The sequence below is a fragment of the Mytilus trossulus genome, chromosome 2 (genome assembly GCF_036588685.1).
Source record: "Mytilus trossulus isolate FHL-02 chromosome 2, PNRI_Mtr1.1.1.hap1, whole genome shotgun sequence".
Taxonomy (NCBI): Eukaryota; Metazoa; Mollusca; class Bivalvia; order Mytilida; family Mytilidae; genus Mytilus; species Mytilus trossulus.
The window spans coordinates 58071981-58360338 of NC_086374.1; the positions used below are offsets into that span (position 1 = coordinate 58071981).

The window sequence follows — 288358 nt, forward strand, 5'->3', positions numbered from 1 at the left end:
TAACAATTGCATAAACTGAAAACACCGCGAGACGCACCAATCGATAATCGACCAGATTTACAATGGATTGTTTTGGTCATCCCATCCATTCCATTTTTTTAGTATTGTTTTACCATATCGTACATTTCAAGCTACTTCCTACATTAAATTGTACTCTACTGTACTGCTCTGTTCGAACCAGACCTGTTCTATTACAAGTTATATTTGGTCTGGTCAAGCGTATCTGCCAACAGTTCTGGTATGGCCAAGCTGACCTGTCTCTAGGTCCGGTCTGCTGCAGACCTAGCAAATCAGACATTGGTCAGGCCTGATAAGGATAAATATCTTAACTTACAGGTTCGCTAAAACGTTCAAAAGTTATAACTTATGCAGCAGTCTTTATTACTGCTCTAAGTAAACTTTTGTACAGATTCGGATTGCACACATCTTTATCACCCAGAGTCTAAATAACATGGATGTAAGCAACTTTCACATTACTATGGGTCTGTTTTTCATACCAATTTGACGTGGCTCGGTACTTATACATCCCGTCAATGTGTTTGCATTATCTTTCTTTATTTGTTGGTGTACTTTGTATGTATGACTTTTCGTGTTTCTTTTGTACTTATTACGTGGCTTTGTACTTTTAACATCCAACCATATATCCTTGTGTTCTAATATACTGTCATTATGTTAATTTTCTGTTATGATATTAAAAATACTTTAAACGACAAAATTATTTTATATCTCTTTCTGTGTGACGTCACATTCCAACGTCAAACACGCGGATTTTGGGTTGATTTTAAATACAATTCATACATAAGTAGTAATGCGGTTGTTTAATTTTATATTTCTTTGTTTTTGTACTTCTTTGATATATCTTTGTTTGTTTTGTTCTAATTGAGATTGTGACACGGTATTGATGGCTGTATCTCTTTTTTAGACAAGCATTTTTAATCCCTTAAATTCGTTTCTGTGATACATTGTGCCATAGACGTTAGCCTGCTTTTGATTTATCGAACCTTTCTTTTAACTGGAGATATGTTTCATTTATAATATGTACATTGTATGTTTTAGTAGCACACATATGTTTTCATTTCAGTAATTATATTTTTACGTGGTAATATTCCTTTTTCATCTTTTGAATACGTTTTCAAATTTTTAACTTATATTTGATAATTTTTAATAGCAGTCTTATTTTAGACTTTTTTGGCTATTTTATTTTACCAACTTTATTCAGTATAATTTTATTTTGATTCATTGATATATGTATTCCACTTTTTTTGTAAAAATTTCCACATTATTAATCCTTTTATCTAGAAAAGTTTTAACACTTAAATATTTATTTTGTGTGTTCATGTTTTATATTTTTATCACTGTCTGTGTGTATATTTCGTTTAACATGTGATGTAAAGCACTTTGAGTAATATTGTTTTAGATTTAGCGCTATAGAAAAATTGTAATAATAATAATAATAATAATCTCTATTTAGACAATTTTACCTATAACGTCTGTTTTGTACACGCATCGTTATAAATAAGATGGAACTTGATGCGTCTGTCATACAAGTGAGAGGTTTATCGCTATAAAACCAGGTTCAATCCACCATCTTCTATTTTTGAGAATGCCTGTACTAAGTCAGGAATATGACAGTTGTTGGACATTCGTTTAATGTGCTTTATCATTTGATGTTGACATTTGATAAGGAAGTTTCCATTTGAGTTACCTCGGAGTAAAGTATTTTTGTTATTTTTATTGAATGATGCACAAAACTTTGAATTTTTCGAATACTATGGAATTTCTTATCCCAGGAATAGATTACCTTAGCCGTTTTTGGCACAACCTTTTGGAATTTGTGGTCCTTAATGCTCTTCAACTTTGTACTTGTTTTGCTTTATAACTATTTTGATCTGAGCGTCACTCATAAGTCTTATGTAGACGAAACGCGTGTCTGGTGTATTAAATTATTATCCTGGTACCTTTAAAGACTATTTACACCACTGGGTCGATGCCACTGCTGGTGGACGTTTCGTCCCCGAGGGTACCACAGCCCAGTAGTCAGCACTTCGGTGTTGATATGAATATCAATTATATGGTCATGTTAATAAATTTTCTGTTACAAAACTTTGATTTTTTCGAAAAATTAAGGATTATCTTACCCCAGGAATAGATTACCTTAGCCATATTTGGCACATCTACTTAGAGTTTTTGGTCCTCAATGCTCTTCAACTTTGTACTTGTTTGACTTTAAAACTATTCTGATCTGAGCGTCACTGATGAGTCTTATGTATACAAAACGCGCGTCTGGTGTATCAAATTATAATCATAACATCAATGCGTTGTGGCGCAAAAGGGTTCATTTTTTACGCAAATAGATTTCTCTTTTAAAAACACGAGTTATCCATTTGTATTTTAAACATCTTTCAATGGCCTCGCTTTGTGTTTCTTAAATACATAGAGACAAAGGCGGGTTTAAAGCGATCTAATGGTCTTAAATAGTATTTACAAATAGACAGATCGTTTATATTTTGACATGATTTACAAGTTATACTTTCGTTTGGTTGAAATAGAACTGACGACAGATAAATGAGTAATAAACTAAAGTGGAAAATATTTCCTATAAAGACACAATGCGTGTTTACCTTGTGTAGCGTAAAGTTCGCTGCTTCTTAATTAAACATTTTCTAATAGAAAGAAAAATTATAACCTTGAAATTTATCACGTCACGTATGAATAATGTACTACTAATGCAAAATTATTGATCGTACAAGGGCAAATAACCAACAGTATATGCTTATGGTGATTGTTTTAAAAGATAGAATTTTATAAAGTCACCATCTTAAAAGTCCAACTTAATACTTGATAATTGAAAACTAAATACTGCGTCTGACGTACAAAAATGTAAAGTAGCAAAAATACCGAACTCCGAGGAAAGTTGAAAACGGAAAGTCACTTATCAAACGGCAAAATCAAAATCAAAGGCTAAAAACTGTCAAAATGTATTGCAGGTCGTTCTGGTCAAAACTATGTTTAAAACAACTTTGTAAAAAAAAACACCAAACTTCACACTGATAATTTAAAAAAAGACCAAAAAACAAACAAACCAAAACATAGATTAAACAACCTAAAACCACACTGAGAAATAGAAATTCACAATGAAATTTAAAGAAGTTAAATCACAAAAATACTGAACTCAGAGGAAAATCAATACGGAAAGTCCATTATCACATGGCAAAATCAAATAACAAAACGCATCAAAAACGAATAGACATGAACTGTCATATTCCTGACTTGGTACAGGCATTTTAAATGTAGAAAATGGTGGATTAAACCTGGTTTTAGATTACACTAGAACACACCCGCGAAATCGCTGGCAAAAACAGCTTGTAAACTGTACTAGGAAGATTTTTTGTAAAAGATATTATGACTGGTGAATTTCATATAAGGTATCAAAAGCCCTCTCCCTTTTACAAAGTCCGTTATGTGTTTCCTTTCTGTTAAATTAAATTATTGTTCGTGTTTCTGGCCCTATACCACAATTATTCTTTCCCTTTGCTACAATGCATTTTTGGAAAAGGTCAAGCTAAATTTAAAAAAATTGCACCGCTTCAAACATGAAATAAATGAAACTGCGAATTATACATAGACCATTATTATTCTAATAATATGTGACCCTGACCCCGAAATCCCGGGATTAAAAACATGAGATCCCGAGGTGAGTATTTTAACGAAATTCATATCCTGATATCCCGAAATTAAAAAAAAAAATATTCCCTCATCCCGTAAAGATTAAACCCTAAATCCCGAGCTTAAAAACACCCGATCCCGACGTCCCAAATAAGTTCTGCCTCCCTCTAATCTCTTTCTACGGTACCCTACTTTCATTTTAGCCAAATCACTACTTTCACCGCTTTCAACAATAAATGTGTATGTCCCATTTATGGGAATTATGTTTTCTAGTCTGTTCGTCCGTTCGTTCGTTCGACCGTCTGTCCGGTTTCAGGTTAAAGTTTTTGTCGAGGTAGTTCTTGATGAAGTTGAAGTCCGACCAACTCGAAACTTAGTAAATACGTTCCCTATGAAAGTATAACTTACCACTTGATAATTGAAGACTAAATACTGCGTCTGACGTACAAAAAAGTAAAGTAGCAAAAATACCGAACTCCGAGGAAAGTTGAAAACGGAAAGTCACTTATCAAACGGCAAAATCAAAATCTCAAACACATCAAATGAAAGGCTTAAATCTGTCAAAATGTATGGCAGGTCGTTCTAGTCAAAACTATGTATAAACACCTTTGTAAAAATAATAACTACGCACTGGTAATTTAAAAAAAAAACTAAACAACCAAATCCACACACTTAAATTTAACAACCTAAAACCACACTGAGAAATAGAAGTTCACAATGAAATTTTAAGATTACACTAGAACACACCCGCGAAATCGCTGGCAAAAACAGCTTGTAAACTGTTGTAAGAAGATTTTTTTGTAAAAGATATTATGACTAGTGAATTTCATTTAAGGTATCAAAAGCCCTCTCCCTTTTACAAAGTCCGTTATGTGTTTCCTTTCTGTAAAATTAAATTATTGTTCGTGTTTCTGGACCTATACCACAATTATTCTTTCCCTTTGCTACAATGCATTTTTTGGAAAAAGTCAAGCTAGTAAATTAAAAAAAATTGCACCGCTTCAAACATGAAATAAATGAAACTGTGAATTATACATAGACCATTTAATTTATTATTCTAATAATATGTGTTTCTAGGACAATCCATCAGTGCTTTTGATAAATGACAAAAACACCCGATCCCGACGTCCCGAATAAGTCCTGCCTCCCTCTAATCTCTTACTACCCTACTTTCATTTTGGCCAAAACACTACTTTCACCGCTTTCAACAATAAATGTGTATGTCCTATTTACGGGAATTATGTTTTCTAGTCTGTTCGTTCGTCCTTTCGTTCGTCAGTCTGTCCGGCTTCAGGTTAAAGTTTTTGTCGATGTAGTTTTTGATGAAGTTGGAGTCCAACCAACTCAAAACTTAGTAAATATGTTTCCTATGATATGATCTTTCCAATTCTAATGCCAAATTAGAGACTTTACCCATTTCACGATCCACTAAATTTATAAAATGATATTGCCGATATGGCATCCGTATACTATGGAGATCTATGGACATTCTTTTTCCTAATTTGCGATCTTAAAACCATGATATGGAGATCGCTTTAATTGGCTTATTTATTTTTCAATTTTGTAATATATCATACGATTCGTTGTTCTTGTGCAAGTTTAAAACGGGAAGTCTTATCTATGACTAAAAGCCTGTCTGATAACGGACACCTATTTTGTCATTTTCCTCTAAAAATAACTCAATCTGAATAATCATAAGAATGGATGTCAAATGCGACTATGCATGTTATCTAAAAAACATAAAGGCATGATGATTAATTTATTGTGGAAGGAAGAGAAGCGACACACAAAATGAGGTCTTCTCGTTTAATAGTACAGATACTGAGATTTAGAAAAGTTAAAAACACACACTGCGAAATTAAAATTACACACTGAGATTTTAAAAAGACAACCTGAGATGAAAACATTAAGAATTTTAACTTCAATGAACGTTTGACAAAGTGATTGATGACTGAAAAGCTTTAACCTTTGACTGTTTTTTAATTTTGACTGTAAAATAAAAAGTCGATTTGTCAGTAAAATACACGTAAAAATGAAAATAGATATCATTAAAAAAAGTTCTTGAAACTTACCTGTGGTCATAGAAAAGCTTCTGTCCCCTAAAATTCCATAAGGTATAACAAAGTTATTAAGGTTTGAAAAACTTAAACCTTTGCATGTATTTGCTAACAGTAAAAAAATGAATAATAAAAAAAAAATACTCATTATGACATGTTGCAGGAATTTTTACCAAATATTTGCTTGTCAAAGTACTAAAAAAATCTTTTTCTTATAACAAATCCCATTTAAAATTTATATAATTTGAGAAACAGTTTTTCCAAACATTTTTGAACTGAAATATAAATTGATATTGTCTTCTTTCAGATGGCAGTGCTTGTATACACCCATCACCAATAGATCTTAGGGATGATCAGTGGAGTGCATCGACCGAATATGGTTCTTATACTGCACAAGAAGGCAATCTAAATGGAGGTATTTATAAACATGACAGTATAATCATTTGAAAAGTGTACCAAACAACTCCAACATTAAAAAAAGGAAACATTAAATTTAATTATCTATGAATATTTCGGATAACAGATATCGTTCATCAGTATGATTATGATTTAAAATGAATCATCAGTATGATTATGGGTTAAAATGAATCATATCAATCTATTCTGATTTAAATACGTGCAATTCTAAAATCAAAATGACGTAGATTTGGTATTTACAACAGACTGCATTGATATACTACTAACAACACAGACATGTGCGAGGCATTTAAATTTCAGCAGTTTGAAAATGATTACTAGTAATAAAAAAAAAGTTATTGAACGAGGCTGCATACTTAAACATCCCAAATGAATAGCACCTTTTGATTTAAACTGTTACTTGGAGTTGGATTAGATGTCTAACCAATGGAACTAAATGTTTTACTCAAGTTAGGCGTTCGTTCGAGCTATCCGGTAAGCCTCTGTCACATCTTACCGGATAGCTCGAACGGACGCCTAATGGATAACTTTATTTAAACCGTTCATATCCGTTGGACGTCCGTCCATATCCGTTGCATGTCCGTTAAGCGTACGTTTAATCCGTCGATGTCCGTTCTGTCCGGTGGAAAATTTGAGCATGTTCAAGACTTTTAACGGACGTCCAACGGATAAAATGTCCGTTGAAAGTCCGTTAGGCGTCCGTTTTGTATCCGTTACGTGTCCGTTATACATTCGTTTGAGGTCTGGAAGATAAATCACCAACAAACTTCCACAGGAAGTTTATCGGATAAAATGGATGTTGAACGAATGAGAAACGGACTTCTTCCGGATGTATAACGGATAAAACGGATGAATAACGGATCTGAAACAGATAAATGCCAATTGAATATTTCGCGTCAGAAATGCCAATTATTAGTATGTCAGATTTTTTAAGGTTCATGAATTCTTATTTTTCATAATCGATCTTAGAGTATAGGCACGTCTTCACAATCAAGCAGTTCTTATTCAGGCCAGACACTGCCCTTTGGCGGAATTTTGAAGAACAAACTAAAACCAGTTACACAGAAACATTTTGAATATTTATGCGATTTACATGTATTAATATTGTAGCCTTTGATTTTTTCGTATATCTTGTTCATCCGTTTTATCCGGTACGCTTCCGTTATGTGTCCGTTTTATGCGTTACTCGTCCGTTGGATGTACGTTCGACATCCGTTCTGTTCAGTACGTGTTCGTTTCTCGTACGTTGCATATCCGGTGTGTCCGTTATGACTCCAAACGGATAACAATTTTGTCAACGGACAACTTTTATTTTCATCCGTTAGGCGTCCGTTCGTGCTATCCGGTAAGGTGTGACCGAGGCTTTATCAATTAAAAGTTAAAATTTTTGTAAATAATTCTAGATTCACAAGTGTTGCAATAAGCTGAATTTGCAAAATATGGAAAGATGTGTTTGTCATTTAAAAATGTCACTGAAATAAAAAAAAGTATGTTAAACAAATTATGTGTCGGTAAGCAGAAATCCAGAATTTGATATAGATATTGCAAAGGAATACAATTTTGAAAGTAAAACAGTTTTGTCCTGTAATAAAATAATATTTAATTAATTCATCATTTGTACCTGCGAAAGACCATTTGTTAAACTGAACACTGGCATCAGTCTGAAACACTAAATAATAACACGCATGCTGTACTAAGTTTTTAAGTTAGATACTCGTTATGCAATGCAGTGCAATGAAATAATAAAGTAAGTAGTTAGTTGTTAAATTGAAGGCTTATATTATTATAGATTAGTTAACGATTAAAGAATTTATAAAGAAATAAGGGTGCCCTGTATTATTTCAGGAACAAAAACATGACAAAATGTAAACACAGATTTGCATGTGGTACTCTATAGGCCGTAATACTTCCTGACGATTTATATTATGGAATAATGACCGTTGATTATGCATATCTGAATACTGTATATTGAAGATAATAAATTCAACATAGAAGATTGTCAGTTAAAGAAAATTTTCAGTATGAAAGAGGGACGAAAGATACCAAAGGGACAGTCAAACTCATAAATCTAAAACAAACTGACAACGCCATGGCTAAAAATGAAAAAGACAAACAGAAAACAATTATAAACATGACACAACATAGAAAACGAAAGAATAAACAACACGAACCCCACCAAAAACTAGGGGTGATCTCAGGTGCTCCGGAAGGGTAAGCAGATCCTGCTCCACATGCGGCACCCGTCGTGTTGCTTATGTGATTACAAATCCGGTAAATAGTCTAATTCGGTAGGTCAAATTCATGAAAGGGAAGAGGATTGTAGTTACGACGTAAAGAACATATCCGATATCATTTGTGAAACGGTTATTCCATAACAGTGAATCAACTCGTGATGGCGTCCGTAAAATTTACGAAGGGATTTTTTCAACTTCACCATTTGGAACTCTTGCTTTAATAGCTTTCCTGTGAGCAGTAACCCTCTATCAAGAAAATCATGATAGGAAATGCAAGCACGGGAATATCGTATCAATTGGGAGATAAATACCCCGTATGCAGGTGCTGCTGGAATGTTGCTACTTAAAAATGGAAAGTTCACAATTGGAAAGCTGAAATCATCTCTTTTGTCGTATAGTTGGGTCTTCAACCGACCCTCATTGTCAATTTCTAGATGTAAGTCAAGATATGAAGCCGACTTAACTGTATCTGTAGTATCCTTTATCTCCAATTCGATGGGATAGATGCGTTCCACATAGTCACCAAATTTTGAATTGTTTAGTGAAAGAACGTCATCTATATAGCAAAAAGTAGAGTTAAAGGATATTGCTAACTTTTCATCTTTCCTCCTAAGAAGTTCCTGCATAAAGTCAGCCTCATAATAATAAAGAAACAAGTCAGCAAGTATAGGGACACAGTTTGTTCCCATTGGGATGCTGACAGTCTGTTGAAAAACACGTCCTCCGACGTAATTCATGTAACAGCATACAAGGCCATGTGAGCTTTAATTGACATTCACTAGGCGGCCGTTTTCCTATATAAATCTTTTCTGTTTCTTTTCTCTTTATTTCTATAAATGTTAAGGTATATTAAGATCATACTTAAATATAGGTACCAAAAATTAGTGAATGTTATATAGAAATGGGTAGATTTCTGTAGGCAAAAAATTGCACACCCCTACCAAAATTTTCGAAGTTACCTCCCCCCCCCTGTTTGCTAATGTCAAAATTTAAATATCCATTTCTACTTATGTATGCAGTACATGCATTTATTATTTAAAATTGCTGAATATGCGGATGTGAATCGATGTTTACAAAAGCAATCTACAACAAAAAATAAACTAAAGCAAAGCAAACTAAATTGCACCGTATGGCCGAGGCGAGAGTCCAGTGAGCCAAAATACACGATGTTCTCGATTCAGATATTCGCTCAATTAATGAAAGATGGAAGAATTGGTGTTGGACTAATTAGGGTCGGAAGATTAAAGTTTGAATTTCCAATTCTAAAGTTGAGAATTGTAAGATTAATGTTGAGAATTGTAAGATTAAAGTTGGAAATTCCAAGAAAAAAGTTGAAAATTCCAAGATATAAGTTGATAATTTGTAAAAAAAATATTAAAAAAGGATGGCTCTTAAACGCTTTAGTACATTCTAGATGGAGTATAAGTTTTAAGCTTTTTTAAGTCCAAATAAATATTTTATAACAAATATTATTTAAAATTTACAAATTCAAGTTTAAAAACTAGTTTTTGAATTATAACATTTTTGTTATAGTTGGATGGGGAGCATCAACATATGATAAGTTCCAATATCTTAAAATTGACCTAAATGGAACATGGCAGATTACAGGGATTTTGTTTAGTCGGATAAATAATGGCTGGTACACCAAAACCTTACGGTACATATATATATATAGCAATATTATAGAACGTTTTATTTATGACTTTTAGTACTGTTGGTGATTTCCAGTGCAGTTTTGATAGTTGATCCTTTATTTACCCACAACAATTAACGCAACGGAGAAAGAAACTAAACTCCAATGTTATTTTCAACCCAATCTATTACTTTGTAAAAAAAATGTACTGAACTCACTTATAAGTGAAACAAATGTCAGAAGGTAATTATTTTGGTATATCTAAATTAACCTGTTTGAATTACCCTAACATCGCTGTTAAAACTAGAATAAGTTATCCCGTTTGGATATTTTTTTCAACAAATAATTCTGTTTCTACATTTAGTTTCTACATTTAGATTTATTTAAAGTAAGTACGTTATGATACATTTTAGCAGCCTTCATTATGAAGCGACAAATTATCCTCACGATGACTATTAGTTTTGATGAACTTGTCAATATAATGGCATTTAGAATTTTAGATAGGGTCTTAATTGAGTTTTGTTAGGAATGAGTCGACTATCATAAGGCACAATTTGTGTCCCTATGAATACACGAAACCTGTCGATACACTTTATTGCCGAAGCGTGCATAAATGTTATCAAAGTGAACATTTCCAGCTTAAATCATGTCATAACAATTCCACTAAGTTTGTCCAGCATATGCAACTTTTTCATTTCGGAAAAAAATATTTGGGTTTCATCATGTACATTTGCAATAGTATGTTTTCAAACGAACTTTTAATCAAATCGGCTTTTTGTAAAGTGATTCTGGGTGGTTTGAAAAAAAGTGGGTACCTAATTTGTGTCATCACCTTCTACAGTTTACAACTAAAACACTAAAACTTCAAACAACGAAAGTAAAAATGTCGCAGTTGTTCACCTGCAAAGTTATTCTCCACCAACATTTTTAATCTTGCGTGTAATTGCAACTTCCTTGTACACATATGCATTTGTCGTTGATAAATCACACATATTGCTTCGAAAGCAGTTTATACTGGGGCCTTTTTCTTAGATCTGCAAACAATGAAACCTTTTGAACTCCTCTGATTATGTTTTACAGAAAGATGTTATACTTGGTACATTTTTTAGGATCATTTGCAATTATTACGGTCATTTATATATTACTATTTTAATTGAAGTATTCGGACTTTGACTATCTTTTAGAGTTTTTGGACAAAAAAAAACTTGTGTATGCAACTCCTTTGACAACTATTGACATAAATCGCTTATACTTGGTAGGATTGTTTGACTATATCATCATATTTATCAATTTGCAAGGGATTTATATATTTTTTAACATTGTCATAAAGCGGGAGGTTTCGCCAGCCATTACACCAGGTTTAACCCACCATTTTTCTTAAAATGTCCTGTACCAAGTCAGAAATACGGCAGTTGTTGTCAAATAGTTCGTTTCTATGTATGTTGTTTTTGTTGCACTTCAGTGTTCCTGTTGTTTCTTTGTTTTCGTCTTATAGTTGATGGGATTCCCTCACATTTAGTTTATATCCCGGATTTGTTTTCTCTCAATCGATTTATGACTTTTGAACACCGGTATACTACTGTTGCCTCTATATAGGATTATTTGTAGAGTAGTGTGCCTGACTATTAGTAGAGTATGTGTCATTTTCACATTGTGAATGCAACTCTTGTAAGATTATTTGGCAAAAAGCTTCCATAAGTATTTTTTTTTGTTTATCATTGTTGATTCAAAATTGCATATGTACAAGAGAGTCCGAAGATTCCAAAAGGAACATACAAACTCATAAGCCAAAAATACTCTGACAACGCCATTGCAGAAAAAAAAGACAAACAGACAAAACGAAAAACACAACAGTACCCAAAAAACAACATAAAAAACTAAAGACACGAACCCTATTTAAAAACGGGGTGATTTTAGGTGCTTAGGAAGCGTTAGCAGATCTTGCTCCACATGTGACACCCGTCTAGTTGCTAAGGTAGGTATAATCCCTTGTGTTAAGTCTATTTGGGTAATCACATTCATGGAAAAGAAAGACGGATCGTGATTGCGACCATTTGAACATATCCGTGGTCATCTGTGAAACAGATATTATATAACTATTAACCCCATCGTGGTGGTGTCCGTTAAATGCTCGACTATTATTCCAACTTCACCACTTTGAACTCTTGGTGTAATAGCTTTATTGTGAGCAACAACCCTCGATCAAGGAAATTTAATAGGAAACACCAGCATATCAACTTGGAAATATGTACTCCATATGCAGCCGCTGCTAGAATGTTTCAACATAGAAATTAAATATTCACTTTTGGGTGTCACACAATTGATTTTCCATATAAATATTTGGCGATATGATATAATAGCCATTGGGAAAATTATCCACCGCAAGAATTATTGGTCACCAAATGGTTTAGAACAATTAATAGGGTCGTTTTGCAATAATTGTTTAAGTTATCATAGCATTGACTGGATGACCTATAATTACTTACATCACCATCATTTTGACTCATTGTCTCATTAGCAATAACACCACATCTTCTTATTTTTATATCCCAAAAGCACATAGTATTCTTAATAATTTATAAAACTGTCTGTCTGTTTTGATTATTATATTATTTCATATTTTAATATGTTAAAAATTGTCATAGTACAGTAGTGAAATTGAGATATATAGGATCAGAGTTAAATTTACAAAACACTTCAACTTATGTTAAAAGTGAAACATATAATATATCATTTAAGTTAAAAGTGTTTAAAGGCAAAGGTCAGGTATATTTATAACTATTATTTTAATATTGACCGATTGAATGCATATTATAATCAACAGCTGAACTGACAATCAGGAACACTTTTCCCCAATATTATTCATTTCACCCTATGACGAAATCATTTTGTTTGATTATTGAATGACATTTTTGCAAGTGAGATGCAGACATCCTACATTGTCATTTGCGCTCTCTGAGCGTCATCAAATTTTAGGTTCAGTCTGTGGTTAAAGTTTTTTTAAGACACCATTGACTTTGTCAAACCTTCATGGAATTTGAAAAAAAATCACTACCAAATTGAAATTTGGAAAATGATTTTCATATGTCATTTTTCAGTATTTTACTAATTAGTGGACTTTGTGTTTTGCAATTAACATTTGCATACAGTCTGGGGTTAAATCGTATCAACATCTGTGTTCAACATTTAACGAACGTAACGAATTTTAATAGAAGCATCTTCTTTATCCAGAAATATCATCTGAAGACAAACATTTAATTATCTCCCGTATTTTAAAATTACCGACAAAAGGAACTCTGTTTGCAGTCGACATAACAGTTGTACAGCGATGGTATTTATCGTATGTGTGACAAAGAGTTCTACTAACCTCTTTATGGATATGTTTGCATTTGATTGAAGTTGCGATAATATAAAATGTTTTCTGTACTTATTATTGTATTTGTATTTCACTGAATTTTTTAAAATTATTTTAGGGTTTTGTATAGTGAAAACAACTATGAATGGGTTCCTTACAACTCTCGTCTGTCTGGTAATGTGTTTGGTGAAGAATTTGATAGGACTGGTTCAGAAACCAATATCACTTTTGATCCTTTGATTGAGGTAAAAAGAAAGTTTATGTAAATTCATTGATAGCTTGATTTTATACATTCAACACAACTACTCATCTTAGCATTTTGTTACGCGACATTTTTAAGTATGCTGATACTTGACATTATAATATTTATAATGGATTATTTAGGATAGCTCGTGAATTATATTCTAATATTGTATATGACATATATCGTATTAACTTTAGAAGATATCTTAGGAATTCTTTTTCATGTTATTCACTGGTAATAATATAACTAACCATAATAGAATAATCAGATATAGAGATTTTATATTTTGTATGCCCCCGCTGGATGGGGGATTTAGTTAAGTCTTGTCTGTATGTATGTCTGTCCGTCCGTAAGTACGTCCATCCGTCAGTACGTACGTACATCCCAAAATTAGTTTCCGTTTTCTATCTTCAGTTTGCATCAATAACATTTTCTGCAACTTACACACAATGCTTATGAAAAGACCATATTTTGTGCTCGACCAGTAAGGTCGAGCACTGATTTTACTTGACAAGACTCAACATAATTTGTACTCGACTTTGGTCTTGACTTTACTTAATAAGTCTGATTAGTACTTGGTAATTTTGGTATAGTCTGAATATATGGTCTCGACCAGTCGCGACCAATTTTGACTCAGTCTTGATTAGTCTTGACCTGTTTCGACCAGTCTCATCTCAGTCTTGACCAGTCTCGACCTGTCTCGATTCATTCTCGACCTTTAAATTTAGTCTAGACTGGTCTGAATCAGCCCATCTAACTCAATAATATATTGATCATACAAAATTCCGGGTTATTTCATAGTTTGGTTCATTGCTGTCAACTTTAAAAGACCTGTTTAAAAAAAAAAGCTATAATTTTCAGTTCTGATTAAATTCCGATAGTCACCTTTAATTATTTCTATATCCTTTTCAAATCCACTTGGATTTTCATAAAACACTACCGCTATATCAATAATAAATTGATCTTACAGAATGCCAGGTTGTTTGATAGTTTGGTGTATAGATGTCAAATTAACGGATTTAATTTATAGGTAAAAAAGCTAGAATTTCAGTTTGGATTAAATTCAGATAGTCACCTTTAAAATATTTTATTACTTTTTTCAAATCAACTTGGATTTTCGATTTTAAAAAGTTATAGAAATGATTAAAGGCGAAAAGTTATAAAAAAAATTAAAGATGATATCTGAATTTAGTCCGAACTAAAAATTCTTTTTACCTTTTGATTAAATCCTTTAATCTGACAGCAATACACCAAACTACCAAATAACCTGGAATTTTGTAAGATCAATATATAATTGAGATAGATGGGCTTATTCAGACAAGTCTAAATTCTAGACTAAATTTAAAGGTCAAGACTGGTCAATACTGAGTCGAGACTAGTCCAGACAGGTCGATCCCATATTCAGACTATACCAAAATTTTCAAGTACCTAATCAGGCTTATTAAGTAAAGTCGAGTACAGTAAAAAACAGTTAAGTACTGTCGAGATTTTGTCGAGTCTTGTCAAGTAAAATTTGTTCTCGACCAGTAACACAATATGGTCTTTTCAGACTCTGAGCAGTTTGAAGTGATTTGAATTTGGATCGCGTGACTTTCACGGTTTTCGAGTTACTAGTATGTCTCTTTATAAATGGAATAATTGCTACATTTGCGGTTAGTGCACTCTTACGTTAGTTTGCCTCAACTGAATGTTATAAAACTTAAAGAGTATGTTTCTTACCACCATACACATATTACATTCGAATTTGGGTGGCTTGTCATTCGCCCTTCTTGTGTTATGTTCGAAGTGTAATTGAAAAATTGCAGAGTTTGCTGTATATTTACAAGCGAGGGCATTTGTGTCCAATGGACACATTTGTCATTTATTTGTAATATCTTTTACATAATACATATTTAAGATATCTCAAGAAGTATATCAAATGTCTAAGATATGAAAGCATTTGTTTAAAGAATATAAACAACGAATTTACACTTTTCGGGTAGTATAACAACTAATTATGTATCTACTCTTCGTTAACTCATGTGATAACCTATTAAATTTATTACTCCCTTAAAAAAGTTCTAGTTTGTTGTTTCTATAAATAGATTTAAGAACATGCTTATCTTGAGTTTCCGTTGGTTTTTGTTGGGTGAAACTTAAACCAATCGAAGATAAAGCAAAAGTCAAGAGGCTTTTTGATTTTGGAGTCTAATTTGTAGGCTAAAAATTTAAAAATTCCTGTAACTTGAAATAAATTAAAGAAAAAAATATATTGATTTACAGATGATAAATTGAGTTTCGTTTGTATGTTTTGAATTTAGATGGAAGTATATCAACTCTTCACTATTCGGTTAAAAAATCAGAATCACGGCTACTAAATTAGACTTAAATATATAACATGTACAAATTAATGTTAGTTTTGTTGCTCTAATTGATAAATTGAGGTACCAAATTGGATTAAATAGGACTAAGATAAATTGTTGGTAAAGGGAACAAGTCGTCCCAATTTGAAGGTCAAATAATAACTATAACATTCATCAAAATCTTTGGTTTGAAGTTGATATATCTTAACTGTAGCCTTAAGCTTTTCAACGATAATACCAAGTCAGGAATATGACAGTTGTTATCCATTCGTTTGATGTGTTTGAGCTTTTGATTTTGCCATTTGCTTATAGGAACTTTCCGTTTAGAACTTTGCGGTATTTTTGTTATTTTACTTTCATTAGATAATTTGCCTCGAGATTTGTTGGTTCAGCTAAGGTCACAGAAACTCCTGGTTCATTTTTCAAAGGTCTATGGTTTTATGTATATCTAGGGTCTAGAGGAAGCATCTCTTAATACAGGTAAGGATTTGGGAGTGTCTGTCAGCAGTGTAAACTTCTAACTTGTTTAAAAAAAGTTATAGAAATCTTTTACATTAGATAAACTTATTTAATGGTCAGTATATCTTACAAAAATTATAAGATATTGTTTACAATTATTTAGATAATTCTTAACTTTATTCTCTGGTTATACGAGGTTGCAGGTCTTATTTAATAATAATAGATAGAGATTTTTGTATGTTTTTTTTTTCATTTTAGTTCAGTTATATGCTATGGAGTTTAGTATGACGTCCACTTTCACTGAACTAGTAAACATTTTTTTTGGGGTCAGCTAAGGCCTACTTCCGAATGCGGGTTTTTCTCGCTACCTTGAAGACCCATTGGTGGCCTTCGTTTGTTATTTGCTCTTTGGCCGGGTTGTTGTCTCTTTGACATGTTACCCATTTCCATTCTCAATTTTATTGAAATGTATGATAATTTATAATTCTTGAAGGTTTGAATTATATATTAATGCAATTTAGCAGAAATCAAATGTTTGTTGAATTTACCTTGGATGATTTCTTTCAAACATTTATTGGGCATCCTGACCAATTATCCAAGATGTGTTTTTGCTTTGCATACAAATGCAAACTTCCGTGTGTTTGTCTGAAACACTTCAATACGCAGAAATGGTTTAAAGGAAACTTTGTATATTTGAAGAAAAAATGTTGTCATTAATTTCTCATGACCATACTAAATTTTAATTTGATTTAACTTTTCAGAACTTATGGCACTTTGATAATTTTTTGGACTATTGACACATATTGTGACAAAATGTCAAATTTAGAACAAGGTTTTACAAAACACTCATACTCTTAGGATGGTTTCCCATCATTAGGAGTATCGTTATTACTACTGTACTACAAATGTATAATGACACCATTGTTTTTTTACGTTCGAATGATGACACCTAGTGAATGCATCACAACAATGATCATGTTTGCAATAGGCAATTATGTAATAATGCTTATTAAGATATATTCCAAATTTGTCTCGAAAGCTTCCTTACATATATAGAAATCCTGTAAAAATCATGTTATTTTCTTTGTAGAAACACCACATTTATTTCAAATTGTCAAGAACAACAGCACAAAAAAAACCCAAATCATACAAATACATTTTAAAATACAATTTGTGTTCCTGTTTTGCTAGTCTATAATGTGCACATAATTGTATTCATTATACACACAGTTAATGTAGATGGAGAAATGTAGCGCAGCATAGCGATCTTGTTTTTCATTTTCTTATACACAATTGTTACACTGTAAAATTCAGTACCTGTCATTTACATTATTAAAATACCATAGAACCTCAAACATTTTGCTAAGTAGCATATACTTAGTTATAAGTTGATTGGAAAAATTATTATTGCTTTCAAGATTTAATAAATGCTTCATGTACTTTCACATATTTTCATGTATAATTTTAGTTATAACTTCCTCCCACTTTTCAGACAAGCTATATAATCCTTAATCCAACTCACTTCTATGGACATCCATCTTTGAAGGTGGAGCTATATGGTTGTCATTTGCAGGATGATACAAAATCAGTTACACATTTTTCCAATGATGTTGAGGTATTGTACACCTATTTAGTAAAAGTGTATTGGTCACGACATAGTAATGTCAACTCTTGACTGATATTTTCAATTTTATGAATATTCATTTCAATTGCAAAAGAGTGGTCATCAACTATTGGTTTCTTTCCAAATTAAGCAGTTGTCTTTTATGCGATAATTATTTTTCTTTCCAAGAAAGTCGCATGTGAATGTTTACATTAATTTAATGTTTCATAACGATAAGAATAGTTCACGGTTACAAAGGCTTTATCAATTCTCTAATGTCTATAGCGACATATCATCTATTAATCCGAGATTAATGAAAATGAAAGGCAAAATGCAGAAATAATGGGTCTCAGTGACAAATGTTAAAATATAGAAAAATAAAGGTTTGGCAGGTGGGTGAAACTTACATAAATGAAAAGATAAATGAAAAATGAAGTGATTGAAGCCCGATTTATATAATTCCAAGGCCCTCAGTCGGCTCCAGAAGCGACGAAGCAGCGCATCTATTTTGGGTGGTCAAATATCCACTTTTTTCACATGGGACGAGCTCTGACGTCCCACGGCCCCAGCTTGTCTGGCAAAACAGCCGTCGGACGTCAGAGTAATCTCGGACTAATCATCTATATCAGTTTTAGTTGCACCATCACAGATTTTATCGAATCCTAAATCCTAACCACTTCATTGCAATTGAAAATTTGTATATCAAGAACGTATTTAGGTGCATAGTGTATGTTTATTTTAGCTAACATGGCCCTATGGGCCATGTGAACTATTTTCATCACCTGGCGTCCGTCGTCCGTTGTCGTCGTCGTCCGTCGTCGATCATCCGTAAACTTTTACAAAAATCTTCTCCTCTGACACTGGGGGGCCAAATTTAACCACACTTGGCCATAATCATCATTGGGGTATCTAGTTTAAAAAAATGTGTCTGATGACCCGGCCAACCCACCAAGATGGCCGCCATTGCTAAAAATAGAACGCATATGGAAATGTAGATTTTGGCTTCTATCTCTGAAACCAAAGCATTTAGAGCAAATATGACATTTGGTAAAATTGTTCATCGGGTTAAGATCTATTGTTCTGAAATTTTCAGACGAATCAGAATGTTGGGTTGCTGCCCCTGCATTAGTTATTTTAAGGAAATTTTGCAGCTTTTGGTTATTATCTTGAATATAATTATAAATAGAGATAACTGCAACAGCAATGATGTTCAGAAAAGTAAGATCTACAAATAAGTCAACATAAACAAAATGGTCAATTGACCCCATAAGGAGTTATTGCACTTTAAAGTCAAATTTAACAATTTTTCGTAATTTTATTTAATCTTTTATAAAAGTCTTCTCCTGAAAAAACTGAGACAAATTTAACCAAACTTGACCAGAATCAGCCTTAGGGTATATAGTTTAAAAAAAATATCCGACGACCCTGCCTGCCAACCAACATGACAGACATGGCTAAAAATAGAACATAAGGGAAAATGCAGTTTTTGACTTATATTTCTGAAACTAAAGCAAAAGTATAATGGCTGCATTATTTCATATATCAATTGTAAATAAAAATATCAGTTGAACAACACCGGCTCCTTGGATCCTCTAGTTTTCAATATCATACATCATACATATCATATATGTATTAACCCTAAAACAATATAATTCCCGCAGCGAAGCTCTTTTGATTATATTGTTTTTTCGGATTGAAGAAATGATATTAATATGACATATCAAATGTTCAACAGAATCAATTAAAACAGGCCAACTTCTATTTGTCCGAAATGTGTTAAGCCGGGGTCATACATTCACGATTTTTACTGCCGTCCTTAACAGGACCATTCCCTATCAATTTTTTTTTCCAAAGTCTAATCAAGATCCGGTGAATTGCGGCTGGAAATTCAAACTTTAATCAAAATTTGTAAACACATTTTATTTAATCATGACAAAAATCAGATATTGTCCAAATGAAGCTTTTCCTTCCGAACGCTAGCCCGTAACGTTCTCAATCTGATTCTAATTCGATTTGTATCTTTCGCATGAAAAAAAAAACTCCGACCGAATATGTCCCGACAGCGTCCCGATTCTGCAGAGTGAGATCAGACAGAGACCAAACAGTTAACTGACGCCGACGGAAGATATCCGTTAGAAAACCATTTCACGTGATAGTCCTGTCCTATAAAACAAAATCGCCTTTTTCGGAATGATCATGTACTACCGGAACGCAATCCTAGCACAGTCTGCTGTACAACATTGCAAACGACTTTTTTCTGGACACCGTCGTATCGTGTTCTGTAATTATTGTCGAATTTCGTATCAATAACGGGATTGTTCTAAAACAAAGATGGATGTTATCTGGACTCAATAGGCAAAAAAAAGCAATGACAAATTTCTCCAGATCATGTCTGTATCACAAGACACCATCAAGAAACACAGAACATTGTAACGATTTTGATCCGAAACAACAGAATCTGTCATGACATAGTCACAATTGTAATCTGAGTAGACAAAATTTGGCTGAGTTTCCCGAATGTTTCGGGACGCACCAAACTGTCGGGGTGCCTGGTCGACCTCTCAAGACCATTCCCGATCCATAGGAATCTGTTACGAACTGCGTTCAGACAATGATAGGACATTCCAGATCAATGAGAATAATAATCCGACTTTTTCAATGTTCGTGTCTTAAAGTTTTTAATGACAATATCAATGAAAATTCATATTAACACACAAAAATCTATATATGTTGTCTTTACTATGATTTTGAAAAGGACTTGCTTCTTACAAATGTTGCTTCTATATTGGAACTGTACGAGTATATCTTTTTGTAGACAAACATAGCATGGATTCCAAGTCAAAGTCCAGTGATTATCAACAAAACAATTGAAATAAGGCCATCAGTAACCCTAGAAATACATGCAGGTGTATCTGTTATCTTTACAAAACCTGATGCTGGTATACATGTATTTGGTAAATATTTAAATGCTAATGCAATAGGTATCGCTCTTTCACTATTTCAATTCGCGAATTCATTTTTCTTTTAAATTGTGTAGTTCGAATTCATCTCAACTATTGAAAATCCTAAGCCGGAACTGCTTACATGAAAAGTTGTTAGTTATAATGAAGCAACTACAATGAAGTAAATGTAAAACTATTCCTACCATCAATTTCCAGCGATTGCATTCTTTTTTATCTGAAGGTTAGAAGTTTTATAAATATCTTGATTTGAGCGTTACTGATGGGTCTCATGAAGACGAAACGCGCGTCTGGCGTACTAAATTATAATTCTGGTACCTTTGATAACTATTAACAGCACTGGGTCGATACCACTGCTGGTGGACGTTTCGTCCACGAGGGTATAACCAGTCCAGTAGTCAACACTTCGGTGTTGACATGAATATCAATAATGTGGTCATGTTTATAAATTTCCTGTTTACAAAACTTTGAATTTTTCTACAAACTAAGGATTTTCTTATCCCAGGCATAAATTACCTTAGCCGTAATTGGCACAACTTTTAGGAATTTTGGATCCTCAATGCTCTTCAACTTTGTACTTGTTTGGTTTTATAAATATTTTGATTTGAGCGTCACTGATGAGTCTAATGTAGAAGTTACGCGCGTCTGGCGTACTAAATTACAATCCTGGTACCTTTGATAACTATTAACACCACTGGGTAAATGCCACTGCTGGTGGACGTTTCGTCCCCGAGAGTATCACAAGCCCAGTAGTCAACGCTTCGGTGTTGACATGATATCAATAATGTGGTCATGTTTATAAATTTCCTGTTTACAAAACTTTGATTTTTTCTTAAAACTAAGGATTTTCTTATCCCAGGCATAGATAACCTTAGCCGTGTTTGGCACAACTTTTTGGAATTTTGGATCCTCAATGCTCTTCAACTTTGTACTTGTTTGGTTTTATAAATATTTTGATTTGAGCGTCACTGATGAGTCTTATGTAGACGAAACGCGCGTCTGGCGTACTAAATTATAATCCTGGTACCTTTGATAACTATTAACACCACTGGGTCGATGCCACTCCTGGTGGACGTTTCTTCCCCGAGGGTATCACCAGCCCAGTAGTCAACACTTCGGTGTTGACATGAATATCAATAATGTGGTCATGTTTATAAATTTCCTGTTTACAAAACTTTGAATTTTTCTAAAAACTAAGGATTTTTTTTTATCCCAGTCATAGATTATCTTAGCCGTATTTGGCACAACTTTTTGGAATTTTGCATCCTCAATGCTCTTCAACTTCGTACTTGTTTGGTTTTATAAATATTTTGATTTGAGCGTAACTGATGAGTCTTATGTAAACGAAACGCGCGTCTGGCGTACTAAATTATAATCCTGGTACCTTTGATAACTATTAGAACAAATGAACACCTACATGTAATTATCAGTAACACTAGTTAACGAAAATTTTACTTGAATACGAAAACGAAAACGAAAATCATATTACGGTTTATAAATATCTTTAATCTAAATATAAATTGCATGGTTTCAATGGTTATTAAAATTTTGAGAAGTGAGCTGAAATATCTTTTTAGTTGAGTTAAAGTTTTGTAAAAAAATAATGTTAAAGGGAGTTAATCTTAATTATAACATTTCTTTAATTTTTAACCGGATTTTTGTGACAAAAATGTCGTTTATTGATTTGGGGATATACGGCGAGCGGTCGGGCGGGCGGCAACCAAATTTTGTCCGTTCAACCAAAGCTTTTCAAATTTTAATATGTTCTTACAGACAACAAAATGAAGGTCAAGTTCAATAATGACGATTATGACTTTTCCGTTCAGGAGTTATGATTCTTGAAAGATTGAAAAATGTCATTTCCAGTCGTGTCTGTGCATTTACGCATGAACTGTTCAACCAAAGCATCCCAAATTTTAATATGTTGTTACTGATGACAAAATAAAGGTCAATTTTAATAATGACGATTTTGACTTTTCCCGTTCAGGAGTTATGGTTCTTGAAAGATTGAAAAATGGCTTTTCCAGTCGTGTCCGTGCATTTACTCATAAACCATTCAACCTTAGCTTTTAAAATTTTAATATGTTAATACTGATGCCAAAATGGAGGTCAAATTTGATATTGACGATTTTCACTTTCACCGTTCATCAGTTATGGTTCTTGTGATATTGGCAGGATACAAATAAATGTTAATAAATCCGGTTTGCTGTCGTTGTGACAGCCTCTTGTTGTTAATTATCTCTGATTATAGTACTTCGTGTAGTAGTATTATAACTAGAGCAAACTAATATTCAAATGAAAAGTTCACAATAATGTTTTGATAGAATAAATAAATCAATTGTTGAACAATAAACCGCATTCAATATCTGTTGTTAATAACTTATTACTCATGAGACTTCATATATAGACATTATTATCACAGAAATGTGAACTTACCTGTGCGAGACGAAGGGTGCCACATGCGGAGCAGGATCTGCTTATCCTTACGAGGCATCTGAGGTCAACCCTGGTTTTAAAGGAGTTCATGTTGCTGTAGTCTGTGCTTTTTCTATGTTGTGTTTGTAAACTGCTGTTTGGTTTTTTTGGTTTGTTTTCTATCATGGGGTTGTCAGTTTTTTCTTTGACCTATGAGCTTAACTATTTCTTTGGTATTTTCCATCTCTCCGTGTCCGTGCATTTACGCATGAACTGTTCAACCAAAGCATCCCAAATTTTAATATGTTGTTACTGATGACAAAATGGAGGTCAAGTTTAATAATGACGATTTTGACTTTTCCCGTTCAGGAGTTATGGTTCTTGAAAGATTGAAAAATGGCTTTTCCAGTCGTGTCCGTGCATTTACTCATGAACCATTCCCTACAGTAAACTTACATTTTTTTGTAGATTTGTTTACTAAAAACGTTACAATATTATCAGAACTAAATAAAGGAATCCCCTAAAGGATTTATAACTTTTATTCTCGTTTGTTGTTCCAAAGTTTCAGAACTTATTCTGTCAGTTTTTTCACAAGTACTACACTAACGTTAGTATGATTCGGTAGATTTACTTGAAAATAGACACAATTGTGTTTGAAATTGGTAAAAGTAAGGTATCATTTTTGTTTATCTTCCGGTATTTTACTCCAAAGCGTTGAGATTTAATGTTATTTTTCACATGTCTGTCACTAACTCTCCGACACTTGGATCGAATTTTTCATGTGACTACAAACTTAAGCTGTTGTTGGTTAAAGTGAATGAAGGGTCAGTTTCGATTTTTAAAATTTTTCTGATCTGATGCTCAAGAGTTTGGAGACTTCATATTTTAATCATTATTTACATATCCTAGGATATCCACATGCAACACGACGGATGCCACTTTTTGCTGTCTTGGCATAGCTGTTTATTGTAAGCTGTTTGCTTTACGGCTTTTGATTCTTTTGAAGAAAAAAAACTCAGTTTTTCTATCACAGTACGTCATTGTTAAGGTCATTATTAGTTTCCATTGACGAGTTTTACAATCTGTGGACGAAATGCCCAATCAAGTGATTAAAAGCTAAAGACTGAGGTAATATCTTGAACCAGTAGTTTTATCAGTTGAGGTGAGAGATCACTGTTTAAAGGAATCGTGTCTTTGGCATACCAAAAGTAAAGTAACAAAAATATCTAACTTTAAGAAAAATTGAAAACGGAAAGTCCTTTATAAAATGGCAAAATCAAAAGCTCAAAAATATCCAACGAATGGAGATCAACGGTTATATTCCTGACATGGTATAGACATTTCCTTATGTAGAAAATGGTAGATTGAACCTGGTTTTATGGCTAGCAAAATCTCTTAATGGTATGACAGTCGTGTAGAATTCCATTATATTGAGAACAATGTGTGAGCAAAACAAACAGACATAATAGCTAAAATCGACAAAAATCGGGGTACATCAGTCGACAAATACATTAGAAAAAAATAAAGTGAAGCCCTCAAAATTGACCATAGCACAATAACACATTGACGAGATGTATAAGTGCCGATCTACATTATAGGAATACAATCAAAATTGGATAAACAGAAAAGTTTAAAAATATACAAGAACAAAAAAGGAGAGGCTTTAACACGTCATCAATATGAAAAACAACGTTATTAGTACCGAAAATCGATACTTCAAGACCATCATGTATTATTTATAAAGTTGATACTGGATATTTATCAACAAAGTCTTGATGTCTTCCAAAGAACTTGTTTAGAAACAGGACGAATTTTTTTTTGACAAACCTTGGGAATTTGATTTTAATGGCAACCAAGGAGTAAAGAACTATAATGTATTTTCCTTAATAATGTAATTCTTGTACTACGTACACACGATGTTTTTTTTAATTTTAATAGTTTAAAGACTAAAATAGCCGGAATGCTCTAAATAATTTTTAACAATTAGAAAGTTTACAATACTTTAAAAATGAGATAAAAATCCTGCAACAGTTCTATAATAGCATGTGCACAATTCCTGACAAGTTTGAGGGATCTGGGTTTCAAAATGAAAGATAAATTGATTACAGAAAACTAGTTTCTTTCTTAAATTTAGCTGACAAATTACCGAGTTTCTTAGAGAAATTGAGACAAAAGTCTTAAAAAACTATCATAAAAGTAGGTGCACTATTTCAACATATGTGGAGTCTTTCCTGTGAGGTTTTAGGGGTCAGGGTTGAAAACTGTAGGAAAAGATGATAACACAAATTAGGAACTTACATTTTAGTTCATCCCCACCTGCCTGTTCGTCCACCTAACACCACCATACGATAATATGAAAATTAGAAGATAAGGTATGATTGCCAATAAAGCAACTCTCCACCACACACCAAATAATTTAAGTTAACACTTTATAAAGGTCACCGTACGGCCGTCAACAATGAGAAAAAAACAATATCGAATAATAAGCTATAAAAGACCCCGAACGTAGAAGGGTAAAACAATTCAAACCAAAATAACTGCTTGACTTCTGAATAAACAATACAAAAGGCATATGATATATAGTTTTTATTATATATAGTATTAAGGTGGTATGGGAGTCTAAAATAAAAATGATAGAATTTGTTCATACTTTGCCAAAATGTAGTATCTATTGATACATGTTGAAAAATATTATAAAAATGATAGGTCACCGTGCATTTTTTCAAGCTACGGGTCGTGACAAAATGACACATTTTGTATGAATTATACAGGAAAAAACACCATTTTGTGAATAGAAACTAAACGAAATGATAGAATTGTAAAATAAATTAGGAAAATATAGCTTTCAAACAATGCTTTGATAATATCAAAAGAAAAGATAGGGTCACCGTGCGTTTTTCCCGGCTAAAATACAAAGGAGGAAAATTCCATGAACAATCCAACAGAAAATGCACTATGTTAGAGTTACCTCCCCTTAAAATGACAATTTCAAAATATTTAAAAACAACCAAAAATTATCTACACTTGTACATATATTTATATTTATAAGTTATATTCTTATAAATTGGATCTTTTAAATGTAAAAACACATGAAAAATCTGCATACTTGCATCAAATTTTGCTAATTTGATAGAAAATATGGACCTTAGATTCTCTGTTTTTTACAATCCAAGATGGCGAAAGACACCCATACCACCTTAAATGTATATAAAGATCCATTTTGTTACATCTTGTGATCAATTTTATTTGGCAACCGTCAATGCCGGCAGTCAGCATGGTTACAGAACATCAGTTGTTCGACCTGTTAGTCAAATGCGTTTTGTTTAAATATACTTTTTCACTTTTTTGGTCTTTTGGAAAATGTTGTTTGTGCTGTTTTTAGACCCCTCTACAATGAAATTTGTTTTACATGCACACGTAACATTTCGGGTTTTATCCAACGCAATCATAGGTTTGAACGTAGTTTTTAATTTATACTTGTTTATATATATATATGAAGCCCAGGTGGTCGTGCGGTCTAGCGCGCCGGTTACAGTGCAAGATGTAAACATGGATCTTTATACTACTAGTACCAAACAGAAAACAATGAAGTTGTGGCAAAGATGGTAAACCACAAACATGAGGTGCTTAAATTTATAACACCATTTTCGGATGTCGTCAATTAATATCTCTTCAGTGATATTAGGGTGGAAAAAAGTTTTTGGAAGGCCATATAATTTACCTCAATTTAGAATAGACTCTTGAATTTTAAAGAGGTGAAATATATAAGATTGAGAACAGAAATGGGGAATGTGTCAAAGATACAACAACCCGACCAAAGAGTAAATAACAGCCGAAGGCCTCCAATAGGTCTTCAATGCAGCGTGAAGATCACAAACACTGTGGCGTGCTTCAGCTGGCCTCTAAACAAAAATGTATTCTAATTCAGTAATAATGGACGTCGTACTAAACTAAATATATAAAAGAAACTAAATATATAAAAGAAACTAAATATATAAAAGACACTAAATATATAAAAGAAACTAAATATATAAAAGAAATTAAATATATAAAAGAAACTAAATATATAAAAGAAACTAAAATTAAAATCATACAAGACTAACAAAGGCCAGAGGCTTCTGACTTGGGACAGGCGCAAAAATGTGGCGGGGTTAAACATGTTTTTAAGATCATAAACCTCCCCTATATCCCTGGCCAATGTAGAAAAAACAAACACAAAGCAAAACGTTATATATATATGAAATAATTCCTTGAGTTAATAATTTAACAGTAATAGACAAAGATTGCGTTCATTGAAATCCATAACTTCACTACAGACACGGGCAAAGCGTGCGAGTTAAAATTCATGAAATACATGTGTACGTAGCAAATTTAAACAACCGTCCAAAAAAAGAAAATATCAAAAGGGAACAAAAATCGTCCCTTTTGTTAATTTTAGCACAGAGTTTCAAAACTGAAATACCTAAATATAGAAAAGGATAGCATTTCCTGGTAATATTTGAAGAGTTTAAGTAAGATCCGTTGGGTAAATTTTGGCAGTAAATTTAGGGAATTTTTGATTATTTAACAGAAATATCCTTATGATAACGGTACATGTTTTGAATTTATATGGAAGTTAGGCTGTTCTTTTCTTAGTTTGACCATAAACATTAAAGTATGTTGTCAAGGAAAAAAATTAAACGTTAAACATCTCATTTCACATGACCAGTAAGCATATATTTATAGATTATCGTTGGTCATCTCAACGAGATTGAATTTCTCGCTTGAGCTGGTACAGCAAGGAGTACAATCAAAATCACGTGATGAATATACACACACTGGAAGTTACAGTCGAACTCGCCGCTTGAAAGGTTAGTAGTTGCGTTTTCTTGTTTATATCAATTAAATTTTGGTTGATAAGTTGACACACCGAATGTCCGATAGTATATAGTTTTAACATACACAATTGTTTTGCTAGAAACCGTGCAGTTATTGCAAACACTTCGACACAGTTATTTTGGAACTGTGTCGAATTGTTAGCATTAACTGCACGCTTTCCAGCAAGGATAATTGTGTATTTCAAAACTAGATAGTATCCGACATTCGGTGCACTACCTTATATATTAAATTTTATTGATATAAACAAGTAAATTCGACTACTTACCTTTCTAACGGTCTGCTCGACTGTTACTTCCAATGAGTGTATATCCATCACGTGATTTTGATTGTACCCCTTGAGCGAAAGTGAGAAAAGCAATCGAGTTGAGATGCCCAATGATAATCTGTTTATCACTATTTTACCTATGACGACGTTGTTAATTTCATGTCAATTTCGTTAGCAACGCCACGTGACCTCCTTAGTTTCTAGCGAGAAGCATGATATGAAAATTATCACATAAAAAAAGATCAAAGGAAAAATGCACAACATAGCGATAAAGCATATTATTATCAACCTTCTCATTACAGAAAAAACGCTTTGTGCGATTTGCAACAAGTGAATTGGGAATCGGTTTTTCAACGAGAATTTAATTAAAAAAGAAACATTTTGTTTGATAAGATTGTGTAGAAGTGTAAATAGTTGAAAAGTCAAAATTGTAAACAAAATTAAAAGTGCCATCAAATGCACACTATTTATCTAAACATTTAATGCATTTTTGCACTCCTAAAATTAATTCCACTATTTTCATATGCTTTATATCAAAAGTTAATATAAAATGGAACATATTCATTACAGATTACGACGGATATGTTCCATTTTTCGTAACTACAATCTCGTCCCATCCACCGAATTTGACGTACCGAATGACATATATAAGTTGTACTTACATGAGCAACACGACAGATGCCACATTTGGATCAGGATATGTTTACCCTTTTGGAGTACACTACCAACAAATTGACTAGCGTTTACATGTACATTAAATGCCGCTATAAAAACAGTACTTTTAGGAAACATTACTCAACAGTACATTAAATGCCGCTATATAAACAGTACTTTTAGGAAACATCACTAAACAGTACATTAAATGTCGCTATATAAACAGTACTTTTAGGAAACATCACTAAACAGTACATTAAATGCCGCTATATAAACAGTACTTTAAGAAATATTACTAAACAGTACATTAAATGCCGCTATATAAACAGTACTTTTAGGAAACATCACTATTCAGTACATAAATTTTTATATCATTTTCAGTAATGTTGAGAAAAAGTTGTTTACAGTACTGAAAATTTCAGTCATTTATCAGTACTGAAAATTTCAGCCATTTTTCAGTACTGAAAATTTCAGCCATTTTTCAGTACTGAAAATTTCAGCCATTTTTCAGTACTGAAAATTTCAGTCATTTTTCAGTACTGAATTCTTTTGTCATCTTTAAGTACATCTACACATACAATATAAGGTCAATGTCAGAAAAATATAAAATGTTATTATACTGCAACTACATGTAGTTGTGTTTATTTTATATAACATATTGTAACAAAGCTCTATTGTGTACGATGTCAATTTCATCATGGCACACTTTCTCCACAATCAGAGGTCCATGAAGGGATGAAAATAAGTCTTTCGTTTGTGTTACGATTTGAATAGCTATCAATTTATTAATTTATGTTGCAGTATAAAAGCAATATTAGGTCAATGTCAGAAGAATATAAACTTTGTTGTGCTTGGCGCAAAACAGGGGAAGGGCTCGGTAGAACCTCGTCCTTCCCCAATTTCTTAGCCTCATACAAAAAATATGTATGAGACTGCGAAACTGGGATAGGGCAAGATTTAAATGCGCCCTTCCTTTCCCCAGTTTTATTCAGAATACTAAAAAGTTTATATCTTTATGACATTGACCTAATATTGTTTTTTTCCTACTGCAACCTAAATTAAAATTGATTTTTAAATCGTAACTGTTATATATTATTAGCATGAATATCAAACTGTGTGTATCCCTTAATGAACCCCTGATTGCGGAGAAAGTATTGCATGATATATATGAAATTGACATTGCATAAAATATAGAAATCAACGACAACGGAAGCCGCAATGAACGGTGTTTTAATCTTTTGCTGACGACAACTTCCAAATCTACATAGGACCAGGATTTTTTAAGGTAAAAAGTTACGAAATATATCAATGTATAAAGATATAGGAAGATGTGGTGTGAGTGCCAATGAGACAACTCTCCAGTTCACATTTCATTTGGTTAGTATGGTGATCACGAAATCAAATAACGTGTTCAAACTTGGGGCATTTTAGTTAGTTGCAGAACATGTCCGTCCTGGGACAACTCGGACCGTCTAAAAAAGACAGCTAGGACCATCTATAATGACAACTCAGACAAAGACAAAAGGAACATGTTTACTAAGTTTCAAGTTGATTGGACTTCAACTTCATTAAAAACTACCTCGACCACAAACGTTTACCTGAAGTGGGACAGACAGATGGAGGAGTGCACGCACAGGCCAGAAAACATAATGCCCATAATTGAGGCATAAAAAAATGTAAAATAACAACTTTAGAAAATTATGTATCAAGTATATTGCAGCAAAATAGGCTAGAAAGGGCTAAAGAGAAAAACAGTATCAGCGAATACATTGGTTGACAGAAAATTAGACTTTGAAATAAATAAATAAATAAAAGATTTAAGGAAAAATAACGAGTCTGATGAGAAATATCTAAAATGATACTTCTTTTTATTCAAATTTTGAGTATACATAAAATTATAACGTAAGCTTAAAATTTGCCTCAATGTAGTTACTCTCCTGTAATAAAAGTGAGGTATGTGTATCTGACACAATATAGCTCAAGTTAAATGAAACCCTTTTTCAGACATTTCAAGTATATTTTAAATAATATTAATAATTTTATTATATGAACTTTTCGGAATTGTTTCACGACTTTTTTTTGGGAAAAAATGAATTTTATGAAGAATCTGTTGCCATCTAATACTTTCGAATAGACAGAGTTTATTTCCAATGCATTGTAAGTCAGGTTATGTATTTTGAAACTACCACAGAACAAACCATTTATTTTTGTGATTATCAAGCCCCCCCCCCCCCCCGAATATTAAACAGTTGCCTCCTTAGAAGGACACTATATGGACAACTAGCTGGATAAATAATAAAACACACGGACAATAACAGTAAGGGTACGACCTTTTGTTATTCTAAGGATGGGAATGGGGCAGCACGATTTTTTGCGGATTTTTAAAAATTATTTTTATAGTCTTAACTTGTCGCTAAGCATGCCTATTGATTCCAGCTCTTACCAGGCCACCATATTTACATTCAAAGACCTCCTGTCACCGCCCCCTTTTAACCCCAAATATTAATTGATTTTCTACTTATTAAACACGAGCTTAAATTGATTGATTGTTAGTTGTTTGCTTTTAATGTCAAGCGACTAATATTTCATATATAGTTTAGACAGGACGCGAAATTTAAAGTCATGTACGAAAAATGTATACAATATCATAAGAAGTAAGGAGATGTGGTATAACTGCCAATTTGGCAACTATCAACCGGAGATCAACGAAGTAGTATTATCAATTATAACCAACCGTGCGGCCTTTGACAAAAAATGACAAATACCCATACTGTATATCAGTTATAAAAGGCCACGGCAAAAAAAATGTGAAACAATTAAGACGAAATAAACTAACGGCCTATGGGACGACATCAAAAGTTCAATGAAGTATAACTAGAGGCTCGTAAGAGCCTGTGTTGCGCACCTTGGTTTATGAGTGTATTAAACAAAGGAAAACGATGGATTCATGACAAAATTGTTTTTTGGTGATTGTGATCTGTTCGTAGATCATACTTTACTCATCATTCTTGCTACTTACAATTTTCTCTATATATAAGCAAGGACTTATATATACGTCCCTGCTGTAAGGAACTTGGCCCTTCAGTTACAGAGGAACACATTTTGTAAAAACTTACCCAAATTTACCAAATTAATGAAAATTGTTAAAAATTTACTATAAAGGGCAATAACTCCTAAAGGGGTCAATTGACCATTTCGGTCATGTTGACTTATATGTAGATCTTAATTTGCTGAACATTAATGCTATTTGCAGTTTATCTCTATATATGATACATGTAGCATTCAAGAAAATAACAAAAAACGGCAAAATTTCTTTGAAAATTACCAATTGGGGGACAGCAACCAACCAACCAGTTGTACTATTCATATAATTTTTTTTAGAGCAGATATATTAAAATATACTTTAATAATGATTTTGGCTCAGTTTGGTTGAATTTGGTCCAGTAGTTTCAGAAGATTTTTGTAAAAAAATTACGAAAAATTGGTAAAAAATGACTATTAAGTGCAATAACTCCTTAAGGGATCAACTTACCATTTCAATCGTGTTTATTTTTTTGTAGATCTTACTTTGGTGAACATAATGGCTGTTTACAGTTGATCTCTATCTATAATAATTTTCAAGATAATAACAGAAAACGGACAAAATTTCCTTAAAATTACCAATTCAGGGACAGTAACCCAACAACCCATTGTCCGATTCATCTGAAAATTTCAGGGCAGATAGATCTTGACCTAGTTAACAATTTTACCCCTTGTCAGATTTGCTCAATGCTTTGGTTTCAGAGTGATAAGCCAAAATATACATTTAACCCCTATGTTCTATTTTAGCCATGGAGGCCATCTTGGTTAGTTTGGTTAGTTTGGCGAGTCACCGGAAACAATTTTTAAACTAGATACCCCAATGATGGTTGTGGCTAAGTTTGGTAAAATTTGGCCCAGTAGTTTCAGAGGAGAAAATTTGTTTATAAGTTAACGACGACGGACGCTCAAAATTCGGATTTGTGGACATATTTTTCCTGTCGACAGGAATACATAACTTTTTTTTATTAAAAGATAAACAGATAAACATTATCTGTTTTATGTTAAATTATTTGTAAATTCTATTTTATATATAAAATGTTCTTTAAATGTGTGCAATTTGTTGGTTTTTTTTTTCAAATAATCCATATTTTTTTAACGAAAGTTTACTTTTGAACACTATTTTTATTTGTTTTTTTTAACTGAAAAAAGTTTTAAATGTCTGAATATCTATATTATTTCTTTTTATTAAACATAATTTGGCTAATTTATAAACCCTGCACTTTCCCTCTTTTTTTGCCAAATTGAGTCCTGTTACCAGGAAATGGTAAACATATGGGGCTAAGGGAAGTAATATTTTTTTGTTAAGCTCATGTGGCTCTATTCAACTAATAAAGTTTAATTCTGCGGTCACACTAGGCAACGATCGCACTACGATCTGTGAAAAAATGCAAATGTTGACGATCGTAGCGCGATCTTGAAGATCACAGTAAGGTCGTATCACGGTCGTGGTGAGGTCTTCAAGTTCGTGATGAGCGTATACAACATGTTCAAAGCAATCGTGGTGGAATCAGGTATTAGTGAGTTCGCACTAAGGTCGTGGTAAGATCGCAAAGGTCGCTGTATCATTATAGCGAGAGCGTAGTGAAAGCGTGATTCTATTCGGAGAGACCAGTACCATAGTGTGGAAACGGAACTGTACGGTTTTCTAATAATTTGGTCATTCGGGAGACTGTCAAAAGGGGCCCCGACATTTGCAAAATAACAAGTTGCTTGAAGAAAATTTGATGAACTCTTATGTTACTATATATAGCTATGTAACGTTTCTGCTTCAGGTTTTGGTAGCTTAAATATTCTCGTAAAGAACCAATAAAATAATAAGAAAGCTATGTGCATCCAAACGTTTTCCTTAGAATGATGGAGCTCCATGATGTGTGAAACGATCAAATTTGCCACACAACAGGGATCAAAAATGTATAAAAAAACGACGAAAAATGTCTAAAAAAAACATCGAAAAATCAATGTTTGCTACCTGAATTTCCTCATGTACCTTTTCTGATATATAGTCGTACCTGTCTGAAAGTTTTGAAGTCATTGTTCCAGTAGAAATCCAAATATATTCATTTTCTCCATGTCGGATATTTTTATTGACTGTACAATTGCTTGCAAGTTTACTGTACAATCACTCTGAGCCTTCCTGAACAATATCAACGAGAAGAACATAAACCGTGTACTATCTCTTCTGCCACATTCATGATTAGTTTATGTTTTCCATGATACTTCTTTCATATAAATATTTATTAAAACTACTGTAATCCAATGCTGCAACACATTTCTGGAATGATTTTCTCTCCTTTTTCTGTTACAATTTAATTTCAGTTAGTTATTTTGTATTTTTATCAATTTTTATGCCCCACCTACGATAGTAGAGGGGCATTATGTTTTCTGGTCTGTGCCTCCGTTCGTTCGTTCGTCTGTGCCTCCGTTCGTTCGTTCGTCTGTGCGTCCGTTCGTCCCGCTTCAGGTTAAAGTTTTTGGTCGAGGTAGTTTTTAATGAAGTTGAAGTCCAATCAATTTGAAACTTAGTACACATGTTCCTCATGATATGATCTTTCTAATTTTACTGCCAAATTATAGTTTTGACCCCAATAACATGGTCCACTGAACATAGAAAATGATAGTGCAAAGTTAAGGTTAAAGTTTTTGGTCAAGGTAGTTTTTGATGAAGTTAAAGTTACATCAACTTGAAACTTAGTACACATGTTCCCTATGACATGATATTTCTAATTTTAATTCCAAATTAAAGTTCTGACCCGAATTTTCACGGTCCATTGAACACAGAAAATGATATTGCGAGTGGGGCATCCGTGTACTATGGACACATTCTTGTTTATACCTAAATTACACACTCAAAAAGTTGAGTCTGACTGAGCGGATCCGGCATGAGGGGAGAGGGAGTGTTGGTGATTGAAACCCCATTCAAGTTTTTCGATTTTTTTTTATTTTGTGGAATTTCAGGGTGTTCCGTCACGGTGGTTTGGATCCCGCACCTGATCTGATATCGTCATTGATAGTATTAAATGATGATCCGATCATTCAACTGATTTTTTTTTATAGTTTGGTCTTGTGTTGTGATAGGGTATTTTTTTTTTAGAAATGAGCGCACACAGACATTTTTAACCCCGCCAAATTCTGTATGTACCTGTTTTAAGTCAAAAGCCCGTAGTTCAGTGTTTGTCGTTTTTTCGTGTATGTCATATATGTTTTTCGTAAATTGTTTTATTATGAATTAGGCCGTCAGTTTGTGTATTAATTCTTATTTTTCATGTCGGAACCTGTTATTGCCGACTGTAATTGCTTAAATCCATTAATTTTTTTAACTTTGAAAATCCTATCACATCTCCTTCTTTTTATATTGAAGATATTAATAATTATGGTTTGATAAAATGTTGCTCTCACTAAAAATAAACTTTTTCGTTAATTTGTCGGATTCTATAGTTTGGAATATTGAAAAGTTCCCGATATAAAAACAATCATGTTGTTTTCTCTGTCTTTCAGATAACAAGGCCTCTCCAATCCTTGATAACATTTAATTTTACTTGAGCCTTTTCTTCCAGTAGTTATAGCTTGTAGTAAACAGAAATCTCATTGGAAATTATACCACATCTTCTTATTTTAATATCGTGTTTATTGACATATAATACGTGTCTTTTCTTGGATCCGTGGTTAGCTACCACCATTTCACATTCGAATTCCTTTAACAAGTTACAATATCCCGATCCTATGATGAAAAATTCTTTGTTTTATTGTTCAAATATGTATTTATTATTTTTTTTAAATTGTTGGTAAAAAACATATTAAGTAAAATTCGAAATATGCTAATTACCCTTGCAGAGCATCTAGTCACCTTTTTTATATATAAATATTTATTTTGTACGAGGATTATTTTCATTTTTTATTTTAGATTAGATTCTTAACATATTTTGTACTGTCCCTTTCTTTTTGTCTTGTATACTTATTCAGTGGTTGTTTGTTTATGTGTTCAATTTGTTTTTCGTTCATTTTTTGTACATGAGTTAGCCGTTAGTTTTCTCGTTTTACATTGTTATTTCGGGGCCTTTAAAGTTTATAGCTGACTATGCGGTATGAACTTTGCTCATTGTTGACGGCCGTGCGATGACCTATTGTTGGTAATTTCTGTCATTTTGGTCTCTTGTGGAGAGTTGTCTATTTGGCAATCATACCACATCTTCTTTTTTTATATCTATTGTATACATTTTGTTTTTGTCTCTGATATAGTCACTTTCAAAGGGTTCCTTGATAGGATCTTAATTGTTAAAATGACTGGTTTTGTGCTTATTTTCATTTCAAATACCATATATGAATATAATAGGACAGACAAGGAATATGGAACGCCATAGCTGTGTCACAGTGGAACTAGAGGCTCTAAAGAGCCTGTGTCGCTCACCTTGGTCTATGTTAATATTAAACATTGTACACAGATGGATTCATGACAAAATTGTGTTTTGGTGATGGTGATGTGTTTGTAGATCTTACTTTACTAAACATTTTTGCTGCTTACAATTATCTCTATCTATAACAGTAGTTTCTGTGGAAAATGTTAGTGAAAATCTACAAATTTTGTGAAAATTATTAAAAATTGACTTTGAAGGGCAATAACTCCTTAGGGGGTCAATTGACTATTTTTTGGTCATGTTGACTTATTTTTAGTTCTTACTTTGCTGTACATTATTGCTGTTTACAGTTTATCCCTATCTATAATAATATTCAAGATAAAAACAAAAAAAACCAGCAAAATTTCCTCAAAATTACCAATTCAGGGGCAGCAACCTAACAACCGATGATCCAATTCATCTGAAAATTCCAGGGCAGATAGAGCTTGACCTGATCAACAATTTTACTTCGTGTCAGATTTACTCTTAATGCTTTGGTTTTTGAGTTATAAGCCAAAAACTGCATTTTACCCCTATGTTCTATTTTTAGCCATGGCGGCCATCTTGAATGGTTGGCGGGGTCACCGGACACAATTTTTAAACTAGATACCCCAATGATGATTATGGCCAAGTTTGGTTAAATTTGGCCCAGTAGTTTCAGAGGAGAAGATTTTTGTAAAAGTTAACGCCGGACGCAGGACGACGACGACGACGACGACGACGACGGACGACGGACGACGGACGACGGACGACGGACGCCAAGTGATGAGAAAAGCTCACTTGGCCTTTCGGGCCAGGTGAGCTAAAAATGGACAAAAATTTATTTTGATACTTTTTGGACATTTTGTTAAAGATTTTGTAAAACCAGTGATGTTGTTATATTTGCAATATTTCACTAGGGATTTTGATATTTTTATTGTGCAAGATTTAAGTCAAGTTTAGAAGATTAAGCTAATATAATTTCATGTTTGAATTTTTTTTTTTTTTAATGGCGACATTTTACTTCAAAATGATCTATTATTCCTGAGACTACTATAACACATGTTATAGTAGTCTCAGATTATTCGTATTTGACAAGCCAAGGCTTTAATCCCATAAATAAGTCAGCATGTTCTATAATTGTTAATTATTATCTACATGTATGTGTTAATTTTTCTGTTACCCTTATTTGAATTTTCTCACTCATTTAGAGAAATATTTGTCAAGTACAAGTAGTTTTGGTTTGTTATATAAACTTTGTTGTTATTTTGATGTGGCAAATTGGATTTAGTATTACACTGAGCAGTCCCAACTCTGTACAATTGTATTCCATGCTGAACTTATTAAATTATACATCGCGCTAACCAGAGTCGTCTTTTGTTACAAGAGCTAGTCCCAGAGTCAGAGTCCGTACTGTTTATTGTGTGTGTGTGGTTCCAGACCAACACATTTCCCAGTCACATATACACCCAGAATCTATTTGTGATAGCTGTCTTTCGTTGTTCATATGTATACCCCTGCTTTAAAAAAGGGGGGTATACTGTTTTACCTCTGTCTGTCCGTCCGTCAGTCCGTCCGTCCGTCAGTCAGTCCGTCCCATGAAACTTTTGTCACATTTTTCTCAGGAACTACAATACATGGATTTCTGAAATTTGGTTTCAGGGTTTAACTAAGTCAGCTATACCGTGTGATGCGTTTTCAGATTGATCACTTGACAACTTCCTGTTTACCGAACACTTGTATGATTTTACACATGATAGCCAAGTTGAAAATTATCGTCACATTTTTCTCAGGAACTACAATACAAGGATTTCTGAAATTTGGTTACAGGGTTTATCTTAGTCAGCTATACCGTGTGATGCGTTTTCAGATTGATCACTTGACAACTTCCTGTTTACCGAACACTTGTATGATTTTACACATGATAGCCAAGTTGAAAATTTTCGTCACATTTTTCTCAAGAACTACAATACAAGAATTTCTGAAATTTGGTTTCAGGGTTTAACTAAGTCAGCTATACCGTGTGATGCGTTTTCAGGTTGATCACTTGACAACTTCCTATTAACCGAACACTTGTATGATTTTACACATGATAGCCAAGTTGAAAATTTTCGTCACATTTTTCTCAGGAACTACAATACAAGGATTTCTGAAATTTGGTTTCAGGATTTATATAAGTCAGCTATATCGTGTGATGCGTTTTCAGATTCATCACTCGACAACTTCCTGTTTACCGAACACTTGCATATTTTTACACTATTAATATTATCCACTTGCGGCGGGGGTATCATCAGTGAGCAGTAGCTCGCAGTTTACTTGTTAGTATATGCTGTGAAAATTTAATTATTTTCAGCGTTTTTTCTCGATTATGAGTGCCCTTTTATTATGTTCACATTGTTCAGTAGTATAACAATTATGTTGAGCAATAACATCATAATGATCAGTAGAATAATCATTATATTGTGCAGATCTGGTATTATTTTCAGCACTTTAATCAGGTATTATATTCAGCACTTTAATCAATATACTTTTGTCTTTATATTCAGTACTTTTGAAAATATCTTCTGTCAACATATTATTCTATTATGTAGATTTCTCATTATGTTGATTACAGAAACCGAAATATTCAGTGGTCAAACACACTTTTTATACGCCCGTCGTCTTTAGACGGGACGTATTATGGTATACCGTTGTCCGTCCGTCTGTCCGTCCGTCGTCCACACTTCGGACAATAACTCAAAAACGCTTTCACCAATTTCCATGAAACTTAAGTGAATTGTTTATATCTATTGACGTAAGCTCCCTTTCGTTTTTTTTAATTTCAAATTTTAAGTTTTGGATTTATGGGGCTTTATTTATAAAAAGGGGGTCCGTTGTCCACACTTCGGACAATAACTCAAAAACGCTTTCTACAATGTCCATGAAACTTCGGTGAATTGTTTATATCTATTGATGTAAGCAAGCTCCCTTTCAATTTTTGTAAATTTCAGATTTTAAGTTTTGGATTTATGGGGCTTTATTCATAAAAAAGGGGGATTTTTAACACTTCGGACAATAACTCAAAAAGGCTTTCACCAATGTCCATGAAACTTTGGTGAATTGTTTATATCTATTGATGTAAGCTCCCTTTCAATTTTTATAAATTTAAGATTTTACATTTCCGTGTTATGAATTTTTATGCTTAAAAAAGGGGGGATTTTCCAATTTTGGGACAATAACTAACACTTTTAAAAACAAGTTAAAAGAGCAACGGGCGTATCATGCGCTAAAGCGCAGCACTTTATTATCAGTACTGTGATCATTATGTTGAGTGAAATAAATATTATGTTCTGTAGACTTATCATTATGTTCAGTAAAATAAATATTATGTTCAGTTCAAACAACTTTAATTTATGATCAGTGGTCAAAATGTTTTATGTTTGGTTTAAAAAATATTATACTAGGTGGTTAATCAATTACTTTCAGTGCTTTTTTTCATTATGTGGTGGTGGTAGACTTTCGAAAATAACCGAAAACATGTATAATTTTTTCGGGTTTATTTTCATAGTGGCAAAATGTCGTCTGCTATACAACGTGCTCTTGTAGAACTTAATCTGCAAATCTTTCAAATTAATTTTTTTTAAGATGATAGGATAGAAGATGACACTTTTCAGCACCTTACTGATCAAGGCTTGATCAGACTAGGTGTTGAAACTATTGGTGATAGAATAAAGATTGAGGGAAGCAATGAGGATGACTCTGTGACTATATGACACAAACATTAGCAACTATAGGTCATCATAATGCCCCCAATAATTAGAAAAAGCTCCCGCATAGTCAGCTATAAAAGAGGGGGAAAGATACCGCAGGAAGTGTCCCCGAAATGCTGTGTGGTAGACAGTGTTATTCATTAATTATTAGCGCCCTTGGTAAAACTTCAAATTTCATAATTAATGTATTTCATTGTTAAATAATTTACATGAAGCATATATAGACAATAACTGTTTAGTGTCTTTAAATATCAGCTGTATTTGTACGAGGCTAGGAAACAAGGTGTATGCGAGCTTTTAGCGAGCTACTACACCTGTTTCGAGCCGAGTACATATACAGCTGATATTTAAAGACACTAAACAGTTATTGTCTTTATCCTGCAATTAATTCTGTATATTGTTTCAGTTTTGAAAGACACAAAAACTAACATATTTAGCATTTATTTTCGATTTTTTGAACCCTTGAGGCCCGCGTAGTAATATCAAAATCACACATTACGCTGAAGAAGGGTTCGCAAAAAAATAATCTCGAATGGTCAATAATAATACATCGCTCAATGAGAATAATTATCCATTTTAACATAACAACTAATTTCAATAGTAAAAACAAATAACAAAACATTGTCCAATTTGAATTTGAAGTGTACAAGTTGTCCTACGCTTCAGACTTGACACGGAATTTCACCAAACATGCATGCTGAAATTGACATGGTTGATTTTGTAACACAATCATACACATTCAAGTTTTGAAATCGACAATTTTCATCGCTCATTGGAATGCAACGGGAATACACATTCTGAGGTCACACAGGTAATAGACAATTCACTTGGAAACCCAACATATACCCTCACGACACTTACCAAAGAGGAAATCCTGGATAATCATAGGTCTGTTCTTTGTTCCTTTGGTATTTCAACCAAAGATGAAGAACTGGATCTTCCATCACTGTATTGGATACCTAAACTACATAAGTGTCCTTACAAACAACGGTATATTGCTGGGTCTTCCAAGTGCTCCACGAAACCCCTTTCTAAATTATTAACATCCATTTTATCAGCAATCAAAGACGGGCTTCAAAGTTATTGTGAAACTGCCTATTCTAGAGGTGGCGTGAATCAGATGTGGATACTTAAAAATTCCAAAGATCTTTTAGAGTACATACAATCTAACTCTCTTTCATCTTGTAACAGTATTAAAACGTTTGACTTTTCTACTCTTTACACAAGTATTCCACATTCCAAACTAAAAGACAAATTAAAAGAGTTGGTATTACTTTGCTTCATAAAAAAGAATGGCCAACGTAGATACAAGTATCTTGTCTTAGGGAGGGATAAATCATACTTTGTAAAGAACCATTCTGATTCAAACAAAAAATTCTCTGAAACCGATATTATCAAGATGCTTGATTTCTTGATTGACAACATATTTGTTACGTTCGGAGGACGTGTTTTTCAACAGACTGTCGGTATCCCAATGGGAACAAACTGTGCCCCTCTACTTGCTGACTTGTTTCTTTATTATTATGAGGCTGACTTCATGCAGGAACTTCTTAGGAAGAAAGATAAGAAGTTAGCAATATCCTTTAACTCTACTTTCCGCTATATAGATGACGTTCTTTCACTAAACAATTCAAAATTTGGTGACTATGTGGATCGCATCTATCCCATCGAATTGGTGATAAAGGATACTACAGATACAGTTAAGTCGGCTTCATATCTTGACTTACATCTAGAAATTGACAATGAGGGTCGGTTGAAGACAAAACTTTACGACAAAAGAGATGATTTCAGCTTTCCAATTGTGAACTTTCCATTTCTAAGTAGCAACATTCCAGCAGCACCTGCATACGGGGTATATATCTCCCAATTGATACGATATTCCCGTGCTTGCATTTCCTATCATGATTTTCTTGATAGAGGGTTACTGCTCACAAGGAAGCTATTAAACCAAGAGTTCCAAATGGTGAAGTTGAAATCATCCCTTCGTAAATTTTACGGACGCCATCACGAGTTGGTTGACCGTTATGGAATAACCGTTTCACAAATGATATCGGATATGTTCCTTACGTCGTAACTACAATCCCCTTCCCTTTCATGAATTTGACCTACCGAATTAGACTATTTACCGGATTTGTAATCACATAAGCAACACGACGGGTGCCGCATGTGGAGCAGGATCTGCTTACCCTTCCGGAGCACCTGAGATCACCCCTAGTTTTTGGTGGGGTTCGTGTTGTTTATTCTTTAGTTTTCTATGTTGTGTCATGTGTACTATTGTTTTGCTGTTTGTCTTTTTCATTTTTAGCCATGGCGTTGTCAGTTTGTTTTAGATTTACGAGTTTGACTGTCCCTTTGGTGTCTTTCGTCCCTCTTTCAAACAATACTCAGTCCGGCAGTGGGCGGAGCTTTAAAGCGATATCTGTATAGTATACAGATACAGCATAGCGATATCTGTAGGGCTGTATCTGTATAGTAGGACACCCAATTGCAGGATAAAAGTATATAATTATTTGTTAATTGCATAGCTTTTGCTGTTTGACATCGTTGGTTAAAGATATTTATTTATATTGTAAAGTTTAATATTTGCATCGTCGCAAAATCTTTGGTTACCCTCTTTGTATACATTCAGTGAGAAAGTTATATATTTTATAGATCATACAGACACCAATATAGGAAATTGATAATTCTTGTCTATCCTTTTTTTGATGCGTTTTGTTATTTGATTTAGCCATGTGATTATGGATGTTTCGAATTGAGTTTTCTCTTATACCCCAGTCCCACTAAGCCACGATTGCACTACGATCTGTGAACAAAATGCAAATTTTGATGTTCGTGTAGGTCGCAGTAAGGTCGTACCACGGTTGTGAAAGATCGTGAAAGAGCGTGGCCATCTTTAAACATGTTCAAAACAATCGTGGTGCGGTCGTGGCGAAATTAGGTCGTGGTAGAAGCGTAGTGAAAGCGCATTAAGATCGTAGTAAGATCGCAAAGGTCGCTGTATAATCGTTGCGAGAGCGTGTTTCTATTCGGAGAGATTGCGCTACGATCTCACAGCGACGTTATCACGACCTTAAGTTCAGTATTTTTGTGATTTTACTCTCTACTCTGTTACCGGCCACAAAAGAGCTCATCAACCAGAGAATTAAGTTAATAAACACAAAGCTGTAATAAATTCCAGTAATTTTAAGTTTTGGAAGCTCTTTGGTATTGTATTAGGTACCTTAAATGAAAAGAAAAGTTACAAGTAACATATCATATTAGTTTAAACGAGTAAACACTAGGGACTATATTCGTATATAAGCGAAGAAGAACAGACAATTGTGGTCTCGGTCGTATATTGGTATGACCAAGGAGGTTATATTAGAAGGAGAGTGAACATTCTGCTTGATACAAAATTAGCATCCCCAGGATAGCAGTTCGATCAGAGAAAAATGGTAAATTTATAAAGAAACCGACATGTTTAGCACTCACTTGACATGGCCCTCTGATGTACCGGGCTGTTACCGCGAGTAGTTAGGGCCATTAGATAAATCGCACATGTCACGTGATTGTTATCAGTGACTGGGTCATTAAAGTTCAGGTGTATTTTCGGTACCAATGCAGTGTATAGGTGTTTATGATACGTTAAACGATCGGACGCGCAATTTCATAATCAATCGTCTGTCTACGGTGAAAAAAGAGAAAGAAATGACAAAGTTATGAGGGTTGAAAGGAAAGTTATTGAGCGATTTTTATTCAACACTACATTGCTTTAAACAAAGATTTTCGCTTCACCTGTCACTTTCTGCTTATGAGAATTGGCAGGTAATAATCATAGAAAATATACGAATAAGCAAAGTACTTTAGTTATGGTGACCGGTAACGACCGGAAGGAATATTAACAATTGAAACATAGAGAAATTTATCGGGAACAACGTAGAAGTGACTTTCTGTTATGACTGTTGATATTAACATTGACGACAATGAGACGGATATTCGTTTTATTTCTATTGGTAATAAGTTTACTTTTAACATAAAGTTTTGATTATTAATTATTTTATAAAAAATTTCACAAAAAATCTTATTAACATTTAAATAACTGTATATCCGGTCAGTTTATGACACCTCGGGTGTTTCCGTTCTTACTCGGGTATGTAATTAGGACAAATCTCCCTCTGTGACAGGGTCGATCTCAACCTGTATGAAACAATCTGTATGGAATGTACACGGAATATAGTAGGAAAATTGCGTTGAATTCCTACCAGAAAAGAGTGATATTCCAGTCAGACAGTAGTAGGAATCCACACGGAAAATAGGCGAAAAATTTAAATTAGCAGGAATTTCTTAGTAGGAATATTGTATATTCCTACCAGGAATATGCAAATTAGCAGGAATAATTTGGTAGGAAAATAAAATTCCTACTAGAAAACCTGGTAGGATTTTTTCAAAATTCCACCCAGAAAAAAATATTTTCTGGTAGGAATCTAAAAATATACAAAATGTAAGTGTATATTCAAAAATACACAACTGGGTCAATGATAAGTTTGAATCTCAACAACAAAGAACAAAGGAAATTCATGGAATCAATTCTTTTTTTTTTAAATAGACTTTTGAAATATTTAAGGAAACTGCATGCAATATATGTATATAAGCTATAGAGAGTGTTATACATAAAGTACATGTAGATCTAAATTAGTTTAAAGAACAAATAATGAGTAAGAATATGCACTGTTAATGATAAAATTATTAATTGATTACTAAATATTTTTGGCAGGCAGATAAAAAAAATCATCTTGAGTGTATAAGAATTACCTTTAGTCTTGATTATCCATATTTTCTAACATTTCTACATTGTTACTTTGTGTGACCCTAGCTTGCATCATTGTATTCCAACACAACGTTTCAGTCTTTCCCCTCCAACTTTTGAATTTGTGAACTGGAACTTGCTTGCATTTAACATTGCAAAATGTGTGTCATTTGCAAACAGGAATCCAGTTCAAGATAACTTTCCAGGTAGAAAGATTTTCTGGTAGGAATTTATAAATAAATTCTGGTAGGAATGTTAAACATGTAGTAGGAAAATAAATAATCAACTCAGATTTTCAAAACAGAAAAAAATCTATACAGACTTTTAACAATTCCACCTAGGTAGTAGGATTTTTGAAGTAGAAATATTAAAAAATCCAGTCAGACTTTTGTTCATTTTCCATGTCCGTCTACTTTCTATATAGAATCTTTGAATCTAGGTGGATTCCTACTTCATTCCTACTATTGTCTGGGTGGAATCCTACTACTTATTTCGTACGGGAACTAATTAACACCCACTTACAGAAAAGTCGGTAACATTTTATGTGTAATTATCATCTTTCGTCCTCTCTCCTTCTAATATAACCTCCTTGGTATGACGTTGGCGTCGTCGTCGTCGTCGTCGTCCGAAAACATTTGGTGTTTTCGCACTTTAACTTAAGTATAAGTAAATAGAAACATGTGAAATTTAAACACAAGGTTTATGACCATAAAAGGAAGGTTGGGATTGATTTTGGGAGTTCTGGTCCCAACAGTTTAGGAATTAGGGACAAAAAGGGCCTAAAATAGCATTTTACTTGGTTTTCGCACAAGAACTTTCAGTAAACAGAATTCTATTAAAGGAGTAGGTACGGTAAGACTCCTTTTTGGCCCCAAAATATAGCAGTTTTACAAAATTGTGATAATGTAATCGTTAAGCCATTTATTGGAAAGTGGAATGATTTCTGGTACATAAATATGGGCTGTTTTTTACAATACAGTGCACATATATCGGGTACTAGCATCATAAAGTCACGCTAAATTACTGAAATCTTCACAATTTCATCATTTTAGACAAATTTTAGACGGCTTCTGTCTAACATCATCTTCGCTAGCCAAGGGTTACGAGAGTGCGGGAGTGGATCGTAACCCTTGGTTAGCAAAGATGGTCTTAAATGAAAGTGGCCGCATTCGTGTTCATCCATAACATTGAAATGTAAGTTGTATTTGATGATAATACATAATATATATAAAGGTTTAGGATGAACACGGATGCGGCCACTTTCATTTTTGACCAAAACCATCTGAAAAGTGACGATTTTTGGCGAATTTGATAGAGTTTTCATATTTAAGCTTGAATCAGAGCGTTTTTAATGACTTAATCAGTTGAAATCTTTCACAAAAACTAATTGAATCAATTGAAATAGACACTAAAGTGTTTAAAAAGTGTCTAAAACATTTCGTCAGATGAACTTGAAAATTGAAGCCAAAATCGGCCCTTACCGGACCTACGTCTTTTAACATAAGGATTATGACCACAAAAAGAAGGTTGGGATTGATTTTGAGAGTTTTGGGTCCAACAGTTTAGGAATTAGGGGCCAAAAACGGTCCAAAACAAGCATTTTTCTTAGTTTTTGCACAATATCTTTAGTATAAGAAAATAGAAATCTATGAAATTTTCACACAAGGTTTATGACGACAAAAGGAAGGTTGGGATTGATTTTGGGAGTTTTTGTTTTCGTATAAAGCTGCGCCCTGCGGAGCATCTGACTTTTATGTGGCCCAAAAGCGTGGAATTCATTATCCAGTGAAATAAAAAAAATATACTATAGGTGTTTTTTATACGACCCCAAACATTTTTTTGGATCGTATAATGGTATGATGTCGTTGTCGTCTGCGTCGTCCGAAGCCCAATTGGTTTCCGGACAGTTTCTTTAGTTTAAAAAAATAGATCTTAATGATTATTTTTCTAAAGGGTCAATACCACAAAAGGAAGGTTTGGATCGATTTTGAGGATGGTTGTCCAACCGTTTTGGAATAAGAAGCCCAAAACAAGGATTTTTCTAGTAAGGATAATAACTTGTGTATAAGTATTTCATTTGCTCTGAAATTGTACCACAATGTTTAAAACCACAAGTAGAAGGTTTGGATTCGTTTACGGGGTTATGGGTCAAAAGTTTAGGAATAAAGGGCCAAAAAGGGACCAAAAGCCAGCATTTTTCTAGTTCCAAGACAATAAATTGTGTGTAATTGTATTGACTTCTCTAAAATTGTACCACAATGTTCCACATAACAAAGGGGAGGCTAGGATAAGTTATTGAATAATTGCCCAAAATATGTAGGAATTAGTGGGGCCAAAAAAGGACAAAAAAGAAGCATGTTTCTAGTTTCCAAACAAAAATTGTTTAGGTGAATGAATCTCTCTGAAATCGTAATACAAGGTTCCATACTACAAGGGAGGGGTTAAATTTTTTAAGGGATTCCTTTTTTTCAAAAATTTTCGAAATTCGAATTTGGAAAAATTTCAAGAAGAAGCCTTCAATTGTACAGTATTGTATAGTATATTTGTTAGATCTCTGGTCACATTTATTTTGTGACAAAAACCTTAATTATGACAAAAATTCGATCACAATCCAAATTCAGACAGTATAAAGCTTCAATATTGTGACCAAATTTGCTCCAACCGTTCAGGGTTGCACCACTGCGGTCGTATAAAGATGTGCCCTGCGGAGCACCTGGTTGTTGTTGTAATTATAATTTGTTTATTTAGATCTATTGTTTACATTTGTATATTAGTAAATTATTCATTTATGTAGTTGATATTGTATGTAGAGAGCCTTATTGAAATTTGGTTTAATCCTAATGAGTTTTTATTATATTATTATTATAACTCGCAACTCAACTTTTAAAACTCGCAAAAAGACTTTTGTAACTCGCAACTCGACTTTTGTAACTTGCAACTCGACTTTCGTTACTAACAACTCAATACTCGCAACTCGACTTTCTTAACTCGCAACTCGATACTCGATAAAAAGTGAATTTCCTGCTTGCTTATAAAGGGAATCACCGAAGCTTGACTGGAGCGAGGCCCCTCTTAGGCAGTCAGCGGGCCCCCACTTATGAAAATTACTGGATCCGCCACTGGATGTTGCCATCAAAACTGTGTCACTTAAAATAATTTGTCTCCGGGTATAGTGTTATGCAATCTGTAACTTTACTACAATGGTTCTTTTATGGTTGCCATGGAAAGGGTTGTTTTGTTTTAAGGGAACAATAATTTGATGGTTGTTTTTTTTTTTGGGGGGGGGGGAGTTGACGAATAGATCTAATCATTTTGATCTGTTGCTACGCAAGTTTATATTTTACTACAGCAAAGCTTCATTTTTACTTTTTTATATACGCCCGTCAAAATTTTGACGGGACGTATAATGTTATACAAATGTCCGGTGTCCGTCCGTCTGTCCGTCTGTCCGGCGTAAACATGTCGCGCCGTAACTTGGAACGACTTATCCAAATTTCACGAAACTTTTTGTAGTTGCTTCTTATGATAGTCAAATAACACTGGACACTTTTAATTTGCAAAACACTCATTTGCAAATCCGCCGCCGCCTCAAACAAAAGCTACAATATCATGTATATAACCAAAATGTGCGGAATTACATGGGATTCAATAATTTCTTTGGTTTTCTTCTGTTTCTTTCATATTTATTTTGCTATTTAAATTATAAAAACATGGGATTTTCAATATCCCATGGGACAAGGCAAAATCCCATGGGATTGACCATTATCCCATGGGATTTAACCAAAATCCCATGGGATTTTTTTTGGTCCCATGGGATAATTGTAGTCCCATGGGATATTTATTGTCCCATGGGACAAAAAAAATCCCATGGGATTTTTATTATCCCATGGGATTTTTAATATCCCATGGGACAAATTAAAATCCTATGGGATTCTAATTGTAAATATATAGATATAAATATACAGTAATGTGTATGTTACAATGTATTCTATTTGGTAGTAAATTATTATAATATGAATCTTTTTAATTGAATATCTTTTTTTCTTGGGAAATGTTAATTTAGCATATTGTTCTATAACTGTTCAAAACTAAACTTTTAAACAACAAAGGCTGAAAGCAGATAATGTAAGTATCAATATATGTTTATTCATGAATTACAGAATACTTTCTTGAAACACAATTATTTACCATTTGAAATCAATAAAACCTCTATTGTTAGGCTTAACATACTATTTGCTATTTAAGTAAATCTATTTTTTTTCACAATATCCCTCAACACAAAACATTAATAGTTTCTTATCATCCAGCATTGTTTGGTGGTATAGTCCACTTTTTGGTCATTCAGCACAGAACTTTTGACATTATTGTGGTTTCAATATTTTTTTGTATTTAAAAGAACTTCAAATCATTGCCTGAGTGATGAAAATAATAACTGATCCAACTTTTGTCTTTGAATTTATTCTGGTCTTGTTTCTATGTTTTCTCCATTTATTCTAGGTGGTGAATTTCAATCCTTCTGAAAAAGAACCAATAAAATCTAAAGTAATGTATTATACAAAATTGTTTGCATACATGTAGCAATAATATGATTTTCAATAAAAATAGCTATGCGGTATGGATTTTACTGATTGTTAAAGGTTGTCCAGTGTCATCAGTTGCTAACGGCCTACATCCTTTGGTCTCTGATGGAGGGTTGTCAAATTAGCAATATACCACATCTTCCTATTCTAATACCATATAACAATCAATTAATTTGTTCTTCTTTATAACATTTGGGTATTTTCCCAAGTTATATACATAATATATATACTGTAAATTCGGAATTAATGCGAGTTTTTTTTATTGCGAAAAATGCAACAGAGTTGTAAACGCAATAATTTAAACTCGCATTATGAAATATTTTATATATATTAAACAGGATTTTTCTCAAAATCATAAAATTTAAAATCGCATTTCAGTCTAAAATGACAGAATCGAAATAATAAATGCACGCAATAAATTATGAATTTACAGTATAAAGATCAATGTTAAAACTTTAAACAACTATAATAACATTCCATTATTCATAAGAATTTGCAATATATTATACAAAATACAGACAACAGAAACAACATTTCTTTCAGCTTTTGAAGTCCTGACAGATTTCAATTTGTGTTTTATTTCAATGAAAAAATACCTTGAACTCTTTGAACATATTCGAAATTATAGCATTGATACAAAAAAAATATGTATGTTTCATCCTTATTTTTTGTGTCGTTGGCTTGCTGTCTCATTTTAATATACATTTATACATACATCAATAATCTTCTTCTTTATTAAAAGTAACAAGAGGCTCTCAAGAGCCTGAATCGCTCACCTTAATTCTTTTGGTTAAATCTCTCATCAATGATTATTTTGGCTTTTCAATTTATTTAAATGTTCTTTGGATCATCCTATTTTCTTCAAAAGCCAAAAAAAATAATCATTTTCTCCTATTTTCTATTTTAGCCATAGGAGCTATGTTTCTTGACATACAAGGAAATAAAATATAAAATTTATACTAGATACTCTGAAACTCATTTAGCCTAAGTTTGGCTGAAATTGATACAGCAATTTCAAAGGAGAAGATTTTTTAAAGTGAGTCAACATGATGAACAAATTGTGAAAAAAGTCTTTAAAGGGCAATAACTCCTTAAGGGATCAATTGACAATTTTGGTCAAATTGACTTATTTGAAGATCTTACTTTGCTGAACATTATTGCTGTTTACAGTTTATCTCTATCTATAATAATATTCAAGCTAATAAACAAAAACAGCAAAATTTCCTTAAAATAATCAATTCAGGGGCAGCAACCCAACAACAGGTTGTCTGATTCATCTGAAAATTTCAGAGCAGATAGATCTTGACCTGATAAACAATGATACCCATGTCAGATTTGCTCTAAATGCTTTGGTTTTTGAGTTATAAGCCAAAAACTGCATTTGACCCCTATGTTCTATTTTTAGCAATGGCGACCATGTTTGTTGATAGATCAAAACTTCGGATACAATTTATAAACTAGATACCCTAAGGAACATTCAGTTAAAGTTTGGAAGTATTTGGCCCAGTAGTTTCAGAGGAGAAGATTTTTGTAAAAGATTACTAAGATTTACGACAAATGGTTAAAAATTGACTATAAAGGGCAATAACTCCTAAAGGGGTCAACTGACCATTTCGGTCATGTTGATTTATTTGTAAATCTTACTTTGCTGAACATTATTGCTGTTTACAATTTATCTCTATCTATAATAATATTCAAAATAATAACCAAAAACAGCAAAATTTCCTTTAAATTACCAATTCAGGGGCAGCAACCCAACAACGGGTTGTCTGATTCATCTGAAAATTTCAGGGCAGATAGATCTTGACCTGATAAACAATATTACCTATGTCAGATTTGCTCTAAATGCTTTGGTTTTTGAGTTATAAGCCAAAAACTGCATTTGACCCCTATGTTCTATTTTTAGCAATGGAAACCATGTTTGTTGATAGATCAAAACTTCGGATACAATTTATAAACTAGATACCCTAAGGAACATTCAGTTAAAGTTTGGAAGTATTTGGCCCAGTAGTTTCAGAGGAGAAGATTCTTGAAATAGTTTACGACGACAGACGACGATGACGGACGACGATGATGGACGACAACGACGAACGACGACAACGACGAATGACAACAGACGACGACAGACGACGGACGCCAAGTGATGGCATAAGCTCACTTGGCCCTTCGGGCCAGGTGAGCTAAAAATGGGATATTTTTGATTTTGATATCCCAAAACATTATAGTTCTATCAAATAACTTATTTCCAAAAACACCAATGTGTTTGATATTAATTTTAAGACATGTATAAATGTTCCAGACCATATCAGTATTTGGATCTTACGTTTACGGTCCAGAACTTACAGTCCCACCATATGTGTACAGTCAGACCATTTAAGTATACTTGAACTGTCTGGTACCAGCTCGACCAAACCTGTGTTTTTATTTTAACTGCAATTAAACTATTTGTATTAATCTATTAAAGATTTCAGTTATGTTGATCTGTACTGTACATTTGTTTCTAATAAACTTGACCAACTTCTTAAAATTGGGCAGACTGTATGCGTACAGTCCAAATACTTGTATGTTCTGGAACATAAACATGATTAGCAAGCATTTGGCAGGATGTCATGCTAAAATCTCATTAATATAAGTACTAAATTTTGAGTATATACATGTAAATCCACAAGTTACTTACTGAAATTCATGGCGAACACTCACCAAAATCTTAAAGAGGATACAATTTAGAGGAAAGACTGGACAGATGAATGCACTAACACTATCAAAACAGAGCATTAAACTTACCTAAAAACAAGATGTTTTACATTTATCCAGGAGCAGGATAATTGAAAAGTTTTTTTTTTCTTTCTCTGCCGTCCATCATATAACCTTTGAATTTATTCATGCAAAATATGAAAATCTGCAAAGGTAAGACCTTGAACCTCAGCTTATCCACATTTTGAATTTTGAACTGCATACTTGTCCTTTTCATCTTGCTGACAACCTAAACATAAAAAAATGATAAAAACATAATTCTAGATTGACTTTGTTTTTATTTTTGTTGGTACAAACAATTTTCTCAACTTTAAAACGAAAACATCATCACCAAAAAGGAGGTCATACTAACCTCCGAAATATTTAAACAATCCGAAATTATTACTTGATTGAAGATCTTGTCGTAAATTAATGGCATAGATACTCTTATTTTTGAAAACTTGATGTCTATTGCATACTTATATTCCTTTGTACGAGAGTATGCATATTTAGATGGACTCCATGGACTTAAATGTTAAATAAGCATGATTAATTTAACAGTTTTTCAGCTCTATTTGTACATTTTGAGAGAATCTTTCAATACTGTATATTCTGATATTCATCAGAACTTATTGTGAAGTTTTTATTAATACAACTGAAAGCTGTATCTCATTTTCATTTCTGATACATATTTATGAGCTGAAGACCAGTGCCGAAATTTTCTCACTGCATTGAAGACCCATAGGTGACCTTCGGCCGTTTTCTGCTCTTTGATTGGGTTGTTGTCTCTTTGACGAATTCCCAGTCTCCACTTCGCATTTTATAACATGTATGCTGATTTTTCTTAAATTACAATATTCAATCATGCAATTTTGTCCATTATTTAAAATATATGGTAAGCAAAAATAAATGCACAAAAAATTTAAAATTGTTATACATGTATAATGATATATGTAAAAGGCTTTTTTTTTAATTCAAAACAGTTGCCTACACTGTCAACATGACTGTTAATTTCCTTGTTTGAATTCATATTTTTAAAGCCTTTATAGCTAGCCAGATGGTATGCCGGGGGCGGATCCCGCCATTTTAAAAAGCGGGGGTTCCCAACCCAAGACAAAGGGAATGGTCCTATATTCATTTGATTTATTTTATTGTCTCATAGTCATACAAGAATATATATGGTATGATGGTGGGGATCAGGGATCTAGAATTTTTTTAACCTAACCACTGGGGATCTCAACCATTTAAAAGTTTCTCAAACATGTGGGGGTGGGGGTGACCCCCATGGACTCTCCCTATATTTCATTTGATTTGTTTTATTGTTCTATACAAGAATATATATATATGGTTTAGAGGTGGGGATCTTGACCCTTTAAAAGTTTTCAAACAAGAGGGGGTGGGACTTCCCTTTTATTTTATTTCATTAATTTTATTGTCCCCGACAAGAATATATATGGTTTAGGGGTGGGGATCTGGATCGTTCACAAGATAATAGCACATTCTCAAATTGAACGGGGTGGGGGAACCCCAAAGACCTCCTTTTTATTTCATTTCATTTATTTTATAGTCCCATTCAAGAATATATATGGTTTAGGGATGGGGATATGGACCGTTTACAAGATAATAGCATATTCTCAAATTGAAGGGGGTATGGATTACCTCCCATGGACTCACCCTCCCTTCTTTCTTCCGTCCAAAATACCTTTTAATAGGTCCCAATGCACAGATATTTTACATTATTTTCCCTTGATTTACACTTTAGAATATACACTATACAGGGGTAATTTTTTTTTAAAAGATAATACAACTGAAGACCACAGTGGTGGATCCAGAATTTTTCATAAGTGGGGCCCACCGACTGCCTAAGAGGGGCCTGCTCCTGCAATGCCTCAGTGATTCCATATATATTCAACCAAATTTTTTTTCCAAAAGGGGGGCCCCGAACTCCTGACCCCCCCCCCCCCCCCCCCCCCCATTTTCCCTCATTTCAATCACCCTGATATAAATTTAGTTTTATCACTTACAATAGGAATGGTTTGAATTGCCCTATAATTCTTATATACCCTTAATATCAACATATTTCATTTTTGATAAATGAAAGGCAAAACTTTTCTATGGTAGAAATGGATAGTTGGAAGCTTTCAGATTCACACCATGCCGGTGGCTGTGTTCAAAGTGCTGGGTTTTTATGACCCTCGTTGTTTGCGGACTAACTATTTAGGCCAGTGGTTGATAATAGTGTGCGTGCATTAATCTTCTATACCTTCTTAATCAATATATTCAAATACTGACGGCAAGTGTTGTAATGTATCAATGTCTTATTTGAAATTCCGTGCGTGCTATTTACACGTGGGATCGAGAGTGCAGGGGAAGGAAACTTGTCAATTATGTTTATCTCCAAGTCTGTTTTTATTTTATATTAACGACATACCAGTTGGGCTAAATTCCACCATACGCCTATTTGCAGACGACACCATTGCATATCTGGTAATAAAATCAAACAGTGATTGCGAAACCCTTCAAAAAGACCTCAACACACTAGGCATTTGGGAAAATACATGGAAAATGGCTTTTCATCATGTCATGTCCATCAGCCGAAATAAAAATCCATTCATTTATAATTACACTTTACATGGCCACATTCTTGAACATGTCGATAAGGCGAAATACCTAGGTGTGACAATTCAATCAGACCTCAAATGGCACAGTCACATAAACAACATCTGCAATAAAGCCAACAGCACACTAGGTTTTCTTCGAAGGAATCTTAACATCAGTTCCACCTCAGTAAAGGAACAGGCATATAAATCCTTAGTCAGACCATCACTAGAATATGCCTGTTCAGTTTGGGACCCTTACTTTACTGAGGATATTAACAAAATAGAAAAGGTACAAAGAAGGGCTGCTAGATATGTCACTAACCGACACAGAAACACCTCAAGCGTTAGTGACATGCTAGATCATTTGAAATGGAGAGACCTTGCTAACAGGAGAACAGATGCACGACTGGTCATGTTCTATAAAATCACATATCATCTCATTGCAATCACAAAAACAGACAGATTAATTCAACCGCTCAGACAGTCCAGGAACATGCACACACTCTCATACCAAATTCCATCCTGCAGAACACAAATAAGACAACAATCATTTTTCCCACGCACAATTAAAATCTGGAACAGCCTTCCCCTGAGTATTGTTATGAGCAACTCTATAGAGTCGTTCAAAGTAGCCGTCTCAAACTACACCTACAGCCCATAAAATTCATCATGTGTAAATAGTTTTATCTTAATATTTTAAAAATAATAAATTAAAAATATGCACTACCACTATGTAAAAATTTTTGTTTTGTTTATTATCACAAATTTGTATATTTCACTGTATATATGTCTTCACAAAGCAATGCGCAGTACAAGTTACGTAAACTTCAACGTGTTGAAGGCGGTCATTACATAGTAGAAGTAGAAGTATCTCTAAGCCAAAATAAAATGAGCCGCCGTAAAATTAACCTTTGGTAATCCTCAAATTGGTGCAAGAGGCTTTACGGGCTGACTACTTATACATGTCTTAATCTCAAAATAACTCGGCAGCGTCAAATAACAGTGCATGTAAGGCTCGTCTCGGAGGGGGTTTCTTTTTTCTGTCTTCTTTTTTTTTAGTTATATTTTTAATAACTTACACTTTTTTCCATTATTCTCTTTCTTTCACTATTCTTTATTCCTTTTTTTTTCTTTGTCCTTTGTTCTCTATTCTGTTAATTCACATCCATACCCTCTTATGTGGACTTACGGTAGTTTATTTTTTAGTTCTGGCAGAGATATTAGATGCAATATATATGTCTCTGGTTCTGGTATTATCAAGTCAATTTCTTTTCCATGCAGTGTCATGAAATATAATGGTTTTATGCATATCAGCCAAGATTGTGCGTAACATTTTAATAAACAATTCAACACTATATACACGTTATTTGAAATTTATTAAAATCGATGAAGAACATGAATTTGGCAGCTAGTGCCCCTTAAACAGGTAAAGTACAATTAAAAAATTCTGATCTACTAGCATTCAACACCAAATTACTAGTCTTACTTGCTGTATATCGATAAATGTGATTGTAAATGGTCAATACCTCAACATCGAGAATACGTCATGTGAGGTGTTGGTCGCTATGTTTGATACGGGGTCACCGGTTGCGGCTTCGAGACAGAGAAAAAATCCAGGTAAAAAGATGGTTAAAAGTGTAGAATTTTGTTTTTAAAAATTTGAGTTGTAAATTTTCCTAAAAAAGTACTTATTTCATCTATTATGGGTATAAACAAAAACTGAACAAGAAAAGTATTGGTAAACAGACTGGAGTCGTTGAATTAATCATTTTACAATTGTTTAAATATGTGAGAGAATTAAGGCGAATTTTCTTTAATTACAGATAAATGTATTTTAAGTTCAGGAAATGATTTATTCTTCGGGACGGGGTACGTCTAAACAACCGCTCAGGACCTCCTGAGTGCACTCAGAACATACAAAGTGCACTCAGGACCCATTACCAACATCGTATCTGCACACATGATGGATGTTTATATTCGTTACACGCTTCTTAATTTAGAGTTAAATTTTGGTAGAATTTGAAATCGTAGGGGCGGATCCAGCCATTTTAAAAAGGGGGGGCTAACCCAGGACAAAGGGGGGTTCACCTACATGTCCCCATTCAAATGCATTGATCGGCCAAAAAAGGGGGGGTTCCAACCCCCCGGACAACCCCCCCCCCCCCCCCCCCCCCCTCTGGATCCCCGCCTGAATCGAAATTAGATATGTTAATTTTTATAAAATAATGAGGGCACGTGTCACTGATTACACAACTACTGAGCCATGAATTATCCAATCAACAAAATTGATTGGATTATCTTTATTGGGTTTTTTAGGAATTGTATCGTTAGTTCAGTTTTACCTTTAACATGAATTTGCATATAGAAAAAATAAAATATCTCATTCGATGTACTTTTTCAGTTTATTTTTCATGATGACGGGTAAATTAATTTGTTGTGTTTTGCAGTTCACGAATAAAGAAAATTATTTTATAGTTGCGTTTTTTTTCTGTAACAAGTTCGATTTTTGTTTCTCAGTGTAATTCTTCTCTCTCTCTCTCTAAATCAAGTTTTTAAACAAACACAATGTTGACTGAATATCAAATTTTTTTGAATTTGTATATCTTTATTCTCAACAAACCATTATACAAGAGAAGACAATTATGTACAATATTCAGTTTAACCTTAGAAGACTTAGTTGTGGTTTGAACGGATTTCGTGTCAATAGACTGTCTTCGAAAAAGTCTTTCTCGCTGTAACAAAAATCATTTTTTTAAATAAAGTTAAGAATCTTACTACAATCTAACTAACATATTGTTAAGAAATAATTATACCCAAAATATCATAATTTTCAAAAAACGGAGAGAAAAAACTTAATAAATGCGGATTTCTTAAAACAATCGTATAACTCAAAAATAAAATTCCGGGACAAGATCGATAAAATGAGAAATAACATCTAACTACATGTATATGAGTTTGATTGTTTGAAAAGTACGGCTTTAATTACAGTTAAGAACGGATTCCATATACAAAACTCTAATTAATATAAATTCTTTAAAAGTATGAACATTAATTTCCCTTTTCAAAATTGTACAAAGAATTAATTACTGGTCCAGGTCAGGATAATAAATTTAAGAATAAAAAATAAAAATTTATGGAACGAAATTTTAATAAAATACGAAAATCTTAAAACATCGTGATATTCATTTTAAACGTCACAATATTACTTCCCGCGTGGTCACACTGTACTAACAACACAATCTATAAACAACAATAAAGATAATCAAATCAATTTTGTTGATTGGATAATTCATGGCTCAGAAGTTGTGTAATCAGTGACACGTGCCCTCATTATTTTACAAGAATTAACATATCTATATAAGTTCGATTTCATATTCTACCAAATTTAACTCTAAAATAAGAAGCGTATAACGAATATATGCATCCATCCTGTGTGCGATGACTATAAAGGGTCCTGAGTGCACTTCGTTTATATGTCATGAGTGCAATCAGGAGGTCCTTCAAGCGGTGTTTAGGCGTACCGTTATTTTTCTGGCGGTTTCAAATTTTTTTTTATTAATAACTTATACACAAGGAGACATTTTTGTTTTTTTTGACAGCACAAATTAAGAAAGAAAATCGTTTACAATTAAATTTTACAAAAGGAAAAAAAGGGGGGGGGGATAATAAACAAATTTGATTTACGCTCACATACTTCTAAAAAAGATTTGCATATGTAAGCTGTCTATAGATAATGCTAAATTATTTCAGGAGTTTTGAAAAAAGAATATATAGTTTAATTTCGACTAAAATAGGGATTCTTTTTATAGATTTGGTACCTCTGTTTCGACTCAACATTTCTTTTTGAATTGTTTGATGGCAAACTCTTTAGGAGAATATTGTATCTGTTCTTTATGTAATTATGGTGATATTGGCGATAAGATTCATTATATTATAACAAGGCCTTGTACAAATCCTTGATTGTAGAATGTTTGGCAATACAAAAAGACGAAAGTAGACAAACCCTGATTAAGCAGGGTTTCACTTCTAAATGTTTTTAACCATCACCAGCGACATATTCTCTGCCATCACCAATTAGTCCTAATTATTAAAGATCAATTGACCAAATTCAAATGATGATTGGTATAAAAATTCTAAATTCTAAATTCTTTATTAACTTTGAGCCTTACGGCTCATCAGTATAATCAATTACATGTACAATGTATACATATGGCATATTACAAACAATATAAACAATAGGCATACTAAACAATAGATGACGTCAGAAGTTTCATCAATACAAACTATCTTTTATTACAATAAACTGTTTCTTAATTTAAAAGAGAAATGTATATACTTTCCCAAGTTACAAAGCTGTTTTGTGTTTTCACCAGATAATAATTCTATTAATTTAAAAGTTGATGGCCTAGACCAGTAATATTTTTTTATATATTTTTTTCGCAAATCAGTATATCTTCTACATTGAAGAATAAAATGAAATTCATCCTCTATTACCCCTAAATCACAAAAAATACAATTTCTTTCATTTCTATTAGTACCAACATAACGTCCAGTTTCAATACAAAGATTATGTGAAGACAAACGAATTCTTGTTATACATTTACGAAAAAGTACAGGAATGCATTTCTGTAAATAAAATTGCAAAACTACATTTGTTACAACATACTTATATAATCTACACTTTGAAGAAGAATCTAATAAAAATTGTAACTCTTGGTTAGCTTGATCAAACAAACGCTGTCTTATCAAAGGCAAATATGAGCTGTCTACATTTAACAACCACTGATTATCCCACAAATTATTCATACCAAGACTATATATCAATCTTTTTACATATGTTGCCCAATTCATACATTTTGAACAATTTAACACAAGTTCTTTATAACAAGACCTTAATATACAATTGTCACTATTTAAAATTTTGAACCAAAACTTAAGCATTCTATAATTACGCTCATACTGCAGTGGAAATCTACCTAATTCATAATAGACCATCACATTTGAGGTCGTTCTTTTGACACCCAATAACATTTTGCAGTAGTCCAAATGGACCTTTTCTATCATAGGAGATTTGTGTACTCCCCATATTTCACACCCATACATTAATATGCTACTAACATAAGTATCAAAAAGACTAAGCATTGTAAATACATTTAAACATAATGATGATGTAGTTCTTTTCATACTGAACATAGCTTTTCTACCTTGTTCTGCACAATGTTTCTGTGTATTAAGAAATTTACAATTATATCTTATTAATACTCCTAAATAACAAAATTGTTCCACAATATCCATTGTTTGACCGTTATAGACCCATGTCTCATTAGGCCGTACAATTCCACCTTTCCTGAAAACAACAATTTTTGTTTTTTTTGTATTAACAGACAAGCCCCATTTTTCTGTGTAAATTGACAAAGTATTCAACATTTCCTGTAAACCTTCTACTGTTTCAGACATCAAAATCATGTCATCAGCATACATTAACAAAAATAATGTTATATCTTGAAACTCTAAGGCACAATTGCCATTAGCAATAAATTCATTTTCAAAATCATTCACATAGAAAGAAAATAAAATTGGAGAAAGAACTTCCCCTTGCATTAAACCAAGGTTGTTACAAAAGTAATCAGAATTTAACCCATTGAATCTAATACAGGTTCTAACATTATTATACATAGATTTTAAAACAGTTAATAGTCTTCCCCGAATACCTAATCTGGAGATTTTGTACCATAAACATAAGCGATCAATTGAATCAAAAGCTTTTAAGTAGTCTACAAAGCAACAATATAATCTTTTATTTTTACAGAGTGTATTTTGAATAACAGAGTATAAACAAAAAACAGCATCAACTGTACTATACCCGTTTCGAAAACCAAACTGTGCATCAGATAAAATATCATTAACAGTTGCCCAATTTAACAATCTTTTATTAAGAATTGTGGTGAAAAGTTTACCTAGATTGCTGACAAGGCTTATGCCACGATAGTTTGCTGCATCATTAGCATCACCAGATTTGAAAATTGGTACCAGGATAGCATCTGACCATGATGACGGGAAATATCCACTATTCAATACGGCGTTAAAAATAGCACATACATGTGGTATAATAAAATCCTTGTATTCAATAAAAAATTCATTCAGCAAACAGTCTGGACCATGGCTTTTGTCCATTTTAAGATCATTAATTGCCTTTATAATCTCATCAGCTGTAATATCTGCATCTAGTTCATCGAAAACACTTTCATTATCAATCACTTCAGGTCTCTTATTGTTATTCGGCGCACTTGATACAAGTTCTTTGAAATATTCAAAAAAGTCAGTAATGTTTAAATCACATTTCCTCTGATTTTTTTTCCTAAATAATGAATAAAATTTTCTTGGATTGTCTTTCTTAAGTTTACACAACATATAACCTTCCTGTCGTTTGTAACTACGTTTGAGCTTGCATTCATACTTCTTGTAAGCTTTTTTGGCACTGTTCAAATCTATATGACTATTAAATGTTTTTTTACCATTAAAAGTATGTAATTTTTTACAATAATTGGCATATAGCTCTTTACACTTCTGGTCAAACCATGGTTTATCAGTATGTACTCTCTGATTTTGGGAATTTTGCTTTAATTTTGCTTTTACTTTTGGCATTTGTTTGAAAAAAGGAGCTGTCACATTTGCTAAGCACTGAGTGAAGTTATTTATGCACAAGTCCATACCATCCTGAGACGCTATGTCCATATTAGCAATCGTTGAACTTAAATCATCAGCATTAACTAGTAGGGCATTATAGCACAAGTCTCTAAATTCTTTATTCCATTTAAAAAAATGAGATTTTTCACCATCCACTAATTTTGTATTTATATCATTGCACTGCATAGTAAAGTCAGTTTTAAATTGAATATGTATGGGAGCATGGTCACTGTATGTTGTAAAATTACTTGTGATAAATTTTAAAACTTTTTCAATGTTGGTTGGCTTAGCTAACAAGTAGTCGATCACACTCATACCTCTTGGACCACTATATGTAAAATCATTTGAAAGTCCATCAGGGTGGCGCCCATTTATAATTCTAAGTCCACTGCTCTTACACAAATTAAGTAGTTTTGTTCCATAGTCGTTGGTTCCTGCATCTGGGTTATTACGGCAAGACAAAGCCTCATCAGCAACATATGTAAACAGATCACCAATCCTATCTAAAATACTATCATGTAATTTATCATTTTGTACAAAATCATTCATATTAGCTGTTCTAGCATTTAAATCACCAATAACAAAAATATTTGGACATTCAGCTGAGTAATGTATCATTTGAGACTCAAGCTCATAAAATAAATCACAATTATGAATCCTATAAAAGGATGAGTTCTGTGGTGGTATATACAGATTTGCAATTAAATAGTCACTTTCACATCCAGTCAGTTCTTTAGCTATCCTTATCCAAATCAATGTCTCATACGAAATGTCAATTATTTTAATATAGGGTGACAATATTTTTCTAATCATTACATACATACCACACCCTTGTTTATACTTTTTTCTAGATAAAGGGATAGATTTACACACAAAATCATCAATTTCAATATTACATGTATTATTGATCCAACATTCTGATAAAAACACAATATCATAAGTACAAATAAAATTCTTAAATTTCTCATCTTTAATTTTTTCTTCAAAACCACCATTTATATTCCAAGATAAACACTTTAAATTTTTAATTAAAACTTCCGACGATTTCTATGATACTTGCATACCATTTTCATTCACGACATCGACACCATTACGATTTTGACTTTTATCTATAACATTTTCTGAATCACTAAATTTCCTTTTTTCCTTTTTTGCGTTTGCAATAGCTACATCAATTGGGCCACCTGAATATAAAACATCTCCAATAAACAATTTATCCTTAATAAGCACTGCTTTCACATCTGCATCACGAGCTTTTTTAAGATAGGGAATTAATGATTTCCTCTTTTCCACAACAGATTTCGGGTATTGATCAGTAATAGAGATTGACGAACTTTTCAACTTGAAACTCCTTTTACGTACACTGTCGCGTTTCTGCCTGTCACTAAATTTCACCAATATAGGCCGTATACGTTCTTGACCCTCATTTTGACTCAATACTGCTATATCATTTTTTTTACCAAGACGAAAGGCAGATTTTATGTTTAATTCATCCTCAATTTCTAGGTTGTTTTCACACATACTTTTAATAATAAGCACACAATCTTCCCCTTCACTTTCCTTTATTCCATGAAATAGCAAATTATCACGCATGGTTTCACTTTTAATAGATTCAAGATCATTATTGAGCTTTTCATTTGCTTTGAAAATTTTCTGAAGGTTGACTTTTGAATCTGACAAGTTTTTAGAGTCCCGCTTGATAAATGACATATCACTGCGCAAGGCTTCACACTCTGTTGCAAGTTTTTTAATATCAGATTCTATCTTTTTGTTTGTTTTTTCATGCATTTTAATGTTTTCATCGAAAGATTTGGAAATGAAATTTTGGCTTGTTTCTACATCAAGTACACGTTTGGATAGTTTATTCATATCACCTTTCATTTCACTCAATTTAAAATCAACACTGCTAACTGCACTTTTTATTTCATCAATACTGTTCATTTTAACTGACATAGCTTCGAATTTTGATAACAGTTCGGTTGCCCATTGAGGTGGACTCGCTTGCGTTGGTGTGGGGCAGGGCATATACGGAGCCCCCATTTGGAATTGCTGCGTAGGTGATGTTACAAAAGGTGATGACATCATAGGCATGGACATGTTGTGGAAATTTGTATTATTGTTCATGTACGGTTGGCCATTCATATTACTGCTTAATGGAAATGTTTGTTGCGAGTTAATAATGGCGGACAAATCAAACGCACCCGGGATTGGCTCGTCTTTGTTTTTACTTCTTATCCGTTTTTTCTTTTTCTTTGGCTGTTCAGGCTCTTGATTTGATGCCATTTAAGTTTATTAAACCACTTTACCATAATTTTACCGCTCAAAAACAGTTGCAAACATTTGCAAATCACATTTTACTGGAGCCGATGTAAACATGCTGCCATATACATCAAGGGCAGATAACTTACTATCGTATTGAATATGACCGTCGGTCATCCGTGACGTATCCCAAATAATGGCACATGCCGATAGATATATAGTTTATTAATTAGCGTCTCGCAATTTAAATTTCATCAAGGGGACTTAATTAAACCAGAGACATATGTTTCTGATTAATCCAGTTACTATACAAATCTGGAAAAAACGATGTACATGTACTTTTTAATGAGACACATGTATTATATGTCCATGTATTATATATGTCTCAATACATGTATCATATGTCTATGATTTTATCAAAACAAAAATTACAAAATTATAAAATAAGTTATCAATCGAATGTATACCTTGAACTCTCACTATTATATATGTTCCGGACCATATGAGTATCTGGACCATACGCGTATGGTCATGACCATATGGGTATATACTCATATGGTCCGACCATACGCGTATGGTCGGACCGTACGCGTATGGTCGGGATAATCAACACGTATACTTTTCAACTCTTCATTTGGTGTGACCCTTCTGGTTGTTACGTCACTTAAATGTAATTTTATTATATATTAAAACAACTTATTAAAAAAAAAAAACAGTTTCACACAGTTAATAATACTTACTATTTGTAAGTACAATTATAAGAAGATGTCAAAACCAAATGAACATATTGTTAAAGGAATTTTATTGTTTAAAGTAGGTTACATCACCGGCAAGGATCATGATATTTATTTAAAGATCATGATATTTTTTAAGACATTTTTGATAAGTAAAAAATCAAAAATTTATGTTTCTTTATTTTTTTCTATTCTTTATTTCTATATTTCTATTCTAATTATAAGACCGGTAAAAGAGCTATGAAATAGCCACTGCCTTTATTTGATTTGATCTTTAGTATTCATTTTACGATATTGGAGATCTAGAGTTGGACATTTTCGATCTAAAACAAGCAATCGCAGAAAAGCTACATGTATGGTACCGTGTGAAGGTCATTCGAAATATACAAAAGTATACACGAATACAATTAGCGATGAAAACTAAGATCAACTGACTGTGGCATCAATATTTAATGTTTATGTAGCTTTTGAAATGTAAAACTAATACTTTTTTTTTGTAAACACATTTGTTTTTAAGATAAAGTTTATTGTTTTATTTCTATTGTATTTTTGAAAAAAATACCTATATGGTCCAAATACTCATATGGTCCGGCCCGTTAATAACAAAACGAGTATAATACTCATATGGTCCGACCATACGCGTACGGTCGGACCATACGCGTATGGTCGGACCATATGAGTATACGCATATGGTCATGACCATACGCGTATGGTCCAAATACTCATATGGTCCGGAACATATATACATGCCCTAAGTTACTTAATGTCCTGTGTGCAACCAGGAGATCCTGAACGGTTTTAAGACGTACCATTATTTTATATGCATATATTTAAAGCTGTTCTTGATTATATGCATACTAGGTATCAGTGGCGGATCCAGGGGGAGGGTTTCAGGGGTTGAAACCACCCCTATTTTTTAACAATCAATGCATTTGAATGGGGACATATGGTTGGAACCACCCCTCCCCCTTTTGTCCTGGGTTGGGATCCCCCTTTTTCAAATGGCTGGATCCGCCACGGAGGTATATTTATATATATGTTTATATATATGTGTGTATCAGACCAAATGACTTCCCAATTAGCAGAGGCGAATTTCGTCCCCCCCCCCCCCTAAGTCTTGGGAAACAAATGGTAGATTATATACGGAATCACGGAAGCATGACTGTACGTCACCCCTCTAAGGCAGTCAATGAGTCCCCACTTATGAAAATTTCTGGATCAACCATTGCTTAGTTCTAGTTTATCTTAGGTTCTAGTGTGAAATAAAGCCAATGGGTCTTTTTAAACACATCTTAATTCATACATGTATACGTTTTCTCACGGATTTGTTCATGCAATATTGAAATTATGTTTACTCAATGCGTAATTACTGAAGTTTATATTTGCTACTTTTCTTCTTAATTTCATATAAATTATTTTTTAATTTATTTTCGTCGAAAAATTAGTGGTAGTGAAATAGGGAATGGACAGTCACACAGATACCTATTATCACATTTAACAAAAGAAATGTTGTATAATGTCATCAATCTGTATTACACGTAGACAGGATGTTCTCTAGAAAACTATACGTTATACACACCCGAGAATACACGCACTGTCGTAATGGAAAATTACTGTATGTTATAGTTACCTGTAATCAGCTTTGCAACACCATGTCATAACAGTTCAAAAAGATTTTCTTCAAATCAAAATGGAATATTCATTTTTTCTTTTAAATTTAAAACTTTAAAAAGGAGACTTTGACAAAATTATGAAAAAGAAAGAATTGAACAATTTAAAATCGTATTTTAACAAAGATTTAGATATAATTTTACAACGATCCTTAAAAAATAACCAAACAAACGTTGAATCAAACTATATGAACCTACGCAGTTTTATATCAAAATACTGACACACACCAGTTTGCCATCTCAGTATGCAAGGCAAGGGTGCTTGGTGAGGTGCTGGAACTTGATGTACATGTATCATTAAGTTACAGTTCTGTTAGGATTTGACTGCCTTTTTACAGAGACTTTCTATTCTTACTGTTATCAGTTAGTATAGACGGTTCCTGGCTTAGAATGATTCTCTGCTCAGCAAATGGTGCGTAATTAGCAATTGAATCAAATTTCTTGTAGAAGTAAAAAACACAAATTAATGTATTTGACAACTTTATTCAGGAGCACATTCTATATTATCCGGCATAAATAAATTCGAGATTTATGTGGAAGTTTACTCTGCTGCTCGATCTATGCTAATCGATGTTCCAGTATATTTCATATTTATATTTATTTGTGAGGCCCTCGTCATCATTTATATTCACTAAAAGCACAGTCGCCTAAAGATTTAATAATTATAGCGAAAAATTTGCGAAAATTGGGGGAAATAATATATTTTTAGTAGCATTATTATTTTAAAATCGTAAGAGGTTCCCCGGCCGTTACTTGCAAATTTAACTCTAAAATGGGAATTGTATAACGATCTATAACGAATATATACATTCATCATGTGTGCAGATACGACGACTATATAGGGTCTCAGTCTGTCATGAGTGCACTTTGTATGCCCTGCATGTGTGCACTCAGGAGGTCATCCTGAGCGGTGTTTAGACGTACCGGGATCAATTCATCGGTTACACTCCCCTGTCACCAGTGATCCTTTTTGCTGACATTCTGAAAAAGTATTGTGTAGTCCCTGTGTAAGTGTTGACTCTCAATTTGCACATGCGATTTTGTAACATTCCCCGGACTTCTGCAAAAAACAATTATTCAGTTCACTGATTAAGATAGAAGGTAAACGAACAGAAAGTCACCGGACATTCCGACAAAAAGTCACATGACAAAAAGTCAGACACATGTCAGACACATAAAGTTACAAAGTTGATAGGACAAAAAGTCACAAACAATTTGTTGACAATTGTTTGAATGTAAATGAAAAAAAATTTTGAAATATCTTCTTTTATTAATTTACATATATTCATTTTTAATTTAAGGAAATTGTTCAGGGGCGTTGAAACTGCCTTTATCCACACCTGACAACAATCTACATAGACGGGCGGACAGACGGACACAAAGTGAGACGAGACAGATCACAATTTTTTGGAGTTATATTTAGGTAAAATTATTGAAATATTCTTCCAAAGAGGTGAAATGTAGATATCTCGAACTATAATTGTGTGGTACAATGATCGAAAAATTAAAGTTTCAAGTTGAAACTGCCTTTATCCACACCTGACAACAATCTACATAGACGGACGCAAAGTGAGACGAGACAGATCACAATTGCTCACCTGACCAATATTTTTTGCAAACGAAAATTTCTACTTTTACCAGCGATTTTTAATTGTCCTTTCATAATATCTGGGTTTTTTTTTACTTTTTTAATTTTCGGAGGTTGTGCCATGCAGACTTTACTGTGTTCGCAACAAACAACTAAAATCAGAATGACTTGCATTTACGCAGTTATCTTTATTTTCTTTGGATTCCAAGCATGTAGTTCGGTACAGAATTTGGCTTAATATTTAGGTTTGCAAGTGAGAAACAAAATATAGATACAGAGATACAAATTAATAAAACTAACCTTTCATTTGAAACAGTATTTCTATCTTCCATAACGGATATTATGAAAGAATCTCACCTGCCGAATGTTTCTTGACCGTGTCATGATGAAATTGTGAAAGTTAGTATCTAAATCCGCCCCTGTTGTTCATAATATAAAAAAGAAGATGTGGTATGATTGCCAATGAGACAACTATCCACAAGAGACCAAAATGACACAGACATTAACAACTATAGGTCTTTACGGCCTTCAACAATGAGCCAATATAAAAAAGATGTGGTATGATTGCCAATGAGACAACTGTCCACAAGAGACCAAAATGACACAGACATTAACAACTATAGGCCTTTATGGCCTTCAACAATGAACCAATATAAAAAAGATGTGGTATGATTGCCAATGAGACAACTGTCCACAAGAGACCAAAATGACACAGACATTAACAACCATAGGTCACCATACAGCCTTCAACAATGAGCAAAGCCGAGTTAAAGCCCATACCACATAGTCAGCTGTAAAAGGCAGTCATACCATATCTTTTTTTTTATATTTACATGTAAAAAAATGTGTGCAAATGTAATCAAAAGCTGCACACATTGTACATAATGATTTTTGTGTGAAAATGTAATGGTAATGTGCGCAAACCTAATCATGCTAATGCACTGATTTATTTGTTTTTAATAAATTTTAATTACAAAGTTGCTACATCATGTTCATGTATAAAACTTCAAGAAAAATACAAAAAGAGTGTTTTCTTGTTCAAAGAAAAATAATCTCATAACTAAATTGTGACTTTTTGTCCTGTAACAGTGTGTGACTTTTTGACTGTGACTTTCTGTCCTACATTCAGATTGAATAGGGGAGTTTGGTTAACCCCGTCTCCCTGTATCTGAGACTACTATCTCAGTGATGAGCTTTATGTTTCATGTACAAATGTATTGTGCTTGTCATGTATGTATGTCGGATGTTGTATTGTTTTTTATGTATAACTGACAATAAATAAATAGCCCCTAACAAGTAAGAATTAGGTTACTTCTTTTTGTTTTGACATCTTGCAAGGGTTTTTATACCCCCGTATTAAAATTATACCCCCACTTTAAAAAAGGGGGGTATACTGTTTTACCCCTGTCTGTCCATCCATCCTTGCGTCAGTCAGTCTGTCCAATGAATATTTTTTGTCCCATTTTCCTCAGGAACTACAATAGAAGAATTTCTGAAATTTGGTTTCAGGGTTCAATAAGTCAGCTATACCGTGTGATGCATTTTCAGATTCATCACTCCACAACTTCCTGTTTTCAGAACACTTGTATGATTTTACACATGATAGCCAAGTTGAAAGTTGAAAACTAACAACCTAATTTATGTACAAAAAAAAATGAAAAACAGATATGTTTCACATAAACAAACGACAATCACTGAATTATAGGATCCTGACTTGGAACAGGCTCATCCATAACAAATTGGCAGGGTATAAGGAACTTTGAAAATGTTTAGTTTTTGTGGTTTGGTCTTTTTTCCAGATACTGTAAGCAATAAGCCCCTTTATTTAGTGAATGAAATAATTGTAAGATGCACATATCTGTCTGCCATATTTTATATGAACTTGACCTCATTTTCATGGTTCATTGGTCAATGAAACACTGCATTGTTTTGTCAGTTTATCATATGTTTAAAGTAACAGGTAGATTATATTTGGTAGATATGAAACAATTGTAAGGTGTGCATGTCTGAATGGCAGATTCATATATATAAACCATGACCGCATTTTATTGTTCTTTGGTCAATGATAAGTTTTCTTGGTTTTGTCATTTTATCAGTTTTTCTAAGCATAGGTCTACTTGTTGTTGTATGGAATGACTACAAGGTATCATATAAAAAAATGTCTGCCTACCAAGGTTAATTTTACTGTGACCTCTGATTAATAGAATAATGATAATATTCATGATATTGAACAGCAAGAATGATGAGTAAGTTGATGTTATATACAAATTTAAGGCAAAATTTTCAGTTGCCTACTAATTATGTAATAGTAGTTATTTTTGTCATTAAATGATGTTTACTCTTTTATATGTAGGGCAAGAACATTAAAGATAAAGGGGAAACTATAAACAGAAGAAATAATCAACAAAATAAGATTTACAGAGGTCAACAAAGCCTAAATGGTAAGTCCACTGTTTTAAAAGTTTTTTTCTTTGAATAATGATTAAATATTTATTAAAATAAGATGTGGTATGATGAATGAGAAAACTATCCATCAGAGTTCAATTTAGTGGATGTAAGCATTGTAATTACTTATTAGAGGCCATTGATGACCTGTAACATGTGTAAGTAATAAGAAACCCATACTCTATACATGTTACAGTAATCTATAAAAGACAACACTAACCAAATTTGAAACAGAGCATCAATTCAAACGTCAAATATACCAGACTAATTTATAAAAACAAAAAATTAGGAAAAATAAAAATGACGGATATGAACCAACATCAACCACTGAACTATGTACAGGCTCCTGATATTGGACAGGTATAATATGGCTGGGTTGATATAAAAAAAAAAAGAAACACTTAGCAGTCTGATTTCCAATGAGACATTTCTCCAATAGAGATCAAATGACATTTAAGGAGGCTCTTGGGTATAACAATTTCAGAAAAATGTTTAATATTTTTTTTTCATAACTAATTTTATTTATAACTTTATCATATGGTACACCAAATCATTCAAAACAATCAATTCAGTTTGGCCCCAGATGACTTATAAAATGTAAATATCATTGAAAAAGCTCCAAATTATCTCCCTTTGGTGCAAAAACGCCATTTTTTGGCATTAGAAATGTAATATCTTTTTTAACTCATCAGTGGCCTTTATTTTTATGCCCCACCTACGATAGTAGAGCGGCATTATGTTTTCTGGTCTGTGCGTCCGTTCGTCCGTCTGTCTGTGCGTCCGTTCGTCCGTCTGTCTGTCAGTGTGTTCGTCCGTTCATCCGTCTGTCCCGCTTCAGGTTAAAGTTTTTGGTCAAGGTAGTTTTTGATGAAGTTGAAGTCCAATCAACTTGAAACTTAGTACACATGTTCCTTATGATATGATCTTTCTAATTTTTAAACCAAATTAAACTTTTGACCCCAATTTCATGGTCCAATGAACATAGAAAATGAAAGTGCATGTTTCAGATTAAAGTTTTTGGTCAAGGTAGTTTTTGATGAAGTTGAAGTCCAATCAACTTGAAACTTAGTACACATGTTCCTTATGATATTATCTTTCTAATTTTAATGCCTTATAATATTTTTTATCCAATTTCATGGTCCATTGAACATGGAAAATGATAGTGCGAGTAGGGCATTCGTGTACTTTGGACGAATTCTTGTTTATTATAATTTTTAAATAAGCTGTACTTTAAATAAACTATTATAAAGGTTAAGCGATTTCTGTAATTTAGTACTTGAATATTCAAATGAAAAGTTATCATAATAATCATAAACATGATAAAATAGCCATTTTATTTATCTCTTCACTGATAATTTTTGAATTTGTGTATTTGTAGGTCAGACATCTCGATTTTCATGGTCATCATTCACAGATCAATACTGAACGGAAAACTTAAAGCTGATATTATCCTCCATAGTGCGACTTTTTTATTAATTTGAAATGGAACGTGTTTTTTCCTACATTTATTTGAAAGAGGAAATTTCAACATGATGACTATAAACAAAAAGGAGTCATATCATCACGATCATTGATGCACAAGAACTTGATCATATAAATACAACAATGTAATTATCAATTGAAAGATGGAACGAATGAACAAAATATTAGAATGTTGTTGTCCAAATAAACTTGCTTTGTCTTCTCATTTGAATCTCTCCATTCAATAAAAATGTACGGAGGAAGATCTTTGAAGAACAGATTGAAAAAATGTTTTGTCTAAGAATTGCAGGAATATTCTAGTGAATGAAATTATTTATTGACTTCACTCTTATATAGTGGACTGAATAATTGTACATAGCAAGTTGTGAATAAAGAAAACAAAAACTTTAACAAAAAGTGTTTATATTATAAATTTGCAAATATAAGCATACTATTATGTACACTACAAAGGTATATATAATTCAAATTGTTTGCATATGCAAGTATTGCAATGAAACTATAACAAAGAAAATCTTAGCTCATGAAAAGAGTAAACTATTCAGTCAGAATATAAAATATTTTTCAGTTCTATTTTTCATGATAGAATAAACAAGACAAAGGTTTCGAAACAATATTTTTTCATTTATTTAGACATTTCATCATTTTGTTTCAGTGAACAGACTTTATTCTTTGACTGTAAATATTATTATACATTCCAAAATAAGAATAATCTTTATTGTCATATAAACAAATAAAAAACATGTTAGTGACAAAATTAAAAAAAATATTTACATTGATATATATATATATGTATATATAAAAAATATAAAAAAACTTGTATACATTTAAAACATTTTACTACCAAACAGCATTCACTGTAACATACACATATTAACTTTATATTTATATATATATATTTATAATTTTAATCCCATAGGATTTTATTTTGTCCCATGGGATATTGAAAATCCCATGGGATAATAAAAATCCCATGGGATTTTTTTTGTCCCATGGGACAACAAATATCCCATGGGACTACAAATATCCCATGGGACCAAAAAAAATCCCATGGGATTTAACCAAAATCCCATGGGATAATGGTTAATCCCATGGGATTTTGCCCTGTCCCATGGGATATTGAAAATCCCATGTTTTTATAAATCAAATAGCAAAATAAATATGCTAGTAACAGTAGACAACCAATGAAATTATTGAATCCCATGTAATTGCGCACATTTTGGTTATATTCATGACATTGTAGCTCTTGTTTGAGGCGGCGGCGGATTTGCAAATGAGTGTTTTGCAAATTAAAAGTGTCCAGTGTTAAATGATCTGTATACTTTTCGCTCAAAATAAGATTAAAACTTTTTGAGTTACGGCACTTTGCAACTAAAACAGGGGGTGTTTTTTTTTCACATGTCGCACTGTATATCAAAAACAATTTTTGATTATTGCTTAAAACTTTACATACTTCTTTGTAACATTAATCTTAAGATCTGTATACTTTTTGGTTTTAATTAAAAAATTTATTTTAGTGATATTTAGTTTATTATCTGCCCTTGGAAATGAATGGTTGAGTTTTTTTTCTCTCTGCTCCACCTGCCTGATAATTTCAACTTAAACATGGTGAAACAGTGATTTTTTCTGAAACCAACACATAACAAACTTACTTTGATAGTAATGAATAAAGGTAATGAGTGAAAAACAAAATACTCGTAAGCGTGAAAGAGAAATAGAGACATAAACTTTTAATAGTAAACAAACCACAGGTATAAAAATGGCGGATACTATCATGACGGAGACAGAGAGCTCACTCGAACAAAACCTCGGTGAATACTCTGAGGATCAAAGATTCAATAACAAACTTCTAAGTGGCATAGTAGGCATACAACAAACATTAAACAGTCTTATAATAAAATTTGAAAACCAAAATGAAGAAATACATGGTATTAAAAATGACATATACGCCAAAGATGGCATTGAAGACAGACTTCAAGCTGTGGCAACAGAAACTGAAGACCAAACAACTATGATAGCCGAAGTCAGAAATCAAAATACAAAACTGACAACGGAATTAAATCTAATGAAGTCATACGTGGTACATTTAGAAACTAGACTCGATTGTCAACAAAGTCAAATAGCAAACCTGGTTGAACGCAGCATGAGGGAAAATGCTATAGTAATAAGGGTTCATGAACGAAATGACGAAAACGTAATAGCGGAATTAAAATTGATTTTCAAAAATGTTTTGAAAATAATTAAAATATTAAAATTGACCGAGCCCACAGAATAGGGACCCAGACAAATAAAAACAGCACCCGTCCTATAGTTGTTACATTCCATGACTACAATGACCGGGAGCATGTCATAAACACTGCACGAACAATAGGCAAACAAAACAAAGAGTTACTAAATGGCATATACATAACTCCACAGTTTCCAGACGATATGCGTGAAAACAGAAAAAGACTAGTACAAAAACAAAAGGAGTACAAAGAAGTAGATGTAGGCACTAAAATTAAAGGAAACAGTTTATTCTTCATCAAAAGTGGAACTAAATATGTGGAAAAAGTGTCAACACCAAAAGCTTTAGCTATTTTTGATGTCAGTAACAAGTCTAAATTTGGTACATTTGAGCAAACTAGTTCTAATGAAGTTAGTGACAATGGTCATACTTATTGTGTCACAGCTGCTGTCACCACAACATACGGAGAAGTTCGTGAAGCTGCCCGACAAATAATGCAGGGCCCAGTATCTGCATGTACATACACATATCCAAGTTAGACATCACGTGACTTTTGTGACGTATAATAGCCGCCATTTTGTATTATATTTCCCCATATAAAATGCATATATGCTTCAATAAAGTTTAATTTTCTCATTAACCTGATCCATTTTCTTACTTTTGCAAATCAATCCTTGATATTCAAACATATTTCTATCAAACAATGTTGGTTCTTACAGTTTAATTTTTGATTAAATTCGGTCAAATCGGAATCGTAAAACATGCACTTTTTCTCGTCATTTCTCCGTTGACTCAATGCTAAATTACCGATACCCATGTCTACTTTTACAATAAATAAATAAAGTCTGTAAATAAAACACAAACTTTGCAAATCGATTAAGTATATTCAAACATATAGCTGGCGAAAAATACTACTTAAAACAGTTTAATTTCAGGGCAAATTCGGTCAAACATCGATTTTAAAAAGGGAATTTTCCGAGATTTTTCAAAATGGCGGCTGATGTATCATATGGAAATGTTGCATCAAATCAATGATTTCTATAGTAAAACTTTCCTAGATTATATTTAATATTCTATAAATAATCTCTGATGTTTCTGTTATTTTCCTTTAGTGATATTTCGATATCATAGATTTCAAAATTTCCTAATAAAAATAAATATTTTAAGTGTGACACGGGAACATTTATTTTGACAGATATTCATCCAGGAGATACTGTTACCAGAATAAAGTTTACAATATCTATAATAAAAAAAATCTCTTCTTTTTTTAAAGGTGTTTTCAAGTTTTCTGTATATTTTATCTTTCTTTATACATTCCTTTTAAAACAAAAATAAATGTTTTCATCCTAAGAGAAAAAATAACAATGTCCAATTATAATAGATAAATATTCTATACCTTTGAAATATCATTCCTTGACCGGACAGGTGAAATCTAATCTTATAATGTTACATCATAATATATTGTCAGGTAAACGTGCAAACCAAAAGCAACCAGGTGACATTCAACATCCTGTCAGTGTGTATACATGTATTACCAGAGTTTAAATTTTGTGATATACAAAAGTTTTTATAAATGTACAAATAAATATCTTTTCCCGTGTCAAATCAGAAGAAGTATGTTTCATAATAAACTTTAGGAAAATATGAATATTATGAAAATTTCTTTAAAAAAATACTTTTTGCTTAAAAGGCATTCAAATATTTTTATGTTTCCATAATTATTTCAAAGAAATAATCTGATTGTTTTAATTTAAATGAATTTCGATCATTGACTATGATTTTATAGTTATTTATTTTTTAATTCAAATGAATATTTAAAGCTTTATCCAAGTAATGAATCGATATAAAGTTTAAATTGTGTAAAAAAAATAGTTATTGTATACATTCCAACAGAGACGTATAATACGATTGGTTTGGTTTTAACAATATTGTATGTATCCGATAATATATTTGATATCGACAGAGTTATCGGTCCTAAATAGGACTGATATAGCTGGGTATGACACATTGGTATATCGGTTTACAGACAAAGACGGACATACACACGACGGGTACGATGACGACAGAGACTACGGAATTGGATCAAGGATACTTGACTATTTAAAAGAAATAGATGCACACAACATAACTATCATTTCCTCACGTACACCTCCATCTGGTACAGCAAAGATAGGTTCAAGAAAAAACAATATTATCTTGGAGGGAGTAAAATCGGCTCTCCGCAAAATGTAATAAAACAATAAAAACTTTAAACTAATTTACTGTTGTTTGAACTCATCTTGATAGACAATAAACATGCAGTAAAGTATGCTGAATGTCATTTTTTCTTCTTCTTTCAGGTTTATAATTTGTTAGATATTATATATTTAGTTTCATGTATTCTCTTTTCAAATCCTATATGTTTACTATTTTCAAAGTATCTTAAGAGTTTCAATTCTCTATTTTATTTTTAAAAAGAGTATTCATTATTCCAGTGAGTTATAAAGAAGCAAATTTCAAATGAATTACCTTAATAGGTAATCTGTAGATAAAACTACTTTTTATGAATTTTAAATTTACATACAACTTTATCCGAAATAATTTCACCATGAATTAAAATAAGTCAATAAAATACATGCAGCGTATATTGTAATTTTATATAACAAAATTTACTCACGGTACCGGCACGCAGACATCATGAAAGTAATCATCTTCCCTGTGTATTACTATAATCCCGGGAGAGAAAAAATCCCACTTTTTTGTTGTTGTTGACACTATATTTACATAAATTGCACATACACACGTTAGAATAATCCAATATACTGGTATTCTATAAAATGAATTCTCATTTCCTTTTTTGTAAAGTGCGAATAGCCTTTCGATCCCCAGCAATGTTGGCGAACAAAAATGTATATATTAAACATTTTTTATACGTTTTGCACCCAACAGGTTGGGAACAAACCCCCTGGATGGTGATTATACCTGTATAGAGGGATAAACCTTCTTTAGAGGGATAAAATTATCCCTCTATAGAGGGGTATTTGTGTTTGCACTGGATTTAAAGCAAATTAGGGCAGAATGGCATTCTCTAATTATATTGGCTATAATCTCTAGTAGTAGGTGCATCAACATATGCACTTTACTAAAAATTGGGATAACCCGTTTTCTGCTAAAGTGATAAAACTGGAAATCTATTGTATACCTATCTGAACACCTGATCAACATCAAAAGGAATAGTTGACCTTTAAATTTCATGTTAAATCTAACAATAGAAATTTTGTTCAGTGAGGCATAAGTGAGTAGAATTTACCTGATCATCACAGCTTTCAATCATGGTGAACAATAGATTTTATATTTAGTCAGATAAGCAGCAAACTGGGCATGTGCATATTAAACTAAGTACATCAATTGGTGCATCAACTGTTGCAGGTTACTGCCATAATAAGTAGAGAATGCCATTCTGCCCTGTTTTGATGTAAATCCAGTCTAAACAAAAATACCCCTCTATAGAGGGATAATTTTATCCCTCTATTATAGAAGGTTTATCCCCCTATACAGGTATAATCACCATAGAGAGGGTTTGTTCCCAACCTGCCCAATGCAAATCTTAAAAAACTATCCGATATATATATTTGCAAAAACATGAATCCAGTGATATGCAATGCAATCCACAGTTCTATCAAAATACATATTTGCCATTATATAACTGTGTCCCATATTCGTACGTCGGCAAGAAAAGGTAAACAAAATTATCAACAAGAATGTCTGTGTACCTGTGCACGTGTATTTCAATCTGTAATTGGGTCATTTATAGTAAAGGTTGTAAATTGTAAAGTTGTTATGTAAAACTATGAATGAAAGTTACATGTACTTTAAACCGTAACTGGTAAACCTATAGTGTATTGTTTTTATTAATGAATGAAAGCTACATGCGTTTTATTGAGAATGAACAATGAATATAACAAACATTAACATTAATTATATGGTTTAGGTCAGGCAGACCGAACAGAGAGAATTCTCTCTCTTTTTGTATTGTATTGTATATTTGATATGTTTTTCTGTATTTTGTTTCTACTTAGTTATATAATGTTCAACTACGTTAAGTGTATCACATATGAAATTAATAAGACTGTAAAGCCAAAACTAGATAATGGCTAATTATTGTATCAATTTAACTTCTCTTAATGTAAATGGCTTTGGAAACGATTTTAAACGCAAATCCTTGGTTCTTTGGTTAAAAAAATTTCAAAGCGACATCATTTTCTTGCAAGAAACACACAGTACTGAATCGTATGAAACTATATGGAAAAGGGAATGGGGTGGAGATATTTATTTTTCGCACGGGGAAACGAACTCTAAAGGTGTTGCTATTTTGTTTAACAGCTCAACAGATTATATATTAAAGGAAAAAATTGCAGATGAAAACGGAAAGTATCTCATTCTAACTGTTGAAATTGATAACACAGATTTTGTTTTTGTGAATTATTATGCACCGACCAAAAACTTTGAAAATGACCAAATTGAATATATTGAAAAATTAAAAAAAAATTTAAATGAAAAGTTAGAACAAAATCTCGTTTTGGGTGGAGATTTTAATACGATACTAAATCCATCTTTAGACAAAACGTGTGGTTCAAACTATAACACACGTGTCAAATATACGAGTAAATTAGAAGATTTTATAGAAGAATTTGACTTATGTGATATTTGGAGGACAAAAAATGTTGACTCTAGATTATATACTTGGCGTCAAAGAACCCCGCTTATACAATGTCGCTTAGATTTGTGGTTGATATCGAATTTTTTGTCAAGCAGTGTTACAAAAACATCCATTGTTCCGTCTATAAAATCTGATCATAGTCTTATCAAGTTGACACTGTCAGGCGAAAACTTTAGTGAGAGAGGTCCCGGTTTCTGGAAATTCAACTCGGGTTTATTGACAGACAAAGATTATGTGGATATAGTCAAAAATAATTTATCAGAATGTGATGATAAATATCAAAATTTAGAAAATAAAAATTTAAAATGGGATACCATTAAAAGTGAAATAAGGGGCGCAACCGTCAAATATTCCAAATATAAAAACATGAAATTGCGGGAAAGAGAGTCCAGTTTAAAAAAACGACAAGACGAAATTCAGAAAAATCTCTCTCGTACATATTTAGATAAAGATATAAATACACTTTTAATTGAATTAGATATTGTTAAAGAAGATTTAGAGCAAATAGTAAATAATCAAACAAGAGGGGCTATTATACGATCACATGCCGATCACTGCGAAGGCAATGAAAGAAATTCAAAATATTTCTTATCATTAGAAAAACGTAATTATAAAAATAAATGTATTAACAAATTAGTTGTAAACGACATTGAAATATTGTCACAAGAAAAAATTCTAAACGAAGAGAGAAATTTCTACGAAAATCTGTACTCATCAAAAGAAGACCCTGATAAATATTCAGGTGATTCTAACTTTTTTGATTTAAATTTTATTCCTAAGCTAACAGATCTGGAAAAGGATATATGCGATGCAGATATTTCAGAATCTGAGTGCGTTAAAGTTTTAAAAACATTTAAAAAAAATAAAAGCCCTGGTACAGATGGGCTTACCGCTGAGTTTTACAAATTTTTCTGGATTGATGTAAAAAAATATGTTTTGGAAAGCTATGAATATTCCTTCGAGACCGGAACCCTTTCAATAGACCAAAGACGGGGTATTTTGACTCTTATTCCAAAGAAAGATAAAGATAGAACACTCTTGTCGAACTGGCGACCTCTTTCTCTCTTAAATTTTGATTACAAATTATTAGCCAAAGTTATTGCGGAAAGAATGAAATTATTTCTTCCGAAACTTATAGATCCGGATCAAACAGGATATGTGGCTGGTAGATCTATTGGTGAAAATCTACGACTAATTGCTGATATTATATTGTTTACTACTTTAAACAATTATCCAGGGCTTATATTACTAGTCGATTTCGAAAAGGCGTTTGATACGCTAGAATGGAAATTTATTCAAAAAGCATTGGCTTGTTTTAATTTTGGTAGCAAGTTCCGGAAATGGGTCTTAACTTTATACTCAAATATATCTAGTCTTGTCGTTAATAATGGATTTAGTTCTAGTCCGTTCAAAATTGAGAGAGGTGTTCGACAAGGGGGTCCTTTGTCTCCTTTTTTTTTATTTTGGCCGTTGAACTGCTGGCAATAAATATTCGTAAGAACAACCATATATCAGGTATAAAAATTGGGGATACTGAAATAAAAATTTCACAGTTGGCTGATGATACCACTTGTTTTTTGAAAGATGTATTTTCTGCGCAAATTTTATTAGATTCCTTTAATGATTTTGAGAAGTGTTCAGGGTTAAAAGTCAATTTTTCGAAAACCGAAGCAACATGGATTGGAAGAAATAAATTTAACAAAGAAGGTTCCCTTCCTATTAAATGGACAGATGGTTTTAAAACCTTAGGTTTAAAATTTAACGCTTTTGATGAAATGGTTTGTTCTAACTTAGATACATGCATAGAAAAAATGGAATCAATTATTAAAATGTGGAGGATCAGAAACCTTTCCTTGATCGGAAAAATCGTAATTCTTAAATCACTTGCAATATCGAAGCTTATTTATGTCATTTCATCTACACATGTACCAAGATCTTATGTAATTAAAATACAAAGGGACATTAATAACTTTTTATGGAATGATAGTACTCCGAAAGTTAAATCGGAAGTTATTCAAAAGTCTCCTAGCGAGGGGGGACTGAAAGCACCAAATTTTGAAGTACAGCTGTTATCTTTTCGTATCATGTGGGTAAAACGATTTTTGTCAGAACATGACTCTAAAAGGAAACATGTTTCCAAAGCATTCTTCTCCCTTTTTGATTTAGAGGACTTATTTATGAGCAGATGTGAATTTGAGTTTTTAAATTTAAAAGCACCTCTTTTTTATTTAGAAGTGCTATCTGCTTGGAAACGTTTCAAGGGTATTTTCATCCCGTTAAATGCATTTCATGTTAGAAAAGAATTTATTTGGTTCAATCCGTTTATCAAGGTTAACAGAACGAGTATTTTTTTACAGATCTTGGTACACGAAAGGCATAAGGTTCATTAATGATATTGTAGATGGTAAAGGCGAATTTTTGTCTCATGACGCTATTAACAAAAAATATAATTTGAATGTTACTTTTGTAGACATTCTTTCTATTAAACTTGCTATACCACGTGACTGGAAAGATTTGTTATTACAACAACACATGTCACCTAAGAGCAACTCTTTTGGATTCGTTTTTGAGCATGAGAATAAAAAAATGCCTATTAGCAAATTATATACTAAAGATGTATATTCACTTTTTATCGATCGGGTAAGTGTTTCTCCTATTTCACAACAAAGGTGGGAAGAAAGTTTTAATATAGAAATTAGTGACGAAAAGTGGAACAATATTTATTCACTAGCTTTTAAATGTACTATTGAAAGCAAACTACAAGCTTTTCAATATAAAGTGTTACACAGAATAGTCTCACATAATTATCTCCTTGAAAAATATAAACTTTCTTTAACTAATGAGTGTGCCAGTTGTAAAGAAATAGAAACTATAGAGCATAAATTTTTTGAATGTATAGAAATAAAACGATTTTGGAGAGAATTTTCTAATTGGTGGCATTTAGTTTTTGGAGTAAAAATATTTTTAAATAAAGACAGTGTCATTTTTGGTATATTGAATTCTGATAACTTAGTGTTAAACTATTGTATTTTACAGGCAAAATATTACATTCATTATGTAAAGTACACACAATTAGACAGATTGTTTATATCTGTGCAAGCTTTTCTCAAATTTTTGAAAAGACGTCTGGAGATATTAGAATATTTATATCTTTCTAAAGACAAGCACGAGTCATTTGTCGACAGATGGGGGGAATTTATGGAAGTTATTAATTAAATTTTATTCTCGATATGATCATGTATATTTAATGTATTCCAAAGTATCTTTTACTTGTATCATATACCGATTATTCACATCATTTACTTGTATTTGTTTTTACTATGTCTTATTCGTAAAATATCAATAGTATGACTATGCCATATGTCAATCACTTATATATTGTAAAAAATGTATGTATGTATGTATGCACTGTAGCTTGAACACCAAAAAGATCAATAAAAGAAAAAAAAGAAAAAAAGATATTTAGTTTTTTTTGGGTTCATATGTCCCTCTGTATCTCAAAAACAATATATGGTTATTGCTTAAAACTTTCTCAAAAAACATTTATGATTATTGCATTAAACTATCACATAAGACGACAGGCGTATCATGCGCTAATGGCGCAGCTGTTTATTTTAAATTGTACACAATTTAGTTCCTGCATTTTAAGTTGCAGAGAGTTAATTTTCCTCATGCTCTGGGCATGTTGGGCAAAATAATTTCTTTCAAGTCTTATCAGCCTATAGTAAAGTTTTAAAAAAATCCATTTAAAAGAATTGGTTGTTATATCAGTTTTAGCCCACTTTGCTATTTTCATAAATTTTTATCCGTTATCATTGTCCGCAACTTATCTAAAATTGTAAAAACTGGTTTCCTCTGCATACTAATGAGCTTAATTATTTTACCAAACTAGGGAACAAGAAATCTTCATAGGGATACATAGATTGAACATTTTCTAAATGGATCCACAGAAATCTGTGTCTCACCTGCAATTGCTGCTGTTAGTGTAAAAGTGTGATGTTGACTATAAAAGTGAGTATAATTATTTATCAGTAAAAAAACAGAATTTAAAAAATAATTTATGTGCATGCATCATACTCCATCCATGAACTATGGATAATAAAAACAATGTTATAGCAATGACTAAAAAATATTCATAGATCTAATTTTAAGGGTTAACTTATTATAGCTCTTTATCTTTTATATACGCTTTGGATTTTAAATATTTTGGCCACGAGCATCATTGAAGAGACAAGTGTTGTCGAAATGCGCATCTGGTGCAGAAAAATTGGTACCGTTAATGTTATTATTAAATTTTTGTCGAGCCTGCAACTTTTGTTGCAGAAAGCTCGACATAGGGATAGCGACGGCTACGGCGGCGGCAGTGGCTACGGCGGCGGCGTTAGCTATATAGCTAACTTCTTAAAAGCTTTATATTTTAGAAGGTAGAAGACTTGGATGCTTCACACTTTGTATATAGATGCCTCATGTTACGAACTTTCGGTCAGTAACATGTCAAATGTCCTTGACCTCATTTGCATGGTTCAGTGACCACTTGAAAAAAAAGTTAATATTTTTTGTAATGTTAAATTCTCTCTTATTATAACTAATTGGATAACTATATTTGGTATGTGCATACCTTTCAAGGTCTTCATGCCCGTCAGACAGTTTTCACTTGACCTCGACCTCATTTCATGGATCAGTGAACAAGGTTGAGTTTTGGTGGTCACGTCCATATCTCAGATACTATAATCAATAGGGCTAGTATATTCGGTGTATGGAAGGACTGTAAGGTGTACATGTCCAACTGGCCGATGTCATCTGACCTTGACCTCATTTTCATGGTTCAGTGGTTATACTTAGATTTTTGTGTTTTGGTCTGTTTTTCTCATAATTTATGCAATAGATCTTCTATATTTGTTGTATAAAATGATTGTAAGGTGTACATGTCTATCGAGCAGATGTCATCTGACCTTGACCTCATTTTCATGGTTCAGTGGTCAAAGTTAAGTTTTTGAGTTTTGGTCTTTTTATCTAATACGTCTATATGCCATAGGTCAACTATATTTAGTGTATGGAAATATTTTATGATCTATATGTCAGTCGTGCAGGTTTAATTTGACCTTGACCTCATTTTCATGGTTCATTGCTCAGTGTTAAGTTTTTGTGTTTTGTCTGTTTTTCTTAAACTATAAGTAATATGTCAACTATATTTGTTGTATGGAAGCATAGCTGTACATGTCTGCCTGGCATGGTTCATCTGACCTTGACCTCATTTTCATGGTTCATTGGTCTTTTTTTAGTTATCTTGGTTAATGTTAAGTTTATGTGACAGTCTTTAATAAAGCTTTATACTTAGGACTATCAACATAATATCAATGATAAGTAAAGAAGGCGAGACATTTCAGCGTGTGCACTCTTGTTTATCTTGTTCTAGTTTATCATGGAGACTGCAATGATAAATTATAAATCACAAAAAATCCTTAATCTCACCATTGCACGTGTCAGAAATGCTAAATATATGGACTCATCTTAAAATTCCTTAATAATAACCCTGATTGGTAAGGTTACCGTAGTATTTGATGATTATTTAAGAAAATTGTACCCTGAATTTTATTTTTAGATTTCAGCAACAGAATGAAGAATTCCTAGAGTCTAATACGGTTTATTAAACAGGATTTTATCATTGAATCAACATCCTACAAGAATATAACATACAAATAAGTAATTATGTGCAGGGAAGAACATTTAAACAAAACTGTAAGAGACATACAGTGGTGGAGTATTTTTAAAGAGACCGAAAGAGCAATCAATCGATAAAAAACACCAAACAAAAATCAAAAGGGAAACATGTAGCATGCTCTGCATTGTGAATGAAAACTAAATCAACAAAGATTTTTTTAATGTTTTTTTGACATGAGACAAGCAATGAGAAGGTTCCTACCTTGGTAGAGGCGTTTGAATAAATTATTTTTAGAATATTAAGTTGATAAATGGATAAGAAAAACATCTTTCGTTTTGTCTTTTGCAAGTAAGACCCTTTTCCCTGAGTAATTTGTTTCAAAGTTGATCAACAAATACAACTAAAATCCAGGATGCGAGTCATCGATGTACATGACTTTGCTTGTCTTCTTGCTTTATTGTCGTGCCTGTGACATGCGAAAGATACAGATAACAATCCTACGGCGTTAGCTATTTGTATTGAGCTTTATATTTTATATGGTAATTGACTTTAACTGGAGGCTTCATACCTTGTGGCTTATACATGTATAACGAAAGTCTGTATTATGTCTGTTGGCCTGCTTGAAAACAAATTTCTATTTTTATTATGTTATTTTCTCACTTACCTATAAATGAACTACCGAATTGGACTATTTAACGGGTTTGTAATAACATGAGCAACAGGATGGGTGATACATTTATATGTGGAACAGGATCAGCATACCCTTCAGGAGCACCCGAGATCAAACCCATGGTGGGATTCGTGTTGCTTAGTCATTAGTTTTCTATGTGTCTTGTGAACTATTATTTGTCTAATTTTCACAGGTCATTAGTCAATGTTAAATTTAGTTTTTTGTCTATTTCTTTTAGTAATACTAGTATATAAAACTAGATATAGTGTATGAAATGATTTTATGATTTAAATGTCTTGTCTAACAGGGGTCATCTGACGAGTCACCTTGACTTTATTTTTTCATGGTTCATTGGTCAATATGTAATTTTCATTGTTTTTGGCTGTTTCTTGTATGAGATAAGCAATAGAAAAACTATATTACGCGTGTATAATGATTGTCAGCTATACATGTCTTTCTGACTTAAATTGGTTTATCTCACATTGACTTCATTTCATGGATCTTTGACAATGTGTGATGTATGTGACACCTGTACTAAAACTCTAACCTTGGTCTATCAGCATAAAATAATTCGTGAATATAAAAGCAGGCGAAACGTTTCCGCTTGAGCATTCTCGTTGCATCTTATAAGTTGTATTTGTCTGAGACATTATTGGTTAGAGCTTTCAGGACTCACTTTTATTGTTGAGGACCAAGAAATTTGAACAACAAAAAAGAAATAAAGATAGGTTGTATAAAACATGCTCACGACCCCAAAAAATATTATCTACAATATGTTCAGTTACTGTTAAATTCTTGTGAAGACTCGATTCGAATTCATTTCCAATTAAAAAAAATCATGTGATACTAGTAGATCGATTCACTTTAAGTTCAAAGGTAGAACATTTGTCTGTAGTTTAGATCTTTTTACACTAACCGTGATTTTGAAAGTGCTTTAGGTCAAGGACAAAAAAAAATCATTTTTTTGCAATTGAACACTCTTTTACTAGTAAAACCGAATAAGACTCCAATTAGTAATCGACTGAAATATCTTTTGTAGAAGTGTTACTGTTTTGTGGAGATTTAACTAACATTGCTTTTCATATTTAGAATTATGTATTTCAATTGGATTCTGCCTTACTACCCTTAAAATTAGTCCAGCTTTTCATTCAAAATATACTGCTGTCAAAATTCTTATGCTATATTAAAACCACACAAAGAACAATACGAAGCAAAGTTCTATTTTCTTGCTGTTGAATAGAAAATATCAGTGTTGGTAAAAATAAGGAATGTTGTTATAATTTTCAATGATACAACTATAATAATTCACCAATGTTTTAGGTAGATACACGCAATTGTAGTCGACTGTACGACCTTCATAGAGTGAGTAAAAGTCGCTATAAAAGGTTTAAACATGTGAAATATGAATATGAAACAATTCATATCAGAATATTAACTGCCAAATGTACATGTATAACAAAAAAATTTACAAACAATGAATATGACCGAAATGAACCAACCACAACCACTAGACTACATGTTCCTGACTTGATCCAAGGTTAATGTTATAAAAATATCTTGAAACGTGTGCTTATTCTTTTAAATTACTTTTAAATTATTACTGATAACAAACTGACATGGTATCAAAAGAATCTTTTCTATCTATAAGAGAAACGTGAACTATATTAAAGACGTCATTGCATTTCAAGTGCTACAAGAAAGTATGAAAGAGTAACAGTTTTAATATAGACGACTGCATATATATAATCTACATATTTAGTTCTATTAATAAAACAAGGAGATGTGGTAAGCCTCCCAACTAACAACAACAGAACAAGGATATTATATAAATAACCATAATGTTCAACGTCAGACGTCGACAAAATCGGTTTAACCCGCCATATTTATATGCACCTCTGTCCCAAGTCGGACAAAGTCATGCTATAGATATGTCTTTGTGTAGTTATGCATTTAGTTTGATGAACGATATTCTGACATTGTGGTTTACATCTAGATGACATCTATTTTTTTTCTCTCGGACCTATTCAGAACTTCTTGTATGGTGCTGACTGCCTAATATTGAAAAACTGTATTGGTGACCCCTGTCTGATAGTTTTGTATTTGTTGCTAATGTGATTGAATTTGACTGTTTTTATGACAGCTCCTTTTCCGCCTTTCACATAAATCATCAATGAAAACATCATTGCGCATGGAAAGCTGTAAAAGTCATCTTGATAACTAGCGAAACAAATCGTCGGGGAAAAAAAACCCGCACTGGTTTACGCCAAAAACATTGAATAACACCAGTCATGACATACAATAAATAACAACAATCAAAAATGAGAAGTCGTGGCTTGAAACAGGCACATAACGAATGTGGTCATAAAGTTTATCAAAAGAATCCTCTTTAATGTATTAATGTGTTGAAATGAAAGAATAAATATAGCCATGGAGTTTTAAAATAAAATTCTTGTTTTTATCCCAAACCAACTTATGATATTTGTTGAAGATTATTTTTTATTGATTGTTGATTGCTTTATGTCCAGTGGCAAAAATGTCACGATGGTTCTGGACGAGAACAAGTTAACAATAAATACAACAGGTACTAGTAGGTCTTTTAATAATAGAGGCCCATCCCGATGATGATCAGTGGGAATTTCGACTTTCACTGGAAAATAAAGGTATATAAGTAAGGGACAAACATTTTGCCATGCAACAAGAAGAGTTGTTGCAAGGGTTCTTTACGTGCAGAGATCTTGTCACTCTCTTTACTCGAGGCATTGGATTAAACCTCGATATTTGCATTCTGACAGGACGTAGCTGAAAACTTGATACATCTTTCACAGCCAGACGGACACCCCGCTTTAACAAGCTTTTTACTGCCGATCGGAACAGGACCAAGTGAGAATATTTCTATTCCCAATTCACCTTTGGGGCTAATGATATTTGTGATAGGGCCCCTTGTGATAGCATAACAGAGTTTTTTTTAATAAGGTCTTGAATTTGACTACAACTTTCTGTACTTAAAAATGATTGAATTTTCAGTACTGTAAAATAATTAAATTTTCAGTACTGAAAAATGACTGAAATTTTCAGTACTGAAAAATGACTGAAATTTTCAGTACTGAAAATGACTGAAATTTTCAGTGCTGAAAAATTACTGAAATTTTCAGTACTGAAAAATGACTCAAATTTTCAGTACTGAAAAATAACTGTAATTTTCAGTACTGTAATCAACTTTTTCCCAACATTACTGAAAATGATATAAAAGTTAATGTACTGAATAGTGATGTTTCCTAAAAGTACTGTTTATATAGCGGCATTTAATGTACTGTTTAGTAATGTTTCCTAAAAGTACTGTTTATATAGCGGCATTTAATGTACTGATTAGTAATGTTTCCTAAAAGTACTGTTTTTATAACGGCATTTAATGTACATGTAAACGCTAGTCAAATTGTTGGTAGTGTAGCTGAGATCACTCCCAGTTCTTGGTTGGGTTCGTGTTGCCCAGTCTTTTGGGTTTCTATGATGTTTTGTGTGTTGTTGTTTGTCTGTTTGGCTTTTTCTTTTATTGGCCATGATGTGGTCAGTTTGTTTTTGACTTGTGAGTTTGAATGTACCTCTGGTATTTTTTTGCTTCTCTCTAAATGATAATTTATGTTATAGTAGTAAAAAACTAGTAATAAGCATTTTAGTTGTAAATTAGTTTAAATGAAAGGATATCATTGTTTGAAGTCTAGGTAACCAATACATAGCTTGAAACAAAGTGATGACAATATATTTTGTAAATATCGATAGCTGATATAACTATATAACAATAAATTATTATTCCAGTGATAATTATACATTTATAACAATGTTTTTTTTTTTTATCAATATTTTACTAAATAACAATAAATTAATCCCGGTGATAATTATACATTAAATTTTATATAATGGTTTTTATTTGATGAATATTTTACGAGCTATGATCTATATGATAACTCGGCGACCTTTTCGTATGCAATTGTTTGCTATGTCACTAGAAAATATCTGTCTTTTGCTTTTAATGTTTTAATTTTTCAGATTCAAAATCTGCTTCCCCACTTCCTGCAAAATGGGATGCACTTGCTATCACTGTGATTAAAGATAAGAAACAGCATTCAATTTTATACTGCAGAACCTGTGATTGGTGTTCTCCTTCTCCATGTGAATGTAGCAATTTAATATATTTTATATGTTTTAAGGCTCATTGGTAACGAAAGGAATTCCAGGATTAACAACAATGTTCAGTTCAGATTATCCTGTTACAAGCTTCAAGAACAAATGGAAAGGTATAGAAGTTGAACCAGGAGGTAATTATGCTACAGTTTCAACTTTCTTTAATATAGTTGAAGATAGAATAAATTGTGGATGAAAACACTCATTTTGTTTATAACTTATCACAGGACAGAAAAGCACTTCACAAATCATGTTGATCAGGATGAATGAAACTAAATTAAGAATGTCATTTTTTTTTAAACTAATATATTGATAAATCAATTATCTTTGGATATATGAATTATGTCTTGAACTATTGAAGTAAAAACAAATATGTCTTAATATTTTTACTTTCCTTGTGTACTTGTGAAGTTAAAAGGGAACTATAGGTTAACACCTTGTCTATCTGTCTGTTAGTCCTAATAGTCATGCAATCAAAAATAAAATATTAAGTACAGTTCTTCGTAAGGACCATGCAGAAGGTGGTAAATGGGTTGTTTCAAAATCAATCCAAACAATTGTCATATTGTAGTATATGATAAAAAACTTTTTTCTGCAAAGTGGTTTTTGTTTTGTCCCATGCGTTGCCATAGCAACAAGACTCAATGTTTACACACTTTTGAGGTTCAAAATACCACTAAAATGATGTAATAATTGGACAGTAAGTAATATGCCCTGGTGGATATATAAAAAAGGATTTATTTAAATAAAATTATTTAATGATAATGAGAAAAGATAAAACAATTTGCATAGCAACGAAATCAGCACCATAGCTACAAGCTCAAAAATAAAAAAAATGTGATTTTTTTAAAAGACTGATTTTTTTTTTTGCAACCATGGAAATGAAATAGGTGTACTTTTTTTAAAGGTCCAGAATAAGATAAGAATTATTACAGAATAAAAAGTAATGATAATCATGTCTTATGGCTTCTCATTCCGTTTCACTTTTGGCTCAAATTTGTTTTCCTTATTTTTTCAGTTTTTATCCAGTTAAAACATATATAATCCACAGATAACCTGGAGTAAAAGCAAAATATTGAAAAAAACAATTTTTCTCTTCCTATTTCTACAGCATTGTGTATTGCAGGAAAGCCCAACAGAGAAGAGAGTAAATTTCTCTCTTATTTTGGGGTGGTAGGGGGATAAGGACAATTTGAAACAGCACTAATCGATTATTTTACTTTGAGTGAAGGGGATAAAGTCACCTTGTTTCCTAGCCATGGAGTTGATAACATCATTTATCTGGATTTTCATTTTATGAAAATTAACCATTAAACATTAATTGAAATGGACTGATTTTTTTATTTGGCATTATAATATATAGAGATAAATAACTACATTGTATCTGAATATTTGCCTATGAAAACTGGGTTTTGATTTTGACTATTTTGATTATCTTCTACATGTAGTATTTTAAAACATGATAAATGAGTGACATGAAACAGCTAGTTTTGTGTATTTTGGCTTGTGCTTTATATGAAGATATACTTTGAATATACTGGTGACAATAATAGGTCGTCATATTAGAATTGGTGTTTATCATTGTCATTTGTTTAGTTTCTTCTATTACCCATTTGCACATTGGACTTGACCTTCTTTAAATAAGTTTTACTGTGCAAATAGATCTATAGATGTATTTGTTTATTCCACATATGCTAGAGGTATAGAATTGAGATCTCACAACACATGTTTAACCCCACCACATTTTTGCACCCGTTGCAGGTCTGAGTAATATCTAGCCTTTGTTATTATTGTGTGTTTTATAATGATATTGGGTCATATTCATATGTTTCAGAGTTTAGTGTAATTTGCTGAACTAGTATATTTTGTTGTTTTGGGTGCTTGCTGAACACAGTTTTCAAGAGCAGGGTTTTCTCACCTGCTTTGGAAGACACCTTAATCGTATAAGGCTGTTTTCTGCTCTCTGGTCGGGGTGTGTCTAAAAAAGTTTCCATATTTCTACTTAAGATAGACATGGAAAATTATTAGAAGTTTATAAGAACCTAAACTACAGCGTCTCAAACATATTACTCTTATACTTCTAGAAATCAACAACACAAAACTTTAGTTAAGTTTGATCTATATAACATATACATATGCATGTACAATGTATCTCTAAATCAGGTTTTATAAATGACACCAAGAAATGACTCCAGATATATTCAATATAAATATCAAGTTTACTTTAAAAGAATCAAAGCACTATACGTTTGTAAATGTATTTGGGCATGTGCACAAATTTAAAATAAAAGTGGTAGCTAGAATATAATTATTGACCCAAAAAATGTTAACTTAATTTGTACTAGCATTTCATACAGTACCCGAATTTCATTTTATTTTGTAGTTGTACCCCAGAAGGATGTTTTTTTTTCACAACAAATGAAATAAATTTTAATGCAAATTCGCACCCACACCCCAATTATCAAAACTTTCTATTTCTGACAGTAATTAATTTGATATCTCGTTTTTGCAATAACACCATAGCACAAAAATAGTTCCTTTTATAATGATTATTTATTTTAAACAAAACTTACTTACAGGCTCGTAGCAACACATACGCCAAAACCCAGTTAAGTACACATCCGAAATTTGACAAAAATAAAAGTATGGTAAATCAAGTAAGAATTAAGCTACTTATACATGTTAAAGTAATAAAGTAATGATTTACAGAATCAGCATGATGATTACGTTGCTGATGTAAGCAATTAAGATGTTGGAGTCCTCAATTCATCAGACCACAATTAAAACATATATGCAATGCCTCTTTACAACGTTTCTGAAGTTTTCAAAATAGTTGATGAAATAAAATATGACATTTAAAAGAAACCAATGCTCGACGATTCATACGCTTTGAGATTTCCCTTGTTTCCCTTGTTTGGTAAAAATTTAAAAAATAAGACTCGTTCTGAAAGTTAGTACATTGTATCAAGCAAAACCAACTTTTCATTAGAAATTATTTTTCTCTAAATAACTTTTTTTTTTCAAATTCAATCATTTTCAAAACTTTGACTGGTTACTATGGAAATAAAGATTTCTGTGAGGTACTTTTAAGCCCAAGAAAATTGTTACAATGCAGGATTTAGCACCATTTACTCCAAACTTCTGGCTAAATGACTTCTTCCCCTGTGTTGAGTACACACCATCTTGGTATAGCTACGCCCCTGACTTATTAAAAAAAAAAATACATTGCCCCAAACAAATATGCAACACTGCTGCAGCATCCCCCAGCATCCCCTATATTCTAATGGATTTTTCTTTTACAAAAAGTGTTTAAAAAGAACCCTGATTTTATCTAAAATTAATTAACAAATTTCATTGAAATGTTATACATTTATCTGTATGCACATCAACCTTATGTAAATAATTGTGTGACATTTCACAAACATCCTACCCATACTATCAGTAAAAGATATTGGTGATTAGACAGATAGATGAAAAATAAAGTGGAGATTACGATGCAGAACCATAAGCATCATAAGAGAAATACATGAATAAACCACATTTTCAATAATATTGTCTATAAATAATACTTCATCATACATTTGTTTAAAATTTTACATTCAATCAGACATAGTAATGTTTCTTATCCTCTGATTTTCAATTTCAGCTAAAACAGCTTCTAAATCCTCATCATCTACCACGTCTACAACAACTTTAGCTGCTCTTGTTTCTGTTCTTTTTCCTGCTACAGTTAGTCTTGAGAAAAATGATGTTATTTGAGATGAATCAAGGTATTCATTCACCTGAAATCTTTTTGTACCATCTGGCAACCTAGCCTGTCGAGTTTTTACAGCAGCATCACTTGATGTTACTTTTTCACCTGTTTTTTCTCCATTTTCATACATTTCTGATAGAAAACTCTTTAAGTCAGAGGAAAATCTAACAGCTTTCTTGTCCTTCTTTAAGGCCCATCCCTTTGACAAAATAGTTAGCGGACTGGACTGAATTCTAGAAGATGCTCCCTCAGAGGTTGTTCTCACATCTGTGGATACATCATTACATAATTGTATCCAACGAATCTTAATTTCATCGTATGTGGATTTCCTTTTTAACTTGAAATTATGCCTACCAAGCAACAAATGAATTTCTAGTGAATGGTGCTTCATATACATTTTAGTGCATCCTGTTATTGGGCACTTAAACATGTACGAAGATTCATTTGTTACCTCTGGATTTCCTTCACATAGAGAATCACTTGAAGCTAGATCTGCAGGTTGATTGTCATTTTGGATAGTGTTGCTGCTAGTTTTGATGTTTCCACTTTTCTCGGAACCAGAAAAATCCTCCTCAATTAATGATGATTCCTGTACTCTTTTGCTCACAGGAATATGTCTGCAACTAAAACAAATATAAATGTAATTTAATATGTAAATGAAGTTTAAATACATAAAGATTGTGTCATGGGAAACAGATTTCTTTCAGTCCAGTCAAACTAAGTTTGAACCTCAAACTAATTGCAACAGAAAATGTTTTAGTTCTAATCTTCTAATATAGCATTACGTCCCAAATAAACACAAAACAAGAATGCGTCCATGGTACCCGGATACCCCACTTGCACTATCGTTTTATATGTTCAGTGGACCGTGAAATTGGGGTCAATACCTTAATTTGGCATTACAATTAGAAGGATCATATCATAGGGAACAAGTGTACTAAGTTTCAAGTTGATTGAACTTCAACTTCACCAAAAACTACCGTGACCCAAAACTTTAACCTGAAGCCGCAAAAATAGACGAACAGACTAACGAACAAACGGACAGACGGATGCACTAACCAGAAAACATAATGCCCTCTACTATCATTGGTTGGGCATAAAAAAGTCCCATAAAACCTAACTTGAGGAAAACTCAAATTTGAATTTTAATTTCTTATGAAAATTAACATTGAAAAGGGTGATAGCTCTGCACAAATGAGTCTTTTGTTGTAAGTTTTTGGTTGATTTTCTCATTTTTCCCAAAATATACTGAATAAAAATTACTTAGTTTGAGGTTATATAAACTTCAGCTCAACAAAGTTCAACCTTATAATCAATGAACCATGAAATAAAGATCATGTGACAGTCCTATTTTAACAATAGTTATTTAGTACAAAATGTACATTATAATATCTTCAACGCAACTACATGCACATTTATAAAATTGAAGCCAAGTGGTTAGAGATCTTATAGCTGAAGTCGTCTTTTCAGAAACTGAAATGAAAATAAAGTTACGTCATTGGTTGCATTTCAATTGTTTAGAACGTTTTTAACCAATCACAACATTGTGGTGTACGTTTTTCATAGATTACCCATAATGCATTAGATTCTGAAACGAAGTGACCAGGCTAATTGACTTAGATAGAACAGGAAAAAAACCTTTTACCCATATCATTAAACTTTAACTTACAAAATTAACTTAATTCAGTGCCTAATTTCCAGATAAATCTGTTGGAATCTGGAACAGCCGTAAGATGTAATTCATATATACAAATTTTGTTCAATAACACCTAAATACACTTACCTGTTCGTTCACTTATTCCATTCAATGACAACCAGAAGTGACCACAATGGTAGCAACCAGCATTATCTGATCCAACAGACACTTCCTTTAATGACGGTATGACTGATTTCGTATGAGAAATTAGGTGTTCCATTATTGATGCAACTGTGAACCAATCCTGCTTCACAGAGTGAAAGCAATGGACAAATGTGTTATGCTGAAAAATATTGAACATAATTATAATTAAAACACACAGGATTTCTAAATTTACAGTACTTGTGTTTAATTACAAAAGTTTAAGGAGTAATGTATTGATTAAGTGGAACATGTATACTTCACAATACTTCACATTTACAAATAGTTTAATTTTTGGTTGTAACGTCTGATTGGCTGACAGTGTTTTGTTTATCATCTCATCAACATAAGTATGTCATGTGACTGGGACGTCATCAACAGTTTTTCATGACTTAAGTTGGTTTAAATAGAATTAATAACTTTAAAATTATCAGGAATGACTGTATAATGTTTTTTTTAGTCTATTCCAAATAACATTAAAAAAAAGGGTGCACACTTTAAAATATGTGGGTTATTTAGTGTGCACCACATTTTTAATGTTATTTCTTCATAGACAAACAATATTACAGTAATTCCTAAAAAAAAGATCACATTAGGTACATGTATAAATAATACCTTCAAGTTTTGATCAGAATCTTTGTAAATTGCCACAGCAACATGCCATGAAAGTCCTTTCTGCCCAAAGAAGTCTGTCATCTTTTCTCTATGAAGTGCCGGTAGAAATTTCATAGCCCAGTCTATTACAATTACAGCAGAGTTTTCATTAAGGTCATCAAATATTTTGGTTCTAGCTTCATCTTGATTTACAGTTTTTAATAGATGGGCTTTCCAAAGTTCTATTTTGTAGCTACATGCCTCCAAATCTCTTAAATGTTCTTCTTTTTCTTCATTTGTTAGCTCTGTGGATCAATAAGAGATATATAAAATTAAATTTAACATATGATATGTGCTTCACACACACCAAAAATTTCATTCAATCCAGTAGCATTTTTATACACTGTCATATGTCCAACAAATTTATATTCATTTTGCTTTTATGCTTTTATAACTTATAATAATAAATATAATATTTCAGCTTATCTCATTGTTATCTTAAAAAAACCATATATACATCATACATGTATGTCATGGAATGTATATAAATACAAATTTGTATTGCTTGGTCGTATCTTTTTTGGTACATAAACATGATGAATTAAATCAGACTGACATTTGTTTTCTCAATTGAACTGTTTTTACAAATTTATGAGAATAAATTAGTTAAATTTACCAGTATCTACGGTATCAAAAAGTCTCTTGTTTAGGTTTAGCTAGTATAACTTCTTTAGAGTCATGACAGTCAAATTGGATAAGGCTGTTTAGTTTTTGCTGATTGATGTTTACTTCATTTTGATTGTCAAGAAGACGATAATCTAACTTATCAGCACAGACCACTGGAAATCACTTTAATTCACAGTAAATCACTCCACACCAGTGATAGTGACTTTTCCCCCCTTGTGTGTAAATGTACTATCGATGTTACTGTAAATTCAGGAATTATTGAGTACTTTTATCTTTTAGATTTTGTAATTTAAGATTAAAATTCTATTTTAATTTTTGTGATATTGAAAAAAAATCTTGTTTAATTTAAAAAAAAATAAAATCAGACTGTGATTTTAAATTATTTCAATTATAACCTGGTCACATTTTTGCAATGTAGTAAACACATTTCAGAATTACAGTAATTCATTGTAAGTCATGTGTACTTGAAACTCTTTTTTAACTTTTCACTTACCTGAAGTATTATTCACTCTGTCGATCAACATTTGCAAGACATCAGGTAGCAGGTTACATCTGTCACACACTAGATCATGAAGGTGGTCACACTCTACAGCATACTCTTTCTCCTTTGTATCACTTAATGCCCAGTTAATGCAGTGATCATCACATCTATCATTCTTTTGTACATGGAGCTTATAGTCTGTTTTCAGGTAGATTTTACTTTTTTTTTTAGCTTTGACAATATTTCATCTGAATCATCTCTGTCTAATACCTCCATGTTTACCAATTCTTTTGTTAAATTAATCAAAAGGTAAAATGCTGTGTTTCCATCTGCAGCAATATTATCAAGTCCACGTAAGTTTGTCTTTTTGGCAGCTGAACATGAAGATAGTATTTTGAAAAGTGTTGAAGAAGACAGTGCAGAGAAGTCTTGCTCCTTGCAAATGGTTATATACATATTGACTAACTCAGAGTTACATGAGGTTCTTATGACTTGTGGAATAGATACAGTCTCTTGTTCTAGTTTCACTGTTCTCATTCCAAATGATGACACCTGTATAAACTGATGATAAAAAAAAAATCCAAAGCATGTTCCAGTTTAACAGGATCCATTCTCAATCTGTGCAGTTTTTCTTTTGCATCTACACTGAAACTGCCCGGCCCATTAATCAATATCAATTATAACGTTTTTTAAAGTGAGAATAATAATTTTCTTACCTGAAAAGTCCACATCTGTATGATATGAGGTGTCCTTCACTTGATACATCTGCCTCCCATTTCGATTGGTGGCCACTTGGCAACTTGCAAGACTTTAAATGATTTGAAATGTTTTTGGTACATTCAGAAAGTTTCACATATTCTTTTTCTCTGGCAAATGTAGCAGAAAACCCACACTTCCCCCCCAGTAAACTTCTGCAATGGACAATGTGTCGTCTGTTTGTCAACATTGGCAGCCATTGAAACATCGCCCTCTATGTAAACATTCTTCTAAGGGAGGTAATTGGGATAATTCCACTGATGATTAATTCAATATTCTGAGGTCTTATATTTCATATTTCACGATCATTATCATTATTTTTTTTCTTTAAACTTAAAAAAAGTATTGTTTTTCTTATATATACAGATTATAACTTTCTTATTAACAGTTACAAAAAAAAATTGGAAATGAACAAAGTGGGTCACATTACTATGCATGTATAGTACTCTGAAATGGACAGTAATGGGAAATTTAGACCAAAAATTTTCACAAACCTTATTTTTACGAATTTTTTTTTTTTTGTATTTCTAAAAATAATAAAGGAAGTCAATTCCCCAAAAATAAAGAACTTTGGAAATTTTTACTTTACCACCCTTTGTTATACGACTGCATGGTCCTTAGGAAGAACTATACTTAAAAGTTGTGAAATAGAAAATTGTTTGAAAATTTCATGCACATTCCCTTTATCTCACCAGGCTCGTGGGGCCAATGCGCTATTCTTATCACTTGGCATCCATAGTCTGTCGTAGGGATTCGTCGTTGTCCGTCGGGGTCCGTTAACATTTGACCTTCTTGGCCGTAATCATCATTTCAGTATATAGTTGTAAAAAACTTTGTCTTAGGAACCTGCCTGCCAACCCACACGGCTGACATGAAGAAAGAGCATAGGGGTAAAATGCAAGTTGTTGCTACTAAAAACTGCTTAAATTCTGACAAATCTGACACTGGCAAAATATTGCGATGAGATATACCTACTACATGTATCCGTTTACCTAAAATCTGTCAGACTTCTTCTATAGGAGTTACTTCTTTTGAATAACGAATTTAACCTTTCTTTTTCTACTTTTTTGTCTAGAATCGTGATTAATTTAATAGATAGAGAGATACTTTAACATGTTTAAAAAAAAATATACCAACATGACAAGATCTACAAGTCAACATGGACCAAATCATTAGTCGACTCCTTAACAGAGTTATTGCCCTATAATCACGATTTTTAAAATGTTTTGCGATTTTGGATTTCATTCTGAAAACTTGAAAATAGATAAATTGAAACTTAATTAACAACAATGGTCAAAATTACAAGACCGACAAATAAGTTAAATGGCCGAAATCGTCAGTGGATCTGACTCCTTATAAGAGCTATTGACCTTGAATGACGATTTTACAAATTTCTGTGTCATTGCCTTTTATTTTGAATATTTTACCATCAATTCAAGTACTGCAAATATGTCCGTATAGATGAAATTGTCAGTTGTTATCAAATGATAGGCATTGTCCTAAAATGACTATTTTTTTTAAGACTTTTTAAAACATGTGTAAACGACAAAAATGTCTAACATAGATCAATCTTGGGTAAACGAAGAGGATGTGAACTGTATTAAACTCCACGAAAATTGTATAAAGGGGTGTTATTTACAGAATTTACTGATTGAGTTTGAGTTTTCATCTAGATGAGGGACCGTTGCAGATTTTATTGCGTTAAGACATAGAAAAATCCCTGAAAGTTTCAAATTTACACTGGAACAAAAAATAATTACTTGGTGGTTTGAATTAGCTCACAGTGTCGAAACTATTCATATATTGAAATGAAATTTCAAAACGGATTAATAATTAGGATAGAAATTCACAACTGTCTCAGAACCACTCTTTCTCACTATAAAAATGACATTCACTGGAAGTCTTTCTCAGTTGAATACCATCTTGTTCCATATGAGTTTACTTGCGTCAACCGATGTTCATTGTCTTCGTATATGTTTTCCAAGATTATCTCATCTGAACTTCGAAAAAACTTACTTCAACCAAACTTGAGGGAAATACTTATTATGGTATTAAGTAAGTTTCTGTTTTTTTAAGTCAATCAACAAGCATGGCTTGAAATAGAATATAAGGGTAAACGCACTTTTTTACCTTTATCTTGAAAATTAAGGAAAATCTGACTGGACTAAATGCTCAGAATGTCAATATTGATCAAATTTCTGGTTGCACCAAAGTTATAAGATGCCTCCTTTATGAGTTACATGTATTACCCTTAATCAAATGACAATATTTTGCTATTTTTAATATTTCTGCCTATTAACTATTTAAAACTTTATTATCGAAAGAAACTGCTAGAAGCAAAACAAAACGTCATTACAAATTTATCAACATTGTTAATAACTAGAACCATTTGATGACTCCTGAAAAATGTTATGGTCTCTAAATGACGAATTTAAACAAAAAGTATAACAAAAATACTCCAAGGCAAATTAAAAAAGGGAAGGTCTACAAATTTTGATGGTTTTGCCAATTATCCCAAGAATTATAACAGATAGAAATATACTGTAAGTAGCAAAATGTTCAACAATATAGATAAAGGCAACAGTAGTATACCGCTGTTCAAAACTCATAAATGCATGGACAAAAAACAAAATCGGGTTAACAAACCAAAACCAAGGGAAACGCATTAAATATAAGAGGAGAACAACGACACAACACCGAAACGCAACACACACAGAAACGGACCAAGCATCAGACAAAACACCACGAGAATAACAAATATAACATGGAAACCAAATACATGAATTTAAAATGCAACACACACAGAAACGAACAATAGTATAACAATGGCCATCTTCCTGACTAGGTACAGGACACTTTTAAAGGGGAATAAAAGTGGTGGGTTGAACCTGGTTTTATGGCATGCCAAACCTCGCACTTTAATGGCAAAGTTAAATATAACATTGAAATGACAACATAATATTACAGGACTACAATACAAATAAATAGGAGAACATATTAGACAAAGAAAAACATGATTAATAGATAACAAAAAGCATCAAGTTTAAAATTCAATACGCCAAAAACGCGCTTTGTCGACAAAAGACTCACCAGTGACGCCCAGAAACATAGGATATACAAACAAAACACCCAGTATCACCAAAATATAGGATGTCTCTTTTAAAAGGAGTTATTATCTTGAAATGAAGTTTTTTACAAATTTTCATGATTTTGGAACTAATAAACTAAGAAATATAGATAAATATTGTAATCAGCAAAAATGATCATGCAATACAGAATATACAGAATAAGACTGAACAATTTGATAACGCTTTAAGAATTTGTTGCCCGAAAATAACAGAATTTATTGCAATACAGATAAAAATTACTATACATCAAAACGGAATATTTTTACCATGTGAGCAATTCATGCTGGTAGGAGCCTCTGGTTTTTATACTATGATTGATGATCGGAATCTTTGTCTGCTCATGTTTAGGTGGCAATGTTTTACTGATCCTGACCTTCATAAAGGTTGTTGTGTATATATTAAAAAGTGAGATGATTGATTTGTTGTTTCTTATTTTAAATATGTTTCATGTGTTCCCATCTGTTTACTTTCATAAATATAAAATATCTTTTTCAATAGGTGAACTGTGGTGTTCGTTTTCATTATAATTTCTCTGCAGTAACACTGTTTATAAATATCAATTTTAGTTGTATTTGAGTAGATTGATCCGGACTTATGAATTTTATGACAAGGCTTGAATCAGCTATGACATGTTATTTATTTATTTGGTATATTAATGCAATGAAAAGGACATAGAGTTGTACCAATATACTCAATCTATTGTTAAACAGTTATAGTGGATGTTTTGGTATTTCGTGATTGAGTAGAATCTGACAAAATTAAGTATTCAATGTTTCTTTTTTTTTTGTCTATAAATTTTTAAATGTTGTTATCTTCAATGTTTTAGAACAAGGTATAAAATTCATGTTTAGCATTTTCATTCAATTGGGTTGAAGATATGTCGAAGGTTAAGAGATCTTAAGTAGTTGTGGCAAATATGTGAACCAAGCTTTACTTGTGAACAATACATTTACACATCTACTTTTTATGATTCATCTTCCAGTGATAAAGCAAGTAAGGGGAATAACTCCCATCATGTGAATTTTGTTGTGATTTATAAAATCGAACTGGTATTCAATGTAAAATGCTGTTACTTTAGTAAGAAAATTAGGTTTTTATAGTATCTATGTTAATCCGAATGAGGGAAACTTGTATTAAAATGTTGATGGTCATGTGAGGACGTATAATTGCTTACTTCCACTTCTTTTGGTCACTGGTTGGTAGTTGTCTAATGGGCAATATTTTCACGTCTATTTTTATTATGGTTATTTTATGACTCCATCTTATTATGATTATTTTGTGTCTCAATCTTATTATGATTATTTAATGACTCCATCTTATTATGATTATTTTATGACATCTTATTTCAGGTACTTTAAATATAGCATATTCAGTTATAAGACAAGGAGACATATGTGTACAAGGAACCAGTGGAGACATGGATATAAATTTTGGCACTTTCTATTCATGTAATACTGCATTAAGAGTCAGTGAAGGCATTAATTTAACTGTAACAAAAGAAGAATTTATTCCGGAAACAACATTCAAAATCCGAAACTCAGAATTCATCTACAATCAATATGGAATACAGTTTCAAGGAACGACAGAAAAACCATCACTCTTCATACAAAAATGTAATATAAGTTTAAGTTCTGGATATGGGATACAGATTGGTAATTGGTTCAACAGAGCATTAAATGATGTTTTATCACGCCTTTATATAGACATGTCTTCTATTGAACGTAACTCCAATCATGGTATATATTCAGGTTCAGCGCGCCGTGCTAGTATTTTCGTTAATAACACCATCATTAAAGGCCATACTGGATCAATTGGAATTTATTCCTATCGATGGTTTGCAAGCCCTTACACAGAAAATATCACTATTATGAACTCCGAGTTATCGAACAATAGATTACAATCGGTTTATATGAACTGTTATAGGTGTTACTATTCCGTCCTTTATTCCGTCCTTACGATTATCAACACAACATTTGAAAGTAACTTTGATAGATCATCTGTTGAGGTATATTATTCAGGGGAGGTAAGCATCAATATAATTGGCAACAGTTTCCATAACTGTCGTGGCAACTATCCAGTAATAGGACTCAGTAAAGTAGGACACCAATCAGATTTGAAGGTATTTGATAATACATTCAGGAACTCGTATGCTATAGTATCCGTTAATGGACCTGACAGTATTATGCCGATCAATATCCAAGGAAATGTATTTATGAACAACACCCAAGTGTCAAGTAATAGCAAAGCTTCCCTTATAACAATATCTAATGCTAGATTGAATTTTACCAGAAATACTGTGCAAAGTTGCTTGATGCATTCTCTTGTAGACCTTAAAGATGGAGTTGAACACATTTTCTCTCAAAATAAATTTATTGACAACCTTTTAACGCCATGTTACATCAAGGTTGAAAGTATATTCAACAGAACTCATGCAATTTCAGCCAACTATAATTTTTGGGGTCGCACAGACGCAGATACTATCAAGTCAAAGATTTGTGACTTTTTTGTTGACTCGAGAGCAGCGCTGGTAACTGTAGAACAGTTTTACATAGACATCACGATGCTTTCAACACTGAACATATCGAATGCTTTTGAATTAATTCAACAATCAGACGAAAATGTATACATAGTTGAAGGTATTTTTGATAGTTCAGTTCCCCTGCTTTTGCCAGAAGACAGTATATTTATTGTTAAAAGAAGTATACTAATCGCAGAAAATGGAGATGTACAGATATCCAAAGCATCCTTTAATTTCAGTCAGGATAGAGGAATAAGGAGTTATGGTATGCTATACAATTATTGATAATGATAGTTCTACTTTTTATTTTGATCTCATCTGACAAAAGAGACCATGTGAGTTTTTGACATGCAATTGCGAAAGTTGTCCGTCGTCCAGTGTAGACTTTGCCAAAGATAATCTCCCCAGAAACCAGTGGACCGTTTCCAGCCAAATTTGTGCTGTATGATCTGTAAGGCATCTAGCATAAAGTATTTTTTAATTCTTGTCCATAAAAAATGCAGGTTTTGGCTTAAATCTTTTAAAAACACAAATCATTTGAAGCAAAACTGATATAAATGAAAATGATTGGCATGTTCAGATTTATCTGCCACACAATTTTCAGACCTATCATACAAAAAAAATGAATCCTGTTATGAGTTCTCGCCCCGCGAAATATTAAATTTCAAGATTTTTCTATGTTTTTGAGTATTATCTTGAAATTTCTTTTGACAAAGATAAATTTTATACAACAAAAATGTTCATCAATTTAAGATCTACAAAAAGATTAAACTGATCAAAATATAAATTGATATCTCATAAGAGTTATTGCTTTCGAAAGGCAATAATATGAAAGTTTATTTTTTTTTGCACAAACTATGATAGTTACAGATAAACTTTAAATGGCAAATATATCTAGCAAAGTAAGACCATCAAATAAATCAACGTAACCGAAATTGTCAATCAACCTTTCATAAGAGTTATTGCTCTTGATAAAATATTCTTACAAATAGTTCAGCAATGTTTTATCTACAAATAAAGCAACACGAATGACAATTATTGGATAGTTTTTATCTATCTGTTGTAATCATTTTCAAAGATCTACTCCTCTGAAACAAACTGTAGAAAGAATGTCAACCAAAATTTGTTTGAATGAACTTTAGGGTGTCCAAAATAAAAATAACTAATTCCTTTCTGCCTTACATATGACATTGCCGTTATAGCTTAAAATTGAATGAGTTGATGAAATCCAAGCTAATTATCAAGAAAAGAGATTAATTGAGTAAAAACTGTGACGAGCAAAAATTAATCATCTAAACATATCTCCATAATATGTTCTATAAATAAATAACCATAATGGATTGCAGGAACATTTCAATACAGTTTTATACAGTTGGGTCTCATTACAAAACATTTATAATTTTTCACTTGTTTACTGTTTCCATGGTAACAGCAGTCATTTAGAAAATTCTTGAACTTTGTACATGCCAGTTACCATTTTGTAAAGTTTTTCTTCCAGTTTGGAACACTTCGATTTTCGCATTTTCCTGTTTCCATGGAAACGGCGGCCATCTTTTACCATTCCCTAGCAAGGTGCACAATTTCACATGGAGATTCTCATTATAGTATAGTTCCAAGAACATTGGTCCATTAAAGTCGAGGAACTAGGGCGGACGAAAATGTGTGGAAGAAAATAAGAAAAAAAGAAACGTAGAATAACAATTTGTCACCCAACTCTGTTAAAGTGCCATAATACAAAAGGAGCATAGAAAAATGACAATATGTCACTTCCGTCAGGTGACATAATGAAATAAAGTTAGGAGACCTACTTCATGAAGAGCTGATATAAGAAAAGACCGCAGGAATTATCACAATGGTCCAGAAGCACTTATTAAGCTTTTTAATATAAAAATAAAAAATATATAAAAAAGAAGATGTGGTATGATTGCCAATGATGCAATTCTCCACAAGAGACCAAATGACACAGAAATTAACAACTATAGGTCACCATACGGCCTTCAACAATGAACAAAGCCCATACCGTAAAGTCAGCTATAAAAGGCCCCGAAATGACAATGTAAAACAATTCCAACGAGAAAAACTAACGGCCTAATTTATGTTCAAAATAATGAACGAAAAACAAATAGGTAACACAGCAACAAACAATAGTGATTTTTTTTCCAGAAAACACATTTGAAGCAAGTGCGTGTTTGCGTTTCTATAGAATTTGAACATTGCTTAGGGAGATTTCGACTTTTTTGTTTAAAATATAAAAAAAGAAGATGTGATATGATTTCCAACGAGACAACTCTCCACCAGAGACAAAATGACACAGAAATTAACAACTGTATAGGTCACCGGTCTTAAACAATGAGCAAAGCCCATACCACATAGTCAGCTATAATAGGCCCCGAAATGAAAATGTAAACAATTCAAACGAGAAAACTAACGGCCTAATTTATGTACAAGAAATGAACGAAAAACAAATATGTAACACATAAACAAACGACAACCACTGAATTACAGGCTCCTGACTAAGGACAGGCACATACATACAGAATGTGGCGGGGTTAAACATGTTAGCGAGATCCCAACCCTCCCCTTAACCTGGGACACTGAGCAGTACAACATAAGAACGAACTATATTCAGGCTGTTTGTTAAACGGTCCAATTATTAAATTCACATTGGATTGTTTTAATTATAATCTTCTTGTACTTTTATAGTAAATTTCATGTTTTCCAAGATGAACTCTGTGCGGCAGCCATTTTGAATATTTGCGGGAAAACAAAATTTGTCATTTGAAACTTTACCATGATAATGTCAAAGTCATTTACATTTTTGCAGGAAAGTTAGAAATTACAAATTCTGAACTACAGGGCCGAGACTTTAAATGGACTGGGCTTCACATATACAAGAAAGGTAAGAAACAGTGTCATATATTCTATAATTGGTGTATCATTCTTTAAAATATGAATATGTTTATCGGTGTTTCGTGTGAGGTTTATTTTTCTCAAAACATAATAACTGCATGAATTTTCCTTCATATTCTTAGATTCTGGCGTTTTAAAAAAAGGTTTTATATTTATGCTATTAATTATGTCTGGTGTGATGAATAATAGATCACCAAAAGCGCATATTTGATTAAGATCTTCCTATCATTAGATTAAACTCAGCTTATCATTCAAATTGACAAAAAATGTACCACTGATATGTTCATAACTTTTAATTAAGGGCATTATCTGTCAAATTCATGATACTGTAAACCAACTTATTTTCGCGAGCGATTTATTTTCGCGACCTTCGCGAGTAGAAAAATAACGCAAATATAAATCGTCGCGAATTTGTAAACCTTGGATCTTTTCTTATCAAACCTTATCAAGAAAATCAGAAAATCGCGAAATTAAATAGCCGCGAAGTGGTCAAGAAAGGTTAAAACGCGAAATAAAGTATCCGCGAAAATAAGTTGGTTTATAGTAATCGATTTGACTGAAATTCTCATATTTGATTTATAACATATTTTAACGTATATCTTAAAAATCATAAAGTGAAAAAGAACAATACGCTCGTAATAAGGTACCTGAATTTCGTGAGTATTCCAAACTAGACACCATCTCATCACAAATCGAGATGACATACAGAGACTGTCGATTGTCCTGATATAACATAAATATGAATAGACAATCACGTACTTATTGTGTCATGACGATTTGTCTAAGTCTATTTAATTCATGTGAAAGACAAAAAAATATCAATGATCGTTTAATCTACATATGGCTGATTTTATGTTGTACAAATCAGTCAACAGAATGGGTTTTCATGGTGAATCCAAAGCCAAAATTTATTTAGTCAAAATGACGAACATGTTTGCCCAGTACTTGATTTTAATATGCAAATAAATTTCTCCTTTGAAACCATTCGTCCTTAAATTTTTCGATGATCTATTGAAGGAATGGAGATTTAAAAAAAATCGCTTTATTGATTGTGGCTTGGCACACAAGGCGATTTTCATCTATATAGATATATAAATGTTCCTCCTATATATATAGATAGCTTTTTAACAAGTCTGAAAGGGTACAACGTCACCAAAAAATAACAATAAAATGAACAAATTTTAAATATTTCGGAGAACAGATATCCTTCATCAGCACTCTAGACCACTCAGCCACCTAGGCTGAACAATAAATTCAGCTTTCGGTGACCTAGTGTTACTTTTCCTTGTCAGCGTGATACACGACTGAAAACACATTATTATATTCATAATTACTCTAAATGTCAGCACAACAATGTTAAATATGCAAGTTTGCGGAAGCAAATTTTTGTATTTTCCTAGCCGGGATTCGAACTCATGCTATTGGGATATATTTACATACACGTCTAACCCTGTTATAACTTTATGACACACATTTCCCATCGGATAACACGTGGATGTATAGGGCTAACACCATAACATATTTATGTAATTTCTCTCAAGTTTAGACCAACAATGATTGATCTTTAAATTTGCTAATTTTGATAGTCTAACATTATTATACCTCAGGCAACGGGTTGCGGAGGGTATAATGTTTTGACCTGTCCGTCCGTCCGTCCGTCCGTCCGTCCGCCCGTCCGTCCGTCCATCCGTCCGTCAGACCTGTTTCTTTTCATCACAACTCCTCTCAAACCACACAACATATTTTCACGAAGCCTTTTAAGTTAATAAGGACATACTATGTAGTTGTGCATATCGAAAAGAAATTGCGACTCAATTTTTTTCTAGGAGTTACGCCCCTTTGAACTTATTTACTATTTTATTTTATAAAGCCAAACAAGTACAAAGTTGAAGAGCATTGAGGATCCAAAATTCCAAAAAGTTATGCCAAATACGGCTAAGGTAATCTATGCCTGGGATAAGAATATCCTTATTTTTTTGAAAAATTCAAAATTTTGTAAACAGGAAATTTATAAAAATGACCCCATTATTGATATTCATGTCAACACCGAAGTGTTGACTACTGGGCTGGTGATACCCTCGGGGACGAAACGTCCACCAGCAGTGGCATCGACCCAGTGGTGTAAATAGTTATCAAAGGTACCAGGATTATAATTTAGTACGCCAGACGCCAAACCACACAACAGAATTTCATGAAACCTTTTCAGATAATAAGGACATACTACGTAGATGTGCATATCGACAGGAAATTACGATTCAATTTTTTGTTCCAGGAGTTACGTCCCTTTGAACTTATTTTCCCAATATACTACTGCAACTTTTTGTCATCGCAACTCCTCTCAAACTACACAACAGAATTTCATAAAACCTTTTCAGATAATAAGGACATACTATGTAGATGTGCATATCGACAGGAAATTATGATTTATATTTTTTTAGAGTTACGCCCCTTTGAACTTATTTGTTTCAATGTACTTCTGCAACAGTTTGTCATCGCAACTCCTCTGAAACCACACAACATAATTTCATGAAACTTTGTAGATAATAGGGACATACTATGTAGATGTGCATATTGACAGGAAATTATGATTCAATTTTTTTCTTCTTATACTATTCTTTTTTCTTTCACATATTTTATTCCTCCAATGACAATTTGGGGACGTGGGGTATGTGAGCGCGCTCACTAAAGTTCTTTAAATTGGCTTAAGTTATATATACATACACATATATATACGAGTCTAAATTGAAAACTACGTTCAAACCTATGACTGCTTTGGATAAAAACCGCAATTTTTATACGTGTGCATGTCAAACAAATTTCGTTGTAGAAGGGTCTAAAAATAGCACAAACAACATTTTCCAAAAGACCAAAAGAGTGAAAAAGTATATTTAAACAAAACGCATTTGACTAACAGGTCGACCAACTGATGTTCTTTAACCCTGCTGACTGCCATTGGCGATTGCCAAATAAAATTGATCACAAGATGTAACAAAATGGATCTGAATATAAATTTAATACGTCACAGAAAAAAAAATTTGTTAACTTGTGGACAGGATGTTGTGCCACAAACATTCGGTGTCAATATTTCTTTAAAACATCATATCCGGATTTCGACAATAAATGTCTCTTCAGTGATGTTAGGGATCGAAACGGTATTTGGAAGGCCATATAAAAAGTACCCTCATTTTTAGAGAAAGTACCCTCATCTTTAGATTAACTCTTGAATTTTAAGAGTCAATATATAGGATGAACGGATCATATAAACCGGAGGGAAAATATGATACATGCCCAAACAAAAAATATAAACGAGTCTAAATTGAAAACTACGTTCAAACCTATGACTGCGTTGGATAAAAACCGCAATTTTTATACGTGTGCATGTCAAACAAATTTCGTTGTAGAAGGGTCTAAAAACAGCACAAACAACATTTTCCAAAAGACCAAAAGAGTGAAAAAGTATATTTAAACAAAACGCATTTGACTAACAGGTCGAACAACTGATGTTCTTTAACCCTGCTGACTACCATTGGCGATTGCCAAATAAAATTGATCACAAGATGTAACCAAATGGATCTGAATATAAATTTAATACGTCACAGAAAAAAAAAATGTTAACTTGTGGACAGGATGTTGTGCCACAAACATTCGGTGTCAATATTTCTTTAGTACACCATATCCGGATTTCGACAATAAATGTCTCTTCAGTGATGTTAGGGATCGAAACGGTATTTGGAAGGCCATATAAAAAGTACCCTCATTTTTAGAGAAAGTACCCTCATTTTTAGATTAACTATTGAATTTTAAGAGTCAATATATAGGATGAACGGATCATATAAACCGGAGGGAAAATATGATACATGCCCAAACAAAAAATATAAACGAGTCTAAATTGAAAACTACGTTCAAACCTATGACTGCGTTGGATAAAAACCGCAATTTTTATACGTGTGCATGTCAAACAAATTTCGTTGTAGAAGGGTCTAAAAACAGCACAAACAACATTTTCCAAAAGACCAAAAGAGTGAAAAAGTATATTTAAACAAAACGCATTTGACTAACAGGTCGAACAACTGATGTTCTTTAACCCTGCTGACTGCCATTGGCGATGCCAAATAAAATTGATCACAAGATGTAACAAAATGGATCTGAATATAAATTTAATACGTCACAGAAAAAAAAAATTGTTAACTTGTGGACAGGATGTTGTGCCACAAACATTCGGTGTCAATATTTCTTTAGTACACCATATCCGGATTTCGACAATAAATGTCTCTTCAGTGATGTTAGGGATCGAAACGGTATTTGGAAGGCCATATAAAAAGTACCCTCATTTTTAGAGAAAGTACCCTCATTTTTAGATTAACTTTTGAATTTTAAGAGTCAATATATAGGATGAACGGATCATATAAACTGGAGGGAAAATATGATACATGCCCAAACAAAAAATATAAACGAGTCTAAATTGAAAACTACGTTCAAACCTATGACTGCGTTGGATAAAAACCGCAATTTTTATACGTGTGCATGTCAAACAAATTTCGTTGTAGAAGGGTCTAAAAACAGCACAAACAACATTTTCCAAAAGACCAAAAGAGTGAAAAAGTATATTTAAACAAAACGCATTTGACTAACAGGTCGAACAACTGATGTTCTTTAACCCTGCTGACTGCCATTGGCGATTGCCAAATAAAATTGATCACAAGATGTAACAAAATGGATCTGAATATAAATTTAATACGTCACAGAAAAAAAAAATTGTTAACTTGTGGACAGGATGTTGTGCCACAAACATTCGGTGTCAATATTTCTTTAGTACATCATATCCGGATTTCGACAATAAATGTCTCTTCAGTGATGTTAGGGATCGAAACGGTATTTGGAAGGCCAACGCAGTCATAGGTTTGAACGTAGTTTTCAATTTAGACTTGTTTATATTTTTTGTTTGGGCATGTATCATATTTTCCCTCCGGTTTCTATGATCCGTTCATCCTATATATTGACTCTTAAAATTCAAGAGTTAATCTAAAAATGAGGGTACTTTCTCTAAAAATGAGGGTACTTTTTATATGGCCTTCCAAATACCGTTTCGATCCCTAACATCACTGAAGAGACATTTATTGTCGAAATCCGGATATGGTGTACTAAAGAAATATTGACACCGAATGTTTGTGGCACAACATCCTGTCCACAAGTTAACAATTTTTTTTTCTGTGACGTATTACATTTATATTCAGATCCATTGGTTACATCTTGTGATCAATTTTATTTGGCAATCGCCAATGGCAGTCAGCAGGGTTAAAGAACATCAGTTGTTCGACCTGTTAGTCAAATGCGTTTTGTTTAAATATACTTTTTCACTCTTTTGGTCTTTTGGAAAATGTTGTTTGTGCTGTTTTTAGACCCTTCTACAACGAAATTTGTTTGACATGCACACGTATAAAAATTGCGGTTTTTATCCAACGCAGTCATAGGTTTGAACGTAGTTTTCAATTTAGGCTCGTTTATATTTTTTGTTTGGGCATGTATCATATTTTCCCTCCGGTTTATATGATCCGTTCATCCTATATATTGACTCTTAAAATTCAAGAGTTAATCTAAAAATGAGGGTACTTTCTCTAAAAATGAGGGTACTTTTTGTATGGCCTTCCAAATACCGTTTCGATCCCTAACATCACTGAAGAGACATTTATTGTCGAAATCCGGATATGGTGTACTAAAGAAATATTGACACCGAATGTTTGTGGCACAACATCCTGTCCACAAGTTAACAATTTTTTTTTCTGTGACGTATTAAATTTATATTCAGATCCATTTTGTTACATCTTGTGATCAATTTTATTTGGCAATCGCCAATGGCAGTCAGCAGGGTTAAAGAACATCAGTTGTTCGACCTGTTAGTCAAATGCGTTTTGTTTAAATATACTTTTTCATTCTTTTGGTCTTTTGGAAAATGTTGTTTGTACTGTTTTTAGACCCTTCTACAACGAAATTTGTTTGACATGCACACGTTTAAAATTGCGGTTTTTATCCAACGCAGTCATAGGTTTGAACGTAGTTTTCAATTTAGACTCGTTTATATTTTTTGTTTGGGCATGTATCATATTTTCCCTCCGGTTTATATGATCCGTTCATCCTATATATTGACTCTTAAAATTCAAGAGTTAATCTAAAAATGAGGGTACTTTCTCTAAAAATGAGGGTACTTTTTATATGGCCTTCCAAATACCGTTTCGATCCCTAACATCACTGAAGAGACATTTATTGTCGAAATCCGGATATGGTGTACTAAAGAAATATTGACACCGAATGTTTGTGGCACAACATCCTGTCCACAAGTTAACATTTTTTTTTCTGTGACGTATTAAATTTATATTCAGATCCATTTTGTTACATCTTGTGATCAATTTTATTTGGCAATCGCCAATGGCAGTCAGCAGGGTTAAAGAACATCAGTTGTTCGACCTGTTAGTCAAATGCGTTTTGTTTAAATATGCTTTTTCACTCTTTTGGTCTTTTGGAAAATGTTGTCTGTGCTGTTTTTAGACCCTTCATACACATATATATATATATACTTATGTATACTTGTTAAAAAATCTAAACAATGGAATGATTTTATTTTTTTTTTTTTTTTTTTTTTTTTTTTTTTTTTTTTTTTGGAATGAATTTTGTTATTACATGTACGATTAAATGTAATGCTTACTGAAAAATCAGACAGTAATTTCGAATTTGTTTGTGATGTCAATTGTACAGTTATACTGAAAAGACTAATGCATAATGTATCTTATGGTCTTAGATTTACATGCTTTAATCCATGTTTTTGTTATAGGATTAAACCTTCAGAATGTTACACTAAGAGATGTAAAAATGTGTATAGAAGTTTTGGAAAGTTGTGATGTCAACATAGATAGTATAACAGTTTGGAATACAGATAATTTTCTCGTAGCTGATGAATTTATAGGAGAGCTAGATATATACTTCAGAAATAGTAACATTACTGTCAACAACGAAATGCTTAAAGTTGAATTCAGAAAATCTAATAGTATTGTCATAAGAGATGATAGCAGCATCTTTTCCAGTAATATTGGAAAAATCTTTGAGATTTCGGAGCTACAAACACAAGATAGGATCACTAATATATCATTTGATTTATTTGGAAGTAATCTGAATTCATATGGGACAAATAGCTATTATCAAATTAACATTAATTCTTGTTCTGGGTATTTGAATTCACTAATAAGAAATTCTTCATTTTACTGTACCTATGCCAATTCAAAGAACGTTTATATTCGAACCCAAGCTATTAATATTAACGTTACACAAAACATGTTTAGAATGGCAGAAAAATCTATAGATTTTCAATTGACTTGCAGCAAGAGTTCAAAATTAAGTACGGATTTAGAAAGAAATATCAATATGTTTCATAATTCATTTAATGCTTTGAGCTCAGGCTATGATGTATATGTATATGAATGGTACTATCATGTTCAAACACATTTCTTTCATGTGTATGATAATGTTTTTACACACAGTCCTTTGGCTATAAATCGGTATGGTATGTATTTGAACCTGTATAGTTCATATGCTCATCATTTGTTTGAGATAAAAGGCAACTATTTTACATCAGTAAAGAAGTATTCTGTTTATATATATGGAAATGTAGGTGTAACTTTCATCTCGGAGAATACGTTTCACCAAGGCACAGACTGTGTGAAAATAGATGTACATAATTCTGATTTAAATTTGACAATATCTGATAATTTGTTTGTTGAAAATGTTGGATCAACTGCCGTTTTAAATTTGTTACAACCAAATGCAAATGTTCCTCCTATTTTACTTCTTGGGAATATTTTTCAAAACAATCTTAACACCATATTACTGTTCAGATCACCAAATATATTCATTTTCCATAACATTTTTGAGAATCCTAATGCTACACTCAATATCAAGATAAACTCAGCCGCTCATTATCAAAATGAAATAGTTAATGCTTCTCTGAATTATTGGGGAACGACTGATGTGAAGGAAATCGGTCAAAAGATTTATGACAAGAATTATGATGACACACTCATTGATGTTTTGTTCAGACCATATCTTGGATCAAACAATTTCTCTGATATCCAAAATGAAGAACCACCATTCATCAGCAGTACTGGAGAAGTTGGGGGTCGTGTAAATGGTGAACTTACACTGACAGTTGACAGAAGTCCATATACAGTGACAGCTAACATCGAAGTAGGAGAATTTGATACTCTTACTTTAGATCCTGGTGTAACATTATTATTCAATAAAGATTTTGGAATTAATGTTGTGGGTAAGAATCTACGAGTTAAAACATAACTATAGATAACATTTTTTTAAATTTTCATTGATGGTTTAAATTTTACATATGAAATCTTAAAATAAAGATTTTGGATGCGGATGCAGAAAAACATCTCATGGAAAAACTAAGATTTAATAGAAAGTAAACTAAACAGTACTTGTATTGTTGCTCTTCGTTCATTTGCAGACAGATTTAAAACAAAAATGGATAAAAAAAACATTACAAGCAAATATTTGAAAAATATGTCCCATGGTTTCATCCTTCTTCCAACATGACTACCAACTAAAAAGGGCTAGGAGAAATATGTACAAAATAGTTAATATTTAAAAGATTGTTATTGATAGAGTGGCCTATGCCAATTGCAAAGATGATTAGAATGTCAAGATCGTCCCACTGTCCATTTTGACCAAAATTTTCAGATGACTACTTCTCGAAGTTATTACCCTACTGACGTTTTTGTTATCAGATGCTTGATCTACAAATGAGTCAAAAAGCTAAAATCATCAGTGTACTTTTGCTCATGTTAATTAAATTTTATGGAGGTAGAATATTTATATTTCATTATATTTTATTTGTTATTGCGATGTAAAAACGATTATGACCCCTGGACAGTACTGCTTCACAGTACACTTTGAATCTGAAAAGAGCTTCTACTCTTAACAAATATTTAAATTACAATACGGTATAAGTTTCGCTCATTGTTAAAGAATTTAAGGTAACCTGGAATTGTTCACATCTTTTTCCTTTGGTCTATGGCCAGTTGTCCTATTATCAATCATACCAAATCTCATTATCTTTATATGTCTATTTGTTCATTGATGTGTGGTGGGGCGGTTGTGTATGACATCAAATGTTGCTTCATATTTGTAACTCATTCTGTACCATGTGTTTCCTTGTAAACTGTCCTCATGTTTAGAAAATTATTAAGTCTATTTTAGAATTTATGAACTCAATTTATATATCATACTGCAGGTACCTTGATGGTAAATGGAAGCTATGAAATGCCAGTCATGATGTTGGAAACAGTTTACGGAGAAGCATGGCGTGGAATAGACATAAACACTGTAGAAGGTTTGGCTGTTTCTATACATCTATATATAAGGCAAAGAAAGTCTATATTTTATTATCAGTAATTATGATATATCTTGCAATGGCTAAAGGAATACGGTCATTTTTTTCAGATAATGGAATAAACCTTAAGAATAGTGCATATTATGTGAATACTGTTTTGTGTTCCAACCATATTTAAAATCAAAGATGTTCAAAATGCATTTGTTTTTTCATCGTATGAACTTTGTTCATGGTAACAAGTCGCATAAGTTTAAAGAGAACTTTAAGCGCATACATTTATGCTGTCTTAGAGCTTTGTACTATAATAATTGGTGTATCTTGTTTCTAACCTTACTTTTCCCATTTTATGAAACATTACTTTTTATGATAAGTCGGACAAGTAATATTTCTTAAATCATATATGCAATATGGCTGTGTATAATTAAATATTTACAAAGTATAGGAAATAAACTCATCGTAGATACCAAGATTGACATTTTGTTTTTGCGCCAAATGCGCGTTTCGTCTACAAAAGACTCATCAGTGACGCTCCAATCAAAAAAAAGTTGAAATGGCCAATTAAAGTACGAAATTGAAGAGCATTGAGGACCAAGAACTTTTTTAAGTACCCTGATTATTGGAACAAACACTGCTGACATGAATTTGATATCCTGATATATATACCTAATTTTTTTTATATATCAAAGCCATTATCTGTAACAACTGAAAATGATTCTGAATTGTCCACTTCATAATACGTAATACAACGAGACTCTTAATTTGAATCATATATTATGACAGAAAAATGAGCCATGTCAACTTTGAAGATCCTACTAATTTTGTGTCCAGGATATACATTCAAGGTCACGTTTCCCTGTTTTAACTTTAAAATCATCAAGTTGATCTAATACTGTTTTTGGATTTTTCTGGCACCATGATACAATGTGGAAGTCCGGACTTCCAAATTTAAAATCATTTAATACTCTCAATTTTTCGAGTTATAACTTCATGCAAATACGTTTCAATTGTCGTAACCACAACATGCCTTATTGTTCAATTATGATCTACTGAATAAGATTTATCATCGGGTTTGAACTTATGTGAGCAACAGGAGTGGTGCCACATATTGAGCAAGATCTTCCTATCCTTCCGTAGCACCTGAGATTACCCCTTGTTTTTTATGGTTTAGTTTATATGGCTGTTCTTTGTGCCCTTTTCGTTTTGAATGTATGTGATATTCAAACTACTCTCTACACAATTATTCCAATTTCAGACATTCGAAACTAAGAGAAAAAAATAACAGAACTGATTGTTTCATAAAAAAAGAATGGTCAACGTAGATAAGAGTATATTGTCTTGATAAGGGACAAACAACAAAAAATCACTCTGATTTTATCAAAATACTCTCTGAAGTTGGCATTATCAAGATACTTGATTTTGTGATTGACAACCTATGTGTTGCGTTTAAGGATGTGTTTTTAAACAAACAATCGGAATTTCCATGAGAACCAACTGTGATCCTCTTCTTGTCGACTTGTTCCGTTATTCCCATGAAACTGACTGCACATGGGAGCTTCTTGAGTAGAAGAAAAAGAAAGTTAACATTATCCTTTTACTTCACATTCCGCTATATAGATGATGACCTTTCACTTGATAAATCATTAAGTTAAGTGACTATGTTGATTAAAGCATCAACCACACCAAACATGAAAAAACAGATCTAATAATTGACAAAGGGGGTCGGTTGAGAACAAAAACGATGATTTCAGCTTCCCAATTGTGAACTTTTCATTTCTGTGAAGCAATCTTCAAGCAGCGTCTGCATATGGAGTATATATCTCATAGTTGATATGATATTCCAAAGCTTGCATTAATTATCAAAATTTCCTTGTCAGAGGGTTGCTGCCTACAAGGTACCAAGAGTTTCATGTGCTGAAGTTGAAATTATACCGTTGAAAATTTTACATACGCCATTATGATTTGGTTGACCGTTAGGGAATATCTGTTTAACAGATGACGACGGATATTATCCAGTTGATGTTATCACAATCCCGTTCTCTTTTCTCGAATGTGACCCAAGTAATAAGAAATGTTACCTGGTTTATACTTATATGAGCAACACGAAAGAATGACACATGTGGAGTAGAATCTGCTTACGCTACCAAAGTACAAGAGCTCGGCTTCGGTTTTCGGTTTGGTTCGTGTTGCTCATTCTTTAGTTTTCTATGTTTTGTTTTCTGTACTTTTATTTGTCTTTTCGTCAATTTTCGTTTTCTGATATTGCATTGTCGGTTTGTTTTCCACTTATGAGTTTAAATATCACTTTGGAATCGTTTCTCTTGCTTCGGTACACATCTGCTGGTTTAAGAATTCTATGTATGTTCTAAAAATTGTTATCATTCGTTTTCTCAGAATTAAAGATAAAGTAACGAACATATATGGGATGTTGTATTTCAATGTTTGTATCTATGTCAAATGAAAAACTTTTTTGTTCAGAAGAAACCAATTTCCAATTGAGCAAACGGTAATTAACCTAATTATCATATAAACTGGCTTCAATATTTATCAATTATGGACTTTTGACGAGGTCAATATGTTACACATGGACCTGTTCAGATTATTTTGACCGAGGACGAAGATCGAGGATCAATATAATCTAACAGAGGTCCATATATAACGTTACAAATGAGTGAAAGCATAATTTTTATATTACATATGTAAATATTGTTAGTTTTAAAATGATATTGACTTGATGTAACTAATTCTGGAAATGATATTGACTCGATGTTACTAATTTTGGAAATGATATTGACTCGATGTTACTAATTTTGGAAATGATATTGACTGTATGTTATTATATTTGGTACTATTGAGTCAATATCAATTTAAAAAAAGTAACGTCGTGTCAATATGTCAAAATACTGAAAATATATCCTACATCTGGATAGACTATACACTGTAAAACAATATAAAGACGTAACATGTCGATATTACAATAACAATTACATTTAATATTGCTAACACCATTTTCAAATGTTTATATTGACCAAATATAACAGTAAATGAGGGAGGGAATGGGTTGACCCAAATGACAATTTACCATATTATTTGTTATAGTTAACTCTCGCGTTAAATGTTTTACTTTATTTGCCACATTTGGTATGTGACCAATTGTATGGCATTTAAAAAAGTGAAAAATAAAAATAAGCTCATATGACGTTAACCGCACTTACTGTAGCGAGTGGAGATGACATGAGGAGAAAAATCTTCACAACCCTCTTGACTATCAACATCGGCCGAGCCTTGACTCATTTGCGATAAGTCAACTATATATTCTTTTTAAAGGTTAATAAATATACTTTCAGGAATTTACCCAACCTCCTTATGTTATTTACATGTAAATGGGACTCTAGAAGGCATTGTATTGAAAAGAAATTATGCTGAAATGAAAAATATTTCATCAACCTTTTCTAAAGGACATGGATTTACAATCAACCTGCAGCAAACAAGTGGAAATGTATCTTGTTCAATATTTGAGGAATTTACGGCAGCGAATAATAAGAAAAATGGATTTCAAATAAGTTCAGCAGACAAAACAACTGTATCAAAAATACTTATCTCAAAATGTAATGTGTACCAGAATGATGAAAGTGGATTCAGCGTACATGCTAATATAGAAACGGTAATCGAAGACTGCCTAATCAAAGAAAATAAGCAACGTGGTGTGTATGTAGAGCAGTCTAAAGGTGGAGATATTTTTATAAAGTCATCAACGTTACATAGAAATGCATTGTATGCTCTAGAGGTTCTTGCAACAAACAAAATTGTACTAGAATCCTGTATTGTGACAGAAAACAGTCAAACTAACTATTATTCATATGGTGCATGTAAAATAACACAAGGACAATTACCTATCTTAGGATTTAATGTAACTTTCCTGAACAACACATTTTCATACAACCAGAAATATGGAATTGATTTAGCTCAAACCTATTATACTTCTGGAAATTTAACTTTTAACATGAAGTTCAATAGGTTTAGTTTTGAAAGACGCGTTCTTTATTTTTATCGTAGTACTTACTATAAGTATGCTGCAAAAATAGACATTAGTCATAATATCTTCAACAACAACAAGGAAACATCTGAAACATTGATTAACCTTATCCTTAGAGATGAAGATTCAGTAGAACTAGTAGAGAACACTTTTATTAATAACACTGCAACAAATATTTTATCAATTTCTGTCAATCCATATTCTGCATATACTTTGTCAAAAAATGAGATTAGAATTTTTGAGAATATATTCAAGGATAATACTTTAACAGACTCTTGTCTAAATCTTAAATCCTACCATGTTGTATCAGTGAGTAGAAATACATTCATGAATCGTCAAACCACTGGTATGTGTGAACTGCAAGCCCCTGTTTTTGACGAGGCATACTCAATCAATGCCACACATAATTATTGGGGAAGCAGTAGTTTGGTGGATGTATTAAAGGTAGTGTGTGGTTTTGACAGATCAATGGAAAAAAGTTATGTGTATTATATGCCGTTCTCCACTAGTGAAGAAAATAATGACTTTGTAGCCTATGCTCAAGATGATTTTGATGTACAGAATGTCTTAGGTGGAGAAATCACAGGAACGTTTACTATTGAATACACGAAGGAGCCAAAGATAATTAGCCGCTCTTTATTTGTAAGGTAAAGAATGACTTTACTTTTAAAGCAGCTGCTATGATTAATGGGAAGGGGGATGGGGTCATATTGTTACCCCTTTTCATCTATAAACAAAAATATGGTTAGTTTACCTGAGCCGAGAAGTAAACATATTTTTGATATGAGCGTCACTGATGAGTCTTATGTAGACGAAACGCGCGTCTGGCGTACTAAATTATAATCCTGGTACCTTTGATAACTATTTACACCACTTGGTCGATGCCACTGCTGGTGGACGTTTCGTCACCGAGGGTATCACCAGCCCAGTAGTCAACACTTCGGTGTTGACATGAATATCAATAATGTGGTCATTTTTATAAATTTCCCGTTATAAAAGTTTGAATTTTTCGAAAAACTAAGGATTTTCTTCTCCCAGGCATAGATTACCTTAGCCGTATTTGGCACAACTTTTTGGAATTTTGGATCCTCAATGCTCTTCAACTTTGTACTTGTTTGGCTTTATAAATATTTTGATATGAGCGTCACTGATGAGTCTTATGTAGACGAAACGCGCGTCTGGCGTACTAAATTATAATCCTGGTACCTTTGATAACTATTTGAATAATACTTTGAAATGGATTGATTAAATTCTCAAATATTGTAATAAATAGATAAAAGTAAAATTTTACATATAGCAGTAGGATTTTCGTTCATTTCAATGAAATACTTTGCCGATGACTTAACAGTATTCAGTACAAGAGCTCAAATTCCTTGTTTTCGAGCACGAAGTTTTAATACTTTTTTTTTTTAATATGTGTACATCAAAGGTTTTAATTTAGTGGAATATTTTTACATCTTAGATTTTTCATTTTATGGAATACTGTTTTAAATATACCAAAGGAATGCCTCCATGTCTTGTCTTTACGCGTCACAATGGTACGGAATTGCACAAGTATCGACCAACTAAAGATAAAGCACAAACTGTACAGTTTGACAGCATTATTTATTATATAATTGTTTGCTAACCCTTTAGAAACACCAAAGACCAACCATGGATCCTGGATATTTTAAGGGGTTCGTTTTGCTCAATCTGCATGTTTATTTTTTAATTATGTGTTTTGCATACTTTTTTGTCTTTGATAGTTTTTCGTTTTTTGCAATTGTGTTGTCAGTAAAATAACTATTTAATTTCTATGACATACATTTTTGATTGAACATTCTTGTTCACCTTTTCTTTCATACCTAAAGTCACTTTCTATCGATATTCAACATGGTAACATTGTGACGTGTAATTTATCGCTACCCGGTATTTTTACTTCAGTACGATTTTTTTGTACTGGCCCGTACAGCTATTTCGTAGAGCATTACTTGTAGACAATAAATGCAAAAAAATATCGTACCTGCTATTTTTCAATAAAATTGTTTAACAGAGTACTACTACTTTCGGCATATATAATAGCAAACTGGATTTTACCACTACTTTACCTAAAATTCTTGTCTTTTATTCCGTTTAATCTTATTTTGACATTAACATGTTCTTCTTTTACATATTTAGGCGGCAGGCAGGTGCACATATATTGAAGTGACCCAACTTCCTTCAACATTTTTCATTCATGAATATATTTTCTATTTTTTTAAATTATTTTTTACAAATCATTTGCAGGACAAATGCCTCATTGAATATAGCAAATGGAATAAAGATGCACTTTGATGAGAAACGTGGGATATATATACAAGGTAACTTAAAGTTTGAAATTAATTGTACCATATAAACACTTATGAGAGTTCACAAGATATTCTTTCATAATTTTCTGTTTATTTACTTGGTGGTATCGTCGTAAAAAACAAGACCAATAACAAATGATGACATAGCAATACAAAATACAATGTGTGGTAGAAACATAAATTCGCATTTTCCCAAATATAGTTATTGTTTAACTACATTTCACGTATAATTTTTTTCGAGAACGAGGAACACTATCAAAAGCAAAAATGTACATGATTTAACATGTTAGAAACTTCATAGCTTGTAATAAGCGTGTAATATTTTCGAGTATATCTTTCTAAATTCGATGTCAAATGAACTTTGTAATCTGGCGAGGATATAATCATTTAATTTCAATAATTGTGAATATTACTCCAATAAATTATAAACTCTATTTCAGGTAATCTAAATATTGTAGCTGGAGAAAGTGAATCTTTGTTTACAAATGGATCAGATTCAAGTCATTGGTATGGTATTGTCTTTTCTTCAAAAGATACTGGTAAGTGCAGCTCTTCTCTCTAATTCTCTTATTTTTTAATTAAAGTCAAGGGGCACTATTTGAGCATCATTATTTTCTAAATCTATTCCTGTGTTAAGTGTGTATCCACTGTCAGTTTTCAGACAGCTATTATACAGCTACATTTAGTTTTAAAATATCGATAAGCATAGCATTCGTCCTCAATTTCTTACCTGCTGCAATACAGGCAAATGCTTTTTCTTTCAATATAAGGATATTGCCCCATTTATATATTACGTAATGTTAAATGACTAAATATTTACTGAGAACTAATTTGTTAGATTTGGTTTTACAAATAGCAATACATGGAGTCTGTTTCCAAATTAATGAACATTATAAACGAAATTAACTTTTTGTTGGTCATAAAACATGTAAAATTTCTAAAACTATCACACTCAAGATTTGTATGACAGCAAAGCCTGATCAATGATTCTTTGTTGGATAGTACGAACTGTGACTTGATTGTTAATGTTGTTTTCAAACATTTCAGTTTCATTGAAGATTATATTAAACCAAATTGCAATAAGTTTTTTAAATCAAAGTGTTTAACTTGTCAGAAATATTTACCCAACGGCTCAATAGTTATTATATTTCAGGGTTCATTAGCCGATAGATTGTATTGCTTATTCGACCAAATACGGGTTTCAGTCTTGGATACCAAGTGAAATCCAATTTTAGAGCTTGTAATGAATTTATTTAGATGAGAATAACATCATTGATACCATTTCTCTTTGATAAACTTGAGTGTTCTTCCATTCTAATAAAGTCACACACGCTTTTGGCTTTTTTTTTTTGGTTGATAAAAACAATTTCCGGCTTTAATCTGCCCATAAATTTAAACTTCAAGTGATACATAGCTTATGAGTTATTGTAATTGCTATGTTATATAAAAATCAGTATCAAACTGTGTCTCACTACAACTTGTAATGTGTCATTAATTCAGCCATTATTAATATATCTGATTATTTTTCACATGCACAACTGATACTGCTAAGTTACGTAATTGTTTTCCAGTAGTTTGTACTTTTCTATACCTGATCCTTTTGATAATTATGTTCATGTTTATAGCAACTGCATTTCTTTTTATAAAATTGTTCATCTTAGAGCAACAATTAGACTGTAGTGCTTACAATCTTTTCAATGTATTTCAATATCAATTTATCTAGACATCTGATTAAAACCCTTTGTGGTACTTATATTGTTATCACAATTAAATGGCTTATCGTATTTCAATATATAAGTTACACCATAAGAACCTTCAAATCATGCGTTTTTTTGAAATAAGACACAAAGTCTGATGAATGTGCTTCTTTCAACTTGTAAACCATGAAAATTCAATCAAAAAGTTCTATTAAATGACATTATTAAGATGGGTCATTTTTATAACTTGATTTTTTGTGTTTAAAAGACTTTGCAGACACTCAGCATTATTACGAAAGTCATCAATGATCCTCTCTTCCAGTCGGGTTGATTCTTTTTTGTACGAGGAATATTTCATACAGGTTCTTTTCAAGATGAATGAAAATAATCTAGCATTATCCTTTTACTTCATATCAAGACCTGAATACAGAAATTGACAGCTAAAGCCAGTTAAGAAGATAAACTTATTACAAGAATGAAGATTTCAGATTTCCAACTGTAAACTTTCTGATTTTTCTAGTATTATACCGGCAGCCCCAAACAATATTCTAAGGCTATTTTCCTTTCATGGTATCCTTGATGTAAAAGTACTGCTTATAATAGAAGCTATTAAAACAAGGGTTCTAGGTGTAATAGTCTTAGAACCTTTAATGAATGCTAACATTATATGATTGACTTTTACAATTCCATCATCTTCATGGAGCACTTTCTAGAGCAGCTTTTTTTACTTTTGTTTTATGTGGACATGACATATGTTACATTGTTAGATACAAAAAACATAAACGAGGGAATATTCCAGCATAGCAGTCCAAGAATTTATACGTCTCTGCACATACATTTTAGCTCACTTCATCAATATGACATGTGGAAGCCTTTTCCATTACTTGGAATCCGTCGTTGTCATTAGTCAATTTTTCGTGAGCATCTGCTCTGTGACTATTGTGCAAAGTTTAACTAAACTTAGCCACAATCACAATTAGGGTATTTAATTGAAACAATGTGTCCGATTACCACGCCTGCCTACCAGCATTGTCGACATGGCAATAGAACATACGGTTCAAATGAATAATGCGTCTGTTATCTTGAAAACCACTATAAATACATGAAATTTGACAGGCGCAAAAACTTTATCAATGATCATGATGATAAGATCTAACCTCTGCAAATGTTCAATGACATGGAAACTGTCAGGTGACCTTTTATGGGCGTTATTGTCCGTTAATTACGGTTTAATATAAACTTTCTCTTTTAGTTTTTGGCTATTTTCTTGAAAATTATAATTAAAAAGATAGAAAGTTAAAAACAAAAAGCACGAAATTTTAATAAGATAAGATCTACTAGCCGGTTATTTTGAGAAAAGTCGACTTCTTTGAGAGATTAGAAGTTGTCGCCCTCAAATAACGATTTTTATCCTTTTGTTTGCGTTTATGTCTATCATTTTAAAACTATAATAGATAGAGAGAATTCTAGAAACCAAAATTGAACCACAAGGCAAGGTCGACAAATAAGTTGATATTTATAAAATTATTGGTTAATCCTTTAGACGAGTTATTGTCCTTAAATGAAAAACTCACTGACCGTGCGAGACCCTCACTACCGAGACCCTCGCTGGAAGAGAGGGTCATAAAACACGCCCGAATAGAAGTTAATATCATTGTGAACCCATGTGTTTTGCATTTGTGCTTATCATATAAATCAATTTATTTTAACAATGTTGTTTTTTGATAGGCCAACTGATACTCCGTGATGCTTACATCAGCAATACTGATATTGGAATACAGTCAAAAGATAAATTTCTAGATTTGAAAAACATCACCATCAACAACAGTCTTGGTACATGCTTGTCGATGCTTTCAGGTGCCGAAGGCAAATTTGACTTTCATGGAAGTTTGTTTCAAAACTGTGTACACCATGGTCTTTTTCTATCAAAATATATAAATGCTTCATTTACTGGACTAAATATATCATCTTCATATGAGGGAATACAACTTATAACTGATCAAACTGGACATTTAACTGTGCATAATATTGGGATAAAGAATTCTTCACTGTTTGCAGTCCATGTAGAATTTAGACACCGTACTAATGCAGGAAATATTACGATACATGACATGAAAGTAACCAATTCCCAGACAGGTTTTCACCTTATAGTGGATAATTACTACTCTCATAACAGCATACAAATAAGGGACAACTCCTTTAATAATATCTCAAGGAATGCCATGGAAATCAACGTACCTCATTACCGAAGAAATTACTATACCAGTCAAAACGAAGCACAGAGGTTTGTTGATATTGGATACAACAAATTTACTGAAACCTGTGGAGTTACCTTGAATACTTGGGACAGTGTTAATATTAGTTTCCATGACAATGATTTCAAAGGAAGTTCATGTCCAACAATTGATAAATGTTTCTTCAGTATTTTTGCAGATGGATTCCGTGACATATCGTACCATGTGTTTGACATATTTACGAACAAATTTATGGGAATAGATGGTTATTGCGTTATAGAGTTAAAAAGCCACAGTCATTTTGTAAACCCTAAGGGAACAGTGCAGTTCAATAATCTCATCCTTAATAAAGTATCTCGTGGTGTAGTGGTTCTAGATACGTCATACTTTAACATTTCTCAGAACATCTTTGACAACCATGGTTCTACATTTGATTTCTATACTACTGGTTCTGGTATGTATTCATTAGGTATAAATTAACAGACGGTTATTAAATGATTAACAAATAGGTAAAATAATAACTTATACATGTTTTATAGTATAGTAATATATATATTTTTTTATGTGTGTCACGAATTGCGAAAGCAGTCTGTCAGCATTATGAAGTTTGTTTTGTATAAATCACCCCGGCTTCTATAGATAATCATGTCAGCTATGGTCAAAATATCTTAACCAATCCCTTCCTGAGCACGTGTGGTCATCTCCAGTTTTTGATGGGGTTCTTATTGCTCAGTCTTTAGTTTTATATGTTGTGTTTCGTGTACTTTGTAATTTGTGTAACTTTAATGTTATCGAAATTATTGAACCAATGCATACAAATATACTACACTTAGTCCTGTATGCACGTTTTCATATTTAAAATGTATCTATAACGTTGTATCGACTAATAATATTTCATTCAGTGGTTGTTGATCGTGAGCTAATTTATATACTATTAATTACTTTCGAGTTTCTGTACGAAGTTTACCGGATCGTTCACATTTCATGCATTTGTTAATCAAAGTTTTCCTTAACAGTTGGTAAATGATTGGTTATATTAAACTTGTTTTTTAGGAATCAGTTATTGCAATATTCCTTCCAGTGCACGTTTGTTTACATTCCTTCATCACGGTTTTGTACGTTTGCGCAGTGACATGGCCGAAGTTCTAACGATATGTCTCGTAGTCAGATCACTGCATATGGGAAAATATCTGCGAAATAGTATTCGGGAAGACAAAATTCGATAGAAGTACATATATGAAGATTTTGATAATATAAAGGATTTTCTTATACAAGAAGGATCACGTGCACTAGTTTAATAGTGAAACATATCCATTCAAATATATAAAACATATTCAACTTTTGTTTTGAATTAGAAGTTCCATTTGACTTAAATATGTTATAATTGCTGATTTGCAGGAGATGCAACTATTAATGCAACAAAGAATTGGTTTGGTAACATGACACTGTCACTGGTTTATGATAGAATTTATGACAGAAGACAAGACCCAAGTTTAATGTCTGTGACCGTTGCACCATTATTATTAGAATGGATATTAGATTGTTCTCTGGTAAACAACTGCAGCAATCAAGGACAATGTGTTAGCCCAAACAGATGCAGGTGTTTTCCAGGTAAGGGAATTAGGGATGTTTGTTTTTATTGAAGGTTTGGTTGTCTTATTAGTATTAAAATTGAAAGATGTGGTATATTTGCAAATAAGACAATCTGTCAGTGTCAGAACGATGTGGATATTGGCAACTTAAGGTCACTGTATGGCCTTCAACAATAGGTAAAACTTATACTGGAAAGTCAGCTACAAAAGGCCCAATTAGCTCAAAATGTGAAACTATTCAAACGAGAAACACCAGTGGCCAAATATTGGACAACAATCAACGAAAAAAAACCCAAATAGAACAGACAGCAACCATTCACAACCAGTGAATTTCAGGCTCCTGACTTTTGTCAGTCACCTAAAGTAGGTGACAGTTTAAACATGTTTTTGAACGCTGATCTATACTCTTAATCTGGGAAAGTTGGGTAACAACACAATATAAAAACACACTGTAAGAATCAGTTGCAAATGGATTGACTCATCAAATTTTTACAAACCACAAAAACAACTAGAATAAGGACAAAAGATACAAAATACCGATCGAAAGTTCTTTCAGTTAATGAAAATGAGTTCAAAGCAAATAACAACTAATACATAAATCAATATCTCCAACATAAATTATCAATTACTGCATATCGACTGTATAAGAACACATTCTCAAAAAAGCATGACCTTGTGCAATGACAATATTTAAGTACATTATATTGATGATATGACATAGGACCATTCGTTATTTTTTAGGTATGAAAAACAAAATAAATGTTAGTTCCGATAAAAGTAATGTTAAAAGATCTTACTACAATAACAAATTGATAAACTTCAAAAACAGTTTATTCAAATGATCAAGGAGTTTGCCTAAATCTTATTTGAATTAACAGGCTTTAAAAAAGCCACCACCGTAGAACAATAGGTTAAGGCGTTGTCAGTTTGTTTTAGATTTATGAGTTTGACTATCCCTTTGGTATCTTCCGTCCCTCTTTTAAGAGTTTTTTTAAGAGAATTGATCGGTTCTAATATGTTATAAAAGATAGTTTGTTCTTGTTATGAAATGTGTTTGCGTTATTGGTACCAGAAGTATGTACGTTTCAGTTACTGTAAAATGAAAACAGTTATCATATTGGTTAAACAAATGATAAAGTTCTCAGGTTACGAACAGGTATTTGTGCATGTCAATTTTGTTTGAGAATTTGTTTATGGGGATTATACAAAGGCAATCGAGATGTTTTGTTGCTTATTTACAATTTTACATCAATAGAGTAACACATACATGACATATGGAGCTTTAAATTAAATAATCATAGTTGATGATTATGTCTTAACTTGTAATTTTTGTATAAAAACATCCCATGCCATGTAAAACAACCTAATATAACAGAATGATGAGCTCTGCCTACTTAAGTAATTAGCGTATTGTTTTGATTTTGTGCATACTTTGTGCAAATGGTTATGCTTAAGAAGCTTACTTTATAATTTTAGCTATAAATGCTATATGACGTATACTTGATTTCATATATAACGATACTAGTTTTAGCTTACTAGACAATGTCTGTTAAAATTTTGTACCAACATATGCTTTTTAATTTGAAAAATAAGAAGTATAAGAAGGACTTCCCTAAAACATGCAACATGTAAAGGTCACTGGCTTTTTTAAGATATAAATTTTAAAACAAACAGCAATCAATTCATTATATGTTAATCGGAATTGGCTTTTTTCAAACTGATATCATATTTTGAAGGTTGGAAAGGAAATAACTGCACTGAATATGACTGTTCCGATGTGAATAATTGTTATGGTAATGGACGATGTGTTGGACCAAACAAATGTGATTGCCATTCAGGCTGGGAAGGTGAAACATGTATTATAGCTTCTTGTATGTAAGTATCAGACATAACCGACTATGACAAAGTTGTTATATTAATTTATGTGAATCAAAGTTGTTTTTAATCAGGATTTGATAGTGAATGCATACCTTCCTATCGCCTCAATAATGCCTTTAGAAGTTTGTCTCTTTTTAATTTAAAAACATACATCTAGTTACAACAAACTGGCTACATATTTAAAGAGTAATGGTAATTACTAATTGTTGTTAAGAGAAGCATCAATAGGTACATTTTGGCAATCACAGTTATATACCATGGCTCCAGTGCTTGCTTTAAAAAAATGCTTCTGGTTACCAGGTCAAGTGTAAGCAAATTAAAGTAATTCTTTTAAGTCAAGTTTTTTTGAACATTTGTTATGGTCACAGATCGTTCACAATGAGACGTCAAATCGCAAGGTCATCCTCTTTACTCACAAGGTTGCAGCTCAGATTTTTCAATGTTGGAGACATTACAATTTAAAATCAGAAAACAAAATTTCAGAACATACCAAATGAACAAATTCCTAGATTATCACCAATCACGACATTTTTACAAATATTTATAATAAAAAAACCGAAAAACTCAGCAATATAAAAAAGAAAAAAAGAAATATAATCTGATTTTTGTCGAGCCTTCGACTTTAGTCGAAAAAGCGAGACTAAGCGATCCTACATTCCGTCGGCGTCGGCGTCGTCGGCGGCGTCAACAAATATTCACTCTGTGGTTAAAGTTTTTGAAATTTTAATAACTTTCTTAAACTATACTGGATTTCTACCAACATTTGACAGAAGCTTGTTTATGATCATAAAATAGTATCCAGAAGTAAATTTTGTAAATGTAAAATTCCATTTTTTCCATATTTTACTATGAATGGACTTAGTTTTTTCTGCTGGGAAACATTACATTCACTCTGTGGTTAAAGTTTTTAGAATTTTAATAACTTTCTCAAACTATCCTGAGTTTGTACCAAACTTGGACAGAAGCTTGTTTATGATCATAAGATAGTATCCAGAAGTAAATTTTGTAAATAAATAAATCCATTTTTTCCATATTTTACTTTTAAATGGACTTAGTTTTTTGGCGGGGAACCATTACATTCACTCTGTGGTTAAAGTTTTTAAAATTTTAATAACTTCCTAAAACTATCCTGGGTTTGTACCAAACTTGGACAGAAGCTTATTTATGACCATTAGATTGTTTCCAGAAGTAAAGTTTGTAAAAAGATTACTCTGTTTTTTTCTGTAATTTACTTTTAAATGGACTTAGATATTCTTACAATCATAAAATAGTAACAAGAGGAATATTTTTATTGATTTTTTTTCTCATTATTGTTGAGCCTGTGATTTACAGCAAAAATAGGCGAGACACTGGGTTCCGCGGAACCCTTACAATTTTATAAAAGCCAAATGTTAATAAGCTGTGAATTCCTGAAACAATTGACTGACTTAACTAAAACATGTCTTTAATGGCGACAACTTAATTACAGGCTCCTGACTTGTGACAGGTGCAGAAGGAATGTGGTGAGGTTAAACATGTTTAAAAGAAAAACATAAATGTACAAAGGATATGTTTTACAAATGAACACATTTTGTTAACCATTAATCTAATCAATAAAATAAGAGACTTTTAAAAAGAATAAACGCACATATTTTTTATGTTTTTGTTTGTCTAAATCCCTTGCAGCGATGTTAAGAATTGTAGTGAGCATGGCATATGTCTGAGGCCAGGAGTGTGCAAATGTGCATCAACGTTTACTGGTAAAGACTGTAGTCAGTGTGTTCCATTACACTGGGGACCTTTCTGTAGCCAATGTCCAGATTGTCAACATGGTACTTGTAACCTTACAACAGGTATGTATTATATCACATGTAATTATGTTGCTTATTAATTTAACCTTACAATTTTTTTATCTTCATTTACATTTCATTTTGCCCTCCTCTACAGTAATTCCTATGTCTTAGCTGCTAGACATGTATAATTCTGTCAAGAGTAATCAAAAGTGTTGCAATATTTGAAGCAAAGAGAACATGTTTAACATTTTTGAAATACATTTTCCAATTATTGTTAATCACATACGGCATATATTATAACTATATACTGTGAAATTTCCTCTTGACAACTCACAATTGGAGCTTTGATTGTCCTCCAACAACCTTCCTGGTATATCGTGTTATCAAATATTGATAAATTTAGAAATCTGATAATCTGTATTTTTATTCATATTTATTTATACTGAAAATATGTTAGTTTGCTAACATGATAGTTCAACTAAAAATGTCTTCAATTTAATTCAAAAGTATCTTATTTGTTGTATGTATGCTATGAATGAGACCGAAGCACAATCATGTTTGTCCTAACCCTCTTATAAACATAAGTTAAATATAAGTGATAACTGGTTAATACAAAAGTTATTAATAGGTATGTGTGATTGTGTTGGTGTCAACTGGTTAGGCGACTTGTGTGACAAGTGCAGTGAGACTTTCTATGGTCCAGATTGTCTCCCCTTAATAATGGCTTTACAAGTAGTACCCAACCAAGGATCAGACAAAGGAGGTACAGAGGTTCATGTATGGGGACACAATTTTCCGGACTTGGTAGGGCATATATACTTTTGTAAATTTGGTTCAGAGAGAGTCAATGGAACGTGGAAGGCTTGGAACCATGTCACGTGTAGTGCACCACAGCACGAAGAAGGAAGTGTATTCCTTGAAGTATCACCTAATGGTACAGATTTTACAAATAATAAGGTAAAACATTTTACTGATTGGTATTTTATTGAATATCGAGAATAGTAGCTCCGAAAACAGAGGGTATCGTCTGTTACATTTTCGTTGTCTACATATATTGTTCTTGGTGAGGACTGTGTATTTGTAGGACTTACAACGTTTTTTCATTTACATGCCTAATTGTTTTCGTCATATTTTTTAAAATAAAATAACTATAGGTTGCACTTTGTAAATACAGCTGTTTCACAAACAACGCCTTTTTTGGGGAGATATATAATATTCATAGATAAATTATTTTGTTTACGTACTGGTTTCCATATATGATCTCTACATAACTTGTGAATGTTACCAGTATAATTAACAAAAAATAGCGGGAGCCTTGAATTCTGAGGGAGACCAAAAGTGCAGGTAGGCGTAGTATAGAATTTAAGTACAAGATTAAACTCTCAGAAGTTCGGGCATATAAATGTTGAAAATATGTCGCACAGACCTTTATTTAAAAGAAATAGTAGTGCATATGAGCTTGCCATTCTAGGATATATATTTTTTCGAAACTTCATAGAAAAAGCGGTTCGGTTTTAGCCGTAAAAGGAATTCCTATTGGAAATTGCATTAATTTGTCTATATTTCCAGAAATGCAACCTTAAGGGAGATGCAATTACACTAAAACGTTGTGGTAATGAATCTAAAAGGGTTGAAAAAGATTTAAAAAAAATAGTATGCTTTAAGCTGTCAAACTGAATTCAAGAACCTTTGAACATAAATAAACTCATCATAGATACCAGGACTAAATTAAGTATATACGCCAGACGCGCGTTTTGTCTACAAAAGACTCATCAGTGACGCTCGAATCTAACAAAATTAAAAAGGCCAAATAAAGTATGAAGTTGCAGAGCATTCCTAAAACTTTTGCCAAATACAGCTAAGGATTATCTTTAGTTTTAGTTAGGACATTGAAGTTGTCCAAAAAGCAGGCCGGTCCACTGTTTTAAATAGAAATTTTCAATCTCAAAACAGTTTATGAGCTTACTACCCCGCATTGTTCTTCCGAATTACAAATCAATGGTTTTCGAATCAAGAATCATTTTCATGCTATACCATGTATACTGTGTGGCCCATTTTCACATAAATTGCTCATTAACTTCCTGTTTATTGAACACGTGTAGTAGGAGTAAATATCATTTGTGAACAATAGCTCAATGTTCACCATTACATTATTTAACTGGCTTCCTCTTATGCAAATATTCTCATACATTGCAGATAATATTTACATATTATGCAACATGCCCACAAGGAGCCTGTGGACGCCACCTAGATCCTCCTAGAGGTCAGTGTTTGTTTGGTGGGTGTTCTTGTAATTTGCCATGGACTGGAAATGAATGTACAATAGAACTGTTAGCTCCAAAGATAATGCCACCAGAAGAATCTCAGTATATTGGAGAAGGAACAAAATATCAGTATAGCCCGAACTTGACTCAGGTTTGTAATCTAATACTTTGATAGAATGCATTTATTGCCTGATTTATTTTGTTCTAATTTAAGCCTTATAACATTAACAGTACCAATTTATCTGCAACATATATGACCCTTACAATAAATCATCAGACCTATCTAAGAAGGTGATACATTCTTTAATTGCGGGGATTACTTCCCTTGAGTTATATGATTAGTTTTCTAAATAGAGATTGTTTTATGTGGATTGGTCCGGAGTTTTCTTAGTTCTGTTTTGAGGAAAAGTGTTTGTCTGTTTGTTTTGTTACGTTCCAACATCGATAGTTTTACCTATTTTGTCAATCTGTCTGTCTGTCAACATTTATTGTGTCTCCATAAAAGAACAAATAGGAGACAGATGCAAATTTGTAATATTGTTGTGCATAATATGTAGATGTGCTTTTTGTGAAAATTTTAAAATTAGTCTTGTAAAAATAAAAACCTTTTTTTTTAATTTTCACAAATCTTGGGATATATTTTTGTGATTGCAAACTCTCTAAAAGTTTGAGTACAAGCCTCTCAATATTGAAATTTCAAGCTATCATTTACTGCTTCCGATGTTTTTGCAGCATTGAGGGTCTGATTACTTTTAAGTGCGGGATCATAAGCAAAACTTTATATCTGAAAATTTCGAATCAACTTTAAAATGGCTGGAAATGCAAACAGCATCGCAAGCACTTACGGACCTACTAAAAATCATATTTTATTCACATTATCCACAATATTTCATTGACCCCAAATGAATTGTAATAATCATGTACTTGCACTAAAACTGATGTATACAGTATAATCAATTTATTCTGAAAGAAAGAAACACATAAGAAACATGAGAAAAAAACACTATGTTCTAGCAAGAACGTCATCGAGAATGCTTTTTTCATAACCAGATAATCTTTAACTCTCTGTTCGCCTGTGAAATATAAAATAATGCTCAGACTAGTGTGAGGCACCCGAAGTAGGTTCCTTTTTGCTGGTTCAGCAAGTGATTTGCAATGCATACTGAATGATACAGTGCCCTTTCTCCGTAGTTATTGCTGGAGGTTCAAGGCACAAATTCGTCAAGAAGAGGACGATAGAAACATATTTATGGTATTTCAAAGATTAACTTATACATTTTTCGATTACAGAAATTTAGACAGGAATGCCTAACATCTTCCCATTTCATACCTTTCTATTCCAATGTGGATTAGAAAATAAAAACAAGAATTGTAGATTATCTGTAAAGGATTTGAATAGTAAAAAACATTTTTTGATGCGATATTTTTGCTCTCTGCAAATATGTATTGTTTAATTTACAAGGGCTGCCAACTGAAAATACTATATAAAAACCTGAAATAATGAAAGGTGTTGACAATATGGCGTTTTGTAAAAGAGTGAAACGTTTACATCCTTCGCATGTAACAGGCTCGTAGGAATTGAATTTTATTTACAAAAAATGTTCCCCTCCTAGAATAAAGTCGAAATATACAAAAGGGACATTCAAAGTCGAAAAATAAATTATCAACGCCATTGCAAAAAGTCCATAAAACTAATTTCAAGACAACTAAAGATTTAGCATCATTAAACCAACTTAAAACCGGGGTGAACTCAGAGGTATTCCTGAAGGGTAAGCAGATCCTTTCCATATGTTTTGAACTGGCGTGTTGGTAGGTATTCTTTATCATTAAGTCTTATAAGCTATGAAATGAATTTGAGGGATAAGTTCATAATTTGTTAGTTTTATGCACAATATTACTATCTATAACTTGACGTGAAACACACAATTTTTAAAACATTCCTGCTCGCTTAATCAAACTTTAATCATAAGAAGGTAAAGATATCCAAAAAGCTTCTGTAAAAGTGTTATAGAAATATCAATTTTCCGTTCTTTGAAATCCAAAACGTCATTTCAAACCTTTGAACGAACTGAGAATTATACATTATCATTATTAAGAATAATCCAACTGAAACTTAATTATCCTCGAGGCATGTAAAGTTGTCCTGTTTATTTATAAATTTTGCATGGGTATTACTATTTAAAAATGTAAGATCAAAGTCTAAGAAAGGAGAATATCAATCATCGTTTGATTATTAAAGACTTTATAGTGTTTCGTATTTGTACGTTATTTTAATATTTTCAAATGTTACCTTCCAAAAATGTTCACATTTGTTCATTTGGAGTAATTTTCTAAATAATGCGCTGGTTTTTTATTGGTTATTTTTTTTTTTTTTTTTTTTTTTTTTTTTTTTTTTGTGTTTTTGGAAGAGGGGAGAGGAGGGGCATATCGTATGATATTTTTTTTGAATTTTTATATGATCAGGTATTCGGGTCGTCCACACACTAAAAAAAAAGAATTTCTGTTTAAAAGAGTTTAGGAAACACACAAGTTTATCTTGCAAAACTAACTGAATGAATACAGATACAATTTTCGTGTTTGTTCTTATATTTATTTGAATTATATGTTAAAGGACATCAAAATGAAAAATTCAGAAATACGGGACAGTGTCACACTAATAAGATTGATATATTTCATTATTAATTTTTCAACTTGAATACTGAAGTATAAACTATTTCATTATTCATTATTGAATTGTAAAATGAGTAATGGACGTAGTTCTGAGAGGTCAATATTTAAAAATATTTTTCACAAAAGGTGGTTCATTTTTAAACAAAAATAGGAAATACTTACGAGACTAGACCAAGGAATGAAGGCTATGTATTCTATCTTGAGGAAAAGTCGAATTAATAATTTATCAATTGGATGTCAACTGGATCTCTTTGATCAGGCTGTTATAACTATTTCGTTATATGGGTCAAAGACTGGGGTAATTAGAGCGGGTAACCTCAAATTTTGCAAACTCATTTGACATTTGAATCAATCAACCCAAGGCTGTATAATTTATGCTGAGCTTGGGCGAATCCCAATTTTTCTTCACGCAAAGTTAAGGCAGAACTATAAACGGTAAAGATTGTAAAATTTCTCATGTTCTTTATAAATTAACAATTATAGATTTGAATAACTATTGGTTTGAAAGTAAATGATTGATTTATATGAAAAATGGTTTGATAACTGTGAAATGTCTAATATTTGAGACATGCAGCTTTCTGACGAATGGGTATAAAATAATGTGGAACAAAATATCAAAAGGAGTATGTTCGATAAGGTCGTAAAATGGCCCCCTTCTTTAGCGTAAATTTCAAATTCAGATTTATCGATCAATATCACGATAAATTACAGCTAATACATTGACTAGCTAGGATATAAACCATTTTGTTGAAAATTTTACGTTTCTGCGTTTCATTATGACGTCACAAGTTGTACTCATATTGATTTTTCACGAAAAAATCAATGAAAATGGGTAAATTTTTATAGATTATTGGACAGGAAACACAGAGCGCATACGTCGACATCAAAGATCTTTTAAAATAATGTTTGTGAAGACATTTAACATGTCTTATTTGAATCTTAAGCTTGTCGACGCCTGCGCTCTATGTTTCCTGGTCCTTTATTTAGTTGAAATCTAGCTGATTTTGTCAAATTTCACCAAAATCCCTTATTTTGACCTTTTTTGGATGTACAAATCAACGTGCTAGAATTAAACTTTGACAAAAACAGTTCTGTTTAACTTTCTAACATGTCTTTAAGGCAACGTAAAACATTTATTGTCTTGTAACTATGAACTTTATAATTGGGGCCAAATATGACCCTTACCGAACTTACTCCTTTGTCAACAGATATATAGCTTACCTAAATGCCTTTGTTACAGAATTTTTAAGACTAATCTGAAATTTAAGAATTATCTCAACATTTTACCTAATAATTCATTATTCATATATTACAAAGTTAAATGTGGAAGTCAACGATTTCAAATTGAGACGGAAAGATAGAGAGGGTTGTATCGAAGCGACAGACTTTAACTTGTCAACTCTGCTAATTGAGTGAAAGAAATGACGAATAAATCTATGTAGAGAAAAAGAAATTGTAACAGGAATATTGCTGTAAAAATCTAAAAACATACAAACTCATTATTTTTTGGGTTTTTTTCACTTTAATTTGTATTCCTCCATTTCCGTGATTATAAAAACATAAATAATAAACCTCATCAAAGTTTTATTTGTTTGGATAAATAATCATAAAATATTTGTGAGAGCTCGTTTTCCATATAGACAAAGAAACATCCGCTGATATAAACAAACATTTCTCTAGTTTTCATGCTATTTTCACATTTCTCGATTGGTGAATATTATCTTCAGAGAAACTTTGTTCTCTGCAAATGATAGGTCGAAATTATTTTTTAATCTTTTACAGGGCAACTTACCTGTAAGATGGGAACTTAATCAATATCCCGTTGGTATGACTATTGATGACAGAACGGGTCAGGTTGAATGGGATTTTACAATATCAACTCTGACACACCATATGATCACTGCTACGGTTACCAATATTATAGGAACCGATGTTGTGTCATGGCAGTTATTAGTATCTGTTTCCTACTCAGCATTCGTTACAAAAATAGAACCAGAGGGAATATTACCAATACCTACCACAGTAACAATAATGGGAAAGGTGACTTTCAAAAATTTAGTTCAACCAACCGTTGTTCCAGTTGATGTAAGGTATGTTAAGTATATATATTATAATTGCATTGTGTATTCTAATAAGGTTTAATGCAGTCCATGTTCTACAATTTTGATAAAGCACCAATACTATTACTAAATTATAAACATCAGTCATGGGTAAAAAAAAAACCATGCTAAGCCAAGTCTATGACAGTGATGTAAACAATTATGAAAATCGAATTTTAAGGCTAGTTTATACACGGTCAAAGTTTTCATCCTGCTGTAATAACACATTTGCCATATATATTGAATAAATAATAACTATTAAGTTGGTGGTAAATTATATGTTTTATGGGTGTTTCGTGGAATATATATAAAGCCTTATGGACTATACATGAAGTCATGTTTGCTTTATGGAATATATATGAAGTCATGTTTGATATATTGCATATTCATAATAGTCTTATCTGCTTTAAGGAATACACACGAACTCATATTTGATTTATAGAATATACATGAATGAATGTCTGTTTTATATAATATATATGAAGTCATGTTTGCTTTATGTAATATTCTAAAGTTTAAAAAAAGTTTGATTCATGTTATATACATCTTCTTTTCTATAGATAGTGTCATAATATCTCCGAGGAATGAAATTGATTCATGCTTGCCTTATGGATTATACATAAAATTATATTTTTGCTTTAAGTCATATACTGTAAAAGCAGAAATTTTGGTGCAGGATTAAATTTTGTTTATTTCGTGGAAAGGAAATATCCACTAAATCAAAATCCCCACGAAAATTTAATCTCCATATAATGATACTTTCATTTAAGGAAACCACGAAATTAAATCCCCATGAAACCTTATAGAAAGACAAAACCACAAAATTTTAACCCCACGTAAATTAATGTTTCTACAGTATTTGAAGTCGTATTTGTATTATGAAATACACAGTCATGTTTCCATTTTAGAATGTAACCGAAGTCATATTTCCCTGATAAGATAAACTTTTTTCATGGAATATACAGCAATTCATGTTAACTTTATTGAATATATCTGGTGTCTTGTATGCGTTATGCAATATTTCTGTAGTCATATTAACGTAATGTCTTATTCATGTAGCCATATCTGCTTTATAAAATAAACTTGAAGTCATATTTGCTATCGTATATTTTAGAGTAATCAGCTCATACAGTAAAAGAATTACAGTTCTGCCAGCGCTGACTGACCCATTATCTCCCAGTAGTTTTTCTGTCACATATTATCCTTATTCAGATGATGTAGGAATGATATCAGCAGTAAGTCTATATTCAAATATAAAAACAACAAGACATAAGGTTACTGCTTCCGAAGCGATAATTAAAAATTATAATTTCAACTAGCAATCAGATGTTTGGGTATTGGATTAAAAGCTGGTAAACACTTGTCGGTTACTAATTTATGTTCTGGTCTTGTTATAAAGTTTCTGCAGTGGTAAGATCATTTGATAGGAGGTAAACGGTTACACAAAGAACACAATCATATTGAATCAAGATTCTAAATTAATGTAGTTTGGCTGAAGATCTATGTCTTGCCACTCTTTGATAGAAATGAATAGAAATAATTTGCAAGTTCAGGGTATAAAGATGCTTGTGAATTAAAAAAAAACCAGAATGAAACAAAATTAAAATCTGATGTACAAACTTTGATGAATATGCATATGGCAATAATTGAAATGATATAAAGGTGTACGATAAATACCTGAAGAGGGTAGATAATTTCGGAAAGACCAATTGCTCACAATCGTCATTAAGGTATCTTGTTTTAGATATGTGCAGCCAAGACTAAATACAGAAAATATACGAGTGCAATGCTAGTTTTGTTTTATTTTGAAAACCGCTATAATAAGAGAAAATTGACAGGGTCGAGTTTTTGAGAACATCGAAGTCTTCCTATTATGTATGCATATCAAACTGTCACATGACTTCTTATATGAGTTATTATGACGATTTTAACAATATATTCCTTACTTGTTTTACACATATTTTCTGAAAATTATAATTATTAGAGAGAAACTTTAATTAACAAGAAGGACCAGCAATGAAAGATCTACAAATAAATAACACAAAAATGGTAGAAATCGCCAGATGACTGCTTATTGTAGTAAATATCCGTTAATGACGATTTAAAAAAAATGGCATATTTGGCCTAAACCGTAATTACTATAGGTAAACTCATCATAAATACCAGGATCAAATTTTGTATTAACGCCAGACGCGCGTTTCGTCTACAAAAGACTCAGCAGTGACGCTCAAATAAAAAAAAACCTTAAAAAGGCCAAATAAAGTACGAAGTTGAAGAGCATTGAGGACCAAAATTCCTAAACGTTTGCCAAATACAGCTACGGTAATATATTTCTTAGGTAGAAAAGCTATAGTATTTCAAAAATTCAAAAGTTTTGTAAACAGTAATTTATAAATATGACCATATCAACGATAGGAGAGATGACTACTGGGCTGGTGATACCCTTGGGAAATAAATACTCCACCAGCAGTGGCATCGACCCAGTGGTTGTAAATAAACTCATCATAGATACCCGGATTACATTTTGTATAGATACTTAGATACTGTTAAGCAAATATGGTTGCAAATACCTGATGTACAAATGAGACAAAAAGCCGTCCGAAATAGTTAGTCGACTCCTAATTGTAGTTCCTGCTCTTAAAGTCGATTTTTATCATGTTTTCTCATGTTGGCAAGAGAAGAGCAACAAATTAGTTCTACATTGTTGTCTTTTGTTCTCTAACTGAGTAAAAAATATTGCAGTACCAGCTTTAAAGTAAGAAAACCTGTTTTTATTGAGTCAGGGTTTTATTATAACTGTTTACTTGTATTATTAGGTTGCTAGTCATCCAGTGGAACCATCAGGAAATGGAGCATTTAATTGGACAGTACTTGGAATCAGATGTAGTCCACATTTTGTAAAATGGAATGCTGTAATAGAAAATAGCACTGTTGTATTCAAAAATATAACATCCTTAGTAAATGTAGGAGATCAACCTATTTTCAATATATCCAGTCGTGTAAGTGTTCAAAACTATAAGATATTCGTCTAGAGATCAATACCAGTAGGTTCATCATGTAAAGGACTGTCTCAGTTAGTAAGTTGTGTCTTTTGTGTACTATTCAATCTTTCTCTTGTCAGCCTGTTTACATAAGAGATGTTAATCAAAGCATAACTTCATGAATTAGAAAAAAACGAGTACTGCTCTTATGTAAGGTCAAATTGACTTTTTTTTTAAAGGGACGTAACATAACAGTCCAACTACACGCACTTGAATTTATCAACGAACAAACAAGGCTACACAACTTAGGTGTGGAAATGAATTTAAACAAGGTACAAGAGTAGTTGATTCCCAATTGTGGTTAGCATATTTGGTGATCCTTATTTGGCTCACCTGGCCCGAAGGGCCAAGTGAGCTTTTCTCATCACTTTGCGTCCGTCGTCCGTCGTCGTCGTCTGTTAACTTTTACAAAAGTCTTCTCCTCTGAAACTACTGGGTCAAATTTAACTAAACTTGGCCACAATCATCATTGGGGTATCTAGTTTAAACAATGTGTCCGGTGACCCGGCTGACCAACCAAGATGGGCGCCATGGCTAAACACAGAACATAGGGGTAAAATGCAGTTTTTGGCTTATAACTCAAAAACCAAAGCATTTAGAGCAAATTAAATCGGACAATGGATCAAATTGTTTAACAGGTCTAGATATCTACTTGCCTGAAATTTTCAGATGGATTGGACAATCTGTTCTTGGGTTGCTGAATTGGTAATTTTAAGGAAATTTTGCTTTTTTTGGTTATTACAAAATGTATCTTGAATATGATTATAGATAGAGATAAACTGTAAACAGCAATTGTGTTCAGCAAAGTCATATTTTCAAACAAGTCAACAAGACCGAAATAGTCATTTGACCTCTTTAGGAGTTATTGCCCTTTATAGTAATTTTTTTAACCATTTTTCGTAAATCTTAGTCATCTTTTACAAAATGTTCTTCTCTGAAACTACTGTGCCAAATTAATCCAAACTTGGCCACAATCATTTTTGGGATATTTAGAATAAAAAAATGTGTCCGGTGATCCGGCCATCTAACCAAGATGGCAACCACAGCTAAAAAAAGAACATAGGGGTAAAAGGCAGTTTTTGATTTATAACTAAAAAACCGAAGCATTTAGAGCAAATCTGACATGAGGCAAAATTGTTTATCCGGTCAACATCTATCAGATGGATCGGATAACCAGTTGTTAGGTTGCTGCCCCTGAATGGTTAATTTTAAGGAAATTTTGCCGTTTTTTGTTATTATCTTAAATATTATTATAGATAGAGATAAACTTTAAACAGCAATAATGTACAGCAAAGTAAGAACTAAAAAGAAGTCAACATGACTAGAATAGTCAATTGACCCCCTAAGGACTTATTGTTCTTTACAGTAAATTTTTAATAATTTTCATAAAATTTGTAAATTTTTACTAACATTTTCCACTGAAACTACTGGGCGAAGTTCATTTTGAATACAGGAAGTGTATTGTTTGCAAAGAAGAGTGAATTAGTTTCCTAATTTCTTCATCCTATTTATTTTTGAAAAAAGCAATGTCAAAAATGCCTTTTCTGAATAAAAATGTAATTATGAACTGAATACAAATAAAATTGTCGATCATTTAAAAAATGAAATTTTTCAAACAGTTTTCCAATTCATCACTGTAATTATGTCTTGGAATGTTGTTTTTTATTTGTATTCATATTGATTTTGTCATTATATTTAAATAAAACTAAGTATAGTATTTATAAACATAAGCACATTCGTGACTGTGCAACCTGTCTATGCCTGTATCGTGGCATTGCACAATGAAATGTTTTTTCTCTGAGTCTTAATGACGTCTTTACACTAAATCCGTCGGATGTTGTAATGTTTGATATTTTAGTCTTAGATGCATGCTTTGTTAACTAGTGGTTTTTGTCTTTGAAATAGCAGCCAATAACTACAAGTACTTTCAGATGTGTACTTAATGTCTATTTGTAGTGGGTATGTATAAGTAGTCGTTCAAGTCCACTTTGTGCTATTGTTTGATGTATTTTTATTTGTATCAATCTGCTGATTTTAAGCCTTTTCAATTGATTTGTTATGGTTTGTTCTTATGTGATTTTCAGTGTCGTATAATTGTTCGAAAATCAGTTCTTAGAGAAGGAAAATTGTACACTAACATTTCAATTTATAAAATGGCCCCAATACCACCTAGTTATGTTAATTTTAGAAAAATAGATCCATTGATCCCAAGTCCAATATATTCTTTGTTCTATTATTAATATTACTTTTACTGTTGAATGGTTTTATGTGATATCCGTTTGACGTGGCTCGGAACTTATACATCTCGTCAATGTGTGTGTATTGGCTTTCACTTTTTGGTGGTTTGTTTTGTATATGCGACTCTTTATATTATTTTGTTTCTTATTACGTGACTCTGTACTTTAAAAGATCCCGTCAGTATTATTTTGGTCTATTATATGTCATTATGATATATTTCTATTATGAATTACTATATACGTTGAACCACAAACGTCAAAATCATTCAATCGTGTAGTGGAATTAACTATTTTTGGATTCTCATAAATTCTACCTATAAGTTTTGGACTAGTTTAAATCTCGGTCTATTTCTGTAATTTGTTCTTACATACTTTTGATTTTTTAACTCTGTATGCTTACAATGTAAATTTTAAAACTGTTTGTATGCACATTGAACGACAAACTTATGTGACGTATAAACATTTTATGACGTCAGACACTCAAGTCAATCCATGTGTTCGTAGATAGATGTTTTTGTATTCTGTTAAATTGTCCCTTTTAAAATTGTTATGCGATGATGACTGATGTATCCATATTTTGACTATTTTATTGATTGTGACTGTTTATTTAACGCATCATGTAAATATAACGGAATATGATGAGACTGTTATTAAAGAGAGAGGTTTAACGCTATAGAACCAAGTTTAATCCACCATTTTCTACATTTGAAAATGCCTGTACCAAGTCAGGAATATGAAAGTTCTTGTCTATTCGTTTTTGATGCGTTTTGTTATTTGATTTTGCCATGTAATTATGGACTTTCTGAATTGATTTTCCTCTGAGTTCAGTATTTTTGTGATTTTCTTTTTTCTATATAAACGTCTAAACATGTGAAAATTTTATGACAGGCATTCTCCTTTGCACGATAGCTTAAAAGCCTAAACACATAATTGAGACCCAATTTCAAAATAAGGAGATGTGGTATGATTGCTAATGAGATAAGTATCAACCAAAGTTAAAATGAAGTGCATATTAGCAATAATAGGCCACCGTACGGATTTCAACATAAGGAGAACTTATACCTTAGAGTCAGCTATGAAAGGTCCTGACATGCAAATAAGAAACACTTAAATTGAGAAGAATAACGACATAATGCATTGTAATTTATAACAAAACAATACGAAAAACAAATGAGACAAAAATCAAACAACAACAATCACCACTGTGTATCATCGCCACCGGAAATTGGGTACTAACGAAGCGGAGAGAAGCAGAAAAACAAATAAACAAGTTAAGAATTCATTCAATTTAAAGCATTTCCACTCATTTGATGAGGGTGTCGCTTAAGAAATGATTTTCTGATATATAATTCTTTTAATTATTAGGCCAATAAGTACAAAATAAATACAAGATTTTGTGTAATACTCCAAAACTTGCCACTTAGTACCGGAAAATTTCGAGGTCTATCGTCCTCTGTAGCCCCATTCTCAATATATTGAACTGTTTTTCATTATTTTTCCAGACACGATTTTAGATTATTATAGTGTGGCATCATATTTACTGAAATTTGTTGTCAAAAAGATGCATTTTAAAGAATATAGACCACAAAAAATAAATTCTAGGGTACGGCAACTTGCTCGTGTTGAAAAATTTACTGTATGGCAACTTGTTTTCAACTGTATGGCAACTTGCTAATTTTAGAATAGTTATTTACCGCGTCCTTTCAAAGAAAATAAAGTATTAAGTTCAAATATCTCAGATGGGGGGGGGGGGGGTCTTTTCAAGGTTTACTTTTTTTTAAACTGTTATTTGACTGATAAATTTTAAAAACTTAACTGTTTTCGACCCACTGTCTGTAATCTGTTTTGTTAAAATTTGCAATGATGTTAACTGTTTATTTGAAATTGAGATTCTTGTTATCTGTTACTTTATACTTAAAGTGTTCACTGTTTTTGACATTATTTTCTCTGTTAACTGATCTTAACTGTTATTTACAAGAATCACATTAAAATTTGCTGTCCATCTCTTACTTAACGTTGCTTCCGCAAAGGAGTGACATTAACAGCATAATTATATGTAACTGTACATGTCTTTAAAAAAATCTTCAGTGAGTATAGTAAATCCTTGATTAAATTGAGAATGGAAATGTCAAAGAAACAGAAGCTCGACCAAATAGAAGAAACAACCCAACGCAGCGAGAAAATTATGCACTAGGGTGGGTGTCAAGTCACAGATAGGAAAAAAACTAAGAATTGACACTCATAATTTTTAAACACCCTCTTTCCTCTTTCCCTTCCTTCCTAATAAATAAGGCTTAATATTTAAGCTATGCATGTGTATATTTATGGAAAGAGAATCGTCCATAGATTTGATTTCCAATAGTAATAATGGTGAAATATAATCTCTTTTTTTGTGTAACTATGGCAACAATGAGCAATTATTTGATACCCAATATTGCAAAATAGGGGGTTGAACATGTCACAAAGATCTGAAAAATTTGGTCCAAAGGAAAATTTCAATCAATAAGAGTGATACCTTTCCTAATACCATAGACATATATCTATCAAGATGTAAAAAAAATCATATGCATTTCTGCTGTTTTTTTTCCATGAAATTGAATTGAAAAGATCGAGCGTCGAATCTTGGTTGAAAAAAAATACAAAATTTTCAAAATGTATGGCGGTACGGATAGGAACGCTTGGACGGTCAAACTGAACAATGGCTTATAAAACATGCTAAAAATAATCTAAATGTTCATATAAACCCACTAGGAAGGCTATATTATTATTCAACTATCTAAAAATCAATTCAATTGTACAAAAACGTTCATATTTAGAAAATTCACCATGGCTCGAAACTAAACTTGTATGGTATACCTGAAGCTGTCTCCTAAGTGAGCAATCAATTAACTACAAAAGGGGGTCGAAGTTCAATGTTTATTTCTTGAAACATATAAATGAACCCAAATTTAAAAAATTAAATAAATACAAGACTTTATAGTAAAGGTTACGGACTCAAGTTGGGTCATGCAGGTGCAACAAATGCGGCAGTGTTAAACATGTTTAAAGATATCTCATGCCCCTCTTTATACGTCTAACCAAAGTAGTTATTTCTGGCTTCTATTTGAAATGTATCCAAAACGTTAAAGGGAAAGGCCACTTCTTATCCAGCTTAAACCCTGGTCAGTCCTATGACGAAAATAATTCACATGTATATGGAATGTTTGATAAGTTATATCGACCCAGAGTACCTGGACGGAATTGTGAAAAAATAAAGTACCTTTTCAATTTGCAATTCGTAAATTAACTGAACAGTGTTGGCCTGGTAGAAGAGGCCGAAAAAAATAGGAATTGGTTCTCAAATTGAAATCAAATTTGCTAGTCTAAGAAATTCAGAATGGATCTAAAGATAGACCAAGGCTTCTTTATATCAGCTCAGATGGAGATGAAAGAGTGCTTCAACTTGTGACACCTTACATGTTACTTTCTGATTTTACACTGGTTTTGATTATTTAAAATTAATATCAGTAAACCTTCGTAATTCCTTTCAATAAAATCATGTAAGCAATGAGTCGTATGAATACCCTGACTGCAATGTAACTATAATTTATAAAAGCCACCGCCATTAAAAAAATGTTCGCGCCCTATAGTATTCATTCATCCTATCTGTTTGTTACACTTTCCTACGCCATGACGATAACCCAAGTTTTCTTCGATTGATTGACACAAAACATTTACTCAACAATATACATAACCAGAAGAAGCCTCCCTTTTGGTGTTTGAAGCATTTTCGATTATTCATGACATACTAGTCTTTTTTCTTAGAGTCAATCACTCCGTCTGCTTTTCCATCAGTTCAATTGTCTGTCCATGTGTCATTAAAGTTGCTGTTAACTCTTATCAGCATTTAAAATTTGTTGTTATCTGTGTTTGCCAAAATCGAGGTGTTGTTAACATGTTAACAGACCCACTACCCCCCCCCCCCCCCCCCCATCTAATTATGCATTAGATAAAATGCATTAGATAGAAACAGACAAAACAATTAATTCAAATGCAATTCACGATTTGTTTCTCCTTACTTTCGATGAAAACAAAGTATTTTCTTAATTCAAAGTTTATTTTTACAAATGAGTCATTTCAGAAATTAAATAACTAAACAATTTTATGTGTCTGTCCGGATTCTCGATCCTGTGGTTCGGTGGTTGTCGTTGCGTCATCTCTTTTTTTTCATAAATTGTTTTGTTATGAGTTAGGCCGTTCGCTTTCTTGTTGAGTCCTTCCACATTTTTCGTTCGGTGCTTTGTATAGCCGACTATAAGGGACGAGTTTTCGTTGTTGAAGGCCGTACGATAGCATATAATTGCTTACATACAGTTTATTTGATCCTGATGGATAGTTATCTTATTTGCTATCATACCACATCTTAACTGTTTTTATCTAAAAAAAAACAAAAAACTAGCACCAACAAAAGATGAATGGACTGTTTATTTTATTGAACTTACAAAATTTCACCCTAACAACAAATAAGACAACATTTACAGTCGTTAGTAGTATAACGATATGTATATATTAATGTATTTAGGATAATATGGTTTTAAAAAAAAACTTTTTTACAAAATCGAAAAGCGGAAGGCAACGAGGCCTCCTGAACTGAATTAACGGCATTTATTTGATAATATTTGATTAGTAAGACATGTTGTATGTTTGTAAGCCTGTAAATCTTTGATATCAACAAAATATCGTCACTTGATATTATCTAAACAGTGATTAATTTCCTCTTAAAATTATAATATATTGCAAGACGCCGTACAGACAAAAGTTGTTATTTTGCAATTCGCCGTACAACGTCCTGCAATTCGCCGTACAACAAACAAACAGTGTTTTTGTCCATATTCTTTAAAAAACATGTTTTTGACAACAAATTTCATTAAATATGATGCCACACTATAATATTCTAAAATCGTGTCTGGAAAAATAATGAAAAACAGTTCAATATCTTGAGAATGGGGCTACAAAGGACGATAGACCTCGAAATTTTCCGGTACTAAGTGGCAAGTTTTGGAGTATTACACAAAATCTTGTATTTATTTTGTACTTATCGGCCTAATAATTAAAAGAATTATATATCAGAAAATCATTTCTTAAGCGGCACCCTCATCAAATGAGTGGAAATGCTTTAAATTGAACGAATTCCTAACTTGTTTACTTTTTTTTCTATTTCTCTCCGCTTCGTTAGTACCCAATTTCCGGTGGCGATGATACACAGTGATCACTGTTCACTAATAATATGTGTGGTATAGAACATGAACACAATCCAATCGGTGTTGCAACGATATCGCAAAGGCAAGTGTTCTAATCCCCCAGATCTCACATTGTTGAGCTAAATTCAAACGATTTAAGTATATATATTTATATTTATTTCTGTGACTGCATCTTACATTAATTTGTAGAATCCTTTTACAATAATTCAGCTGATCTGTTACAATTACATCTTTATGCTTTATATATCATATACTGTGTTACGACCCTGACGACGAAGGGTAACAACCGTTCACCGAGCTTTTGTGTTAATAGCCGAGTGGTCTAGCGCGTCGGACAAAGTGCAATGCGATTAAGTGCCACGATAACTCAGTCGCGAGGGAAGAATAAAAAATTTGACAACGCAAATTTACAGATCTAAAATCGTTTGGTTAATGTTTATTCGAATCATATGTATACATATATAGGAAAGTAGATCTGCATCCACGCAAGTATAATCAAAAACTTATTTTTCATTCTATAGAATTATATTTATGTAGGTAGATGGAATCCCTGGAACCTACTTCCAGTCACCTAAGATGTCAAGTACTGTCAAAAAAATATTCTTGGATTCTCTTGAAGCCTTTGAAACTTTTACATTTGATTTTATTGTGACAGAAGCCCGACCACTAAATGGACGAATTTATATCATATTTTCAACTCTAGAAGGAACAGAAACAAGGCTTCAAGTAAACATGCAATTCTCAGTACGTAAACCACTGCTTGTCTTCGCACCTACTTCAATAAGAGAAAACATTGTTCGAGGAACTCAGAAAATACTAGATGTTGAGGTTCACAATGATGGGGAAGTAGCTGCTAAGAATGTCATAGTATCTCTTCCAAATGACAACAGACTATCCCTGGTTTCGTTTGCAACAGTCGACAGGCTAAACAGCAATGAAAACAATAATGGGATCACAATAGGTCCAAATGAAAAAGCCATGATGTCTTTAGTTGTCACAATTGGTTTGAATGATGGATTGGGGGAGATGAGAGGTACCATAGTTTTGAACACAGATCTAACAGGAGCATCACTATCCTACATATTTTATATCACGTCATTATCAAAGTTGAATCTGACTATTACAGTTAAAGATGAGTATACTTACTTTGCGTCTGGTGCACCGCTGGTGAGTGGAGCTGAAGTTCGATTAATCAATCCAAGGAGACAATATTCAGAGAAAAGATACACAACAAATGAAACAGGTTATTGCTATATTTTATTCAGAAAATCAGCCATTTTGTTGGAATTAGTTAGAGAAAAGCATATTAAATTGCCTTAAGGTAGTTTTAAGAATATAAACACTTTTTAACGCTACTCTAAATTTCATGAGATTACTGTGGAACTACAATTTAAGTTAGTGTCGAATTTCCTAATTGATGAAAACATCATTTCTTCGTGGATTTCAAAAGTAAAATAACAAAAAAAAACGAGGAAAATCAATATAGAATGTCCCTAATCCCTGTGGAAAATACACTTTAATAAACATTTTATTCAAGTTCTTGATCATAGTTATATGTAAGACAGTAAATATATAAAAAACATATGTTTCTTATTTACATATACTCAATTTTAATTTTTCAATTTATTGTATTTAGAATTAGATATAGGAAGATGTGGTAGGAGTGCCCATGAAACAACTCTCCATCCAAGTCACAATTATAAAAATAAACCATTATAGGTCAAGGTACGGTCTTCAACACGGAGCATTGGCTCACACCGAACAGCAAGCGATAGAGGGCCCCAAAAAATCACTAGTGTAAAACCATTCAAACGGAAAACCTAACGGTCTAATCTATATAAAAAAACGGTCTATTCTATATAAAAAACGAGAAAAACGGGAAAACGTGAAACACTTACGAACCACATAAACAAACGACAACTACTAAACATGAGATTCCTGATTTAGGACAGGTTCAAACAGTTGCAGCGGGATTACACGTTTTAATGGTACATGTACCAAACCTTCTCCCTTATCTGAAACAATAGTCTAACATCACAACATAGAAAGACACACTATAAATTATCAATTGGAATGGCTTAACTCAATCAAAAAAATTAGTAGCACAAATTAACACACAATGAACGAATAAATTTGATATATGATACGTTGTAAATACAAAATTAATAAAAATAAGGGATAAGTCTGTTATAAATTTGTTAAAATGCATTTGTTGTATGTTTGAATCCGCTGGTTATCTGTTGTCATTGAACTTATGATTTACGATCTTTTTGATCATCTTCATCATCTTTTGTTTTTAATAGAAATCCTGTTTGAGCTCAATTTAACTTTTCGGGCCAAAAGCATTTATCATTTTTCAGTTCTTGAAAAGAAGTCTTCCAGTAACCGCTGCTACGAATAAATCATGTGTAAAGAAATGATGTAATGTAATAATAGGCATTGTGGATGTTGAATTCAGATGGACTGAATTACATTACCGACGATGCTTTAAAAGCGTCAAATATTGAAACAAAATATTTTTTTTCCCACTTAACCCTGTAACAACTTGTACCTGCATCATCTTTTATATTTTAATTATTTTTAGAATTGTAATTTTTTAGTTATGGGTCTCATTAATGTAGTCGTGGTTATGGTCATATTACATTGATAATGTTTTATGTTGAAGGATTTGTAATGTTTGAAGATATACACGAAGACCAGTATACTCTTAACGCACAAGCAGGGGGTCATAGTTCATATTCAGCTGTAATCATAGTATCACCTGACAGTGATATACAGGAAGTGTTCTTGCAACGGATAGCTGTAAAATATAGATGGACAGTAACACCAACTACAGTCCACGATAAATATGTCATTGGAATCTACTTTTGAAACTCTTGTAAGATGAAAATTCCTGTGTTAATATGTTTTATGCCTGCAAAAGTTAATTGATGCCTCCTCCTTAATGATCTGATAGTGATGTTAAAATATGAGGTGTCCTTCTGCGTGTATGTGCATCAATGCGTCCGTCCATACTGCCATGTAGGCGCATACCATTTTTGCATGATTGTTATGAAATTCGTATCAAAGTTAACAATCATAATGAGAAATGGGTACACTTTGTTTTACTTTTATGTCACTGACACTTTCATCTTGGTAAACCCTCGAAGTAATAGAAGGATAAGTTTTAAGATCAGGTAATATTTAAAGATAATGAATTGATTCATGTATGAAGTTGTATCATGCAATGTGTTGTTTTATCTTTCCATATGAAATTTGTATTATATATTGTGATAGAGTTCAGGCTATGCGTCTAATAACATATATTAGAGAATGACTTTATAAGTTTTAACCATGCATATACATTGATAAACTGTTTTTATTTTATTTGTAACCCTACAGGTCCCAATGCCAGTAGTTACAGTAGACCCTGCAAAGGTGAATACTATTCCATATGAATTGGGTGAAGAAGATACAATGGAGTTTACTATAACTAATCACGGGTTGATCAGAGCCGATGATGTCAGATTTGCTTTGCCTTTAAACCATCCTTATCTAAATTTCAACATGGTATGTAATTATAAATATTTGAACTAAACAGAATGTGTTCTTGAAAAGTAAAGTACAAATTACAGGTCCCCATTTATCTTGCAATACCATTTCTTCCCGCTAGCGACGAAAGTGTTCAATATTTAGTTTTCATAGTTTTGTCATTTTATTCGATACTATAACACGTATAAGTAAAGGATCAACTGTATATTGTGTATGGAATGATTGTAAGGTGTACATGTCTGTCTGGCAGTATTCATATGATCTTAACCTCATTTTCATGGTCCAATGGTCAATGTTCAGTTTGTGTGGTTTTGTCTGTTTGTCAGGTATTATAAACATGAACCATATTCATATGGCTACCATTATTTTCTGAAAAAGAAAAGTTTGGCAAACCATAAAATACAAAAAAATCTTTAATGTCATTGAAAGCGTTTCAGGACATATTGCTACCCAAAATATTATTTTAAAATATTACATTTATGATCCCATTCGAGAATATTGATTGATATTCCTTTATTTCTTCATGCAAAGCCCCCACGACCATGGTTTATAGCAAATATGTAATAATCATCTACACTACCAATAATTTACCCATACTTTTTTGGTACATTTCTACCCTCGTGCATATCAGTACTGTTAGGAAAGACTGAAAACTTATAATGTTATACTTTCAATGAAATCAGTACTGATTTTGTCAGTACTGTTTTAGTACTGATTTTGACAGTACTGTTTCAGTACTGATTTTGACAGTACTGTTTTAGTACTGATTTTGACAGTACTGTTTCAGTACTGATTTTATCAGTACTGTTTCAGTACTGATTTTGACAGTACTGTTTCAGTACTAATTTTGTCAGTACTGTTTCAGTACTAATTTTGTCAGTACTGTTTCAGTACTGATTTTGTCAGTACTGTTTCAGTACTGATTTTGTCAGTACTGTTTCAGTACTGATGTTGACAGTACTATTTCGGTATTGTTATTTTCAGTACTGTTTCAGTAGATTTGGTGTTGTTAATCGTTTTAACTTGAATGTGTATTGTTTCAAAAAATATTTGGAACTGAAAACTTTTAAACTCGGTAAGTATGCTATATAATAATTTGTGGCATATTTTGTATCCTTTGTAGATATCTCTGATTAAGTGTTTATCATTAGAGAAGTTTTTACAATGTGCATCTCAGTACAATTGGTATCCAAATATAGGTTTGATAATTCTGTGACAATATTATTATCCTTTTTTAGCTGGTTACGTTTTTCTCTTAGACTATATCACCCTGATGCGCAGATTTTTTTTAGCGACGGAAACATGACCAAGGAAAATTATCAAGCTTACTCTCGTCTATCGAAATACTATTGAAGCGAAGGAGAAAACAACAGAAATGAAGCAAGATAAGCAGTTTATCGGATTTTACCCATTAGGAGCACCTGAATTCACTCCCGGTTTTTAATGGAGTTCGTGTTGTCTTTTATGTATTTTTCAAAGTGTTGTTGTAAATGCCCTTTTGTTTTGTGATTCTTTGCTTACTTCTTCAAGTTCTTGATTTTGGTTGTGACTGTCTTTTAGTGTTTATAAAAATAATACGCATTAGGAGCACCTGAATTCACTCCCGGTTTTTAATGGAGTTCGTGTTGTTTTTATATATGTATTTTTCAATGTGTTGTTGTAAATGCCCTTTCGTTTTGTGATTCTTTGCTTACTTCTTAATTTTGATTGTGACTGTCTTTCAGTGTTTATAAAAATAATACGCACTCGACATCAGGCAGATTCACACTGTGGTTCGAGGCTGATATTTTACAGTATCAATTGTATAATAGCGCATAATTTATATATATATCAAACAAGATTAGAATCTTCAATACTGTTCATTTTTTGGTATTTTGCTATTGCTTAAAATATGTTGTAATTAATGCAGTTATATGTTACTATGTTAGGCAATGCGTTATAATCAACACAAAACAATGTCTCGATTACCTTATTTTTAATCATAACTGGAATTTCTTTTATTTATCATAACCATTTTTTAATATATAATAAAACATTCGATGTCATACCAACATGTGAAGTTTGTGGCAAAAATCTCTGTCATTTGCATGCCCCTTGGTTATTTTATGACCCTTTAAAGCTCATAAATAAAACAATCAAAGAAACAATTAATTTTGCATGTATCATGTTTCATTGCTCTCCCCCTATGCCATCTCTTCTTTGGAATGCTTTGTTGAATGTCAGTTTCCTGGCTCTTTTCCTCAATTCAGTCCCGGATATGATGTGTCTTTTTACATGTACAGTGGTAATTCAAGAGGACACTTTAGTTCTAATATGAGCTCATTATAAGCATCCACCTTTAATGTTTTGGTACTTGTACGAAACTCAGAATTCAATGGTTCATGATTAAATGTTGGTTTTTTTTTCTGATGAGTGCCATATTGTCTAGATACATCATTTTGTTTATAGGTCTTCAATTTTCACATCGAACATTCCCATGTCTGCTCCTGTCTCCATTGATGTTAATCATTCTGAGGAAAGAAAATGTAATGAATTTATAAATAATAAAATTGAGAATGGATATGGGGAATGTGTCAAAGAGACAACAACCCGACCAAATAAAAAACAACAGCAGAAGGTCACCAACAGGTCTAGGCTACAATAAATTATCTTATGTTAAAACTTTCCTCATTTCTGTGTTATGTAAAAATAAAAAGAATGCACAATTATGGAAGGGAATGGCATGACATCAAAATTTACTTATTACTTTATATACTACCATAAGTCCAGTAATCACTAATGGACTGGACTTCTGATACTACATGTATTTATAATATTATAATCAATCAAAGTTGAAATTTGTTTCTAACTAAAAAAAAAAAGGAAAATATGATAATTTAATTCATCATCATCAAAGTATTGGTGTTTGCCAGTGGCAAGTATTTCATACACGTGTAGCTTTAACCATCGGTCTATTTATGTGCTTTTTTATAATAAGATCCGTGAAACAACGACGAAAGACATTTAAATATATACTAACTACTTTATACAAAAGTACATTAATGTTTAATAGATTGAAGTGGAAATTTAATTTAATTGAAAATTTATCGTACATAGTCATATATGTAGCACCTAGCCAGAGATGTAATACATCTATCTATGGTAGCACACAGAAACGTGTCCGATTCCTCAAAAACGCGTCAATGTGACGTCAATGATTTGATAAACATGTCAAATTGCACTGGCGAAACCACTTCTGCTGGACGCCGGTCGAGCAGTACCCTCACAGACATACATTTTGTAAAAGGACATTTATAGGCATCACCGGATAATATTAAAACAATAGAATTTACTTACTATTTATAAACGATGATTTAAACTTCACAAAACTTATTAAATGCAATGTTAATGGGTTTTTTTTCTAAATACGCATGACATATTTGCCACTGGACATTAAGTAATCAATAGTTAATTATGTGTTGTAAACTTAGCCTGCAGTTATGCTTGTTATGAATTACCTATGCTGAACAAACTAATGTTTATCAATGACATACAGTAAACGTGGCCAAGCACCGGGAAGAAAATACAATATAAAATGTACATCATGTATTAGTTTTCTAAATTGTGAAGTACCTCTGTCTGAACTTTATAATAATAATAATCATATTGATAAAGAAAATCATAAATTAAAGCGCTTCAAATAAAAATAACTTTTTATTGTGCAATTTTTTTTTAAAACCAGACCTATAGTCTGTGTCTGCAAGCAGAAGAAGCGTGCACAGTGTAGCATACCTTGGACATTTGTCTGTACGGATTACTAAACCTTTCCTCCAGATTTTTTTTTGGCACCTGCTTCGACTTTTTTTTCTAATCATTTACAATCCAACCGAACAATACGGGTTCTATCGTATCCCACACCATTAATATTGAATTGCGTTTTTACTTTTACAGAGTATCATTGGGGGTATATGAGTTTTGAAATATTCTGGCGTTTTTAACCGGACACATTCTTAAATTATCGGACACGTTTTTGAGATTGTAACAATACAAAAAAGGTTATTGTCTTAAGTCAGGAGTTTGGTATTCAGTAGTTGGTTTTCAATTTTGAATGGTTTTACACTAGTCACTTTTGGGGTCCTTTACACCTTGCTGTTCGGTGAGAGCTCATGCAGGCACGGTGTTGATGACCGTACTTTGATCTATAATGGTTTACTTCTACAAATTACGACTTATATGAACAGGAGACTTTTCTCATTGGCAGTTATACCACATCGTCTTATATATTAATACAACACTGAGCCACCCAACCCATCCAGTGACACCAATTACTCGTTTGTGAGGGCTGCCTTGAGTCAAAGGTGGATTTAGGGGGGGCAGGGGACCCGCCCCCCCCTTTTTGGAAAAAAATTGGTTGCTTATATTATATAGGGGAATCATTGAAGCGTGACTGGAGCCGGCCCCCTCTTAGGTCAGTCAGTGGGCACCCACTTATTTAAATTTCTGGATCCGCCACTGAGAGTGGTTACACCGGGCCAAAAATGCATCGGACTGAAACAACATACTGGTAGTGTGTACACTGACAATCAAATTAAAATAAAAAAAATGTATAAAATATTGTAAAAAATAATTTTTCATTTGAGTGCATTTACGTAACAATAACACAATGCAACCGTAGACATAAATATCATTGTTACACTCGTAAGTATTGAATTTCTATGTAGTTCCTTAGTCAACCCTAGGTCTGCATTCCGGCGATATAGCCTAAACTTCATCGTAACAATAACTTTTTTACGACTGTTACATTTCAATGTAACCATAGCCAGTACCAAACTAAAATAGAAATTTAAATATTTCACAGACATCTTTATTTACAATATAAAAATAGGTGTTGAAGACCGTACTTTGACCTATAATGGTTTACTTCTACAAATTACGACTTACATGAACAGGAGACTTTTCTCATTGGCAGTTATACCACATCGTCTTATATATTAATACAACACTGAGCCACCCAACCCATCCAGTGACACCAATTACTCGTTTGTGAGGGCTGCCTAGAGTCAGATGTGGATTTAAGGGGGGCGGGTAAGGGGGTCAGGGGACCCGCCCCCCCCTTTTTGGAAATTTTTTTTTTTGCTTATATAGGGGAATCATTGAAGCGTGACTGGAGCCGGCCCCCTCTTAGGTCAGTCAGTGGGCCCCCACTTATGTAAATTTCTGGATCCGCCACTGAGAGTGGTTACACCGGGCCAAAAATGCATCGGACTGAAACAACATACTGGTTGTGTGTACACTGACAATCAAATTAAAATAAAAAAAATGTATAAAATATTGTAAAAAATTATTTTTCATTTGAGTGCATTTACGTAACAATAACACAATGTAACTGTAGACATAAATATCATTGTTACACTCGTAAGTATTCTATGTAGGTCCTTAGTCAACCCTAGGTCTGCATTCCGGCGATATAGCCTAAACTTCATTGTAACAATAACTTTTTACGACTGTTACATTTCAATGTAACCATAGTCAGTACCAAAATAAAATAGAAATTTAAATATTTCACAGACATCTTTATTTACAATATAAGAATAGGAAGACTGTTGAATGATTTTCAGTGGCGGATTCAGAGGGGGACGTATAGGGCGTACGCCCCGTCCCCCCTTTGCTCGGACTTTTTTTTTTTTTTTTTTTTTTTTGTAAAATGATTAATCAGACTAGACTTCGTGAACTTTGCCATTTCCCGAGTATTTCATTTTTATACGACAATTCTTTAGTTATAAAGACATTTTTCGCTGGCCGGTATTTACTGATTGTCAAAGTCATGTGATTTGCTATGGTGGAGTTGACCAGTGCGTTGAAAAAACGGCACTCGGTCATTTTGAAATTCAAATTACAGTAACACACATTGCTTAGGCTGAGGTTGTCATGACAATCAGGAAACCTTCAAAGCGACACAGGATTGAGCAAGAACGTATTGACTTCTATTTCACTATTCCACTAAACAGAAAGTAATGGTAAAAGTTCCACAATATTATTTACCTACGAAAACATGTTTAACAAATTGAATAATGATCCCCAGTCAGTATAATCTCTAGAAAGATTTCAAGTCTCAGGTACGAACCATTTGATTTGAGGAGGCAGTCTGAGATATTTGAGAGAAAAAAAAATGACTCTGATTTTAGCCTTAAACAAATTTTTGGCCGTATCTGGATTGAAAACAATAGTCTTGTCCACTTTTTTGCTATTAAAAACTAAAATTTCCAACAAAAGTATTTAGCATGAAATGAACATGATGAATAAAAACGGGCGTATTTTTTTGTGGCCGGGGTTTGCATGTCTGACTGGAATGTCTGTTTTGCCGGACTTATATTTATTGAATACTTTTTTCAAGACCAGACTGCATACAACCTGCCTACTGGGTGTGACTTTTATGTCTCCATTTGTTGACCGTCATTCATAATTTCGTTGTCATTTCAGACACTTACGTAGTCTTTGGTGGATTTGGAACCCCTTACTTCGGTTCCCTAAGTTATGTTTGGTGAAACATATCAATCAAACATTTTGATAAAAACTGCTTGTTTGTCTTTTTTAACTCGTGTCGGTCGTATTGTAAATTTCATCTAATTTCCATGTCTATTTTTTACTGACAAGTCCTACATCAAATATATCAGTACATAGCTTTGGATCAATACTATCATTTTATGATAGACAATTAATAGGGAGAATACAGCATAAAAAATGTCCAACCCTTACACTTTACAGCAATTATAAAATATGCATGCCCCAAGCCAGGAACCGTTTAAATAGTGCATATAACACTTATTTTATGTTTTTTTTTAGCCCCAAAAAGGTCCCAAAAAATTTCCGACTCGCTCCGCTCGACAAAATTTAATATCTTCGCCCCCTTTCAAAAATCCGGGATCCGCCCCTGATTTTTACCACATCAAATGCACAATGAGCAAACCCATATATCGCGTTGCCCAGATCGCAAAGTATGCTAAAAAAATATTTAAAAAACCCAGAAGTAACAGAAATGTTGTTGTTAAATCTTTTCAAACGAGATCACTTATATATAAAAATATACATATATGCAGCAACAACTGAACAGCAACAAACACAGCAGTCAATGTGGCGAGATGAAATAATTTTGTAGGCACCTAGGACTTATATATTAAAATGTTTCCCAAATTAAATGAAGCATTGGGCCCTATAAAAAAATCCTGTCAAAATAGGAAACACATTTTTAAAAGGGGGTTCCAAATCTGGAGATAGGGTTTCCAAATAGATTTCCCTTTTCAAATTTATGCATTTATCGTTAAAAAGGGGTCCAACCTTCGGACCCCTCCCCCTTCTTGCGCCGAGGGGTGTACCGCACCTCCCTTTATCCAATCATATATTTAGAAAGTCATGCTGATCATTTCACAAATATCAATTTGACAAATATTAATACTATAATCTATTTAATAAGGTTTGGCAAAGAAGTAATAATATGTATACATCCAAAACAACCCGCAATTTTATACCTATTTTGACATTTACAGAAAGTTCTGTAACCAGAGGCGGATCCACCCATTGTTTTAAAAGAGGGTTCTAAACACAGGCACTTGTTTATAACCATACGAAGGTCGACTATCCATAGTCGACCTTACAGGGGCGGATGCAGGAATTTTCGAAAGGGGGGTGCTAACCCAGGGCAAAAGGGAGGGGGGTGCAAAACATATGTCCCGATACAAATGCATTGATCGGCAAAAATAAAGGGGGGGTGTGCACCCCCGGAGCCCCCCTCTGGATCCGCCACTGTGGATAGAAACAAGTGCCTTTTGTTCCAAACACTCGGGATAAAAGGAAAAGGGGGGTTCCAACTCAGTCGCCTAAAGATTTCATAATTATAGCTAAAAAATGGGGGAAATAAAATATTTTAAGTAGTATTATATAGAATAATGCATTGAACGTCCAAAATAATTTGGTGTTCCCACCCCCGGAACCCCAGGGGTCCGCCACTATGTAACGCGTATTCTGCTTTTTTAACTAACGTAATATGTTTTTAATTAGCTTACACTTTTCTCAGTTTTAATATATTCAATGTACTACTATACCTTGATCTACCTTCAATGATCCCATTGTGGTATTCAATCCAGAAGAAGTTTCAGCCGGACAGCAAATCTCATAATGGCGTCGATTTTATTATTCTGGTCACGTGATTTTCAGTTCAAAAAATGGCATTTTTTAGCAACGGCAATGACGCCACGAAATCGACGGCGTAAAGCTATTGTGTGTATTTAACATGCTTAACCAAATACATAATTAAATACGGCAGGTTTCAAACTTTAACTACGTTATTCATATAAAAATGAAAAAATAGTATTTCTTTGATTATTTGACTCGGAAAGATGAAAAAACGTGCCGCGGTCGTGACACTTCTCAGTAAATAAATGTAAATTGAAATGACACACGGAATGGTAACGTATTTTCCTTTATAGGGTTGATACCTCCCGATATTATGAACATAAAATGCCTATTGATACAAAAACTCGCCAGGTAAAACGGCATTGTGTCAATTCAACAGGCCCAAAACTGACGACCGGCCAAAGGGAGATAACTCGAATGAAAAGTCGTTGAAGTGACGGCTGATCAGAAACAAGAGAAAATAAACATTTCGCTCAATTTTAGTAAGTGAAAGAGTGATTCTGGGGTAAAATATCAAATAATCTATCAGTATGCGATAGCAAAATGTGTAAATATGAAAAATACCTTGGATATTACAATTAATCATTGGAATGAGGGCACCTGTCAGGTATCAGGACCCAAATAGTGGGAAACAGTATAATAGAATGTATGTCTGCTTTGGTAAATCACTATGTAATTACATATTGCATACAAATATCTGATTATCATCTAGAAATCGGGGAAAATTGCAAAAATTATTACATATTCAGTTAAAAAAAAATACATTACTACAGCTTCAGTAGCAATATTTAAAAAAAGGTTTTCTGTATGGTTATTTTTTTTTATATAAAGTGAGGGGTTTTGGACCAGTTAATTATTAGAAAAAAGTACTTACCCAAAGCTTTGGTGTAAAAATTCCATCATTAAAGAGGGGAATGTTTCAGCATATTCCCTGATTGCATGTATGTAACCTCTATCTCTATTTTGTCATATACTTTGATAATTATTTTATGGCATACTTTTAGAAGAATCATAAATTATAATAATTCTTGAATACACATGAATTCTTCATTTTGATTCAGCATTCAGTGATGCAGAAACATATTTGTTTCTAAGTAGATCTACATCTACAATGTCAGTTATATCTGTGAACTTATTAAATGTTTATTTCCATTCTAAATATGTTTATCTTATGCAAGTAAGTATTTATGTGAGGCCTAGTAATGATGAACACTGAAATATAACAACTTCTAGTCACTGGCATAGGATAAAATACCTCTGACAATTTTGATGAAAAATTGAATTCATCAAAGTACTCTATAAGAAGGCTTTACCAAAAAAATCAGTTCTATATGTTTGAAAGTAGCAATATTACAAAGTAATAAAAATTGAAAAAAATAACAAATGATAAAACCAAATCAGGGATTCATTTCATTTTCTATTGAGAGACTGATTAAAAAAGTAAAATATATTCCTGAAGAAATTGATGTCATAAGAATATTGCATTTCATATAGAACTTTGTTCTCTACAGTGCAGTGGCGGATCTAGAAATTTTCATAAGCGGGGGCCCACTGATTGACCTAAGAGGTGGCCGATCCAGTCACGCTTCAGTGATTCCCAATTTTTTTCTCCAAAAAAGCGGCCCCCCCCTAAAATCCGCCTCTACAGTGGTTTTTCATTTTAACTATATATTTAGATTTGGCCTGATAGTGACACTGTCATGTGTTTTGTTGTGAGCTGTCTCATTTTAGAAAAGGGGTTAAATTGTAAAATATAAATTCTTAAAGTAGTAGTTTTTTTTTAAATCTTTTAGAACTTAATAGGGCATAGGAGATATTATATAAATCTATCAAGCATAAAATATGGATACATATACAGTTCTCTTGTTTTACTTTTAAGATAAAAGTAACTTTTATATTTTTCTAGAATAAAGTAAAACTGAAAATAGCTTTCTCACTAATTACATGTATATGTAATTAGTGGGATAATAATGCATGTACTTAAATTAGAAAAAAACACTCGCAACATTCAACAGCTAGAGCCATGGGGTGTCAAAAATAATTATATAATGCATATGATTTTTTTTTTATATATTATTCATATATAAAATATAGTATTATATCAGGAACATATATATTGATATACTGTTCTCAAATAATATATACATTGTACCATCAGAAACATATGATATATAACTGTTTCTGGTAACATTATATATATATACTGAAATATGTGTAATAATGAAGAATTAAAAAAAATACCATGTTGACCTGATATATAAATCCTCAATCATCAAATGCAGGTACATGCAGCTTTAACAATTGTAAAAAAGAATGAACTGAACTAATTATTCATTATAAAAGAGATATACATGTAATTTACCAATAGGTAAACTGGATGCAGATTGAACAATCATCTATGGTAAAATTATTGAATGACTGCTAGAACCTAGAAGATGAATAGGGAACAAGCACAAGCAATATTATATTATGAAGTGCAGATATTATCTTCATTCATTTGAAATTACATCTAAAAGCTATAAAATAAGGATCTGACTCTGTTCAAACTGTTTTCCTCTGTTATTTATCTGATATATCTGATCTCAGAATGTTTAGGCCGTTTTTAGTTTTACGAACCCTCCTACCCTAATTTTTGCCAAATAGGAAAAAAATAAAGTTAAAAATGTTTATTTTTATTTATTTTTTCTCCTCCGACCTAGTGTTTTTCATGCAAAAAAAAAATAATTTTAGTTCATAACTGCATGAAAGAATCTAAATTTATGCTCTTGGTGATTTAGTAAGTTGTTGCACATTGATTTTCAATTCAAACCTTGTGAAGAAAAAAAAAAGAAAAAAAAAGTAGTTGTTACACTAGAAGAAAATCTCCTGGTGAAATAAAAAAAAAAAATTTATTGACGGTTGGTATTAAAAAAAAAATCAGCAGCAGCAGCAGTTTTTTTTTTTTTTTTTCGTCCTCCTACCCATTGGTTTTGTCAAAAAATTTCGTAAAACTAAAAATATAATAACTATGGCCTTACACTGAACATGCAATTTTTTTCACTGATTTAGGACAAAACTTGACAAGCCCTTGAAGTGTCACAATAAATTACACCTGGACTTCCCAAAAAATAATGCACTGCTAAAGGGATGTAATTGGGAGGTTTGTGTACATTTTGTTACATGTGTAATGTGCAGAATTCATAATATTTGTGTGATTTATAAGAAAGTCAAACAAATTTTGTACATTTTTAATATTTATTTTGTACTGGGGCATAAAAAGTGAAATAAATTACACAAAAAATAACAGATTTTGTTCATTTCAAAGGACATGTTGATTGTCTTTTCATTAGTGGCAAGTTTGTCGTATTTCGGAGCTGTTTTAGTCAAGAGCAGAGCAGTTTCAACAAAAAAAAGAAGGGAGTCCCAGCAGGGCCTTACCAATTTGTGATGTGGACTGAAATTGTGCTCGTGTGTAAACAACGAAGAGTAACGGCATGTGACTACCCCAGTTCTGTTCTCCATGCTCCAGTTTATCAATATAAACTTCTCATATTTATTTTTCCTAAGTAAAACGGGTTTGTGTCAATTCGTCCCGAGTTGAATATTTATCAATGACAGTCGATGTTGAAAAATGGCGGTTCCGAAGGCTGAAAATAAATTACTTGAATTTCCGATTCAACGATGAAATTATTTGACTTCTCATATCTTTTAAATACTTGTTAAACTTCTCATATCATGCATACCGCTCGTGTTACGTTCAGTTTCTTATAATTTAACAAAACAATGATTTTCTACCGGGTCGTCTTCCGCGGGGAATTATTGTTCTACGCAGCGACATCTGCCGACGACGTTCTCTTAAATTATCTCCACTTGATTCTCGAATAATAAATCCGGGTTTTTAACGGACAAATCAGGGATTTGCTGTCCGGCTGTTTGAACTGTTGAACTGTTGAAATGTCAGTGCGAGTGCAAAAATAACGTTTGTAAACAATGAATGACGTCATGTGTAAATCCAATCACATAAACGTTTTACAATAGGCAATAATTGTATGTTTCATATTGACGCGCTTTTGTGATAACGATAATAACATCAACGGCAAAATTTGAGACAAAATGCAGTAGATCGGCTAGCCGGGAAGGATAGGATACAGAAATACAGCAGAGAAAATATCGGTTTACCAGCCACTTGCAGAAATTCTTAAAGTTACAGAAAGAGACGATTGTTACGACAAGTCAGAGATGGCGGATCCTTTTCGAATCATCTACAGATTGCTATTGTTCATGTATGTTTTACAAGTCAAATGTATGTCTTCTTCCATCACAAGTTTTATTCCGTGAGCATCCTGTCAGATCATATATTTTGCCGTAATCAACATTCTGTATACTGTGTCAACAGAATACAGAATGTTGATTCTGTATTCTGTTGACACAACATTCTATATTCTGTTGACATATATACAAAAACAATGTCTTTCCCTTCAAGAATCTAGTTCAAATTTATGTGGTTCATAAGGGAACAGAACATTTGATTAACATATATATATATATATATATATATATTTTATAAAAAAAAAGATGCCGTATTATTGCCAACGACACAACAATAACAGCAACAACATATATTTTATTTGCCAATCATGGCACCCAAAATGAGCGGAATAATCACAACTCTCCACAACAGATCAGATGACCAGAAGTTAACAAATATAGGTCACCATACGGCCATCAATAATGAGCAAAGCCATATCGCATAGTCAGCCAAAAAAGGCACCAAAATGACAAATGTCAAGGAATTCAAACAAGAAAACTAACGTTCTTATTCATGTACAAAAATGAACGAACAATGAATATATGTAACACACCAACAAACAACAACCACTGAATTACAGGCTCCTGACTTCGGACAGGAACATATACAGAATGTGGTGAGGTTAAACATGCTAGGGTCTTCCCCCTAAACCTGGAACAGAGTTGTAACAGTACTACATAACAACAAACTATAAAAATCAGTTGAAAAAGGCTTATTTAACTTTAAATAACAGATGAATGCAAATTGAAATACATCTCAGTAACAAAAACATAATGGACGTTACCGTTACTCAACAAAAAAAGTCACTAAACACAGATCTGAGAGTACTTGGAGTTACTGACAGCTAGTTCAAAGCCACTAACAACTAATAACAAAAATCATGTATCTAACTTCAAAGACTTGGTTCATAGTTTTTTTTATACTTCTGTTGATTATATTTAATCTTAGTTTTTTTCCTTCTGTAAAAAAGAGATTAAATAACAGACGCAATGTTCAACAAATTTGTTTAAAGATGGCAAATTTGTGTTACATTCGTTTAATGTATAATAATACACACAAACTAAAGAGACAGAAAGACAAAGTTTGCCTCCAACGACAAGCAAGAATAAACCAAGAAACAGAAAACAGAAAATTTTCCAATGTCCTATTTGGCTGGCTTTCATATTATTCCCATTGTTGTTATAAAGTAGACAGAAGCAATGAAGAATCGATAATAGTGTGGTGCCTGAATATGAAGAAAAGAGAATAACAGGCAAAATTAATAATAAAAAGTGAAAAATGATATATAGAATATTACAGAATACAGAAATGAAGAAACCACTTACAGACCAGACCCTTTTATAAGTTGCACATTTTTTTTTTTTTTTGCCTTTTAAATCTTTCTGTTCGGACACCATATTGGTCCGGCACCCCAATAGCCTGACGCCCTATTAGTCCGACGACCCATTGGACCGACACACGAATACTAGTAATCCGACACATAATTATTGAGCAATACTTTGTATGAATAATATTTATATTTTAAGAGGATAATCCCCATAGTTTAAAATTATCCTACTAAGATTCCTTAAAATAATAACATATTAGACTAGAGTACATGTATTAAAAATTTGCTTAATGTCCAGTGGCAAATATAACATGCATGTTCAAAACAATTGTTAAATAAGTACAATAGGTAAGTCCTGTAAAAGATGTCATCTGGGGTGAAAGAAGGTCAATGAAACTTGGACTGCCACTGGACAACGAAAGCATATTGAAGGTGGACAGGAATTTGCCCTGCTGCATATTCAGACAAAAGGCCACCGACTGCTTCTCAAAGAGTTGTTGCAATAGTTATTAACCTGCAGAGATCATGGCACTCTCTTTCTATACATGCTATATGAGGCATCCGATTAAAGGTGACCAATCTTACATTTTTTGAAAATTAAACATCCCGCACAATTTTACTACCAATGGTTTTACTGTATCACATAAACATTATCCGTTGTGATGACTGACTTGCACTTCTGGTGACATTTTCTTAGTATGAATGTGTTCACATATGGAACATATCTTGTCCTTATGTCCCACGTAAGTGTCACCAATAACTCCTGAACCACTTTACAGAATTTTGTAAATCATCGATACAATCTTTATCTCATGATGTATTTTTTCAAAGGACAATTTACAAAGTGTTACGTCCATAATTAAAACCATAACATGCATGTTGGGAAAAACAACTTCTTATAAATGCATGCAAAGTATTTGATGCAGCATGATCTATTGTTATAGGTATCTAAAAATGGATCCCACCAGAACACAAAGACTAAGTCTATGAGGAAAATAAAGTTTTAGATCAACGACTAAAAATTGTCATGAACAGATAAAATATGAGATAGAGATAGAACTGGTATGAAAGGTGACAGTAGAACATTGAAATAATTTGAAAGGTAGGTATATATATATAGTTTTACACTCAATTATGATTTTTTTAAAGTAAGTATTTGCAGTTATTCCTATAATTTTATTATATATTTTTTTAATATCATGAAATGTTTTAGTGTGTTCATATGACAACAAACCAACAACGAGCAAGTTCAAAAAAATAAAGAGTAGTAATACAATTCTTCAACAATTGAAAGATATCATTAAAGTTAACAAAGAAGTCTACGGGAAGTACATATCCGTACACACAACTTCTCATTTAAATGTTTCACAGATTGCATTGATATTGTGCTCGAATAATCAGATTATATTTATACATATGTGTTTTGTTGCCGATCCAAAGATATCAGAGTGTTACAGCAGGACATAGTTGAACTTAGGAACCTAAAGGAAATATAAACAAAGATCTCCTTCTCTGTAACCGAATAACAGATTTAAAAGATAGTAATTTATTATAATGAGAATTTCCACTGGTACTAATAATGAAAAAATTCACAAAAGAATACTTTTGTTTAATTTTTAAACTATTGCATATGTATAAAATGATAAAAAGTTGTAGGATTGTCACTGAGACAACTATCCACCAAATTTGAGACGATGTGAATGTGAACAATAATATACAACTGTACAGACTTCAACAATGAGAAAAGCCATACTGATTGTCGGCTACAAAAGACCATGACATAAACAATATATGAAACAATTTAATTCAGAAAAATTAACGACCTAATTTATAACAAAACAAATAAAAAATATTAAAAGTGCAGCCCGTATTGAAAACATGGACATTTGCCATGAACCGAGACTTGGGACGCTAAAATTCTTCTCCAAATCGTATAAGATCAGGCCCTGAAGTCATACAAAAATTTTCTCAGTGCCCGGAGAAAAAAAATCGTGGTCGAAAATTGAAATCCAGCATTTTGATTGGTTGATTTGTTGATTTTGGAGTTTGAGTATATAACTGACTCGAAAGTTTAATGACTTCAAGGACAGTTTTCAAGTAGGTAAATCAAACATTGTTCCATTTTTTTTTCTTTCATTTTTCTCCCTGTATAATATAAACCTTGTATAATTAACGTTATACCACCTTTAGCAATGCATGTACGTGACTGATTCACATTATGTCATGCTTGACCTATGTTTAATCTTATTATTGGACTTTAACAAAATGATAAATGTTATAATCCACTTTTTCCTTTCCAGAAACAAGTTGGCAAAGATATATATCACATGCATAGGAAGAGCAGTGGAAAATAACATTGAAGCAGAATTATGAAACAGTTATTTTAAAAAAAACATTAAATTGAGAGAGAGAAAAACACATTTTTTTACTTTTTAATGCTGTTCATTCTTAAGATTACTGTTTATTGTATTTCGATGGAAGTTATTGCAGTTGATAAGAAGATAGAACAAAAATTTGAGTTCTTCAGCTTGTTTTATTCAGTCAATAAAAATTAATTTTGAAAAGCAAACCATATATGTTCAAAAATCAAAAAGGTTAATTATGTACCAAATGGCCTCCGTCAGACATTAATCAGTCTGTTGGGAATCTTTCTTTAAATTTTTATGCTTATTTTACAAAATGTACCTTTGTTTGTATGTCTGTAACATTCAAATCAATCACTACAAACCAAGAGTTTCTGAAAGTCATCAGTCCTCATGTGAACATGCTATACTGAGTAATGTAGTTCTTACCCTTTCAACTCCCCGTTAACGGGATGCCTAAATATTTTAACACCAAATTTCATATATTGTTTTCGTAAAATACGCTTTGCAGTTTTATAGGAAAGAGTACAAGAGTTATGCATACATGTATCTAAGTTACTATTCACAATACACTCATTACAAGTGAATGAAATTGCAGCATGATTAATGTATACAAAAAAAAAGAAATCTGTCAATAAATGTATTTAACCATTAAAAATCTTACAATGTGCATATGATTGGAAATTTATTTATGAGAAGTTAGACTAAAAAAAGTGGTCGTATTCTGAATATTCGCTCAGCTCACAGTAAAAGGAGAAAAACATACACTGTTCAGTCTGAAGGTACCTGTTCATGTAGGGGGACATGTCTTATAGCAGATTCTCTCCTTGTGGTGAACTAGCATGTTAAAAAGGAGCTAAGTGTATTATTGGTCTAGTTCTGTACAAAATATGTTAATTACATTGTATTTATATCTGAGTATCATGTCCTGTTCCTGCACTTAGTTGCCACTGGATCACATAACATCAATCCATCCACCCATCTTCTCAAAAGTAATATATCGAGTTCCAATGAGTATTAAAAACATAAACCTTGTAGACCACACAAGATGCAATTCTGACAATAAATGTGACATAAAGCCAGAATATTTAAAAAAAAAGAAAGAGCTAAAGTAACTGTCGAAGAGCTGGATCTAAAGCTGAACCACTTCAGGACAACAAAAATCAGAGAAATAAAAAAAAACATAACGAAAACATTAACATGTCACGATATAGAAAAAGAATGGAAATGGGGTAAGTGTCAAAGAGAACAATTAACCCACCCCAAATATACAAAACAACTAGGCATCCCTATACAGATACAGTCTAATTTAAAACGTGTTATAATGAAACAGTACTGAAGAAATTAGTAACGAAACACTACTAACTAAATCAGTACTGAATCATTACTGACGAAATCAGTACTGTCAAAAACAGTACTGTCAACATCAGTACTGAAACAGTACTGACAAAATCAGTACTAAAACAGTACTGTCAAAATCAGTACTGAAACAGTACTGTCAAAATCAGTACTAAAACAGTACTGACAAAATCAGTACTAAAACAGTACTGTCAAAATCAGTACTGAAACAGTACTGACAAAATCAGTACTGAAACAGTACTGTCAAAATCAGTACTAAAACAGTACTGTCAAAATCAGTACTGAAACAGTACTGACAAAATCAGTACTGATTTCATTGAAAGTATAACATTATAAGTTTTTAGTCTTTCCTTACAGTACTGATATGCACGAGGGTAGAAATGTACCAAAAAAGTATGGGTAAATTATTGGTAGTGTAAAGAACAAATGGTGCAAGTGTTTTTTTTTAAACATATGGTTGAACGCTCCCACTTGAATGAAATGAGAACGGTTGACAAAAAAATAATATAATATTAAATATTATCCACCCTGTAGCACAAATCTATCATATAAGCCATGGGCAAATTAATTGTACTTATACGCCAAGATTTGCAGATCATTTTTAGGGCCCAAATACAAATATACTGCAAAAACTGAATTGATTTTCCTATAAAATATAGAGTGTTTCTTGTTGTTTCTTTTTTCATTTGTATTTTTCAATTGTGCCCGATGCACATGACTTATATTAGGTGAGATTGACAATATACAGTAAACCAATAGGAAATGGTGATTGTAATACGTGACTAATTGGTGGTGATGGCCACATTTAAGGAATTGTAGCATATATAAAGGAATAACTTCGTACAGTACTACAAATTGTTTGAGTAGTTTATTCATTTGTACATAAAAATATAAATAGGACATTTGAAAAGCAAAATAAGTAAGGTAAGATAAATACAGTGTTGCCAAAAGTGTTTAATGATAGAAACCAATACAGGCTTTATCAAGCCTCAAATATAGATTTTAGCTCAACAAATTTCTCTTTTCTTCAGACTGTTGATGAGATTGGTAGCGTCCCAGCAAACACGTCAATCAAAGTATCGATTTTAGTGACACTTAAGAATACAAGAAAGAAGAGAAGTTTTGCTGCAGCTTCAGTATGTGGAATGGCTGTATTGTATGACTATATATGTGGAAGTAAACAGACACGAAATCTTGACATAACATTAACACGGGAATATCCTGGCCGACCACCTCTTCCATGTGGAGGAGGTAGGCGTAGGAACAGTGGTGGTAGTAGAGGAGGAGTATCATGTGAGTATTTAATTACTGTCTATATTACTATTATTAAACAAATTTGTTCCTTGGATGTCATCATTCTAGAAGAGGATTCGGAGAATGGTGTGATGTTAATCATTTGTGTTATTATAGGAATGATAAAGGAAGGTTATTCTAATAACACAATTGTATTCCAGCTGAAATATGATGACTTCAGCTTCGGACCAACATCTATTAGGTCCTTATGATATTTTAAACCATTTTCGCTCCAAAGAGCTACGAATTTTTCCTATTTCAAAACGGTCGGAAATGCAGGTTAAGGTCGCATTGATAATTATTTCCAAACTGTTTATTTTATATCGCCCGTGCATAGCTTGTCGATGTATATATGTCGTTTGGTTATACAACGTACATCATAATGTCTTAATATTCCTTTCCTTCACACTTTTATAGAAATATTCCCTTTTGCTAATTAAACATGTAGGTCTCCGACATTTTCTTTCAGCCATAATGAATCTCGTCGTGAGGTCATTAAAATCAAAAACAAGATAACTATAATAACTTCGATCTCCTATGTTGGTACATACACATACCGAATAAGAAACACGTTTCGGTTTATTTGCGTTTTAACTGAACGGGATACGTGTGTTTTCTTGTTTTGTAAAAAATAATTACTACGAAATGTCTGCTGTACCGGGCTGAGGGATTAACTATTACTTTCAATATAGCTAATTTGTATGCATATCTCAAAGCTTTTTATGTCGTAATAATTACATTAGATGTAAGTTTCATTAGAATACGTTATTCTGATTGGCTAACTGCACATCACATGTTATTCCGTAAACAATTGCATTAGACAATAACATTTATCATGCATGATGACACGAGGTTCCACAATAAAGTGCACAGGTGAATTAAATAAAACTGGATAAAAATCGTGTTTTCATGATCCTAGCTAAAAATGTAATTATAAGTATTGAATGCTTCTTTTTGTAACTTTATAGGGTTGTAAAAGCGTTGTCCGTACGTGCATTTTTAGAATGAAGCGCTTCCGCGCTTCTTACAAAATGTACTTCGGTCAACGCTTTTACACCCCAATAAATTTACAAAAAACAGCATTCAATTCTTAATAAATAGCCGAGAGAAGTCGGAATTAACCAACAGAAAGACCTAGTTACCGTAAGTACGTCTTTCTTCTGGCAATCCTGACACGGTTGCTTATATTGAACGTCCAATTTGCTGTGCGGGATCTACAAGTTCTTTTTCAACATCTATTGAGAGGTCAGTAGGTGACATGTTATCCAATATGCTTTTATTTTCCAATGTTAGTCCAAATGCCCTCGATCTATATCGCGTCTGGCGTATTACATTATAATCCTGTTACTTTTGATAACTATTAACACCACTTGGTCGATGCCACTGCTGGTGGACGTTTCGTCCCCGATGGTATCACAAGCCCAGTAGTCAGCATTTCGGTGTTGACATGAATATAAATTATATCGTCATTTTTATAAATTTTCTGTTTAAAAACAAAACTTTGAATTATTTGAAAAACTAAGGATTTTCTTATCTCAGCAATAGATTACATAAGCCGTATTTGGCACATTTTTTTTGTAATGTTGGGTCCTCAATGTTCTTCAATTTTGTACTTGTTTGGCTTTATAACTATTTCGATCTGGGCGTCACTGATGAGTCTAATGTAGACGAAACGCGCGTCTGGCGTATTAAATTATAATCCTGGAACCTTTAATAACCAATTATCCCGGACGACCTCTTTCAACGGGACCTATCTAAAATGTATCTATTGTTAATTTATCCTCGCCATGAACATGCATGAAGTATTTGCCACTGGACGTTGAGTAACCAACAATCAATCAATTATTTTCAAATCTTTTTTTCGCCCTTTGTTACTCTATTTTCGCCTGCGTTATTGTGACATCTTCTAAACTCTACAAATTATCTACACCACTAGATTATAATAAGATACCGACTTTTTTTCAAGGGATAAACAATTTTTTTTATTATTATTTTAATAATAAAAAAAAAAAAAGCATGTTTTTCTTTTCAATAATACACATGAACAATTTTTAACTCCATGTTGACTTTGACCTCCCTTAGTTTTTTATGGAATCAGAGTTTGTTTATTTTTTCGTTTGTATGGGACTATTATACTATACCATCGTCGGTCCGTCCGTCTTCAACATTTCTTACAATTACTCAAAATGCTGTAACCAATTTACATCAATCTTTGGAGAATTGTTCGTATCTATCGATAAAAGTTTTATTTCGCTTTTTATAAGTGTTTAGTTTTACGTTTCCGATTTTTTTGGTTTTATTCATTGAAAAGGTGAATTTCTAGTTTTCGGACTATAAATCAAAAATCAAAATGCTTTGAGCGCAGTGTGTATGAAACTTATGTAAATTGTTAATAGCTATTGAATAAATCTTCCTTTTGATTTTTATAAATTTTTGGAGTTTACGTTTCCAAGAGAGGGGTTTTCAATCATAGAAAAGGATTTTCCAGTTCTCAGACAAAAAATCAAAAGTGCTTTGAGCAGTTTGGTTGGCTAATATATCTATTAAATTTTTTTTATATATATAAATTTCTGATATGACAAAAATAAAAATAATGGAAGTTTATCTGTTGAAAAGGTGACCGGTGTGTCATGCGCTCATGGCTCAGCTCCTTAATCTCACTTCCATTCTGAAAACAATTTGTAGATAAAGAATTTTTCTAACCTTGTTGTCAGAATGTCATATATTAGTTATGGCAGTAGCAAGTTTGATGATTATGTACTCTGACTGACATTAATGGATTTTGTGTAAATGTGATGAATTTTTTAGTTTTATTTATTAGACAAGTAACTGAAGTATTTGATTTTTCATTGTAGATAATAGGGGACGTTCTGTTACAGGATCTGGATTATCAATAACATATAATCCTGTGACTCCATTGTCATGTGACTGTGCAGCTACTTTGATTAAAAGTTGTGCTTTGGGTTTTAACCCTATTGCAGGATGTGGGCTGGCTTTATCATCTTTGGCAACATCATTTAGTGTAAGAACATTTTAATGTATATACCCCTGCTCCGAATTTACCAAATACTTATGTATTCTAACATATAATGGCCATGTAGGAATGTTCGTTCATTATTTCTAGGGAACTTTAAATAAGAGTGTCATGGTCTTTTTATCAGGCTTTTGGTCAATATAAATTACCATGTAAAGCGTTTTCAAGTGTACGCTAAACAATAATCAGTTAACCGAATAGGACATGGACTTTGTTCTTTCGTGTCAAATATTACTCTTTCGAATCTAGTGAATGGATTTTAATAAAGCTTTTTGAATCGGCTGTTTACTGCTGTTTGGTCGGGTTGAATGTCATTGTGCATCGTCTTTTCTTCTTACAGAGGATTCATATACAAAATTGGACTAAGCAAGTAAATGGATTCCGAACAAACTTTCTCGGATTTGTCAAGACATAATCTATTTTGCACCATTTTGGAATTTCCCATACACAAACTTTTATAGTCTAGAGAGTGAACAGATGTTATCAATGAATACAATGTTAACAGAATATACATTTCTGAGTTTTATCAGTCATATGTGGTTTACCTATCAACCATTTATTTCTTTAAATCGATTCAGGATAACTAATCTTTTAGTACAATACTAAATTTCTTGCAGTTTAGGAAAAACCGGTTGACCATCTTTGAGCACATATTTTGATTTCTTAATATATTTGTTTGGAACATGTCATTTTTATCGAAACAGACATGTGAAAAATAGAGAAAATTGTAATGAACGGTAGAATGTCCCTGTTAAATTTATTCACACACTTTTCTAGAGGATTAAGAGCTGATATATGATATTGTTCAGACACTTCGCTTGGAGTCAGTTAAGACTTATATTCATTTACTAGTGCATATCATAACTAAAGGTTGAAGGTTCATTGAAATAACTTTATTTTGCCAAAATACTTAAAGAGATAATTTGTCTTGCTCTTTGAACAGGACGAAAATACTGGAGGAAGTGCAGTGATTGGTTCACTGAATGCTTTACTTGGACTTATAGATACATTTTTTGGCTGTGTAGCTCGGTTTCTAGGCCCTGCTGGCCGCACTGCCTCAACGCTTTACACAGCTGCTAGGTAAAATATTGATGTATTGTAATTGACAATTCGCGATCATTTTTGCTATGAAGAAGTTAACTTCAAACTATCCTGCTGCCTGTCGATACGTTTATTTGTTGGCATTGCAGAAGTCATGTCTTCTTTGACAGTCCATGACGTTAAAATACTTAATTCCTGGGATGTGTTTTAGTTTATGTTAGTCTCTAATGATTTTTTTTATTAATACTTGTTTTAAGCTTTTAACTAGATGTCAGTAGCTGCAATTACTTTCAAATCGTACTTTCTTGTTAATTTAACCTGTTGATACTATTTTTAATAATGTTTTGTTATTTAATGTTTACTTATTCAGGGTTTTATCTAGACTATATAATACCTTTGATAAGTGTTTGGTATTGCGATTAATTTTTACGTTTTCGTACTAAGAACAACAAAATTATTTATTTTGTAAAAAAAATTTCTATTCTCCATTTAAACTGTATACCTTACCACAACATTATTTTCATGTACTTGTGGATACTATTGTATATGGGAGCTTTTTGTTAAAGGTTATTGTTTTGGGTTTTTTTTACTTTTTAACATCTCACAGCGGTATACTATTGTTGCCTTTATTTATTCACCCTTTATTTTATTGATTTTGTTTTTACTTTTTAGCATAGATCAAATTAATTTTCGATCAGTGTATGTTCGCTAGTGTTAGTATGTCTTTTGATTGAATTATACCATTTCAATTGATATTCTTTAGTGTGTCTTTCTATGTCGTGATGTTACACTACTGTTTCAGATATGGGTTTAGGTTTGTAACTATTTATTTATTTTATTAAACGTTTAAACCCGCTGAATTTGTTCAAAGACAGGAATCTGATGTTCAGTAGTTGTTGTTTGTTGATATAAAGGTTCATAAGTGTTTCTCGTTTCTCGTTCTTTTTATATAGATTAGACGTTTGGTTTTCAGGTTTGAATGGTTTTACACTAGTAATTTTTGGGGACATTTATAGCTTGCTGTTCGGTGTGAGCAAAGACCGTACTTTGACCTATAATGTTGTTTTTTTACAAATTGTGACTTGGATGGAGAGTTGTCTCATTGGCATGCATACCACATCTGCTTATATCTAAGCCCTTGTTCTCACAAAAAAACTATTTGAATGAAAACATAAGAGTTTTACTAATCTACTGCCTGAAGATTAATGTTTTTCTCATTGATGTGATTGCACTGTGAGCCTTTCAACAATTGAAGCAGATGACGCTAATAAAACTACTACTTTCTGGATAATATTCATAGTATTTTGTTTACAATTCTTTTGCTAACACCTTCATAGAATGAAATTGATGGACATATAACATGCATAAATTGATTTACAGGGTAACTATAGTATTAAATCGGGCTATATATCTCATCTCAACAAATTGTTCTGAAAAGAACAGCAATATCTCTTCATAAATTCTCTGATGTGTTGTTTATTCCATTTCAGACTTGTTATATAGTTTGACTACTAAGAACGGGTCAAAATTGGCCCCAACCTTTCTTATGCTTTAAATATCTAAAGGATAAAATCTAGATATGATACAATCTTTATCAATATACAATATGTTTTGACATTATTTAGATGTCTGGTTGATGTGCATTATAACTGTGATAATGGTGGAAGGCGAAGACGTGATGTTAGCAGTGAAGTTGTGAACAATCTGTTAGATGCTGCCAAGCCTGTTGATAATTTTATGTCTATGATGCAGCACATTCTTAATGATGAAAACATGTAAATAAAAAAAATATATTATATTTTACAGAAGTAAGAGATAACCAGAATTAAAGATCACAAACTATATACATTCAATGATAGTAGACTTACTGTACATGCACATGCATTACGTGTACTTAATCGAGCAATGCTTCGATATTTGTGCTCAGTTACTTTATACTTATTTATTGAAAGTCAACGATATCAACTAAAAACCCAAAAATATATTTTATAAAGGACAAAAAAGGAAGGTATGTATGTAGATATGGTATAACGTTTTCCTCTAAATGCGTCGGATTTTCCAAGCCACTTTCCAATCTGTTTTTAAACAGATATATCATGTTAAGGAGGGGTATTTTTCGCAAATACCCCTCATGAACATGATATATCTGTTTAATTACACCGAATGTCAATGTTCAAAAACGCACGTTACAAGCGTCCAGTCGGATAGAGTATTTTTTTGCTAATAAAGGGTAAAAAAGGCATATCCTTTTGGCACATACCCCTGCGGCGTTAAAAAATGAACGATATTCATTTGATAACAGTGAATATGTGAAAAATACACTGGCTATAAACCAATCAAAACCTAGGATTCTAACATAAGGTGTAATTATTGTAAATATCTCTCAGACAGAAGTGTTTTTACCATAGTTTTGTAAAACTATATAAATTATTTGGCCAATGCTGTGACGGAGTTTTTTACTTTCTTCCCTTTAAATGGTTGTTCCCTGCATTGTTAGTAGTACAAATACTTTGCTTCTTCTGTTTCTAAGTTTCTAGTCCGTCTCAAATAATTGACTTGATACAGATGTTGTTATTCTATTTAAAACTTTCTAAAATTAATATAGCTGCATCTTTAATTTTTTATTCAATTACTATTATTAATAGCACCCTTTAGATGATTATTTCAACAACACTCTGAAACAACAGAATTACCTCAAATAATCTGTTAAAAATCATTTGCAATTTATCTGTGTAGGCAGAACCTCATTATAAGCATTATTTTGTATTAAAGGTATGATGTTGATTCTTCATGGTATGGAGCATTTAGAACAGTTGTATCTGATGAAAGCCAATTAGGGGTCCAGCTGTCATCAGATGAATCCAGCAATATACTAAGTACGATCAACGACGAAGCACAAAAATCTACGTTGAATAAATTCTTACAACGATGGAACAACACAGGTACTTTATTTATGTTTTTGTAAGCTCACTTATCTTACAGAGCTACTGTAACCAAATTCAATAATTTGGAGTCTGTCGTTTATTTACTTTTACAAAAATATGTTTCTTTGAAACTTCTGGACCAATTAGAAGTAAACTTGGCCAAATATTCTATAGGAACCCACTGTGCAACAAATGTGTCCGATGATCCTGCCTACCAACCAACATGGTCGACAAGGCTAAGATTGAACATACGAATAAGTTTAGTCTATTATCTAAAAACCGATATCGATAGAGAAAATATTACAGATGTTTAGAATGTCAACATCGATAGACAGTCAAATTTTACCAGAAGACAATACCTTCTTGGAGTAATTGCCCTTAAATGACGATGTTATTATGTTTTGCGACATGGGCTTTAATTTTATAAAGTATAATAGAGAAAGAGAAACTACTAACAGCAAAAGTGATCTATAAAACAGGATTAAAAAATAAGTAAATTTTACATTTTTGCCATTTTTTTTTTTAATTTTGAGGGTTGTCTTGAAATGTCTTGCAGTAATTGATAAACTATTGAAAATGAGATTAGAAATGTTTGACAATCTTAAAAATTGTCAGGATCACTTCACCAGCGATGCTTTGATTAGTGTGTCAATTTTCAAAATACAAGATTGAATCAGTTGATTACTATTTTGTCTTCTGAATTTAACATACACATTGTAGTTCATCATCCTAACTTTTCATTATTCAGTTTGGGTATTTTAAGGAAACTTTTAAGGTTCAGAAAAAAAAAAATCCGGTAATCTTCTTTTCATAAAGTTAAGATTCCGTGATTAACACAATAAAGCAATTGAAATTGAAACAAATTGTTCACCAATTACTGTTTTTAACATTAGTAATAACTTTATGTACTCAATTGACAATGTGACTTTTGAAAAGTTCATAATAATTTAATCCACATGCCCTTGATTGTGAAGGCATACCCTAGTAGCTTCGTATATATGATGACCTTGCTACTGATTTTATCTGTTAAAACAGACTACAGAAACAACCCTCTCATATTTAAAGGAAAGTAGAATTTTAAGAGATTCATAGAAAAGGACAACCTAAACAGTTGGAGAACAAAACTAAACAATCATTAATTTGACTTCTCTTAAACTGTACTTTGTGTCTTTTCTTTCTTTGTTATATTTGTGCTTGGTGTCTATATGAATAATCAAGCACTTCAAAACGGTATTTTACTGTTTGTTCTTGTATAATTTTGTTCCACCATGGTCCTAGGATACAGGGAGGGTTGGGTGCTCCTAAAAGAGAGGCGAAAGATACCAAAGGGACATTCAGATATCGAAAATAAACTGACAAAACGCCATTTCTGGTAGATATGTTTAACCTCACCACATGCACATTCCATATATGCCTGTACCAAGTTATGTTCAAATACAAGACCTGAAGGTCAATTTTATAAAAAAAAAAAAAAGGACACGGATTTACAGATGGACACATATTTGAGTTTTATGACGTCACATGACTCATATATCTTGAAAAGGACACATATTTGATACGTGGCAAATGGCAACATATTTGAGTGTCATGACTTCACGAGAAACAAATCAGAGAAAAGGGCAAAGATTGGGACTGGACAAAGATTTGACTCTAACACATAAACATTCAATAGTTTTCACTTACTGTTCAGCAAATATCAATTTATATAGATATTTAATATAACAAAGTTTTTTCTTTTTTCATTTAAGCAACTGCATGGAATGATGGAACATTAAACACACTTGATGGTACTGCTGATATTATCAACTTAAAGAATCTTAATTTAGGACTTCAACAATACATAAATGATTTCAAGAGCGCTAAGACAAAGGGATTTGGCACAATATTTGATGTTTTTGACCATGCAACACAAACATACAAAACAGCGGACCAAGAAGCTAAGGTATCAGCATTTTAGTACTTATGATGGTTTTTGTATTTGAGTTCAGACAACATAATATGGTATTTGTTTAATTCACTTTTATTAAGGATTGGAAATATGAAGAAATCAACGAATTCGTTTGATTAGTATATTACATCCGAAAACCTTTGGAATCGGAAAAAAACTTATATAATACTGAGCAAATGATTGGAAAAAAACCAATTTCAGTCGTTTTCATAGGAGTTTCACAATCCTATCATCTTTGTTGTTGAAAAGTTTGCCTATTTCTTGCTGCAACCAGAAGAACATCAACAGTGTCTTTGACTTATTATACCCCCGCTTTAAAAAAAGTGGGGGTATACTGTTCTACCTCTGTCTGTCCATCCATCCATCAGTCCATCCGTCCGTCAGTCCGTCCATCAGTCCGTCCGTCCCATGAATATTTTCGTCGCATTTTTCTAAAGAACCGCAATACAATGATTTCTGAAATTTGGTTTCAGGGTTTATATGAGTCAGTTATACCGTGTGATGTGTTTTCAGATTGACAACTCAACATCTTTGTGTTTGCCGAACACTTGTATCATCATTTAACACATGATAGCCAGGTTGAAAATTTTCGTCCAATTTTTTTCAGGAACTACAATACAAGGATTTCTGAAATTTGGTTTCAGGGCTTATATAAGTCGGCTTTATACCATGTGATGGGTTTTCAGATTCATCACTCAACAACTTCCTGCTTATCGAAATATTGCGGCGGGGGTATCATCAGTGAGCATTAACTCGCAGTTTTACTTGTTTGATTAAAATATCAACTTGAAATAAAATATGTTAAACATGTAAAATATAAAATATATGGATATAAAATATGTTGAATATAAAATATGGAAAGTATAAAATATGTGATATATAAAATATGTGAGATATATAATATGTTTAACATGTTAAATATGAAATATGTAAAATATAAAATATGTAGTTTGGCAGTCTTGTTTGAACTTACAAACCACTTCCATATAGTGCTTTGGAAATTAAAGTGAAAATAGGTCGGAAATCCCTTTATTCATTATTTCCAAAATATTGACCCCAGAAAAGGTTTGCATGATAGATGATATATTGACTGAAGTCATTTTTAAAGGTAGTGCTTTAAGGCCTGACTTTTAAGTCATGAGGTTCATCTTTTCATACGCAATCTATGCAGGGGGTCTTTTGGTCAGAAATAGATCCGGAAATGTTCGATTTTTTCCTCTTCTTTTTATGGTATGATATGGTTTTTGTTTCTTTCATTTACATTGGGGACTAAAGAAACGATCAGTGTGTATTGTTCGTTTTATAGAACTTGTTCTGAATTACTCTAACAATATGCACATAGGAAATTGATTTAAAAACAAAGGATTATGATAAGATATACTGGATTGGTCCTGGACCCGATTGATTTTAACGTGTATTTTGCATTATAAGCAGTCAACCTGACTACAAACTATCATTATTTGTATTCCGTGTGGAAAGAGGTCGGGTCAATTTCGAGTGTTATCAGACATCTAAAGATTTTTTAATTAGTTCAGACGTTGATATAACAATGAAAAGTCGACTGAACATGATTAATATTGCATCTTCTATAATTCAGAGCGGAATTCGGTTTATGAACTAAAAACCATAAAGCGTTTTCAATTTCTGTATTAGTTATGTATGTTGTCTACGTATTTTCCTGGTTCCCGGTACTACGTTCCGGGTATTAGCTATTTGATATATGTGATGTGTAACATTCCTATCGGGTACCAGCCAATCTAAGTGTGTATGTGTACATGATTTCCCGCCAAAATGGCCGACTTACAGCTATGGAAAATGGTTCATAAACGTTCCGTATAATGATATGCAAATTCATAATAAATCGTAACTTTTTTTTTCTTTATATAATAAATATAACAAAATGGATTCCACAAAATTGAAAATAGCATTATTTTACGAGGGATTCTCATATTTTTTTTACTTCCGGGCGCAGTAATACGTATGTTTTGAAGAAGCTCGAAGAATTTGACAAAGTGAATCGAGAAGGAAACGGATAGATATACGTCCTTGCTATCAGGTAAAACAATTTAAATGTACAGAACAAACACATTTACATCACACAAATAGTACAGGCTTAAGCATTTTATTGTTATACACGAGTGTAGTCTAGTGTTTAAACGACGGCGGTGACCTACAAGGTACGGGTCATACTGGGTCAAGTCTAAATATGTAAACATATCCACGTGCTATTATATAGGTAGAAAGCATCGTAATGCAATATCTACACTTTTTTCCTCCTTTATACATCGTTTAACCAGATATATTTCTCTTTCAAATACACTTAAACACGGGTTGTATGTACGTACCTTTTCTAGTGTTGTCTTGTCCGTATGTTTTAAGTTCATTTGTTGATGTTTAAATATTTTTGAACGACTGAACACAGGAGTGAATGAATGCAACATTACATATACTGAAGACTTGGGCTGTACAATGATAGTGTACGTATATCACACTGATAATTATTCTAGCAGTAATTATGTTACTTTAGGATGACTGTAATGACAGGAATTCATGAGCTATGCCTCAGGCTTTCTGAAAAAATATCAATGACAATGTAAACAGGAACAAAACATTGACACGAATGATGATCTCTTCTATGTTATAGTTATTTAGGTATGTGTGTTGCACAAGTTTAAAAAAAAACTTAAGTTATAAACTTTTTTTCAGGGCACAAAAACACTTTAAAGAGACTTGTCTTACTGCCATACCCATCCAATTTTCATGCACCATTTGCAAGCAAGAGACTGAATGGTTTGCAAAATTAAAAATCAGGACGGTGTCCAATTAAACCAAAAGAACTAAACTGGATGAATATTGTAGGAGAAATTTAAAGGAAAGTTTTGATTTGTGAAATTGGTTTTCCTGAAAAGTCATTCATCCTAGCCTGCAGAAAGGAACTGTATCTGTCCACCACCAACTGACGAGCTAATGTTGAGCTTCACATATGGAATTACTCAAATACCATCAATGTCTATGTTTTTAGTACAGATTTCACAAGTTATGACACAGCTGTTAAAGAGTTGTATACTAAATTTTTATTTTTTTATCAATAAATATATATTGTGTCATTTAAGAACTTGTATTTTGCCAAAAGATGCATACTATTGAATGAAAGTGGTGCAGTTCAGTTTGCTTTGGTATATAGAATTGAATTACAACTGTTCATGTTTTTGGAATGCATATAAAAATAAGGAGATGTGGTACAATGTACATGATATTTAGAGAGTTTATCAAGCAAAAGTTAATAAGAAATAGGTATAAGCAGTTACAGGTACTACTGTACAATCTCAAACAATGAGAAAAACTCATACCGTAAAGAGAATTTCATATTTACAAGTAAGTTTTGTTTTTGCGTTGAACAATTTTCTTCTATTGTTTTAATTGCAAATATGGGAAGTGGTTAAAATGCTAATGAGACAGCTGTTATGCCCACAGAGCCTTAATTGAACACTTCTTTTTCATTCATACCGGTAGATTTTGCCTGGAGTAAGAAACATATCTGCCAACTTTTCAAAATGCACATGGGGGTTTTACGTGAAAGATGGTTCATATAGTCATACAAAACCTTCAAGGGGGCCCTCAAATGGAAGCAGGACAAGTCGCCCCACTTTTAAAAAACCCGCCACAAACTGATTTATCAAATCGCCCCACATGTGAAATTGGTTAAATGATGTTTAATATTACTCCTGCCAACTCGCCCTACTAATAAAAAAACGGTAATATTAAGATTAATATATATATATGATTAAAAATAAAAACTCGCACCACCTAAATGAAAACTAATCTACACAGAAAACAAACAAACCGAAAATTTATTTAATTACTATTATTGATATACTGAAATTATAATTCTAAAAAAAAATGTATTGTTGAAGAATAACTAAGTTTTGAACCTTAGTTATTTGCATAACAATTGATTTGAAGCTTAGTTATTTGCATAACAATTGAAAAGAAACCTGTTAATTGTATCATAATGCAATATAAGGAATTTAACTTAAATACAACGGGATTACATCTTTTTACATCAGTAGGGCGAGTTGGCATTACTAAATTCATCCTGGTTAATAATATATTTATCTAGATTTCACCGATTTCCATTAGGTGGGGCGAGTTGGCAGGAGTAATATTAACGGGATTGAACACATTTCACAAGTGGGGCGATTAGGTAATCCAGGTTGGGGCGGTTTTTTTTTAAAGTGGGGCGGGCTAGTGAAAAAGTGGGGCTATTTGCTAATGGGGCGATTTGTCATGGATTCCCTTCAAATATATTCTAATGTGGTTTTTGGCTTCTTGGTGCATTAACAAGCTCAAAGCCATTGTTGAATTAATTGTTTTCTTTAAAATAGTCGACAAAATTGCTCTTACAAAATTTCCATTTGGGAGCCTCGAGCTCGATGGGGGAAATTCTCTGCAAATACTGACAGTTGGCAGGTATGGTCATCAAAAAAGTTGACATTTTACTATGTACATTTACCATTATGTTACTTGATGTTCTTGCTATACACACAGTACAGAGACAAGTCAATCTTTGTGAACTATTTTTTATGGGAGTCATAGAATATGCGTATACAATCAATAATTAAAAATAGTCTATTTATATTGAAAAGGAAAAGTTCTTATATGTCTAAAGAAGAGGGACGAAAGACACCAAAGGGACAGTCAAACTCATAAATTTAAAGCAAACTAACAAGGCCATGGCTAAAAATGCATTTCATGGCGAGGCACAGATAATATACTGTAAACAGTAGACTATACAATGTAGATATAGGTGAACTAGGTACAAAAGAACTCTAAATCTTAAATTCTACAAACCACCTCTGTTCTATGGAAGATAATGATATAACTGGACTAGAAATACACACAACCTGTAATTAACTGCCTTTACAGCGCTTTCGCGCTTTGATTAGAATCAGCAATAAGCACAGCTGTGTATCATATAGATATTATAATCACTGTGTATCATCGCCACCGGAAATTGGGTACTAACGAAGCGGCGAGAAGTAGAAAAAAAAGTAAACAAGTTAAGAATTCATTCAATTTAAAGCATTTCCACTCATTTGATGAGGGTGCCGCTTAAGAAATGATTTTCTGATATATAATTCTTTAAATTATTAGGCCGATAAGTACAAAATTAATACAAGATTTTGTGTAATACTCCAAAACTTTCCACTTAGTACCGGAAAATTTCGAGGTCGATCGTCCTCTGTCGCCCCATTCTCAAGATATTGAACTGTTTTTCATTATTTTTCCAGACACGTTTTTCGATTATTATAGCGTGGCATGATATTTACTGAAATTTGTTGTCAAAAACATGTTTTTTTAAAGAATATGGACAAAAACATTGTTTGTTTATTGTACGGCGAATTGCAGAACGTTGTACGGCGAATTGCAAAATAACAATTTTTGCCTGAACGGCGTCTTGCAATATGTTATAAATTTAAGAGGAAATTAATCCCTGTTAAGATAATATCAAGTGACGATATGTTGTTGATATCAAAGCTTTACAGGCTTACACATTACAAAATGTCTTACTTATCAAATATTATTAAATATATGCCGTTAATTCAGTTCAGAAGGCCTCGTTGCGTACCGCTTTTCGATTTTGTACAAAAGTTTTTTTTCAACCATATTATCCTGAATACATTTATATATCGTTATACTACTTACGACTGTTGACTTATTTGTTGTTAGGTTGAAATTGTGTAAATTCAATAATATAAACCGTCCATTCATCTGTTTTTGGTGCTAGCTTTTTTTTTGTTGATAAAAACAGTGGAAATGTGGTATGATAGCAAATAAGATAACTATCCATCAGGATAAAATAAAGTGTATGCAAGCGATTATATGCTATCGTACGGCCTTCAACAACGAAAACTCGTACCTTATACATTTCATAGTCGGCTATAAAAGCACCGACAGAAAATGTGGAAGGACTCAACAAGAAAACTAACGGCTTAACTCATATACAGTGTAATTAAACAATTTATGAAAACAACAAATAAGATAGAGATGAAGAAACGACATAGGCTTACATAGGCTATGCCTATTGCCCAATCCAATTCAATTTATTTGAATAAAATATTGTTTAAAATAAACAACCATCGAACCACAGGATCGAGAATTCGGACAGACAAAATTAAGAAAATACTTTGTTTTCATCGAATGTAAGGAGAAACAAATCGTGAATTGCATTTAAAATTAATTTTCTTGTCAGTTTCTTTTTGAAAAATATATAATTTGCATACATCTATTCTTTAATGCTGTCAAGCAAATGGTTTTTCTATCTAAAGCGTTTTATCCAATGCATAATTAGATGGGGGCAGGGGGTCCGTTAACATGTCAATAACACTTTTTTTGTAAAAACAGCAACTTTAATTTACCCGTTTTTCCAAACGAACCCAAAAGCAATGAAAAGGGGAAGTGCATATCTTCACTGATGTATTCAAAAGTTTGACAACCACTGTACAAATTCGCAGAAATGCCAACTTGAGCTCCATAAGGAGTCATTTATAAAGCTGACTAATTTTCAGAAGACACAAGCAAGTACCATATTTTTTTATTGACACATGGACAGACAATTGAACGGATGGAAAAGCAGACGGAGTGATTGACTCCAAGAAAAAGGACTATGTCATGAATAATCGAAATTGCTTCAAACAGCAAAAGGGGGGCTTCTTCTAGTTATGTATATTGTTGAGTAAATGTTTTATGTCAATCAGTCGTAGCAGACTTGGGTTATCGTCATGACGTAGGAAAGTGTAACAAACAGATAGAATGAGTGAATACTATGGGGCGCGAACATTTTTTTTTTGGCGAGGGCTCTTATAAATTATGGTTACATCTGATCTCAGTCAGGGTATTCATACCACTCATTGCTTACAAGATTTTATTAAAAGGATTTACGAAGGTTTACTGATATTTACTTTAAATCATCAAAACCAGTGTATATATCAGAAAGTAACATGTAAGGTGTCACAAATCTCCAAGTCCTAATTAAGAACTCTGAGCTGATATAAAAAAAAAATTGGTCCATCTTTACATTTCTGAAGTCTTAAACTAGCAAATTTGACATCAATTTGAGAAACAAGTCCTCATTTTCGGCCTCTTCTACCAGGCCACACTGTTCAGTTATTTTACGAATTGCAAATTGAAAAGGTACTTTATTTTTCACAATTCCGTCCAGGTACTCTGGCTCAATATAACTTATCAAACATTTCATATACATCTGAATTATTTTCATCATAGGACTGACCATGCAGGGTTTTAGCTGGATAAGAAGTGGCCTTTCCTTTTAACGTTTTGGATAAATTACAAATAGAAGGCATATATAACTACATTGGTTAAACGTATACAGAGGGGCATGAGATATCCCTAAATATGTTTAACACTGCCGCATTTGTTGCACCTGCATGACCCAACTTGAGTCCCTTACCTTTGCTACATTTGTATATAGTCTTGTATTTATTTCATTTTTTAGCTCACCTGGTCCGAAGGGCCAAGTGAGCTTTTCTCATCATTTGGCGTCCGTCGTCCGTCGTCGTTAACTTTTACAAAAATCTTCTCCTCTGAAACTACTGGGCCAAATCAAACCAAACTTGGCCACAATCATCATTGAGGTATCTAGTTTAAAAAATGTGTGGCGTGACCCGGTCAACCAACCAAGATGGCCGCCACGGCTAAAAATAGAACATAGGGGTAAAATGCAGTTTTTGGCTTATAACTCAAAAAACAAAGCATTTAAAGCAAATCTGACATGGGGTAAAAATGTTTATCAGGTCAAGATCTATCTGCCCTGAAATTTTCAGATGAATCGGTCAATCGGTTGTTGGGTTGCTGCCCCTGAATTGGTAATTTTGAGGAAATTTTGCTGTTTTTGGTTATTATCTTGAATATTATTATAGATAGAGATAAACTGTAAACAGCAATAATGTTCAGCAAAGTAAGATCTACAAATGAGTCAACATGACCAAAATGGTCAGTTGACCCGTTTAGGAGTTATTGCCCTTTATAGTCAATTTTTAACCATTTTTCGTAAATTAAAGTAATCTTTTACAAAAATCTTCTCCTCTGAAACTACTTGGCCAAATTAATCCAAACTTGGCACAATCATCTTTGGGGTATCTAGTTTAAAAAATGTGTGGCGTGACCTGGTCAACCAACCAAGATGGCCGCCACGGCTAAAAATAGAACAAAGGGGTAAAATGCAGTTTTTGGCTTATAACTCAAAAACCAAAGCATTTTGAGGAAATCTGACATGGGGTAAAAATGTTTATCAGGCTAAGATCTATCTGCCCTAAAATTTTCAGATGAATCGGTCAATCGGTTGTTGGGTTGCTGCCCCTGAATTGGTAATTTTGAGGAAATTTTGCTGTTTTTGGTTATTATCTTGAATATTATTATAGATAGAGATAAACTGTAAACAGCAATAATGTTCAGCAAAGTAAGATCTACAAATAAGTCAACATGACCAAAATGATCAGTTGACCCGTTTAGGAGTAATTGCCCTTTATAGTCAATTTTTAACCATTTTTCGTAAATTAAAGTAATCTTTTACAAAAATCTTCTCCTCTGAAACTACTTGGCCAAATTAATCCAAACTTGGCCACAATCATCTTTGGGGTATCTAGTTTAAAAAATGTGTGGCGTGACCTGGTCAACCAACCAAGATGGCCGCCACCGCTAAAAATAGAACATAGGGGTAAAATGCAGTTTTTGGCTTATAACTCAAAAACCAAAGCATTTTGAGGAAATCTGACATGGGATAAAAATGTTTATCAGGTCAAGAACTATCTGCCCTGAAATTTTCAGATGAATCGGTCAATCAGTTGTTGGGTTGCTGCCCCTGAATTGGTAATTTTGAGGAAATTTTGCTGTTTTTGGTTATTATCTTGAATATTATTATAGATAGAGATAAATTGTAAACAGCAATAATGTTCAGCAAAGTAGGATCTACAAATAAGTCAACATGACCAAAATGGTCAGTTGACCCCTTTAGGAGTTATTGCCCTTTATAGTCAATCTTTAACCATTTTTCATAAATCTAAGTAATCTTTTACAAAATCTCCACTGAAACTACTAGGCCACAATCATCTTTGGGGTATCTAGTTTGAAAAATGTGTCCGATAACCTGGCCATTCAACCAAGATGGCCGCCACGGCTAAAAATAGAACATAGGGGTAAAATGCAGTTTTTTGCTTATAACTATGAAACCAAAGCATCTAGAGCAAATCTGACAAGAAGTTAAATTGTTAATCAAGTCAATATCTATCTGCCCTGAATTTTTCAGATGAATTGGACAACTGGTTGTTGGGTTGCTGCCCTCCAATTGGTAATTTATAAAGAAATTTTGCCGTTTTTGGTTATCTTGAATACTATTATAGATAGCGATAAACTGTAAACAGCAATAATGTTCAGCAAAGTAAGATCTACAAATAAGTCAACATGACCTAAATGGTCAATTGACCCCTTAAGGAGTTATTGCCCTTTATAGTCAATTTTTAATAATTTTCATTAATTTGGTAAATTTATGTAAATTTTTACCAAATATAGTTCTCTGTTACTAATGGGCAAAGTTCAGGATAGATATAATTGTAAGAAGCAAAATCGTTCAGTAAAGAAAGAACTTCAAACACATCACCATCACCAAAATACAATTTTGTCATGAATCCATTTGTGTCCTTTGCTTAATATGCACATAGACCAAGGTGAGCGACACAGGCTCTTTAGAGCCTCTAGTTTAAATTTTGGTTCATTTATATGTTTCAAGAAACAAACATTAAACTTCTACCCACTTTTTGTAGTTAAATGATTGCTCCTCACTTAGGAGACAGCTTCAGGTATATCAATACACAGTTACAAATTTAGTTTCGCATTATAGCCATGGTCAATTTTTCTAAATATGAAAGTTTTTGAACAATTGCATTGATTTTTAGTTGTATATTAATAAAGCCTTCCTAGTGGGTTTACAAGAACATTTAGATTGTTTTTAACATGTTTTATAAGCCATTTTTCAGTTTGAAAGTCCATACGTTCCTATCCGTACCGCCATAGATTTAGAAATTTTGTATTGTTTTTAAACAAAGATTTGACGCTCGATCTTTTCAATTTAATTCTATGGAAAAAACAGCAGAAATGCATTTAATTTGTTTTACCTTTTGATAGATATATGTCTATGGTTTCAGGAAAGGTATCACTCTTATTGATTGAAAATTGAAATTTTCCTTTGGACCAAATTTTTTAGATCTTTGTGACGTGTTCAACCCCCTATTTTGCAATATTTGGTATCAAATAAATGCTGATTGTTGCCATTGTTACACACACAAAAAGATTATATTTCACCATTATAACTATTGGAAATCAAATCTATGGACGATTCTCTTTCCATAAATATACACATGCATAACTAAAATAGTAAGCCTTATTTATTAGGAAGGAAGGGAAAGAGGGTGTTTAATTTTTTTTCCCTATCTGTGAATTGACACCCTTCCTAGTGCATAATTTTATCGTTGTGTTGGGTTGTTTCTTCTATTTGGTCGGGCTTCTGTTTCTTTGACATTTTCCTCATTTCCATTCTCAATTATATTAAGGACTTACTATACTCAGAGATTTTTAAAGACATGTACAGGTTCATACATGTATATGCTGAATATGTCACTCCTTTGCGGAAGCAACGTAAAAAAAAGAGATGGACAGACAATTTTGATGGGATTCTTGTAAATAACAGTTAATATCAGTTAACAGAGAAAATAATGTCAAAAACAGTGAACCCCAGCAGTGAACACTTTAAGTATTAAGTAACAGATAACAGGAATCTCCATTTCAAATAAACAGTTAACAACATTGCAAATTTTAACAAAACAGATTACAGACAGTGGGTCGAAAACAGTTAACAGTTTTTAAAATTTATCAGTCAAAAAAGTTTTTTTAAACAAATTAAAACCTTGAAAAGGACAAAAACAGTTTAACATAAAAGGGTACCCCCTCTCCCCCACCTTATATATTTGAACTTAATACTTTATTTTCTTTGAAAAGACGGTAAATAACTATTCTATAATTAGCAAGTTGCCATACAGTTGAAAACAAGTTGCCATACAGTAAATTTGTCAACACGAGCAAGTTGCCGTACCCTAGACTTTATTTTTTATAATCTATATTCTTTAAAATACATGTTTTTGACTACAAATTTCAGTAAATATCATGCCACACTATAATAATCTAAAAACGTGTCTGGAAAAATATTGAAAAACAGTTCAAAATCTTGAGAATGGGGCTACAGAGGACATTCGACCTCGAAATTTTCCGGTACTAAGGGGCAAGTTTTGGAGTATTACGCAAAATCTTGTATTAATTTTGTACTTATCGGCCTAATAATTCATAGAATTATATATCAGAAAATCATTTCTTAAGCGGCACCCTCATCAAATGAGCGGAAATGCTTTAAATTGAACGAATTCTTAACTTGTTTACTCTTTTTTCTATTTCTCTCCGCTTCGTTAGTACCCAATTTCCGGTGGCGATGATACACAGTGATAATAGGAAAGATTTTTTCCAACAAAACTATCTGAGTTTTAAGTTTTCAAAACAAACAACACACTTCATAATTGTTTGTTCACTGTGGCTCATGTGTCCTAGCTATATATTTTTTTAAATATTGAAAGTAACAACAGCTATCAAGTGCAATAAGATCGACTAACAACCAAAAACCAACACTTACAAACAATCAATTAAATCATCCTGTATACATAAGTCTGTATTTTTATATAGAGGCAAGTTTCGCGAGTGTTGTATTTTGATAGTAAGGCAAACACTTGATCTTCTTATTCATTATATCCCTGACAAGAAAACTTTTATGGGGGTCAAAAGAAACATGCTGGACCTCTGTTTTCTTTCTATGTGCTCTGTAACTTGATACAGTTGAAGAACACAACTTTAGGGGAAATGACTGAAAGAAGAAGATCCCGGTCCTATATGCTAAAGATGCTCCATCTATATGGCTTAACATATATTGATGACACCCTTCATAGTTGTAGAACATATTTTGTGGATGAGCGAAAGGAAAACAGTTCTGGTCCGAAATGCAGATGTGAATATAAGTAAAATTACATGTCTCCTCAAGCTACACATTTTTCATGCTTGGAATATTTTTACAGAGTGGAAGTAGTGGAGGTTCGAGTGAATCTGTTTGTGCAAAGGTGCGAGTAAGAATTGTCCAGGAATTAGTTCTAACACGTGATGCATTCAATGCTAGACTGGAGATAGAAAATGGAGAAACATCTGCACTGGAGAATATAATGGTGGAAATAAGAATTACTCAAACATATGGAAATGGAGAGTCTTCAAAGGATAAGTTTTCCATAGGTGAGAGAATAAGCTGGGCAGACTTTTCTATTAACTATATTGATATAATCTTACATTTTAGAAGGACTACTTTATCAGCATACTGTTTGATAAAAACACTTTTTGTCCTGCTCACCTACAGTGATATGGTTTATAGTTCGTTATTATGTTGTACTGTTATACCACTGTCCCAGGTTAGGGGGATGGTTGGGATCCCGCTAAAATGTTTAACCCCGCCACATTCGTTCGTTCGTCCGTCCGTCCGTCTGTTCGTTTGTCCATCTGTCCCGCTTCAGGTTAAAGTTTTTGGTCAAGGTAGTTTTTGATGAAGCCGAAGTCCAATCAACTTGAAACTTAGTACATATGTTTCTTATGATATGATCTTTCTAATTTTTAAGACAAATTAAACTTTTGACCCAAATTCCACGGTCCACTGAACATAGAAAATGAAAGTGCGAGTTTCAGGGTAAAGTTTTTGGTCAAGGTAGTTTTTGATGAAGTTGAAGTCCAATCAACTTGAGACTTAGTATAAATGTTCCCTATGATATGATCTTTATCTTAATGCCTTATTATATTTTTTACCAATTTTCACGGTCCATTGATTATGGAAAATGATAGTGCGAGTGGGGCATCCGTGTACTTTGAACACATTCTTGTTCATTGTCTTATTGGGGCCTTTTATAGCTGACTATGCGGTTTGGGCTTTGCTCATTGTTGAAGGCCGTACAGTGACCTATAGTTGTTAATGTATGTGTCATTTTGATCTCTTATGGACAGTATCCTCATTGGCAATCATACCACATCTTCTTTTTTAAATTGATAATTTTTCACACATTGTTACGTCGCTATTAGGTTCAGATCATCATTCCAAGTCGCCGAACAGGGTGATATAGGCGTCAACATAATACGATTATTGTAAATATTCGAATAATGTTGGACAAATAACATTCTCTTGTGATGGTGACCTGTTATATATTTCTTGCGTGAAGAGATATTTCTAGTATCACACTGCTAGGTATGTGGTACAAGAAAGTGAAACGAAACATGAGTTTAACTTGATTGGCTTATTCCGCATCACGAGACAATATTGCGACATATTCATTGGCTCTTCGTAAAGTCATTGATGATTTTCTAAGGTTGAGACGATGTTCATTTCGCTCATGGTAACGAAAATGTGTGTTTTCTTAAATCATATACGAAACACTCACACTTTTTATCTAAAAATCGTCTTTTTGTCAAATATTATTACATCCTGAAGCGTATAAAAGTTTTAGTTTAAAAAGAAGTACTTCTTTTTGGGGCGTTTTCAATTTTTTTTTTTTTTTTTTTTTTTTGAGGTTTACAGAATTCATATATTTCCTTTCCAGGTAAACCATCATTGATAGGAATATCTGGTGTAGATGGAGAAGGGAACCTTGGAAAAGATTTGTCAGGATCAGCTGAATGGTTAATGATCCCTTATTCTACAGCAGCACCACAAGAGGATACATTGTATGATGTTGGAGGTCGGTTATCATACAGAGTTGGTGGTTCAAACTTTTCCGTTCCTTTGCTACCAGACACCATAACTATAAAACCTAATCCTAGTCTGGTGGTGCATTATTTCCATGAAAAGTATGTAAGAGGAGATGATCCATTAACAACAGATGTTTTTGAGCCAATTATTCCATTTAGTTTAGCAGTATCTGTAATGAATGCAGGTTTTGGCATAGCACGGGCTCTGCGCATTTCATCTGCCCAGCCAGAAATCATTGAAAATGAAAAAGGTTTATTGATAACATTTAAGATTGTAGGTGCACAACTTGGAAATAATCAAATTGCTCCATCACTTTCAGTTGATTTCGGAGACATCAATTCCGATGAAACAAAAACTGCACGTTGGCTGTTGACATCCACTCTCAAAGGGACATTTTACAACTACACTGCTACCTTTGAAAACATCAACCCCCTTGGAGATCCACAATTGTCATTATTGGATGAACTTGAATATCATGAACTTATTCACTTGGTTAGAATAGATACAGACCATTTCATTGATGACTTGGATGATTTTTTGGTGAATGACGTTGTGGATAGTAATGCCATGCCAGATAAACTTTATAACAGTCAGAATGGATCAGATGTTTACGATGTGTATACAGGACATATTAGCCAGTTATACACAAGCTCATACGTGCGATCCCAAAACAAAGTCTATAACGTCGTACATCTCAAAGTAACAGCAAACGTATCAACCTGGACATACACTAGAATGGAAAATAACATCACAAGTGCAAACCCTGTTGATAATCAATATTTGTTACAATGTGAATCAAGTTCAAACAGGAAACTAATGATTGAAAAAAATGTATGGCAGACAACACATATTCTTGATAAGTTCTTTCTTCATATTTTTGATTTTATTCTCACTAATGAAACAGACAAGGAGGGTGTGGCAATTACGTATGATATCACTTTTGGACCACGGAATATGTACGCCCCCATATTCAACATGACCAGTTATTCACAGACCGTACCATTTGATGTTTTGATTGGATCCGTTATATTAACACTATCAGGTTATGACATTGACAACGATCAAACGTCATTTGAGATAGATGATGAAAATATTAAATCAGTGTTTACCATAGATGAGACACTTGGAAACATCAGAACGAAAGTTCCTTTGAATACAACTGCTGTGTATCAATTCAAGGTGATGATAGTAGATCATGGCATTCCACCAATGTCCTCTATGACAAATATCACTATAAGTGTAACTGACTATACAGTTTCTTCAGTTCCATCTACAGACATTGCAAGCACAATATCGACATCACTGACTTCAGATAGAACTAGCACTACTACAAATTCTGCAGGGTCATCGTCTACAGAAGAGACAGTGGGAGGTGATACAAGTACAAGATCTATTGAAATGTATACATCAGAATCGCATGCTACGCCTACGATCACTGCAGGATATACTTCGGAATCATCTATACCTGATGAACAGAGAAACGACACATATACCACATCTACTGTTACAGCTAAACCTACCACTATAAAGCTAAAGGGTACAGCATCAGGAAGCTCAAGAAATGCTACTTTACCTACCTTTTTATTTGTTTTTATTCATTTCCTTTTTGTTCAAGGGAGACAATAATCTCATAAATTTACCTGACTTGTTGGAATTGGAACAAAGTAAAAAGACAAGTCATTCTTGGATACAGATGAAACATCTATAGAGTAAATTATAAGTGTTTCAGTTACTGCTATTAAGATTCGAAATTATCAACATAACCAGAAGTCGTACATGTAAATATAAGGGATAGTGATAGTTAATGAAAGATAACTCATTTTAAAGAATATTTTGCTTTATACATTTTACTAACCTACATTCCGAAAAATGTACAAACAACTTGATGTTCATCATTATAATAGACGTGTTTTACATCATATAGTATATCATTTTAATATTATTTGTCTAAGAAATAAAACAGATCATATTTTTCCATCAACTAAATAATAAAAAAATATATATATCAAAGCCTGGTCATTTTTACATTGTTGATCAATTCTTATCCATGTCGGGTTTTTTAATATCATCACAACTTCCGACTAAGTACCCATATCCTGATATCGTCAAGTAGAGTCGGTACTTCTGAACATATTTGAAACGAAGTTAATGTAGTCATCAACTGTAATGTGAAAAAAACCCGTATGCAGTATTGTAGAATGTTTGAATGAAATTAAGATATTTTTGAATTTTTGCTTCCTCTTGCCATTATAGCTAAACTCATTCATTTGTAATTAAATATTTATAATTCCCTTCTCTGAATGTCTTGACATATTGGTTTATAATAATGCACGAATGATGATCTAATTGTCTTTTTGATAATTCATGTTATTTGTGCCAGTGTGAAATCACAGATACAGATCATTCCGGTTAAAATATTTTCCCATTGAACATGTTGAACATTGGGAAATATATAGACACATCCATCGCTAGTTTCTACTTGGACTAGACAGTAAAATTTTGCATGGATGATGCATGCTGACATACACTTATAAATAGATTGCGTTCTTCATTTTTAGTTCACCTCATCACTTAGTCCAACGTCGTCGTTAATTTTTTACATTTTGAACTTTTTCTAGAGAGCCAATGAATGGAATGAAACCAAACTTCGCATGAATATTCCGTATGATTGTTGTTATTTTGTAGCTGATACAACATCCAAAATGGCCGCTAGCGGGGGGCTTTGCTTAACAAATGACCTTATTGACAAGACATAGACATTTCTTCTTTTAGATAACCACTGAAAGGAATAAAACCAAACACTATCGGGGCCTTTTATAGCTGACTATGCGATATGGGCTTTGTTCATTGTTGAAGGCCGTACGGTGACCTATAGTTGTTAATGTTTGTGTCATTTTGGTGTTTTGTGGAAAGTTGTCTCATTGGCAATAATACCACATCTTCTTTTTTATATGGCATGAATGTTCCTTATGAGGTGTTGACCAAGTGTTGTTACTTTGAGGCCGATCCATCACCCAAGATAGACGCCAGAGAAGGACTTAGTTTAACAGAGAATGGGAAATACATGCAAATTTCGTCTTTTAAAGAACCACTAAATGGAATAAGATGATATGAATGTGCTGACCAAGTATTGTAACTTTGTGGGCGATCAATCCTTCCAGATTGCCGCTAGCGGGGACTATGGGAAATATATACATCGTGGTTTTTTTTAGAGAAGCATTTAATGGAATGAAACTAAACAAGGCATGTATGCTACTTATGAGGTGTTGACAAAGTGTTGTTATTTTATAGCAAATCCATCAACCAAGATGTCTTCCAACGGGGGACTTAGCTTATCAAAGAACCCTTTGGGACATATATACAAATTTCTTTCTTCTACAAAACCGCTTAATGGATTGAAACCTTGTATGAATGTTTCTTTTTGGGGTGCTGATCAAGTGTTGTTATTTTGTAGCTGATTTTTCATCCAATATGGCTGCCAGGAGGAGGAGTAAGATAACATAGGCCCCTTTGGGAAAAACATACAAATGTTGTCTTCTAGAGAACCATCCAGAAAAGTAGATCTACACTTAAGTCAGCATAAGCAAAATTGTCTATTGACATTTTGTTGGAGTTATTGTCACTAGTAACCCGAATTTAACTTGATCGGACAAAAACGCATTAACGCTGTTTAAATGAGATTAATCGTCATTTGATAAAGATTGACAAAAATTAAAAATCATTTTTAATGTATTTCAATGCATATCAAATCATTTTAATGCCAGTCAAACAGGTTCGCTTGCAGTCGTTCAATTTAATTCAAGTTGGCGGTAAGTTACGTCAAACAAATAGGCCACGCCCCCGTTAAACTATTTCAAACTGGTGTTAATTCGTTTTAAACCGTGTTGCGACCCGAGCTTTTAACAGGTAAATCACTCAAGCAAAACAACATCGATGTATCTTTCGTTTATTTGTTTCAAACTTTATCGACTTATATATATAAATGCGTTTATTCTTATTAAAGTCATATACTTCACAATTTAAACAATTGAATGATCAATACACGTAACATATAAGGAATTTAAATAAAAACAATAAAATATTGATGTACGGTTTAATAAATTCAAAACTTGTGAATCTGTTATAAATAAAATAGTTATATGTTTAACATATTTTTGATTTGCCCAAATGCAGTAGATCTTTATCTCATATATTCGTTTCAAAACTTGCTGAGTGCTATGAAAACTTGTGACATGTTAGTAACGTATGGTTCATTGCAATGACTTACGAAACTTTAGGTATTCCTGTATATTTCCGTTTCTCTTTTTCTGTCTTACTATAGTGTACTCGTTAATCAAATATAGACACGGAAATTAAAGTATCTTACAAAATTTATTTATTTTTCACATAGCTTAAATCGATGTATCTTATATTTTCGGTCAACAACAAATATTCCTAGCTGCATGTTGATATATGAAATAGCTTGTAATAAAAACAATGTTGTGTTAAATAATAAAATGAATGAAGATAATGTTGACATTTGTTGAATTTAATAAACAGTTAAGTCTTGCACAAACATTGTAAATGAAGGAACAGCTCACTAAACTTTTAAAACTGTGTCAAATTGTAATATCGGTCACTGACGCGAAACGGGCGTTAATTGCGGACAAGCAGCACATTACGAAAATTGCGAATTGATGTTCCGATTCTGCAAAGGGATTATTGTGCTGTCATGCACCGTGACGTACAAAAAGTCTTGCTATAAAAGAACATATATTCTGTTTATATAAGATAAATTTTAGTCTGCGATAACGATGGGTTGGTTGATTTAAGTTTTACGACCTTGACTTGCTCTCTTACGTCTAATGCATTTAAAAAAAAACGTATATTTACGTTTAGGGCATATTATATAAGTCTACCTACCAAATTAAAATCAATATAAACATTATTAAAAGAAACAAGAATGGAAAGGAAACAATTATGCATTGTTGCTCTGATATAATGTTTATTAACTTTATTTTAGCGGTAATGTCAAAATTAAAAACTAATTGTCGTACACATAAAATAATTTATCGAGGTGCTTTCGTTGAAGTTCACGTTACATATCAAAATGAATGTCATTGGTCGGAACGTTTGCAAACTTTCAATCCAGGTGTTCTCATCGAGGTCCGCGTTCATTTTTCAATTCAATACATAATATTTCATCTAGGTGCTTTCGTTGAAGTTCGTGTTACATAGTAAAATGAATTTCATTGGTCGGAACATTTGCCTTCCGGAGCACCTGAGATCACCCCTAGTTTTTGGTGGGGTTCGTGTTGTTTATTCTTTAGTTTTCTATGTTGTGTCATGTGTACTATTGTTTTTCTGTTTGTTTTTTTCATTTTTAGCCATGGCGTTGTCAGTTTGTTTTAGATTTACGAGTTTGACTGTCCCTTTGGTGTCTTTCGTCCCTCTTGCAAACTTTCAATCCAGGTGTTCTCATCGAGGTCCGCGTTCATGTTTCAATTCAATACACAGGAAGAAGTCCAATATGGTAAAAAAAAAGATTTTTAAACTCTACGATGTCCGAGTAAATGAATAGAATTTAGAAAATAAAACACTTTTACGATTCTTCCAACACAATAAACTCCCAACACAATAAAGATACTATCCTTTTCGCCGATGAATAATTATTACTATAATATAAGAACTAGGATTTGTATACTATTCAACCTGGGAACAGTATACCTAACAATATATATGTTCCTGATTTGATTTATTCCTCGAGAAAATAAATTTGATTTATTCACTAAAATCAATAATTGATCAACTTGAACTTTGAAAAAGTTACATTAATATATCTTTTCGCATCCTTTAATTTAAGGTAATTAAATCAAAAAAACTAAATAAAATTGATTGTATTATTTAATTTAGAATCTTTATTTTTTATAAAACCAATTTAACGGTAAAAAGAAAGATATATTTTTACATACAATATTAACAAACAGATTTTGTGTGTAAGTTGGCACAAAACGAGCAACAAGAATGAGCGATTGGTGATCAGCCTGGAGAACATACTTTTATATATATATATTTCAAATTAATGTACACTAATTTTTCAAAACACAATATTTTTTTAAAATAAAGTGCCCAATTTCGAAACATTTCCTCTGCTTACAAAGTTAGGTTTAAGAAAAGGTCTTCTACTTTCTGTTAGAGCTGTGCAGTTTAGAATATAGTGAAATACATCAACTTTTCTCTTGAGAGTTACAAAGTACACAGTACCTTTCCTGTCTCATAATTCTACGCCATCTTCCGGTTTCTATAGGTAACCGATGATTTCCAGTTCTAAACCTACATATCGTTATCTTATCTTTATAACGTAATAAGTCTTAATATTCTTCAAATTCAAAGTTTTCTTTAAACAGTTTTTAACATAATACTTTTGGAAAATATTCCATTTCTGATTTCCAAGTTTGCTAAAATTGGTTAAAAAAATCTCTGTTTATTGCTCAACTTTCACCCTTTTGGATTAAAACTAAAGTTACTCTGATTTAACCAAATATTTGTTCAAGACATTTTTTATACAAATCAACCAATTAAAAGTAAATCCACCATCTACGTTGAGTTTATAAATATATCTATATAATTTACCATCAGAACTGTTTACAATGTCAGAACAAAAAGATACCATGCGGTGTTCCACATATACTGACATAGAATAAGCGCCTAGCTCTCCATAAACCATAAAGCTTGGGGTTTTTTTCAAGTTTAACTTTCTATTGCATCAATAAAACTAAATCTCCAAATTTTACAGCCATATAGCAATATAGGCCTTACAATCTTATCAAAAAGATCGTACTGCCATGATTTAATTATAGGTAGATTAACTAAAATAATTGCTTCGTTTTTTTATTAATCAATCGATAAATTAAAGATCTGAATGGAATAAAAACATGAATAAAGAAAATATTTGTTTAACGCCATTATCTTTGACTATCCTACAGGTATACTAGCCAGAAGACTGTAATGGCGGATCCAGGTTTTGTTCTGTAGATAAGAACTCCTGTTTGTTTGACGAAATTATTTTTCAATTGGGACATATGGTTTGAACCCCCTCTTTTCTGTGACCAGTGGTTGTCGTTATTGTTTATATTTTTCTATAAGTGTTGTACATCAATCAGGCCGATAGTTTTCTTGTTTGAATTGTTTGAATTCATATTTGTAATTTTGGGAAAATTAATAAACGTTTATGCGGTAAGGTTTCTGCTCGTTGTTGAAGGCTGTACGTTGATCTAATTCATTGGTAAGTACACCACATCTTCTTACATTTATCAGAGACATATATAATATGTCTCTGTAATATGTCTCTGCATTTATTCGTTAAATCATGTAGATCTTCATCAAGCCTAAATAAATAAATGATTTTGAAAATGTACTTATTGTAACTATACAACTTTTAATTCCAAATAATTATGTGTATCTAACATAGAATTATTATCAGCGGAGACATATGCACACTAAGTCTAAACTGGTTTAAAAAAAAGACACATTAGTATTGTCACATGTATATGTAATAGTGTGTTTTTATGTAAAAAATATGTGAATATCTACCACCACTGTTACGGCTTTAAGAGATCAGCTGTTCTCGCGAGCTTTGAATAAACAAATCCAAACCAAAACAAGTACATAAAATGCATATTTTTAATCACAATCTTAATATAGAAACACTTTAATTGTAATACACATTTTTATGATTATTCAATTTTATTAAATCTTTGTCAATCAGGCATGTACAGCAGCATCAAGGGATTGTAAATATACAATTCCTAATATACAATTCCTTGGCGACATGTATTCTTCTATATTGTGACCTTATTTGAACTAAAAGAAAAAGAAGAAGGAGTCTGGAATTATCGCTTTCTGTTCGACGGTCTAAAGATTACAGTGTGTTATCGATCTAGGTGTTCTCGTTGAGGTCCGCGTTCTAAATCCAAAGCATTTCATTGGTCAGTAGATTTGCAATCTTTCAATCCAAGGTGTTCTCAATGTAGTCCGCGTTCATGTTTCAAGAGGATAAACTATATTGTAAGTTTTCTATCCGAGTTAACAAAGTAGATTTTTTTTATCCGAAAAAGACGGATTTTCTACATGTTCTACAATAAATGTGTACAACGATTGAATATTGTTTAATGCATCAAATTGTCCAGGTCTAGATCGAACTTGCTTTGCTTCGTCGAAAGTACGATTATAGAAAAATCACAGATTTTTATTAAAACTAGAACTTTCAAGCACAGTTAAAGAAATCATCACATTTTTTTTATTGTTATTTATTTTGTACAAATATAACTATAATGCGAACCCGAAGTTGTGAAATCTAGCACGTGAAATCGCAACTAAGCGTGAATTCTTTGGAAAAGCGACGGACTACCTATTGTCAATTTCAAGTTCTGCTTCGACATCATTGTATTATATCTCACTGGACGTTAAAATTCAATCCTTAATTTCGTCTTCGTCAAATAGTCGGGAATTCGGCTTGTGTTGTTGGTTTCTTTTTATTATTATTATATACTAGTATACATGAATACACCACAAGTTATTCCCATGTAATGTCATTTACTAGATATTTAGTGCAAAGTAAATTTTAAAGAAAAAGTCGTATTAGTTCGTTATGCTTCAAACTAAACATAAACTGAGGATACATGTATAACTGCCATATTCCGAATTCCCAACATGCATTTGTGTAAATGAAGAAAAGATAACAATGATCAGTATCTGTGTGAATCTACGTCTCAATCGAGCTTCATACAGACAGAGACATATAATACAATTGTATTATATGTCTCTGATACAGAATATGAATTTTCTTAAATATGAATGCCAATGGAATAAACCATGCAGGAGGTTAAACTAGCCCAACTAATTTGTGTGTGAACTATAACAACTGAAATCGTAATTATGCTGTAGTGTACGTTGGTCGTTTCTGTAATATGAAGGCGTATGGCAACCATACTACTATACTTAGTTCAAAAGTACACCTCAACCCTTTTCTTTGTCCATAATACGCTCAGGAACATACATCTTACTATTTTGCATGGATTAGAAGTAAATGTAACTTTTTAACTGTAGTCCATTTGACATCAAAGAATCATACTAGTACGGAGGCTATGATTTATAATTCGACTAGTCTGGATGACTTCATGCAATACCCCCGCTCCGCATTCATTATAGTTTAAACATACATAATTTAAATGTTAGATCCTTCCTTTATGGTTTAGTTCAACCTGCAACACATTTTATTTGATGTTACCAATGGTAAACATGTAAAATGAAACAATAACTTACTATAATACCAATATAAACTTTTGTTGTATGGTTATACAAACCGAAATCACTACTAGACTAGATGTTGACACGCTCAAATTAACAAAATTGAGTTTAAAAAAAAACAATGCACCAAATTGATTTCATAGGATTTAGTTTAACATTTCAACCAGTTCAAGGAATGCATTAATTGACAAGAACAATTAAAATGTAGGACAAATTCGGCTTACAACACGAACTTTGTTCAAAGAACAGTACCAAACATGTGACAAAATGACGGGTATGTAACTGAAGTATCGCAATCACTGATGGATTGGTGGATAGCTACTGTTTGTTCAACGTTCAGTGACAAGTATCTCGTGTGCATATTGCAATATCAAATTAAACTAACTTGGGCAGACGAAAAAAGCAAAATTGTGACAAATTTTATTTCCTAGTGTTATTTAGGAAGTCAAACATGTATATGGAACGTAAATTTTACTATTTTTATTGAACAAGATAAGAAGATTACTATTATTTATTGAACAAAACAAGAAGTTCAAAACCGCTAAAAGAAATTAAACCCGGTGAATGACACTCCTTATTGCTAAATTTGGGTTTGGCTGACCTTAATTTCTATTACGTTTTAAAACAATTATTCAAATTAAATATACTATTATTTTACTTATTATTTTTTTTTTTTGGGGGGGGGGGTCATTGACCCTAAAAAAATAACAACAATACAGGCCTATAGTATTTTGAACCATTTTTTGAAGTATTCAAATAAAATGAAACGTCTTATATTTTTTACAAATACAAGGAAAAAGCAAGCCTGTCCAAAAAGGATTGATTTGTCAGAAAAATGTATAGTGTGTTCATTGTAAACGTAAACCAGAATGCATATACAGATACAGTTGTCTCTACTTATAACAGTCACAAACCACACCCCGTATAACCCCGATACAAATGAATCCGGACGTTGACGCGTTCGAAGCGATAATCAGGACAACTTTTGGGATGACAACAATTTCGAGTGCCTCTCTAGAACTTATGCGAGTATATATAAATATGTCAATGTGCATGATAGTTTATTTATTCAATTATACAGTTGCTGTAAGTTTTAGATATTGCATAGAACGTTTGATAAAACTGCTCGATGCAAAACGCACAGACATGGTGCAATTTCATACGTTTTATGAGATAAACAATGCTGAATATCTTTTCATACATACACATTTGCGTATTAATACCTTAGGCAATAATAAATATCTATACGTTGCATTACTGCGTGCCTTCAAATGGTCCGTAGAACTTATAATAAACGCAATATCATACTAAATAAGTTTTCTTTTACTGTATTGTTCGTTCCACCAAATATGTCGCGTTCGTTGTGCGTTTTTAAATAATCACTGTACAGTTCGTTGACAAAAACCGTCACAAATCACTTTCTTCTCAAGGTATTCGAGATGGTTTCGACGACTCTTTTTCTGTATTTTATTGTAAATTTTTATCTGTTAACTTAATCAAATTAGGTTAAACTTAAAAATATCAGTCATACAAAGCTAAAATTCAATGTTTAACCAACTTACATCAGATAGGAATGTTTCTATTGAAAATTGGGATTTTCAACGTTATTACAGATGAAATGAACAGTTAATAAAACAGTATATTCCAGAGAAAGTATAGTTCAGTCAATAAAACTTTAATGACTTACTTTTTCACAATTTAAGGCTCTTTCAAATACCGATGTTTGTCCAAATTCGCTTAGACGAAAGCAGGCATAGGATCTCGTTGAACTTAGTTTGCTGAATGACTTACATGGCATTCCAATTGCTTTATTTTAGTTTTTTTTACATCTATTTTATATATTGATAACTTAAAAATTTTGTATTAAAAAAAGAAAAAAAATATGACAGATCTGTATAAACAATGTACTACAGGCTCCTGACGTTGGACCGACACACAAAAATAATGCGGCCGCATTAAACAAGCGAGCCCCCAACCCTCTCCTTTCAACGAGTCACTCGCGTAACAGGACAACATGATAAAGAAAAACATGGACAGTTGCCATTAGCTCAACTCAAAATGTCGGTACAAGGCACAAAAAACATAGACATTAAATATCGACAAAGGGGTAATTAAATAACTGATAGTTATTTCAAAGCGAATTACAACTAGGAGGTAAATCATGTATCGAAAGTATTAGTCAGTATATATCCAACGGTTTTAGGTAAAAACGTAATAAAATGCATGAACTTGTGCAATGCCAAATAATTATAAGTAAACAGTATCAAGAGAATGTACGATCTGATGAGTTCTTATAAGTATGCGTATATTGTATTAATGTTAAGTGATGTTTTAATTTAACAGGTACAGCAAAACTTTCTACATTGTAGCCAAATTTTTTTTATTTTTATTTTATGATAGAATTTGGTAAAAAGTGGTGTTCTCTCTTCACGAGAAATTGGATCTAATATTCCCATTCGGATTGGACGCGACTGCGTACTTTTACATCCCACACAACTAAACGGGTGGCCAACTTTGGTCAGGTTTTACTGAGGGTCGGAAAAAAAGACCAAAGTGACCATATCTAATAATATATAAAGTCAAAATTTGAATGAAATGCATATGGGTGGGTAGACATTAAGGTGCTATTAGTAACCAGAATTGCGAATCGTTTAGATTTTGCCATCACAGTAGAAAGACTGTAATGTTCGAGGAAGTTAAGCACAATCTTTATATTTATACCTTAAAAATAATCTCTTAATTTTGACATCTTTACATTTAAGAACCTGAATTACTATTGATGGCTATAAGTTACGTGGTCATTGTATACACATATTCTGTAGCCTTAATGTAACTCTATTGTAATCTATGACCCACTAGGACTCGCCTCTGAGATTCAGACCAAAAGTCTGTAATCAATTGTTTGTTTTTTATTGCTGTATATATTAAAAAGAAGATGTGGTATTGACACAACTCTTCGCCTTTGAAAAGACCAAACGAACAACTTCAGGTCAGTGTACGGCCTTCAACAATGAACAAAGCCCATACCGCATTGTCAGCTATAAAACACACCGAACTGACAAGTGAAAAACAATGCATACGAGAAAACTAACGGACTAATTTATGCACAAAATAGTGAATAACAAATATATATAACTACTGAATTACACGCTCCTGGTTTTAGACAGGCACATACAGAATATGACGGGACTAAACATGTTAACGGGCACCCAACCTACCCCCTAACCGTACATTGACTGTCACGTAAACACTTTCAAAAATTGTATCCAATAAGAAATCGGACGTAAACCAACCCCCTAACCGTACATTGACTGTCACGTAAACACTTTCAAAAATTGTATCCAATAAGAAATCGGACGTGTGTATCAGTTGTCTGCTTAGCCATATATGCATCTGTCGAGTTATTGTATTTTAAATTTTCAATGTGTTTTTAATTTAATAGATGCTTTTGTGTTCTTTTAAATTGTTTCTTTTAAAATTGTAACACGATGATGACTGTTGTACCCATATTTGGACTATTTTATTTATTTTGTCTGTTTAGATCACGCTTCATTGTAAATATAACGGAATTTGATGGGACTGTCGTACAAAGTGGGAGGTTTAGTGCTATAAAACCAGGTTTAATCCACCATTTTTTACATTTGAAAATGCATGTACCAAGTCAGGAATATGACAGTTTTTGTCCATTCGTTTTTTTGTGTTTTGTCATTTGATTTTCCGATGTGATTAGGGACTTTCAGATTTGATTTTCCTCTGAGTTCAGTAATTTTGTGATTTTACTTATTGCTACCAATTTACACTTTCGTATACAAAAGTATTTGTTTTACATGCACAAGATAACTCTAACAGTGTTACAACAACTTACAATGGTTATTATGGGTTGCTGTCTGCATGAAATGTTGGTAAAATATTTTTTTCTAACATGCATATTGGTTATAATCATACCAAAGTACAATTTAATAGATGCAAAACTTATTGACAAACGCAATATTGTGTCAACGAAGCGTACAGTACAAAAAGGTGTAATGACAACGAAGCGTACACAAAATGAAAATAAAGACACTTTAAAACGTGTATTTTTCTTTTTCTAGACACAACATAAAGATACGATTTTAATAAGTTTGTTAATATTAAGTATGAAATTTTCAAAAATGTATGTTTACAAAGCTTTGAGGTACGAGAAACATAAATTTTTGAATTTGCAAAAATACCAAGCACGTTTATCATTGATATCGTCCTGCGTTTTTTAATGTTTGTATATAAAGATGTCACATATATGAAAACCCTTTTAGTAACTAATGAGTATTATGGCAAAGAATATATTGGAGCAAAATATCCGAAGAAAAGATATTGGATTTTCTTTAAAAGTATTATTTTTTTATTGTCAGAACTCAGTGTGACACGGCGTGTTCGATTCGAACGCGTCAACGTCCGGTTTCATCTGTATCGGGGTTATACAGGGTGAACCATGTCTAGAAATTTTTTTAGCAATTTACCATTCATGCAATAATATTTTGTTGAAAGTGATCGAGATAACCTTATCAGGTAATTCAAATTATCGGACACTTAATTTTTTCTAGAACATTTTATTGTTAATAGCTGAGCCATGAAATACATGTATTATATCTGGCATAGTCCCAGATTATATTCTCTGTTAATATGCATCCTTCATTTAAAGTCTTGTTTTTCTTATAACACTTTACATCGTATATCAGGGGCACTGCCGAAAATAATCTTTCAAAAAGCAAATTCAAGTTGTAACCTTTAGAACTTGTATGTCTGATTATTTGCTCCCATGACAAGAAATTTTACAATAAACATTCGTCACGCGCGATAGATTCTGATGTAAGACATGTGCCGTTACAGTAGCCAGTTTGCACGCATCAGCGCACACATGTTTGTCGAATAGGCCAGTTGATTGGAGGATAGTTGCCGAAAACCACGCCTACATTTAACTAATATCCACTCAAACGCCTTTGACATAAACATAAATAATACTGGGTAAGGTTACAGAGATTTTGTTGCGTATTCAATACCGGTATTTGAAAAAGTTTAGACTCTTTATAATTCAAACTTGAAATTATAGAATATGCTCGTAATGCATTTTCGCAATTAACAATACATTCAATTTTATACATAATTTCACCTACCTAGTGAGGAAAAAATACAAATTACAACTATTTCGAATTAAATTGTTGTGATAAATGGGTGTCAAAATGTATTAAACAAAAAACCAAAGACCAGTTTCAAAGGTACCAGTCTTGTATTACAACTTCAAAACATGGAGGGAAACAAAATAGTGCATTTTTTTCTGAATTTTTTTCTGAACTCAATTTTTTCTGTTTGATTATAGATTCATGCTGAATTGAAACATATATATAGACTTTAAAAAAAAATCTTGCATCTTTTGGGGATACCAATCCAGGAAAGTGGAAGGATATAATGTTTACTGGAAGTGGTGCGGCCTAGTAAAAATAGCAAACAGAAAGTAGAAAAAAATGTTTTACTTCAGGATTGCATAACTTTTCATTCTTCGTGGCAAGACCCCCTTTTTTCGATTAAATCATAATTTCACATTAGTACATACATGATGTGAACATGAATTTTTTTTCTATGTAGCCCATTTTATTTTTTTTATTTTCGAAGATCAGCTGTTTTGCATGTAAGCCTATGGAGCAGTCAATTACAAGACTGCAACCTCAACAAGAATGCTTTGATTTTATTGCAGAATCGCATAAAACTTTAATTTCGTATTTTCAAAAAGAATGAACAATTTGAAAACTGCTTTTCATTTTTCCTTACTAAATTCATATATTACGCAAATACGCAGATGTGGTAGTCGCCGCTAGCCGCTTAAGTCTAGAAGGTGGTAGGATTTACACAGAGAAGACAAAATATGTCGTCTCTGTGACACAAACAACATTGATGACGAGTGCCATTTCATTATCAATTGTAGAACATATAAACTATAGAAAGAAGGAAATGTTTACGGAACTACTGTTAGTCAAACCCTAATATAACTTAAAAGTTGATCAAAAAGGTGTAGGTCCGGTAAGACCCCTTTTTGGCCCCAAAATATAGCAGTTTTACAGAATTGTTAAATTATAGATTTTTAGTTATTTATTGGACAGAAGAATGCTTCTGCTTCATAAATATGGACTGTTTTTAACAATACAATGCACATATATGGGTTTGCAGCACCATTAAGTCATGTTTATTTACTGAAATCTTCAAAATTGTAGCATTTTAGTTAAATTTTAGACAGTTTCCGTGTGAAACGAAAGTGGCCACATTCGTGTTCGTCCATAATATTGAAATGTCAGTCACAGTGTATTTTATGATAATACATAACATATCTAAAGGTTGTGGATGAACTCGGATGCGGCCACTTTCATTTTTGACAAAAGCCATCTATAAAGTGACATTTTTCGGCATATTTGGTGGATTTTTTTTATATTTGAGCTTGAATCGGAGGTTTTTAATGACTAAATCAGTTAAATTTTTTCACCTTTACTAATTGAATCAAGTGAAATAGACACTAAATTGTTTAAAAAGTGATCAAAATCTTTCGTCGGATGAACCTGAAATTTGAGGCCAAAATCGGTCCTTACCGGACCTTCTCCTTTAACTCGTCAAATATTGAAACTATGTAAAAGTTATAAATGTGAAAGTCAGCTCTCCATGTTAATTTAATTGTATCGTTTACACATGCATGTAATAATTTTACCTTATATTTATGTTTATGTATGTTCTTGATAACTAGTTATTGAAGTTTTGTGAGAAATAAAGTATTCGTATTCTTTTAAGACATGAATTATATAACACGAAGACAGCCTAAGGGTAAAGTACAAGTGAATATATCATAAGGATTATATGTAGTCCTCATCCGTACACGTCCTTGTAAATGCAAAACTCTTCATTTTACTTGGTTCAATGTTCAGTGTTAAGTATTTCATATATGCGCAGGTCCTGAGACAGAAAATTATTCATTCACTTATGGTCTTCAAAAATAACGATTGCATGATGATGGACAGGAAGACTTCAAACGTAAGAGTGTGAACTATAGCTGTCAGTAACTTAAGTACTCTCAGATAGTGTCTTTTGTTGTTCTGGTAAGGGACGATATCAAAAGTTCATAGAAGGATAAAAAACTTAATTCACATAGTATTTTCACTGACCCCCCCCCCCCCCCACCCCTCTTAACTTAATTTGGGAAAAAAATGATTGACCAATAGGGATATATGTAAAATCGATTTTAGATTAACAAAACTTGCAGCAATTTTGACACACACCCCTAACCCCCAAACTATTTGATTAAAGTTTTTTATCCTACATCGATCTTTTGATGTCATCCCTAAACAAGTGAAACTTTCATTGTTGAAGACCCTTTAGCGACTATAAAGATGAACAGGAATAAAAACGCTGACCATTGCTTATTTGTATTTTTGTTAAGCATTGACTTTGTGTGCGATTACTGGTCCCGTGTACGTTTACTACATATTCCTTTATTTTCAATAAAAGCGTCTGTCTTGACAGTAAGTTGACACGACTTATGACATTACGCCACGAGTTATCGTTCCTGACGTTTTGAATAACGTTCACACATACAAGTCAATGCAGTCGGTTCTGCAATCACAAAGTGATTAAATAAAAAAAAAAAAAAAATTCGAAACTATTTGACATTTTTATGGTAACTTTTTTCTAGATGCAGAGTGTCGAAAGTTTGTATGCAATACGTAACGGTAAACGTTTTGACATAGGTTGCTTTATCGTGTTCCAACTTCTTCTGCTCATTTTTTAACCTTTAAAAATTAATTACTACATATACTTTTAATTTATATTCTCCTTTTTTTTAATATTTAAGCATCTGCACGATTTATCTATATGTTCTTATGAAAAATAGACTGAGTTTTATCACTTTATTTCATTCTTAGTTTATTTTGCAATAAATACTTTTCATGATGCACGCTGTATCCTCATGAAACTTTGTTTTGAAAATAAAAATCTTACATGTATCTTTAGAAACTTAGGATGATGTGTAAAAAAACGGGAATTCGTACAACTATTAATTCGTGTTAAAATGGTCGTCAAAATCACCGCTCGGACAAAATGGAAAAAGGAAATTGATTTGGATGAGAATACGGATAGAATAAGTCGAAAAAGTACAATACAAGCAGACTTTGAAACTCAAACAGAAAATAGTTTTGTTAGTATGGAAAGTCAATTGTAAAAAAAAAGTGGTTTAACTTGGTTATTTTGCCGAATAACATTCTATGTGTTCCAAATGTAAACAGTCTCATAAAACCGTTATAGTTTCGGAAACATTTTAAAAATAAAGTCCTAGCTAGACCAAGTTTACACAGGACATACAGTAACATCGGAATCAGGCCTGAGAAGGTTACCGTAGGCTGAGAAATACATAGAAACTTGATTCGGAAAAAACAAAATAAAAAAAATCAGGTCCCGTTAGAGTCTGATTAAAGCCAGTCCCAAGTATCCACTTGCGTCTATAAACGCAAGCTAATAGTTGGGACTGGCTTTAGTCACTAAGTAAGACTGGTTTCGTTATAAAAAAAAATTCTCGAAATTTACAAGCAAACGACTGACTTCAAATAGCAGAAAGAGACTGAAATAGCTAGATCTTGAAATCATTTAGATTTTCTATTCGTGTTAATTTCCGCTTGCATGGGTACTCGCTGGTAGTGTAGTTTTTTTGTGTGTGATTTGAGTTGGAAAAGATGTACATGTATAAGTTCGGAGACAAAACGACTAAAAGAGAATTAACATAGTTGCCTTGTTAGGCAATGGGGGCAAATTGCTCATAATATACCCTCATTGTCCAGTGTCAGTCCAAATTTTTCTCAAACATTTTCCCGGATCGGCTCTATTACAAAACCTACCTAGTATTGTATTCAAGTTAGTGTTCTCGTCCTGAACATGCATGAAATATTTGTCACTGGACGTTAAGCAACCAACAATCAATCCTACAATTTACACCCGTTACTTGAAACTTTAGTTGGTAAAATTTAAATCATTGCATGCCTATAATTTTTTCAAAGAAGTCGACAAAATTTACGAACATTTAGGCAAAAAGAAATATATACGTTACCGCTTGATAATTATGGAAGTGGGGTAACATGAGACTTTATTTATAAAAAGTACAAGTACAAATAAAATAAAAAAATATATATGTAACATATTATTTGTACACCAGTTTGCTGTTAGAACGATTAATAGAGATATGGGATATGCAATTTATAAGATAGCTACAGTTGGACATTTAACTACATCAAAACCAAATACACCAAGCAAATTGTGACTAATGCTAATTGGACGAGTATCTTTTTATTTCTAATTTGTAGTCAGTTTACTAAACGACGGTTCCCTAAATAGGAAAGTTTTGATAAGTATAATTATCACAGTAACATTTCAGTCTCCTAGTACATATTTGTTTAAGTCTTAAAACATTTGTTCTTCTGGAGAAAATTCCAACCATAATGAAATAAGGAGGTGCGGTAAAATTGCCAATTAATCAACTTTCTACCAAATACAAAATGACGGAAATGTTAGCTTGCTTACATTGCTACTTCATTTTATATCTCAAAATTACCATTCCATTATATGAACTGCATATTCAAAAATATGTTTTGTCACCAATATCCTAATAGAGCACGTATCATCATACTGTTTCACCCGTGTCCGTTCTACCGTCAATCGCGCACTTGGTGTATAAATATAGGGTTTATACGGCTTATTATTAAGGACTGAGTGCTGTCTTTTTGCTTCAGGTTTAAATTATGTACCTGGTGTTATCAAAAAATGTACTCATATTAAAGGTGCGCATTTCGTCTTGGTTTCCTTTATTTTTTGTTCATGACAGGTTGCTGGATTAGACGTTTTGATAAAATATTAAAGGCACGCAGACTCCGGCTTACATCTCCTACATGTGGAATTTCTAGCTGAACCTTTGATATTTCGCATTTGCACTTTGTTTGACTTAAAGAATGCATGTATGATCTCAAGATTTGTTTCGTAAATAATTTTCCACAAATGACACTGTTGAACTTTGTGAAATTTTGCATACAATTTGCACTGTTTGTCCGACTTACTGAGCTTGTATTGTATTGTCCCGAACATGCATGAACTATTTGCCACTGAACGTAAAATAACCATCAAAAACCGAGCAATTATAAAACTGTTTACTGAGTCATATTTTTAAAGTACTATATTTCTGCATCGATGAAGCAACGACACCACCATTGCCTTAAATTATGGAGTAAAAAACTCAGTAATTCAAATGAATCACACGTGAAATTTTTCATGTTATTTTCACGTGAACTTTGCAATAATATGAAGGTATTTTTCATGATTTTAATTAAATTTTAGAAAAAAGATATTATTTTAACAATGTTATTTTTAAAAATAACGTGCATTTAACGTGTACCAAATTCCGGTGATTTATGCATGAACCATTATGATAAGTTTCACGTGTAACCAACCAGTATAAGCAAGTTTCAAGTATTTCAAATGACAATTTACACTTAGAGTCTAGCCACACAGTAGGACAGTAAATGAACAAAAGACAAGTAAATCAGAAACATGCATGGATCACGCAAAAACATGCAGGGGCGACACCGGAGTAATGGGAGCTTGCTTCTTGCAAGACATTCGCCGTGAAAACAATTTGATATGAAGACAAGCCTTTGTTTCAACTTTGTTTTAAAATTTCCAACATAAGGCTGTTACGGCCCAGGTCAATGTTCTTAAGCATCACATATTGTTCTTTCATTTTACTGTTAGCTTTCTTAAATAAATATTCACATATTATAGACTATATTTTTTATAATTTCTTTTTTGTTCAATTTCAGTTAAACACTATTTCTGATTTCTTTTTTTATAAATTTTAAATGTCTTTTTCTTTTTCTTCATCTTTTTGAAACACTGGTTTTGTATTACCACTGACCAGTTCAGTAAAGAAACAGCTGCTTCATGTTTGCATAAATGTGTTTGTAACCAATCTATAGCTAACATGCTATTATTTCCATATTTTTTATTCCATGTCTATAGATAGTCTCGATCGGGGAGACTAGATTTATTTTGTCTGTTGGTTGCTTGGCTAGCGTAAACTAATCGATTTACCTCATACTTTGAAGTTAGATGGGGATTGTTTTTAAATAAATGCTTTAATTTTAGTACTCTCTGATGTATTTATGATGGCTTGGTTTGAAGCGAGAACAGACGAAATATGCGGACTAGTCCTTAAATTAAAGGATTCGAAAAGATATATTGATGTAACTTTTTCAAAGTTCAAGTTGATCAATTATTGATTTAAGTGAATAAATCAAATTTATTTTCTCGAGGAATAAATCAAATCAGGAACATATATATTGTTAGGTATACTGTTCCCAAATTGAATAGTATACAAAAATCCTAGTTCTTATATTATAGTAATAATTATTCATCGGCGAAAAGGATAGTATCTTTATTGTGTTGGAAGAATCGTAAAAGTGTTTTATTTTCTAAATTCTATTTATTTACTCGGACATCGTTGAGTTTAAAATTCTTTTTTTTTACCATATTGGACTTCATATTGTGTATTGAATTGAAACACGAACGCGGACCTCAACGAGAACACCTGGATTGAAAGTTTGCAAATATTCCGACCAATGAAATTCATTTTACTATGTAACGCGAACTTCAACGACAGCACCTAGATGAAATATTGTGTATTGAATTGAAACATGAACGCGGACCTCGATGAGAACACCTTGATTGAAAGTTTGCAATTATCAAGTGGGTGAAATAAAAGGAAGTCAGTAGGTATAATTTTTATTGCCTGATATAAATATTTTTTCAATATATTACAAATACAATATATCATAAATAATTAAATACACAAATGAAAATACATAAACATAGATATATAACCAAATTTTTTGGCAAACATCCGCCACTATGAATTTATAAACGGAAAAAAAAATTTATCAAGGGAGGGAGGGTGGGTAATTTCAACGTAATATCAAATTCAAAAATGTAAAGAAAACACTTTGCAATAGTATAAATAAACAATTAACAACAAAGGAAAAGTTTATATCCAATAAAAAGAGCGAAATAATATAGTGAGTAAATTTAATGCAAGAGTTTATACTAATGAAAATCTAGTTTGAACCAGTGTGATTACTGAGATGTAAAATATAAATTTCACTGTTTTGCTAATTAAATAATTTAAATCTTAAATTAAACCAAACGTTCCAACCAATGAAATTCATTTTGATATGTAACGCGAACTTCAACGAAAGCATCTAGATGAAATATTTTATGTATACGACAATTAGTTTTTATTAAGACATTACCGCTCAAATATAGTTAATAAAAATTATATCAGAGCAACAATGCATAATTGTTTCTTTTCCATTCTTGTTGATTTTAATTTGGTAGGTAGACTTATATTAAATGCCCTAAACGTAAATATACGGGTTTTTTTTTAAATGCATTAGACGTAAGATAATGTCGACTTAGAGCAAGTCAAGGTTGTAAAACTTAAATCAACCAACCCATCGTTATCGCAGACTAAAATTTATCTCATATAAACAGAATATATGTTCATAGCAAGACTTTGTGTACGTCACGGTGCATGACAGCACACTAATCCCTGTACAAAATCGGAACCACAATTCACAATTTCGTATTGTGCTGCTTTTCCACAATTTACGCCCGTTTCGCGTCAGTGACCGATATTACAATTTGACACAGTTTTAAAAGTTTATTGAGCTGTTCCTTCATTTACAATGTTGTGCAAGACTTAACTGTTTATTAAATTCAACAAATGTCAGCAGTATCTTCATTTATTTTATTATTTAACACAACATTGTTTTTATTACAAGCTATTTCATATATCAATATACATGCAGCTAGTAAATATTTGTTGTTGACACATCGATTTAAACTATGTGAAAAATAAATAATTTTTGTAAGTTACTTTAATTTCCGTGTCTACATTTAATTTACGAGTACACTATAGTAAGACATAAAAGGAGAAACGGAAATATACAGGAATACCTAAAGTTTCGTAAGTCATTGCAATGGACCATACATTACTTACATGTCACAAGTTTTCATAGCACTCAGCAAGTTTTGAAACGAATATGTGAGCTAAAGATCTACTGCATTTGGGCAAATCAAAAATATGTTAAACATATAACTATTTTATTTATAACAGATTCACAAGTTTTGAATTTATTAAACCGTGCATCAATATTTTATTGTTTTTATTTAAATTCCTTATATGTTACGTGTATTGATCATTCATTTATTTGAATTGTGAAGTATATGACTTTAATAAGAATACACGCATTTATATATATAAGTCGATAAAGTTTGAAACAAATAAACGAAAGATACATCGATAATGTTTTGCTTGAGTGATTTACCTGTTAAAAGCTCGGTTTAAAACGAATTAATACCAGTTTGAAATAGTTTAACGGGGGCGTGGCCTATTTGTTTGACGTAACTTACCGCCAACTTGAATTAAATTGAACGACTGCAAGCGAATCTATTTGACTGGCATTAAAATGATTTGATATGCATTGAAATACATTTTTTGTCAATCTTTATCAAATGACGATTAATCTCATTTAAACAGCGTTAATGCGTTTTTGTCCGATCAAGTTAAATTCGGGTTACTAGTGTGTCCTTTTAAAGTCGTTTTCTACAATTTCAATGAATTTATTGGTAATTTCTGTAAATTTTACGAAAAGTCTTCTGCTTTTGATTAAATTACGGGGCCAATATTAAACCAAGTTTGGCCTCAATCATTATAAGGGTATCTGTTATGATTATAATCTATTTTTTTACATGATGTCCTAACCAATGTAGAATCAGATGAGCGACACAGGCTCTTTGGAGCCTCTAGTTGTTACCAAGCAATATTGATGACATCTAGCCATACTTCAATAAAACATAAGGATGCAATCCCAGAAAATAAAGCCCAAAACATTTTAAGCTCACCTGGCCCGAAGTGCCAGGTGAGTGTTTCTTATCACTTGGCGTCCGTCGTCCGACGTCGTCGTCCGTTGTCATCGTCGTCGACGTCATTAACTTTTTAACATTTTGACTTCTTCAAGAGAACCAATGTATGGAATAAAACCAAACACGTCATAAATGTTACTTACGAGGTGCTGACCATGTGTTGTGACTTTGAAACCGATCCATCATCCAAGATGGCCTCCAGCGGGGGACATCGTTTAACGACCCTAAGGGGAAAACATACGCATGTCTTCGTTTAGAGAACCACTGAATGGAATGAAACCATACATGGCATGCATGTTCCTCATGAGGTGCTGACTAAGTGTTGTTACTTTGTTGACATTCATCATTCATTGAATTGACTAAAAAGAAATATAGATTTTGTCCGTAAATCTAACATATAAATCACGACACTTTTTAAAAGGTTTAACCCTTTGTTAATTTGTTTGAGGCACACTCGACAAAGTGTCTTTGAATATCCATGTAAAAACTAAAATATTTGAACATTTTTTAGTGAATTCATTGGTCCACACTTTATTCAATCCTGATGCGGCGTGATTTGGTTTTTCGATTAAATTTTCCTCAAGTCCCTGAAAATGTTGTTTTTCAGTATCACTGGGGTAAAGCTGATGACCGTAACTGCATTCACGGTCATCCCAAGATGTCGGACGAAAAATTTGGTCAGTATTTTTATTGTCTGTTAAGGTGTTTCTACATCATTTTCTTTACAAAGCATACATTGGTACGATGTAAATTTATAAAAGATTCACACGGAAGTCACAAATCTCTACCGAGGAACGTGTATAGAACGGGAAATTGGATTTGAAAAATTCGCTTAGATGACCGTAAATCATCTTTAAAATATTTTCAAGATGACCGTAACATATAATAAGGATGACCGTGATTGGTAAAATGATGACCGTAATTTCGAAAGGATGACCGTAATTTATAAAGGATGACCGTACATTTCATAGTATAACCGTCATTTCTAAGAAATATCCGTATTTGTATTACCTTTTTTGTATCAAATAATTAATCGTGTTGATGAAAGACGTATTTATAAGACAACATTTGTTTTAACAATATTTATTCAGATAATTCATCATGATACGATATTATACAAAGGAAATAATATTCAGGATTCAGAAACAAGCAATTTGCTTTTACAAATCTGTCTCCTTTACAAAAATAATACACTTATTGAACAATACATAAATAGAAATACTGGCATGCTCTGTAATAAATATATGAAGATAAAAAAGGTTAAAGAAGAAAAAAATTAATGATAAAAAAAATAAACATGAACTATTGTAATGTATAGTGTGAAATGCTTTGGTTCCTATAGAGTGATGAAGCATTAACATCAAGGGTTAAAACGTTTACTTTTAATAATAGATTTCTGCACCAAACTAAATAAAATACTATTTTGCTCATCTGAGAGTACTGTTGATCCAAAAAGCAAAGTTTTGTGTTAATTTGGACAGGAAGAACTGAAACAGAATCCAATAGTTCTTTTCTTAAATCAGTATATATATAGGACAAGATAACAGGAAGTGAGAATTTTTTTCTACATCACCACAACGACAATTTGGAGAGTCTACTAGGTTACGAAGGAAAAGGTGAGAATTCATTGAGCTTGAATCCATTCTTAAGCGAGCATGAAGAATTTGACCAAAACGATGTCCTATATCATAATACGCTGGGATCTTACTATTTTGGGTACTAACTTGTTTTTTGAATAATGATAAAGATTCACATTTTCTTATGTTTAAGTTAAGAGTGTCCCATAGTTTTGTTGTTGCAGGGATGAAATATTCAGAATATAAACGGGTCCGTGTGTTGACTTGTGAAATATTATTTCTCTGTCTTGTATTATGATCATGCCTACTGCCTACTAAATCAGGCAATAAGTCTCTTAAATAATCTGGAGTTTTATTATTCAAAATCTTGTGATAATGAGTAAGTCTGTGATTGCGTCGTCTTTCAGATACTTTTTCCCATCGAGTTTCAATATATATATTGTTTATACTGGTAAGTTTAGTACCCCCGTGACGATACGCGCTGCGTCAAGCTGAATACTTTCAAGTTTAGCAATCAAATTCTGATTTTGAGAGTCCCAAACGACATCGGCATATTCAAGAATTGGGCGAAATTTTTTCAAGTCAAAATCTATGAAGGACATTTTTCATTTTTCTCAATATATTTATTCTTTTGCAAGATTTAGAAACTATATATTCAATATGGTCGTTCCAGGATCCGTTGTTAGAAAAAAAGACACCTGGTTTGTGTTTACTTACTGTTTGTAGCTTTTTGGTGTTCATATTTAATGGAGGATGAAAGGGTCTATTTATTTTTATTGAAATTATCATACTTTCAGTTTTTTGGGCATTAAAATTAACAAGCTATTTTTTTTTTTACCAATTATAAATCTTATCTAGATCGTCATTCAAAATTTTAGCTGTTTATGTTGGATTGTCAGCCATAATATATAATGAAGTGTCATCTGCGAATAGCTTAATTTGAGCTTGAATGTCTTCTACAATATCGTTTCTAAATATCAAAAAAAGGAGAGGGCCTAGAATGGACCCTTGTGGGACGCCTGCATTTACAGGTAACCATTCGGAACTTGAACCATTAATAACCACCCGCTGGACTCTATTTTTACGATAATTTTCAAACCACCTTAGTAAAGCCCGCTTGTTGAAGTTTAAATAGCAGACCCTTATGCCAGACTCGATCAAACGCTTTACTTATATTACAGAATACTACCCTTATTTCTTTACCGCTATCTAAAGACTTCCCATAATCATTCGAAATGTTAATTAATTGAATAACTGCTGAACCCCCCCGTGTAAAGCCCGACTGATTTTTCGTTAAAATATTGTTGCGCATAAAGTGATTGTAAACATGTTTATATACACATCGTTCCATACACTTTGATATTACACTCAACAAGGAAATAAGTCTATAGTTTTTAACGTCAATCGGTTTACTATTTTTATAAACTGGGGTAACATTTGCTCTTTCCCATTTGTTTTGGAAAAGTAGACGTACTTAACGATAAGTTAAATAGTTTACATAGTGGATACTTTAAAACAGAAGATGCTTCTTTTAACAATTTGGGACTTATGAGGTCTGGGCCAGAAGCTTTTGAGGGATTAACAATTTTCAATTTATCTTCAACTTCAGTATCAGTAAGTTCTATATAACTAATGTCATCACTAATATTATGAAGTTCTTCAGGTAACACAGCACTCATCAATATTTGACTGGGAAGAAAAAAATCGATTAAATTCATTTGCCTTTTCGATTTCATCAAATATTAAGCTGTTATTAACCATTAATGGGGGTACACTTGCGTCGTTTGTTTTTAATCCGGATATTTGTTTAACCGTTTTCCACCAGTTAGTAGTGCACGGGTTACTATTCGTGATTTTTTAATCAAATTGTTGTTATAGTCATCCTTCGATTTTCTTATTAAACTAGTAACTTCATTTCGTAGTTTCTTAAATTTTCACCACATCGATGGGTTATTATATTTTTTAGCCTTTTTGTGGATCCTATTTTTTTCCCTTATCTTTTTTTTAACATCATTTGTTAGTGGCCATGGAGGTTCATTTTTGCGAACAGTTATTATTTTATTTGGAATACAATTTTCAGCAGCTTCTATGATAATTTTGTTATTGCGGTTGTAAATTGTGCAACGTTATTTAAGTTAATTACGGAATCCAATTTTTTTTCAGATAAAATGTTACGATATCTGTCATAGTCTCCACGATCATATAGCCAAATTTTCCGCTTAAAAGTTTTTTGACGACATTTTGGAAAGTTCAAAAGACTAATTATAGGACAGTGAAAACGTATTTGGTATAATAAAGGTGGCCCGACTCCACAGTAATTTATTATGTGAGCATCATTTGTTATAAAAAGGTCTAACAATGATGACGACGTTCCATAAAATGAGTACTAGGTTCATCTATCATTTGAGTAAGACTAAATTGGCTTAACAAAGGTGTAATTTTTTAAGACAACATTATCCTAAAGGTAGACAAAAAATAAGACGTGCTTCAAATACATGGTTCGTCATATGTAGCCTCCAACTACAAGCTAAACAGTTAAAAAGAACTAACCGAGCCTCTATTGCGACAAACTCAACAAACAACAATGCATACAAATATGGATATGTCTTTCAATTGACGGTCATCCTTTTAAATTCAGTCATTCTTTATAAATTACGGTCATCCTTAACAATTTACGGTCATCTTTTAACCAATCGCGGTCAGCCTTGTTATGAATCGCTAATCCTGTTACGGTCATCTCGATTACGATTTACGGTCATCCTCGCGAATTTTTCAAATCCAAATTCCCGTTTTATACACGTTCCTCGGTAGAGATTTGTGACTTCCGTGTAAATCTTTTATATATTTACATCGTATCAAAGTATGCTTTGTAAAGAAAATGATGTAGAAACACCTTAACAGACAATAAAAATACTGACCGACATCTTGGGATGACCGTGAATGCAGTTACGGTCATCAGCTTTACCCCAGTGAGTATACTCTCAATCTATTGAACTGACTATAACAAACTTGACAGTAATACTTGAAATAAGAAGTTTTTCACAGAAAAATTATCACAATCAGTCTATTCGATAAAAAAGGTATTGTTTAGGTGTTAAACCAACAAATCATAGTACTGTAACGAAAACCGAGCGGTCAGGCCTTAGTGTTAAACCATAAATGTGTATGATTTTAACGAGAGAAATTTATGTATTACTGAAAAATTATTACACCAGGGTTTTCGATATCACAAACTAGTCAAAACATTTACTAAATTTTATCATCGGTATAAAGACATCATTCGTAAATATAGCTCAACATGCAAACTTCTTATACGTTCGGGTATTTTGCATCCAATTTTTTATGGAAATATTCTTTATAAAGCACAACGGTGTCGGTATTCACCTCAGAAACTGACAAAACCTTTGAATGGACTTGTTGGGAAAGGATATTGTTGCGATACTGTTGTCGGGTCGTTAAGGGTTGCATGTTTTGGCGTTAATATTGAGTCACTGGTGGGGTCTTTGCGTCGGAACTAAACACATTTATTCTAAAAACAGTTATTGGTATGACACGGGTTGTGATCTTCTCATATATGTTATGATGGTATGACACTGGGCCCCTAACGGGAGGGATTGTGCCTCATGTTCATATGATGAAATCATAATCTTTCAGTCAGTTTAATTGAAGTCTGGAGCTGGCATGTCAGTTAACTGCTAGTAGTCTGTTGTTATTTATGTATTATTGTCATTTTGTTTATTTTCTTTGGTTACATCTTCTGACATCAGACTCGGACTTCTCTTGAACTGAATTTTAATGTGCTTATTGTTATGCTTTTTTGCGCCTGTCCCAAGTCAGGAGCCTCTGGCCTTTGTTAGTATTGTATTATTTTAATGTTAGTTTCTTGTGTACATTTTGGAAATTAGTATGGCGTTCATTATCACGGAACTAGTATATATTTGTTAAGGGGCCAGCTGAAGGACGCCTCCGGGTGCGGGAATTTCTCGCTACATTGAAGACCTGTTGGTGACCTTCTGCTGTTGTTTTTTTTATTTGGTCGGGTTGTTGTCTCTTTGACACATTCCCCATTCCCATTCTCAATTTTATCCCTTAGTGTGTTGCTATAAGAATGTGTTTTTGTAAGAAAGCATAAATATAAAGGAAATAAAAGTTATAACTGGTGACCCTTCTTTGGTAGCGTAGTACTCTGGTATCGTGGAACTCTGGTTTTCTGTATACAACCTGGTAAGGTTGGTTCCTCTGGTAGGGTAAAGACTCGAATAGAAAGGCGTAAATTGGGAAATAGGAAGTGTGTGAGGTTCTGGATAATGGTAACTCTCCGTATTGACGTATGGAAGAATAACAGACTCGTTAAATAAAAAAACAACTTATATTAACTTTAATATGCATTTAATATCAACAATACATATATATATTTTGAATAACTTAACGGTGTTCAATTCTATTAATAGACTCAGAAAGTTAAATAGTTGGAATTTAGTAATCGGCAAATGGTAAACCTCAATACCCAAAGGTTCGTTATAAATAAACTCATCATAGATACCAGGATTGAAGTTTTGTATTTGCGACAGACGCGCGTTTCGTCTACAAAAGACTCATCAGTAAATAAAAAAAAGTTAAAAAAAGGCCACATAAATTACGAAGTTGAAGAGCATTGAGGACCACAAATTCCTAAAAGTTTTGCCAAATAGAACTGAGGTAACCTATTCCTGAGGTAGAAAAGCCTTAGTATTTCAAAAATTCAAAGTTTTGTAAACAGTTAATTTTTCATTATGACCATATCAATGATAATTCATATCAACACAGTACAGAAGTGCTGATAACCCACATAATACGGATGTAGTCTCCTTGTAATGCTTGTTCTGGTAAATGGTATCTATACTTGTATTAAAATCGCTTGGAATTAGCGAGTGTTACTTGCCAAATGTAAAGTCGTACTGAAGACTTATCTGTATTCTCCGTATTTATACTTAGGTAAACTAATTTACCGATTTGGTTAACCATTTACCATTTTGGTGCACTATTCACCATTTACCATTTAGAAAAATACATAAATTACCGAAACCGGAACTGGTTATAACCAAAATAGGTAAAAGGTCATTGTTAGTCAATTAAAATAAACAATTCAGAGGTGTTCCGAATTTAAAAACAAAGGCACAGATAATAAAAAAAAATAGAATTACAATGTTTAAACATAGTTATACAAGAAATATATAATAACAAAAATCATTTATCGGTACGATTAAAACAACGTCATTACAAAAATTTATGCGAAACCAGTTCCATTTCATGGAACCGACATTTTGTCACACTTCCTCCACCTTTGAAAAATAATATTTGTCCTCAAACAAGAAAATGTATTTTTTTTTATTTAAAAATCAGTTCTTCAATATTATTCATTAAAATATCCCATAACATGCATAGTGCCGTGTTTACGTCTATTATTTTGGAAGGCTTCATATTCAAGAGCTACTTGAATAGCGTTATTGATACTTTTTACTTTGGTCTAAAATAACCCATTCCATGTCTGCATCATTTAGGGAATCAACATGATCAATAAAACAATCGCGCGCTAATTGTTCTTTAACCTCTATCGGAGCTGATGGATACGCTAGTCTTACTAGACGTTTTATGTCTTGGCCTAACACAGGTATTTGTTCCGTGAGTCTGAGTATTTTACTTTTCATATGCGCCCTGTATATTTCAGCTTGGTTTTCTGGTTGAAAAAGATACGCTAAGGCGTATAAAATTGGTCCGCATCTCTGGTCTTAAATCGGCTAACATACTTTGGGCTCTTAAGCTAGTAGCTAGTTCTAAAGCTTTCTCTATGTCAGACCATTTGTTTATTGCTGCAATTATTTCAAACTGAACTAAATAGTGTCCCCAATTACCCTCCCCATCATAAAGTGCTGGTTTCTTTTTGTATTATTTGCAAGTTAATATCATAATAACGCCCAAAAATTGGTTATTTACTAATGCCAGCATAATTTAAATTACTGGTTATTTCACCTGTACGATGTTCGTGGTCGGTCCCGTTATTCCCCACTCAGAGTGTCAAAGGTAATGCTTGGTACGTTGCCCCCTGATTATGGAGTACGCCCTGGTCCAAAGTCCTAGGTAAGTCTCTCGAATCACATATACCCAGTCGGGCATCAGATTCAAAAGACGTCATGACTCCTCTTGTACTCCCGGAGTCTTTCTCAGCATTATCCATTGTGACCGAGATCGGGGAAGCACTAGTTTACCCTGGGCAATCAACCTACGTTTTTCAAATTTACTTTCTACTTCCGCGCTATCCATTTTACTTTATAATTATGTATGCCTTATCTTAAATATATTACCTAAGAATATAAAAATGTAGGTAAATGCCTCTGCTGCCACCGCTGTAACAAAAATCGAGCGGTCAGGCCCAAGTGTTAAACTATAAATGTGTATCCCTTTGTGTGTTGCTACAAGAATGTGTTTTTGTAAGAATGTATAAATATATAGCAAATACAAGTTATAACTGGTGACCCATCTTTGGTAGCGTGATACTCTGGTATTGTGGAACTCTGGTTTTCTGTATACAACCTGGTAAGGTTTGTTTTTCTGGTAGGGAAAAGACTCGAATAGAAAGGCGTAATAAGAAATAGGTTTTGGTCTGTGAAGTATGTGGTTCTGGATAACTCTCCGTATTGACGTTTGTAATAACAGACTCGTTAAATAAAAATCAACTTATATTAACTTTAATATGCATTAGATATCAACAATACAGATATATATTTAATGAATATTTCAACAGTGTTCAATTCTATTGATAGACATTTTATCAGCCTTCTTCCGTAAATAAAGAAAATGAATAGCGGAAAAATATACTCAGAAAGTTTAATAATTGTAATTTAGTATTATGCAAATGGTAAACCTCAATACCCAAAGATTCGTTATAGAGTGTTTTCTAAGTGAATCTTGTAAAGGAATTAAAAAAAACCTACATAATACGGATATAAAATGTAGTCTCCTCGTACTGCTTGGTCTGGTATATGGTATCTACTTATACTTATGTAAAATCGTACTTAAGACATATCAGTATTCTCCGCCGTATTTATACTTAATATGTAATTGAAACCAATTTACAGATTTGGTTTACATGTACCATTTACTATTTTGGTTTACCATTTACCATTTACCATTTAGGAAAATACCTATTGACCGAAACCGGAACTGGTTATTACCAAAATATGTAAAACGTCATTGTACGTCTATTGAAATAAACAATTCCGAGGTGTTCCGAATGTAAAAACAAAGACAAGGACCATAACAAGTTTTATAGTTACAATGTTTAAACATAGTTATACAAGAAATATATACCAAAAGTCATTCATCAGTACGATTAAAACAACGTCATCACACAGTTATATTAAGATGCCTCCCATCCTCTATCCCGGCCCATTTGTGCAACGTTTTGGCCCCCAAGTCTTCGTAGAGAGTGAATGCTATACCCGTTGAACTAACAATAGTGACATTCTTCTGTTTTTCACGCTGGTCCTTTACTATATATTTGAGAAGAAAGGATTTACCTGTTCCTGCTTGACCACTGATAATAAGGTTGTGCCCATTTGCTAAATCAAAAGCTATATTTTGATCCTCGTCGTCACTAACATTTTAGATTTATTTAACAATGTTTACGTTTTCTGTATATATATATAGATTCAATGTGTTGTTTGTTTACTTATTCGAAATTCTCTTACCTTTTCGTTCAGTATATTGTTTCTCGGAACTCATCTAATTTCCCGCGTTTTCAGGTGGAGTTATCCTTCTTGAGCTGAAGACCAAACAGATGTCGTTGTTTTGCAACTTCCGTTGATCGAAGTTGAATGGACAAAAAAACCGCAACACCGCCAGCGAAAAACTTAATTAAAAGTGTTTAAACAGCAATATATTATGTCTGGATATTGATATTCGATAAGGATAATTATATGGGAACAGCAAGTACTCGTTGATTAGACATTTTATTAGATTTTAAAACAATATTTCCCGACCATTGCCCCAATTTCTTGAAACGAAGTTGGCAACCTTTCGCTTCGCTCTATAGTCGAGATTCACGTTGATAGTAAACATGCATATTTAGAGTATAAATATGGTATATTAGTATATATATGGTACAAATAAGTGATATATATCGAAAAATCTGAGATTTATGATAATAAGGGGGAGGGACTATATTGGGGCTCATACAGGATCCTGTCCTCGAGCACCTGTGATTACTTCCCTGAGTAATTAGTGGAATGTAACAGGGAACATCAGGAGGAGTGTGCTGTCTCACAAGTAAACACAGCTAACCATGGTATATCTTTATTGTTAATTGTTGTACAATTGTCATATACTGAATGCGGTGAAAAGCTACAATATAAAAATAAAACAATACTGTAGAAATTTGTTACAGAAAAAATACTTTAATAAAAATAGCAACATGCTAAGAACATAATTAGATGAAAATGTCTGAATTAGCAATTTATATAGCACATAGCAAGTGTGCATTGTTCCAGTATCACATAGAAATATTAAAAGACAGTACAAATTCACAAAATTGTAACTGCATGTTTATATACCTGGTGTACCATGAAAATATCTCAAAGTAGAAAAATATGGCTTATCAGTAGAAATTACCTAAATCTACACTTTAATTACACAATTAAATGTAAATAATAAATGAAATTATTTCTAAATTTCAAATACATGTTAAAAAATATCATAATTCTCAAAAACAATCATAATATAATAACGCGGATGGCGTTCATACATAAAAAATCTCGCAACTTGACCCTGTGACAAAATAATCTGAAAATGCCGTTATCGCGCAGCATACAAAAACTACAATTAATATGCATTAAGAACTATTTAAATGTGCACTAAAGACATGAAAAAATTACTTACATTGTGCTTGGATTAACAGATTATTACTTTTAGATGATAGAATTAAAACGTGATAGTTTCAAGGAAGTTATCGTAATTCAATAATAAAAAAATCAAATCGGAAAAAGCTTTACAAAATTCCGGAAATCGTTCCAGCATACTCCTCGCCTGATATTGAAAATTTCACCTTAAACTCAACAATATCAAAAATAAAAACAAAAAAGAAACTTGCAACGTACATATTTACAAGTGTTTATAAGACATTGATTCATATTTAGAAGACTAAACATTTTTCATTAATAATGTCAAAATATATGCAAAAATACCAAAGTTCAAAGTTCACATGTACTTTAACACTGATTATTGTTCTACAAGCAGAACCACTTCACTGATAGGACGCAAGAATGTTTTTGGGTTGCCATCTATAATCATTCTGAGTTCTACCTTTCGGACTAGTCCATCATCACTGGGCATGACTTTTGTAACAATACCCAAAGGCCAAGAATTTCGAGAGAGTTCCTTGTCACGAACGAGTACAACGTCACCTAGTGAAACATTCTTTTCTACAGAAGTCCATTTCCTTCGATTTTGTAGTGTATTGAGGTATTCAACTTTCCAACGCTTCCAGAAGATTGCAGCGAGATTTTGAACCCTTTTCCACTGTTTACGGAGAAGATCCTTTTTGTCAACAGTTTCAAAATCTATGATGTTAGATTGCAATACATTAGATTTCTGAGTGAGTAATGTCAACGGTGAAAGAATAAATGGATTGTTAGGATCTGTTGATGTTTCGACAAGTGGTCTAGAGTTTATGATATAACTAGCCTCGGCTAAGAATATTGTGAGTACTTCATGAGTCAAACTACGAGATCCATATTCAAGCAGCATGGCATCCAAAATACGACGAGTCACACCAAACATCCTTTCCCACACTCCTCCCATGTGTGAAGAGTGTGGTGAATTGAAGATCCATGAAATTCCATGTTTTTGTAAGAAATTCTTAATCGGTCCATTTTCCACTTCTATGACATTTATATTCATTTCATTCACGGTACCTACAAAATGTGTGCCTCTATCTGAACGAAATATTCTGACGGGACCACGTATTGCTTGAAATCTGAGTAACGCATTAATGAATGATGAAGCTGACATCTCCTCCACGACTTCGATGTGGACGGCTCGTGTTACAAGACATGTGAAGAGAGCAGCCCATCGTTTACTGTTTGCTGCACCGCCTCTGGTTTTCCTTGTTAACACCTCCCACGGACCAAACATATCAACGCCGACAGACGAAAAAGGTGGTTGTTGCGATCAACAGGTAAGTTTGACATTTTTTGACATTGGAATTCTTTCCTGAGTTTTCTGCAAGTAACACACTTGTGCAGAATGGATGAAACAAGTCTTTTGCAACCTACTACCCAATATCCTGCTGAACGAATTCGGCCTTCAGTAAAATGGCGTCCCTGATGTTTCACATCTTCATGGTATTTACGGACGATAAGAGTTGTAACATGATGTTTTGCAGGTAAGATGATAGGATTCTTGAAGGAAGAATCAAATTTAATATGTTTCAAGCGTCCAACTACACGTAGGAGCCCATCATTGCCGATAAATGGATCCAGTTGTACGATAGAACTGTGTTTGTTTAGAGGCTTTGAGTCACGAATATCATTTAATTCACTTTCATAAAATTGCTGCTGTACCTCTCTTAGAACAAGCTGCTCTGTGTTGTGCAGCAATTCAACATTGTCCATGTTCTTTGAGCCATCTGATCGCTTCAAATTTAAATGACGCCGAATGAATTTTCGAACTGTAGCTAAGGCAAAATTCAATCTATTCCAATCAGAGAATTTCTCAAATACACTGTTGCCAAGACCATTCGGTTTAACATTCTCAATATCAACTTTGTTCAAACGGATTTCCACATCAACATCTGGCTGAATGAGTGAGAAGTCGGAATCTTTATCCAAAGATACATTAGGTGCTTCGATTCTGCTTGGCCCATGTAGCCAGAGACCATTCTGTAAGTCTGCGGGATGAATACCTCTAGTTCCTATATCTGCAGGGTTCTTTTCAGAACGAACATAGAGCCATTGAGTAGGTTCGCTATAACTTCTGATCCTTGCAACACGGTTGGCTACGTAAACAAAAAAGCGTCTCTTTTCATTGTTAATATAGCCTAAGACTACTCGACTATCACTGAAATATTTGATGTTATCAATATTGATCTGCAAGTGGTCCACTGCAATCTGAGCAATTTCAACCCCTAGCACTGCAGAACAGAGTTCTAGTCTTGGAATCGTGGTACATTTCGCTGGAGCAACCTTGGCTTTACCTAGCACGAATCCAGTAGAAGTAGAACCATCCGAATAACTAACATGAAGGTAACACACAGCTGCAATGGCAAGTTCTGACGCATCACAGTAAATAAATAGTTCCTTGTTTACAGCATTGCTAAGATTTGGCACGATAATACGGGGTATGCGCAAATCCTCTAAGTCAGGTAAGTTTTGACTCCATTTATTCCATTCAGTCAACAAATGTTCAGGCAATGGATCATCCCAATCAAATCTTGAAGACACTATTTTTCGAAGTATGATTTTGCCTTGCACAGTTATTGGGGAGATAAATCCCAACTGAGAGTATGCCTCTACGCGTTGCTGAGATAGTTTCATTAGAGATGCTGAATTTAAAGGTATCGGATCATAAATCCCACAGCAGACCTAGGCTACGCTGAGTAGGTGAGTCTTTCTCAAAGTCCATATCCACGAGTCCCTTTGCTAAGTCTCCGGGTTCCAACGCATTCATAACAACTTTGCTATTGGACGCAAATTTATGAAGTCGCAGATTTCCATGCATTTTCATGGCTTCTTGTGTTTTTAGAATCAAGTCTATAGCATCTTGGCTTGACGGGCAAGACTTCAAGCCATCATCAACATAGAAATAATTGTTTATAAAATTCTTCACATCGTCACCATGAGATTCAGTGGCTAATTCTCCTATTCGACGTAATCCATACATAGCTATTGAGGGCGAAAGTCGATTCCCAAAGACATGTACACGCATACGGTAAGTAACAAGTGGGTTTTCAATCACATTATCTTTGTGCCATAGAAATCTGAGGAAATCTCTATGTTCTTCCTGTACCAGGAACGAATGGAACATTTGCTGGATATCAGCGACTACTCCTACCATCTCTTTTCTAAATCGAATAAGTATTCCGAGAAGACTGTTGATGAGATCAGGACCTTGAAGCAGCTGGTCATTCAGTGAAACATTGTTGAATTTTAAAGATGCGTCAAAGACGCCGCGAATTTGCTCTGGCTTGCTAGGGTGATATACCCCGAATAATGGAAGGTACCAACGTTCTCTATCAGGAGGTAGATACGGGGCAATTTCAGCATGGTGATTGTTGCATGAATTCGAGTAGATGCTGCTTCTTTGTTTCATTCTTATGCAGTGAAGCATCTAGAGATTTGGCACGATTAAGCGCAAGCAGATAATTGTCTGGCATAGTATAATGTGGTGAACCAAAAGGTAAAGGCGCTACCCATTTACCATCAAAGTCTAGGCGAAATTCTTTGTCCATTATGTCTAGAAATTTACGATCTTCAATTGACAGTCCGGGCTTATTGTCGTGACTAGTTGTTTCGAAAATGTTATATTTTGTCAGTTGGGGTTGTTCACTTCTGATGAATGTTTTTCGAACGTTAATAATTTGTTCACATGGTTTCAAACTCGTAGGGCGCCCATTATCTATGATGAAATTCTGATCACACTCCGCTGATGAAGGACAATGTTGTCCAAAGAGACAAACATCACCAATGATAGTCCAGCCTAGTGGTGAACGTTGTGCAAAAGGTGACCGTGGAGGTCCTAACTTTTGTTCAAGAACGTGGTGAGCACTTGAAAGGTCACGGCCTATCAGTAACATTATTTTCATAGAAGCGTCGTGTTCATGTAATTGATGAGCAATGTCATGCAAGTGTGGGTAATGGCGAGCAACATCCGGTGTCGGAATTTCAGTTTGATTGTCTGGAATATTGTCACATTCTATAACAGGTGGTAATTTCATTTGCAGATTGTTACTGACGCTTTCAACTACCAGTCCTCCTACAATCCGTCCACTACTTGTCGACCTTACGGAACATGATTCCATCTTGTATTCGATTGTTTCAGATTCAACAGATAAGCTGTCAAACAAACAAGTTTTTCCTAGAGTCCTATTGCTTTGGTCATCAAGCATTGCATATGCGAGTACAGCTTTGTCCGATTGTCCTTCCGGAAATATTCGCACTGGAAGAATTTTTGCGCATGATTTGCCTGTAAAGCTGGGAATACCACAAATCTCGGTACAACGAGAGCTTACTTCTGCTGGTGTCTCCTCGCCATGATTTGGTGCAACATTACCAGTTCTTTGATTTGAGTTATTGTTAATGTCTGCATTATTATTGTTAAAGTCTATATGAAGAGCAGTGCAATGACTTGACGCTTTGCATATGTCACACTGTATCTGAGCCCGACAACGGTTTGCAAAATGGTCTGAAGTATCGCAACAACGTAAACAAATGTTATGACTTCGAAGCAGAGTCTTTCTGTTTTCTAAACTTTTGCTCCGGAAAGCTTTACACTCATTAATGGTGTGTTTGGCTCCAATGTGAATCAAACAGGCATGTGTTGAGTTTGAGTTTGACTTTGTTACAGGAGTAGAACTTACCTCCATCTTATTTGCCGTTATAAGATGCTTATCTTTTTGTTTGTACATAGTGTTTTGTGGTTTACTGTAACTTGGTTTTCTTGTTGACTGATTCATAGGTGTTTCAAAAAGGAGACTTGGGTCATTTCGAATAACACTTATTTCACCAATGAATTTTAAGAACTCGCTAAAAGGCGGGAAAATCACTTGGTTCTGCTTCTTATAATTCAGCACTCGTGTGATCCATTTATCTTGAATAAACTTTGGCAGTTTTTGAACTATTGGTCTAATGCCTAGTGAGGAGTCTAAGTATGAAAATATCACACTATATTCTCGGAGTGTTTTCACAGCCTGAATTTCATTTAGCAAATCGTGTAGGTCATAAAGAATTTTACGGTCAATCATATTTGGCAAATTTGAAAGTTTTGTTTTCAAAGCAGATTCTAATAACTCTGCTGAACCGAAACGTTGGTCTAGTATATTCCAAATATTGGTTAAACACAAGTCTGGACTGTCGGCACATGAAGCCCTGGTGCTCATGATCAGACGATAAGCATCGGAATCCTTTTTTACACAATTTGTCAACAGAGTGATTTCTTCTAATGCAGAACATTGAATGTCAGCAGCCATAACTTTGAATTGTTTTTTCCACACGATGTAACGGTCTGGCTTGTCGTCAAATCTTTGTTGTTGAAAGCTTTCTAACAATAAGTTTTTCTTAATAAGAAACGTTGATGTAAATTGTGTTTCTGCAGTAGCGCTATTGTGTGAAGCTGAGATTAAAGTGGTTGGCCCTTGGACTGGCATTGTTGGTTTTGCAGTAGTTGTTTGTTTAGGAATAGTGTGAACAATGTTCTGTACTATTGGTGTAGAAGCAGTAATATCTTTTTGAAAATAGTCTGGCGTGACTGCAGGTACCAATAATTTTGCTTCAGCTGATAGAGGTTTGTCGTGTGGAGAAGTAGAGCCCAATCCATCTAGATAGTTTAAAGTTCTTTCGAACGCACCAATTTTCTCTTTAGGTAAGATATCAGACCCATCATGTTCAGATCCGCCTTGAGAATGTCTCTCTAGATAAGTTGCTTCTACATCAGCCGCTGCTGCATTTTTTTGTTGTTCAAGAATTTCTAGCTGTAAGGATTTTTCAAATTGTTCTTTTTTCAATGCCACTTCTTTTTCAACATATTTGAGCTTTATTTTTTCAGATTCTGCTTTGGCTCTTAGCCCAACTGTACGACTCCCAGATGCTGACGAACGAGTTCTGTCTGATCTTTGTGACTTGTGCGATTTAACTGATTTTGTTTCAACGGATTCCTTTGCAAACTGAATTTTGTCCATTAACATACTGTATTTGTTTTTAACATCAGTCATTATCACCCAGTATGATTCCAATTCGTTTTGGGCTTCTGAATCTCTTGAACGTGACAGAAAATCAATGTACTCATTTGCATTTTTGTCATATCTTTTGTACACAGTGTCTAAATCTGTTTCTGCACTTTGTAATGCTAACAAAGACTTTGGTAGTGTATTAAGATTGTTCATACAATTTGATAACATGAAACCTGACACTTTTGCCCTTTTTATGTGAGTGTCCTTTTGTTCCTGGTGGTACAGAGTTCCCTTTTCAGTCATCTGACTAGTTCGTTGATCTGTGTCTCCTTCATAACTGTCTGTAAACATGGCGGACATGTACCAGTGTGTTGTAAGGATCCTTCAAGTAATCTTTTCACTGTGATGTCTCACAAGTAAACACAGCTAACCATGGTATATCTTTATTGTTAATTGTTGTACAATTGTCATATACTGAATGCGGTGAAAAGCTACAATATAAAAATAAAACAATACTGTAGAAATTTGTTACAGAAAAAATACCTTAATAAAAATAGCAACATGCTAAGAACATAATTAGATGAAAATGTCTGAATTAGCAATTTATATAGCACATAGCAAGTGTGCATTGTTCCAGTATCACATAGAAATATTTAAAGACGTACAAATTCACAAAATTGTAACTGCATGTTTATATACCTGGTGTACCATGAAAATATCTCAAAGTAGAAAAATATGGCTTATCAGTAGAAATTACCTAAATCTACACTTTAATTACACAATTAAATGTAAATAATAAATGAAATTATTTCTAAATTTCAAATACATGTTAAAAAATATCATAATTCTCAAAAACAATCATAATATAATAACGCGGATGGCGTTCCATACATAAAAAATCTCTAAGAACTATTTAAATGTGCACTAAAGACATGAAAAATTTACTTACATTGTGCTTGGATTAACAGATTATTACTTTTAGATGATAGAATTAAAACGTGATAGTTTCTAGGAAGTTATCGTAATTCAATAATAAAAAAATCAAATCGGAAAAAGCTTTACAAAATTCCGGAAATCGTTCCAGCATAAGGAGCTTGGACTCCTGAAGGATATTGTAACAAGCCAATATTTAAAATAAATATTAAATTATGTTGTTAAAAAAAAAAAAAAAATGAAAGACAAGAATACAAAAAAATATGACCAGCTGCCGTTAGGCACGTGCCTATATACACATAATTTTTTCACGAATATTTTTTTTATTAAAAAAAATAATAAATAATGTTATCTGTAGCTGCATGTGAAGTCGTCAAAACTCTTTAATTATCGAATGTCATTTGTACACTAGTCTATCATCCTTAGAGAATTATTGGAGTATTGGACCTGTATGTCATTATAGTACACCTTATATAGAAACTATAGACTAGAACTTCAATTGGTTCAGATCATTTCACTTCTATGAACCTCAACTTAGATAAATGATTTTTTTAATTCGTTGTTGCTCAAGTTAAATCCAATGCCTAGTGAAAAGAGAATGCCACCCTCTCTGCACGTTAAGAAACTCCTTGAGAGGTTCATAGGTTGTCTACTGAAAGACAAATTTCTGTTCCCATCCAATAAACCCTAATTTTCCATTGCATGACATTTCCAAATTTCCAGACCTTCATCCTGGACGACCCCTAATTGTTTTAGTCCTGAACATGCATGAACTATTTGCCACTAGACGTTTAGCAATCAATCAATCAACCTACCAGTTTTCAGTAACTTCGAGTACTCTCCGATCTACGTGTAATGACTATTATTATCCAAATTCCTAAGCAGGTAGGGATTTTACAGTACAGGATGAATTTCTTGAATTTTGTTAGATAGTCTGAACAGAACAGAACTTCTGCATGACGTATCGACTGTGCGTGTATGTTTTTGTGTGGCCGGGGGAGGGTGAAGGTTTAAGAATGAAAAGTTGAATGGTCGATGTGTACTCCTAAAGTTAGTAGTATTATGTAGTAGTCTCAGTGTTTATGTGCCTATTTTTTTGATATAGGATCGTCAATATGTACTATCGTATATATCAATTATACTCAATCAGAAACAGGTTTTGCTGCTTAATAAAGGGCTACGCTGATCCATGCCGGGCAATGCATATTGGAAATATTGATTTTTTTATATTTCCGATTGTACTGCCGGTTAATTCGTCAGTCAGATGTAATTGTAGAATTATGTTTATTTGTTCGACATTTTTTTCATGTATATTATCATGATAAATTGACCAGCAAAGTTTATGTTTTATTGTTACGTTTCACAAAATTTTGCATCTAAAATGCTGAAAACCGTTTTCCGTCGGGGGGCTTTACCCCCTGAACCCCTACCAAGGCTCTGTCCTGAACCTGCTGGGGGCCTTAAGCGCCCCAGACTCCCTGCCGCAATTTGTGCCTACAGTTTATTTGATACCTAGCTACGCCCCTGATGACCATAGCCTGGCATCCGGCCCAATCTAGCTGCGCGTCGCCTGTACCGAGCCACGCCAAAAAGATATTACAAAAAATGGTCTAAACTATGAAAGTTGATAATTTACCATGACAGATAAAAGAACACTAAAACACGTAATTAAGATGATAAACAACGTCAATATAACCATATTTGACTGAATTAAGGAATTAAATCTATTTGAAGTACGAATTTGAATGGGAAAAGATGGACAAGCAATTCTGACAACAAGAAGATTACCCGAAAAGTGGCAATAAAGCAAAACAAAAACAAGACGGAGCGACAGGATTCTTTCTTGGAACGGTCTACAAAACGTTACAAAGAAAATTAACGACTGAGCAACACGAACCCAACCAAAAAACCAGGGTTGACAAGTAAATAACTGTATTTCCACATCATTGATTTGTACAGAACACGTCAGCCAATACATCCCACAACAAAATTATCAGAAAATGATTAGCTTAACAACACATAGTGTAAAGCAGGTGCACAGAGGTCCCCGATTCCAATTACCCTCCTCTCAATTTTTTTTCCTCCAAATTCCCTCCCCTTACTCCAAGACGAAAACCGGCCAAAGAAACTTTTCCAGCATATTCCTATCTTTTATTTTTCCTCTTCGCTTACTCACCCTTCTTCCCCCTAGTTCCCATCCCCTGACTCCCACTTCCCACGCCTCATTCCAAAATTCCTTCATCCCTGTCTAACCCCTCATTATAGACCAACAGATATCGTGTATCACCCATCAATAAAAAGCATTCGTAATTACAAAACCAGTAAATTAAACAGTTTTGAAGTCTTCAAAGGTGTATCTAATTTACACCAAGATATAATGGTTACATGTAATGCAAAAGGATAGATTTATCCAAAAAAAATAATTTTAAGCAGAAATTTTCAGCGAGTTGACCTTATGTTACGGGAAAGCATGAACAATGCAGGATATCCATTTACAAATGTTGGTGTAAATACTGTTAAACTTTGTTTTACAAAGAGATAACTTTACTTTTATTCCAAGATCTTTTAAAATATTTTACAAAAGCTACGCATATATTTTTTTTTTCGCTAAACGATATTAATTTTTATACATAATATCCGATATTCATCTCTCAAAATGTATAAATGTTGAATTGTATGCGAGAATAAATATTCGAAATATCTTCTACAAAACTGCATCTTTTTTAAAATACTTGTGATAACCAATCAAAATTTCATTTGTTTGCTTCTATCATTCCTTTTCAACTGAAAAATCAGAGGCTGAAAATAATTTCTTATTCATATTTAATCGTTTGTCTTTAATTCAAATGACAGCAACAGATCAAAACTTCTGCGGTTTTTATTTACGTCACTGTTTTAATGCATTTTTCAGTCAGCTAATTATTACTTTTTGTATTTAGTTTTTAGCTCACCTGGCCCAAAGGTGTCGTCGTCGTCGTCGTCGTCGTTAACTTTTTACATTTTGAACTTCTTCTAGAGAACCACTGAATAGAATGAAACCAAACATGGCATGAATGTTCCTTATGAGGTGCTGATCAAGTGTTGTTACTTTGTAGCCGATCCATCATCCGAGATGGCCGCCAGCGGGGGACTTAGTTTAACATAGGACCCTACGGGAAATGCATACAAATGACTTCATTTAGAGAACCACTGAATGGAATGAAATCAAACATGGCATGAATGTTCCTAATGTGGTGCTGACCAAGTGTTGTTACTTTGTAGCCGATCCATTATCCAAGATGGCCGCCAGCAGGTGACTTAGTTTAACATGGGACCCTATGGGAAATGCATACAAATGACTTCTTTTAGAGAACCACTAAATGGAATAAAACCAAACATAGCATGAATGTTCCTTATGAGGTGCTGACCAAGTGTTGTTACTTTGTAGCCGATCCATTATCCAAGATGGCCGCCAGCAGGGGACTTAGTTTAACATAGGACCCTATGGGAAATGCACACAAATGACTTCTTTTAGAGAACCACTAAATGGAATAAAACAAAACATGGCATGAATGTTCCTTATGAATTGCTGACCAAGTATTGTTACTTTGTAGCCGGTCCATCATCCAAGATGGCTGCCAGCTGGAGACTTAGTTTAACATAGGACCCTATGGGAAATGCATACAACTGACTTCTTTTAGAGAACCACTGAATGGAATGAAACCAAACATGGCATGAATGTTCCTTATGAGGTGCTGACCAAGTGTTGTTACTTTGTAGCCGATCCATCATCCACGATGGCCGCCAGCGGGGGGCTTAGTTTAACATAGGACCCTATGGGAAATGCATACAAATGACTTCTTTTATAGAACCACTGAATGGAATGAAATCAAACATGGCATGAATGTTCCTAATGTGGTGCTGACCAAGTGTTGTTACTTTGTAGCCAATCCATTATCCAAGATGGCCGCCATCGGGGGACTTAGTTTAACATGGGACCCTATGGGAAATGCATACAAATGATTTCTTTTAGAGAACCACTGTATGGAATGAAACCAAACATGGCATGAATGTTCCTTATGAGGTGCTGACCAAGTGTTGTTACTTTGTAGCCGATCCATCATCCAAGATGGCCGCCAGCAGGAGACTTAGTTTAACATAGGACCCTACGGGAAATGCATACAAATGACTTCTTTTAGAGAACCACTGAATGGAATGAAACCAAACATGGCATGAATGTTCAATATGAGGTGCTGACCAAGTGTTGTTACTTTGTAGCCGATCCATCATCCAAGATGGCCGCCAACAGGGGACTTAGTTTAACATAGGACCCTATGGGAAATGCATACAAATGACTTCTTATAGAGAACCACTGAATGGAATAAAACCAAACATGGCATGAATGTTCCTTATGAGGTGCTGACCAAGTGTTGTTACTTTGTAGCTGATCCGTCATCCAAGATGGCCGCCAGTGGGGGACTTTTGAATGAAATTAAACAAAGCCTGAATGTTCCTTTCCTTATGAGGTTGTGTTGTCACTTTTAGCCAAATTTTATATTTTTTTATATGATTTCAAAAACCCAAGTAGAATCAGGTGAGCGATACAGGCTCTTGAGAGCCTCTAGTTTTAGACTATTTCATTTATACAGAATTACATTCAGATCATGAGTTCTTTATGCTGAGAAGATGATTTCAAAATGGATAATTGTGTTTTGTAATACAAGTTGAATTTCATGATTTGTTTCCAGCGTCAATCAGTATATTAATAAGCATTTTTGCGTGAACCCTCACGCATATTTATTAGTTAGAAATATGGTCTATGGAGGAATATTCGGAAACTTTCTTTTTGTTCATTCGGAACATTTGTTCTTCTTATCTGTATTAGCCTCCAGCAATTAAGAGCACCTCCATGCGGGGTATTCAATATATTTAAAACATGACAATAAAGAACTTTACGCTGTTCGTTAACTCAATCATTTGCTATATGATAATAAAATATATAGTTGAAAATCTATATAGAAAAAAAACCGAAATAGCTATCCATACGTATAATTTTTAAAGAATGATAATGATTCAAAGTATGGACACGTGTACCTCAGTCTTCCAAAAAATTCATAAAATTAATTTAGAAATAATCAAAGAGGCATTGCGAACTGGTCAACTATTATGATACAATGTACATTAATCAATGTTCCTTACCACTGATCATCAATAGGTGTAACTCTCCCACGAGATGGATTGAGGTTGAGACAACAACATGTGCATGCATTATTGAAAGTTCAAACAGGGTCATTAAAGACTTATTAAACGATGTATTTGTTTCTACTTATGTAGCGTTTAGAAAACAGCAACAAACGCGACACAACGTTTACAAAAATTTGGTTAGAAAGAAATGCGGCCGTAGAAACAAATACTTCGTTTAATCAGGTTGAAGTTAGAAACAAATGTAGCGTTTGTAATAACAAACGACAAACGACAATCTGCAGACGCATTTTTAGCGTGTGCATAGTTTGTCAAAGTGTATGTAAACTTTGCAAACGTATGTTTGAAAGAAATGATCAAAACATGTGCGCGCTTAGCCGTTTGTCTCGTTTGTGTTAGAAAGAAATGCACTCTTAATACATTTTCATCTTTGTTCTATTTAGATCTTATATACATATGTTGTATTCATCTCTTGAATGAATTTACGTACGTACCAATTAAGTTTATCTAACATACATGTTTTGAACATTGTACTTACATGACCATTATTTAGCTTGTTTTATTACGAATCATAGATATTTCCTCTGAAAAAGTTTTGATAGATACTTAAGCGACAACAATCAAAAGCTGGTGCGAAAATGTAAAATTATGTAAATTCTCATGATCAAAACATATTTTTATATAACAAGTAGATAAACAAGATAATTATTAAATGTAAATTCATCCAATAGCTGTTTCAATTTACAAAAAACGCTGACCGTCAAATAATTACATCAAATTGATGAAATATGCCTTTCAAACTTTCTCAAGCGGTTTATGGAATTTAGGAATCATATAAACAAAATAATATTCAATTTATTCTTTACAAGTTATAAAATCATTACTGTAGTGGCTTATCGTGAAAATATAATAATTAATGTTGTGATACAAGTTTTATTTGCAATACAAAATTTTGTAAATTGAATCACGTTCATGTGAAAAAGAAACGCGACGATAAATGTTTAGAAATTATCACTGAATACAAATTACTAGTGCTAATTTTAATATTTGAATTTGGCTCAGGCCGTGTCCACGCCATGGTCAAACGCTGTGTACTGTAAACCTGTTTACAATTAGTTTCATGTAATGAACACTGGTTTCACATTAAATTTGCTCTCATCTGTACATCGGTATTAATTATTTGTACATGAAAATTGATCACATCAGTAAACAATATGTACACGTAATTAACATGTACATTGCATAGAATTGAATTAAAAATTTCTCTGTAAATTTTTGTACATGTATCAGTTAAGCATCGGTCACACCTTAACAGATAGCTCGAACGGATGCCTAACGGATAACTTTTTTTCAATCCGTTCATGTCCGTTAGACGTCCGTTCTTATCCGTTAGACGTCCGTCCATATCCGTTGTATGTCCGTTTAGCGTACGTTTTATCCGTCGACGTCCGTTCTGTCCAGTGGAAAATTTTGAGCATGTTCAAAACTTTGAACGGACGTTCAACGGATAAAATGTCCGTTGAACGTCCGATAGGCGTCCGTTTTGTACGGTACTCGTCCGTCTCGTTTCCGTTTTGTATCCGTTACATGTCCGTTATACATCCGTTGGAGGTCTGGCAGATAAATTCACAAACGGACTTCTAACGGATAAAACGGATGTTGAACGAATGTGAAACGGACTTCTACCGGATTTATAACGGATAAAACGGACGATGAACGGATTTGAAACGGTTTGGTCCGAGTACACAGTTATCGTCCTATGATTTTCGTTGTCCGGGACAAATATAGTCCCTAGTGTGGACAGTGTGTTACTTGCAATTTTTTTGTATACCACTTCCAAATTTATTTTTTCATGTTTTATACCTCAAATAGCAAGTAATATTATAGCTGAAATTACAATTTCACTGTAAATAAATTTGGGTCATGAATTTGAAAGTCAGGTAGTGATTTGGTCCAGCTAAAAAACGTTAAAAAATATCATTTCTGAAGCTGTCAAAAGATTTCAAGACCCCCTTAACATAAAATTGTCCATATTTTGATTTAGAGCTGATGACGTTTTCTATAATTTTGATATAATTTGTCCCAAAAGTAGTACAACATACTGAAAATATATTATTCAGAAAGCGCAGGTGGGATTTTTTAAATTTTCATTTATTGTCTAAAGGAAATGCACTACGAAATTACTGTGGTCCGGACCTGCCAATTGAAAATTTCGCGTCAAAAATGCCAATTATATTTCTTAAGGTTCATGAATTCTTATTATTCATAATCGATCCGAGGAAGGGCAAGTCTTCATAATTAAGCGGCTCTTAGTCATGCCAGACACTGACCTTTGGTGGCATTTTAAAGAACAAACATAAACCAGTTACAAATAAACATTTTGACTATTTATACGATTTACATGTCTTATTATTGTCGCCTTTAATTTTTCCGTATATCTTGTTCATCCGTTTTATCCGGTACGCTTCCGTTAGGGGTCCGTTTTATGCGGTACTCGTCCGTTGTAGGTACGTTCGGCATCCGTTCTGTCCGGCACGTTTCCGTTTCTCGTACGTTGCATATCCGTTGCGTGTCCGTTATGCATTCGTTACGCGTCCGTTTTATTTGGTCAATACATCAACGGACTCCCAACGGATAACAATTTTGTTAACGGACAACTTTTATTTTCATCCGTTAGGCGTCCGTTCGTGCTATCCGGTAAGGTGTGACCGAGGCTTTAGTCGAAGACCAATTCATTTTTTTTCTATTTTTTATTTTCATGAAGGGGTTCATGCTTATATATTTGCGAGTTTTGGATGTGTCTATGGGCCACTCGATATCTCTCGACCGGAAGTCAGAATAAAATTCTCGGAACGTCACGAAATTTTTCTATCGTTTAAACAAGTAGTTATCTTCGTCTTTGATACGGTCCCTTGGGCTCTATGGCTAGGCTACCACATTTAGCATATTGTAACAATCAAAGTAAATTGGAAAGTAAAACAATAAAGACTAAGTTGCAGTCAATAAATCTAGTCCGGCAGCTACAAGCATATTTCAGACGAATTGTGCACATCCTGTTACAAGCATGAAATTTGGCATAGACCTTCCTCAACTATTACTCTTTTATTTCAAATAGGGAGGCATTTGAAAAAAATGTCTCACTCCCGGTAAAATCCAAAATGGCGGACGTCATACTTAAATCAGCCCAATATCGAAGGCTAGCGTGTAAAAATGTGTTATTATCATGCTTCTATCATAATATTTGGTACATACCTTTGTGTTTTACTACTTTTGGATAAATTAGATAGATTAGATGTCTTCAGAAACCCCACTTCCGGTTAAAATCCAATATGGCTGACATTGTACTTAAATAAGCTTATTTTTTAGGGAGGGTAACTGAAATGTGTGTTAACGTATTGCTACTATCATTACATTGTGTATGAACCTTACTTTGGTGATTCTGATGGATACAATGCTTAAGACATATGTCTTAAAAACCCTTTCATCCGGTTATATCCAAAATGGCGGACAGAGAAATATCAATTTTTATTCAAATTTTCATTTTTTTCAATATGTAAAGAAATGATTTTATTTTGTGCTGGTCATTAAACTTTTGGCTTAAAGTTATCCTCAAAACCACTTATTCTAGCATGTTGTACATATTTAGATATAAAGTTGACACTTCCGGTTAAAAATATGACGTAAATTTCAAAGATGAGTCCTCAATCTATTTCTTAGATTTAGAGTTTTGGATAGATTGATTAAAACAAAATAAAATCACTATAGTACTAAAAATTATTTAAAATTATTACTATTTGGCCAAGAATACATGTTTATTCACAGTCACCATGACATGCACACATCGCAGTGCACGGGATACCCGATTTTCCACATTAAAAATGACCGCGGAATCTTTTCTTACATCGACCATGTATAAGCTTTGGACAAAATGATGACGCCTCAAAAAGAGTTTTTCAAAAGTTATCCTCTTTGTCCCCGCCTGGAGTGGGTAGCATAAGAGCCAATCCCAAGCTCGTCTCCGTAAACACTTGCCTAAGTATATTGCATTATTTACATGCTTGAAAAGACTAGACCAAGTTGAGGGAATAGCCTCGAAAAGCCGTCTCTGTTGGGCAAATAGTTATTTATTTGCTTCGTTAAACATGTTATACCCATCTGCTAACTTTGTGCGATCTTACAGTAAAACCCCGGTGATTTAGTCTGATTAATCATCATTCTTTTTGTTAAAGTCACATCTTCAAATGCAATCAATGTCTCCCACATAGTCTTTCCCCCCCTTTCAAGCAAAGAGAGAACCATATCACAACAGGTAAAGACATGGATAACAATAAGTGTTTCAGATCACTCAGATCACTCATTGCCTAGTGCATTTGAAAGGCCATTGATAGATATTAATCCAAAGTCTTTTGCCCTCCCAAACACAACGTCTACCCCTATGTCACGGAATAGCGAAACAGTAGTGACAACATCATCATTAACGACTGTTCGAATCATGACTCGTTTAAGTGCGTGTTTCACTGCATCAGACACATGCACCATGATTTTAGTGTCTGCCTCTAAATGTGAACTTGGTGCTGAACTTGAAATACATTACGTGGTGGATAAGATAGAATATCCTGACCATTTGTTGCTATAACTACCATACGCATCCAAGACTTCATCCACTCGTATTTCAGTTTCAAGGTATTTTATTTAGGTAAGGACATAATACCCAATCAGCATGCTCAGTAGGCCGCAAATCACAATCGGAGAGCCGATTTCCAACATTTACAAAGACTGTGGTATTGTTTCTCACATCTTAATAAATTCTGCAAAAACACATATTTTCTTGCCTTGTTAACCTAATCTGTTTCTTTTTTTTTTTATCCTCCAACAAAACCACGTATCGTTTTCAATGACATTAAACATCAAATCCATATGATGATGTTGGCTGGTCAATCATCATTCTAAATGCTATAGTCACACCTTCAAACTCCATTAATGTCACCAACGCAGTTCCTTTTCCAGCGAACGTGTTATCTTTTAATGCCTAGTGCATTTGAAAGGTCATTGATTGATATATATCTTATACTTTTCCCCTTCTAAACTAAATGCAAACCAAAATGTGTCTGCCCTATGTCACGGAATAGCGAAACAGCAATGACATCAGTATCGACTGTTTGAGTCATGACTCAGTTAAGTCTATGTTTCACTGCATCAGACACATCTATCTTGATTCTAGTGTCAGTCTCTTCGTGTTAACATGGTGCTAAACTTGAAACATCATCAAGTGGTGGATAACACTAAACATCCTGAGCATTTGTTGCTTCAACTACCTTGTACTCTAAATTGTATTAAGCAAGCTCCTGTGAATGAAAACTTAAAAGTTCTTTCTTACTGTCGTCATCTCTCAGAAAACTTTCCCATCTTTGAGGATGTGATGTTTTTAATCCTGGGTTCGTCTGTGTATTCCCTTTCCCCTAAATGTTGCCCTTGCTTCTTTTAGCTACCAGTATTTCGTTATTCCGTGACAAAGGGACAGATGAACTATTGATTGTATTTGGGGAGGCAAAAATATTTGGATTAATATCTATCAATGGCCTTTCAAATTCACTAGGCAATGAGTGATCACACACTTTTATTTCTGACCAATACCTTATGACGGGTTGCGATACTGTTCTCTCTTTGCTTGAAAAGGAAAAAAAAGACTGCGTGGGAGACATTAATGGTATTTGAAGATGTGACTTTAACATAAAGAATGATGATTGATCAGCCTAAATCACCAGGGTTGTACTGTACAAACTTATCAGATCTAACATGATTAACGAACCAAGAAAGTCAATTTTTGCACAAAAGGGAAATCTCATTTTAAGTGAGGCTATTCCCACGACTTGTTCTAGTCTTTTCAAGCATGTAAAACGTGTAATATACTAATGCAGGCGTTAAGTGAGACGAGCTTTGGATTGACTCTTATGCTACCTAGTCTTGTCACTAATGGATTGCGATGGGACAAAGAGGTTCCCTTTAGAAAAAAACTCTTTCTGAGACCTCATCATTTTTTCAGAAGCTTGTACATTATGGATGTAAGAAAGGATGCCGCGGTTATTTTTAATGTGTAAAATCGGGTCTCCCGTGCACTGCCTTGTGTGCATGTGGTGGTGACTGTGAATACGCATGTATTCTTGGCCAAATAGAAGTTGTTTTAAATATTTTTAGTACTATTATAAAATGTGATCTTATTTTGTTTAAATCAATCTATCCAAAACTCTAAATCGAAGAAATAGATTGAGGACTCATCTTTAAAATTTACGTCATATTTTTACCGGAAGTGTCAACTTTATATCTTAGCATTTACAACATGCTAGAATTAGTGGTTTTGGGGATAACTTAAAGCCAAAAGTTAAATGACCAGCACAAAATAAAATCATTTCTTTACATTTTGAAAAAAGTTGAAAATTTGAATAAAAAATTGATATTTCTCTGTCCGCCATTTTGGATACTTCCGGAAGTAAGGGTTTTTAAGACATATGTTTTATACATTGTCTCCATCAGAAGCACCAAAGAAAGGTTCATACACAATGTAATTATAGTAGCAATACGTTAAAACACATTTCAATTACCCTCCCTAAAAAATAAGCTTATTTAAGTACAATGTCCGCCATATTGGATTTTAAACGGAAGTGGGGTTTCTGAAGACATTTAATCTATTTAATTTTTCCAAAAGTAGTAAAACAGAAAGGTCTGTACCAAATATTATGATAGTAGCATGATAATAGGACATTTTTACACGCTAGCCTTCGATATTGGGCTTATTTAAGTATAACGTCCGCCATTTTGAATTTTACCGGAAGTGAGACATTTTTTTCAAATGCCTCCCTATCTGAAATAAAAGAGTAATAGTTGAGGAAGGTCTATGCCAAATTTCATGCTTGTAACAGGATGTGCACAATTTTTTACAAAGCCGCCGGACTAATCGTTTAAATATGAAATATAAGAACCCATTTGCTTTCCACAAAACATATGATTGTGTTTTGTATAATGTGAACGTTTATAAGTTTCTAAACAAGTATAATGACGACGTAATTATATTAATTTTGTTTTGATATGACCGATGTACACTGTGTGTATCTAGGTCAATTATAACGAGGTATTATGCCACGATAGCATGCAAACTAAATATGTTTGAAGATTTAACCACTTGATATTGTGTATTTTCATCATAGACTTAGGAGAGAACATTCTGGTTTTAATATTTAAATTATTTGAAGTCAGAATATTTAGAGTTGCAATTAAGAAATAAGCACTTTATATGACAAGATACTCAGTCTGCTTTGGAATTTTTTAATGTTCATTTGTAAATGAAACATAGTAATTAAATCTGAATACATCCTTGCAACCTACAGAGAATGTTTATAAACAATAATAATTATATTTCATACCGTTTAAGCTGGGACTATTATATTATGTTAGTATACAAGTCCCAGGTTTAAGTAAGGTTTTATAAGTAATTGTTATTTGGGTTTTTTTTGTTGTTTTTTGGTGTTTTTTTTGTATTATAATATTTCCATAAAGCGGAAAGTAGGATAAATTAATTGAATATTTAAATTTTATGAATGTGAATAAAAATACTTGTGTGTTTTCAATTCACAAAGCATGAATTTAAAAAAAAATCCTTACAGCTCACAAAAAACCGTAATCACAATTTACAATAATCATAACAAAATTTAATTTATTTACTATCATAATGTTAATTATCCTTTACTGTTTTAGTATGTATTTATGTCTTTGCTTATATTTTATATAGTAATACATAGTGAAATGTTAGAATTTAAAACAGATTAATTCGATAAAAGAAAAAAAATGTCCGTCCGTAAATACTTGACGTTTGTGGTCATTGATCATGTTGATATTACATAAAATTTTTAAGAAAAATAAAATACTAACAGGAACATAAGTTAATTATAAAATTTCAATTCTATTTTTGTTTGTTTTAATGGTTTAACCTTATAGCATCTATGGTACGGCTTGGAAAATTGTATTCACTGTGTTGACCAACTATCCTACACGTCTTGATTCATTCACATTATAGATCACATTTCAAACGCTCGCTATCGGTTTGCGTTCTCAAAAACTCCAGATAAAATGTCGATGAATCTGGAGTCAAAACATTTGATGACGGTAGTTTGACATTCGAATTCAACTATTAGATTAACAAATGTGATGACGCAAATGCGTATTATTTTCCTGAGTATTCAGTGCGTATACTTTCTATTTACTGTTGCATGCGCTAATATACAATGTGCATGCAATAATAATAATTTCACTCGTGAAAGCGCATTTTTGTTTTTCTTATCTTAATTCAGTATACGGCAGAAAGAGCTTGACATGTGACTTTCAAGCACGGTCATCATTACTAACGGTATTCTGACCTCTAGCTGTTTCTCTTTTGTTTCTTTTTTGAGTCACTTTCCTTTTATAAACTTAGACCTTTTCGAAAAGCTAAGGATTATCTACCCAAGGAATAGATTCATTAACTTTGGAATTTATTTTGCCTTTTAACTTTTTTCATTCGAGCGTCACTGATGCTTTTTTGTAGATTTTTAAAACTCACATCTCGTGTACATTAATTTAACTCTGGTATCTTTTTATATCCACATAAAGTTTTATATAAATTGGTTATTTTGAAAGTGTGTTCAGGTATTAGTAAAACTTCAAAATTAAGCTATTCTTCGGCAAAACCAATTTTCCATATAGAATGTTTGAATTGATTTAAGTAAAATCAGCAAATCCGTAAAATTTGAGAAGTTTTATGAGACCAAAATAACTCTTTATATAAGGTCCCAATTAATTCCATGCCACATGTTTCACAGCACATGGAAATTGGACTTTAAATTTATCTATACAACATCTACCATGAGTACAGACAGCTTCAATAACGCGGAGTTGAGAATATGAAAGCATCCAAACAGGAAACAAAATAAAAGATATGATAGATAAAATAAAAGCATCAGGAATTTCCGATTATAAAGCAAACTTAGTGCATAAATTTGAATTGCGATTGGTTTGTTCAATTTGCATAAGTCATCCGGTTTGTAGAAATTGGGATTTGCAAAAGGGTTATCATCAGAAAAATTATGTACATTCCCAAGTAATGAATAAAATAGTTGAACTTTAAAATGTATATTCAATTAGTAGCTGTAAATACACACTTTTAACTGGCTTCTTCTATTCAAAGTCAATTATTTCACGTCAAAGCAAACACAAAAACAGCAACAATCTTTTGGTGACCAGTTAGCGGTCTTAGGTTCATGTATTGCTTTTTTTTTTTTTTTTTTTTTTAAAGAAAGCCATCTGTTTAGTTGGGTTTTTTTTTTTGGGGGGGGGGAGGGGATACATTGTTTAAATTCATTTTTTAAAGATAAAAATATATATGTGATCTGGGAGGGAAGTGAGAAAAAATGTTTGATTTCTTGAAAATGAAGTTCGGGGGAATTCAACATGGATTTTAAAAAATGTTCCTTTTATGTTATTGAACAAAAAATGTTTGGTTTTTTTATTCAAGTAATAAAAAAATGGTTTGTCCCACGAAGATTAATGGACGGTACCTTAAGAAAATTGTTCTATTGATTTGGATAACTTTGAAAGTTCTTAAGATGTCACGATTACGTTTGCTAAAACAGCGTAACAAAAGGCGAAAAAGGGATTTTGAAAATGATTGATTGATTGATAAACTCCAGTGGCAAATATTTCATGTATGTTCAGGACGAGAACAACTTCACAAAAAATACAATTTGTAGGTCCTGTAATAGAGGCCGTCCGAGATGAAGATGAAGATGGACGATGTCGCTTTGTTCAAATATTGACATTAACTGTAATAACATGATAAGCCTTGTCCTTAGTTTTGTGAATTTTTGGAGTGTTTTAAATAGGTTGTTATTCGTTAAAATATTACTATTTCCATCGAATTGAGTACCTGAGATCACCCACGGTTATTGGTGGGATTCGTGATGCTGTTCTATGTCTTTTCGTAGTTTCCCGTTTTTTTTGCATAGGCATTGTGTTTTTCAATCAAGCAAGTTGTACTATTAATTACGGAACTTTTTACTTTTTCAACAGCACCGCAAATCTAATTTGTAAAAAGCCTTAAAAAGTTTGATAAAATGTCATAAGAGACGACCATTTGATTTAGAGGGGGATCTTAAAATGCACAACTTGGCCTGGTAAGAAATGAAAAAAAACACTTTGAACAAAACAGGTTGAAAATGAATATTCCGCAACACACACACACATGTATACACCTTTTCCCCCCAGAAAATCAAAGGTTTAATGTGATTCTTAGTATCCCTAACGAAATTCAATTCGGAACACTGTGATTTTATCTGTCTGATATTTAGAATAATTGCGTATTTAGTAAATACTTAACAGTGTAGGACAATTGACATGGATTTAAGTGTAATGTATGTATGTCAAATATATATCCCAAGAATGAGGTGGCAATTAAAGCACTGTGCGGCTATATGCCAAATGTCCGCTTTGATATTGTTTTGATACATTCAAGTATATTAGTCATTAACTAGAACTTACTATATATACAAGTGTCCTCAAAAGATATTTTGTACATTTCAATTAGTATTGTACAATGTAATGTCCTTCCAATGATAATCGAAAATACATCTTGAATTAGAATTGAAAGAGACCACATATTGTTCTAAACTAATCGCTCTTTGTCTTTGGTAAAAGCTTTAAAATTGTGTCATGTGGAGATATAAATAGAATGAAATTAAAAACAGTGTGGCTGTGGCCATTGATTGACACATTAAATTCATCCATTGACTGGGACAATTTAGCTGAACGTTTGTATGTAACGACCGCTGCTCACTATGTACATTTTAAAGATACTTAAACTATGGGGTCCCCAAAGGGTTCTCAACACCTTAATAAAGTAATTCGAAAAATCAATCAGAAATAACACGATGTTTGATTTATACCAATTATATAAATCAAAACATAAAGGTTATTCCTGATTAATTTTTCGAATTATTTTATAATTAAAGGCGGTAAGAAACCTTTGGTGACCCCACAGTTTAAATGTCTATCGTAGGTACGTCGTTAACAGTGGTCGTTACAGACAAACGTTCACGTAATTTGTCCCAGTAAATGGATGAATTTAATGTGTCAATCAATGGCCACAGCCACACTGTTTTGAATTTCATTCTAAGCATCGTTAAATTGCACAATGTCATCATCCTTGAAAATATCGTAGAATCGATATAATTACATATGATCATTTAAAAATGAAACTGTATTAAAAAAAGAGGCAAAAGATATCAATTAAGGGATTTATACGTGCATACTTCCACATTTTATTTCAAAAAATGAAAATTATCTGGTATTTATTTAGGTGAAAATATAAGCACATGAATATAAGTTGGTTTTTAATTGGTATCGTTTTACTTTTGCTTTAAATTATTATTTCTTTTAATATTGTTTTATTTCAGATACGCTTGTTTTAAGGGTAAGAGAATTAAACAGCTACTGAAATATTCGTTTTTCTATTATTTTTTATGTCATATTTTTTTTTATATTCCCTTTATAGACGAGAAGTTTTATGGTATACTGTTGTCCGTCTGTCTATCCGTAAACAAATCGAAAATAACTAGAGAAATAAATGCTATAATGATGAAATTTCATGAGACTTGCATGGAATATTTGAATCAGTGGAAGAAAGCTCCCTTTCTATTTTTAATTTTTTTCGGTTGGTCTTACATAGTTATTGAACCTCGACTGTCAGATTAAAGGAAAATTTGCATACATCAGGTTCTAATTCGGGTATGCGTGGATCAGTTCATTTGAAACTTTAAGCTGTTATTGGGCTTGGTGAAAGTATACTTAGCTCCCTTTCGATTTTGTTAAATAAGACTTCTATTTTTATTCTTTATGAAATTTCGAGAGTAATGCGACTTTAAGTGTCAGATTAATTTTTTTTTTACATGTCGTGAACTAAATCGAGTACAATCTAACCGCTTAACTTGATATTTTATTCTGTTGTTGGTTTTGGTTTAAAGTATGTTACATTATAATTTTTTTGAAAATTTTCCGATATGTCACTCTAGTAGGATCTCGCATAGTATCCAAATTTACTTCAAATTTACAGTGTTATTCAGATTAAATTAAATTAGCTCCATTTCCATGTGTGTAGTACTTGCATATTATCAGTAATCCTAGAGGATCGAGCATGATGCATAATCACGGTATATCGAAGGTAGAGTATTTTACATGTTGTGTTGTACATTGCAGTTACATGTATCAACCCAGACCCGACAACCCAAAGTACCATTATATGAAGCTGCAGTCTTCGGCCAACGACCTCCCCTTTCCTCCTGTTTTCAAGTCAGAAAACACTGCAAATGAGAAATTTATCCAATTCAACATTGATCAAAAGAAGAAAATGTAAATAAACTACAGATCGCCATGAGCAAATCAAATATAAAACACAGTAAACTATAAGTATTAAGGACCTCGGGTCGACAAATTGAGAATCAATCCAAAACACAAAACTTACAACCTTATACATTTATGTTAAAAACGATAAATGAAGAACAAATATGGTAAACAGCAACTAACAACAACGACTGCATGGTGCATGTTCCTGTCTTGAAACAGATAACGAAGATGCACAACTAAGATGAGGAATTCAAGTTATTTTCACTATTATTCATTATCCTTGAGAAACTTATAAATTCACAAAGACTAGTTATGTATATTTTTACACGCGTTAGGACGTTTTCTTTCAGATGACAACCAAAAGATAGTCCAAAGAAAAAAAAACACACTTTTTCTATGATAAGACTTGTATATTCTAAAAAAATATAATCTATTATTTTTCTCTTTCTTTTTAGACAATATAAAATTATCGGTAGAAAAAAAAACCAGACACGTAATGAGCAAAAGGAAGAATAGATAATCAAGAACATAAAACACTCCACAAGCAAACAAAGATTAAAACCTCACAACTAGAGTCTCTAAAGAGCCTCTTGTGTCGCTAACATATGTCTATGTGCATCTTCATCAATGAACACTCTTCAACATTGTAGACTAGCATTTTTACTATCTATTATAGTTGTCAAGATAATAGGCAAAAACGAAAACAAAATGATAAAAATCGTCATTTAAGGGTGATAACTCCTATACAGAGTCAACTGACGACTTCTGCAATTTGACTTATTTGAAGATATTGTCTTACTGATTATAATTTTATTTGCTTTTTAAAGTTTTTATCTATTTATTGTAGTTTCAAGACAATAGGCAAAACCAAAAAAATCGTAAAAATCACCATTTAAGGACGATAATTCCTATAAGGAGTCCGCAGTTGACCTAGTTGTAGATCTGTTATTACTGATCATTTTTGCTATTTAAAGTATCTAGTTTTCAAGATAATAGGCAAAAATGCAAGTGACGTTAATGGTGAAAATCGTCAGTAAAAGGCAACTACCCCCAATATGGAGCAAACTGACGATTTCAGCCATGAGACTTATTTGTATATCTTGTCTTGCTGATCATTTTTGCTACATAAAGTTTATGTCTTTCTTTTATAATTTTTAAAATAATAGCCAAAAATGTAAAACAAGGTCATTTAAGGACAAAAACTCCTACAGGAAGTCGTCTGACAGTTTTGATGTTCATAGACAGAAGGTAGATCTCATCATTCTGAACATTTTTGCCTAGCTTTTTTTCTGCGAACTTGTTACCAATAGCTTCCTGCCAGACATTAAAGAGCTCTATTTGCAAGGACAACCATTTGTGTCACCAGTTTTCCCAATATCATGCAATTTTTTTTGTAGTTTGTACAGAAAGTTTGAAGACCTACTAGAATCTAAAAATGTATTTCTCTTGTTGCAATCAAGTTTGTTTTTGTACAGTTGGAATACTTAAATACGTTTGATAACAATTTCATGGACATTATATTAGCCATTTGTTACTGTGGCGATACATAGCAAAGTCATTTTAACTATCATACCATTACAGATATATGAAACGATTTTTAAAAATATAATTGTTCGAATATGATACAGCGGTCACGCTATGAAGCGATTATTACTTAAATCAAACAACATTTGAAGAAGATAAAATATTGAACTTTATTCGCAGAAGGAGTAATTAAATTATTGCACGTTTACATAAATTCCAATCATCTTTTATCTTTTGTTTGACTCGTTCGTTCTCACAATTTTATAGCAATTTCAGTTAGAAAAATACGTTTATAATTTTGAATCGATTTTACATTATGAGTATTTATATTGAATATTGGATTTGGTACATGCTGTTACATATTTAATGAAAAACGTGCTATTCTGTTAAGGAGTCTAATTTGCTTATGTTTCGTATTATAATTCAAATAATACATGTCAAGTAAATCGTAAATACAAAAAAAAACTCTTTGGCAATAAAACGTTGCAGATGGAACATGCACGAAATCAAATTTTACAAATCATTATTTTATATTGTCGGCATCAACCGATGAAATTGACATACACACTTTAAAATGCACGACAATTTATTTTCATTGTTATATTATAATCAAAAAGCTTGAAACACGTATTTCGCGCAAGTAGTCTCGAATAGGAGGAAATGTTCATATATATAGGATCGTCAATCAGGGGAAACAAACTGTCAATGTATTGCACTTCAAAGTGCAAAATCATGAAATAATTCCCAAATGCCTCAGTATTGGTTGGGGTTTACAACTGTTTTGAACGTTATAGGATGCACTTTGTAAATACAGCTGTTTCACAAACCACGCCTCTTTTGGGGAGGATATATAATATTCCATAGATAAATTATTCTGTTTACGTGTTGGTTCCCAAATATGATCTCCATGTTTCATTTCATAGAAAAATAACTTGGGAATGTTACCAGTATAAACTAGAGGATCTAACGAGCCTGTGTCGCTCACCTTGGTCTATGTGAATATTAAACAAAGGACACAGATGGATTTATGACAAAATTGTGTTTTGGTGATGGTGATGTGTTTGTAGATCTTACTTTACTAAACATTCTTGCTGCTTACAATTATCTCTATCTATAACAGTAGTTTCTGTGGAAAATTTTATGAAAATTGTTAAAAATTGACTATGAAGGGTAGTAACTCCTTAGGGGGTCAATTGACCATTTTGGTCATTTAGACTTATTTTTAGGTCTTACTTTGCTGTACATTATTGCTGTTTACAGTTTATCTCTATCTATAATAATATTCAAGATAATAACAAAAAACAGCAAAAATTCCTTAAAATTACCAGCAACCTAACATCCGGTTATCTGATTCATCTGAAAATTCCAGGGCAGATAGATCTTGACCTGATAAACAATTTTACTTCCTGTCAGATTTGCTCTAAATGCTTTCAAATTGGTTTTTGAGTTATAAGCCAAAAACTGCATTTTACCCCTATGTTCTATTTTTAGCCATGGCGGCCATCTTGCTTTATTGGCCGAGTTACCGGACACATTTTTTAAACTAGATACCCCAATGATGGTTTTGGCCAAGTTTGGTTTAATTTGGCCCAGTAGTTTCAGAGAAGAAGATTTTTCTAAAAGATTACTAAGATTTACGAAAAATGGTTAAAAATTGACTATAAAGGGCAATAACTCCTAAAGAGGTCAACTGACCATTTTGGTCATATTTACTTATTTGTAGATCTCACTTTGTTGAACATTATTGCTGTTTACAGTTTATCTCTATCTATAATAATATTCAAGATAATAACCAAAAACAGCAAAATTTCCTTAAAATTACCAATTCAGGGGCAGCAACCTAACAACGGAATGTCCAATTCATCTGAAATTTCAGGGCAGATAGATTTTGACCTGATAAACAATTTTACCCCATGTCAGATTTGCTCTAAATGCTTCGGTTTTTGAGTTATAAGCCAAAAACTGCATTTTTAGCCATGGCGGCTATCTTGGTTGGTTGGCTGGGTCAACGGACACATTTTTTAAACTAGATACCCCAATGATGATTGTGGCCAAGTTTGGTTAAATTTGGCCCAGTAGTTTCTGAGGAGAAGATTTTTGTAAAAGTTAACGCAGGACGACGACGGACGACGCCGGACGCCAAGTGATGAGAAAAGCTCACTTGGCCCTTTGGGACAGGTGAGCTAATAACAAAAATATAGCGGCAGCCTTGAATTCTGAGGGAGACCAAAAGTGAAGGTAGGGGTAGTACAGAATTTAAGTACACGTTTAAGCTCTTAGAAGTTTGGGGCATATAAATGTTGAAAATATGCCGCACAGCCCTATATTTTGACCTTTGAAAAAAATACAAGTGCATATGAGCTTTACATTCTATAGGATTCTTCGAAACTTCATTGTAAAAGTGGTACAAATTTAGCCGTAAAAGGAGTTCCTTAGGAAATTGCATTGTCTATATTCACAGAAATGCAACCTATAGGGTTGTTCTATACTTCTGAATGAAAGAAACCTCTTTATTTCTGTAAGATGTTAATTTGCACTTAGAACATGCTAAATTGTTCTAAACTAACTAAATACTCTTCTGATTTTTTCACTAATTTACATTTATGGAGTATACATTTCTCAACTCATACTATAAAACCAGGTTTAATCCACCATTTTCTTCGGAAAATGCATGTCCCAAATAAGGACAACGACAGTTGAAAAACAGACTAAAATTCTGCGAGCTAACGTTTGACAACCAAGCTTTAAAAGTCATTTCACCATGCACACTGACGTAAAACATAAATTATATTCATTAGCTGTGAATTGATAACTTTCTCGTATTCAAGAGAGAGAGAGACTGAGTATAAAGAATCCGGAGATATAATGCTTCATTGTTAGAACGTCAGCAGATCGTTGTACAGGAAATCTCCTATGTTGGAAACTAGTGTTAGGAAGATTTACTTTGGAAGTCTCTATGGATTATATAATGCTTATGAACTTTTACGTTTTCGTTTATTGGATGATTAAGTTTGATTTAATTGAATATCAGATCAATATCCGACTGCATTTTGGAGAAAACGATGGGATATTTATTATTTAAAATGAATTTTGACGAAAAGTTGGTTTTTATTTATATTTGTTGTATTTCTGTAAGAGGTATGTATATTTTTATTCGTTACACATATATATTAAAATGGTTTTTATGTCTGACAAAAATCTCAATTTTTTTTGTTTATTATTTTTTTTTATTCTGTAATAATGTCTTGGTGGTAGTTTTATTAGAAATTCTTTTAACCGAATTAATTGAATTTTCTTAAGAGTCTTTTTCAAACAATTCAAAAATTACAATTTTCAAAAAAAGAGATGACGACACTGGCGAAGTCAGTTTTTTTAATGCAAACAAATCATGTGCAATCAAGTCGAATATTTCGTTGTCGTTGTCAGTAATAAGCGCCATTAGAAACTGAAGATGTTTCTGGGTAAAAATTGATTTTGATTTTGGGATTTATGCTCCCTCCGTAAATGAAATTGATTCAAAGTTTGAATAAAATAATAACAGAAATATTAATGTAGCATTATTTTCATTGCATTTGGTGCTAAATTTAAAATCAGACTTTTGTTTCATTATATCGTTTTTTTTCCAGTTACATGTAATTCGTCTGTGTTTTACAATTTATTTGATATCGTGGCATAGATTTTTGGCGGTTTAGAATTTTTATTACAGGCTCCTGACTTTTGACATGCACAAAAATACTGACGGGATTAAACATGTTTGTGAGCACTCAACAGTAAAACTTAAGAACAAACTGTAAAAATCATCGAAAAATGGCTTGCCTCGTTAGATTGGCTTGAAGCGCAAAAACACATAACATAAAAACAAAAGACACAAAAGTACCGATCTTTTCGCAGTTACTGAAACTAGCTCACAGCTGATCTCAATTTATTAGATATATCATATTCTCTCATACTAAAATATCAAAAACAACACATCCAGCAGATTTATTCCTATCCAAATTTCTGAATCTCCTCAGTTGAAGTAGACGTTTAGTGTCATTCGATTGCTATTGATTGACGTACATGTATCTACATCTCAAATCTACATTTAATCAGTTGCAGACCAATGAAAAAAACAAATTATTCTCTTTTAAATTTTCAGTTTTCTTTTGATTTATTTATTCTCATGTATTTGGTGGAAAGTAACTGTGACTGTTTATCTAATGCACAGTTGTAGTGTAATCCACATGTAGCAAAGAATTCCAGCAAAACTGATGCTAGGGGTCAACTTGAATTAAAATTCAAATGAGAGTTTTTGTTCTCTGTTGAAGGCCTCATTGTGGCTTTTGGAAGAAGAACGACAATAACAGCGTTAAAACTAATTTAGTTTTTGGTTTTTTTTTTATATGTTAAACTGTTCGTGGAGTGATTTTGTATCATAAACTAATACACCCTATTCTTTCTTTTCCATTGCTAGTATTGGTAGCATGCTGTGATCGTCTTTAATCACAATAGTGCCTACAATTGTCGGACTAGATATCTCTTTTTGTATTGTTATGAGTTACAATTTATGACAAAAATAAGCAAATACCCCTCAAAACAACATCTGATAAACAAATTTAATAATACTTTTAGATATTTGGATGATATTTTGGCTCTTAATAATGACGACTTCAGTATGTATATTAATGAAATTTATCCTGCTGAACTTACTTTAAATAAAGCTAATACTAACAATGACCACTGCCCTTTCCTCGATCTTGATATCTATTTCACTAACTAAAATTTATGATAAAAGGGATGATTTTTCATTTCCTATCGTTAATTATCCGTTTTTAGATGGTGACGTTCCCTTGTCACCATCTTACGGTGTTTATATATCTCAACTTGTACGATTCGCTCGTGTATGTAACAATGTTTTAGATTTTAACGAGAGAAATTTATGTATTACTGAAAAATTATTACACCAGGGTTTTCGATATCACAAACTAGTCAAAACATTTACTAAATTTTATCATCGTTATAAAGACATCATTCGTAAATATAGCTCAACATGCAGACTTCTTATACGTTCAGGTATTTCACATCCAATTTTTTATGGAAATATTCTTTATAAAGCACAAATGTGTCAGTATTCACCTCAGAAACTTACAAAACCTTTGAATAGACTTATTAAGAAGGGATATAATTACGATACTGTTGTCAAGTCATTAAAGATTGCATATTTTGGCGTTAATATTGAGTCACTGATAAGGTCTTTGCGTCGGAACTAAACACATTTATTCTAAAAACAGTTGTTGGCATGACACGGGTTATGTTCTTCTCATATATGTTATGATGGTATGATACTAAACCCCTTGGCCTAACGGGAAGGATTGTGCCTGATGTTCATATGATGAAATCATAATCTTTCAGTCAGTTTATTTGAAGTCTGGAGCTGGCATGTCAGTTAACTGCTAGTAGTCTGTTGTTATTTATGTATTATTGTCATTTTGTTTATTTTCTTTGGTTACATCTTCTGACATCAGACTCGGACTTCTCTTGAACTGAATTTTAATGTGCGTATTGTTATGCGTTTACTTTTCTACATTTGTTAGAGGTATAGGGGGAGGGTTGAGATCTCACAAACATGTTTAACCCCGCCGCATTTTTTCGCCTGTCCCAAGTCAGGAGCCTCTGGCCTTTGTTAGCCTTGTATTATTTTAATTTTAGTTTCTTGTGTACAATTTGGAAATTAGTATGGCGTTCATTATCACTGAACTAGTATATATTTGTTTAGGGGCCAGCTGAAGGACGCCTCCAGGTGCGGGAATTTCTCGCTACATTGAAGACCTGTTGGTGACCTTCTGCTGTTGTTTTTTTATTTGGTCGGGTTGTTGTCTCTTTGACACATTCCCCATTTCCATTCTCAATTTTAGATAAATCTCTTTCCATTTATTGAATCGGACTAATTATGAAGAACACAATTTTTTTCAAGCGTATTTTCGTCATATTTCAGTGGGTTGTGAAGGCAATTTAATAAATTGTTCTCTGTGGATGTCGGCTATTTCAATCATAACTGACGTACGAGTGTTCGATATTGTTCCCGTCATTCCAGAGATTGACCGAATTACTAGAAAGTTTTCTATATAAAATGGGAACAATTATCCTAAACACCAATGAATATCCCTAAATGTGTGCTACTAGCTGAATTTGGCTGGGAATCAATCAACAGATTTTTGGATAGACAAAGAATTGCATACTACGCTTGATTAAAAAACCTGCTTGAAAATCAATTCTATAAAATTATCCTAGAAAAAATAGAAAATTTCGAAATTATTTTACAGACTGCGGGCCTTGACCATAATGCAAATGGATACATCAACGTTAATATCTTTAAAAACTTGATGGTAACGAAACGACAAATACTGAACTATCCAATATTTTAGAAAAAGAGTAGTTTAAGCTTGTACCAATCATTTGTGGTTGTTAAACGTAAGCAACTGTATTTATCAAACATTGACGACTTTCGCTCAACAGGGCTAAAAATGTTGGCAAGAACGAATTGTCTGCCAATAAATGCCATGCTCCAACGAATGAATCTTATAACAAACAATGAGTGTCTGTAACAGTCCGTTATGTTCCTCGAATGCGACTGAAAATGTGTGTCATATTATGTTGGATTGATCTTACTTCTCGTCTATCAGAAAAAGAACAATTACTGACATACCATATAAAAAAAAAGAAGATGTGGTATGATTGTCAATGAGACAACTCTCCACAAGAGACCAAATGACACAGAAATTAACAACTATAGGTCACCGTACGGCCTCTAACAATGAGGAAAATCCATACCGCATAGTCAGCTATAAAAAGGACCCGCATTGGCAAATGTAAAACAATTCAAACAAGAAAACTAACGGCCTGATGTATGTACAAAATAATAAACGAAATACAAAAATGATATACAGCAACAAACGACAACCACTGAATACAAGCATGTTTTGATAGTCTAAAAATTGATATCTGCTTTTCAGAGTTGCCGCTCTTAGCACAAAAACAGTTCATGATATAGGTGATCTGGGTTACTGGTATTGTCCGGACTTAGGTTATAGTTAAGTGAAGATCGGGAAAAATCTCTTACAGAATAAACGTTTACTTTTTTCACTTGATAAAATTTCAAATTTATAATATCATGAACTGTGTGCGAACGTTTTTAGTTGCAAGGTTTGAGTTTCCATGTCTTTAATTTATGGACGACAGTTAGATTTTAAATGATATACTAATATGAACTTGTTACTGCAATGTACTTTTACGAAATACCTAAATTGAATGTATTATGTTATTGTAGCGTTAATGTAAGCATTAGACTTTTAAATATTTACAAGTATCTTGTTACATGATTTACTACAACCATATAATGTTTTTTGTAAATACTATGTTTTGATGTCAGTACTCCGCTGCCGGTTGCTCCCGTTATAAAGGAGAAGTTTCACAATAATCTCTCTCTATATAGAAGTCTATAAAAAGGTCCAACCAGCAAATTTAATATGTACCCTATCGTCTAGAATAGACGATACTGCGCAGATAAGGAAAAAATATATAAGTCTAAAGATTTGCACAACGGTACTAATATAAGATGGTAATAAACGATGATGATGTTATGAAATCGTGTTGACAAATATTTCGGCTAATGTAAAAATTATTGACACTGACGAAGGCTATTTGTTAAGCCGAAATATTTGTCAACACGAATTTATAACATGATGTCATCATCTTCGTATTTTACCATCTTATATTAGTACCGTTGTGCAAATCTTTAGACTTATACATACAATGTATATATATAAATGATGACTTACCCCGATTACCAAAAAGTATATATAAATATATATGAGTGCAAAGGAAGTGCTATTTGGACGATACTAGCTTCTCATGTATGTTAAAATAATAGAAAAGGCCAAATAAAAAAAGGCATTAAAAAAAGGTTTACACAGAACTTTCAGTTGCTGCTTGTAGCAATTGTATCATTATAATTTTGGTAACATTATAGTGATATACTTTATTCATAGATTGAAATAAACAATAAAAATGTATCATAAATCTTTAGACTTATACATACAATGTATATATATAAATGATGACTTACCCCGATTACCAAAAAGTATATATAAATATATATGAGTGCAAAGGAAGTGCTATTTGGACGATACTAGCTTCTCATGTATGTTAAAATAATAGAAAAGGCCAAATAAAAAAAGGCATTAAAAAAAGGTTTACACAGAACTTTCAGTTGCTGCTTGTAGCAATTGTATCATTATAATTTTGGTAACATTATAGTGATATACTTTATTCATAGATTGAAATAAACAATAAAAATGTATCATTTAAAGCAAACAGAATCACTGATTACTGTGTGAATACAATAAATCTGATTCTATAACAGGTGTTACTTAATGGTGAGTCTTAACTCGGCTTTGGCTATACTTTTTGTCCTTTTTTGTTTATAAGCTCTTCATTTTATAAGATTTGGATATCCAAATATTTTGGCCTCGAGCATCACTGAAGAGACAATTACTGTCGAAATGCGCATCTGGTGCAGAAAAATTGGTGGCCGTAATTCTATTATCTAGACGTATCAGATTATAAGCTTGGTATTTTTTATGAGTGTTTACAACTACTTGGTTGATGCTACTGCTGTTGGACGTTTCGTCCTCTATGGTATCACTATTCGGCACTTTTGTGTTCACATGAAATATCATTGATAAGTCATGTCTGTAAATTTACTGTTTATAATGTTTTAAATTATTCGAAACACTATAGTTTTTCTATCCTCGTGCATGGATTGCCTTGGCCATATTTGGAACAACTTTTTGGAATTTTCGGATTTTATGCTTTTTAACTTCGTGTTTGAATCGCCCTAGCTCCAACTGTTTTGATTCGAGCGCCACTGAAGAGTTTAATCTAAACGTTTATTTGTAAAGTGCTTCTGTCCTGATGTTCAAATTATGAGTCTGGTATCTTTAATAAGTTGTTTTTTTTAACATTTTAGGCACTGTAGCATTAAAGAGTGAAAATTATCAACAATTAGTACAGTATAGAAACAAATACGTTACGACTGGGACACGGTGGAATCATAACGTCCATTCCATTCATTTATGTGCATTACTCTGTCAAAATGACATTCAATGTAAATCGTTCTTTTACGGAGACATTGCATGCAGTGGCTATGGTGAACTTGTTCCAAATATGCCTGACTTAACAACGTTGAATGGTACTGAATTTTACAGAAAAGAAGGTAGCTGTGACAACCAACTTTCCAACGATTTAATATTTAATTCATTCACTTACTTTTATGAAATTAATTAAAACTACCATATGAATAGACAATTAATTGAGAATATTTTTTCGCGTATTTCTTTGAAATGAGGAAGATCTGTGTAATTTTCCTTCTTAAAGAACAACTTCAAATTCTACTCCATACCTTTTAAAAAATGTTTGCCAACATTACTAATTTGTATGATTTACTATAAATACTGAGGAAAATAAAATCATGAACATTGCATGTCGACAAAGCCAAGACTAGGGCAGTCAGAAGAAGGGAATTCCCTTAAAGATTCCTTTAAAGAGATCATGTCGACAAAGCCAAGACTAGGGCAGTCAGAAGAAGGGAATTCCCTTAAAGATTCCTTTAAAGAGATCATCAATACTTTATTTTTTTTAAAGAATAGGCCTTGAAATTTAGTACCTGTACATTTAATATACCTTATTCATAAATACTATAAATCAATCTAGTGAAATACGACAGCTCTCAATTCGACGGATCTTACTAGCCGATTAACCTAATCTTTATTTTGTTGTAATTTTATGGTTCTTTAAAGACGATTCTATAACATAAACGCTAAGTAGCAAAAAATAAGATATGATATAACTATAATTTGTGTACTGGTTATGTAATATTCAAATCACCTAAATAATATAATATTTCAAAAACAACATTATATGTTGAACTGTATTATATGGGTCAAAAATTTCCCCAATAACAAAAATAACATCCCTTGTATCTATCTGTTTCAGGTTGAATCCACAGTTTGATAATGAGTTCTAATGTGCAATCCTAATATTTCTACTGTATTATTTATACACATTCCCAAAAGATATCAAATAAGCTTTCTTTGGTTTCAGTGCAAAAAGTGCACATTTTTGTTTCTGTTAAACTACATTTATAAAGAAAGGAGTTTGTACCTATAATTCTATGTAATAACTTTTACTGAAAATTTTTAAGTTTAGTGTTTTTGTTGCTTAAGATGCAAATGTGTAGATTTCCCTACAATCTTCAATTTTAACACATAAATCCTCGGACCAATTTTCTTTTTTTTCCCATTTTTTTTATGATTCTTTCCGGCGAATGCATATGTGAGGTTTTATTAAAGTTAATAATTCTTTAATTATAAATTTGTTATGTTATTTTTAATAAACTTTACAATTTTTTAGTCAAGATTTACTTTTAATCGCCGCTTATTTTTTTAAAGTCTATAATTCGCACACATGCTCTCTTTTACTGTTCTTTTTAATAAGTCTTAAAAAAAGTTAACAAGTTTCTACAGTATTGTGCTGTAATTAAGAGGCCATGTTTGTGTCTGAGGAAATAAAATATTTTGTCTTGTCTTGTTTAAAATGCTTTGATTTGTTATGTCAAAAAGAATATGTTTAAGAGAAAGCATTGCTTTTCAATCACATCCTTACATCTTGTATCTAAGGGTTTCCTTGGTTACGAGTCCAAAGAGAGTACCAAAAAAGACAAAAATCAACACCTTTGCAGGCCACCTAGAGCAAAAGTGTGACTAGGAAATTATTTTTGTTGTTGCAAATACAAAGTAAGGTAACCTTTGCCAATCATATACAACATTTTTATCAGTGATGATGTTTTCGTAATACGTTGCTATATGGCAACGGGAAAATGTAAAGGAATTTGAATTGGAAACATTAAAGAATAACACCTAATTTGTATCATGTGTATACCGAAATCCGGAATAGCAGTGATATAATGTATGTTTTATTCCCAATATTAAATATCTATATGGTAAATTAAAAAAATTACATTTTGTAGGCTTATAAGAGATTTTTTTTGCTTATGGTTTCAAAAATGCCATTTCTTTCCTTTTTGTAAGTTTTTCTGAAGGATCCCGGAAATGGTCTGTGGACTGAGATGACCTGATGCCATCCTACTGCGTATCTGCTAACACTATTATACTGTTTTGTTTCTTGTTTCTTAATATAACTGTTTATGGAATATGCCAATTATGAGGTATTTGGGACAAATATAAGGCGTATTTAGGGTTTGAAGGGGGGGGGGGGGGGGGGGGGTAGAGGACATACATTTTTTTTTTTAATTTTAACCATTGTAAGCATTAATAATTATTTTGAACCCTCTTTTATTATTTCGCCAACCCTGGTTGGTTTATTCATGTGGGCGCAGGAAATTTTAGCGAAAAAATAAATACTACTAGGAGACATTTTAGCGCATTAGAGCCCGTTTTAGCGCCAGATTAATCCGTTCACCTGTATTTCCGATAGCCCATTTCAGCAAAACTTACCTCGTTGAATAATAGTCACCTTACTATAACCATGAACAGTAATTTATACTGGTTAGATGTTTAAGTTGTTTATATGTTCATCATGAAAATACAAGTTGTAGAAACGATCAAAGGAAAGAAATGTGTAATTTTCGTTTTTCTTGATACTGTTATCAAATTGCAAACAACAACATGTATATAAAAACAAATTTTAGACGAATATGCACCACAATCTAAACAAGATAAAGAGAAAGACCAGTTCCTAATCATTTTTCTATGAACAGTATTGTACAGTGGGTATATCCAGAGCCCATTTCGTCCGTTCTCTAGGATATAAATTCCAGGCTAGAAAGGACATTTAACATTTGATTTAACCTTATAGACTTTTAGTGCTGTATTTTATCTTGGATATAAATTCCAGACTAGAACGGATTTTTAACATTTGATTTAATCTTTTAGACTTTTAGTGCTCTATTTTATCTAGGATATGATATGTTTTATATTTTGCTGTCTCGAGTCTATTAAAGTTTTTTATTTATCATAAAAAAATTATAATTTATTATAATGGGTTAAAAATATTTCGCTAAAATGGGCATTGACAATCTTAATTTTCGCTAAAATGGGTTAAAAATCAGGCGCTAAAATGGGTTCTACTTTGGCGCTAAAACGTGCGATTTTTTTCGCTAAAATGTCCTATCAATGCGTTAAAATGTCCTCCGCTGATTCACGTTTATCCAACATTTGATAATTAAACAAAAACAACATTAAGGATTAGGGGGTCCTCTCAAGGACTGGCATCTTGATATTTACATGTAATTCACCTCGGCGTTTTGCAGATCTGCTTTTCATTTTCGCCGATTTTTTCTTTCATTTGCGCCGATTTTTTTTTCATTTGCGCCGATTTTTTTACAGGTAAATAGCAGGTAAATTACAGGTGAAATGATATAAGAAGATGTGGTATGATGGCAAATGGGACAACTCTCCATCCCAGTAATGTTATTTTCATTTATCCTTTAAGTCTTAGACCTCTTCTGTTAGCCAGTTGTACATATGTTATGAATTGTCAATCATAACATGTATATAACTGTTGTCTCCTGCTTAAAATCAAGAAGTGAAAACCTAAGATAAAAGCAGTTTCATTATACTAAAATGACGAATTAAAAATATATTTACAGCATTCAAATCCATAAAAACGGAATACATTCAAATCATAAATCTGTTTTTGCCGAGTATGTATAGTAGGCAAACCATATATTCCTTTCTTATGATTTCGTCTCTTCTATATTTGGCGTAATTGTCGATAAAGAGGGTCATCTTTTCTTTGTCTGGCATACGTACTGGTGGGGCATTTCTAGAGTTCGCATTTTCTCACAAGGGAGCTATTAAACCAAGAGTTCCACATGGTGAAGTTGAAATCATCCCTTCGTTAATTTTATGGACGCCATCACGAATTGGTTGACCGTTATGGAATGTGTACTTGTACGGTGTCATCAGAAGGAGCGGAGCGTCAGACAATATCAAACGTGAAGCAGTCATCGATTTCATTTAGGGAAAGCCAAAGGAATGGTAACCCGAAACATTGGGATAGCCATTTACCAATTGCAATGTCACTTGATGGTCTTTAATTATACTCTGTGCTCGGCCATTGACAAAAGAATTTGGACACTTTTTAAACACTTAAATGTCTATTTCAATTGATTCAATTATTTTTTGTGAAAGATTTTAACTGATTTACTCATTAAAAACGCTCCGATTGTAGCTTAAATATGAAAAATCTATCAAATATGCCAAAAACTGTCACTTTTCAGATGGTTTTTGTCAAAAATGAAAGTGGCCGCATCCGTGTTCATTCTCGACCTTTATATATGTTATGTATTATCATAAAACACAACTTACATTTCAATATCAAGAATGAACACGAATGTGGCATGCAAGTACCCGATATATGTGCATTGTAATGCCAAAAAAAGCCCATATTTATGTACCAGAGGCATTATACCTTCCAAACAATTTTGTAAAACTGCTATATTTTGGGGCCAAAAAGGGGTCTTACTGAACCTACTCCTTATTAAAATACTACCTTTAACAATATTTGAATTAGGAACTGAAAAAAGGGAATTACAGTTAAATATCAAGATGCCAGTCCTTAAAATGACCCCCTAACCCTTAATGTCTTATTAGCAAATGTTTGAAAAACGTGAACACACCTACTGGTTATGCCCCCTCCCCTTGCAAATATGATATTATAAACATGAAAATTTGTTCACCCAAGAAAATTCATATTTCCCGAGGGTGAAGAAATATTATCTCCCTATAAAGCCAAGGGAACTGAATGTTTAATTCCACTGCCTATATTTCGTTTACTACAAAACATTTAACTAACATACATTTTTCTTAACCGCTTGTTTTCATAACTAAACACGACAAATATCGTTAATCATTTAATATTCTCACTTTATATACATGTATTAAGACTATAATATTGAACACACTTTTGAGTAAGCATGGGGACACATTGGTAATCATTCGGGATAGCTGATTGAATAATTTAATTAAAACAAAGTTTTGCAACAAAAAAAAATGTAACCAGTGGAAAATAGTGTCATCTGGTGTAAACGAGTGAAACCGGATTTAGACTTTAGTACATTAACGCAAACTCTAAAACAGTGGTGGTGTTGCTTTGCTAAACGTTTACAACTGGATTAATTAAGTGAGCGTAGCGTATTATAGACGACTTTACCACTGTTTCTGAGTTCGACAATTACTCACTAATCACATTTTTTTATTTTTGCAGTTTATTGTGACAATGATTACACCTCCAGTAACAAGACATCAATATGTTACAAAATTGTCAACACAAATAAATCATGGACAGATTCTAAACAATTCTGTAATGACGAATCCACAAGTCCTATTATTCTTGACAAAACAGAGAAGATTGATGTTTTTAAATATTTACCAGGTAAATTGTGTTGCGTAGATGTTTTTTAAAACTGCAAATATCAAACTATGATCGCTCCATTTTACTTCAACATTCGATAGAGTCCCGTTGTTAAATATCTGTAATTGGTCTCAATAAAAAAATAGATCGACATTCACATTTCTTTTTCTATCCTACGATAAATTTCGACTTCAACAAGCTCCCATAGCAACTTTAAAAACAAAATTTTACATTTTTCATATTTTTGTTGTGGAAAGGGTATACAGAATTTGACAGAAATGCAGAATGAAAACAATAGTGAAAAAAGAGTTATATACACATGTATGACTGAAAACAAGATGTCATATGCGTTTTATGTAGTATTTTTTTTTCTTTCTTGATTGTCTTTTCGTTATCTTTCTGTTTTTTTCCCATGGCGTTGTGAGTTTCTCTTTGACTCATGGGTTTTACATATCCCCTTGATATCTTCTGCCAGTCATTTTTCTCATAATATTCTGAATAAAAGCGCCTTTATTTGTAATTAAACACTGTGGATATTAATTACAGTCAGGCCATTACATGAAGGGTTTAGGGACATGAATGTTTCTGAACGGCATTGCGATATACATGAAATTAATGAACTGTAGGCATGCATGGTAAACCATAAACTCAAGCCATCGTTGAGTGAAAGATCAGTTATAGTGACCTAGATGCTGATTTAAGGTCTGTACGTGTACTTTACAACAAGTTTTATGTGAAATTGACCTTAAACATTATCAAACTAATAAGGGAGTCAGAAAATTCTGTATTTGATATAACGTCCGCCAAAAATAATAAAAACCAAGATTATTTCCTCATGTTTCTCTGCATTTGCAGCCGAGTGGATAGTATATAAAATTGAGAATGGAAATGGGGAATGTGTCAAAGAGACAACACAACCCGACCATAGAAAAGACAACAGCAGAAGGTCACCAACAGGTCTTCAATGTAGCGATGTAGCGAGAAAATCCCGCACCCGGAGGCGTCCTTCGGCTGGTCCCTAAACAAATATATACTAGTTCGATCAGTGATAATGAACGCCATACTAAACTCCAAATTTTACACAAGAAACTAAAATTAAAAATAATACAAGACTAACAAAGGCTAGAGGCTCCTGACTTGGGACAGGCGCAAAAATGCGGGGGGGGGGGGGGGGGGGGGGGGGGTTAAAACATGTTTATGAGATCTCAACCCTCCCCCTATACCTCTAGCCAATGTAGAAAAGTAAACGCATAACAATACGCACATTAAAGAGAAGTCCGAGACTGATGTCAGAAGATGTAACCAAAGAAAATAAACAAAATGACAATAATACATAAATAACAACAGTATAACTTGTCAAACAAACAAAAATCACGTAGAAATCAAATCCTTCTTCCTTTTATCAACATAATATATAACACCTGTCATCACAAGACTATATATTTATCACACATATAGTTTTAAATAAACCCATAAATATTTACTTTATACGTCGCTACATATTCGCAATGTGTTATTCGATCTGCAAGTTCAACATTGCGTTTAATCATTTTGATGTAAACATAAATGAAGTTTATACGTCGTTTTATGATCGCCCTGTGCTATTTGACCTCCAAGTTAATATGGTTAATTGATTCACTAAATTAAATTCTTTTTACGATGTCAGGGAAAACCGAAATAACCAAGACTAGTAAATTACATTCTCAAGGTCACAGCAGATACAAATTTCTTCGATCATCAGGAATAATATCATGTTCCACAAATGCATGTACTTGTGTTCTGCTATACCCTCTGCATGTCACACTCGTCGTATTGTCTAATAGATAAAGCTAGTTGTGTTTGTAATTTCTGGCATTTTAAGAAATAGGTTTAAAAATCTGAAACCCACTACCTTTTAAAAGATAAATCATCCTGTTTTCCTCGATTATGACGTACATTACCGAATGTGAATTATAATCGTATTTTTACTTTCAATGAATAACATGACGGGTGCCACTAATTGGCCATGAACAGCTTACCCTTTCGGAGAACCCGAGTTCATCCCCAGTTTTTGGCGGGATTCTGTGTTGATAAATCCGAGTTTAGTTTTCTGAATAGTGTTTCGTTATTATTTTTTTTATTACTTTTAGTATTTTTTTCTTTGTCACGATGTTGTCTGTTTTTATTGGACTAAATATGATTTTTTTTTCTTTTTGGTGTCTTCTTTCACTTTTCAAATATTTACGTTCAGCACAACTGTTTCTATTTTGTTAAGGAAGTAATTTTTGTTATCACAATACGTAAATTTAAATATTCAAAAAGTAATAGTACTAATCCTCTATGGTTTCTAGATTACTTGTGCAACGGTGTCTTTGTACCTATCTATAACAAATGTTACTGGTTGACGTCAACCCCTGATTTCTGGTATCCAGGCAAAACAACTTGTCTCAATGGTGGAGGACAACCAGCATCGTTCCCAGACGTAAACACTTACATTTACGTTGTCAATGCTTTGGGAATTTATGGAAGGTAAGTCTGGATCAAACTTTGTTTCCCTCCAAATTCCCCACATTGCTGTATGAACCACTGAGGGTTCACGCATATAGATTGGTAGATTTTGTAGTCTTTCGGAATACCGGAAGTCTCTATTGTCTTTTCGGAATACATCTATTCTTTTCTATGCCCTACTGTGTAATAAGTAATTATTAATCTAACGAATATGCATTAGCGTTTTGCAGTTGCTATAGAGTTAAGTGTTTATCGAGACTAATTGATATTCTACATAAGTAGTTAATTATAAATTAATTAGAGATGCATGTGTGAAGTTTTCTGCAACACACGCTGCGTTCACATTGGAGATGATATTTTAAGCGAAAAAAGTTACCGTTAAAAACTGGGGATGAACTCGGGTTCTCCGAAAGGGTAAGCTGTTCATGGCCAATTAGTGGTACCCGTCATGTTATTCATTGAAAGTAAAAATAGGATTATAATTCACATTCGGTAATGAACGTTTTTAGGATATTAAAAGTTAGCCATTTTAGCAAAATTAGAGTAGAGCGCAGTCCATTTAAGCAGCTATTAAAATTCTACATCTAGGAAAAAGGCGTATTTGAAAAAAAAAAAAAAATTAGAATCACACTACTGTAAATTGAAATTACAATGGTAGAATTACTTTTATTTTACATAATGGAGTAACCATAATCGTTTCAAGAGGAATATATTAGGAACAAATATATATTCTTAACCGTCATCAAAGAAGAAACTGAAACAGAATAAAGTGCTGCCATGAAGGCCATGATTGCTTACATCCACTTCATTAGAACTTTTTTGGTGGATCGTTGTCTTATTGACAAACATAGTTTACCACATCTCCTTATTTTTATTAATCTTATAAAAACAATGACAGTTAACTCCGGAAATTTTGGACGAAATTTAAAAGGCACCTTTTAGGTGTGTTACATAAGAGATATATGATATTGCTTTATTTGTCTTCCGGTTAAATGCAAAAACATATGTCATATCGAAACAATTGATAAATGAATATGCGTTTGAGTTCTTAAACTTATTCTATAGATATAAAACGATTCAAGGACACTGAGTGATATTTTTGGCGTGAGGAGATAACTTTCTTTTAATTTAAAAATTATGGTCATTGCAATTAAAAAAAATGATGTTTGATATATTCCTCGTTGTTTGGCTTCAAACTATTGTAAATTGCTTCCGGTATGTGGTTTGCAAGAATAGATTAGCAATTGTGATTATTTTATCAAACTAGAGATCCGTTTGGCATTTTTTTTTTGGCAAAATATGTGAGTTTTCCAAGGGACACCTGTGTCGACTACCCTCCAAAAATATATATTTAAAAATGGCAAATTCATTTTTCTTTTTGGTACATGTATGTGAAACCCCTCCCCGAAATAAATCAGATTTAAAGTTAAGGGAGCAGGTGAACAACTTCGTGAATCACTGTTCCATCTATAGAAGAATCTATGCAAGTTTCTGGGAATTCCGTCAATTCATTTTCAAGGAGTCGCGACAATCTGTATTCATTTATAGCCAAATTAGAGGGTCTAAAGGACAGAAGCCTAGAGCGAGTTTGGCGACAAAATATGAGGATATGATAATAAAATAGGTGATGCAAAAACGTTTGTTTTCATTACGAAAAAATAAACAACACAAAAAAAAACTGCTTAGTACAAATTGTTTTTCTTAAACTCAATATCCGTACTCAATGGACATGCGATTGCAAAACAGCATTATTCTAATTGCGTACGTTCATGAACTATAATACTGTATTGGACCTGTTATTCCTGCTTATTTCTGTCCGCCACACAATCGTAAAAAAATAACAAAACAACAATTTCATTTTATTTTGGCTTATTTAGAAAAGGACAAGCTAGAAATCAAACAAATGAGAACAAGTATAAAGTTGAGGTTTCAAACTTTTTCACCCCAAAAGCTTGGTTGGAGTTGTCTGTGGTTTAAATAAATTGAGATACATCATATCTTGAATATGATAGACAATGAATGACCAAACCATATAAACTAGTTTGATTGGTTTAAAAAACACAGGTTTAGTTCAGGATTATCAATATAAGAATAAGAATACAGTTTAGAATTTGAACTATTTTCAAACTGGCTACACAAACAAATAATCATGATTAATTTCATTAAATTCCTTAAGATATGCATTTCGACTTTAGCCAGAAAACTAACTTTAATTTGAAAATCAGCACCTCAGAATGGAACATTCAGTTGGTGACTCCTATTTAGAATGTCGTACTAATATTATCTTTCTGGAGACAGAGGGAGCGGAGATAGACAAATGAATCTTTTAACAAGAATATTTTGCCCCACATTGAACAGCAGTTACATTAACAAAGTTTTTTAACCATGTCAGTTTCTATATCTTATACAAAAAAAATTAGGTAAAACCATGCATCTTTATTTAACAATTATCTTATCTTTCATGCCTAACAGGCATTTAGGTCATGTTTTTCTTTAACTGTTAATGACGTCTTTACACTTCCATTGGATGTGTATTGATTGATATTTTAGTCTTAGATACATGATTTTTATTATTAGTTGTTATTGGCTTTGAACTAGCTGTTAGTAACTGCGAGTACTCTCAGATTTGTTTTGTGTCTTGGGGGGTGTATAAGTACCCTGCCACGTCCACTCTGTGTTTTTGTTAGATGTATTTCTATTTGTACCCAACTGATGAGTTAAGCCTTTTTCAACTAGTTTTTATAGTTACTGTCACACCACTGTCCAAGGTCAGGGGTATGTGCCTGTCCGAAGTCAGGAGCCAGAAATTGAGCGGTTGTCGTTTATTGCAGTTTACCATATTTGTTTTTCGTTTGCTGTTTTGTATAGTTTGTTCTTGTATTGTACCGTTGTACTAGAGAATTGGGGTTTGGGAGAGGGTTTGGCGCCAACAAACTTGTTTAACCCCGCCACATTCTGCATGTTCCTGTCCCAAGTCAGGAGCCTGTAATTCTGTGGTTGTCGTTTGTTGCTGTGTATCATATTTGTTTTAAGTTCATTATTTTGTACATAAATTAGGCCGTTAGTTTTCTCGTTTGAATTGTTTTACATTTGTCATTTCGGAGCTTTTTATAGCTGACTATCCGGTATGGGCTTTGCTCATTGTTGAAGGCCGTGCGGTGACCTATAGTTGTTAATTTCTGTGTCATTTGGTCTCTAGTGGAGTGTTGTCTTATTGACAATCGTACCACATCTTCTTATTCTTATATTTAGGTTCACGATTGTATTTCTTTTTTTTAAAGAAAGCAACTTGTATATTTATTAAAAGCTTTATGGTACGGTAAAAACCTGCGACTCGAACACTAATATAACACCTGTTTTATAGCACTAAAACATTATCTTTGATGAAAAAAAATAAAAAATAAGGAGATGTGGTATGATTGCCGATGGGACAACTGTCCACAAAAGTTCAAATGACAAATATATATATAAGCAATATTGTCGGAATCGTATAAAATGTCTTTTAATGAATCTGTTATAGGTACTGTATTTCAGAAGAGTAACACACTGAAAATGATTTGGTTTTAATTTCAAAAGGACAAACTGTAACATTTTCATTTTTCATCAGCTCCAGATAGTGATTTATTATTTTCAAGATTTGTTTTTGTTATGTTTATTATTTTCTGTTTGGTTATACTGAACAAAATTTACATACACTCTTAATTAGTCTAAATTAAATTCTTTTTTTCTTTTTACAAAATATATTTGTTTTAAAAATGTAAAAAGTGTTGAAACGAAAATATTTAGATCATTTATAAAATATTTTATACAGTACAAACGAAGTCTGGATAGGCGTAAATGACTTCAAAATGGACGGAGTCTGGAAAAATTATGACGAAAGCAACCTCGCCTTTTACGACTACATGTACAATTATACCCTCTATGGAAGCTGGAACGATAGAGATGCTTTGGCAATTATATCAACAGATAACCTACTTTGGTGGGAACGCAATGAGTACGAAACAACTCTTAAGATGCTGTGTGAAAGAGACATAGGTATTATACAGTTTTATTTTATATGCTTGGATCTAATTCCGAAAAAAATGTTTTTTTATATTGAACATCTTGCATTTTTATGCAAATTCTAAATTACCATTTTATTTGAAAATCTTAAACATTGAATAATCCATTGATGTGTCTTAGGACAAGAACTACGAATATAATTTTATGATTTTTTTATTTGATTTTTTTTTATTTGCAGTTGACAGTTATTGGGTTGGTGGATCGGATCAAATGAACGAAGGCATCTGGCTTTGGGAAGATGGACAAACTATCAATATGTCGCTGTTCCGTACTGGTGAACCGAATGGGAATAGTGCGCAAAACTGCTTGTCCCTTAAATTTTCTGCATCAGGTAATCTGTTTGAAGACGAAGACTGCTCCATACCGAAAAAGTTCATTTGTCAAAGGATTTAATACTTGAAGATTTATATAAAAAAAAAATGAACAACCTGTGTTACACTGTGTAACAAAAGGTAATATTTGTATAGTTTGTGAACATTTGACATTTTATCCATACATTTTTGTATATTCTCTTATAACTAAAATCTACTAAAATAAATGTCCTACTACAAATATGATTGATATATTGAGAGTGATTGTGATAGAATGAAATTCAAAACAGTGTGGCTGTGGCCATTGATTGACACATTAAATTCATCCATTGACTTGGACAATTTACGTGAACGTTTGTCTGTAACGACGTACCTACGATAGACATTTAAACTGTGGGGTCACCAAAGGTTTCTTAACGCCTTTAATTATAAAATAATTCAAAAAATTAATCAGGAATAACCTTTATGTTTTGATTTATATAATTGGTATAAATCAAACATCGTGTTATTTCTGATTTATTTTTCGAATTACTTTATTAAGGTGTTGAGAACCTTTGGTGACCCCATAGTTTAAGTGTCTTTAAAAAGTACATAGTGAGCAGTGGTCGTTACATACAAACGTTCACCTAAATTGTCCCAGTCAATGAATGAATTTAATGTGTCAATCAATGGCCACAGCCACACTGTTTTGAATTTCATTCTATATACAAATAGTTTTAAGCTCGTCAGACGTCCTTTTCTTCATCCGTCTGAACATGAGTATATATACGATGTTCCTCTTTGCACTCGTGAAATCTTCAATGACATGTTAATGCCCCCGTCGTCGGCGACGGGGGCATTAAGTGTTACCCTTGACAGTACATCGTTCCGTCTTTCCGTCGTTCCGTCTTTAAATGTATCAGCGTAGATTTGATAAAGTCATTTCAAAGTTTAACATTGAGGACAAAGGGTAAAGGTTAAATATATAAATTCTTTTAAATGCTGATATTGTAGTAATTGATTAAATGCACGCATACTCCAAGTTCAAAAGTCGGACGAAGAATAAGATACTGTTAAAACGTAATTCAAAAAATGCTTTAAAAAGTAACAGAGCTATAACTTAAGGAAGGGATATGTGGGCACATGTTGAAAAAGCAAACTTCTTCTTTCATTTCAAAACTATTTTATTGATAAAAAAATAAAATTAGAATTCTATTGCCATTGTATTGCCGGAATATCCGCTGTGATGTCATTGTGACGTCATAAACTTATCATAATTGACAAAAAATAACCAAAAAATGGTAATGAACATTATTGTAACTGTTCTTGGGTAAATTCTATGTCAGCACAATCTTACAAAACAGATATTTCACTTAAAAACAAATATCTTTGTATAGGACACATTGTTGCAAAAAACCTTTTTGACTGAGTGTGAATTTGGCATGGCGGGTGATGCAGGAGCAGGAGACGTTCATCCTGTCAACGCAAAAAATCTAGATCGAGTTCATACGATTTTATCAGTTGCGTTTGTTAACTTGATTTGTCTACTTAATCGATTTATGAGATTTGAACATAGGTCAACTACTGTTGTGCTGTTGCTTCTCATATTAAAATGAATCAGAAGTACTTTTAAAATTGGCAGATTTTACTGTGTTATCTTAAACACACGAAGTTTGAAGACTTTTAAACAAATACTCAAAGACATTTTAATTTTAATATGTTTTATGTATAAATATTTATGTCGGACAGCCAAATACCTTGTGAACATCTGGTGGCCTTATCACACTTTCTCATATTTTTTGTGTTTGAATTCTGAGGATTAAAAAGTGGTCTTATTTCGTTTTTTTAATTGATTTGCATTGTGTGATATTCACGTATATTTTCAAACATTTAACATTTGACAAAATAATTGCCTTTCAAAGATATGTCAAGATTTGTTTACATTATCTTTCAAGTCGTGTTTCTTTGTGTCCGTATAGATTATAACATTTGACATTTTTAAATAATTTTTGTTATGTCAACCATGTTTTTTTAATTTGTTATTTAGAATATTATAGAATTGTCAACCTTCAAAATCATGCTTATATCGTCAGGTTATCGGAATTCCAATGGGGACTAACTGTGCACCACTTATTGCGGACCTGTTTTTGTATTGCTATGAGTTACAATTTATGACAAAAATCAGCAAAGACCCATCGAAACAACATCTCGTAAACAAATTTTATAATACTTCTAGATAATTCTTATATGATTTGCTTATCTATAAATACTTGAATTGGATTGGTCAATTATAATTTTTCTCTAAGTTTACACTTCGATAAACCATGTTTCCGAAACTACTTTTGTAATCTATTCATGCGCGATACACAAGCTTGCAGTGATCCCGGGATTTTCAGCAAATTGAGATTTAAACCCAATTGCATAACAGTATTGACTATTCTAGTGCATATATAACAAACAAAGAAATAAATTTAATGCACTAAAGCTTCGAAAATGTATAAAAATAAAATTTAATAAAATTCCGCGAAATGTCATGAAGGATTTGGCGAATTTACGTCATGGCAAAACACGACGTCATACGAATAGAAATTTTCAAGGGAAAGATTATTTCGCTACGTGTACGCTTCAAATTCGGATAACATTTAATAAAAATGAAGTTTTTGAGGTAGGTGCTATTTCATTCAAGATTCCGTTGTATTTATCGGACATCTATGGTTTTTAGAAAGTCAAGATGGCGGCGTACTCTTTAGTTACGACTTGCCATTGTGCTTTTGATGGTAAATATATTTAGTAGCCATCAACAAAAAAAATGTTTATTAAATATCAAAAATGTTTGGCTAAAGAATTATAAGGATTAAACACATTTTTTCTAGAGGTTATTGATGTGTAAACCGGGCTCTTACTCACAAACTCAACATAAAAGTCCGGTTTACACATCAATAACCTCTAGAAAAAATGTGTTTAATCCTATAATATTTGGATGATATTTTGACTCTCAATAATGACGACTTCAGTATGTATACTAAAGAAATTTATACTGTTGAACTTACTTTAAATAAAGCTAATACTAACAATGACCACTGCCCTTTCCTCGATCTTGATATCTATATCACTAACGGAAAGCTTAATACTAAAATTTATGATAAAAGAGATGATTTTTCATTTCCTATTGTTAATTATCCACTTTTAGATGGTGACGTTCCCTTGTCACCATCTTACGGTGTTTATATTTCTCAACTTGTACGATTCGCTCGTGTATGTAACAATGTTTTAGATTTTAACGAGAGAAATTTATGTATTACTGAAAAAAATATTACACCAGGGTTTTCGATATCACAAACTTGTCAAAACATTTACTTAATTTTATCATCGGTATAAGGACATCATTCGTAAATATAGCTCAACATGCAGACTTCTTATACGTTCAGGTATTTCACATCCAATTTTTTATGGAAATATTCTTTATAAAGCACAAAAATGTCAGTATTCACCTCATAAACTAACAAAACCTTTAAACAGACTTATCAAGAAGGGATATAGTTACGATACTGTTGTCAGGTCATTAAAGATTGCTTTTTTGGCGTTAATATTGATTCACTTATAGGGTCTTTGCATCTGAACTAAACACATTTATTCAAAAACCAGTTGTTGGCATGACACGGGTTATGTTCTTCTCATATATTTTATGAAGGTATGATACTAAACTCCTAACGGGAAGAATTGTGCCTGATATTCATATGATGAAATCAAAATCTTTCAATCAGTTTAACTGAAGTCTGGAGCTGGCATGTCAGTTAACTGCTAATAGTCTGTTGTTATTTATGTATTATTGTCATTTTGTTTATTTTCTTTGGTTACATCTTCTGACATCAGACTCGGACTTCTCTTGAATTGAATTTTAAATGAGCGTATTGTTATGAATTTACTTTTCTACATTGGCTAGAGGTATAGGGGGAGGGTTGAGATCTCATAAACATGTTTAACCCCGCCGCATTTTTGCGCCTGTCCCAATGGAAATGGGGAATGTGTCAAAGAGACAACAACCCGACCATAGAAAAAACAACAGCAGAAGGTCACCAACAGGTCTTCAATGTAGCGAGAAATTCCCGCACCCGGAGGCGTCCTTCAGCTGGCCCCTAAACAAATATATACTAGTTCAGTGATAATGAACGCCATACTAAACTCCAAATTTTACACAAGAAACTAACATTAAAAATAATACAAGACTAACAAAGGCCAGAGGCTCCTGACTTGGGACAGGCGCAAAAATGCATGTTTTCCTTGATAGAAGTTTGCTGCTTATAGTAAAGTTATTGAACCAGCGATTGCGAATCGCAAAGTAAAAGTCATCCTTCTGAAAGTTTTATGGACGCCATCATGATTTGGTTGACCGATATGGAATAGTTGTCCATGGATATGGTCCAATTGTTACAGCAACAATGCCTTCTTCTTTTGCTCGATTATGACATCATAACTGATTCAGACTTGAGCCCCTGAGATCAATCCTAATTTCCGGTGGGGTTCGTGTTGCACAGTGTTCAGTTTTCTGTGTATTATTTTCAGACTGCCGTATTTTTTATTCCGTTGTTTTTAATTTTGGCCATGGATTTCTGTTTTTCGTCGACATATGATTTTGTATTGCACTTTTAGTATTTGTTTTCATTGTTTTAGGCATTTACCTTAGCTATTCGTTTCAGTCTTAACGTACCTTTATAATACACTGTTTCGTGTTTCAAGCTTTTTTCAGATACATCACCATTTAACTACATGACTATGCAAATTTGCTGAATGTTTATGAGAAGAAATAGTCAGACTTAAGCAATCATTTGTACTCTATCAAATATTTCATTGGTTCGTATAAATAATTCCATAGATATAGGAAGATGTGTTATAAGTGCCCATGAGAAAACTCTACATCCAAGTCACAATTATAAAAGTAAACCATGTAAACCATTATAGGTCAAGGTACGGTCTTCAACACGGAGCCTTAGCAAAATTTGATGCAGGTATGCAGATAACTAATGTGAATTTTCATTTAAAAGAACAAATTTATAAGACTTCAACTTATAAATATTAATATCTTGACAAGCATTAGCGTCAATTATTTTGCTATATTTTTAGTGTTTTTGAATTAGCATTTTAAGGGGATGTAACTCTGAAATAATGCATTTTCTGAAGGAATCTACATAAAATTTTGCTATTTTATATTTTAGCCGGAAAAAAACGTACGGTGACCCTATCTTTTCTTTTGATATTCTCAAAGCATTTTCTAAAAGCTATCATTTAGTTTAGCTTCTAATCACATAATAATTTTTATCGGTTTACTGATAATACAGGTTTAATAAAAGTTATAATTCCGTATTTATTCTCGAGTCCCCCCTTTTATCTTTGCATTCTGAACTTTGACCGTGTCTGTCACGTGACTTTAGCGTATTGTGACGTCACTTCCAAATTCTAACGTTTGAACGGGAAGCTTGTTCAATTTGTTTTATAAAATCAAGTTCCATCCTCAACACAGATGAAACCTCAGAAAATAAATAGGCAACCGCCTAATAGTTTACGATCTGGTGCAGAGAAAAAGGCTACTTCTAAGCGTAAAAGACCAAACGTTAGTAAAAGTCGTGTGCATTCTGATCCAGAAAGACCCATGGCTCCTCGTGGGAATCAGAACATTATTGCGGCGGGTACTCATTCAACTCAAGTTATGGTAAATGCAAGCGGAGACGAGATTATTGCCTCCAACCAAAACCATAGTGACCGTGCAGAGTTGGACCCTGTGACAGAAGCCATTCCTGGACCGTCGTCTTCGAGAGTTCTGATGTCGAGTACATAGTCTCTTCGAACAGAATCACACGATGTCGCCACAACAATCCACAGAAGAGCAGCCGATAATGATTCTAGTATAGTTTCCCAAGTCGAGATGGTCCCATCGATTCAGCATAGTCATGGTATGTGTATGTTCCAGACCGTATGAGTATTTGGACCGTACGCGTACGGTCTGGACCGGACCGTATGCGTACTTTTTCAAAATACTCATACGGTCTGACTAATATTAAGAAGTTAGCAAAGTTAATTAGATGCACATAACAGATCAATATAACTTAATTCTCAAATTGATATAAAAAAGTTTAATTGTGATTGAAAAAAACCCACTTTTATATTTTATTGATTTAAAAAATCCACGCTAATTGAATCTGTTAATCTCTTGTATTAAGCAAGACAAGACAAGACAAGACAAATACTTTATTGAAGTCTCACCACTTGTTACATATAAAATATACAACTTTTTAAAACACAAATTAACAACAAGAGCCACTCTATAAAGAGTTATGAGAGACTATAAAACATTTTTTTTTTAAATTATAATACAAATACAACTTAAGTCAACTATCACGAATATAAAATACATTTTCGCTTTATTAAAATTTCATAGCAGATTTTGGCAGTATAAAATACCATATTTTCATTTGTAAAAAGAAATATAAATTTCTCATTATCAGACATATGTAAAAATATCTCATCAACAATACTAGCATGGTTAAAAATAACATTACGAATCTCTGAATATACAGGACAGTTTAACAAAACATGTTTTTCATCTTCAACGTCATCAGTACAGTTAAAACATAATCTATTTTCAATATCAATATTCTCATAACGACCAGTTTCAATTCTGATGGGTGCTACACCGCATCTAAATTTTGCTAAAGCACTCCTGTATCTACCTGGTATATTAAAAATTAAATAATTTTCTACGCCATATACATTTTTAAACATTCTATATGTACGTAATTTATTTTTATCATCTGACATAATCTTGTCATACCATTCTCCCTTAAATTTTTCAAAACATACATTTTCAATATTCTTAACTAAATCCTTGTTCAAAATAGCACCATTGCACAAATATTCCATATCAAGTTCTTTAAACTTATTTTTTACTCTAAAATGCCAATTTTTTACTTTTTTACATGTGTTACCCCATATAAACACTTTTTTATTTACTGTATCATCATTCATTTTATTAAAACGTGTCCAGTTTCTAAAAACACTAGTCCACTGTCGACCACTCAGTAAAATAATTGAATTATGATCACTAAAATTGAAAATATTGGAAGTAAATATAATGTGGGAGGACAATTGTTTTAGAATATTTAGCAACTCTACGAAAAATGCAAATGCTAATGAACATACACGAACTGCAAAAATGTAAATGTAAAAAATATTAGTACGTTACTTGTGGTAGCAAGTGTAACATTGGTTGAGAGTACCAAAATAAGGATCAAGATATATACAATTAAACAAATATTTAATTTCAAATGTTCATTTGTTCATTTTATCCGTGTAATTGTAATAATATTAATTAGTAAACCTAAAAATAAAGATTGTGATTAATGTTAATTTGTTTAAATTTAACCCATATGATCTAATAACATATATAGTTTAATAGCTGGTTAGCTCGTACTGGACCATACGCGTATACTCATACGGTCCGACCGTACGCGTATGGTCGGACCATACGAGTATACGTATACGGTCTGAACCGTACGCGTACGGTCCAAATACTCATATGGTCTGGAACATATACACATACAGGGGACCAAAATGCACCCCCTTTTATCATAGTAGGAGGTCCCAGTCGCTAATTACAGACTCGCATTTGGCCAGTAATGAAATTAATCACATTCCGGAAACCATTTCTTAACACATTTGATCCGTTTGGGGCTCATATTCCATTAAAGATTATGGAAAAAAATTGGTGGGGCGAGTTTATTCATTTAGGTTTATTGCTAAAATCTACTGCAGATTTGGGCTCTGATTCTACTTTAGATGGCGATTTTGTTATAAAAGGAGGTGCTCTGACTGCGGTTAATAAGAAACCAGATTCCTTCAACAATATAGAAATTTGGACTTCGGCCTTTATGATCTATATGGCAACTCTATATTAGAAAAATGGCCAATGAAAGCCCAAGAGTATTTGAAATACATGCAAAGCATTCGATAAGCGTCGTCTAGGGGTACTACTATATATATAATAGTTGGGCCGTGTACGATGATCAGTACCGACTAAACAAAGAGAGCTTTCCATCATCTTCCTGGGGTGTCATTGATCAGGAATTGTGGGTTTTGTGCGTGGTGCGGGGAATGTTAGTCAGTCATCGTCTGTAGTCATGAGCAATAATTTTCATTCCTCCTCGAATTATCAATCTCGTCAGGTTTCGGATATCAATCCTAGTAGCATTTACTAATGTATGCCGGAAATGGGGGTCCCTTTAGCAGAAGATAAAACAGTTTTACCAGTTGAAATTTTAACATTTTTGGGCATAGAATGTGATACTATCGCCATGAAGCTCCGGCTGCCTAAAGTTAAGTTAATCGAGATAAAGCAACGGATTACTGTTATACTTGGTTGTTTAAAAAAAGTAAAGTTGCGTGAACTTCAGTCACTTATTGGGTTATTGATCTTTGTTTGTCGGGTCGTTGTTCCAGGCAGGGCATTTTGTCGTCGGTTAATTGATGAAACTTGCAACGTAAAGGAAGCTTGGCATTAAATTTCGCGTCTCGTCTGAGATGAAAGATGATTTGCAAATTTGGTTATCCTTTTTAAATAAGTATAACGGTGTTTCTGTAATGCTAGACTTGCTTTGGACATCAAACGAGACAATCCAGCTATACACTGATAGCGCCGGAGGTTCAAATAGGGGGTTCGGGATTTATTTTGATGGCAAATGGTCGCAAGCTTGTAGGCCTCGAAGAGTGGAGTCGAAACGGTATTTTGAGGGACATCACGTTTTTGGAATTTTTTCCAGTCGTCGTTGCTATTCAATTGTGGGGGCGATTTTTAGAGAATAAAAAGTTATTGTGTAATATTGACAATCAGTCAGTTGTAACAATTTTAAATAAAAAGTCATCAAAATATGCTGGAGTAATGATTTTAGAAAGGTCAGGAAACTTGTATTTATTTTCCTCAAACATAATATTTTGATAAAGGCTCAGCACATTCCGGGTAGCCGGAATGTAATTGCTGACGCTTTGTCTCGTTGTCATTGGCAGCTCTTCAGACAGTTAGCACAACAAACAGACCAGGAACCTACTCCAATGCCAAGCCTACTATGGAAATTCTAGACGTGGAAGTTGAAAAATTGGTACATTTGTCGATGGCGAAAAATACATGGAAAACTTACAAGACAGCACTAGAGTCGTTAGCAAAGTTTAGCAAGGAATATGACTTAAATGTATCATGGCCTATACAAATTGATGTGTTAACTCGTTTTATAGCTTACTTATCATATTCTGGTTTAACATCATCTACAATCAATACATACTTATCCGGGATTAGCCGCCATAAACATAAATCATTAGGTGTAACTGACACTACATGTACTTTTATACATGTAGTTTCTAAAATGTTAGAGAGAGTTCGAAGGAAGAGTCCCAAATTATCAGATATTTACGCTCCTGTTACTTTAGAAATTTTGCACAAAATTATACGATCACTCCCTTCCGATTGCTCTTCTCATTATGAATCTTGTCTGTTCGCTTCTGCATTTTGTCTTGCATTTTTTGCTTTATTAAGAATAGGTGAGCTCACGGCCGATACGAGTACAGATATCGGAGCCCACACAATTTTCATTAATGGTCTGTCATTGAAATTTTCAAATAGTAAATATGAATTGCATTTGAAGATTTGCAGTTCGAATGCTGACCAAAGAGGTATTTCAACGACTTTGGTTATTCCTCAAAGGGAGGCAGATCTTTGTCCTGTGAGCATGTTGCGTGCCTTTTTGGGAATAAGATATCCTGCTACTGACAAACCCTTGTATTTACATTTCAATGGGTCTCCATTGACTCGTTTGTAGTTTATTTCTATCCTTAAGAAAACCCTGTATTTTTGTGGCGTTAAAGACCACATCCGATCACATTCGTTTAGAATAGGCGGAGCATCGCATTTTGGCAGAATGGGGGCTTCGGATTCAGAAATTAAGAAGTGGGGACGTTGGGTTTCTGATGCATACACGAGTTACATTCGGATTTAGTAGATTTTATAGATACGAAGATCTTCGAAACTATTTTAATATGTTTTGTAAGGTTTAAGCAATTAGTATGGCGTTCATTATCACTGGACTAGTATATATTTGTTTAGGGGCCAGCTGAAGGACGCCTCCGGGTGCGGGAATTTCTCGCTACATTGAAGACCTGTTGGTGAACTTCTGCTGTTGTTTTTTATTTGGTCGGGTTGTTGACTCTTTGACACATTCCCCATTTCCATTCTCAATTTTATTAAGCAAAACAGGACTTTAAAGAATTTTTGTCATTGTAGAACCCCGTCAAGTTTGGGTCATGGGATCATCTATTGTATATTGGGCGGCCAGAAGCATTAAGAGAAGACCAGGGGGTCAAAACCTCGGATTACAGTCAAGAGGTTAATTTTCATTGGTATGGCCAGCGAGGGATGAAAAGGAAAAATGTGTTACCTTCAGTTGAAGAAAATCTTAGTATTAAACAACTCCACAAATTTTGATCATACATTTGAGTTCTAACGATTTGGGTTTAATCAAAGGGAATGAGCTTATTGAGCAGATAAGGTTGGACATTATGCGATTACATATGTTATTGCCAAATCTCTCCTTGGTATGGAGTGAAATTTTGCCTCGTAGATACTGGCACTTGGCAGAAAATCAGGTGGCTATCAATTCGACTCGTAAACGAGTTAATGCAGCTGTTCGTAATATATTCAAAGAAGAATTAAATCATGGCCTTGTTATTTGCCATCCAAATATAAAAGCTCAAGAAAGAGATTTGTTCAGGCATGACGGAGTGCACTTGTCAGATGTAGGTAATGATGTTTTCTTAAATAATGTTCAGGGAGCTTTAGAGTTGTTTGCAAGTTCTGACCGTCGAGTATTTCCTAATTGATGAGTTAATTGTATTTTAGTACGGGTAGTAAACTCGTTTCGTTGGGGAAGAGAGTGTATAGATCTTCTCATTTGGCGGGATCTGGCAAGATGACAGGGGGGCATGACCCTATATTTCTAAGTTAGACCATATGTTAAAATATTCTCCTGTGGTAACACAGGGAAGTTGTGTTTTTTATAAACGGCTTTCTCTTATTTACCAGAGCGGCCAGTTTTGAATTTTATCCTCCGAGTACCAAGGAAGCGTTATTCAAGTTATGGCCTAGCGTCAGTGTGGGGTCGTGCTACTCGTTCACTCTAATTTTCCTTAGAGGAACTTTTGTTACTTCTGTTACCAGAAGAACACCTACTTGCCAATATTAAAAATGCCGGCGGTTTGTATCGTCTTGCCAGACCTCATTTACTGTTGTTTCCCTGCGGCCGATTTTATTCCACTTAAGATTTCTTGAATTATTTAGTTTCAAGGAGTTGCGGAATGATCGCCTATGAGACTATTCAATTGTACAAACAACGTTGGTATTAGCATCTCTAAAGATAACCGTGCAACCTTCAACAATGAGCAAAACATTTACCATATGCAGCCGGTTTTATTCCACACATTATTTCTTGAATTATTTTAATCTATTCATATTAATGATGTTTTTCCTGTATAATCCATACAAAATGTGTCATTTTGTCACATCCTGTAGCTTGAGAAAATGCTCGGTGACCTATCATTTTTATTATATTGTTGAACACATCACAATATATACCACGTTTTGTCAAAGTATGAACAAATTCTATCATTTTTAATTTATACTCCCATACCACCTTAAACGTAAATTTTAATGCTAATATATTCTATTTCCACGAGACATATGTCAACTATCAATACAGACGGAAACCTCGAACCTCGTACATATATGTTACTTCTCATCATTACAATATACATTGTTTTTATGTACTTGGAAGCAATTTGCTTGTCGTAAATTATAAACAAGACCAATATCTGGACCTGCGTCGCTGTGTATAATTGATTGAAATTTTTAACTATCGCCAAACAGGAACAGCTGCACGGTCAATTTAAAACTGCTTACACGCTACAATCATTCACTTTTATAGAAACCTATAGAAAACTTTGACGAAAGTTTTCTACCCAAGGTCTTTCGTACGGACAGACGGATTTGAGCGGTTACTATACCTGCTTTCGCCGTAGGCAACGCAAGAAACAAGCGGTTTAACGGCATGCAGCTGTATTACTAAAGGCGTTTTCATTGTTAAGAACTCGTACAAAGTACATATTTTGGTTAACAAATATAAAATCTACAAAAACAGCGACATAATATACTTGTATATTGACAAAATAAATAAACGGAAACAGATATTAGAAGAAAATGTTTATTTACTGTTTAATCCCCAACTGGGCGCATACACATTCTATTTTAACATATTGGATCGAGCCAAGTTTCTATTTACTGACTTGTGATCTGCTGTAACTTTTCAACTTGTTCCTGATAATGTCTGAAGTCTCAACTTGTGAAATTACAATGCAGCGTCAAAAACAGGATAGGTAGGAGAGATATTTCCCTTTGAGCCCTCGCTGCTGGCGGAATAGGCATAGGCATAAACAATTCAGTCCGATATGCGGTTTAAATAGAACAAAAGAATTCGACCTCTTGTGTTTAGAAGGTAGAAAAGTGAATTAAACTTTGTATACGGTTGTCAAGATGTCACAAAAGTTACTTTCCGTAAAGTCATTATAAATATTTGCATTCACGTTATTTAATTTTCATTTTGTACAATTGTTAACAATGCAACTTTCAAAAAATCGTTTTTAAAACGATCATAAGTCAAGGTGTTACGTCATTTAGGAGGTCTCCTTAAAAACTGCTACTTTTTTTTGCCCGACATAGAAAAAATCTGGGGAAAATTACAAAAATTCAAAAATGAATTGTCAATCGTTTAAGACCATTCCCAAAGTGGCACACCTAAAATTGACATTTTCAAAGTTGGATTTTATATGACGGGGTTTTGTTAATTAATTTACGCATCGAACACACCCGTCCTATATATGTAACATCACATGACTTTTAAGTGATTAAAACTAATTTTTTTTAAATAATATTTGCATGTTTGACACATTTTTTTATTGAACAATTACATTTACACCGACAGTCATAATTTCTGTATTATTTAAAAAAGTTTTGTTACACATTTTGTTACATCTTAGTTATACAGTAACCCGAATTGGTTGATCATTGTGAAGTTGCATATATTTATATCGTTGTATTCCTTTTGTTTGTGTTAACCAATTCTCGTTCGGAATTATTTTTTATACATCATTTATTGATCTTGCAATTTCTTGTAATTTAGTTTGCGTCTTATTTTTTTTGGTTTCATATTTTTGCTATGTTTGTGTTCGATCATACAGTATAATAAGTCGGTAGTTGCCCGCGAATGGATTTTTTTTTAATTTCTTGTGACTCTTTGCGTCTTATTTGTTGATTGCAGTTGGTTTTTGTTTTGTGTCATGTGGAGATATGGTGTGATTTTGTTTTTCTTTGGATGTGTTTGCATCTTAGATGGGGATTGC

At 32.8% G+C, this 288358-nt stretch overlaps 5 protein-coding genes and 5 long non-coding RNA genes across 11 annotated transcripts; 5 read left to right on the forward strand and 5 right to left on the reverse strand.

The window, feature by feature from the left end:
• The first annotated feature begins 30362 nt into the window (after nucleotides 1-30362).
• Nucleotides 30363-84776, forward strand: LOC134705266 (uncharacterized). Its single transcript, XR_010105521.1, has 3 exons — nucleotides 30363-30467; nucleotides 82762-82880; nucleotides 84472-84776. It is a non-coding gene; the product is annotated as an uncharacterized LOC134705266 (long non-coding RNA).
• LOC134705265 (uncharacterized) lies at nucleotides 49303-54835 on the reverse strand. Its single transcript, XR_010105520.1, has 3 exons — nucleotides 54745-54835; nucleotides 52533-52731; nucleotides 49303-49684 (listed from the first exon to the last, which is right to left on the reverse strand). It is a non-coding gene; the product is annotated as an uncharacterized LOC134705265 (long non-coding RNA).
• LOC134707632 (protein unc-13 homolog C-like) lies at nucleotides 62816-64167 on the reverse strand. Its single transcript, XM_063567582.1, has one exon. The coding sequence runs from the start codon at nucleotides 64049-64051 to the stop codon at nucleotides 62816-62818; it is 1236 nt and encodes a 411-aa protein (XP_063423652.1). The 5' UTR covers nucleotides 64052-64167.
• LOC134707633 (uncharacterized) lies at nucleotides 67218-72505 on the forward strand. Its single transcript, XR_010105740.1, has 3 exons — nucleotides 67218-67438; nucleotides 70373-70460; nucleotides 71843-72505. It is a non-coding gene; the product is annotated as an uncharacterized LOC134707633 (long non-coding RNA).
• Nucleotides 84777-87742: 2966 nt separating the features above from the next.
• LOC134705893 (uncharacterized) lies at nucleotides 87743-152038 on the forward strand. Its single transcript, XM_063564608.1, has 21 exons — nucleotides 87743-87782; nucleotides 89407-89514; nucleotides 101967-103400; nucleotides 105960-106034; nucleotides 112872-114356; nucleotides 115338-115436; nucleotides 118781-120116; nucleotides 121735-121808; nucleotides 122237-122335; nucleotides 125222-126181; nucleotides 127126-127338; nucleotides 129056-129194; nucleotides 130863-131029; nucleotides 131598-131926; nucleotides 133166-133384; nucleotides 137686-137993; nucleotides 139117-139237; nucleotides 140819-141001; nucleotides 149058-149763; nucleotides 151186-151398; nucleotides 151902-152038. Exons 1-20 carry the CDS (start codon nucleotides 87743-87745, stop codon nucleotides 151389-151391), a joined length of 8301 nt encoding a protein of 2766 aa, XP_063420678.1. The 3' UTR covers nucleotides 151392-151398; nucleotides 151902-152038.
• Nucleotides 152039-154033: 1995 nt separating this feature from the next.
• Nucleotides 154034-160180, reverse strand: LOC134705267 (uncharacterized). The gene is made up of 2 exons (XR_010105522.1): nucleotides 160130-160180; nucleotides 154034-154561 (listed from the first exon to the last, which is right to left on the reverse strand). It is a non-coding gene; the product is annotated as an uncharacterized LOC134705267 (long non-coding RNA).
• Nucleotides 160181-164334: 4154 nt separating this feature from the next.
• On the forward strand, nucleotides 164335-169189 carry LOC134707634 (uncharacterized). Of its 2 annotated transcripts, none has more exons than XR_010105741.1 (3): nucleotides 164335-164482; nucleotides 166780-166937; nucleotides 168136-169189. It is a non-coding gene; the product is annotated as an uncharacterized LOC134707634 (long non-coding RNA). The 2 variants fall into 2 exon arrangements; XR_010105742.1 differs by lacking the exon at nucleotides 164335-164482 and adding an exon at nucleotides 164504-164533.
• A 57687-nt stretch (nucleotides 169190-226876) lies between these two features.
• LOC134707635 (uncharacterized) lies at nucleotides 226877-230361 on the reverse strand. Its single transcript, XM_063567583.1, has 2 exons — nucleotides 227495-230361; nucleotides 226877-226960 (listed from the first exon to the last, which is right to left on the reverse strand). Exon 1 carries the CDS (start codon nucleotides 230146-230148, stop codon nucleotides 228724-228726), a length of 1425 nt encoding a protein of 474 aa, XP_063423653.1. The 5' UTR covers nucleotides 230149-230361; the 3' UTR covers nucleotides 226877-226960; nucleotides 227495-228723.
• On the reverse strand, nucleotides 230177-230668 carry LOC134705894 (uncharacterized). Its single transcript, XM_063564609.1, has one exon. It carries the CDS (start codon nucleotides 230666-230668, stop codon nucleotides 230177-230179), a length of 492 nt encoding a protein of 163 aa, XP_063420679.1.
• A 43670-nt stretch (nucleotides 230669-274338) lies between these two features.
• On the forward strand, nucleotides 274339-275042 carry LOC134705268 (perlucin-like). Its single transcript, XM_063564018.1, has 2 exons — nucleotides 274339-274553; nucleotides 274759-275042. Exons 1-2 carry the CDS (start codon nucleotides 274367-274369, stop codon nucleotides 274971-274973), a joined length of 402 nt encoding a protein of 133 aa, XP_063420088.1. The 5' UTR covers nucleotides 274339-274366; the 3' UTR covers nucleotides 274974-275042.
• Nucleotides 275043-288358: the final 13316 nt, after the last annotated feature.

What these genes read in the sequence shown, in the direction of transcription:
- LOC134707632 (XM_063567582.1), bottom strand. Translation starts at nt 64,051, where the DNA reads ATGGCATCAAATCAAGAGCCTGAACAGCCAAAGAAAAAGAAAAAACGG.
- LOC134705893 (XM_063564608.1), top strand. Translation starts at nt 87,743, where the DNA reads ATGGTTCTGGACGAGAACAAGTTAACAATAAATACAACAG. An exon ending in AGACATAAACACTGTAGAAG is followed by an intron (nt 115,437 to 118,780) that starts GTTTGGCTGTTT and finishes ATATACTTTCAG; the next exon opens with GAATTTACCCAACCTCCTTA. An exon ending in TTTCTATACTACTGGTTCTG is followed by an intron (nt 126,182 to 127,125) that starts GTATGTATTCAT and finishes GCTGATTTGCAG; the next exon opens with GAGATGCAACTATTAATGCA.
- LOC134707635 (XM_063567583.1), bottom strand. Translation starts at nt 230,148, where the DNA reads ATGAAACTATCTCAGCAACGCGTAGAGGCATACTCTCAGTTGGGATTT.
- LOC134705894 (XM_063564609.1), bottom strand. Translation starts at nt 230,668, where the DNA reads ATGGTAGGAGTAGTCGCTGATATCCAGCAAATGTTCCATTCGTTCCTG.
- LOC134705268 (XM_063564018.1), top strand. Translation starts at nt 274,367, where the DNA reads ATGGACGGAGTCTGGAAAAATTATGACGAAAGCAACCTCGCCTTTTAC. An exon ending in GCTGTGTGAAAGAGACATAG is followed by an intron (nt 274,554 to 274,758) that starts GTATTATACAGT and finishes TTTTATTTGCAG; the next exon opens with TTGACAGTTATTGGGTTGGT.